Source organism: Rosa rugosa, chromosome 3 (assembly GCF_958449725.1).
Source record: "Rosa rugosa chromosome 3, drRosRugo1.1, whole genome shotgun sequence".
NCBI classification, from domain to species: Eukaryota; Viridiplantae; Streptophyta; class Magnoliopsida; order Rosales; family Rosaceae; genus Rosa; species Rosa rugosa.
In genome coordinates this window covers 54,460,467-54,735,752 of record NC_084822.1, presented here as the reverse complement: position 1 = coordinate 54,735,752, position 275,286 = coordinate 54,460,467, and the positions used below count along the sequence as shown (strand labels likewise).

At 38.7% G+C, this 275,286-nt stretch overlaps 36 protein-coding genes, 1 long non-coding RNA gene, 1 other non-coding gene and 1 pseudogene across 51 annotated transcripts; 19 read left to right on the top strand and 20 right to left on the bottom strand.

Annotated features, from left to right (window-relative positions):
* Positions 1-7,384: 7,384 nt before the first annotated feature.
* On the bottom strand, positions 7,385-9,575 carry LOC133739916 (uncharacterized). Its single transcript, XR_009860897.1, has 2 exons — positions 9,405-9,575; positions 7,385-7,552 (listed from the first exon to the last, which is right to left on the bottom strand). It is a non-coding gene; the product is annotated as an uncharacterized LOC133739916 (long non-coding RNA).
* Positions 9,576-11,248: 1,673 nt separating this feature from the next.
* LOC133737960 (probable O-methyltransferase 3) lies at positions 11,249-14,803 on the top strand (annotated as a pseudogene).
* Positions 14,804-16,228: 1,425 nt separating this feature from the next.
* On the bottom strand, positions 16,229-16,876 carry LOC133737958 (uncharacterized). Its single transcript, XM_062165413.1, has one exon. It carries the CDS (start codon positions 16,874-16,876, stop codon positions 16,229-16,231), a length of 648 nt encoding a protein of 215 aa, XP_062021397.1.
* A 2,875-nt stretch (positions 16,877-19,751) lies between these two features.
* On the bottom strand, positions 19,752-23,986 carry LOC133738750 (probable beta-1,4-xylosyltransferase IRX9H). Of its 2 annotated transcripts, none has more exons than XM_062166345.1 (4): positions 22,343-23,986; positions 21,524-21,773; positions 21,100-21,307; positions 19,752-20,563 (listed from the first exon to the last, which is right to left on the bottom strand). In XM_062166345.1, exons 1-3 carry the CDS (start codon positions 23,245-23,247, stop codon positions 21,137-21,139), a joined length of 1,326 nt encoding a protein of 441 aa, XP_062022329.1. In that variant the 5' UTR covers positions 23,248-23,986; the 3' UTR covers positions 19,752-20,563; positions 21,100-21,136. The 2 variants fall into 2 exon arrangements, with proteins under 2 accessions (XP_062022329.1, XP_062022331.1); XM_062166347.1 differs by having other exon boundaries at positions 19,752-20,558.
* Positions 23,987-24,780: 794 nt separating this feature from the next.
* On the top strand, positions 24,781-30,140 carry LOC133735783 (uncharacterized). The gene is made up of 12 exons (XM_062163216.1): positions 24,781-24,990; positions 25,224-25,351; positions 25,480-25,542; positions 25,685-25,806; positions 26,216-26,331; positions 26,458-27,265; positions 27,503-28,231; positions 28,483-28,707; positions 28,783-28,878; positions 28,965-29,159; positions 29,274-29,387; positions 29,665-30,140. The coding sequence occupies exons 1-12, from the start codon at positions 24,878-24,880 to the stop codon at positions 29,923-29,925; spliced, it is 2,970 nt and encodes a 989-aa protein (XP_062019200.1). The 5' UTR covers positions 24,781-24,877; the 3' UTR covers positions 29,926-30,140.
* A 338-nt stretch (positions 30,141-30,478) lies between these two features.
* LOC133735784 (E3 ubiquitin-protein ligase PUB23) lies at positions 30,479-32,157 on the top strand. Its single transcript, XM_062163219.1, has one exon. It carries the CDS (start codon positions 30,670-30,672, stop codon positions 31,672-31,674), a length of 1,005 nt encoding a protein of 334 aa, XP_062019203.1. The 5' UTR covers positions 30,479-30,669; the 3' UTR covers positions 31,675-32,157.
* A 13,282-nt stretch (positions 32,158-45,439) lies between these two features.
* LOC133738640 (L-gulonolactone oxidase 3) lies at positions 45,440-47,874 on the top strand. Its single transcript, XM_062166217.1, has 3 exons — positions 45,440-46,244; positions 46,383-46,638; positions 46,853-47,874. Exons 1-3 carry the CDS (start codon positions 45,534-45,536, stop codon positions 47,689-47,691), a joined length of 1,806 nt encoding a protein of 601 aa, XP_062022201.1. The 5' UTR covers positions 45,440-45,533; the 3' UTR covers positions 47,692-47,874.
* A 4,613-nt stretch (positions 47,875-52,487) lies between these two features.
* Positions 52,488-59,321, bottom strand: LOC133736212 (protein EMBRYONIC FLOWER 1). 2 transcript variants are annotated; one of them, XM_062163659.1, is made up of 8 exons: positions 59,021-59,321; positions 57,880-58,095; positions 57,381-57,584; positions 57,127-57,341; positions 56,914-57,024; positions 55,368-56,758; positions 53,152-54,930; positions 52,488-53,009 (listed from the first exon to the last, which is right to left on the bottom strand). In XM_062163659.1, the coding sequence occupies exons 2-7, from the start codon at positions 58,044-58,046 to the stop codon at positions 53,182-53,184; spliced, it is 3,837 nt and encodes a 1,278-aa protein (XP_062019643.1). In that variant the 5' UTR covers positions 58,047-58,095; positions 59,021-59,321; the 3' UTR covers positions 52,488-53,009; positions 53,152-53,181. The 2 variants fall into 2 exon arrangements, with proteins under 2 accessions (XP_062019643.1, XP_062019642.1); XM_062163658.1 differs by having other exon boundaries at positions 57,127-57,584; positions 59,021-59,320.
* Positions 59,322-68,897: 9,576 nt separating this feature from the next.
* Positions 68,898-74,246, top strand: LOC133740010 (protein tesmin/TSO1-like CXC 6). Its single transcript, XM_062167838.1, has 8 exons — positions 68,898-69,694; positions 70,222-70,323; positions 70,860-71,037; positions 71,261-71,602; positions 71,956-72,059; positions 72,151-72,245; positions 72,897-73,298; positions 73,843-74,246. The coding sequence occupies exons 1-8, from the start codon at positions 69,294-69,296 to the stop codon at positions 74,052-74,054; spliced, it is 1,836 nt and encodes a 611-aa protein (XP_062023822.1). The 5' UTR covers positions 68,898-69,293; the 3' UTR covers positions 74,055-74,246.
* Positions 74,247-75,492: 1,246 nt separating this feature from the next.
* On the top strand, positions 75,493-78,868 carry LOC133738392 (uncharacterized). Its single transcript, XM_062165927.1, has 13 exons — positions 75,493-75,999; positions 76,122-76,198; positions 76,287-76,367; positions 76,461-76,592; positions 76,672-76,758; positions 76,928-76,981; positions 77,175-77,265; positions 77,353-77,423; positions 77,501-77,570; positions 77,681-77,733; positions 77,843-77,936; positions 78,204-78,301; positions 78,539-78,868. Exons 1-13 carry the CDS (start codon positions 75,588-75,590, stop codon positions 78,623-78,625), a joined length of 1,407 nt encoding a protein of 468 aa, XP_062021911.1. The 5' UTR covers positions 75,493-75,587; the 3' UTR covers positions 78,626-78,868.
* A 24-nt stretch (positions 78,869-78,892) lies between these two features.
* LOC133738393 (protein PEROXIN-4) lies at positions 78,893-81,575 on the bottom strand. 2 transcript variants are annotated; one of them, XM_062165928.1, is made up of 6 exons: positions 81,497-81,575; positions 81,178-81,259; positions 80,460-80,579; positions 80,258-80,386; positions 79,630-79,759; positions 78,893-79,174 (listed from the first exon to the last, which is right to left on the bottom strand). In XM_062165928.1, the coding sequence occupies exons 2-6, from the start codon at positions 81,181-81,183 to the stop codon at positions 79,086-79,088; spliced, it is 474 nt and encodes a 157-aa protein (XP_062021912.1). In that variant the 5' UTR covers positions 81,184-81,259; positions 81,497-81,575; the 3' UTR covers positions 78,893-79,085. The 2 variants fall into 2 exon arrangements, with proteins under 2 accessions (XP_062021912.1, XP_062021913.1); XM_062165929.1 differs by having other exon boundaries at positions 81,365-81,506.
* A 743-nt stretch (positions 81,576-82,318) lies between these two features.
* On the bottom strand, positions 82,319-88,322 carry LOC133736213 (TOM1-like protein 9). Its single transcript, XM_062163660.1, has 10 exons — positions 87,987-88,322; positions 87,102-87,180; positions 86,514-86,612; positions 86,304-86,417; positions 85,959-86,119; positions 85,571-85,652; positions 84,975-85,060; positions 84,617-84,808; positions 83,645-84,129; positions 82,319-83,314 (listed from the first exon to the last, which is right to left on the bottom strand). The coding sequence occupies exons 1-10, from the start codon at positions 88,085-88,087 to the stop codon at positions 82,587-82,589; spliced, it is 2,127 nt and encodes a 708-aa protein (XP_062019644.1). The 5' UTR covers positions 88,088-88,322; the 3' UTR covers positions 82,319-82,586.
* A 607-nt stretch (positions 88,323-88,929) lies between these two features.
* Positions 88,930-92,073, bottom strand: LOC133740935 (D-amino-acid transaminase, chloroplastic). 4 transcript variants are annotated; one of them, XR_009861524.1, is made up of 6 exons: positions 91,703-92,073; positions 91,501-91,562; positions 91,082-91,260; positions 90,268-90,941; positions 89,622-89,829; positions 88,930-89,549 (listed from the first exon to the last, which is right to left on the bottom strand). XR_009861524.1 is itself a non-coding variant. In XM_062168867.1 (5 exons), the coding sequence occupies exons 1-5, from the start codon at positions 91,899-91,901 to the stop codon at positions 89,735-89,737; spliced, it is 1,209 nt and encodes a 402-aa protein (XP_062024851.1). In that variant the 5' UTR covers positions 91,902-92,073; the 3' UTR covers positions 89,569-89,734. The 4 variants fall into 4 exon arrangements, 3 of the variants coding, with proteins under 3 accessions (XP_062024851.1, XP_062024852.1, XP_062024853.1); XM_062168867.1 differs by lacking the exon at positions 88,930-89,549 and having other exon boundaries at positions 89,569-89,829; XM_062168868.1 differs by lacking the exon at positions 88,930-89,549 and having other exon boundaries at positions 89,569-89,829; positions 91,501-91,547; positions 91,703-92,071.
* A 15,182-nt stretch (positions 92,074-107,255) lies between these two features.
* LOC133735860 (uncharacterized) lies at positions 107,256-110,625 on the top strand. Its single transcript, XM_062163296.1, has 3 exons — positions 107,256-107,957; positions 109,051-109,131; positions 109,787-110,625. Exons 1-3 carry the CDS (start codon positions 107,576-107,578, stop codon positions 110,155-110,157), a joined length of 834 nt encoding a protein of 277 aa, XP_062019280.1. The 5' UTR covers positions 107,256-107,575; the 3' UTR covers positions 110,158-110,625.
* A 461-nt stretch (positions 110,626-111,086) lies between these two features.
* LOC133735859 (uncharacterized) lies at positions 111,087-114,449 on the top strand. The gene is made up of 7 exons (XM_062163295.1): positions 111,087-111,713; positions 111,801-112,132; positions 112,390-112,729; positions 113,174-113,322; positions 113,408-113,501; positions 113,888-113,959; positions 114,187-114,449. The coding sequence occupies exons 1-7, from the start codon at positions 111,174-111,176 to the stop codon at positions 114,229-114,231; spliced, it is 1,572 nt and encodes a 523-aa protein (XP_062019279.1). The 5' UTR covers positions 111,087-111,173; the 3' UTR covers positions 114,232-114,449.
* Positions 114,450-115,601: 1,152 nt separating this feature from the next.
* On the top strand, positions 115,602-117,243 carry LOC133739088 (tetraspanin-19-like). Its single transcript, XM_062166811.1, has 6 exons — positions 115,602-115,751; positions 115,838-116,073; positions 116,217-116,319; positions 116,421-116,501; positions 116,631-116,729; positions 116,823-117,243. The coding sequence occupies exons 1-6, from the start codon at positions 115,605-115,607 to the stop codon at positions 117,093-117,095; spliced, it is 939 nt and encodes a 312-aa protein (XP_062022795.1). The 5' UTR covers positions 115,602-115,604; the 3' UTR covers positions 117,096-117,243.
* A 2,622-nt stretch (positions 117,244-119,865) lies between these two features.
* LOC133739814 (aspartate aminotransferase, cytoplasmic-like) lies at positions 119,866-123,604 on the top strand. Of its 3 annotated transcripts, none has more exons than XM_062167619.1 (12): positions 119,866-119,998; positions 120,114-120,185; positions 120,284-120,345; positions 120,437-120,520; positions 120,673-120,772; positions 120,857-120,977; positions 121,141-121,304; positions 121,480-121,617; positions 121,834-121,955; positions 122,469-122,563; positions 122,973-123,093; positions 123,253-123,604. In XM_062167619.1, the coding sequence occupies exons 1-12, from the start codon at positions 119,930-119,932 to the stop codon at positions 123,335-123,337; spliced, it is 1,233 nt and encodes a 410-aa protein (XP_062023603.1). In that variant the 5' UTR covers positions 119,866-119,929; the 3' UTR covers positions 123,338-123,604. The 3 variants fall into 3 exon arrangements, with proteins under 3 accessions (XP_062023603.1, XP_062023602.1, XP_062023605.1); XM_062167618.1 differs by having other exon boundaries at positions 120,854-120,977; XM_062167621.1 differs by having other exon boundaries at positions 119,903-119,998; positions 120,134-120,185; positions 120,854-120,977.
* A 456-nt stretch (positions 123,605-124,060) lies between these two features.
* On the top strand, positions 124,061-127,565 carry LOC133739813 (aspartate aminotransferase, cytoplasmic). Its single transcript, XM_062167617.1, has 12 exons — positions 124,061-124,322; positions 124,677-124,748; positions 124,951-125,012; positions 125,114-125,197; positions 125,287-125,386; positions 125,472-125,592; positions 125,765-125,928; positions 126,021-126,158; positions 126,366-126,487; positions 126,618-126,712; positions 126,948-127,068; positions 127,237-127,565. The coding sequence occupies exons 1-12, from the start codon at positions 124,101-124,103 to the stop codon at positions 127,319-127,321; spliced, it is 1,386 nt and encodes a 461-aa protein (XP_062023601.1). The 5' UTR covers positions 124,061-124,100; the 3' UTR covers positions 127,322-127,565.
* A 301-nt stretch (positions 127,566-127,866) lies between these two features.
* LOC133739812 (transcription factor MYB3R-1-like) lies at positions 127,867-134,010 on the bottom strand. The gene is made up of 12 exons (XM_062167616.1): positions 133,809-134,010; positions 133,033-133,213; positions 132,683-132,737; positions 132,384-132,441; positions 132,090-132,184; positions 131,837-131,940; positions 131,551-131,679; positions 129,528-131,355; positions 129,082-129,380; positions 128,678-128,828; positions 128,359-128,595; positions 127,867-128,168 (listed from the first exon to the last, which is right to left on the bottom strand). The coding sequence occupies exons 2-12, from the start codon at positions 133,107-133,109 to the stop codon at positions 128,043-128,045; spliced, it is 3,159 nt and encodes a 1,052-aa protein (XP_062023600.1). The 5' UTR covers positions 133,110-133,213; positions 133,809-134,010; the 3' UTR covers positions 127,867-128,042.
* A 1,266-nt stretch (positions 134,011-135,276) lies between these two features.
* Positions 135,277-138,065, bottom strand: LOC133736935 (la protein 1). The gene is made up of 9 exons (XM_062164549.1): positions 137,911-138,065; positions 137,574-137,802; positions 137,307-137,449; positions 136,984-137,132; positions 136,661-136,762; positions 136,243-136,573; positions 135,850-135,997; positions 135,652-135,733; positions 135,277-135,567 (listed from the first exon to the last, which is right to left on the bottom strand). Exons 1-9 carry the CDS (start codon positions 137,953-137,955, stop codon positions 135,477-135,479), a joined length of 1,320 nt encoding a protein of 439 aa, XP_062020533.1. The 5' UTR covers positions 137,956-138,065; the 3' UTR covers positions 135,277-135,476.
* Positions 138,066-138,973: 908 nt separating this feature from the next.
* LOC133736936 (uncharacterized) lies at positions 138,974-141,127 on the bottom strand. The gene is made up of 6 exons (XM_062164551.1): positions 140,903-141,127; positions 140,530-140,657; positions 140,270-140,373; positions 140,065-140,152; positions 139,752-139,813; positions 138,974-139,455 (listed from the first exon to the last, which is right to left on the bottom strand). Exons 1-6 carry the CDS (start codon positions 141,013-141,015, stop codon positions 139,303-139,305), a joined length of 648 nt encoding a protein of 215 aa, XP_062020535.1. The 5' UTR covers positions 141,016-141,127; the 3' UTR covers positions 138,974-139,302.
* Positions 141,128-142,002: 875 nt separating this feature from the next.
* On the bottom strand, positions 142,003-145,805 carry LOC133737488 (sulfite exporter TauE/SafE family protein 3-like). The gene is made up of 12 exons (XM_062165026.1): positions 145,120-145,805; positions 144,857-145,016; positions 144,261-144,461; positions 144,116-144,180; positions 143,764-143,791; positions 143,598-143,668; positions 143,437-143,523; positions 143,279-143,329; positions 142,919-143,140; positions 142,690-142,783; positions 142,424-142,564; positions 142,003-142,340 (listed from the first exon to the last, which is right to left on the bottom strand). Exons 1-12 carry the CDS (start codon positions 145,339-145,341, stop codon positions 142,255-142,257), a joined length of 1,428 nt encoding a protein of 475 aa, XP_062021010.1. The 5' UTR covers positions 145,342-145,805; the 3' UTR covers positions 142,003-142,254.
* A 5,366-nt stretch (positions 145,806-151,171) lies between these two features.
* On the bottom strand, positions 151,172-155,463 carry LOC133740515 (signal peptide peptidase). The gene is made up of 12 exons (XM_062168472.1): positions 155,304-155,463; positions 155,046-155,171; positions 154,243-154,358; positions 153,991-154,142; positions 153,791-153,876; positions 153,241-153,368; positions 153,040-153,090; positions 152,804-152,890; positions 152,617-152,686; positions 152,003-152,139; positions 151,785-151,862; positions 151,172-151,456 (listed from the first exon to the last, which is right to left on the bottom strand). The coding sequence occupies exons 2-12, from the start codon at positions 155,083-155,085 to the stop codon at positions 151,376-151,378; spliced, it is 1,026 nt and encodes a 341-aa protein (XP_062024456.1). The 5' UTR covers positions 155,086-155,171; positions 155,304-155,463; the 3' UTR covers positions 151,172-151,375.
* A 1,953-nt stretch (positions 155,464-157,416) lies between these two features.
* On the top strand, positions 157,417-159,304 carry LOC133738790 (rhomboid-like protein 11, chloroplastic). Its single transcript, XM_062166411.1, has 7 exons — positions 157,417-157,738; positions 157,818-157,933; positions 158,012-158,097; positions 158,194-158,234; positions 158,346-158,512; positions 158,597-158,659; positions 158,963-159,304. The coding sequence occupies exons 1-7, from the start codon at positions 157,507-157,509 to the stop codon at positions 159,140-159,142; spliced, it is 885 nt and encodes a 294-aa protein (XP_062022395.1). The 5' UTR covers positions 157,417-157,506; the 3' UTR covers positions 159,143-159,304.
* A 174-nt stretch (positions 159,305-159,478) lies between these two features.
* Positions 159,479-162,361, bottom strand: LOC133735410 (pentatricopeptide repeat-containing protein At5g25630). Of its 2 annotated transcripts, none has more exons than XM_062162825.1 (4): positions 162,187-162,361; positions 161,701-161,926; positions 160,667-161,575; positions 159,479-160,573 (listed from the first exon to the last, which is right to left on the bottom strand). In XM_062162825.1, exons 2-4 carry the CDS (start codon positions 161,806-161,808, stop codon positions 159,680-159,682), a joined length of 1,911 nt encoding a protein of 636 aa, XP_062018809.1. In that variant the 5' UTR covers positions 161,809-161,926; positions 162,187-162,361; the 3' UTR covers positions 159,479-159,679. The 2 variants fall into 2 exon arrangements, with proteins under 2 accessions (XP_062018809.1, XP_062018808.1); XM_062162824.1 differs by having other exon boundaries at positions 161,701-161,855.
* A 141-nt stretch (positions 162,362-162,502) lies between these two features.
* Positions 162,503-164,999, top strand: LOC133735411 (uncharacterized). The gene is made up of 3 exons (XM_062162826.1): positions 162,503-162,911; positions 164,031-164,122; positions 164,369-164,999. Exons 1-3 carry the CDS (start codon positions 162,753-162,755, stop codon positions 164,775-164,777), a joined length of 660 nt encoding a protein of 219 aa, XP_062018810.1. The 5' UTR covers positions 162,503-162,752; the 3' UTR covers positions 164,778-164,999.
* Positions 165,000-165,133: 134 nt separating this feature from the next.
* LOC133735409 (proline-rich receptor-like protein kinase PERK1) lies at positions 165,134-168,922 on the bottom strand. Its single transcript, XM_062162823.1, has 8 exons — positions 167,737-168,922; positions 167,120-167,593; positions 166,912-166,998; positions 166,725-166,795; positions 166,447-166,532; positions 166,184-166,331; positions 165,722-165,883; positions 165,134-165,615 (listed from the first exon to the last, which is right to left on the bottom strand). Exons 1-8 carry the CDS (start codon positions 168,653-168,655, stop codon positions 165,367-165,369), a joined length of 2,196 nt encoding a protein of 731 aa, XP_062018807.1. The 5' UTR covers positions 168,656-168,922; the 3' UTR covers positions 165,134-165,366.
* Positions 168,923-169,245: 323 nt separating this feature from the next.
* On the bottom strand, positions 169,246-170,610 carry LOC133737957 (protein Rf1, mitochondrial-like). Its single transcript, XM_062165412.1, has 2 exons — positions 170,365-170,610; positions 169,246-170,235 (listed from the first exon to the last, which is right to left on the bottom strand). The coding sequence occupies exons 1-2, from the start codon at positions 170,608-170,610 to the stop codon at positions 169,246-169,248; spliced, it is 1,236 nt and encodes a 411-aa protein (XP_062021396.1).
* A 492-nt stretch (positions 170,611-171,102) lies between these two features.
* On the bottom strand, positions 171,103-177,492 carry LOC133738281 (beta-adaptin-like protein A). The gene is made up of 11 exons (XM_062165787.1): positions 177,242-177,492; positions 176,350-176,866; positions 175,708-175,832; positions 174,877-175,075; positions 174,315-174,543; positions 173,548-173,714; positions 173,118-173,327; positions 172,835-172,945; positions 172,542-172,718; positions 171,858-172,316; positions 171,103-171,717 (listed from the first exon to the last, which is right to left on the bottom strand). Exons 1-11 carry the CDS (start codon positions 177,292-177,294, stop codon positions 171,427-171,429), a joined length of 2,538 nt encoding a protein of 845 aa, XP_062021771.1. The 5' UTR covers positions 177,295-177,492; the 3' UTR covers positions 171,103-171,426.
* Positions 177,493-178,366: 874 nt separating this feature from the next.
* Positions 178,367-180,726, top strand: LOC133736891 (GTP-binding protein At2g22870). 2 transcript variants are annotated; one of them, XM_062164493.1, is made up of 5 exons: positions 178,367-179,030; positions 179,338-179,407; positions 179,650-179,812; positions 180,169-180,411; positions 180,514-180,726. In XM_062164493.1, exons 1-4 carry the CDS (start codon positions 178,517-178,519, stop codon positions 180,385-180,387), a joined length of 966 nt encoding a protein of 321 aa, XP_062020477.1. In that variant the 5' UTR covers positions 178,367-178,516; the 3' UTR covers positions 180,388-180,411; positions 180,514-180,726. The 2 variants fall into 2 exon arrangements, with proteins under 2 accessions (XP_062020477.1, XP_062020476.1); XM_062164492.1 differs by having other exon boundaries at positions 178,368-179,030; positions 180,169-180,726.
* A 1,192-nt stretch (positions 180,727-181,918) lies between these two features.
* Positions 181,919-182,724, bottom strand: LOC133738999 (large ribosomal subunit protein eL37x-like). The gene is made up of 3 exons (XM_062166708.1): positions 182,571-182,724; positions 182,351-182,486; positions 181,919-182,230 (listed from the first exon to the last, which is right to left on the bottom strand). The coding sequence occupies exons 1-3, from the start codon at positions 182,571-182,573 to the stop codon at positions 182,085-182,087; spliced, it is 285 nt and encodes a 94-aa protein (XP_062022692.1). The 5' UTR covers positions 182,574-182,724; the 3' UTR covers positions 181,919-182,084.
* A 197-nt stretch (positions 182,725-182,921) lies between these two features.
* TRNAF-GAA (transfer RNA phenylalanine (anticodon GAA)) lies at positions 182,922-182,994 on the top strand. Its single transcript has one exon. It is a non-coding gene; the product is annotated as a tRNA-Phe (tRNA).
* Positions 182,995-187,167: 4,173 nt separating this feature from the next.
* LOC133739403 (indole-3-pyruvate monooxygenase YUCCA6) lies at positions 187,168-190,507 on the bottom strand. Its single transcript, XM_062167184.1, has 4 exons — positions 189,296-190,507; positions 188,233-188,481; positions 187,946-188,071; positions 187,168-187,857 (listed from the first exon to the last, which is right to left on the bottom strand). Exons 1-4 carry the CDS (start codon positions 190,013-190,015, stop codon positions 187,630-187,632), a joined length of 1,323 nt encoding a protein of 440 aa, XP_062023168.1. The 5' UTR covers positions 190,016-190,507; the 3' UTR covers positions 187,168-187,629.
* A 24,801-nt stretch (positions 190,508-215,308) lies between these two features.
* Positions 215,309-217,166, top strand: LOC133735340 (BURP domain protein RD22). Its single transcript, XM_062162756.1, has 3 exons — positions 215,309-215,468; positions 215,571-215,676; positions 215,923-217,166. The coding sequence occupies exons 1-3, from the start codon at positions 215,430-215,432 to the stop codon at positions 216,996-216,998; spliced, it is 1,221 nt and encodes a 406-aa protein (XP_062018740.1). The 5' UTR covers positions 215,309-215,429; the 3' UTR covers positions 216,999-217,166.
* On the bottom strand, positions 216,927-231,193 carry LOC133735339 (helicase and polymerase-containing protein TEBICHI). Of its 3 annotated transcripts, none has more exons than XM_062162753.1 (27): positions 230,988-231,193; positions 230,292-230,740; positions 229,870-230,077; positions 228,902-229,756; positions 228,564-228,628; positions 228,108-228,213; positions 227,810-228,010; positions 227,453-227,653; positions 227,003-227,164; positions 226,639-226,878; positions 226,298-226,510; positions 225,769-226,119; positions 225,421-225,573; positions 224,697-224,918; positions 224,134-224,352; positions 223,885-224,002; positions 222,102-223,297; positions 221,711-221,908; positions 220,959-221,218; positions 220,357-220,546; positions 220,148-220,255; positions 219,232-219,584; positions 218,679-218,787; positions 218,468-218,608; positions 218,121-218,217; positions 217,892-218,041; positions 216,927-217,452 (listed from the first exon to the last, which is right to left on the bottom strand). In XM_062162753.1, exons 1-26 carry the CDS (start codon positions 231,024-231,026, stop codon positions 217,950-217,952), a joined length of 6,546 nt encoding a protein of 2,181 aa, XP_062018737.1. In that variant the 5' UTR covers positions 231,027-231,193; the 3' UTR covers positions 216,927-217,452; positions 217,892-217,949. The 3 variants fall into 3 exon arrangements, with proteins under 3 accessions (XP_062018737.1, XP_062018739.1, XP_062018738.1); XM_062162755.1 differs by having other exon boundaries at positions 222,102-223,294; XM_062162754.1 differs by lacking the exon at positions 216,927-217,452 and adding an exon at positions 217,466-217,775.
* An 11,006-nt stretch (positions 231,194-242,199) lies between these two features.
* LOC133738754 (protein ANTI-SILENCING 1) lies at positions 242,200-250,650 on the top strand. Its single transcript, XM_062166350.1, has 13 exons — positions 242,200-242,306; positions 242,798-243,182; positions 243,802-243,970; positions 244,071-245,083; positions 245,292-245,513; positions 247,601-247,627; positions 247,928-248,020; positions 248,226-248,304; positions 248,446-248,536; positions 249,347-249,461; positions 249,583-249,699; positions 249,825-249,907; positions 250,400-250,650. The coding sequence occupies exons 1-12, from the start codon at positions 242,251-242,253 to the stop codon at positions 249,873-249,875; spliced, it is 2,418 nt and encodes an 805-aa protein (XP_062022334.1). The 5' UTR covers positions 242,200-242,250; the 3' UTR covers positions 249,876-249,907; positions 250,400-250,650.
* Positions 250,651-251,486: 836 nt separating this feature from the next.
* LOC133740470 (protein ALTERED PHOSPHATE STARVATION RESPONSE 1) lies at positions 251,487-255,552 on the top strand. The gene is made up of 4 exons (XM_062168426.1): positions 251,487-252,854; positions 253,368-253,540; positions 253,740-253,963; positions 254,593-255,552. The coding sequence occupies exons 1-4, from the start codon at positions 251,912-251,914 to the stop codon at positions 255,395-255,397; spliced, it is 2,145 nt and encodes a 714-aa protein (XP_062024410.1). The 5' UTR covers positions 251,487-251,911; the 3' UTR covers positions 255,398-255,552.
* A 13,975-nt stretch (positions 255,553-269,527) lies between these two features.
* On the bottom strand, positions 269,528-270,378 carry LOC133739317 (two-on-two hemoglobin-3). The gene is made up of 3 exons (XM_062167066.1): positions 270,154-270,378; positions 269,950-270,080; positions 269,528-269,856 (listed from the first exon to the last, which is right to left on the bottom strand). The coding sequence occupies exons 1-3, from the start codon at positions 270,288-270,290 to the stop codon at positions 269,642-269,644; spliced, it is 483 nt and encodes a 160-aa protein (XP_062023050.1). The 5' UTR covers positions 270,291-270,378; the 3' UTR covers positions 269,528-269,641.
* A 1,292-nt stretch (positions 270,379-271,670) lies between these two features.
* Positions 271,671-275,030, top strand: LOC133740599 (serine/threonine-protein kinase AFC3). 2 transcript variants are annotated; one of them, XM_062168546.1, is made up of 12 exons: positions 271,671-271,868; positions 271,981-272,101; positions 272,199-272,225; positions 272,315-272,468; positions 272,560-272,608; positions 272,870-272,984; positions 273,150-273,241; positions 273,330-273,477; positions 274,035-274,099; positions 274,182-274,279; positions 274,427-274,532; positions 274,644-275,030. In XM_062168546.1, exons 1-12 carry the CDS (start codon positions 271,773-271,775, stop codon positions 274,785-274,787), a joined length of 1,215 nt encoding a protein of 404 aa, XP_062024530.1. In that variant the 5' UTR covers positions 271,671-271,772; the 3' UTR covers positions 274,788-275,030. The 2 variants fall into 2 exon arrangements, with proteins under 2 accessions (XP_062024530.1, XP_062024531.1); XM_062168547.1 differs by lacking the exons at positions 271,671-271,868; positions 272,870-272,984 and having other exon boundaries at positions 272,199-272,468.
* Positions 275,031-275,286: the final 256 nt, after the last annotated feature.

Genomic DNA, 275,286 nt, shown 5'->3' with positions numbered 1-275,286 from the left:
TTAAAAGTATTATTTTCTAAACACTAATCATAGCTGATTATTCTCATAACACAACAGCAACAGTTTTTTTTTTAAAAGTCACAACAATCCCAAACTAGTCATTAGACTATGAGGAGTTTTAAATACACACCCCAATTTTCTTAATACACACCCCATACTCAATACGCCACCCATTTAATTTTTCATTCTAGTATTAGATTAAATACACAACCCAAATTACCTAAAATACCCTTAATCTCTAAAACCATGAAATATCCTATTATTTGACTATATTAAGGCTATTATTTAATATGATTATTATATATTAGTATATTGAGATTTCATAATTTTCTTTTACATATTTTCTTCTATTTTTTGCTGGAAATTTTGGCCTCTCCCAACTCCATTACGACATCAATCAATTGGAATTTGAAAATATAAAATTTCGAACATTTGCAAGTCTTTCAAAATGTACACTTTCAATATGTTCTGCAAGATGAAAACTAAAAACGGATAAGAAAAAAAAAAAAAAAAAACTAGATGCTTTCCTTTCTTACTCTACTCACTCTCACAACTTACTGGCCACCAAACCACGTGGTGTGGTGTGTTGGTTGAGCGGCCTAGTCTGGAACCCCTAAGTCTAGCGTTCAAATTCCAGCTCCACCCCGTAGCCAGCAGATTTGAGGGACCTAGGTTGATTAAACACCAAGGTTCGTGCGTCTGAGGTGCAGTGATTAGTCCGGCTACGTTGGGATACACTGCATGAGGGTGTGTGTGTGGTTACTACTGTCGTCCAAACCTACTGGCCACCACCTCCAAAACGAGTCGGTTCAATGAGATAGCTCTTGAGATCACGTTAAATTGTATTCAATACAAGATGAAGAATACATATCTCAACTGTAGACTGCTGAACGAGGTCTTTAGATTCATGTCCATAGTCAAAATTCATGTGATGAAGTGCGGAGAAGAAAGATGTATTGCAACATATAGGGTTTAGAAAAAGAGATATAGATGCGCAATTCAATGTTTTTTCTTCTTCTAATACATAGATGTCTATTTTGGTCATTTAACCTACTTATAAAATCTAATTTGAAATATAAAATAATAAGGATGTGCATCAAGTAGTTAGGAGTGTGTATTTAAAATTTCTCTTAGACTATTCCATAAAAAAAAAAAAACATATTAGATTAAAGTCAAATAGCTTTCTAATAATAGGTTCAAATGCTTCAAGCCTTCCAAGAAACAGAAGATGCACACTGGGCAGACTATTTGTCATCAAAAAAAAAAAAAAAAAGTAGCAATTATTTTGATTAATCTCACCTCATTTGGATTATCCAGATATCAATTACAGTGGAATAGAATTGAACAGCACGAGAGGAGCTCTCAGGAACTGTTACATACATGAGACCAATAATATGTCCCTTAATTGACCTTATCCTATCCATGAAGAATTATGAGAATCTGCATCTCATAGGCGCGGTCGGCAGTTCTCTCTTTTTGCCGTTCTATTTTAAATTTTTTTTTTGTCTTGATCCTGTTCAACTGTATCATTTTGATTTTGTTCTTTTTATAAAAGTTTGATCTAATTATATTTTACTTAGAAATTGCCATGTCATTTTCATGTCATCTTGTGGTGTGTTGACATCATTGCAAGAGTAAATCTGAACCATATAAATTTGTTCAATTCTAAGAGCTCACAGTAGGTATAAAAAATTGTGTGTCCCATGATCCTGGCCCTTTTTTATATTGATTTTTGTTATTATTGTTCTTTTTCATTCATGAAATTTTGCTATTACGTATCCATAGTTGTATTATTCTAATTATTAATGAAAAATGCGTGATGACCAAGCCTCCCAATGCTTTCCAACTTCCAATCAATAAAAAGATTTAAAAAAAAAACATTCATATTATCAATTTACTTTACATTTATAATTACATATAGAGGAAAACATTAGTTTAGCAAATTTTTTTTTTTTGACAAAATAATAGAGATTTCATTTAATCCGAAAGCTAGAATAGCACTTACAAATAATCCCCATATGCTTATGCCCTGTCAAGCAGATAAGGAAATAAGAGCAAGTCCACCGGTGTTGGATTGCCCGGGCAAAAAGAAGGAATGTTGATGTGGCTGCCGGGCTATGCAGAAAAATGGTTTCCACCGGCCCAACCTTGACCGGGCAAGTCTTGCCCTTCCATGCCCAAAGCCATAAAAACGGGCAAGCCCGTGACTAATTCCATGACCCAGTCTGCCTAGCTGCCAGCTCGGCTCAAGGAACCCACATGGGTGACGTCACCCACTGACGCGCGGAGAGAGACGCGCCGGAAGAATGCGTGGAACGCACGGACGACGCAGAGCGAATGAAAAGCGTGTGGCGCAGTTTTTTGTCGCGTAGCGACAATTAATGGCGTTGATGGAGGAGCAGCAGTGCACGTGGCAACTAGCCGTTGGCTGCTTTGGGAATTTGAACCCAACGGTCAACAAATCTGGGCTTTAGAAATCAACAATAAAAATGGATCTGACGGCTATGAATTAATATGAATGTAATTGTATGTAACGGTAAGAAAACGGGCAGAAAAAAATATGTAAAAAATTCTAAAAATCATACAAAAATTTCTCTATAAATACCTACAATTTTTTCTAACATCTCACACCCAAAATACTAGAGTTCATAGTTACACATTCCTCCTCTTCATATAGCTCTCATCATCCATATTTTTCATTATCCACTATGGCCGAACAAATGGGAAACACACGTCCAGTGGCCGGACAAGAGGGAGATCAAAGTGAAGATACCCAAGATAAAAGGAGATGGACGGATGAGGAAGATGTTCAATTGTGCAAGTCTTGGAAAGTTGTAAGCCAATGTCCGGCTGTGGGCACAAATCAGAAAAAAAAAAACGACTTATGGTTGCGCGTGAAGCGACACTTTGACGCAAATTGGCCCAAGAGCCGATCAAGCCAATCTTTGCAGGGAAGGTGGAAAATTTTGAAGGTTGAACTCTTTGAGTGGCATTGTGCATTAAGGCAAGCGAAAAAATGGTACAAGAGCGGTTCGAATGCGGTTGATGAGGTATGTATTTTTTGATAAATCATTTAATTTGTTGATACATTATAGTAAAATATTACATGATAAATAATGTATAATTATAATATCATTTTAATTGTAGTAATTGCTTTTTGTTACAATTAAGATAATTAGTTGATAAATAATGATGTAATTACAACGATGTTTATATTTGTACTTATTGATTTTTGTTGTAAAACGGTAAAAATACATTCTTATTAAAATTATGACCTTTATATTTTTTGATAAATCATTTAAGCACAGATACATTATAGTAAAATATGTCTTGATAAATAATGTAGTAATTATAATATCGTTTTAATTGTAGTAATTGTTTTTCTTTATAATTACGATAATTAGTTGATAAATAATGATGTAATTACAACGATGTTTATATTTGTACTAATTGCATTTTTTATTAATTTTTTTAATTACGTAGCAAGATGAAGCACATAAATTGTGGCATAACGGGATGAAGAAAAAAGGGAAGACCAAAAGACACCTGTTTCAGAGTTTTGATAGTTACGCTGTTGTGGAGGGCTTTGCACAATTTAAAGACATCCCTAGCCATACATCCGGAGGAACATCAAATGTAGGAAGTCAACATACGCACACACAACCAATTGCTGAAAATTCCCCCATCAACTTGGACATGGATGTAGATGAGGTAATTGCAGGTGAAACTGCAGATCCTAATGTGAGGCCTCAAGGAAGGAAGGCTGCGAAAGAAGCAATCCGGAAAGCCAAGAAGGCAGCGAAAGAAGGAAGTCCTTACTCAAGCAGTCTCGAGAGTATAGCGAACAACCAAATAGAGGCAACGAAGGGCAAGAAAAAACTCGATGACGAATTCGCTCGAAGTCTCCAAGAGGAAGAGAAAAGAGCATGTATCCTCTTGCAAATCGAAATGCGAAAAGAGCAACTCCTATTTCAAGAAAGGCAAGATCGAATTAAAGAGATGGAAGAGCGTATTAAAGAGAGGGAAGAGCGTATTATGGAGATTGATACAAGTAAAATGACGCCAAATAAAAAGCGTTATTGGTCAAGAAAACAAAAGAAGATAGCGGAGAAAGAAGATCTTGACGAGCAGCCGCCACCTTCTATGGGTGGATACTATCCGCAACCCAATTTTGGTGGTGTATTCTGTCACGCCCCCAAATCCATGTAATACCCCGAAAAATCCAAATTAAATTCCATGGATTTTTAGAAATGATTTTACGATAGTGGGAGCGAGTACGAAGCTTGGAGAAGTTGTGGAATTAGTTCGAACGATTTTATTTTCGAAAACGAACGTTTTTTAGGGGGTCGAGAAAGTTGACTTTTTATACGTTCAAAATTTGGGAAAACTTCCTTCATAAAAGTTGTAGAGCTCGTCGATACGATCGCGTGCATATGTGGAACGCAATATTCGGAGTTCGTATGAATAAGTTATGAATATTTTAAAATTGGGATTTTTCTATAAATAGGTGGAAAATCTGATTTATTTCGGAAGGACGAAAGTTTCTCAAAATTGCATTTTGGTCCCTGAAACTCTCCGTTCTCTCTCCTCCCTACGCAGCCGACCCGACTGACCCGACCCGGACCCATCTCCCTCCTCCGGCGTCCTCCGGCCACGACCCGGCCATCCCTGGCTTCGCCGTGAGCCGTCCAGTCGCCTGGTGCCATCGCCTTGCATCGACGCTGCCCCCAGACGTGGATCGAAGCCCCCCAGAGCCTAGCATTCGACCCGACCGGATCTTGGCCGTGCCGGCGTTGCACGGGCCGATCCTCCCCATTTTCGTGATCTCCTCTTCCTCCTGATCATCCCCATATAGGCCTTGCATGACGATTTTGGGTGTAGAGCGCTTGATCAAGGTTTGACTTTTTCGACGGCTCTGATTCAATCTGGAATCAGATCAGACGCTCCGGATTAATCCAACTTCAACGTTTGATCTAGGACGATCTAGGCCGAACCAGGCTTAGCTCCAGGTATGGAAGTCGATCACCCTTTCATTTTGAACAAGTTTGTAGTTGGTCGCTCTGCCATCGGAGGTGGTTGACCCGGAGTTGACCGCCGCGTTGACCGCCCACTGACCACCGCTTGTGGCGGCGCGTCAGACTATATTTCGAGTTTTCATTATCTAGGCGATGATCTATGCATCCATACGAGCGTTTTGATGTATAACTTGGTCATGTTAGAAAAAGTTGATAAATAGTGGATTTACGTTTTGACGTTACTATTTAACGTTTTTACGTTTATCTTCGGTTTACGATCTGCGAAGATCAGACCATCGGTTTTACTTCAAATTTTAATATGTTGATCGTATGACTGTCCCGGTGACTTTGTGAGGTCACGGGCGAAGATCCGACCGTTGGATCTTCGTATAATTGAGAAATAGTGATTCGGAAGGCGATTCGTGAGAATCCGACCGTCGGATTTTCATATAATTTTGTGGAGATGTTAGTAAGGGCGATTCAGGAAGATCTGACCGTTGGATCTTCGTGATAATTTTGGAGGATGATCCTAAAGGCGATCCGTGAGGATCCGACCGTTGGATCATCATTATATTCAGATCTGACCGTTGGATCGTCGTTTAATTACATTTATGAGTTGTTGGCTAAGTTAAGATCATTATTGGATTAGGTTATCGACGGATTGATTTGGCGGACAATTCGGGAAAATTGTTGTTTTAGCTGTTAAGAAGACGCAGCTGGATTAGAGGTGAGTAAACCTCACGTGGTTCATATTACGAACTGAATAAATTTAATTACTTTATTTTTGTCATAATTGTGTGAAAATATTTATGGAATAAATATTTGTTTTAAATCATATGGACTTGATCAACTACGGTCCATAGGTAAGTAAAATGATTTTATTATACAAATGAATTTCACGGTTTTTATGCTTGAACTATAGTTGGTATTAGTGGTCATCCCTTAGCGGATGATTACGTATATATATATTTATGTGAAATATATATATTGGTTGACGTGTGATTGGTGTGATGAAATGATTGATAATGAATTGGATATTATTCAAGCTATTAAACTCACATTTAATTGTTGAATAATGAAATGTTGATCATGTGGTGTGAAAACTATTTTATATGCCCAATGGTGAATATGTGGAAATTATTTTAAGAAATAAAGATTTGTCTTGAAATAATGTCTCTTTATGTGGGTGTACATATACATATATACGATCTATAAATCATAAAGATTGTATTTTGGTGATTTTGATTATGTCTGAGAAGTACAATTGTGAAGTCAGGTGTTATCTACTACCCCGTGCTTAAGTGAATTACTGGTAAATGTGTTTTGGTGTTATGTGGAAGTTAGCCTTGGGCCCTAGTCCCTACAGATAGTGCACTATTATACTTTTAGGAAGGTTGCTTACTTTGAGTATACATACTTGGGTATAGTACGTTGGACCCTGGTATGCTGCGGCTTTCCCGTACTTTGGGTATAGTACGTTGGACCCTAGTACGTGGATTTGTGATTTGTTACCAGTCAACCTGGCTTACTCGTGCTTTGGGTATAGTACGTTGGACCCTAGCACTTGTATTTATGATTTGTTACCAGTTAATCCGAAAATTCACTAAAAAGAAAAGTGTACTTATATTATTTTGATCAAATATCTATTTGTGATATATTATTAATATGTGAAGGTGTTAGTGAAAAGAGAATCAAGCATGCTTTGCTATAATGTTATTTCACATATTAATGTTGCAATATTTGTTGGTTGTGATCAGTCAAATGTTGAGTTTTAGAAGAAAGCATCGAGAATATACTTATATGTTTCTGTGATTTTTGGAGTTACCTTGTGAGTGTGTTGATTGTTTACTTGAGTTATAATAAATATAATTGAATAAATAAACAGTTCTTTCTTGTTTACTCATACGGGCTGTCAAAAGCTCACCGGGTTTTGTGTTGTTGCAACTCCCGGTACACTATTCAAATTGTGTAGCGGGTAGTCTTACAGGTCAGGAGAATCAGGGCAGTGATCGTGCAGTTTAGAGTATTTGTATTAGATTTACAGCATTTGTTTTGTGAGGAGAATTATACTCATTTGAGTTTTACTATTTGATGTGGTGAGAGTGCACTGTAATAAGTAGCTTGAGGATTTGGTTTATGTAATTATCGAGAGGTGTAATGTGCAGTTGATTTTGAGAAAAAAATTCTGAGATTATAAGCAGGGTATTTGAGGTTCATGCTTCGAATATGAATTACTTAAATTCAGAATTCGGGGTGTGACAATCCAAGGCCAATATTGTACTGAAATATGGCTCGTGAATTTGTGACGTGAGTCAAAACAAATACAATTTTCTTCTTGAATAAATCAACAAGAAGTAAAAGAAAATATATACATGTTTGAATAGTACTTTTATTAGAAAACTAATATCGGTAATATATTTACATAACCAAAGTTAAGCAAAATTCGAATCAGTACAGGTATTCACTAGAAATAGTAGTAGAAAAATATTATTTTATCTAGTAGGTTCATCCCGTTTCCCCAAGCATCTACTCAATACCTGAAAACAAGAAGGTGTAGCATCATGAGCAACACAAGCCCAGTAAGTACACAACTTACATTCTTATATTAATGTATCTTATAAGAAATCAAAACTGAACAACCAAGTTAAAATGTACTAAGAACCATTTAAGTTCATACGAATTCTTAAATATGTATATATATATACACACAATACACACACACATATATACAAATATATTCATTCGTGTGAATGGTTTGGTAATAAATCACATAGTCACATATTCTTATCAAACCAACAAATATTGTAGCATTAGTATGTGAAATAACATTAAAGCAACACATGCTTGATTTTCTTTTTACTAATACCTTCACATATTAAAAATATATCATAGATAGATATTTGATCAAAATAACATAAGTACACTTCTCTTTTTAGTGAATTTTCAGATTAACTGGTAACAAATCACAAATCCACGTGTTAGGGTCCGACGTACTATACCCAAAACACGGGAAAACCAGGTTGACTGGTAACAAATCATAAATCCACGTACTAGGGACCGACGTACTATTCCCAAAGTACGGGTAAGCCGCAGCATACCAAGGACACAACCAAGGCATGTATACTCAAAGTAAGCACCCTTCCTAAGAGTATAATAGTGCACTATCTGAAGGGACTAGGGCCCACAGCTTAACAACCACGAAGCATAACCACGAAGCACCAAAACACATTTACCAGTAATTCACTTAAGCACGGGGTTGTTGTAATCACCCGGCTTCATAATTGTACTTTTCAGACATAATCAAATTCACAACATACAATCTTTATAAATTATAGATCGTAATATATGTATATGTACACACACATATAGATACATATACTTAGGAATAATCTCATATGAGAACATGTATAACATAATTGTATATCACAAATAAGTATCTTAGACATAATCAAATTCACAACATACAATCTTTATAAATTATAGATCGTAATATATGTATATGTACACACACATATAGATACATATACTTAGGAATAATCTCATATGAAAACATGTATAACATAATTGTATATCACAAATAAGTAAATTCACTAGCAAACAACATAATTAAAAAGAAGTTTATACATAATTGAAATAAGGTAAAATAGGTAATAATAAAGCACAAGCATTAAATAAGTAACTATAAACAATTTAACAAAATTATATTATAGTTAGTATTTCAGTCCTTATGTCCAAATCCATTGAAGTTCATCAACCATGTTCATGTTTCTCCGATTAGAGTCATCAAACTTCAAGATGTGTTATGTTGTCCATCACAAGTCCGAATTAGTCAAATGAGTACACCATTTCAAAGGGTTTTTCACAAGGAATCTAATGGAATAAGTCATGTAATCCTGTTCGAAGTCACATAGTCCAGAAATGGTGAAGAACCATAACAGTACAGAAACCGATATTTTTGATACTGCCCTTTGATGTTTAAATCTTTACGTTCTGTGTATTTTACCATTAATTCTCAAACTCTCCAGATCACAAGTAGAGGTCTTAAGCTTCAAATTGATATAAAGTTTGTAGAAATCGGATAAGAAATGAGAGAGATATGAATTTTTGAAGTTGTGATGGCTGTATGAGATTTCCAGCGAGTTTAAAAGTTGAAAACTTTGATTAGCCATAACTTCTTCATTTCTTAACCTTTTTGAGTGATTCAAAAGCCTAAATTGAAGAACTTTTGATGAGGAATTTAATACTGTAATTATTTTTGACAAAACAGAATTTGTTATATACGAAAATACGGGTTTGAAGCAAAGCAGATCCTTTTCCATTTTATCATTGATTATGCAATTTGATAAATCTTAAAGACAAAAGAATATAGAAATGTAATCATGTACTTACTTAAGGAACTCAGAAGGTGAGGTGAAGATTTTGGTCTTGAAATCAAGCTTGGACTTCTTTGACAAAAAGGGAATTTCTTAAGAGAAATAGGATGAAGGATTTGTGTGAGAATCTTGAGTTTTTTCTCTTCAACTAAGGGAGTTTTTGATCAATTCTGCAATTGATCTTCAAGCTTGTAGGAAATATGATAGAGAGCATGTGTTTATATAGGCTAGGAGTATGCACTAGAAACCAATTCTCACCAAACTTAATTCACTAATTTAATTAAGACCAAAGTGGATAGTTAGGCCAAAAGTATAAACAAGAAAAATAATTAATAAGAAAGTAAAAGAAAAGAAATCAGCTGCTTGCTATATATATATATATATATGTATGTATGTACACACACATCCATATAGATACACATTTACCCAATTAATAAGTAAAGAACTTTAGTGCTTTCTTAAGGTAAAAATAATAACAATAATTAGTACTAAAATGACATGCATCACAAAAATAATATAGATGAGAGTCTTGAGCTCAATAACAAAGTAAGATTTTTCGAATATAACTAATAATATAGTACTCTATAGTTGACACTAATTTTCGGGTTATTACATATTCCCACAACCAAATGTTGGTGGTGCATACCCACAACCTCCTTACCCCGGTGCATACCCACAACCACCTTACCCCGATGCATTCCTACAACCTCCCTTAACCGGTGGATTCCCACCACCTCCCTTCACCGGTGGATTCCCACAACCCCCTTACCTCGGTGGATACTATCCGCAACCACCTTACCCCGGGGGATATCCTACACAACCACAATTTTCACCTTTCTCTACGGGTGAGTCCACCAACCCTAACCCTAATGATGAGCCTTCAAACACAAATTGGATTTCTAGAGAGGATGAGGATTATGATTTGAATAATTAGGTTAGTATGCATGTTTTTAATTGTATTGTATTTTTTCCTAATTTTTCATTTATGTAAGTGACAATTTAATGAAATAAAAGTTGTATTTGGAAATTCCACATATTAAAGCACACACCTTATATTCAAAATCATAGCACATAATAAACATAATACAAGCTAAATTCAAAGCACACAATTATCAATTATTATCATTAAATATATTTTATTTAAAAAAAAAAAAAGTTTAAAATTCCGATGAACAGTAAATTTAAAGCAGCAAAATGAACAGTGAAATCCACCTGTGAACAGTGTAAAGTAGTGAACAGTGGATATGAACAGTGTTGACCGGGCAAGAAAAAAACGGGTGCAAACCTAAGTCCAGTGGCAGTGAATAGTAACTTGACTGGTCGAATTCTTGACTTCTCGACTTTGCATTTTCTTGACTACGGGTGCACTTGCTCTAAGGGTACCATCGATCCACTAGTACATTGTTTTAGCAACCTATTTAATTACTCATCCATATTAAATCCATATCAAATCATAATTTTATTATAGATGTACAATATATATATATATTTAAATATCTAAAGAGGAGTTTTAAATACACACCCCTATTTTCTTAATACACACCCCACACTCAATACACCACCTATTTAATTTTTCATTCTAATATTAGACTAGATACACCACCCAAATGACCTAAAATACCCTTAATCTCTAAAACCATGAAATATCATATTATTTGACTTTATTAAGATTATTATTTAATATGATTATTATATATTAGTATATTGAGATTTCATAATTTTCTTTTGGGGTTTTGTCAATTTACCCTATTTTTAGAGATTTTTTTCCCCCTTACCCCATTAAGTTTTTTTAATTCCCTCTTACCCAATATTATTGAACAAATATTGGAAACGCTCGAAGAAGCCGCCCCCGATAAACTTATGGAGGTGCTAATCAGGGAAATGATATTTAGAGATACGGAGGAGTCCTTGCGGTTGCACTTGGACGAAATATACCACAGGGCCAAGCTGATTCCTGCTCCGAAATCATTCATCGAGTCTCTGGAGGAAGTGAGACGACTTGATGATGGTGATAATCTGGAATTGCTTGGATTGGAGTGTCCTATTTGTATGCAGGTGTTTGCAGATACCAGCATTACTCGGTTGCCATGCTCCCACTATTATCATCGACATTGCATTGTCCAGTGGCTCCAGATCAATCATGTCTGCCCCACTTGTCGACACCCTAATGCTCCGAGTTGAGTTGAGTTGATGCCCCAGGCCATCAAGGGAAGGAATCTGGCTACTACCTTGTTATTGAATTTATTTCTATGTTTTTGCTGCCTTGATCATCCATCTTTTGTATAACGAAAATTCCAATGTTAGAACAAATTTCAAACTGTTGCTCAGTTGCTACAATCTACATTACATGTATGCTGTTTAATCTTCCCATATACAGTTAATTCTTTTGTTTGCTGCTGGGATGTACTTGAAACTGCTTGTCACCATAGCTATGGCGCCATTTTTTTTTATAGTCGAAAGCCCACTTTTTTTCTTTATGTTGTTTCTGGCATTTGTCTTCGTAGTTTGGATTCAGCATGCTAAACGATGGTTCATGGCCTTGTTAGGAGTGCTAGGAATTTGGCTAGGATTGCAACGCAGCTTGGCTTACACCTTGATTTAGGTATAGCATTTTAGCAAGTCATATCCCTAGCATGGCTGTGGGCTCTCTACATCTCTGTATTCGCTTGATAGCTATAGATTGCTTTGGCATCTTTGGAAATTTTCTTTGTATCTAGCAGCAAGCTCATATTTTTCAGGGCGTTCACCTTTTGTGTTCATAGCTGTAGGCTACGCTTATTTGGCACTTAGAGGCTTGCCTGGGTAATTTCCACTTGGTACATCTCTCTGTACATCATTATTAATTGCTGTGATTTTGCTTGTGGCTTGATTTTGCCATGGGTTAAGATATACAAGCTTGTGATCTCTATAAGATTGATTTTCTTGCTTGGCAATGAATCTTTTGGCTATATTTTATATGTATATTTTGGGCACAAGCTTGTGGGTTTGTATAAAACTCATTTTAGTTTTGTATTCAACGATTCTTCTTTATCTTGTAGCCTTTCTTATTGCTTCTAAGAGAGTGGTATCTTCATATGACTAAGAATGAATCGTCTGCTTGGCACAACGAATTGATAGCCCTGGAACATCCAGACACTGGCAGGTAAGTATATTGATTCCTTCTTAGATTGGGTGACTGGTTTACTTTATTGTTGTGACTTGATAGGGGGCAGCTAGGAATAAGTAATCGAGGCTGGCCTATAAATCCTTATAGGCCATGGTCAATCAAAATTTAGTAAGGATTGTCAAAGGAGAAGGTCATCTGATATGCTTGCAATAGAACATAATGGAACTATGAAATGCTGGCAGGTTAGGACCAAAATCTGCTGGAATGGATTGGGTAGCAATGGTTTAAGGTAAATTAGAAGCGACCCAAGAATGGTAAAAGCTAGAAGAAAATGTATGACTTGACAGTTAATTCTATGTTTTTGCTGCCTTAATAATATCTATCTAGAAAAATCCAATGTTGGAACAAATTTCAGACTGTTGCTCAGTTGCTACAATCTACATTACATGTATGCATCTAAATTCTAATCTTCCCATATACAGTTTAATAGAAAGAACAACCAAAAAGAGGTGATTTCCCGCTGTGTAGGTGCAGGGCCAAAACAATCAGTATGTTCCTCCAATATATAATGCTCCACAGAGATAGATTGGATATCCCACTCCTGCTTTAAAGAATGCTTTTGCCAGTTTTATGTAATTGAGGAAGTGGAGGAGCTAATGGAGCATATTATGGACTCAGATGCTCTGCACAGCCTTTGCTTTATGTTGGCCTTGTTTCATCTTTCGTTGTAGCACCGCCGATTTTGGACTTGCAGAGGAAGTTCTGTCCTTATTGGAAGATATATGTAGTGTACTTCAGTTTCTAGAATATCCCAGAGGATTTTATGTTTCTAGGGTTAAGGATAATTTGGGATTTTAAATTTCTGTGGTTAAGGTAATTTGCATTAATAATATTGAAATTGGTCCAAAAATATCCAAAAAAAAAAAAAAGGTTAAATAGATTAAACTGGCTACTCTAAAGTCTATAAGAGTGCTCACTACATATGTTCTGTATATCATAGAGTTGATCAATATGGAAAGGCTTAACAGCTTTAAACACCTTAACCAAAAATGGTCAAATGGAGAGCATTCCAACGAGCTACTCCACCCTCAAGACCACATGGCCACATGGAAGTGATGGAACCATATCTTCAGGCCTTCAGCTTCAGAAACTCCATGTCCCTCAAATCTGCAATTCAACATCATCATCAACAAACATGGTCGTCCCATGACTCTTTATGAGCTCACATCTACACTAACAATCCACCCAACCGAATCCCAGTACACTCCAGCTTCTTTACTAAGAAAAAGCTGAGTAAAACTAATGAGGAAGGTTATTAGCCAGCTCCTTTTGAAGGATCATCCCTTGAGCCTAACACTCTTCTTAACCGTGATGCTCGACCCTGTTTTGACCAAACCATGGCATTACTTGAGCACTTGGTTCCAAAACAATGACCCTACGCCATTTGACACAGCACATTGGATGACATTTGGGGATTGTGGGAACCATCAGCCAAGTATTGCCCATTTCTTCAATGATGCCATGGCTAGCGATGCTCGGTTGGTCACCAGCGTGATCATCGACGAGTGCAAAGGGGTGTTCTGAGGGATTGGAGTCATTGGTCAATGTTGGAGGCGGTACAGGAACTGTGGCCACGGCCATTGCTTATGCATTCCCACATATTGAATGCCACTGTACTTGATCTCCGACATGTGGTGGCTGACCAGCAAGGAAGCAAGAACTTGAAATATACTGAAGTGACATGTTTGAGGCAGTTCCTCCTGCCGATGCAGTTTTTACTTGAGGTAAATTTCAGATATAAATTTACCCTTAGAAGAGTTTGGATATTCTTTATATATCTTCTATATGCTATTCTACTTATGATTAAAATGCATTATTCTAGGAAACTATCTAAAACACAAGATTAATAGTCACTTCTATTTCTAATGCACAAAACCAATATAAAACTCTGAACCAAGACCAGAGCGATGGTTATCGTTATTTTATGTCACAAGCAGTGGATATTGCATGACTGAAATGATGAAGAACGTGTCAAAATACTTGAGCGATCTAAAGAGGCAATTACAAGCAAGGACAAGAAAGGCAAGGTGATTATATATGATGATGGAGAACCAGAAAGGAGATGAGGAATGAAATGAAACGCAGCATGTCCTTCGACATGCTGATGATGGCCCTCGTCACAGGAATAAAAAAAAAGGAATGAGAAAGAATGGGTTAAGCTCTTCAGTCTTCACTGATGCCAGTTTCAGTGACTATAAGATAACTCCCATATGGGTTTAAGGTCTCTCATTGTGGTTTATCCATTATAATAATATATGACAGCATTTAAACAATTATATATTTCTTAGCGGATGTTGCAGAAGAGGGTCATTCAGTTGTATACGAAGTTTGCGATCATTTTGGCTAGATCAGTTTGGTGTAGGCTGCCCTAGGGGGTTTACCTAGTAGTCTTCTTTTCTTGTTTTGTAATCGAAAAAGAAAAAAACAGTATCAAGTTAACAAAGGTGACAGATCTCTATATTCTGCATGAACAAGTCAAATATTTTGTCCATCAGTAACTCTAGACATCAATTCCCCTGCTTCAAGCACAATGACAAATAAATTGCAGCAATCTGCACAGGTGAGAATATTAATCTGTCACATTTAGTGTGCGCACTGGGACTTTTACCAATAACCAAAGGGAAACAGAGACCTCACGATGAAACCAAACAAATTGATAGTGCTTTGAATTGCAAGGATATAAATTTACATGCAAGAGTTTAGATCTGAATAGGAGTTCAGACTTCAGAGCACATATTGGCATCACAAGATCCAAATATACGCTCTCAATGGTTACAATATGGTTAATAAAAGGTATGCTTGTAAAGCATGAGACCATAAAGCAGGCAATCACTAGAAATCCAAGCTCCTATGCATCTTGCATCACTATCCCAATGAAATCACATAACCTGACAATCTTTATACTAATTAACCAAAACCATCTGATCTCTTAGTTACTATCCCAGTCAGATGCATGTTACCTGAAAAAAAAAAGTATATATATTGTTACCTGAAATCTTCATTTACCAGTTATTAGGCTTATGGTTAGTAGGGGCCCTATTGGTGATACCAATTGTCTATTTAATTTATTACATGTCACCAGGCCCTTTGGGTAAGGGTATCATTTTTCATTGCTTGTGGGACCATTGTCTTTTCTTCACCAGGGAAAGGTTCTGCTTACTTTTTTCTCTTAAACAACATTATGTTATTAAACCTGTTCTTTAACCAATGGAATTTAGTCAATTTACTGCAGTATGAAACCAATATCTCTGATAATGCAGGCCAGCCTTCGTTGGATATCGTGTGCTAGGGTATCCTCATATTATAATACAGGGTGAGCTAAATTGTCAGTTTTTCCTTTGGTTATTTTTTTTAATAATATAGTAACTAAAACATATGATAATATATTTTTACTCTCAGCTGGAGCTTAGAGCAAGTTCAGCGGAGGCCTGGTGCCCGGGCACCACGTCAAACGGTAACCCAAGTCACCAAAATTCCACTGTTGTTCCTTCCACCGGGGCTGGGGCAAGAGAGCAGTGGGTGACCCAAGTCAAGAGCTTGGGCAGCATGGTGATTGAGTTGATGACCTAGGCCTCCACCGTGGTGACTGAGGATAGACGTGCCTGACAATGGAGGTGAGACTCTGCCAAGACGTTGAGGTCGTTACATGCCCTGGGCATTCCAAAGAATGCGTGTCAAATCCAGGTGTCGTAAGATGCGACTGCTTCCAGGATGATAGTGGGGATCTGTTTCCTACCACTATATTCTCCAGCCCAACCTGTCGGACAATTCTTCCATTGCCAATGCATACAGTCGATGCTCCCAATCATTCCTGGAAAACCTCTCCTCTCAGCTTTGGCAAGAAGTCGTCTGAGGTCGGCAGCAGTAGGAGCGCGGAGGTATTCTGCTGAGTAAAGATCAACAATTCCTCTTGTAAATTGCTGAAGGGCTGCGACGGAGGTGGATTTCGCCATCCGACAATACTCAGCACATTGATCTGCCCCTGCACCGTAAGCAAGCATTCGCAAGGCAGCTGTCATCTTCTGCTCCGGAAGCAGCCCGACTTTGCCGGTAGCATCTGACCTTTGAACAAAGTAACGATCATACTGGCAAATGTCAGTAGATATACGCTTGAAGAGATTGAGACTCATCTTGTAACGTGTTCGGAACTCCCAATTTTTGAACACTGACCAATCGACAAAGTAGTCGGCCAACATATTTTTACCCCTTTCTTCTCTAAGTCGTTCCTCATTTGGTGCACGACCCGGATGAGAACCGCGCCCTCGGTGTTGGTTTCCAGATTCTTCTGCGACTGCAGCGATGACAATGGCGTTGGTGGCCATCATCTCTTCATCATCTTCATCCTGAGACCGTCAAATTTGATCCCACAACCTATTCATTGAAACGAGGGAAATTTAGGAAATATGTAATGCTAGATATATGAAAAAGGTGAAGGTTTGTTAAGCTCGGATGGTGTGTGTATGTAGTGAAAACATCATGTTTATTTATTGAAATTTTTCATACACATAAAAGTCTTGGTTGGTTATCACTCACTCATTTCAAAAAAATTGTCGGTGGAAAAAAAAAAAAAAAAAAAAGAGTGTCGGTGGACATATAATTTGTCTACCAATAAAATTTTCTTTGGTTGCATTTTCAAATTGTTTATCAATACTATTCCAAAAAAAAAAAAATTGTTTATCAATACTATTTATTTACATCATACATTTCTCATTTTCCAAAAAAAAATTAATAAAATATTTGATGAACAGTAACTGATTGGTGACCCTGACCCAACGGGTGGAAGCAAAGATCCAGTGGCAGTGAATAGTTTCCTACCCTGGTGACCCAACGGGTGAACTTGCTCTTAGTGTGTGTTTGTCGCACGGAGCGTTTTATGCTCGTCTTATTAGAGAGGAGGATGAGAGGCTATCCTTATTGGATATGGATGACATGAAGACCACAGTTTTCTACTTGAGTCACTGCATCAAATCGGAGGTTTGTTTCTTCTTGCTGTTTTCTTGTCAATATTAATATTTTACTTTAGTTGTTTCAATAAAACGATAATCTTTTAGTTTAGTAGTTTAATTTTAATTTTTTCCTTCTTTTTTTTTTTTTTTTTTTGTAGAACCGTTCAATAACCACTCCATCAAACATTGGTGGGGTATTTGATCCGGAGGATGATGCCGCAAAAGACAGTGGCTATATGGCATTGCAATCAGTGCAAAGAAGGATTAGATTTAACCACGGCTCTGTATGCCGTGGCATATACATTGGACTATTCCTTGAGGCAGTGAATACGGTGGCGCAGATTTGGGTTATACTCAAAGGTTGTGTTTGTTTCACAGAATTTGGGCATTGGGAAAGGAATGTCATTCATTTCTTTCAGTTTCCTGTGTTTGAGATGGCAAAGGAAGGGAAAATGATTCCCAAAGGAAAGGAAAAAGAGGAGGAAAATGGTTCCCCCCACCCACCCCAGGAACCACTTTCCCTATCAATTTTCTGCATTTATTACAACATTATATGACTAAACTGCCCCTGCTTAAAATCATTATTTGCTAGTTTTATCTATTCTTCTCTCATTTATCGGTTAATTGTATATGATATATTCATGTAAATTCATCTCATTTCTTTCTTCTCTTATATATATATATATATATATATATATATATATATATATATATAGATATATATATATATTATATATAAATATACATATTATATATAATATACATATTATATATAATATGAAGTGTGCGTTTGGTTTTTGATTTCATCTGCTTTTAGTTATTGATTTCATTTTTTTTAACTTGAACAAGATAGGCAGTTGCTATATATCACTCCATAGATGTGTCGTCATGATATACATTATGGAGGATTCTTCTAATGCTGGACAATATTAAGGATTTACTTAATTTTGTTGTCATGATATACATTATGATGTATATTATTGAGGAACGACATTATTGAAAGATACTCTACAAAAGACCAATTGAACATTATGATGTATATTATTGAGGAACGACATTATTGAAAGATAGTCTACAAAAGAACAATTGAAAGCCCCAGTATGAAATAAAACTTATAAAAGAAAGAAAAGAAGGTAAAATTATGAATTTGAATCTCAATTTTGATTGTGTTCTAAGTTTTCTCATTAGTATGAGGGTATTATTGGAAAATTGATAGGATTTGTTTCCTTTCCTTACAAGAACCAAACACTGTAATGGAAACTAAAAGGTGTATTCTGACTACATTCCTAGTCTTCCCAAACACTGGAAAGTTTGATGGGAACTGCAATTTTCCATACCCATGGAAAGAGCAAGGAATTGATTTCCTTTCCTTTCCTTTCCGCGAACCAAACGCGGCCAAAGAGGAATAGCATATGGAGCTGGCAGCTGTATTGGCTAGGGTTGGGCACCTGAAACCGGAATACCGAACCCGACCCGGGCCCGTACCGAAAGTTGGCGGGACGGAACGGTATAGAAATTTCAAATTTCACTGTTTGGGCCCGTCCTGACCCCATCCGTTTAAACGGGACGGGTTTCAGTTCGGCTCGTTGGAATCTTGTAAAGGCCCGGCCCGTCCCGAAGTGTATATATTTATATATTTATCCCTCCCAGGCTCCCACTTCTTCTCTTTCTTACCTCTCTCTCCTCCCCCTCCGCGTTCATCCCCTTTCTGTGTCAGGGTCTCTCTCCCTCACCCTTTATTCCACTTTCTTATCTTTCTCTCTCTCTCCCCTCCATGTTTATCCCTTCTCTGGCTCTCTCTCCCTCATCCTTTATTCCACTTTCTTTTCTTGCTTATATATCTTTCTCTCTCCTCCATGTTCATCCCTTCTCTGGCTCTCTCTCCCTCAACCTTTATTGAGCCTTTCTTTTTCAAGTAGTCTCTGCACTCTAGACATCACCACCACACCACTGCACCTTCGGCATCCTCGGCCCACCACCATCTCCAGTCGACCTCGGTGGCACAACAATTATCGCACCACCCACAAGGATGGCCTCCCAGATTTGTCCCCATCGATTTTAATGATCTTTTTTAAGATCTGGGTTTTGTCAATTTGTGCATGTTCTGTGAAAGAAATGGTATATGCAGCGTAATTTAATTCTTTTCCTTTTCTTGAGATCTAGGTTTGTAAAAGTTGAGAACAGGGTTTGTAAAATTTGATCTTTGAGTTGTATTTGGATTTCGATAGCTTATACCTTTCTATATTAGTGATGCTAGATTGCTAGTTTTGCTTGCTTTATTTTTGTTTAGTTGGCTGTAATTCATGGCTAGAGCCAAGAAGTCGGTCTGGGAAGATGCACGATCAATTTTTTTTTAATTAAAAAATCCTGCAAACTCAGGAAATTGGAAACCTCCCTCTCTCTTTTTTTTAGGGACCGTCCCGGATTGGTCCCGGTCCCGGCCCGATACCGATCGGGTTCGGGCCTGTCGGGATCAATTCTCAAAACTGCCTAAACCGTCCCGGCCCGTACCGAACTTTACTTCCGGGACGGGCTTCGGGATTACAACAATTTCAGCCCGTCCCGGCAGCCCTAGTATTGGCACTTACCAGAGAGCGTCTGCTCATGTGGAAGCAAGATCCTTTGTTTCGCTTTAATTGAGGATGTTTAATGTTGTCTAAAGTAGTGGGAATTTTGGTATTTGTGTATTGAGTGGATTTATGAAAAACACATTTTGAGTGATGAATATGAACACAGTAAATATGGGTGGGGTTACACTTATTACCACCCTGCGATGTAACTCCTGTCTATAATTGAAATGGTGAAGCAGACTAGCAGTGTTTGATTTTCTCACTTGTCTGATGTTGAAGAGTGCAGACTGAGGGGTTATCAATTATTTCTGTTCTTCTTTCTACCAGTGAATAAATAATTTAGTTAACAACTGAGTACATGTGAGAAAATTCTCTTATCAATCTTGTGAACAACTAAAACAGCTAGAATTATAGGAGCAGGTACTAGCTGCATTAAGTTTTACACTGGCAGGAACGGCAGGACAATCTATAGTATTCCTCAGTCTCTCCTGTACTGCAAAACAATTTCAATGACAAATAAGAGTGAGAGAGGAATGATATAAAAGAAAGCACAACTGAAAACACTGAAATTATTCTGTTGTGTTAGCTATCTAAATGTTTATATGTGGCACTAATTCATGTGGTATATACAAGGAAAATTTCAACTCTTTCCCTGGTACTCTCTATAGGCACCACTGCAATGTGTGTGTATTTATATTTGGCAAAGTCGTACTAGGAAAAGTGAGAGAAATGGATAAAGCAAAGGACCAATGACACATCAGATTTGAGGTTAGTTGTCTTGAGGTTATTGGATAAAGGAATGTGTAAAATCAGGGTCCACATATAATTTTTTCCCCCTAAGATCTGATATAAAGAACTTCAATTTACAAGTCAGAAGATGAAGTTCTGAATATCCATGAAAAATCACTTCAACTTTGGTTTTGAAATTGAACATCCCACATTTTTCCTTTTTGCTGATATCATCTCATGGCTAAAAGAATGAAGACATTAACCATCTCATATATGGTTCTCAAGAAGACATTCACTTACCTTTGCCATCCATATGGACTCCATTCACATTAAGAATTCACGTAAGTGAAGCAATGACATCTAGATTATTCTTCTTGAACCACTTGTGAGGATAGAAGGCATTAACTGATTCATGATGACGATGCCAAACCATGATCCTCGAGCAATCTTGCAGCAAACCTTCCATTTGACTTTCATCTTCCACAACTTGTTCAATAAATGTGCTCACCTGGAAATGCAAATCAGTAAAGTTAGAAACTGAAGCTGGGCCATCATAGTGAGTAGTAAGGGAGTATTTAGGGTTTGAGTGGGTAATGCTCGAACCCTATTTATCATCAGTTTGCAAAAAAGTCAGTCCATCACTATCATCAGTTTGCTAAAAAGTCACATATGTTGTTCTTATTTATCATTGATAATGGGACAATACGGAACTAGAGATAACAACCTGGAAACCATCATTGCCTGTGTCAAGCTGCCTAATAGGTTCAAGAGTCGGTCGATGCCACCTTTTGGGATCCCAGAGTATAGTACTATTGAAGGCAAATCCTGATATTTGAGCATAGAATCTTTGAAATCTTATACTTGATTCAATTGCATGCCATCCAATTACTTGAGTTCCATTACAAACGGGACCCTCTATAGCAGCTTGCATTTTGTTACCTGTTATTTTGGCAACTGACCATGTTCCAAACCGCCTGCAATTCAATTAAAAAGGGGAAAAGATGGGCAATGTCACCACAAAGTGCACAGAGGCTGGAATGTTAATCAAGTTTTACTGGAGAGGTGAAGAAGATGGTCTCGATGCAAAATTACTACAGGCAGGATGACATATCTCCAAATTACAAGTACCAGTTAATGTGGCAAATGAGATAACAGTATCCACACTGTAGCCAGAAGTAAATGAGATCAAGGAAGGACCGAAAATGAACAAATGAAATACTGCTGTTTGTAACTTTGTCGGTCCTATAACATTAGTCTCTCAAAATACTCAAAAATCAATTAGCACTATGAGGAATAAACAGACTATGCAAAGGGTTTCCAGCAGATAATATGACTAATTATGACATTAAATTGATATGGTTTACTTGCTGTGCGGATAACTCTCAAGCTTGTCTATAAGTTTAAAAAATTGTAAAATCCGGTGAATGGAGATAAACCTATATTTCTCTTATCTTGTCATGATGTGATGCAGAAAAAGATGCTATAGTAACAGCATTGATTACAAATAAAAGTTAATAAGAATTATGGTTTAGCAAGAAAGTACCTAATGTGCCTCATTTGCTCAAAAAGATCACTTGAGTAGATGTTGTCCTCATCTGCAAAGTAGATGATTCCATCAAGACGGTGACTTTCAATGTGAAAAAGTGCAACGTTTCTTTGATGAACACTTCTGTCTCTTACATCAGTAAGATTTTTCTCGCACACAAGATGTCTGTACATAATCCCAGTTCTCCTCAAGATGTCAGTTGTTTCTGCTGATTGGGAGGTCATCTCCACAACGATCCATAACAATGGAGGGGAGACTAATTTTAACGTGTGTGCCAAACGATTCAGATTATAGGCCCGAAATGGATGAGCATATGTTGGAGTCACGATTACCAAAAGCTTTCGGAACTCCATATCTGCTTCTTGAATGAGTGATTGGTTCTGCATATTAGTTTTTAATAGGATGCCTTCTGTTGGTTCCCACTCCTTGACTTGTGACTCCATTGTAACATTCTTCTGCATTTCCCTGCTATCTAATGGTGTCACATTTCTGGATACACTCCCATGCAACTGATGAAACCCGACTGAGGATATCATTTCAAAGGATAAGTCCTGATGCTTTGACATGAGATTTGTGGATAAAGTCATTGACGCAAAAGGTGTAGCCCCAATAAAGACTCCAAGCATGAAACAAATAAAGAAATGGGAAAGCGCCCTTCTCCAAACTTGCCCCTTGGGTTTTGATTTCTCAAAAGGCCTATAAGACCTCGGTGAAAAAACACCGAGAACAAACGCTTGAGAATCCAATGAAGCAGCCAAAGATGATAAGAATCCATTGGATGATGGATAGTTCTGAGTACAAGATGAGGACTTGGACAATGGAGAAGCAACTGAATGGACTTCCCCATTTAGTGGAATTCCTGCTCGAGGCACTGGAGACAATGTTCTTCTAATAGAAGCCATCAAAACAAATACAATTTGATCCAACTTATTTCAAGTTCTGCCTGCTTTGCAATGCTATCGCATACAACAGCACATTATCCTAATTGATTGAACATGACAAGAATAATTTCCAAAGTTCCAAGTTTTCTCTCTATGTTCCTCCGGTCCCTCATCAAAGGCTTCCTCTTTACTTGAAATTGGCCACCAAAGTAAGAACCTAGTCAAACTAGTATGAGCATCTCACAACTAACCCCACGTATCCCTCCAGACAATGCAAAGCTCAATCTAATTTACTTTCCCATATTAAAAAAGCTCCGAAACACATATTAAAAAAAAAAAATAATAATAATAATAAGCTTTGGTCTCTTGATCTACAGTCAAATAGCTCCCAACTCAAGAAATGAAATTCCCAAAAAACGACACAGATTCCAAATGAAAAGTAACTAAATCCAAAATGGGTCACCGCATTACCGTTCACCGGCAAATGGGTCTTCCATCTTTCACACCAAATTATACTGATCGAGCAAACCAGCTGGGCAGCGGCAACCCTCCAGTTTGTGCTTCAAGCTGGACAAAACGTCGAAGTTGGAACAGAGGGAGTAGAGAGACCTCAAATGTGGACTAGTAATGCCAAGAGTATACGAATCTATGAAAGCATATCAATTATGAAACGAGGAAACAGATATCGTAGTTTGTTTCCAGCACTACACTGTAGATTCAGACAATAAAAGAATAATGTGGTGGTTTTTCTTCGGCTTGCGTGACCGACGCCCTTTTCTTATTGGGTGGGAGATTTACAGGTCAATCCCAGGTAATATACGAACATGGCCCACTATAAGCAAAGATACATTAACTTTTCTCGTTTTCTCGTTTTAGAAAATACAGGATTTGGTATTGATAACAACTTTTGAACGTTCTTCCTTACAAGTTTTACATTGGGGTTATGAAAAACTTGATACCATATTAACATAGTTTCCTAAATGGAAAATACCATATTACCATATCTAGGCTTTGTAGAATGCATACAATTGACTTACTATTTTGGTAACAATGGGTCAAAAGATACTACGCTATTTTAAGAAGGTCAAAGGGTTCCATATCTAGTACTAGTGCCGTATTGACCCATGTAATTTGTAAACCATCAATTTTATATAAAGTTAAACATGTTATCAATATTCTTTAAAATTAAAAAAATGCTTTGAATTTGCATTTTATTTGTTGTTGTTTGTCCTTAATTTTTGAATAAGAAGGTCAAGTGAGCTCAATACTCTTCTATAATTGACTCCTTTCTCTGTTTGCACAAGCGAAATCACACGTTTATTTCTGTCGTGATTAGTATATTTTTTTATGTTAATTTGTGTTTGAGACCCAATAACAATAGAAAAGGCCTTCACTTCTAAGCCCAAATCCAAGCCAAAGCTAAACCCAGCCCAAGTAAATAAAGACTTGAAATCGTATCAAAAGCCCAAAACAATCGAGATGGATGGATACACAAAAGGGTATTTACGACATTTTGAAAATCCATTTTCTCCGAGAAGCCGGCTCCTTTCTTTTATGTGAAACTCTTGCTCTTACTTCTTCATAGTTGTAGTTCATACAAAACTCTCCGTCGTAGTCTCACAGAGCTTCAGATCTATCTCTCGCAGTCGCCATGGCCACGACGAGCATGGCGGTTAGGGCTTTTCTTCTTCTTCTACTGGTATTCCTATCTCTCGCAAATCTCACTCTTTCGCTTTACGAAGATCAAGTCGGCCTCGTCGATTGGTAAATTTCAATCTCGTATTGCTTAAGCGAATTTGATTCTTGATTTTTACTCGCTCGATGTCTCTAAATGAAATCGAAGTTGATTCTCTCATAATCGAGCTTTGAATTTGATCGTGTTTGAGTTGAATATCTGTTTTGGTTTCAATCCTCCGAGCTTGAATTCTATGAACTTCATTGAATATGCTTCGAATTTTGAAGTTGATTGTTTTAAGCTGAGTTTATTGTGATTGCAGGCACCAACAATATATAGGGAAAGTGAAGGACGCAGTGTTTCATACTCAAAAGAGTGGGCGAAAGCGTGTTGTGGTGTCCACTGAAGAGAATGTTATAGCATCACTTGATCTCCGACACGGGGAGATATGTAAGTTCACTGTTTAGTTTTTCCGTAGCTGTAATAATTGCCGAATGGAATTAGAATTCAATTTGGGTTAATCTGTTCTCAGTTTGAGCCTCTAAGAAGATGTTAATATGTGTATTTGTATTGTGCAGTTTGGAGACATGTTCTCGGGAGCAATGATGTTGTCGATGGAATTGACATAGCATTGGGAAAATGTAATTGTTTTATCAACATTCATAATGTTTTAACATTCGTGTATTACTGTATGATTCTGTAGTTTGAACTTTTCTGTGACTCATTAATTGGTCTTATAATGTTGTTGATCAAAAAGTGTAACATTCCATTTTATATTTTCAGATGTCATTACCCTTTCGTCTGAAGGAAGTACTTTGAGAGCATGGAACCTTCCAGATGGTCAGATGGTGTGGCAATCTTTTATAGATGGCTCAGGGGCCTCAAAATCATTATTAACTGTCCCGGTTAGTAAACCACTTTCCATTCTCACCGGCATCTTCCAATTTTGTATATATACATGTCATATATATCTACTCTCTTGCTCTCTCTCATTAATTGATATTAGACTGTAGTATGTTGACTATCCTTATGGTTTTGCATTTACATGTCCATTTATGGCTTTCCATCCCCCAGTCAAATTAATATGATTCTATTACTAGACCAAATTTGTTTTTGCATTAATCATTCTCTGCTTTCTCCTGAAGCATGCTTTGTTTTTCGTTTTCATTTATCCAAACTTGCACCTGTTAAATTTCCTGGGTTCCTTATCTCCACTATGTTCCAGCACAGGTTGAAAATGTGTATAGGTTGCTTAAATCACAGTGCAGTTTATTTATTTTTCAACATGGTGTTCATTAAGGTTGTCTTGTGCAGACAAATTTGATCGTCAACAAGGAAAATTTGATCCTTGTTTTTGGTAAAGGGTCTCTACATGCTGTTTCTGGCATTGATGGTGAGGTTCTTTGGACAAAGGATTTTGCAGCTGAAAGGTATGTGAATTTACAGTTTAATGTCTATGGTGTTATTTTGTATGTTATTAATACTATGTTTCATTTCTTTTGTTTTGTTCTAAACATTACTGTGTCATTAATACTTGTGTTGCATCCACATTTCAGTCTAGAGGTTCAACATATTATTCAACCTGTTGGAAGTGAGGCAATCTATGTACTAGGATTTGTTGGTTCTTCCCAGTTTGATGCATATCAGATCAATCCTAAGAACGGAGAGATACTGAAGCACAATAGTGCAGCACTTTCTGGCGGCTATTCTGGGGAAGCAATATTGGCTTCGAGTGACATTCTTGTGACATTGGATGCCTCTAGGTCAAAGTTGGTAGTTATAAGCTTTCAGGATGGTGAACTTAACTTGCAACAGACATCCATATCTGATATATTGGGGGATTCTTCTGGAACACCAGTACTGTTATCTTCAAAACTACCAGGAATGTTTTCCGTAAAGCTTGATGGAGGAGTGACACTCATAAAAGTGACTGTAGAAGCCAAGTTGGAGGTGATGGATAAAATAAGTAGTGTGGTAGCTATTAGTGATGCAATTCCCCTTACTGAAGGTCAACAAGCTTTCGCACTAGTTCAACATGGAGATGGTAAGATTCATCTTACAGTGAAGCTTAGTCACGATCTGAGTGGTGATTTGCTGAAGGAGAGTATAGTTATGGACAATCAGAGGGGGATGGTGCATAAGGTTTTTATAAACAGTTATATCCGGACAGACAGATCAAATGGGTTTAGGGCCTTGATTGTCATGGAGGATCATTCACTTTTGTTGTTACAACAAGGTGCCATTGTCTGGAGTAGGGAGGATGGTCTTGCCTCAATTGTTGATGTACTAACATCAGAACTACCCGTGGAAAAGGAAGGTGTATCTGTAGCAAAAGTTGAGGAAAACCTTTTTGAGTGGCTTAAGGTATAAATATTCTGTGCTTTAAATGGATAATAAACTTAAGTTATACTAGTGTCGTTTTTTCTGCGAGTTCCCCGTCTTACTGTATAAATGTGCAGGGTGGTGTTTGATGTGCCACGATATTTTCATACTTTTGTAGTCATTTTGTACCTGGGTTCTAAATTATTACACTTTATGTGTCTGATTGAATAATTCCCCTCTTACAATGTGCTTTCCATTTGATTGTTTGCTATTTTGAAGGGACACCTACTGAAGCTTAAGGGAACCTTAATGCTTGCAAGTGCTGATGATGTTGCTGCTATACAAGAGAGGAGGTTAAAAAGTTCTGAAAAGAGCAAACTGACCCGAGACCATAATGGTTTTCGGAAGCTTCTCATAGTACTTACGAGAGCGGGAAAGCTCTTTGCCTTGCACACTGGATATGGACAAGTTGTCTGGTCTCTGTTACTGCCTAATCTGCGTAAATCTGAGTGCGAGTTTCCGACTGGTTTGAATATTTATCAGTGGCAGGTACCCCATCATCACGCAATGGATGAAGATCCATCTATCCTCATAGTAGGTCGATGTGGGCAAAGTTCTGATGCACCAGGTGTTCTGTCTATTGTTGATGCATATACTGGCACTGAAATTAATTCAATGGATCTCGTACATTCCATTTCGCAAGTTATTCCACTGCCATTTACTGATTCAACAGAACAGCGACTTCATCTACTAATAGATGGAAACCAGCATGCATATCTATATCCAAGAACATCCGAGGCCATTGATATCTTTCAACGCGAGTTCTCAAACATATACTGGTACTCTGTTGAGACTAAGAATGGCATTATCAAAGGACATGTCTTGAAGAGCAATTGCATCCAGGAAGTTGTAGACAACTATTGCTTCGAGTCCAGGGATATATGGTCAATTGTATTCCCATCTGACTCAGAAAAGATCATTGCAACAGTGACAAGAAAACCAAATGAGGTATGCTTTTGTCTTGCTGAGCTGAAGCCAGTTTGTTTAGATTGTCATTTCTTGGATCACTGCATTCACTCCCAATTCCTATTTTTCATTATTTATCCCTTTATCAGTCTTATACTCGTGCATTTGGCATGCCAACTTGCTGCTTTGTAATATAATGAACGTTCCTCAAAAGAGAAAAATGTTTGTCTTTCAGTTTTCAGAAAAGGCTTTGCTGTATATACTTTTTGTAACAGAGATTGGTGATCTTGTAGGTGGTTCACACTCAAGCAAAGGTTATAGCTGCTGAAGAAGATCTGATGTATAAGTATATATCTAAGAATCTACTCTTTGTTGCAACTGTTGCACCTAAAGGCAGTGGTGCAATTGGAACAGCTACCCCAGAGGAGTCGTGGTTGACTGTATATCTTATCGATACTGTAACTGGTCGTATATTGCATCGGATGACCCATCATGGTGCACAGGGACCTGTCCACGCTGTAAGCGTACTTTCTACTTTGTTTATGGTTGTGTGAATGTGAGACATTCTTTAATCCATTATATACATCTTGCAGGTTTTCAGTGAGAATTGGGTTGTATACCACTACTTTAATCTTAGAGCACACAGATATGAGATGTCAGTCATAGAGATATATGATCAGTCCCGTGCGGTATGCTGGAAAACTTAGTCTTGTATGTATTGTTCTGTCTATTTGATTCAATAAATATGCAAGCTGAATCAAAATCTAATTAACAGGACAATAAGGATGTTTGGAAGCTGATTCTTGGGAAACATAATCTCACTTCACCTATTTCTTCATATTCCCGACCAGAGGTTGTGACGAAATCACAGTCTTACTTTTTCACGTATTCTGTAAAAGCAATAGATGTGACATTGACAGCAAAGGGTATTACTTCAAAGCAGCTTCTTATTGGTACAATTGGGGATCAGGTCAGATTCTTTCTCTGAGCATCATGAGACTTTATTTCTCTTGGAGGGCAAGTATTAGCATGCATTTAGTGATACTAGCTATATGTGCCTTTAATTAGAGTAAATTTCATGTAGGTTTTGGCACTTGACAAGCGATTTTTGGATCCCCGTCGATCAGTCAACCCCACACCAGCTGAGAAAGAGGAAGGCATTATACCTCTAACAGATTCATTGCCAATAATTCCTCAGGTATGTAACATCTTTGTTATAAGAGTTTTCTTGGGGAGCACTTAAGCTCGGAGCATCCGATTAAGGATGTAGAATTATCAGCCTCTATGCATTATTTAAGACTAGCTGCCTTAGCTTCTAATCAAAGCCAAGTCTGATTTCTAGGAAGCCTGCATGGAGTTTCTGAATTTCAATTGTGGCATATTTAGGGTGCAACCCGGTTATATTTTAAAAGGGAATGCTTTTGATTTCAACTATTTAATCATTAAAATCTTATACTCGCATTTTGTACTTGCAGTCCTATGTGACACATGCTCTAAGAGTCGAAGGACTCCGAGGCATAGTGACAGTACCTGCCAAGCTGGAGTCAACAACCCTTGTCTTCGTATATGGAGTGGATCTGTTTTTTACTCAACTCGCACCGTCAAGGACCTACGATTCGCTGACTGATGATTTCAGCTATGCATTGCTTCTCATCACCATCGTTGCACTCATAGCAGCAATCTTTGTAACCTGGATTTTATCTGAGAAAAAAGAACTACGAGAGAAGTGGAGGTAACTTCTCGTCTAGTCATTTTACTCTGACTATTTTTTCTCTGCCCTTAGTTAAACCTAATTTAGGAGATCCACTCCTAACTTGTAATTCGAGCATGCCTTCCTTGAGAGGCATTTTTTGTTGTAAAATTCCAAATTATTTAGCTGTCTGGACGATCTGGATTGTGTCTTCATGTTGTAAATTTGAAGTGCAAGAAAATGGTCACACTCATTCACGTCTTTTTAGATACTCTAGAGAAGTCGAAATATACTTCTTTTTTCATTTTCATTAACAAAATTTTCAAATGGTGGTTGATCTCCCATCTGGATATTGGATCACAGTTCAACCTTATTATGTTTGGTTTGAGTTTCTCTTTCTGTGGTTGAGTGATGAATAATGTAGTCAGTAATTATTTCGAGTAGGTTTTAGTTTCTGGTTTGTACACTGGCATAGGCAGTCCATGATTGAACTGCAATGGTCCAGAAAGTGGTTGGCTCACTGTCTAATCAGTGATTGCTCTTCAGGAATCAGAGTAAAAGTAAAAACGTGGATCGAAATTTACTGTATGTTTTACCCAAATGTATTATATTCCCTCGAAGTGAAAGCTGACACATACATACTGGGATTTCTTAGTACACTTCCCCACATGGCCACAAACTTACAAGTCGCACCATCTTCTTCTGTGCCCTTCCTCTCCCTCTCTCTCTCAATCTAGTTCTCTCTCTGTTTCTGTGACTCTCTCTAAGATCTACAGCATAGACTACCACCATGAGAACCCAGCAGCCTAAGCTTAAGACCCAGTTTTTCTCTTGTGGATTCTTCGGCCACTGTACCGGAACAGTCCTCAGCCCCACCACGCCTCATCCTCCAACTCTCCCTTTCTCATCCACCGATCCATTACCACCTTCGTTGTCAATTGCCGCTCCTTCAACACAATCCGACCCCCTAACCCACCACCAGTCGAAGCCCGACTCCGAATCATCTTCCTCCTCAACCTCACAGAGCTTCACCCAGTGGAAATTCCCTCTCCCTGAGTCACCCATTCTCTCCCACACACAACCTGGATCCGACCAGGATTTTGACGCTGTGGCCATATTTCAGTCCAGCCCAGCGCCGCCGCCGCCGCCGCCCATGTCCTCCACCGGCCTCCAAGAGCTCTTCCATGCAGCAGAGCTCCAACTCAGCATCGGGTCATTTCCGGAGCAGCTCGCAGCACTCCAGCTCCTGGAACGCTCTCTGGTCCCCTACCCGCCATCCGACCCGGAGTGCCCGCCCGAATTGATGCGCGGGTTGGTGCGAAATTTGAAAAACAAAGCGGGGGCAAAACCGGCAACGAAAGTGTTGTTGGCGCTCTGTTTGGCGGAGGCTAACCGCCACGTGGCGGTTGAGGCCGGGGCAGCGTCTGCGGTGGTCGAGACGGCGCTGGAGCTGGAGGATACGGCGGCGGAGCGGGCCCTGGCGGCTCTGGAGTTAATGTGCACTGTGGCGGAGGGGGCGGCGGAGGTGAGGTCCCACGCGCTGGCGGTGCCGGTGATGGTGATGATGATGGGCAGGACGTCGGCTCGGGGGAAGGAATACGCAATAGGGGTGTTGGCGGTTATATACGGTGGCGCATCTGAAGATGAGGCCGCGGAAGCGGTTTCGGCAGCTCCGGCGGAGGAGGTGGCCCGTGCAGTGGAGTTGGCGTTGAAAGGGGATTGTAGTGGTAGGGGAAGGAGGAAAGGGGCCCAATTATTGAAGGCGCTTCAACCAGAAGAAGAGAAAGAGACCTGAATTTGGACGTGAATCTTGACTCTTATTAGGGTCTCTATCTCTGTCTGTTCGTTTAGAGCCCAGTTACTAGTTTGCTCGTAAATAGTGGTCTGGATTGGATATTTTTCTCTTTACTGTTAAAATGAGCCTTTGGGAAATCTTTTCCCCATATGAAGCATGAAGCATATGTATCTTTGTTCTGTACTAAAGGTTGGTTGTGGGTTATTTCAAAAAAAAAAAAAAAAAAAAAGGTTGATTCTGGGTATCCTAGACATAGGACGAGCGTAAGTCCACCATTTTACACTATTCACTACTCTTCTTAGCATTGCAGTCATGAACATCTTTCAGATAGTGTTGATTTTGACACTGGCCTGAATCTGAAATCTGAGATGAATGCGTTTACGTTGAAGGAAAATCCGATAAATTAGAGTGCCATGTGAAATCGAGAATGACAAAGTTTACCTGGAATGGAAATCTCTTAGCTCATTTCGGGTCCCTTCTCATTTTGAATTCTAAGCCTTGTGTTGAGGGGCTTTTGATTGGAGCTATACGAAATATTCATGGATAGAGCCTAAGATTTCGTCCCTTATCAACAGAAATTAGGCCTGACAAACTTCGAAGGACACATAAGTGTGCTATTGTGTCGCTCCCAACAGCTCCTTTACGTTCACGACAGTAAAATCAGGCGTGCAATTTTAGCAAGGCTTGGCAAGATGCATGTGGTGCAGGAGCTAGAAAAGTATGAATTTCAGAAGAAGAGATCCTGACAGTAATGACATATTGGTTGAGGTGGAATAAGGGATTTCGACAAGATGTGAGTTGGGGAAGGATGTAAAACTAAGGATTGATTCTGGAGAGAAGAAGCATGGCAAAAGAAGAGAATTACAACAGCATGATAAGTTCATATCTATACAACCGTTGTTGAGTTTCAGGATTTGGAAATGGTTTTGGGATTAAAATGGGAGATTTGCTTAGGTTGTTTAATGGTTAGTCAGTGTTATGTCGAATCCCCTATTACATTCACAGCAGCTATAACTCTTAATTTTTAGAATAGAGGTGGCCTTAGACCTATGTCCCATGAATCCTTCTGCTGGGAAAAAGGAGGTCAGTGTTTAGTGTCATGTGTTTTGTCTTGGCTCAAAGATAGGGAATTGTTGCTATGTAAAGGATGCGGTATAAGATATATACTTGAGATGTCTTGTTTTAAGCAAAATGATTGGATGTTGGGTTAAAAAAGTGCTATTGTAATCAAGGGTTTTTGAGTTCTTTCTATTTTACTTACTTATAATCGATCTATAATCAGAATTAGGCTGTTAAGCTTAACTTTTGATTCCCAAGTTCAAAATTACCAATAATCTTAAAATTAATAATGGGTTTCATGCATTTCCGTTACCTTCCGCACCACATTTGTTCTTGTAAGCCCCAAGTACGTGAATGTAGTTTGGGTCCACGTGTGAGGCATTGATGGTTGCAGGTATAATTCGCTTTGAATTATGAATGGGGCTTGTTGGCTGAATTTTTAGGTGTCAACATCTTGCAAAGTGATAGGTATGATCCTGAGTTTATGAACCCAGTCTCACACTAATAAATTTTGTTTTCTTTGAGTACTTTCTATTCATATCTCCTAATTTAGTAACCCTAAGCATGTTCTCTGCACACACCTAAACCCTAATCCCTTGACGGCGGCCAGTGCCATTCTTCCTTCCCACACCAGCGCCCAAACCACCATGGCTTCCATTGAAGATGTCACGGAATCCTTTGCTGCATCTCTTGCTTTAGCCAGCAACGAGGTCATTGATCTGTCTCGACGTACGGGAGGTGCACAACGCCGCCCAAAGCAATTGTTCCTCTTGGTCAAGCCCTTGGCTAAACAACCACATGTGTTGAATGATCTCAGAAGGTTCTTTAGGAGAGTATGGGTTCTTGATAAGGACTTCAAGATCCAAGAGAGGGAACACAACAATTTTGTTATAACCTTTGACCTACTCCGAGATCGGAACAAAGTCCTCCGGGGTGGATCGTGGAGTTTCAATCATGCCCCCCATTATGATGCAAGAATATGATGGTATGGCTTTAATTCACTCTGTGGAAATGAATTCCCTCTTCTTCTGGGTGAAAATCTCAAACATTCCTCCCGCCTTTGAGGATCCTTATACCATCAAAGACATCGCGTCTATAGCGGGAAAGTTTTTGGAATTTGATGAAAAATTATTTGACACTATGGGGAAGGTTAGGGTTAGGGTTTCTCAGGACCTATCCAAGCCTTTCTTCCTTCAGAAGAAACTCCGACTTGCTCCTAGTGTTGAACCTGAAATATCTTTCTTCTTTGAGAATTTGGTTGGTATGTGCAACTCTTGTCACTTTCTCCTGCATGAAGGAGATCGATGCCCGGTTAGCATGGGAACTTCCAAACGGGATCGTGCTCCTGCTGAAAGACTTGATATTGGAACTCCTTCTTTAAGCTTTACTGCAGGTACCTTTTGAAGGAATGGATGGATTTCAAAACTTTTTAATTAGTGCGGAATTAGTTTAACCATTAAACTACTAACTAAACATAAAATCCATTCCTTTAACCCATGATCTTGGCTTATTGTGATATGTATATAAACATAGCATGCATAGTAAGGAAGAACAAAGAGGGAGTTTATGTTCTACTCACCCTTGGAGCGTGATTTTAATCCGATCCAAGTGAACCACCAAAGTTCCTCTCCTTGATCTCTCCTCGTGTGTGTTTCCTCCACCTTGAAGCACCTTGGATTAAGAACTCCTTCTTGTACTCCTTCTTGTGCTTGTAATCTTCTCTTTGATGTAACAAGTAAAGCCACAAAAGGATATGGCCTCTAAGGATCTTCACCAAGTGAATCAAGAGATGAAGAAAGATGAAAGAAAAGAAGAAATTATGCAAGTGTTCTTCTTTCCTTTAATTTTGTGAAAAAATGGACCAAGAGAGAACTCTTTCTCTCTCTCTCTCTCAAATCTGAAAATAATAGTGTGGAGACACACTTATTCTCTTTGTCCATGCTTTCACTTTTATATAATAGGAAATAACTCCAATTACTAAAAGAAAATATTGACTTTCATAAAGCCAATATTTTGGCTGGTCCATACTTGTTATTGGGCACTAAAAATGTGTCTTGGGCTTTCATTTAAATCTCATTTAGTGAAGCCCAAGTCCACACGAAAAGCCCGACAATCGTTTAGGCCCAATAGGTTCGGTTTTACCCGAAAAACCTAATTATGTCCAAATAATAAATCTAATTAATTATTTGGTCATAACCAACTCTTGTTTAATCTTCTTCATATACAATCTCAATGATCCACTTATATGGTGTGCGATCTCTTAGGTTCTAATTAACAAGGCAGTGAAGTTTATAGAAACCATTCTATTTTGTTTACGAATCAAAAACTCCATTTTTGATTCTCCCTTGTTATTAGGATTATAAATGTTTATTAATCCTCGGGGACTTCACAAGTCATGAGTGACGTCTTGCAACATATCATGACTACCCTAGTTAATGTAGAATGACAAAGAACCTATTCAATTGGAATTACAATACAATACGGTCCTTCTCTAACACTATGTTCTAAATCACATCATCGGGGTATGGAATTGATATGTCAATCCCCTAATGTGATTTTCATTCTTATGTGATTCTTAGAATGTGATTAAAAACTCCTTTTTAATCTCATTCAATGCTTTGGCCAAAGACTCATTGAATCACATCTTTGAACATACACCTTATTTACTTAAGGATAGAGATTCCTTATTGTACACTCACATGTCTCCATGACCGAATTGATTATACCAATGAATGCATCTATTATATCCATTAAGGGACACAATGTTATTGCATCATCAAGAGATAATCCATTCACTCATAAGACAACTATGGTGTCTCAGGTCAAAGGACTAATTTGTATTATTGCAATTTAGAGTTCAAGTTTGACATGTAAGTAAGACTCCATACAAGAACTCTAATGATCGCGTTCAGTGTACTCTTTAAGTTAAGAGCACCCACATACTTGTATTAGTGTCTCTACACAAATGACAAGAGACATATCATCCTCCATATTGAGCATACATAGTATGTGCTAGTCTTTCCGGATTATCAATGTCCAAGTGATAATCCTATGACTAGGAACCTTTTAGGATAAGAGTGTGAAAGAGTAAAGGTCTCACACATCTAACTCTTTAGATTACTTTCTCTTTAACTCATATTCCTTGGACATTGTTCAATCAAATATTAAATATAAGCAATGAACAATAAACTTGCCCTTTTGATTAATAATAATTACAATAATAATTACATCAAAATGATTGTTTTAGGACATAATTCCTTCAATCTCCCACTTGTACTAAACCCAATCACCCATGAAACGTACACCCATCTTCTCAAGATGTTGTTCTAGCTTTGCTTGTGATAAAGGCTTAGTGAATGGATCCGATATGTTATCAACAGATGCTACTTTGAGAATGTTAACGTCTCCACGATTAACAATCTCCCTTATGATATGGAAACGTCTTTCGATGTGTTTGGATTTTTGATGAGACCTTGGTTCCTTGGCTTGAGCAATTGCCCCATTGTTGTCACAGTAAAGTGGAATCGGTGACTCAATGGTAGGAACCACATCAAGTTCATTGATGAACTTTTTCATCCAAACTGCTTCCTTTGCAGCCTCTGCAGCTGCAATGTATTCTGCCTCAGTAGTGGAATCTGCAGTAACGCTTTGTTTGCAGCTTCTCCAATTTACTGCACCTCCATTCAAGGTGAAGACAAACCCTGATGTGGATTTTCTGTCATTCACATCAGATTGAAAATCTGAGTCTGTGTATGCTTCCACTTGCAACTCTGATTGCAAATCACCACCTCCATAAACGAGGAATAAATCTTTAGTCCTTCTCAAGTACTTAAGGATATTCTTAACAGCATTCCAGTGTTCTAAACCTGGATTGGACTGATATCGACTAGTTATGCTTACGCCATAACTGATATCAGGTCTTGTGCATAGCATCGCATACATGAGGCTCCCTATTGCAGATGCATATGGGATCTTGCTCATCTTTTGCACTTCCTCAATCGTTTGTGGGCACATTTTTTTAGAAAGGTGAATGCCATGTCTGACAGGCAGAAAACCCTTCTTAGATTGTTCCATGTGAAATCTATTCAACACTTTGTCTATGTACAAGGATTGAGATAATCCAATTAATCTCCTTGATCTATCTCTGTAGATTTTTATTCCTAGTACATAGGCAGCTTCTCCAAGATCCTTCATAAGGAAGGTCTTGGACAACCAAACTTTAATTGAAGATAACATTCCTACATCATTCCCAAATAGTAGGATGTCATTACATAAAGTACAAGAAACACAACAGCACTCCCACTGACCTTCTTGTAAACACAAGGTTCATCCATGTTTTGTGTGAAACCAAAAGATTTGACTGCATCATCAAAACGGATGTTCCAACTCCTTGAAGCTTGCTTGAGTCCATAGATGGACCTATGAAGCTTACACACTTTATGAACGTCATCTTTAGACGTAAAGCCTTCAGGTTGATCCATATAAAGCTCTGCCTCAAGGTTGCCATTCAGAAAGGCAGTCTTTACGTCCATTTGCCATATCTCATAATCATAGTGAGCAGCTATAGCAAATAATATCCGAATGGATTTAACCATGGCAACAGGAGAGAACGTATCTTCATAGTCAATGCCCTCTCTTTGCTTATAGCCCTTTGCCACCAACCTAGCTTTGTAGGTTTCTATTTTACCATCTGAGCCTATCTTTTTCTTGAAGACCCATTTGTTTCCAATTGGTCTAATACCAGGTGGAGGGTCAACGAGAGTCCAGACTTGATTGGTATACATAGAGTCAATCTCGGATTCCATGGCTTCTTGCCATTTCTTTGAGTCAACGTTTGACATTGCTTCATTATAACTAGAAGGATCATGCAGGTTTTCATTGTCACCAAGGAGATTTAACTCCCCAAGGCTTTCATGACACAAACCATACCTCTTGGGAGGTATCCGGATCCTACTAGATATTCTTGGAGTTTGTGTTATAGTTGGTTCAGGAAGTTGTTCAACGGGAAATGAAGTGTTAGTTTGTGGCTTGTTGGACACTTCCTTGAGTTCTACCATTTGCTCAACATTTCCATCAAGGACATAGTCCCTTTCAAGGAAAGTGGCATTCCTGCTAACAAACACCTTTTGTTCTTCAGGTTGATAGAAATAATATCCTAAACTATCTTTAGGATATCCCACAAATAAACACTTGCTTGTTCTAGCTTCAAGCTTGCCTGCTTCTAGTCTTTTGACATAAGCTGGACAACCCCAAATCTTAATATGATTGAGACTTGGTTTCTTCCCATGCCACATCTCATATGGTGTAAGAGGGACGGACTTGGAAGGCACTCTATTTAACAAATAAATTGCTGTTTGAAGTGCATATCCCCAAAAGGATATAGGTAGATCAGTATAGCTCATCATGGAACGAACCATGTCTAACAAAGTTCGATTTCTCCTTTCAGAGACACCATTGAGTTGTGGTGTTCCAGGAGGAGCTAATGAAGAAACAATGCCTTCTTGTTTGAGATAATCAATAAACTCATTGCTTAAGTATTCGCCTCCTCGATCAGATCTTAGAGCCTTAATACTTTTGTCGGTTTGTTTCTCAACTTCATTCTTAAATTCTTTGAACTTTTCAAAGGCTTCAGATTTGTGCTTCATAAGGTATATATAACCAAACCGAGAGTAGTCATCGGTAAAGGTTATGAAGTATGAGAATCCACCTTTACTAATAGTGGACATGGGGCCACATACATCAGTATGTATTAGGCCTAAGAGTTCTTTAACTCTTGTTCTTTGTCCACCATAATGTGACTTGGTCATTTTTCCTTTTAGACAAGACTCACAAGTAGGCATAGGATCAGATCCTAATGACTCTAAGTATCCATTTTTGGATAATTTGTGAATTCTATCTTGGCTAATATGACCAAGTTTAAGGTGCCACATCTTAATGGGGTTAACCGTTTCTCGAGTTCTCTTAGATCCCAAAGCATTTTCCTTCATACAGTTAATACTACCATCTAAAGCTAGATGAAAGAGACCATCAATAATATTAGCATGACATATCATGCGTTCATTAATAGATACAAAACCACTTAGTTTATCAAAAACTACTCTATAACCATCCTTCAAAAGCATGGAGATGGAGATAAGGTTCTTTATACATATAGGAAGATAAAGACAATTATTTAACTCCAATGTATCTCCTGATGGTAACTTCAAAATATAAGTCCCCACGGCTTTGGCATCAACTCTTGTGCCATTTCCTACACGTAGGGAAATTTCTCCAGCTTTAAGCTTCCTTGCTCCCACTAGGTCCTGCAACGAAGTGCAAACATGGTGGGATGCACCTGAATCAATTATCCAAGTGGAAGTATTATTAACTGTAAATATTGATTCAATCACATTGATCATACCTTCTGTTGAAGACTTGTTCTTCAAGGATGCAAGATAAGCTTTGCAATTCCTCTTCCAGTGCCCATCTTTGTTGCAAAAGAAACAAATACCTTTTGGTTCCTTTTGTTCCTTCTTCTTCTTCTTTTGGACTACTCCCTTAGGCTTTATCACTTGTTTCTTCTTCCCTTTGCCTTTACATTTGGACTTACTGGATGAAGAAGAAGCGATAATAGCCGCACTCCCACTCTCTTTCTTAATTTGCTTCTCAGCTGTTACCAGCATATTGAGAAGATCAGAAAGAGTATGATCCATTTGTTGCATATTATAGTTCATTATGAACTGAGAAAATGAATCATCTAGGGAGGAAAGAAGAAGATCTTGAGCTAGCTCCGCATCAAGTGCAAATCCAAGGTCTTGAATTTGCTCAATAAGGCCTATCATTTTTAGACCATGTTGATGAACAGGTGCACCCCTCACATGCTTTGTCTTAACAAGCTCATTGACTACTATGAAGCGCACATTTCTATTTCTCTCACCAAACAATTCAGTGAGATGAAGTAATATAGAACTGGCGCTATCCATATTCTCATGTTGCTTCTGAAGTTGTGAGTTCATGGATGCAAGCATAACACATTTAGCTTGCGTGTCATCATCCTTATGCTTTTGATAAGCAACACGTTGCTCATCGGTTGCATCTTGAGCCAATGGAGTGTGAGGAGGTGCATTTTGTAAGACATAAGCGATCTTATCGAATGTCAATACAATTTTCAAATTGCGGAGCCAGTCATTGAAGTTTGGGCCCTCAAGACGATTTTCATTGAGAATTTTGGTGATAGGATGTCCTGACATATTGCAGTCTACATAACATAAAATAAAAGAAGTGAGATTGATTTTAAAACCAAGTGACTCGGGTCTTAAGAATCAAATGGCACCCTCTCACTATTTTAACAAATTCCAAATCCCTCAAAGGAATTCGAGAGTATAAATTAAAACTCTTAGTGAGTATGGAAGACTCATTTTCATTAAGCCAACCGCATCATAATAGAACTATAAGTCAACTTAATTTCCATGAGAGGATACTCTTATCCAATCACATCAAATGTGAATATCCATAACTTTGGCCTCTAAAGTAATTAAGTCTCACCATAATAGGATATTGATAAATTACTCTAGTTAAGCTATACCCAACATCTCATGTAAGTATAGAGATCAAAAATTAAATCTCATCATAATAGAATATTGACCAAGATTTGTCCCTACCTTACAACATCAAATGTTGAATAACCTCTCTTTAATGCTCCTAGCAAGAAATACCTCCGTTCGGAATGATATTCACATGCAAGAACATCTACTAGGAGATTACAATGTTGGAAGGCCACAAAGAAGCATTCATAATGACTTCTTCGTTTTTCAACTTAATATCACTTTGAGGGAATTTTAAGGTCTCATCTTTAATAATCTCATTAATAACAATCACATTGCATTTGCTTTGATCCTAATGCAATCACACATTCATTATACTTGATCTATAATAAAATACTCCCACTAATTGTTTTCAGAAAACAATTTGATTTCATCAAAAACATTTTTCAAATGGAATCATGGGAAATATAAAATTACTTGATCAAGTGCAATGAACATGCAATTATAATAGGTCACATAGGATGATTATGGACTTGTTGTTTGATCCAACATGAGCCAATATGTTGGATCAAGGTTATGTTTGGGTGGTTGATTTTAATTACGCGTAACGATTACGAGAATTAAATAACTAAGCTAAGCTATTACACTTTGCACTTGAACTCCTTTCAAGGCTTGATGACTTCAAACTTCTTCTTTGGATCATCCTCATGTGCCTCCATCTTCGATTACAAGAGTGGATGAGGGGCATACAAGCTCTCCCATTTAATTTAATTAAACTTGAATAAATTAAATAAGCTACTTAGTTACACAACCAAATGAATTAACTACTTTAATTACATAGCCCAAAGGAATTAACTACTTTAATTACATAACCACATTCATTCAAAATGAATAGTCGGCCAATCTCATGCTCAATTATATTAGGCCATAGTCCATAATCATCCTTTAATTAACCAAGATTAATAAGGTTAATTAAACAAGCATAATTAACTTATTCAAAATAAATTAACCACTAAATTACTTTAATTTAATGCAAGTAAATTAATTGAGTGATTTAGGGGATGATGTCTTACATCATGCAACACTAACTTTTGGTGAGTAATTTAGGGGATGATGTCTCACATCACTTTTGATGAGTGATTTAGGGAATGATGTTTTACATCATGCATCACCAACTTTTGGTGAGTGTTTTAGGGGATGATGTTTTACATCATGATTCACCAACCTTTGGTGAGTGATTTAGGGAGACATGTCTTTTATCTCATTCCAACTTTTGGTGAGTAATTTAGAGAAACTAATAGTAAAGATGACTAACTCTACCAACCTTTTGGTGAGGGAAACATGGAAATGATTTTATGTCATCATTAACTATTAGGTAAATTTGAATTCATGAATTTATGGATCAAAAGTGAAAAACAAACACCATGAAAAATTAGCTAGTTCATAACTAGATTAGACATGTTCCAAAGCTGGAAATAAAATTTCAGCTTTATGTTCTTCCATTGAACACTTGTTTACTTCATCTTTGAAGCCAAAAATCATGCATACCCTAAAGCATATATAATCTAACATGTTTCTAAGATTAACACCTTAATTAAGAAACATATAGAATCCCTTAATACATATCTCATATGCATCAAAGTTTCATAAAACTTAAACCACTTCTTACATGTAATTTCCAGAAAACTTTTTCTAGCTATCATAAAATCTACCTTACATCACATGCTTCATAACTTTTATGATAAAGCAAATTTTATGATCTAAATTACATATTACTCTAAGCTTAAGAAAATCACATCAACCAACATACTTAGCCATGTTTATAACATATCAAAATTAAGCCAATGGCTCTGATACCAATTGAAGGAATGGATGGATTTCAAAACTTTTTAATTAGTGCGGAAGTAGTTTAACCATTAAACTACTAACTAAACATAAAATCCATTCCTTTAACCCATGATCTTGGCTTATTGTGATATGTATATAAACATAGCATGCATAGTAAGGAAGAACAAAGAGGGAGTTTATGTTCTACTCACCCTTGGAGCGTGATTTTAATCCGATCCAAGTGAACCACCAAAGTTCCTCTCCTTGATCTCTCCTCGTGTGTGTTTCCTCCACCTTGAAGCACCTTGGATTAAGAACTCCTTCTTGTACTCCTTCTTGTGCTTGTAATCTTCTCTTTGATGTAACAAGTAAAGCCACAAAAGGATATGGCCTCTAAGGATCTTCACCAAGTGAATCAAGAGATGAAGAAAGATGAAAGAAAAGAAGAAATTATGCAAGTGTTCTTCTTTCCTTTAATTTTGTGAAAAAATGGACCAAGAGAGAACTCTTTCTCTCTCTCTCTCTCAAATCTGAAAATAATAGTGTGGAGACACACTTATTCTCTTTGTCCATGCTTTCACTTTTATATAATAGGAAATAACTCCAATTACTAAAAGAAAATATTGACTTTCATAAAGCCAATATTTTGGCTGGTCCATACTTGTTATTGGGCACTAAAAATGTGTCTTGGGCTTTCATTTAAATCTCATTTAGTGAAGCCCAAGTCCACACGAAAAGCCCGACAATCGTTTAGGCCCAATAGGTTCGGTTTTACCCGAAAAACCTAATTATGTCCAAATAATAAATCTAATTAATTATTTGGTCATAACCAACTCTTGTTTAATCTTCTTCATATACAATCTCAATGATCCACTTATATGGTGTGCGATCTCTTAGGTTCTAATTAACAAGGCAGTGAAGTTTATAGAAACCATTCTATTTTGTTTACGAATCAAAAACTCCATTTTTGATTCTCCCTTGTTATTAGGATTATAAATGTTTATTAATCCTCGGGGACTTCACAAGTCATGAGTGACGTCTTGCAACATATCATGACTACCCTAGTTAATGTAGAATGACAAAGAACCTATTCAATTGGAATTACAATACAATACGGTCCTTCTCTAACACTATGTTCTAAATCACATCATCGGGGTATGGAATTGATATGTCAATCCCCTAATGTGATTTTCATTCTTATGTGATTCTTAGAATGTGATTAAAAACTCCTTTTTAATCTCATTCAATGCTTTGGCCAAAGACTCATTGAATCACATCTTTGAACATACACCTTATTTACTTAAGGATAGAGATTCCTTATTGTACACTCACATGTCTCCATGACCGAATTGATTATACCAATGAATGCATCTATTATATCCATTAAGGGACACAATGTTATTGCATCATCAAGAGATAATCCATTCACTCATAAGACAACTATGGTGTCTCAGGTCAAAGGACTAATTTGTATTATTGCAATTTAGAGTTCAAGTTTGACATGTAAGTAAGACTCCATACAAGAACTCTAATGATCGCGTTCAGTGTACTCTTTAAGTTAAGAGCACCCACATACTTGTATTAGTGTCTCTACACAAATGACAAGAGACATATCATCCTCCATATTGAGCATACATAGTATGTGCTAGTCTTTCCGGATTATCAATGTCCAAGTGATAATCCTATGACTAGGAACCTTTTAGGATAAGAGTGTGAAAGAGTAAAGGTCTCACACATCTAACTCTTTAGATTACTTTCTCTTTAACTCATATTCCTTGGACATTGTTCAATCAAATATTAAATATAAGCAATGAACAATAAACTTGCCCTTTTGATTAATAATAATTACAATAATAATTACATCAAAATGATTGTTTTAGGACATAATTCCTTCACCTTTCGTTTTCATGGAGTGCAAACACTGGCGTTACCATCGGTCAATCGGGTCTTGTTCCATAATAGCACGACTCCATGCAAACCAGTCATTCTGCGTGAGAAACTGCTCTCCAAGGAACCTGATAATTCTTTGGCAATAGTTCCAGTCACCGACCTTCAAAAGAACATCAGGTCTCCTTCCAAGGAAGAACCTGCAGTGGCTTCACCGTCAAAGGTAATGATCATGGTTCCTGAGCCTGTATAGCCTCCTCCAACAAAGTTTGAAGAAGTGGTGGTGCTACAAGAGAATGCTATAACTGCAGATATAGTGCAGCAAGAGCATAGCGCTGCCCGTGCCAAAAGTGAGCCTAAGATAGAGAAAAGAGGTCGCCCTCCAACCTCAGAAGCTTCTCCAAAAAAATTGAAAATCCTGCTACCTGAATTGTTCAAGAAAATTGAGATACATGATGCACCATTGAAGAAGCTAAAGACACCTTGCTTTCCAAGCAAGTTTATTGCCCGATCTCTTGGTCTCACTGAGGCTCCGAGTAGCATTTTAGTGCCCAAAATATCTGATAATGGAGGTCCATAAACCAAAAAAGAAGAGAGAGAGACCGCTGGGGTCGAAGACTAAAAATCCCCCCAAATCTAAGAAAGTTGCTGCAGCTCAGGTGACCTGTTTTGAATACCTTACCAAGCCTCTTAGCCCTAGTGAAAAGGGCAAGGAAAAAATTTAAGTTTTGTTTTTTGTTTGAGACTTAGCCTATTTGCTATGCTTTTGTGTAGTTTATAGGCTCACTTGAAATAAGTGAGCATTGATTGTATTAGTCAGTGGTGCTAGCATATCACTATCTTACTAGCCCTGTGATGACACTGATTGATATGTATTCGTGCCCTTCTGACCTTTGCTAATGAAACTCTTATTTAATGATTCAAAAAAAATATCTCCTAATTTAGTATTTGAACCTCCATACATAATTTTTTTTTTATCCTTAATCTTTTGATTTTATCTTTTTATCTTTATTTGCACATGTTTTCTTTTCTTCTTTCCTTCTTCAATGCACCTCCTTTTTTTTTTCAATCTCTATGTTATCAACCTCCATCTCACACCAAACTAGATCTGCCGTCACCAACTATATCGTTGCAAGGGGAGGTTTGGCAGTGAGAGAGAGAGTGAGAGAGAGAGAGGGTGAGGTGGGTGAAATTAAAAAACTCACCTTCATTTGAATCAGTCATTTGAGTTGATTACAATTATTGAAAAGAACTTAAATAAATAAATAAAAAATGAAATAATTTTTTGAAAAGAACAAAATCTAGAATTCTAGATCTGACATAAATACAGAGGGTGTACGAAATTGATTGCTTCCTGAAATTTCTTATTTCCCCCATGTTCTCAACCATGATTATTCAATGGAAAACAAATCTCAAGTCAAGAAATATAGAAAATGTTCGTTATCTTTTCCAAAACGGACCCATCCCATCTTAACGTCCAATTCAAGTAAAACTCCCTCGTTTGGCTCATCTCCCTTCAAAGCATTACCTTTTGCTTTTGTTTCTCTATAAGAAAAGCTCTACATGCAGAAGCCAAAATCCTCCTCTAGACTTTTTAGGAATAGTACTATGTACAGCTCATGGTGGCTCCTCGGTGCTATTCACCTTCTCGTCTCCGTCGTCGCCGCCATGCTGCCACAATCTCCGATTCAATGCAACGGAACCGGAGGCTGCAACCTCTTCAACTCCTACGGTGTTTGGAACGACAGAAAAAATTGCCATGTTCCAAATGTCACGTACCCCAGGACTGAAAATGAGCTACTTAGAGCTGTGGCCTATGCAAACCAGAACAAGCTCAAGCTCAAAGTGGTGAGCCAGTTTTCACATACCATACCCAAACTGGCATGCCCTGCCACAAGTACAGGAAATTCATTGCTAATAAGCACATCAAGTTATGATTCTGGGATCGAAATTGATGCTGCCAATTTAGCTGTCACAGTTGATGGTGGTGTAGGACTGCGGAAATTGATTGACACAGTTGAAGCAGCTGGATTGAGTTTGGTGGCTGCACCATATTGGGAGGGGGTGAGTATTGGAGGGCTTATAAGCACAGGTTCACATGGAAGCTCATGGTGGGGAAAAGGAGGTTCTGTTCATGATCATATTGTTGGTCTCAGCCTAATTGTTCCCGCTAAACAATCTGAAGGGTATGCGAAAATTCTTAGATTAGAACCCAAAGATCAACTTTTTAATGCTGCCAAAGTTTCCATGGGATTGTTGGGTGTCATATCCAAGGTTAGAAACTTACTTTATCTCATCTCTCTATCTTTTTTTTTTTGAAACACTCATCTCTCTATCTTCATTACTTGAAATGTGAGTTTCGATCTGCGTATGATTTTCCTAATAAATATAAAATGCTTGATATTTTAATAGGTGAAGTTGTTACTAGAGAAGGGATTCAAAAGAAGCGTATCATATGACTTCACTGATGATGATCAAATTGAAGACAAGTACATGGACCATGGAAAGAAGTATGAATTTGCGGACATTACTTGGTACCCATCAAAGCATACAGCTGCTTATAGATATGATAATCGAGTTCCCTTGAACGTCTCCGGTGATGGAGTTTACGACTTCCTTGGCTTCCAAGCCAATCCCATTTTGGTCTCCAAATCTGTTAGGGCATCAGGTAATAATGTTGATCACATGCTTTCATTGGTGTTACTCTTGTCCTTTTTTGACACATTGTTGTGCTAACAATATAAACTCTGTACTACACCTACTGCTTACATCTTTCAAGATAGTTTGGCATGTTATGTTGATCAAGTGAAATTTGTCAACAAAATTCTGGCCTATTCATGAATTCAGTTTTGTAACATAATGTGTTGATGAAACTAATGCAGAGAAAGTCATGGACAATGGGCACAACTTGAGTGGAAAGTGCATACTAGCCTCTTCATTTTTAGGGTACAAGAAATTAGTAGCCAATGGTCTGAAGAATGGCCTAATCTTCACTGGGTACCCAGTAATTGGTAACCAAGGCAAAATGCAAACATCAGGTTCATGTTTATACTCAACAGGCAAAGACAGCTCCTGTGCTTGGGATCCAAGAATCAATGGCCTCTTTTTCTACGAGACAACTGCAATATTTCCGGCCCCAAAATTCCGAGACTTCATCCTTGATGTGAAGAAGCTAAGAGATCTGGTCAAGCCAGAGAATTTCTGTGGGGTGGACATTTACAACGGATTTCTGATACGTTTTATTAAGGCCTCTGAGGCATATCTTGGTCAACCTGAGGAATCTGTGGTGGTTGACTTCAACTACTATAGAGCTGATGATGCTTCAACTCCAAGATTTGACCAAGATGTTTGGGAAGAAGTGGAGCAATTGGCTTTCTTCAAGCATGGGGCAAAGCCACATTGGGCTAAAAACAGGAACATGGCATTCTTGAACGTGCAGAGCAAGTACTCCAAGTTCAACAAGTTTGTGGGTGTGAAAAGACAGTTGGACCCCCAGAACATGTTCTCAAGTGAATGGTCTGATGAGATTGTGTTTGGAAAGGAAGGTGCGAAGAGTGATGGGTGTGGTTTGGAGGGTATGTGCATTTGTTCAGAGGACAGGCACTGTAGCCCAGGAAAAGGGTATTTTTGTAAACCTGGCGTTGTTTATGAGGAAGCAAGAGTTTGTAGGTATTCTCCATCCTCAAATGTGGAATCAGATAGTCCTAAAACTGATTTGTGAAAGGAAGTTTCTCATTGTCTTGTGTTTTGTACATTACTATTGAAATTCTTTAGCTTGTTCCATGTGAATGGGATTTAGGGTGGGAGCTAAAGTTGGAACATTGTTGGCTTGTTGTGGCTTATGATTTGTCCTCAAACATCTGTAAATGATTGGAATTTGGAAATTTGATTTAGAAATTTATTATATTCATGAATATCTTCAGCAAGAAGATTTAGGGTTAATTAAGATCCTCTACCTTATCATACTTCTAATCAACTTGTTTTATTTAATCGCCTTCCAACTAAAATATTATAACTCTTTATTTTATTTATTTATTAAACTTATAAATTACAAGATATAGATTGATCTTTGATGTAGCTCATTTCTAAACCCTCATTCACTACTTAGGTTAATCCTAAAGTCCTAAATAGAATAAAATTACACTCGATTACTCTGATTTATATGGCCGCAAGTACAAAATGGGAATCAAACTCTTACACACGTTTTTCCATAAAAACAAAATGAAAAAAAAAAAACAAACAAAACAAAGAAACTTCTACATATATTAAAGATTGTTGGACATGCATTTCAAAATATTTTCCCACGATGATCAATCTGATATTCAAAGGAAGTGTATGTGGGCACATAAAACCCAACAACACTGCTGATCAGTCACAATCTCGATGTCTCTAAGTCATGACGTACGCATTACCATTTTCATAGACCACCATGCCAGACCCACTAAAAGCAACCCACAACGAACTATTCCATCTTCATACATACTCTCTTTAATTCGCCACGCGATATATATTAACCCTCGTAATTAACTTCTTCTTAGCTTGTTAGCAAGAACTTTTTTACTGGATAAGAATTTACAGATATTTTTATCCAGTAAAATAAGGAACTAGCAGTATGTATGCCTGCAGATTCTGCTGGAAATTAAAGGTTATAATCTAGAGATAAGTTAGCTAGGTATACATACATACATTCATATATATATATATATATATATATATATATATATATATATATATATATATATATATGCCTTGAGAATTGAGATGCATATTTTTACCCCTTTTTTTTTGGGTTTATATCAGGTAAGCTGAAAAAAGACCAGTAATTTCTCAAAACCTAATTGGGGTGTGATCGATCAGGTGAAAACTGGTCGTAAAACTTTGGGTTTAGTTATAAGATTTGTGGTGTTGGCAATAGCAACCTTTTTAGAACAGTAATTAGCTCTACATATTTAAGCAGAATTATGGAGAAATCAGCTAGAATTGGGTGGGGCATATATGGCATTTAGATCAATCCCTCTTGATCGAACATATAATTATGTAGCTGCCTGCCACAAAGCTGGAATAATGGACTGTTCAAAAGCAAAAGCATGTGAATTTGATTCAATAAATCTGTGCATGATCCAATTATATTATGGTCAATCTGTCAAATTAACCCTACTAGCTCATTATGATTGAGTCCCCTAAAAATTACATGTGATCGGATTATTGCTATCACCATATAGTCATACACATTACTCATAAGTCATAACTAGCTTAACAAAAATTATCGAACTAGTACTGCTTCAAGCTCAAGTTCATATGCCATATGATTCCTGTGTATACATTCACTACACACACACATATATATGCTGCATCATACATATATCTCATATATAAATAATTGTAAGTACCTCTACGTGAACATTGGTATACTGGACTGTTCCTATAATTAATATAAATAACTGATCTGTTGCATCTTACTTGCACGCACGCTGAATAGCATTGATGTCAAACAAGCAAAGGATTATTTAAATTTCAGAAAGAAAAAAATAGAATTAATAGCAAAAGATTAACACAGGGCGTTTATGCAATAAATTAAGATCGCAATTGAAGCTAGGGTTTTTAGAGTACCCATAACTGATAATATCAAAGCCACCAGCTCTCGCGTGCACAGTTTCTTAACATTTGTAATCGTTTATTTTGTATGTTCTGATTAATCTATATTTATCTTTTGTCAGGTTGGGTTCGACCAATTTAATTTCAAATGCATTACTTTTTTTTTTTTTTTTTTGGATGAGACATCTTACATTAGTTTATAAGCACTGGATCCACTGCATACTACTATAAACAAATAAAGAGGAAAACACATGTACAAGTAAACAACTTTGAAAACCTAGCCGGAGGTACTAATACATAGGAAGCAACCTAATTTGTGTTCATTAAGAATTCATGTAATCATCATTTCAAAAAAAAAAAGAATTCATGTAATCATTAATTTGAAACCCATATAGATAGTAAGTAAAATGTATAATGTATATGTCCCCAAAATTTAGATATACGTACTGGCCTAAGATACTCTATCAATATACCATAACAGGAAGCACTGACAAGGCAAAACCAAGATTATCGTCATGGATCTGAGGTCATTGGAGTAGACCGGTATAAATTGGCAAACGGGGTCGTGACCACTTATCCAATTTTTGGCCAAAAATTGTCCACTTACTCCACCAAGAGTTTTTTAACCCCATTTATCCAATCTAACAGTGTTTGACAGTATTGCCCTCATTTTAATTAACAAATTACACTCATATCTCTCTCTCCTCTCCCTCATCGATTTCTCTCTCTCTTTCTCTAACCTCGTCTCAGGCTCTCTTTCTCTCTCTCTCTCTCTCTAAGCCACCACGCCCACCACTCCACCGTCGATGTCAGCCTCCACCGCCGCCGCTCTGTCCCACCGTCGGACCACCAGAGGATGACGCCATCCAACTCCACGATCCCAACCCCTCTAGGCTTCGCCGGTTTTGTTCGTCAGATGTCCGGGAAGCTCTCCACGCCGAAATCGGGTCTGGGCTTCGCCGGTTTTGTTCGTCAGATGTCCGGGAAGCTCTCCACGCCGGAATCGGGTCTGGGCTTTGCCGGTTTTGTTTGTCAGATGTCCGGGAAGCTCCGAAGCTCCACGCCGGAATCGGGTCTAGGCTTCGCTTGCAAGTCTCGGACGACGTCAAAACTGTGGTCTATTGGGGGGCAATAGACAGATTATTGCCCCCCCCCCCCCAAATAATTTCTTAACTGTGGTTAATTAATCACTGAAATTAGAGTTTTGATAAGTCTTATGTTGTTTTGAGTTTATTAAAGTACAATAATCTGTCAATGATAGAAACTGATGATTTTTGGGGTGGTCTATTGGGAGGCAATAGGCAAATTATTGCCCCGCAATAATGTCTTAACTGTGGTTCATTTATTACAGGTCATTTCAACAAAATGCTGCTAGATTCATTAACCAAAATAATTAGGTTTATTGGGGGGTCATAAAAATCTTATTGCCCCCCAATAATTTTTTTATAGATGGTCAGAAGTAACTCAGTTTGGTTTTAAATTAGTTTACAAAAGTACAGGTATTCAAATTCAATACTTGGTGAATTTAAGACCACAACGAATTGGCTTTTTTTTCACACTCTCCCCTTCACTTGAACCGCTTCACCCTAGGCCTCCCGTCCCGGGTGGCCTCTTAACAAGAATAAATGCACCTAACAACAAAAGGATCACCCATATTCCTCCAAAAAATAACAAAACAAATATATTATTGTCCCGCAATAAACAGATTATTGCCCCCCAATAATATATCAGAAATACCAAAACACATTAGAAGCAGTCTTTAAACACAAAGGAAAATATCACTAAACACAATTATAGAGACTTTACAACAATTAAGACACATTATTGCCCCCCAATAATCTTGACTCCGGTTGACGATTTTGCCCACAATTCCAGTCATTTTGCAACAATTCCGGTTGACCATTTGTCTTCACTGATTTGACTCCGATTGCAACGACTACGGTTGCAGCCCGGGACCGGAGATACAATCAAGTTGCGATTTCTGTGATGATCAGTCGCCGGCGAGAGAGACAGAAGCAAATCGAAGACGTACCCGATTCTACTGGCGGTCTTCGATTCCTTTAGAAGGTCAAACCCGGCCTCGCCAAGCTTCTCAGCGACGAGGACCGTCGGCTTGGCGTCGAGCCTGGCCGCGGAGAGCACGACGACGAGTTTCGGCGCGGCGATGGCGAGAGTCGGCGTCGTGGGCGACCTGCTGGAAGGATGGAGGGAGGGAGAGAGAGATCCGACGTCGTCTGGAGAGAGAGAGAGAGAGAGAGAGAGAGAGAGAGAGAGAGAGAGAGAGAGAGAGAGAGAGAGAGAGAGAGAGAGAGAGATTGAAGGAGAGGGCAAAAAAGTCCCAAAAATTAATAAAAAAGAATTAATTGGGTATTAGGGAAATAATCCCTTAGAGTGTTTTGGGTAAACGGGGTTAAAAAACAGTTAGTGGAGCAAGTGGGCAAATTTTAAGCTAAAATTGGGTAAATGAGCATTTCCCGGAATTCACTGGTCACCGGCAGCTTCATCTAGAGGTTAAACTTTGGGGTAAAAAAGTAGTTGCAACTTGTATTTACTTTAGGTGTGGGAATCAATCAAATCTTTCACTATCTGGTACCAAACGTACAAAGTAAAAAGAAAATAGATAAGGAATTCTGCAATTGCACAAATCATATCAGATATGGGAAAATTATATCTCATAATTCCTTTACTGCATAATTCCTTTACTGCGAGTCAGTTGCTGAAGTTTCTATCTTTTGCAGTTAGGAAGCTAGTCCTTACTGTCTGGATAGAGAGTGAAAAGAGATAAAAGGTAACTGCCGATTACATTATTCTCTGTCAACTGCTGAATTGCTTGATATGATATACTGTACCGATGAATGTCAAGTACGTAGTTTAATGACCTGAGAGGAATCACAGTAAAAAATACGTTCTTGCTCCACAATGTAAATATGTAATGATACTAAATTCTTATTATCAAATCACTCGCATAACAGGGATACATTGTCTGTGTACAATGTGTTTAGGGGCTATATAAATTACAACAGTATTATCCATGAGAATAACTTACAGTTACCCCCTTGGATTCCTCAAAAACTACATATTCAAAATATAGCTATAGTCTATAGCTAATGCCTTGTTCAGTCCTTCTACCCCACTTCCTGACCAGGAATGGGTTCTGGGGTGTAACAACAGCTGCTGACAGTTTGACACCAACATACAAACAACATATTCAAAATAAAATCAAGAACACTTGCAGAAGGTCAAGACAAATATAAAGGTATGTACAGGTCTTTGACCTTCACCCAGCATGGTCATCAGAGCTCAGCTTCAGACATGGAAAATGCCCAGTACGACTTGGGGGAGTTGGGAGTTTCTGACCGATTGCAGCTTGCACCGGAAAATGACTTGCTATCTGATCCTATAAGAACCTCACTGTGCAGTAGCTGGGGAGATCCATCACTTCACCTGTTCAAAAATGAATCAAATTAACCAACTGATAATTCTATCAATAAAATGTGTACAAACTTAAATGCGTCCTATAGTAGATAGCCAAGGAAAGAGGTTTATTTCAACTACTCCAGATAGTAAGAGGTTATAAAATACTAACAGTATGGATATCAGGAACTCCTCAGGAAATTCAATGTCGTGTGCGATCCTTTTCAACAGTGTGTTTTGTATTCCTCTGCCGCTTCTGCTGCTCCACTTTAAATAAGCCGTGCCTCTTTTCAGAAGAAATCTTCTTCCCAACTTTTAGGTCTTCACCTCTAATCATGTACCCATTTCCTACATCTGGCATGCTGAAATCAGCTGGATTTCTGTTCATACAGCAGATTGAAGACTCCGAACTAGTCTTTGGAGGCTTCATGGTTCCATTAGCATTAGGAGTTTCCAAGTTGTGTTTCCTTGAATTTGCAATGGTGTGGTAGTGCAGCGGAAACATCAAAGGACCAGAAACAGGAAGGAACCCTTTCGGTATACTATGAACAGGGATAGTTGTACGATTGTTGCCAAAACCACCATCAACAGCTAAAGATTTTTGTGATCTAGGACCTCTATTCTGTGCAGGTGAATGGGATCTTTGGATCTTTTCTTTCTTTTGAGAGCTCGAAACTTGATCCATAAAGTCTGTAGCCCTTCCAAAACTTTTTGAGTGTTCAAATGAAGATGTAGATGCCCCAAAAGTTGGATTGGTAGGAAACAAATCGAGAGATTTCTCAGAAAGGTGATTTTTCCCATAACAGTTTGATGATGGATGATTCACAGTATCAGTAGCCTTATAAAGACCAATATCCAGCCCAGGATATCCCTTAGAGTTGAGATCATTAGGAAAGGGTCTCTTGGGAAATTTCGGGTTTCCACCCATATTTAAGGATGCACCTGACCGCATCCCTGCATCCATGAGGCTGAGCAAATGCATTGCTGGTATGGTTTCATTAGAATATAAATCTAATGACCCCAATGAATTTTGATGAGGCTCAGTCCCGTTACGTTTGCAAGTGAACGAGTACTCTGGATTTGTTCTGCTGATAGTTTCAGAACCAACAGCTTCATTACGCTTCTCAAAGTTGGGAGCATTCAGATTCAAACTCAGGTCACAATCCCCAATGGCATTTCCTTTCTGCAGTGGGCCAGGAGACTGTGAAACCATTTTGACATTAGATGACTGGGCTGGACCCTTCTGAGGATTCTTATAAGCAAAGGGCATGTGAGCTGATATTACAGGTGACCAAAGATGAGCTGCTTCTTCCTTTGATTGCGGAACAGACTGGCATGTGTTGCATGCTGCAAAGCTCTGCAAGTTTGAATTCGAGAACCTGTGCCCCATCATATTTCCATCCCATTTGCAACTTTGAGCACAACTACATTTGCTGTTGCCAGCAGCAGGAAATTGGCCTCGTGGTGAAGGCTTCTTTTGAGACTGACTGAATGGACCAAACCCTGCAGTGCAATGCATTTGATCAAGACGGTTCATGCCAAAATGGTTTCCATTGATATAAGGAAAATAATCAACGGACTTCTGTTGGACAGGTGCCACATTTTTCTTTGTTGTGCCATTTTTTGCATTTCTTGCCTGAGCTTTTCGTTTCTGACTGGTTTCCTCTAATACTCTCAAGTCCCCAATGCCATATACTTGAGTATGCTCCATCATCTGAGCATTCCTTGCTCTGCTTGGGGTTTCTAACACATGCTTATCATTTTGAGTCTCATGAAGACATCTCTCATACTGATTTTTCGCCATGAGTTCAACAATTTCCATTGGTATGTCATCTATAGTACCCTTTTCAGACATCTCAGCTTGATGGTTGCTATGCTTCCTAATAACAGGCACACCTGAATTTTTCTCAACCTCAATGATTTTCTGATTCTTGCTTCCGCGAGATATATCCTGATACGGTAAGATGAACAACTTAAAAAGGAGAAGTGCATAAAAAAGAGAGATACACATATTAGTGTTCAAAGTTGATCACAGATGGAAACATTCAATAGTTCTTCACTACTTTTGGAATATCCAGTAAAAGCAAAGGAGAAAAGCATCCATTAGCAGTTACAACCTCAGGTAGGAAAAACAAACTACTTAAACTCCACACTTCATAAATGAACAGTGTATAAATGAAGATTCTATATAGAGCAGTTTCTGTGTTGGGAACAAATGTAATGATAACTATCTGATGCAGATAAGTAATTGATAATATCATATAGTGGCACAATTCCATGATAAATCGTGGAGAAAAAAAGAAGCATACATCACAGAGGACATATATCATACAGTCATCAAAACAGAAAAATCCAGCCCAATAATAGTAGAAAGTGAAGAAGGCTTACCATTTGCTGCATTAAAGAACAGCTCCCTTGTTCAACCTGGGAGCTGTAATTTTGCCTCTCATTCAGAATAGGCATGCTGTAGGAGTAAACTTTTTTACTTGGTTCACCAGGTACTCCATCCTCAGATAATGGATTTGCCATAGATGTAGAAGGTTTGTTTAAATTAGCCAAATAATTGACTTCCACATTTTTCCTCATGAACTCATCTAGTTTGCAAGTGCTATCTTTCCAAGTTGACAAGGAAGGAAATCCATCTTCTTGTTGAGGAAGACATTTTCCGTCATATCTTTGGGTAGCCAAATAGCTGTTGAGAGAAAGATCCAGCCCTTTCTCAGTAGATGCATCTTCTGCCGGATGAAATCTAACAGTTCCTTGCCCATTTGCCTTGATTTCTGCATCTTTCCTTGTATTTGATAGAAAAACCGGCCCAGTATCAGATTGTGGCATCTTGCCTTTCCTCTTAACAAAACCAGATTTTCTATCTTTCTTTGAAGAGTGCAAATCACTCTCTCTAACTGATGGATCATACATTGGTCTAAAAGAAGCACCATTAGCAGCATTCTTGCTTGAATTTCCAAATTTGTCCTGGGCTTCTATTGGCACATTTTCTGCAGTTGGTGATAAGGACGACCATGCATCAAAGTCATGAGATTTCTTAGCTTTCTTCTTACCAACAGTATGGATCCTTTCATTTCCATATCTACTCCAATTATTCTTCATATCAACCTGCAAAGAAATTCTGGCCAATGCATCTTCTTCCAATCCAGTAGTTGCAATTGCATTGGCAGCTTCTCCATCTCGCCTAAAAGTCTTAAGTTTTTTACTCAAAATTTTTGGATGGCTCATCTCTTGGCCTCCCTTCTCTTCTTCCTCCGACAACTTCCTTTTTTTATTCTCACCTGAACCCACTCTAACATTTTCTTGGAGAGACACCTGACCTTGGGAAACAGATCCTATCTCAGATGTATTATTGATCATATTGGAAGGAGAATCTTCTGTCCTGGTGTAATCGGTCTTTGCATCCTCTTTATTACACAACAATTCAGTCAACAAACGCACCTTTCGACTTTTCTTACGATGAAAACCACTGGACTTTTCATGATTTTCAGATGATGCATAATCACACTCATCTAAAATCAGAGGACGACAAACATTGGTCTGAACCTTGATAGGATTGCCTGCCTCGCCAACCATCCTACCATTACATAGTCCAGAAGCATTTATTGACTCCTGTTTGTTGGCTGCAAATGAATGGTACTCAGTTTCACCATTCTGAGTGGAATTCCTTATCCAGCAATTGTTTTTTGTAATCTCAAGCTCAAGGCTGGCATCTTCATGACTTTCACATCCTGGCTTATAGACTCTGACAGATCCATTGCAACCCAATTTTTCTGTTTTGCAAGACATAATAGTCGTGAAAAACCATAGAAGGTAATGTGCAAGTAGCTATACACTTCTATGCAAATCTAATTTCCCAGAAGTAAAAGGTAAAATTGTCAACCAAAATAAAAAAAATAAAATAAAACAAATCAATAAAAAAATTCACCTGTGACATGGTTATGTCTCTCCTGCATCCTACTAGTGTTAACTTCTGTCTCCGCAGAATTGAATCTGGGCATTTCATGACTCACCCAATTTGCTAGGGCATTCTCATTCGCTGAATGAAACCCAAAAATGAAAATTTAAAAAAAAAAAAAAAAAACAAAAGACTAATACACCAAAAGAATCAAATTAAAGTAAGCTTGAACTTTAAGTATACCTATGATGGTTGTGGGTGAAACTTCACCATTCCTTTTTTTCTTATCGATACGTGAGGAAGGATGTGTCTCACTGCCATCCACAATAGTATAAGTATAAGCATGAAATTGTTTTTCCTCAACGGTTTTTGACTTCGGACCTTGTTGATAATCTGACTGAAGCAATGCAGTATCAGTGGCGGGTGGCATCTGAGCACCAGTGCACTTGGAATTAGATGCGGGTGGCATCTGAGCACCAGTGCACTTGGAATTAGATCCAACATGACAATTAAGGTCTGTACCATGACCTTTAGAACCAATTTCACGCAGACAATTCTGGCAACACCACGATCTGAATTTTGGAGCATCCAAAGGAGGAAGCATAGCTGTTTTCTCCTGATCCGACTTGTCCAAATCGCCGTCTAAAGCAAATGGCCAACATATCTTCCAGTTCTTTTTTCGAACTTCAGATACGTAACCACTGAATTCACAATACAACAGAGAGATTTCCATCAATGAAAAGTTATATAGGTACTAAAGATGCTAAATATTCATGAAATATAGCTTATACTTGCAATTATAATACTTGATATACATGAAAATTGTATTTGACATGCAATATGCATCTGGTACATCTCATTTTTCCCCAATCAAATCTATGTCAGTATAAATAGGTACTGATGAAAGGCATACACATTGATATAGAAGTCACAGCTATTCCAATTAAAGGCATATAATCAGTGGTAAGAGTGTGCAACAAGGGCTCCAAGGCTTACCGTATGGAGAAATGCTCACACTTCCCCGCATGTCTGTTGTCATCATTTGCATCATCAAGATCTATGGATATAGAATCAATCTTTACAAAAGACCCCACAGCCTTGGAAGCAATAATAGGATCACTCCTCTTAATAAGATTATCATCCGTCGAAATATCCTTCTCCATGTTATAGCATCTAACAAGCCCTCAATGTTCTCAACATATATAATACTTCCTATGTTCACACAAGTAAGAAATTAGTTGAGTAATATCATTATCACATGCTAGTTAAACAATATACTTGAGGGAAAAATCAATTAACAAGTAAGAAAGAACCTAAGCACTCTAAATCATGTCATAAATCTTGCTTCAAGTCCTAAAGAAAAGCATTAGGGTTTATCGTCAACCAGCAAGAAATCACAAGCTCAGCAAATCATTCACTGCCTTAAGTGTTATACAAATAAATAACAAGGTAAAACACCTCCTCAGATGGTGATATTGCACATAAAATACCAACCTTCTATGATTTACAAGCATATTTAACTAAAGAAATGAAATTTAAAACCCTAGCTTTCCATCAACTCTACATAAAGGCAGGTCACCAGTAACTAAATCGATGCATTACAAACAACAAACTTATTCTGGCATCTTAACTCACCCATTAAAGATGCCAACTTTATTCACATAGTAGGACCAATAAGAGAAAGCCACATGTTAGGGTTTTGTTTCTAGAGGAGCCCACAACAACAAAAAAATCTAGTGTTCTCCAGGAAATGAAACAAATCCACAAACCCAACTCCGACACTCCAAATCTGATTACACAAACCATGCAAACCCAATCCTCAAAAATTTAGGGTTCACTAATTTGTTTTTTTGACTTATAAATTAATTCACAGTCACTAAATAATTAACCCACCGCATCAAAACGACCTAAAGATCACTCAAAACGGCAAGCAGATATTAGTATTGACCCATAGAACCGAACCCAGATAAGAAACGAAAAGCAAGGCCCAAACTTGACGTACTATACACAGTAGATGGAGCTCAATATTTTAATTGAAATCCAGCTGAAACACCCCTCAGCTAAAACTCAACAATCTAAAACCCGACTCAAATCATCGAATCAAAACCCGAATACAAAACACCACATAAAAACCGACCTCGATTCGATCGACGACGACCCGAAACGACCTCGTTTTAGCTCGCTCCACCGATCCTGCACGGCGCGCCGAGAAAATGATACTAACACATAGCCCGCCGGAGCGCCAAGACCCGACCCCGAGCTGCGACCCGAGATTCGCAGCTGACCGAGTGGAATTGGAGTGCGAATTTTCGCAAAACCCTAGAGAGAGAAGAAAGGATTTTTCGATTGTTTTAGAGAGAGAGAGAGAGAGAGAGAGTGAGGAGAAGAAAGAGAGAGAGAGAGAGAGAGAGTTTTAATCTTTTTTTGTTTTGGGTTTTTGATGCCACTCTCAAAAGCATCCATACATGGCCATCATCCATACACACATACATAAATATTAAATTTTACTGCGGAAAAATGCGTCACCCGCCAATGGATCCCCTACACGTGGCGGCATGGTGCGCCTCTTATCGCAATCCAAAAGAAAAAGGAAACCCTAGGCGTAGAGCAAACGGTGAAAAGGTTACTGTTCCCGCACGCGTTGGGTTCACGCTCTGTTTGGGGGGGGTGCTTAGTTTATTTATACCTGTCGTGTCAAAGAGGGCCGGAGATGCCTTCGCACATTAGTGGGGTGAGATTGGTGCGTGGGGGTCAAGCGCGGGTGTGGAGAGTGTGAGTGGGTTGGAGATGGAAACCCTAGATTTTTGTTTGTGGGGAATGAGAGTATCTAACCCTAGCACATTGTTTTATCTTTGCGCCGAATAGGTTAGAAGGGAGCGCGTTTTGTTTTAGGTTTAAAATTGTGGTCTCTCAATTTCATTTCTTTGGGGTGGGTTAGGTCTAGCTATCTTTCTTTTTTTATGCTATATGCGAAATTAATGAGATTTTTAGGTGTGTCATAATGTCCAAGATTATATATATATATTTAATGTTTATCCGATTATATCTATATATCTATTTAATGATATTGGCTTTGTTTTGATCAAAAAAAAAAAAAATGATATTGGCTTTGAAAGTTTTATGTTTTTGGGTAAATATTTATATTGTTAGATAAAATTGAGAGTTCGATTTTCTTATTTTGGATATGTATCCAGAAAACAAAGAGTTAATATGTCATGTATGGTGCTGATTGTCTATGCCTTGAGGTCATCTATCGCTCTCGAAAAATTGAGTGAAAACCCAAGCCTAAGTTGTGAGAAAGATCCAAAATATGAGTGATACGAGGTTTGAGATTATGGCTCGTTCTGAAATAAAAGGTACGTATATATCCTCTACGATGTGATCAGTTAAATGTTGAAATTGGTAATTCTAACGTCGTGCATGATTGGTTTTCTATAGCGTAATTACGGAGGAAGAAAGTCATTATGAACATGCATGGGAACCTCATATTCAAAATCAACGTTGACATATAGAGTGATCAAATAAGGAAGATAGTTAGGGTGCATATGTGTATTTATATACTTAAATCATGCGAAAGTAATACGTACTCACCCGGTGTATATCTTATTCAGTCTTGAACTTCAATGGATTTTGCAGCAGTATATTACAAGTAATTTGTATTGATTAGCGATATGATTTAGAGTAATTTTTATGAGCCATGGCTATTGGGGCGGAATTGAATTTAGATTTTGAGACTGCCGAAGTATGAAACGGATCGATTGAGAACTCATGGTCTGGTCGGGCAAACGTCGATCAACTATAGTTCATCAGTGCTGTTTCCTTCTTACTTGTAATGCTTCTTTATTTCTCAGGCCTTAATAATCTCTTGTCGATTTCTCCTATAAAGAAAAGAAGGAAACAATCATGCAGTGGAGGATTATAGAGTAGTCCATACGATTTAATTTCAAAGCTAAATAATATCGGTAGATTAATTTGATTCTGATTAATTCCATCATGCATGGCATGCGAGCATGGAAATCAAATATCCATATTATTAAATTTCCACGAGGTGATGAAAGAAAGTTGAATCTGTAATGTCCAAGAATTGTACGTTCTATATAATTAAGCACTTACTAGCTAATATAAAAGAACGATGAGATCGATTGGACATTGACATGTACACCGCCCGGTCTTTTTCTTTGTACCCTCTGGTTATGCCTTGTAAAGTGTAATACGTTGGGACTTCTTAATTAATTAAAATTGGACTATAGATGAAATCTCATGCAGAAAAATCAGATGGAATTAACAAACCGTGGAGAATATTAATCTACTGAATCAATTAGATTAACTATATACATATATCAGAGTATTTGTAAGCACTGTTCATGGGAACCCCATTATTATAAATAATCATAAAAGTTGATGTCTTTTCGACTGTCATATATGGCGGGCTAGCTAAGGCAATAGGACATGTTTTGGTTTCTAGCTGTATGCATCAAACCCAGTGCTGTCTACCCAATCGATTTGAACCTTGAAGATTAAAACAACAAAACTACAGTATAATTAGGGAGGAGAAGTGATTTTGTTAACTAATCTCATTTAGCTGCACAAATAATTTGCACCAGATTTCAAATACACGTGGCACGACTAATGTATAAGTTCTAACTGAACTGATTGATTAATCTGGACGCGCGTTTTGTACTAAACCAACAACCCAACAGGCTATATGATTGTGTCAGCAATACAGCTCTGAACAAGAACCACTGTATATATTTTTCACGGGATGTGAATTTGGGATGGATTAGTACCAAGAATTATTTGGTAAAATATTATTAGGGAGATCGGGCCCTCTCCATATATAATTATATCTCCTTAATTATTCAAATGAAGATCCAAATGAAGACTCATTATATATATGTATGTGTATACATGATTAAAGAACTGTTAAGTAGAGGAAGTGCTTCCATGACCCAAGAACTCTGTCTGCTCCTCAAATTTATAACCTGCTTGATCGTATATGCTTATTGCTAAGTTGCTAACAGCCTAACAGATCGAGTTGAAAAACAAAAAGTCCATATAAATCACCCATAATTGAATATATCTCTGCTTTTTGCCAAGGCAACTTGACCCAGTAATCAAACTTTCTAAGATATATAATGTGGCACGTTCTTAATTTATATATAGAATAGATCCACCACATATGGTCTAGACTTGAATCTTTCGCATATGATCCATATCAGCCCTAATGAAAATTTTGTGTCTAGTATTCCTTTTAGGTAGCTACGCACCCTCTTCGCTTTCATGCTGCTTAATCTTCTTCTGTTCTTCAGGACTTTAATCAAATCAATCTTACTGATATATCTGATATCCTGCATGGATCTATGTGTTTTAATCTGTCCTTAAGTCGTATTCTTGATCGGCCTTGAATCAATAATTGAGGCCATCATTCACTTGAGGTTTTGGGAGACTTGGAGTGGTGGACTTCTCATTACATTGGAGATAAATGGCAATGATAAAGTTTTTTTGTACGGGGATGGATATATGCAACCAGATTTAACCATGTCCGTACAATTCAGTTCCTTTTCACCTATATGTTAAGGTAAATTAGTCAATATGAAGGCATGGCAAATATAATGGATAAAAGGGTATGTTTAACCGAAGTTTTGGAAGAATTTGTAGGGAGATAAATTTAATATACGGTACCATATATATACTAGGAGAATGTTTTTAGACCGTAGTTTGTTAAAATTAGAGCCCTGACCAACCAGGTTTTGCCCAGAAAAATTATTTCAAGGATTTTTTTTTTTTTTTGAGAATGTATTTCAGGGAATTAGTTACTGGGTAGTTGATTAATTTAGTTAATTTGGTGGTTTTGGACCACGTTGCATATATTAAACGATCGAGTACCTAACGGACCGGCTTTGCGAGCTTTTCCATAATATTATTGCCTATGATTGTGACCCGACAGCTCTTTCAAAATCTCTACTTCGTACAAGATTGCTTTGGCAGTAACTCTCCTACGCACACACACACTTATACAGATATCTACAATCGATCAATCATCGTGACTCGATCGATCTGCATCAATTAACTAGCAGTGGCATGTATATATGCACATGATAAATGAATCGATATGATAAGTACATTACATATACACCCTGGATAGTTTAAAGTAGTACTAATTACTATTGCTAATGAGTGAGCATGATGGAACATAAATCCTAGATCTAGATTGCTAAATTCTGAAACCTTGTGAACATGCATATCAAAGGAATTTGAGATTGTTGGTAAATTGAAGAGGCAATTAAATTGTGAAATAGTGAAATTTAATGTTATTCACTATAATGCAAAAAATTAATCTCAATAGTCTCAAATGTTTCAGATGTGATTTTATATATCAATTTGACAGCAGCTAGCACGTTGCATTCATTTTTACTAACTTAGTGGTAGAAATGGTAAGATAATTAAGAACATCAAAACAATGGTAAAAAATACATTAAATTAAACATATATTAGCTAGCAATTAGTGTATGTGCCAAAGAACTTGTAAATTAACCACCACAGGTGGTCGAGTTGCTAAGAGCCTCTAGGTGTGGAGGTTCCACACCTGGGTTCGAATCCCGCCGACGCTGATTGAAGTTAAATCTCAATCTATTCTTGGTGGCCAGGGAGGAGGAAGTGTTCTGACATGATTCCCGGCACAGATTAATCTCTAGGCTTAGGAAGTCTTTGAGGAACTGTGTGATCTCGATAAAAAAAAAAAAAGACTTGTAAAATTGTACAGAATAAAACAGTGCATATATATAATAACTTAGAAACATGAAAAACTAGTAGAGAAGGAAGCTATAGTTTTTATTTTCCCTTTGTTACAGGAGCTATACTTTTGATTTCCAATTCTTTATATTAGCAACATCGAAGTTTTTTTTTTTTTTTTTTTTTTTGACTTCTTAAAATGAGTTTGGTACTAATATTTATTTGGTGGTTCTAGCTGGACTTCCAAATTTGCTATTTGGATCTCTCATACTTAGTAACCTCTAATTTACTTTTTAGAATACTTGAAAAACTAAGTAGACCTCCTTATTTTTATCAAAACACCCTTGAACATGATATATAACAATCTGTTGCTCTACTTTTTATCTGTATCTTTAACCATGAGAAGAAGAATTAATGAATCAAAATCACATGATATTGCGCATGCTCTCTTATGAGTAGGGCTCTCCTCCACCAACATTAATCAGAGGGTTGGTTCTCAATCTTGATGTTGTTAGAATCCCTTTGAATTTGTTAAAAGAAGGATTTCAAGGGTTTTGGGTTGGAAGATCGAGTAATAACTATATCATAATATTCAATTAATTTAGTTTAGGGAAATTCCAAATCAGATTGTTTTGTTTTGAATTAATTTTGTATTCAATGATAATTATTATTATTTTTACTTAATTGTTTTAGGTAAATTATAAAAGGAAATATATGGGTAATATAAGAAAATTCCGGGAAAAAAATTAATTGAATGTTATATTTGGGGAGATAAGAAGAGTATTTTTTTTTTCCTTCCATTTTTATCTATTTGTCCTTATTTGTCTTATCATATGACTTGACAATTAATAATTGAAAAAAGTTGGAGGTTCAAATACCAAATTTGGAGGTCCAACTAACATTTATTTCTTAAAAAAAAAAAATAGTCTTCTCAAATTTTTTTTTGAACAAGAGTCTTCTCAATTTATTAACATTAACCAAAAATAAACTAAATGGCCATTGTCTTTTTGTGAAATTCATAAATAATGGGTATGAGAATGAAGCCTTTCTTTATTTTATACCCTTTTAACAAAAAATCTAAACCAAAGGCAAAGGGCGCATGTTTAGACTTTAGAGTGCTGAATTGATGTGGGAGAGAGCAAATAAAGGTCTTATTGGTATTTTCCTGTTCTTTTAACTATAGGATCGGATTTACCACAATAGAACACTACATCACCTATTCATTAATAGGGGAGTATTAGAGAGATTTTTAGGAGCAAACATAGGGTACGTACTTAATTAGCAGCATAAGCTTAACATAATTTGTGCTAATTAAATAATTAATCGGGGCATGGTTATGTTGTACGGCCTATCATTTATCAGTGGAGCTGCTAGAGCTGTCGGTGGTGGTGGACCGCCGGTGCTCTCTTTTAAGTCTTAATAATGGTTTATTGGTGGAGGTGGCGAATAAGGCAATTTATCTGTAATTGTGGAAGAAAAAGGAAACTGAGATGTCCGTTGGGTTTGTGGTTTTTCGCGTTAAATTAGTAGGGTAAACGGTCAAATAATTAATTAACTTTTTGATCTTGCAGTTCATTGAAAAGTGTGCACTTCTTCAAAGATAGTAATCAAACCTATATTTGCCTACCTGTTTGTACGCATATTCTATAGGCAACACTACCTCTCAGTCGGACTGTGGAAGTCGGATCCGTTTGGTAATTAACAGGGAGAAAGAGAGAGCAGTACGTGGGGGGATTGCTGAGAGAGAGAGAGAGAGAGAGAGGATTGCTGATGAGCAGTAATAAGGGCGGAGGATTGGTGATCGAGCGGTGATGGGGGCGGAGGACTGGAGGAGTGAATGATTCACCTTCTTTTTAGTTTTGTCCAAAAGGCCGGTAGGTACAGTTGATTCTAAATGTTAGAGATGTACTATACTCACTGTACTGTATACCTGAGCTGTAATTACAATTTCTATCTGCTCAGTTTAGAAGAAATTTCTTCTTTCTCTTTTGGTCAGAACAGCAAAGTTCATCTCACCGAAGCACCGGAAAATTACCATTCAGATTTCAGAATATAATGCAAGGCCTGAATTTGTACCTTATTGAATTGAAAACCTCATCTCAAACGGAAGAGAAAAGTATCGAATCGAAAACTAAACTTTGCGAGTCATTAGTATCGTCATATGTGTCTTTTTTTTTTTTTCTTTCGTTTTCATGAGTGTCATACATATCCTTTTTTTTTTTCAATATCTCGGATTTTCAGTAAAGAAGTAGATTAAAAGTGAAGATAAAAAAAAAAAAGAACACAAGAGTATTAAGTAGAAGTCACTTTTTAGTTAAATTTAACTAAAATTGTGAAATATAACTATTGATATAACAATTTTGCTTCAGCAATTAATAGTAGCTATTTTAAGTGATATGATATGTTTTGTTGAATCATAAACTGACATGTGGACAAAATGAGAAGAGATAAATATAACTTTTGCTTTGACTATTTATGATTTACTAGCTAAATTAACTAGTAATTTTAGCTAAAGTTAAATTTAACTTACCTATAACTATTATGTTGGAGTTGAATTTTGCTTCAAGAATAGCTATATATATATATATTTAAGAATTAAATTTAGCTACTCTATTGAAGATTTCCTAAGAGAAACATAAATATAAAAAAAGCAAGATATTGGCAAAAGTAGTCGGTGGTAATGGAGAAAACAACATCGTTGCTTGACAAGTGGGTAGTGATTCGTATGGATCACCGATAACAGTTATTTCTTACTCTTTAAATAATTCTTTTTTGTATGTTTAAAATATTCTCATAATAGCTTGCATTTTCATGATCGAACTACAACTAATCACATCACGTGGTTGTAGTATTTAGCGGACAATGCTAAAACCATCACAAGGTATTTGAATCTATGTCCAAATATTTAATGATACTAACAAAAATATCCACCTGCCAAGTAGGAGTGTAAAATGGCCGGGGCCTTCACAAATATTTGAAGCCCATGCCCTATCCATGAGCCCGGTAAACTTCGGGTCAATAGAGCCCGCCCACGTCCTGTCTTGTATTTGGCCATTACTGAGTTGAATATCGAACTCAATTTTTAAAATTTTTAATCTTTTCAAATTCACCTATTAAATAATAATTAGCATTCTTCATACATGCTCTGTATGTGTAGTAGTTTTTTTTTTTTTTTTAAGAAAATGAAAAAATAAATGAAACAAAACAATTATTGCAGAGAGAAAATAGTAGAGAGAAAAGTTGGGGTTGTGGAATCATTTCTTTTTAACTTTCTTAATAAAAATTTATTTTATAATTGTCATATTTACCCTTATAATTTAATTTATTCTCAAATTTTTTTAATTTTTCATAGTTAAATCTGTCCAAATTTTTAGTTTTGGCTAAGAAAACATTTTCTCTTAATAATAGTATAGATATTTTTTTTGAATCAAGGAAATAACTTTATAGATTAGAACTCAATAGAGTTGATTACAATCATATCGTAACACATCCAGAACACTTTCTAGAGCATCATCCAAACAAGAGAAACACAAATAGGTCCATTCATTGAACACTCCATGCTCCGCCATTACATAATAGCTTGAATCTTCCTTCAATGCTACTCCAGAAGATTCACTAGTACCACAGGTGACAAACACAGATATAGTTCGAAATAACCCTCCGGGATCCCAAATACGAAACCCTAAAGAATTAGAGTCCATGAGTTTGGTCCACAAACAAGCCCAAATACAAGAAGTATCCAAACATAACTTGGACACCCAAAGTGTTCCAACTAATCTGGGTCTTGGACATGAGTTGGGCCACCCAACAGATTTGGGCCGCACATTGGGCCTTGAAAGTGATCTGGGCACCCAACTCAAATCCCGCCGTCCTTTTCCTGCACCGATCACGATCGCCGCTGCACGTACAGGCTGCCAGCCGGCCTGATGTCGAACCCTCAGACGCGAAGCCCAGGCCACTGCATTTTGATATCTTTGAGCCGTCGTCGCTGTCGTGAAAGCCAACGTCGTGTGCCTTAGTGACTTCGCCATAGATCCGACCACCGTTGATCGGAGAGCATAGTATCCCATCACCCCTAGCAGCTCCTCGGATATGCTCAGTAATCCCAATTTTGACCACACATCCTTGAGCCGCCCTCGCTATGGTCGGGCCCGACCTGAAATATCCATCCCAGCAATTAGACACTGAAAGGCCATACCGCCCTAACACCGTAGGCCAGTTTTCGTCTGAGATTCCTCTTGAGAAAAACGGAGACCTGAGTCGATCGATTCAATCTGCCAGAGAGATTGATGTGGTTGGGAGTTCGCCGAAAAGAGATGGCTTTGGAGGGCTGAAAGGCCATGAAATGTGGAGAGAAGAACTCCCCTTAGAGAGGAGGCCAACGTCGGCCGCCATTGGAGAACCCTAAGAACAGGGAGTCTAGGGTTTGGAGAGAGCATTCTAATTAAACCGGACACATTATGAATATAATAGTATAGATATTGATGATGATGATGATAATATGTATCGACTCATAAAGGAAATCAAATATAAAATTATGTATAGGTTAATCATCAATTAGGTGCCTAACATGACAAGAATTGAAATTTTAGCTCTTTCTCCAAGTTTACAAAAACTCATTTCGCTTTAAACAATCCCGCAATACTTAACTATTGCTTTAAACTCATTTTGTTCAATTCCAACATTGTACAAGTACACTTTGGGTCTATTCACCAAAGTTTTTTTTTTCAAACTATTTTGTCCACTAGTAGTAGTATCAATTAGGACTATAAAACCAGAAAAATATAATAAATACTAGTTATTTTTTCTTTTGGACAATAATAAAATAAAAAGGAAACTATAAGAATAAAATCTAGTGATGTTCAATAAATTCAAAAATATAATACTTTAATTATGCTTCACTGGATAAAGCGTAACAAGTTACGCTGTAGCCGCCGGGAGAACAATTCGTTTTTCAAAATTAAATTTCGCACTTTCTGTCTCCATAGTTTTGAATGTTAACCGTCCATTCGCTTCCTAGGTCAAGTACCACTCAATCTCCACCCTCCACGTGTACCCGGACCCCCACCCCAGGACTCTAATTAGCGCCAAATTCCACTCGCGTCGCTTTCCCAGAGAAAAACCTAATACCCCACAAATCCAACGGCTCCCAACCCTTCCTCACCCTCACGCGAAATCCCCACCGCTCAACAAAACTTTCAATTTGGTCCGTTGGATCGTCCAATGGCCTCATCAACCCCTTCGTTATTTAGGAAATTCAATTTCAAAAAACGTCGAGAGGGAGAGAAAAAGAAAAAAAGGACCAAAAGCGAGGTGGTGTTCTCTCTATTCTCTCTATCTATCTTCCCTAATCTTCCGAATCCCCCAATTCCGTTCAGGCTTCACCGCTCTCTGATCGAACTCGGGGTTTCCCGTAGCGTCGGATTTAAGTTATTCCGATTCCGTTTCTTCGTCTATGAATTTTTGTTTTTGTTTCGTAACTTATGGTCAGTTTTTTCACCGCCGGTGAATTTCTTCCGGTCCGAGACGGTTTCCGGCGGCGTGTGGAGGTCGGAAACGGATCGGTTTAATGTTTGTTTGCTTTCAACGATTTTGAGGATTTTTTGTTTTGAATTAAATGTGAGATTGGGAGAGAGAAGGCCAATTGTGCTTGCTCGTTTTTGGAATTTGAGAGATTAATGGAGCAGAGCGAAACGGTTTCCGGTACGGCGCCGAAGAAATTGGCGAGGCAATTGGATTTCACGGCGCCGGTTCAGCCGTCCGTTAACTCTGCGTTGCCGGAGCGGTCTGGACCGGCGGCGGTTCAAGTACAGTCGCAGACACAGCCGCATCTGCGGGCGCATCCACAGACGCAGCCGTGGTCACAGCCACAGCTACAGCTACAGTCACAGTCACAGTCACAGCCACAGCAGCTGCATAACTCGCCGGCACAGTTGGCGTTACAGTCACAACAGCAGGGGACGGTGGTGCAATCGCCGAAGCCGTATTTGACGCAGGCGGTCTTGCACTTTCAGGCGAGGCCGGTGGGGCCTACGATGCCCGTGAACGGCCGGATTGCGCACTTGCCACCGAAATTGGGGTAATTTATCTGTGGACTGTTTTTCAAGAGCTGAAAGATTTGAATTTTATTGTTATTTGTATGGGAATTTTTGAAATAGGCTCTGGAATACAGCTAAAATTTATGTTCTTGTGGTAGGAAAACATTGCAAAATAGGTAAGGTATGTGTGAATTGCAAATGTGATGGAGTATGTACTGGTTTTAGTTATGCACATTGATAACTTATCAAGAAGAATGAAGTCATGGAAAATAGTAGTAATTTAAAAGACTAGTTCTCTCTTAATCATAGAGAAGGTAGTAAAGACTCTGCTTTATACATTACGTTTGATGTTTCTTTTTGGTACAAGAGGCTGGAGGGAGAAAGGTTTCAGGTCTTTGGTTCGGGTAGATGCGCTCCATCATTGGAGCTTTCAGTTTATATGATTCATTGCCCAAGCTTGTTCGCCTCTCTTTTAATAAAATTATGTTCTAATCCCATTGATTTTGAATGTTTCGTATCATGTAGTTTATATTCTTTTTGACATTTGCGTACATATGCTTTTCTTCAGAAAACACGAGTCTCCTAAACCACGCGCACGCAGCGAAGCGAAAGAAAGTACTCCAAAGAAACAAAAGCTGTGCAATTGTAAAAATTCACGGTGCCTCAAGTTGTAAGGACATATAATCCTTTTTATGGCTTTTAGCTTGTGTGCTTCTGTCTCTATGAGGTTTTGTTAATTTGAACTTAAACACCTAACCACCTATTGTGGACAATCTCTTGAGTTACATATGGAGAGTGAGGGAGATGTTATGGATATTTACATTATTCGTACAGCTCAACGTTGCATATCCTGCCGGTTTGATATTGAGTGAAAACCTGAAATTCATTGTGACCTTGTCATGCTTACTTTCTACTATGATGTTTTTCTTGGGGATACAGTATAACTTTGTGGAATATGGCATATGCATGGATCTGGCGAATCACATAAGTGATCTTCCTTTAGATGATCTTTTCCTTTTAAATGAATACAGAAAAAAACAATTTGCTTATTAATGGGTTAAGTTGCTAAATATGTCAGTTACTACGAAATGTACTGTCAATAGTGTTTCTTTTTAAGTTTTCTGTACTACGTTGAATTCTATGCCTACATAGGTGGCACATAATATTTCTGGTTGGACTATGATTCAAAGTTTGGTCATTTGGTAGGTACTGTGAGTGCTTTGCAGCTGGAATTTATTGTAAAGGATGCAACTGCATAAATTGTCATAATAATGTGGACAATGAAGCTGCTAGGCAGGATGCGGTTGGAGCAATTTTAGAGCGTAACCCAAAAGCATTCAGACCAAAGATTGCTAGCAGTCCACATGAATCTCGCGATTCTTGGGTATCTAATCTGACTTATTTGGAGCTTGATTGGTTCCCTTGCATAAATTTCAACATGGTCATACTTATTTATCCTAGTATCACAGAATTTTATATGTCAACGTCTTGTGCCAGAATAATATGTTTAATAATTTGAGGTATTCATGTTTTTCGTTCAAGCATGCATTGATAACTTGAACAAATCCAGTTCAGTGTGCATTGATAATTTGTTTAAACGTATTCAGGAAGATGCTGGGGAGGTTCAAAAGCACCACAAAGGATGTGCTTGCAGGAAGTCTGGGTGTCTCAAGAAGTACTGTGAGTGCTTCCAAGCCAATGTTCTGTGTTCTGAAAACTGTAAATGCATGGACTGCAAGAACTTTGATGGAAGTGAAGAAAGAAGGGCTATCTTTCATGAAGATCACAATACGATAGCCAACATGCAACAGGCAAATGCTGCCATTAGTGGGGCCATTGGATCTTCTGGGTTTGGGCCTCTGGTGTCCAGACAAAGACCGAGCGATGAACTTTTTTCTGGCATTGGAGCCAGAGATCAATCAGTTCACCGGATTACACAGGCTCAGCAGGTACAATTTGTCAGAATACTTGAATATATTAAGTATTGATAAGATATACTTAACTGGTTGCTTACAATGAAGCGTGCAATTTGAGTTTTGCATTGTTGTGTGAATAATTTGATAAATTGTTCTTGCCAGGCTTAAAGATTACATTTTTTTATATCTTATGAAAGGATATGCTAATGTTGTCAATGATCATTATTCAAGACAAATTAATTGAATGTGGCATTCTCTTTAAGATTAAACTAGGTCTTTCTTTCTCCCTTTCCATTTTCATTTCCTCTACTTTAGCCAACAGGTTGAATATTAATTTTTTTTTAATATTTATCTATATATTTATTTTAAATTTTGACTCCAATCAGGAAAATCACTTAAGACCTCCTATGGCCTCTTCTTCTCTGTTATCTGTTCCTACTTTTGGTACTCCTAATGCTGCAGTATCAGGATCTTCAAAACCCACATACAGGTGTGTCAAATTTCTTAAAATTGCTGTAGAAACCTTTTTTTCTTTTCATTTTTCCTTCAATATATAACCCTCGTCATTTTCATTACTGAAGATCTATGTTGGCAAATATCATCCAACCGGAGAACATAAAGGATCTGTGTTCACGTCTGGTTGTAGTTTCAGGAGAAGCTGCAAAGGCACTTGCAGGTTTGGTTATATACAGACCTCCATCTTTCTTTTCTGCATGATATCTTTGCATCTCATCACACTTTTGTAGTCTCTTTCTCTCTCTCTCTCTATTTTTTATTTTTTATTTTTATAAACAATAATAAGAATAATAATAATAATTATTATTATTATTCTTATTTTCTTTCCTTTTATATGTGTGTGTCTCTGTGTGCACGCTGTAAGGCAACTTAAGGGACACTATGAGGTTGAACCCTAGGAAGTAGGTGAAGTTACTATTTAGGTTCAGAATTCTTCTTTTGTGCTACTAGAATTAAATTCTTTCAAGAAAATAACATTCAGAAGCTGTTTCTGAATGGCCTAATTAGTAACCTCTTGGTTATTAACCAAAATCAAGCATATCCTTTTTCCTTCTGGTTTTTTTTTTTTGGTCATATTCCATGGTGTTTTCATTTCTCTTAGGTTACCAGATTTCTGATTTCGTTTGAACGACCATGTATAGGAGACTTATTGTTTGGCTTGTAGTCCAAGTCAATAGTCCAATACATATAAGCATCTGAAAGATCTCCTTTTCCTTAGCATATTTTATATTTTCCCCTTCTGAATTGCTAGAGTAGGGTCAGATATTCTTTATTTTAGTTGGGTTTTGAATTTCCAATGTAACATGTACAGAAAATAGGCAAAAAGAGATGATTGATAAGACTACTACCATCTCAGCCACTCGAGAGGGGAAAGAAAGTAAAAGGGAACAAGATCAAAATTCTGCGCATGGTGACCGTTTGGGAATGAATCAAGCAGATAGAGATGGCAGCAGTGGTTCTGGATCAGATGGAGGCGATGTGCAAAATAGTAGACCAATGTCCCCTGGAACACTTGCCCTGATGTGTGATGAACAAGATAAGATGTTTATGGCAGCTGAGCTGCCAAATGGGATAACAACGAATAGTCCAAGCACAACTCAGAATCCATCTCAGGAAATAGGTTGCACGGAGGTTTATGAAGAGCAGGAAAGAGTTGTCCTCACAGGATTCAGGGATTTCCTAAACCTTCTTATTACTCGTGGTAGTATAAAAGGTGAGCTTCTTCAAGTTCAAATTCTGAACTTATAATTGTCGAAACCTAAAATGGGTGGTCTTTTCATTCTAGGCAAAATGCCGATTAGCATTGTCAATATTCTTGAGAACTTGATATTCTCACATAAAATGCAGTTGGCTATCTGATGGAAGACATTCTTGCATATTTTGCTCTCTGTCTGGAGTATTATGATAACTGGGAGAATCATGTTTTCCGCTATTAGAATTAGTGCAACACTGAATCTTCAATATTAGTCGTTCATAAAATATAAGGGGTTTTAATTATTTTAAAGTCCTGACATCAACATTCAAATTTTCCATGAAAATCTCCCTCATCTGCTTCTAAGATTTTGCATAACTAAGGTCCAAAGTTTTGCATTTTTAAAATGTAGAATTAGTCAATCAAAACTAATTGTGAAGAAGTTACTAAAGGTCAAACATAGTAAAAGGGAAAGCCAGGACCCTTTTTGATGAATTTTTATGTTTTCATATGTCCAACTAACTGAAGAGAAAGAGTCCTTACTCATTTGTTTCTCACTTTGCAGAAACAATGTGTTCTCCCATAGCCAAAAGGGAGAGGGAAATCCAAAAGGATTCTGTAGAGGGTGGAACCCCAAAGAAACCCAGGTGCGAGAAAGCAACATACAGCAATGACATTGGGAAATCTCCTGCTTCAACAAATGGTAAAGTGCTTCAGTCAGTAGTCACTTATGTCTCTGAAGTTGGATTGCCCTTGAAAAATAATACTGGGCAATAAAATCCCATTGATAGAGTCGTTACTTTAGGATAGGATTAGATCAAGTGTTATCACTGTTGAGACATTTGGGCATGATTTCTTGCCATATCAGTTTACCTTAGGTCTTGTAAAACATTTTTGGAGAATCTAGTCATAAGTAGACCCTTCTGTTTCAGCATAATTGAAATCCAAAAATAGTTCTAAATTTTGTTATGCTTTCTATGTTGATGTATGATGCAGTGAAATTCCGGTAACTTAGAGGTTGCTTATAGAGCTGTAGTCTAATTTAGCTCCTCACAGGCTTACGTGAGAACTTGTTTCGTGGACATAAGATCAGATATTGATGGTTGAGATACAGAGTAATTAAGAAGCATCTCAATACATAGCTGGTCCCCAGTTGAAACACTATTTGAAACCTTATTAGAGAATAGTTTGTTATGCTATTTGATACATGAAAAATCCAGTGTCTTCTAATGCTCAACTCATGTGCCTCTGGCTAATCAGTGTTTTACTGTAATGTCATCTTGTCGAATCCAGATTGCTGGATTTTTCCTTGTTATTGCTCGACTCTGCGTGTTATAAATCCATAGTGAATGCCTAATAGTTCTGTTCTGGGCTTGTGATGGATCAATTTGAACTCTTAAATTTGTATTAAGTTGAGATTGAAGAAAGCGAAAGCTATCCACTTTCTCATTGTGGTCCATATTAGATGCCTTGGAGTGATGAAAGTGTACAAAAATTTGCTTTGATCTTAGCCTCTTGAATCCATGAAAGGACTTTCATGAAGCCAAGCTTGTTGTACTCAGTCAGGTGGAGCTTCCTTGCATCTTCCTGAACTTGGTTTTTACTTTGATCATTGTCTGAATTGTGCTTCCTACTACTGTCATTTTCTTTGGTACATTTTGCTTCAAACAAAAACTTGTTTCCATCATTGTTCTTTGCTGCCACAAGGAGACAAGCTCCTGTAGCCAAATCCTAAACGGGCTGTTGGTTACTTTTGGGGTCTTGAAATGTCTTATTATAATGTTCTACACAACATAATAATAATGTTCTCAAGTATGGGCAATTTTTTTTTTTTGCATTTCAACATGGGTATATAAATTGGATTTTTTTTTTTTAAAAATGTCCTTGTTGGGAAACTTTTGTAAAAGGAAAATTAAATTAAATGAGAATTTTTTTCTTATAATATGTCTTTATTAGAAATTATCCATAATTGGAACATTCAATTTCCAGGAACATCTGGCCGGGTGCCGGCGATCAATTAAAATAGAATTATCTGAAACATTCAAAGATCAAATCAAACAAATTAAAGCAAAAAATTAAGGCACCGAAATCAGATTCTTGCATTAACAAAAGGAAGAAAAAAGGGACTACATGCCAAAGAAGATCAACTCTAATAGAGAGAGAGATCACCTTCCTCATATAAAACATCTGAATCCCATGCTTACTGGTTATCACCCAAAACCAAAAGGAGAAACTTATCAGTTTAACACCCAAATCCTGAATAACCATATCAAGAGCTTCAGAAACCCAGAATTAGTAATCATCCAATCCATGGAACAACACTCCAAAAACACCTTTACATTTTGTAATTATTATTTCCACAAAACAACAATAATACTTCTTTTAGTTTCCATTATAACGCTAACGCTAACGCTAACACAAACCCAACTCTTCTCTCCAATGAGCACAATGACCCACGCTCTCATCATCCATCTTCCTCTGCAGCACTCCACTCTATCATCACCATCCACCACCCTCCTCCCGCACGTGCGACCTCCCCTGGCCCACACGTGGGCACGCTCCCCGCCAAAAATATTCCCCTATAAATACCGGTCCCTGTCTCAGTCTCAGTCGACCGGACCCAGATCAAACACTGACACCCAAATGGCCGAGGAAGCTGTAGACGCCCAGAAGCTTCGTTCCGAGTTTTACAGAGTCTTGAATAGCAGGCGATGTGGCGAAGGTGAGCCAATGAGAAGTTTCATTTACGTTGCTCTCTATCTTTGTTCATTAATTAAGTACGTAGTACGTAGTCTTGACTGGTTTGGTTCAGTTTTGTTGATATGAGAAGTGGAATTGTTTCAGTTCCGTTAACGGTGGAGCCGGCGAAACCGGTGACCAATCCTTTGTTTCAGGAGGCTAACCCTCCAAGCTTCAGCGAGGTTCGAATCTCCTCGTAAAGTTTGATTCCTATATCATGATCCATTTTTGTTTTATGTATTCAAACGTTGGTGTTGGGTTTTTCACTAGGCAATGAACGCTTGCCCCAAGGCTAACATTACCAACTTTAAGGAGAAGCTACAAGAGGAAAATCTTTACCTAATTACTGAGGTAAGCTACTTGGGTGTCTTAGTTTGAGGTTAGCCTAATTTAACCTAATTAATCAAAATATTTATAATAGTAAATTTTGGTTTGAGTTGATAGGCAGGAGAGCAGGGGAGGTTACCTGTGTTGATTTTGAGCATGAAGGAAGAAAAAAGTACCCAGAAAAAGCCTGCTGTTGTTTTTCTGCATAGTACTAACAAGAACAAAGAGTGGTTGAGACCATTGCTTGAGGTATCCTATGTTTGATCTTTATTCAAATCTTTGTTCCTGTTAAAGCACAGTTCAGGCATATTTGCCTTTTCTTTTTCAGGCCTATGCTTCAAGGGGATATGTAGCGATTGCGATTGATTCTCGCTACCATGGTGAACGTGCCACTAATATAACCACTTACCGAGATGTGTGCATTCTTATGCCCTGCTCTTTAGTTATGAAATTTTGGCTTGTTGATACTAAAATCACAATCTAGAACTGATTTGTTGCACACACCTACCGTCTAAGAACATCAGACAAATACTTATTCTGTGAGTGAGGCCTGGTAGTGATCTGGAAATCTTATTAATGTGCAGGCTCTCATATCAGCATGGAAAAGAGGAAATACAATGCCATTCTTATTTGATACGGTAATTAGTAATTCCCCTTAAGTAGTTGTCTGCAAATTATATAGTTACTGAACTGTTACTTTGAATGTAAGAATTAAATTGAAACACAATTAGTGATCGAGATTCTACCCCACAGAAGTCTAGTTAGTGAAATCATTGGGGTTAGTTATCTGATGGTGTTGTTTCATAAACGATGTAAGTTTTATTATCGCAGGTCTGGGACTTGATAAAATTGGCAGATTATCTAACACAGAGGGAGGATGTAGATCCTGCTAGGCTAGGAATCACTGGTGAATCACTGGGAGGTGTGCAAAGAAAACTTGATAAGATGGGAACTTGAATATGACTTTTGCTAAAAAGTGCAGAACTGATCGTGTTATTTCGCAATGCAGGTATGCATGCATGGTTGGCTGCTGCTGCTGACACCCGCTATGCAGTGGTTGTCCCTATAATTGGTGTTCAGGTAGTATGTCTAATTCGTAACTTCTAATTTTATCTAGTGCGAGTACAACTAACTCACCCTTTATGCAACTGTGATAGGGGTTTCGATGGGCGATAGACAATGATAAGTGGCAGGCTCGAGTGGACAGTATAAAACCTGTTTTCGAAGGTAAGACAAGTGGTATATCATTCAGTCTTAACGTCCATTTCAATAGCAGCTTGTAGAGATATTTTTATATTTGCTTCTCTGATTCTTTCATTATCTTGGTTGCATTCCAGAAGCACGAATTGATCTAAACAAGAGTGCGATTGACAAAGAAGTAGTGGAGAAGGTTAGTTGCATACTTGACTCTTCTGATATGATATCCTGGATAGTTCGATTTACACTTCAGTATGCTTACTGAAGTTGGATGGCATCTTACAATTTACACATCTGACCAGGTGTGGGATAGGATTGCTCCAGGTCTGGCCTCTCAGTTTGATTCTCCTTATACAGTGCCAGCTATTGCACCGCGTCCTCTATTGATTTTAAATGGTAAAATCCTTGTTTGCAGTAAACCGTTAATAATCCTATCCAAATCGTAATGCAGTACAATACTTACTTAAATCTAAATGAATATAACCCCTGAAACTTCTGTTGTCCACTGAATATAGTGGTCTACGCGTCCTGCAATGCCCTATATTATGTCAATTTTTTTAACCTTCAGTTGAATATTCAGCTAGATCAAATTTCTGTTTGTTTTCAGTCATGTAGGATCATGTTTTATTGAGTATCATATACATTTTTTTCCAAAAATAATAGGTGCAGAAGATCCTCGATGTCCACTCGCTGGTCTGGATGTTCCCAAAGCGAGAGCACTCAAGGCTTATGAAGATGCACAGCGTGTAGATAAATTTAAGGTATGTGGTAGTAGCGCCTTAAGGAAAAAGAGATTATAACACAGCAAGCACTTTAACCTATTCGTTTAAACAAGTTAATACTTCATCACAATATGCCAAAAGCATGATATTCAGTTTTAACTCTGCATCTCATAATTGTTTAGATAAATGCAAAGTAGTGTTTCCTCTTGTTTATTTTTTTTCATTTGCAGATTAATTGACAAAGCTAACGTACATTCTCCATTTCTTTAAACCCAGTTAATAGCAGAGCCCGGCATCGGCCACCAAATGACCGCTCTTATGGTAAAAGAGGCAAGCCACTGGTTTGATAAATTTCTCCAGTGAGGCTATTCGGTGAAAGTTGTTATCTTTGTTTTTCATCAAGTAAAATATACTTTTCCATTGTATTATGTGTCTGTCATAATGTCTTTTCTTGGTGCTTGTAAGAATAACCCTGCAAGAGGTGTGTTTATGTGGTCTGTGATGTTCTGGTAATGCTTGGTGAAGTATGTAAAGCAACAAAATAATGTGTAAAAAGACACTGAAATCTTTGTTCAGTTAAATTAGATAAACTATCTCTTTTGTTCAGCTGCTAACTTTATTTCAGCAAAATTTAGCAATATTTTTACCCAACCATCAATTACTATGAAAAATGAATGTCACTATTCTTTTTATACATGTCAAAGTGATGGAACAGAAAGATTAACCCCCAATGAAATTTAACAATATTATTACACATTCCCATACATGGTGGCCCAAGCCCTCACTACAATTGAGAAGAAAAATTACATACACCACAAACATTTCAGCCTTTCTTGGGCATGGCGGCAAGCCTAGTGTACATTCTTGCCATGGAATGGTACCCCTTGATATCGCCAGCACGCAGAAGATTGCCTGCACAAAAGAAAATCAATCCCTGAGGACTAAGGGTAGTAGGAGCTTAATTCAAGGAAGACCGACCTTGAAATCACATATTGTACTCGGATCTAGCACCCAGTTTAATAAAAAATAGTGCACCTAAAGATTGAAGCCCCAAGTAGTTCACTCTAAAAAACTCTTTGTTACATGGAATAAGGATTCCACATGAATTTCATCTCCCACAAAACATACCATTTAATTAAACTGAGTTAAATATCTTATCCTACTTTGCATTTGTATCGTTTTGGCCCAATAGGTCCACAATCCTAGGTATCATAAGAGTCCAATATTGAGCCAGCTCACTTTAAAGTGAATGAGCAACCATCGTTAGAAGATTAGAATATGAACAAGCATCTCTTTGTGGTTTATTTGTTGGCTTCTTAACAGTTGAGTTGCTAGAACTTATAAATTCAAATGTATAACTAACTTACCTGAATCACAGTTCAGTGGGCTATCGGGTTCTGGATGGGCCATTAAAGCAATTATAGCCCTACAAACAGACTGAAGTGTCCAAGCAGGGCTCCATGCATTCTTCAAGATGTCAAGGCATATCTCTCCTGTCTGCATTAGAAAACAGCTTATTATATCAAACATAAATGTTCAATGCCAATTTTTAGTTGGTGATATACCAATAGTTGTCAGGGGATAAACCCAGTTCAGAATCAATTACACTAATGGATTTCAAGAAGCTAACAGTAATGAGTGGCCCCCAGCCAGAAAGGAAAGAATAAGTAAAGTTACAGTAGACTTTGAATCTCTTCCAGCTAGGAAGGAAAATTATAAAAAAGCTTCAGATAGTCTAAATCCATAATTGAATAAAATATGATACTTCAAAGTTCAAAGAAATCTGACTACTCTAGAAACTGGTGTGAATGACATCCATGACTAAAACATCGTGGATAGATTGACTCAATTCCAACCTTTTTAAACTTGCTCAATTTAGAAATTTTTCCACATTCTGAGACTTGTGAGCATCAAATTGTACTTCACATAAGGTCCACATGAAACAAGACCTCAAGCTGTAATTCATGTTCAAATAGATTGGAGATTTTCTCATACCTTAAAATGCACGTTTGGATGGAAAATTTTTGTCAAGAACCTGACTTGTGGGGGTTGCAGTGGATACTGCTCAGGAACTGCAAAAGCAAGCTGGAATATGCCACCCTCAAATGGAGTCTCCGATGGTCCCTACATACATAAGTAGGTTCATAAGATCAAGCTATATGGTACACCAAGCTTTACTTGTCACAACCGAGCTTACCTTGATGAGAGCCGTCCATTTAAATATGTTGGAGTCATCACAAACTAATTGAATATCTGGATCTGCAACTTTCTCTCGTTGAACCTCTTTGTATTCCTTGAAAAGCCTAGCTCTTGATGCCTGCACAAACCTAGTGCTGTCATCAAAAGGCCAGAGTCTTCTCTAAAAGTACAAATTATACTTCACCTTTGGCAGTATGTTATACATTATAATTCCACAGTATGCAACACAATATGGTTATTTAAGTTCATCATTCACCATCCAAGGAAGCTTCACACTCTCTACATGTTCATCTCTCACATTTACAGAAGGTAGACAAACCCGATTTTCTCTCTCTTTGTAGGAAGAGTGCATATAGACTTATCCATATTCTTGTTTCCTATTACTCTCTCAATCCTGAAGTAAATTCCCCTGTTACTTTTTTCACTTATCGCTTTGCGCTTAACTCCCACAATATATGTTTGACCTGCATAACTGCTCCATATTCTCCCTCATTATCTTATCTAAATACCAGTTTGCCTCATTTTTCACCGAAGTCAATTATCTTTTACCCCATACAAGCTCAAAAAATTCATCTCACCAGTAAGAAATTCCTCGAAACTAGTAATAATCTGCTAAACTCACCATCATCCTATCCATACATGTTGTCAACCTAAACAGCAATTGGATAAGCATCCATACACACAAAAATTCAAAAACAAAAGCAATCAAATCTAACCTGCATCTTAATTTCTGATTGCGAAGCTTAGAATACAGCACTACACCGCAAATCCCAAAATCCTCAACAGGTTCTGATAGTTCTACATGCAAAAAACAGAGAGTAAAAATCATAAGCAAATTGATTTCTGGTATTTACTTAGTTTAAAGCTGAGCTGAAAGCTGAAATAAAGAGTAAACAATCATACTGGGAATTTCGAATTGAAAGTTCTATATCGCCTCAAACATCCAAAACCTTTAGCGACGAAAGTGATATGAATCGAACTTTTCGTCTCCGAAAATTTGATAGCAGATGTTGAATTTGAAGCTATGAATCGTACCTTTTTCCGGTGAGGGATGACAGAGAGAGAGTAGGTTGCTCGGAATCGAAGATCTACGAGGGAAAGGGATTTCTTTACAATGGGGTTAGGAATTGGGTTTTATATACCGTGCGGGAAGGAGTATTGTGAAGGAAACCTATTGACCAATGAACGAGCGCCACGCCAGGAGACGAGAAAAAGAAGTTTCAAACAAAAAAAATGAATTAACTACTTTTTTTTAAAAAAAAAAATTGTTAATAAATACACCCTAATTTCTTATCATCTAGTAGTTAATAACTCCTCAACTGAGTTCTTAGAGATGTATCGAAAGAAATTGTGTTCTTTAGTGAGAATTTAGTGTATCTTTCTTTATAACAATAGATGAGGTCTCAAGTTGGAATATCTTTTCTCTTTTAAGATTGAATAGAAAATAACCAATTAGATACAACTCTATGCTTAAATTTCTTATGTTAACCATTTCCTTGTCCGGATATATTGTAATCGATAATGTCCTGACTATTCATGTTCACATTCTTTGTCTTGTAATTAACAAATTCTCGCTTCACAATTTGAGCACAAATCAACTAAATTAGGGTTCGTTAATAGTCTGTTTGAGTTTTGTATTTCTTTTGATGACCAGTTGAATCCTCTTCACATTGTCAAAGCAGGCAGGCCACACACAATCTCTTGGAAGATCATCAGGTTGCATTAGTCTAACGACTCCTAACATTATACTAGAACCATGTCCACCGAATTAGTAGGAACTACAATCAAATTATGGTAAGACCTAACAACAAACAAAAATAAAAATGATGGGAAACAAGGTTCCAACTAATTGGAAAGTAAACTAAAAGAGCAAATCTCATAAATTCAATCTAATCCACATGGAGGTCTCCCATTTTTGTTGGGCTTTCTTTTCTTTTTTTCTACAAAGAATGTACATGATCCCAATGCCATACAAAGCGCAAACCCAAATTTGGAGCCAAATCCCATAAAAAATTATATATAACGAAAAAAGACCAAAAATGGAAAAAGGAAAAGGAAAAACAAATCAAACTAAGAAGCTGGCCAAAATAATGGGAAGAAAAAGGAAGCGAAACCACCAACAATTTCACATGCTACCAGTTCTGCCGGCCGTGGGTTTTGTTGGTTTCAGTTTTGCAAAGTCAACAAGGTCTCCAAATAGCTTGTCCTCTGGCTTGGCTGGCCTGCTAGGTGGGACATACGATGATGTGGGAGCCTGGTAGGAGTTTCTCGTACCATTATCATTAACAGAAAGACCGTGCATCTGCTGCTGAAGATATTGCTGCTGCTGCTGCTGTTGCTGATAGTATTGCGCATGTAGCTGTTGCTGCTGGAGGTATTGCGCTTGTTGATGTTGCTGCTGGAGATATTGCCCTTGTTGATGTTGCTGTTGCTGCTGAAGGTATTGCGCTTGTTGTTGTTGTTGTTGTTGTTGCTGATCATAGCCATAGGGGACCATTTGATTGCCATACATTTGTTGAGGGTATGCAGCTTGAGTAGGTGGCTGTGGAAGCATACCCATAGATGGCCCTTGAAGTGGTTGAGACGGTGCCAAACCCAACTGACTGCTCGGAGCAACCTGCTGATTGATTGCGGACAAATGGTTACTTGTAATTGGTTGAATGTACATACCAACTACAGGGTCACTAGTTGACCGTTGAGGTCCCTGTGGATGGAAACCACCCTGTGCATGTGTGACAACCACTTGAGTAACTTGCATTGGTGGTGCATATGGAGAACCTGTTACTGGGCTTCCATCATCTGCTGACTGAGCTTCCCAGGGAGGCGGTGGTAATGATCCGCTGGTTGGTGAACCTGCCCAACCACGCGAAATGTTAGAGAATTGTAAACTCCAGTACAGTGTTCTAAAGCATAGGATGAATATAACAAAGCATAAACATTCTTTATGCCTAATGCAACCACCAATCGATGGCACATCACCAGCACTGATCAGAAGATCAAAACATATATTTCTATTTAATTATATGTGAAAATAAAAATAAAAATGACCAAGTCAAAATCGTGATGTGCCATGTTGTGATTGCATCTGCCTATATGCAAAAGAATGTGAATGCAATGTACTGTTTTGTGCTGACAGCACACAACAATGAGATCGAAACACCTAAAATCTATTAAAATGTGCACCATATCCTGGTGAAGGCGGCTGCTGCTGCTGCTGCTGCATAATCTGACCATTCCAAGTGGGACCACCTCCTTGTGCGTACAGTGACTGCTCATACTGAGGTGCTCCCATGTTTGGGACACTTCCATTTGGGAGAACTCCCCCTTGTGGAGCTTGAAAATTCCGCTGCTGTTGAAATTGTGGGTTTAAAGGACTGGTTTGGTTGGCTGCATGAGGAGAATTGGTATTTACAGGATTTGGGGCACTGTTACCGTCAGAAAACATGTCCATAAGAACAAGAGCATTGGATACAGGAGTACTACTTGGCTGTTGATCCACAGGAACAAGAGCCAGTGAATCTGCCTTCGGTGAGTTGAAGTCATCTCCGCTAAGAAGATCCATCTTGGGATCGACCTTTGTCGTAGGAGCTGCACCATTAGTAGTTGGAGGTCCAGTAAGTAATAACTGATTTAGTGGATTAGAGCTTGCACCAGCACTCGAAGTGGATCTGTGGAAAGAAGTCAAAAATACATGCAGTTCAGACAGTATCTAATCAAGAGAACCATTCTAGTAAAAAGATGAACTTCATTTCAATCTAGAGCAGTGTTATTATCTTTTCTTTGGTCCAAAAAATGATTATTATCTGTTCTTAGCTGGGACCCATTAGTGCCACAAAGTGCTCTAAAAGTTGTGACTTTGAAAACTAAAGAGCACAAGTCATCCAATGCAGTACATTAATTCTCAATCAACCACTTGGAAGACAAGGCATATTCTCCATATTGTCTTGACCGAGTGCAGAAAGAGGAGACATAGCATCATACGACACTGATGGCACATGATTGACACAGATCCTCATGAGAACCAAATATCATAAATTCCAAAATTAAAGCTAAGATGCTAAGACCCTACAATTTAAAATATTCAGCTGTTTTCTGTTCATACAAGGATTGGTCCTATATAAAATAAAGCCTTAGATCTGTTGCAATTTCAATTACCTCCCATCAAGCTGTTTGTTATCATTTCCAGTGTCAATAAGAGGACCACCAACATCTACAAGTGCTCCAGGAGGTCCAGCCTTGGGTTTATCCGGTTGAACTGGATTGCCTGAAGCAATGGCTTCATGTTTGGCTAGAAGACGTTGCAAGTCATCATTCAGTGCTAGTCCTTGACATAGAAGTGATTCATCCCTGACAAAGAAAAACTTTTGATAAGTAAAGAATACTCGCTTACCATGGCAACTACTTATCAAAAATAAGAAACAATCAATGGAACACATCCTTGTAATGTCTTAAAGAGTTCCTTGCATTCTTTGTTGTTACATGTTATTGATCTATGTAAACAGTGGGGACTTACGAAGTCGAGTTAACAAGGTGTACCACCCTCTGCTTATATGTACGACACTGTTCAACCAAATCAACAATAACCTCCTGCCTAAGGCCCTGCAGATCATAATTAAATGTGAGGAAAGTTAAGACTTGCAATGGAAGATAATATACATTCCAAATCTATACAAAATCCTCTTACTTCATGTCACATTTCCTCTTAGATGAAGTACCCGATGAAATATAGATCCAAATAGATTCAGCCAAGTAGGGTTAGTCTGGAAAGATATAATATATTCTACTGTACCAGGACTACTATTTTGAACATTTGTAGCAGCAGACTACGTATTCAATATTAAACTCCTCAATATCAACATAAAAAATTCATATCTAGAGGACTCTATTTTCCAATATGCACTTCAGCATATATACACGCTGAGTTTTGACTGGTACAATAGCAACTTAAAGGTTTTTCTTTGACACCAAAGAGATCTAGATTTATTCACAGGTGATTGTATAAACTACACAGTTAAGACACAGCAACACTACTAAAGTATTTAGAGTAACATCATTAATCAATATCATATTGTAACACTACTTTCTTCATATCTAAAATCAGAGACATACCTCTTTGTTCTCTGGATCGATAGCACTTAGCATTTCCGCCAAGACATCCATAATACCCCGTGCATTCTGAATTTCAGTCAAGCTAAGAAAAACAAAATTTTTGTTACAAAATTCATTGCATGTATCCTCAAAGCCATTCACCTAATGATCTAATAAAACCCAATACAATAGCATTTGACACAACAGATTTCTTAATGAAGTATCGACATCATTCAATCAAAACTAAGATCTCAAAGGAGGAAAAAGAACTGCCATACAGTCCATACTAGTCAACAAAAAACCTGGCAAACAATATTCAATCCACTGAATACCATTTCGAATCCAAAGAAACTGCTATAGTGTTGACAGAGTGTTCATATGACGTTCAGAAAAGGAGGTAAATATGTACCTTAATGTTGGGAACTCGGGCTCTGCAGAAGGCTCAGATATGTCTCTCGGAAGATCCGGATTGTGCAGATTTTGAGGGAGTGATGACAATGGTTGCGTCTGGGGAGGTGTGAATACAGGAGCAGCGGCCTCAGATCTGTGGGGGAATACTGCTCCAGCACGCTGAAATTAAGAAATTATTTGAGTCAGATAATGTTGAAGAAACAAGCACTACAACTGCATCTAAGCAATAAAGTAACAATTTCCTGGTCATTATTGTTTTGTCAATGTTTGTGGTGTTGAGTTTTAACAATGAAGTTTTTTTTAGTACTTGTCCTGCTATAAGATAAATCCTTTATGAACATACCAACAATTCCTGGTATGCAGCATAGTATTGTGGATATCTTGCTCTTGGGCCACCGAAAGCTTCTTGCCAGGTATCTATCAGGATCAATATCTTCTCTTTGACATGATAGTCCGGCTACAATTTTGCATCATATAGGCTATGAACAATCTTCAACAGAAGTGAATAACGAAAGATTACGAAGCAATCAAATTTTTCAAGAGACATATATACCTTCTTCTTTACTATTTTTACCATCTCATGGAGGAGGTCTTTCTCTGCTACATGCATATGCACAATATCTCCACAATTCTTTATTATTGTTTCCAACAGCTAGAATAAAGCGAGCAGACCAAAATAAAACCAATTTAGACCTCTGTAATACAAAGTCTTTAAATACAACAAGAGATATGAAGGAATCAGCAACATCCAGAATAATATATGAGACTAACATAAAATTTCAGTGAAATTTCCATCAGCCTAACAAATTATTTCCATACTCCGTCTAAATTTTAAATCTGCCTACTTATCCTAGTAGGGCATTCATTTAGTCTTCATGTCCTAACTAAATATAAATGAAGACTAACAGGAACTGGCCAGGAGCTCATATTATGTCACAAACCACAAAACTAAGCATGAACAGGTTGTTAATATTACAGGGCATATTTTGTTATGACACCTGGCACTAACTTTGACTTAACATTTGACATTTTCTACTAATGGAAGTCAGAAAATTTGAATGCAAAAACATTTGACAAAATAAAATAAAATGAAATCAGCCACTACACTAAATTAAACTTTAACAAGATCTCAGGAGCTTACTGTAAGGGCAAGAAGTTGAACTTTTGAATTCCTACTTCCAAGGCGCTTCTTTATACCTTTAACAACATCCTTTGCTTGCCTGATATATAAACAATCAAAGGAGAACTTTAAAACAGGTATTCTAATACAATAAATTCAATCTTAAGAATACCAGATACATCCAGTTAACCTCTAACAAGAATTAAAGACAGAGGTTACAGCACAGGTACATGATGCCAACACAAGAGGGAGAAAGGCATTCTCATAACAAATCAGAGTTAAATAAAACCTATAACACCTCAATTCGGTGACACCAAGGTAAAATAAACATAAAAATATGTCTTGGTTTCTGTACACCACCGTAACAATTAAACACAGACTTTCAACAGTTCGACTGTCCAACTAATATGTTATGGAGAAGCCAACACGAACCCTGAACACATCCTCTCAGTCCCCCAATCTGCACCTTACCCTCTCCCGTGCTTACTTTACTTGTATCATAAGAATAATATAACAACGAACCATAAAACCAATCGGCAATCCCTCCAATTGTAACACATTCAGCTCTGTAATACACACTAACCAATCATCCTCTTTCAAACACTGATTACCACACATCGAATCGAATAGGTTCCAATTGAGCAAATGTAGACACACAAAAGCCAAGACTAAATCGCACTGCTCGCTGCTAGATCCAAACAAAAACAACTTGTTATAAAACGTGAAATTCAAACTTTCTAGGATTCTATTCTCACATTTCCATCCATTTCACTGTTCGATCAAAATTCAACGACCATCATTATTTCTCAAAATCTCAAAATCCATATACCAGATTATCACACACATCCAACACCATAATCAAAGTAAGGAAAAGAGAGAGAGATTATAATCCAGTGCGGCACATACACAGGGTCGTGGTTGCATATGTCGCAGATTTCGATGTTCATGGCCCAATCAGGACCGATGAGCATGTCGCTCGTGGCGCGCTCCACCATAGAATTCACCATCCCTGCTCGTCACCGGATCCGAACACCAAAACTCGCCTCCGATCACCGTAAACTCCTTCGGGCGGGATCGCTGTGAACCAGAAAAATATTCCGGCGGGTTTCTCTTCCTCCCTCTAGAACTGTCTCGCTGTAAAACTCTCGCTCTGTGTGTGAGAGAGAGAGAGAGAGAGTCTGTGAGATCGCTCTGGCTTTTCTCTTCTTTTCTGTTGAGGAACCGATTTTTCTTGCTTTTTTCTTTCTTTTCTTGTTTTTATTTTTCGGTGAGGCAAAATATTTGACCTGCCAATCACGACAGTCCACGTAATTGGTTCTCGGGGGCCGTAGAGAGGTGTATTTGGGGTACACCGTTTGTTTGGCCTACCTTTGTTATCAACGGTTGACTGTTTTAATTTCTGTTAACTCTTCTCTCTCTCCGTCACCCGAGACACCGACTTTATTATTTTAGTATTTGAATCTGATTAGGCTTCCATTATTAATTCTAATCATCTCTCCATTAATTGAGGCTGGTACCAAATGGCAAATTGATCGGCTAGGATGATCAATGCATCTTCAATTAATTTTTCCAAGTTCAAATTCGGCTAAGCTCGATTGTCTCGAGCTTTAGTTAGTTTTGGCTCGACTCGGATAGAGATCGAGCATGATACATGATTTTTTGAGATTTAGAATGCTCAATTTTATGTTCATATTATTATATATAAGGAAAAAATACATACGAATTTACTCTTGTGGTTTAATTTATTCTTAAAGTAATTTAATCTTTTAAGGTTATTTTTGTCAAAATTTTAAATTTTGGCTAATAAAATCTCTTCTCTTAATAATAGTATAGATAAAGACATCACTCATAACTACACCAACTGAGTTTGAATTTCTTATAATAAATTTTAGATAATAATTCATAAATTGTCACCACAATTTTGAATCAAACAAATTGTCAAGCCCATCACTGTTCTCTATGCCAATTTTGATGAATCATGTGTGGATCTTTGATCTCATCATCTCAATCTCCAACCTGCTAAGCATACAGAAAATCCAAACACAAAAATCCATAAATGAAACAAGTGGATGAAAATTTATAAGATTTTCAACCCCTAGTCTCAGATAACCGCCCCACTAATGGATCAAAACAAATATTCTGAACACAAAAAGGTGAGAACAAAACAAACAAGCATCGATCCCTTATGCAATTAGGAATAATCCCTGACTTAGGTAACAACTAACAGATGCTCCACTAGATTTAAAAATCACCATCTAAGACATTCGAATATTATTTGTGCCCCATTCTCTCTGTTTTAAGCATTATTGTAGTACATTATTTACTAATTCCTCTTGGTTTATCCGAAAGGCGTCATAGAAATTTCAACTATTTTGTTTGATTGTTTCTCCGGTCACCGAGTTTGAGCTGAAAACCAGGGAATAAGTCGTCTCATTCTCAATGGTAGCAATCCAAGTTTGACTTCTCAATAGTATGGAAGCTGCAATGGTTGGAACAACGAAGCTATGCACAATATATAAACTGCCTTTATTAGTCTCAAATTACAAAAGAGCAGAGCTCCAAAGTGAACACTGGATAGAAATGTCCCAATTGGGTCATGACTGGTTTCCGGTGCTTGAGATTTCAACAGGATTGAAAGTATCAGACGGTGTCGGCTAGTTAGGAATAGGCGTTCGGACAGTAAGGGGGCCGGATTCCATGTCCTTGATGATAAGATTCAGGAGAATCTGAGTCAAGGGTCCTTCTTTGCCTGTAAAGAAGACACAAGCATGGTTAGTCATGGACTCGAAGCATTTCTAAGCAACACCAGTATATGCGCTGATAAAGTGATAAGTAACTTCAAAGGGTGGAATCAAAGTTACCAAACTATGTTTCTAAAGGTATGTATTTTGGATTAACTTTGGAGGAGAATGATCCCAAGATAACTCCATTACCAAAATACGATGTTTTAGAGGACAACAGAGGCAATAGCAACACGGTGAACATTACTAGTTTATAAAGAAACATGCCAAAAGAATGAATAGGCTCAGCAGCATGAATCTAGACACTAGAAGATTTATGCAAAAAGGTGCTGCAAAGTGCATGTGGCCAATTCAGTGAATGTACGAAAAGAAGTACATTGTATGCTTTGTGTTTAAGTCAACTAAGCTTTCTAAGGTCGCATAGCATAGTGAAATTAAGTTCTTACCATCACCAATGATCTGCTCGTCCCATTGCACTATAGGGCGAACAAGAATTCCACTGCCAATAAGCATCATCTCATCTGCCTTTTTCCCTTCCTCAACAGTCACATTTACGACTCTCACTGCCTGAAGCTTACCCTCCTTCACCAGGCCTTCTGCAAGCGCCAAAACTCTCTTAGCCGTGCAGCCACTTAGTATTTTGTCAAACTGAGGCATCAGAAGTTCCTTATCTTTTGTAACAAAAGCCACATTCATGTTGGGACCTTCCGCAATAAATCCATCACCATCCAGCCAAATCGCTGCAAAGGCACCTTTTTCTTCAGCCTCCATCTTTGAAAGCACATTCGGAAGATAATTCACACTCTTCATAACCGCAAATTGGGGTGGTTTTATAGGGATTGACGACGTTACTACTTTAACACCCTTTGAACTAAAAGGTGATTTGTCTTGGACTACAATAGCATAAAGAGCTGGCTGATTGCAACCAGAGGGAGACAACTGAAAATCACCAGGTCCTGCCGAGAGCCAGTACCTTAGTGATCCTGTTTTGCACTTGGAAGCACTCACTGTTTGTATGAGTATTTTTCTAATGCTTTCTCTATCAAACGGTAGGCCAATTTTGGCCATGGATGCTGACCTCAAAATACGGTCAATGTGCTGGTCCAGCTCGTACAGATATCTAAAATGTAGACAAAAACACGTAAACATAAAATCATTGATCTGTTCTCATGTTAAATATTCAAAAGCACTGAAAATCTAGCTGTAAAACACTTAAGATCATAACAACTATAGTGTAGTATTGAATGTTTGATCACTAACCCGTCCCTTATAGCAGCAGTGTCGAAAACCCCATGCCCTCTGTGGACCATGTGGTCATCAATAGGGATCACCATAGCAGATGGATCTGTAGTTATTCCTCCAAAAATGCTAGAATACATGGCTAGAAACTCTTGTGTACCCTTTTGATTTTCGCGGTTTGTTTTTAGCCTTTCCATTGCCTTTCTAGAGACGAACAAATTAAATCAAAACCAGAGAAATCCTAAAACAAAATTATTGCCATTCTCAATCATGATGTGTATATTTCACTCACTGAATCACCATTTAGTACATAAGACATCAAAATTGTCCAACTAACTGTAATGATACTCTTATGGATTATAATCAAAGCAGTATGCTTTTAAAGAACACTGAAGCTTATAATGCAAGGATTTTTGAAGACAAAGGAGAGAGAAAAGGACCTCTGAGCAAGTCAGCAGTGGGACATCAGAAACTTGAATGCTGTAATCTGCCACAAAAATGTCTGATAAAAGTTAAAAACAAATAGTTACACAGAATCTGTTTTCTTTCAAAATATTTACCAGCGATCAACGTCCTCGTCTAAAGATTATGAATTTATTCAACCCAAAAAAAAAAAAATAGTGAATTTTGGGTCAATTTTACCAGTCACAGCTTCGGTTCGTTTCAAGCTTCTGATGATTTTCATCTCTTTGGCGGACCCATGGTGAATAAAACGTAACCCAGGTCCTAAAAATGCAAGGTTTCGTGGAATTAGACTCAAACTAAGAGAATGATCAACTGGTTTTCTGGTAATATGTGGATTTTGCGAGACGGGTTTTGAGAAAGATTGGAGGGAAGCCATGGAAGTGATCAGAGAGCTCTGAGTAAGAATGCTTATGAAGCTCTGAGCTTTAGAGATTGAGTGGGTTTATGTGGGCAACTTCATTTTCATCTACTAGGAAATGGGGAAAAATCAGACCAAAAAACAAAAAACAAAAAAACAAAGGGAAAAATCAAAAACAATAGTCAGCTGCGTCTGTTTGTACTTTCTCTTGTATCATATGGATCTGTGGGTCCCTTTATAGTAGCATTATGGAGTGACATGGACGTCACCGCGTTGAGCTTGGTGGCGCCTGGAGCTTACACTCGGTTTGTTGAAAGGACTAATTTGGAGATTATTTGATTCTCGGTATGCTATAATTCATTTTCTGTTATTTTATTTATTTATTTACTGTTGTAGAGAAACTGAATTTGAGAGGAATTTGCTGTGTATTCTCATTGATAATAGGGGCCTCTTTATATAGAGGATTACAATGCATAGAATCTCAATCATATAAGGAAAGTAATCTTACATTGAATAGGAATCTAGATCCTTCTAATTTAACCCTATTACCACTAGGTCAAGTAACCTAGAGTTTGGGTCAAACACATAAAAGAGAGATTTCCTTAAACACTCCCCCTTGTGTTGCCCAAACGCGGTGCTTCTCTCGTTGCCTCGTTAAAAACCTTGCCGAGTAACAAAAACCCAGTGGGACAAAAATAACCTCGGTCGAAGGGGAAAAAGAGCACAACACACCCTTCACGTTTCGAGACCATACATGTAGACATCTCCCCCTGATGTCTGCATCTCCCCCTGATGACTACGGTCATGGGAGTTCGGATAACTTCTGTAAACGGTGTTACCAACATGTTTCTTGAAAGTGGAATTTAGGCAATGACTTAGTGAACAAGTCTGCCACACTGTCCTCAAATCGAACCTAGTTCATTTTGATCTTGAGGAGAGTCTGTTGTTGCTGATTAAGCTTGGTGTTGTCGCTTTGATGTAGCCTTGCTTCATTTGTTTAAAACAAGCTGCATTATCCTAAATGCTCGTAGGCTCATCTATGGTAGACTTCAAACCACAATTGTTCGAACATGCGTAATTATGGTGTCACGCCCCGAATTTTGAATAATCAATTCAAAGTCCGAAACATGAATAATAACAATTACAACTAAACGTCCTGAATTTTTTTTCTTAAAACAACCACACCTCACACCACTCAATATTACATAAACCAATCCTTATGTTTGTTTATTACAGCACACTCTCACCAAATTAAATTGTAAGGCACAATTGAGCATAACTCACCTCACAATTACAAATGCTGTAAACCAAAACAAATACTCTAACCCGCACGATCACCGCCCTGATTCTCCTGACCTGCAGGATTTCCCGCTACACAATTTGAATAGTGTACCAGGATTGCAACAACACCAAACCCGGTAAGCTTTTGACAGCTCGTATGAGTAAACAAGAAATGAACGGTTGATTTATTAAATCATATTTCTTTTAACTCAAGCAAAACAACCAACAATCACAACATCCACGAAGCAATCTTCAATCCCCAAAATCAGTCACTAAAATCACCACTCTAAATCACCAAAGATTTATACGGAATCTAAACTCACATCTTTCTTCTCAAAACCCCGAAAGCGTATTTATACAAATACGGTGACTAACAGACTAGAGCTCTAACTGAATCGTAGCCCATCACCTGGCCTACGTTATGGCATCCGACATAATTGTCAATATCGTAGTTCATCAACATAGGTTAGAACATCCGATACACATACTCAACTTAGCCCATCACCCGATAAGGGTTATGGCATCTCTTACACTCAACCGATCGTAGCCCATCATCCACGTAGTATTAGAGCATCCGATTCCCTCATACTGGTCACTATGTTGATCCTAAACTCAACCAATCGTAGCCCATCATCCACCTAGTATTAGAGCATCCGATTCCCCCATACTGGTCACTATGTTGACCCTAAAACCAAAATCGAGTACAATAATATTCTTTCACACAATAGGATCAATAATACCATGATACATACTATTATTGTGTATATATATGTACTCAAAATACAACTCCAAAAATCACCAATCCATACTCAATCATATCATCACTCAATACCACGTCATCCATAAATTTCCAATATAATTTCACCAATCACTATCATCATAAATGAATATGGTAAATCACATTTTCGATTTCACATCACTTAAATCATTATAAAATCACACATCTCCATGTCACACCAATCCATATATAACCACGTAAATATATATATATACGTAATTATCCGCTCAGGGATAATCACTAATACCAACTATAGTTCAAGCATAAAAATCGTGAAATTCATTTTGTATAATTAAATCATTTTACTTACCTATGGACCGTAGTTGATCAAGCCCATATGATTTAAAACAAATATTTATTTCATAAATATTTTCACACAAATACGACAAAATAAAGTAATTAAATTTATTCGGTTCGTAATATGAACCACGTGAGGTTTACTCACCTCGATATTCCCGCTGCGTCTTCAATTTAACACAATACACACCGAAACCGCTCACCCAAGGAAGACCGTCAATCACCTAATCAAACATGACCTTAACTTAGCCAATAGCTCAAAAACATACTCAAACGACAATCCAACGGTCGGATCGAAATTAAATGATGATCCAACGGTCGGATCCTCACGGATCGCCTTTAGGATCACCCTCAAAAAATCATCACGAAGATCCAACGGTCGGATCTTCCTGAATCGTCCTTACTAACATCTTCACAAATTTATACGAAAATCCGACGGACGGATTCTCACGAATCGCCTCCCTAATCACTGTTTTGCATTTATACGAAGATCCAACGGTCGGATCTTCGCCCATGACCACACAAAGCCACTGGGACAGTCATAAGATCATCCTATCAAAACTACAAGTCCATCTGACGGTCCTAACTTCCCAGATCACAAATCTAACGATCGAAATCGATCGAAACTTAAGAATTCATAACTTAATCATACGATATCCAAAAATTACGTATAATATATCGAAATGATCGTATTGAAATATAGAATCTAAAAATGCACAGAAACTATATTTTTGACCCCCGGAGTTGGCCGGAAATGGCCGCCGGAGTTCGTGGCAGAGCCGCCGCCGACCACCGCCAATGGTGTCGGGGCTGGGCTGTTTCTCTTCATCTCAACATGCTTAACAAAAAACTCTAAAAGCATGCTATCTAAAAACGTCAGGAAGGGATCGAAATCTACCTTTGAAGCTACGGTGGTCGGAAAATTTGCAGAATCCGGCGAGCTCCCGTTCGACGTAAAAACTTCCACTACTCGCTTCTATCCCTTCTGGAGAGTTGTTCATAACTTCAAGGCGAGCTCGCTGGTTCAAGAATCACTCAAAACGACGTCCTGTAGCTCAAGATATTTGGATCGATAGCTCCGGTTTCGTTCTTGGTTGGGTTTGACTTGCAGCCACTGCTACGGGCCACGCCGCCGTGTGAGGCTGCTTCTGGGAGCTTCAGGAAGTTGAGGCGAGCTCGAGGATGAAGTTTGGTGAGTATTGGTGACCGGAAGCACGAGTTATCAAGCTTGGAACTAAAACGGTTTTAAAAACAAACCGGTTTCCGCCGTCGTATCCGGTTGTTCTGCAGAGAAAGGCTGCCGCCTGCAGCTGCGCAAGATCGAGTTGAAGTTGTGGGAGATGGTTTGGTACAGATTGGTGGCCGGCGGAGAGAGAGAGAGAATTGAGAGCTTTTGCTCTGTTTTTCGGACTTGAAACAGAGAAAATGAGGGAGAGTAATCTGTTTGCTAGCTATTGATTTGTTCTTCAATCATGCACAATCATGAAAGAGATAAAGCACCGGTTTCTACGGCCTAAAACAAGAAAAGGTGTCTGCCACAATTTCACTTTGACTAAAGAAGACAAAACTCGGTTATTACATATGGATCCAATCCATATACATTCACTAATCACTTCGTGAAGAGCAATAATCTCTACATTGTTCGAAGATATAGCGACTAGGGTCTGCTCTGTAGACCTCCAAGATATCACGGTCTTTACCCATGGTGAACACTTAACCAGTTTGGGAATGACCTTTGTGTGGGTTAGAGACATACCCAACATCAGCAAAACCTTCCAAAACACATGTCGTTTTGGGATGGGGATAGAGGACGCAGGCCAGTGTTGGCGGCGTTCCTGGTGTGTGATGGGTCTGGATCCATCATCTCTCTGTAGGGATAGAACAAACCCATATCAGTCGTACATCTAGTATCGAAAGATATCTTTTACACTGTAATACCCCGAAAAATCCAAATTAAATTCCATGGATTTTTAGAAATGATTTCACGATAGTAGGAGCGAGTACGAAGCTTGGAAAAGTTGTGGAATTAGTTCGAACGATTTTATTTTCGAAATCGAACGTTATTTAGGGGCTCGTGGAAATTGACTTTTGATACGTTCAAAATTTGGGAAAATGTCCTTCATTAAAGTTGTAGAGCTCGTCGATACGATCGCGTGCATATGTGGAACGCAATATTCGGAGTTCGTATGAATAAGTTACGAATATTTTAAAATTGGGATTTTTCTATAAATAGGTGGAAAACCTGAATTTTTCGGAAGGACGAAATTTTCTCAAAATTGCAATTTGGTCCCCCAAACTCTCCGTTCTCTCTCCTCCCTACGCAGCCGACCCGACTGACCCGACCCGGATCCATCTCCGTCCTCCGGCCACGACCCGGCCATCCCTAGCTTCGCCGTGAACCGCCCAGTCTCCTGGTGCCACCGCCTTGCTCCGACGCTGCCCCCAGACCTGGATCGAAGCAACCCAGCCTCCGATCGGTGACCCGGACGGAACTCCACTTTTCCGGCGTCTCCGAGGCCGATCCTTCCCATTTTCGTGATCTTCTCTTCCCCCTGATCATCCCCATGTAAGTCTTTCATCACGATTTTGAGTGTAGAACATTAGATCAAGGTTTGACTTTTTCGACGTCCCTGATTTAATCTGAAATCTGATCGGACGCACAAGATTAATCCAACTTCCAAGCTTGATCTAGGACGATCTAGGCCAAACCAGACTTAGCTCCAGGTATGGAAGTCGATCACCCTTTCATTTTGAACAAGTTTGTAGTTGGTCGCTTTGCCATCGGAGGTGGTTGACCCGGAGTTGACCGCCGCGTTGACCGCCCACTGACCACCGCTTGTGGCGGCGCGTCATACCATATTTCGAGTTTTCATTATCTAGGCGATGATCTATGCATCCATACGAGCGTTTTGATATATAACATGGTCATGTTAGAAAAAGTTGATAAATAGTGGATTTACGTTTTTACGTTACTATTTACGGTTTTTACGTTTTATCTTCGGTTTACGATCTGCGAAGATCAGACCATTGGTTTTGCTTCAAATTTAGATATGTTGATCGTATGACTGTACCGATGACTTTGTGAGGTCACGGGCGAAGATCCGACCGTTGGATCTTCGTATAATTGTAAAACAGTAATTCGGAAGGCGATTCGTGAGAATCTGACCGTCGGATTTTCATATAAAATTATGGAGATATTAGTAAGGGCAATTCAGGAAGATTGGACCGTTGGATCTTCGTGATAATTTTGGAGGATGGTCCTAAAGGCGATCCGTGAGGATCCGACCGTTGGATCATCATTAAATTCAGATCCGACCGTTGGTTCATCGTTTAATTTGAATCCGACCATTGGATCATCATTATATTCAGATCTGACCGTTGGATCGTCGTTTAAGTACGTTTATGAGTTGTTGGCTAAGTTAAGATCATTATTGGATTAGGTGATCGATGGATTGATTTGGTGGACGATTCGGATTGATATATTTGGCTTTTTAGAAGACGCAACTGGATTAGAGGTGAGTAAACCTCACGTGGTTCATATTACGAACCGAATAAATTTAATTACTTTATTTTTGTCGCAATTGTGTGAAAATATTTGTGGAATAAATATTTGTTTTAAATTATATGGACTTGATCAACTACGGTCCATAGGTAAGTAAAATGATTTTATTATACAAATGAATTTCACGGTTTTTATGCTTGAACTATAGTTGGTATTAGTGGTCATCCCTGAGCGGATGATTACGTATATATATATTTACGTGGAATATATATATATTGGTTGATGTGTGATTGGTGTGATGAAATGATTGAGAATGGATTGGATATTATTCAAGCTATTAATCTCGCAATTTAATTGTTGAATAATGAAATGTTGATCATGTGGTGTGAAAGCTATTTTATATGCCCACTTGTGATTATGTGGAAATTATTTTAAGAAATAAAGATTTATCTTGAAATAATATGTCTCTTTATGTGGGTGTACATATACATATATACGATCTATAAATCATAAAGATTGTATTTTGTGAATTTGATTATGTCTGAGAAGTACAATTGTGAAGCCGAGTGATTTCTACAACCCCGTGCTTAAATGAATTACTGGTAAATGTGTTTTGGTGTTATGAGACGTTAAGCCTGGGCCCTAGTCCCTGTAGATAGTGCACTATTATACTCATAGGAAAGAGGTGTCTACCTTGGCTATACATACTTTGGAGGTGTCCTCAGTATGCTGCGGCTTACCCATGCTTTGGTATTATGGACCCTAGCATGTGGATTCCCGTGCTTTGGTATTATGGACCCTAGCACGTGGATTTATGATTTGTTACCAGTCAACCTGGTTTACTTGTGCTTTGGGTATAGTACGTTGGATCCTAGCACTTGTATTTATGATTTGTTACCAGTTAATCCGAAAATTCACTAAAAAGAGAAGTGTGCTTATATTATCCTGATCAAATATCTATCTGTGATATATTGCTAATATGTGAAGGTGTTAGTGAAAAGAGAATCAAGCATGCTTTGCTTTAATGTTATTTCACATATTAATGTTGCAATATTTGTTGGTTGTGATCAGTCAAATGTGGAGTTTTAAAAGAAAGCATCGAGAATATACTTATATGTTTCTGTGATTTTTGGAGTTACCTTGTGAGTGTGTTGATTGTTTACTTGAGTTATAGTAAATATAATTGAATAAATCAACAGTTCTTTCTTGTTTACTCATACGGGCTGTCAAAAGCTTACCGGGTTTTGTGTTGTTGCAACTCCCGGTACACTATTCAAAATGTGTAGCGGGTAATCCTACAGGTCAGGAGAATCAAGGCAGTGATCGTGCGGTTTAGAGTATTAGTATTAGATTTATAGCATTTGTTTTGTGAGGAGAATTGTGCTCTCTTGAGCTTTATAATTTGTTTTGGTGAGAGTGTACTGTAATAAGTAGCTTGAGGATTTGGTTTATGTAATTATTGAGAGGTGTAATGTGCAGTTGATTTTGAGAAAAAAATTCTGAGATTATAAACAGGGTATTTGAGGTTCATGCTTCGAATATGAATTACTTAAATTCAGAATTCGGGGTGTGACACACCAATCCAATGGCGTCGCGTTGGCGCAGAGCTATACCTTAGCTAACAAGTTCATGGCAAATGAGATGTCCGGTCTTGTGCATTGAGCTAAGTACAATAATGCACCTATTGTACTAAGTAAGACACTCCTGCCTCTAGCACATCTTCGTCATCATCCTTTGGACGAAGAGGATTCTTTTCAGGATCAAGACTACGGACGATCATGGGGGTGCTTGAAGGTTTGACCTTGTCAAAATGCCTAAGCATCTATCAACACGATGCTCAAGTTCTAAACCGAGACATAATCGTGTTCTCCCAAAATCCTTCATCTCAAACTCGAATTTCTAGTGTTCAGCGGTTTCCCTTAACTCTTTAAGGGCTTCTAATGAAGATCATGTCCAACATGAACCGCGATAGAATCCGAAACTTGTTATGGAAACGCGTGGGCATATCCCTTCCCAATCAAGTAGTCACTTTAGTGAGCGTTTCAACCTCTTTGTAAATGCGCTCCGTGGTCTAGAGCCACTTGACTTGGGTAAATGAAGTTCACCATGAACCTTCATGTATATTCCGTATCTAGATCCCCATAGAGATACGTAGTGACCACATTTGTAAGCTGCATGTTCAGTTATTTGGAAACTACCAAACTGACAGGGTAGTGGAGTGCAATGACATCCATTACGAGAGAATATGTCTCATCGTAGTCGATTCCAGGGCGTTTTGTGAGAAGCCTTGCGCCATAAGGCGAGATTGCCATCTCTTTTTCTCATCACGCTTTCTAACGAAGACCCATTAGTCAATAGGTTTTATGTCAGGAGGTGTTGGCATCACTAGCTCAGAAAACCTTCCTCTTCGTTAGAGAATCCATCTTAACCTGGATCGCATCTTTCCATTTAGGCCAAATCTCTCTACGTTGGCATTCATTCATCAACGGAGCGTGGTTCGATATCATCTAACTCAACAAACTCATGCGCAACGAAATGCGCAACTGCATCATCAATTATGATGGAGTTTCTATCCCACGTCTCATGTACACTAGTGTAAGTTTCATAGAGCTCTATATTCTCAGGAATAGGTTCAGACGTTGAGGCGTCCCCCAACAATAATCATAACCCAGAAGATACTCATGAGACGGATTTTGAGTGTCGATGATCAAAGGATTGGAATGTGCCAAAGTGTCCTTCGAACTCACGAGCCTCCCACGCATCCTAGCTGGGGCCATGGCCTATAACGCCAGAGTACCACTCTCTTTGGCATTGGCGCCATGCCTACCTCTGTGTAGGGTGGCGCTACATCCTCTCGTAGGGACTTCCATCCTTGCGGGCATGTTTGTAGCATATTTGTGTGATCTCGTCACTTTAGTAGGGATCGACATGAGACATAGTGGGGACAGGCCACGACAATTCCTGTCGTTCCTGCTGAACATCTGTGTTCTTATCTCCCCCTAACGACGGGAAGACTGTCTCATCAAAGTGACATCCGCAAATCTAGCGGTAAGGAGATCGCCATGAAAGGGCATTAAGTGGCGGACGATTGTTGGAGTCTCAAATCCAACTGAGTTGCTCATTCGTCTGTAAGGACCCATCATAGAGCGCTGTGGTGGCGCAATTGGCACATAAATGGCACACTCAAAGATGCATAAGTACGATACTTGTACCCAGTCACTAGCTGTAACGCAGAGATACATTGAGTGGCGGTGGGTCGTAGACGAATTAGCATAGCTGCATGCGATATTGCATCACCCCAAGCGGATATAAGGAGATTGGTGCGCATTACCAATGTCCGGACTACCATCGTAGTCGTTTCCGCGAGACCATTTGGGTGTGTACATGGGAATATGATGTCCAACATCAGTCCCAATGCAATAACCATCAAAAGTCTTCGATGTAAACTCTCTAGCATCGTCAAATCCAATTGACGGAATAGGATGATCCGGGGAGTGAGCCCGTTGTTGTATGATATGTGCTAGGAGTGTAGCATAAGCAGCTTTATAAGTGGACAATGGCACAACACGTGACCAGCGTGTTTGCGTGTCAACCAACATTATGAGATATTTAAACGTCCGCAAGTTGGTTGAATCAGTCCACAGAATCCATACGAATTCTATGTAAGAACAGAATAAGTATTTTCATATCCTTTGCATAGGACGGTCTCAGTCCTAGTTTCCCTAAGGAACGGGGTTTTGTAAAACGAGCGAGAGGCTTTAGAAGCAACCAATGAGAATTTTGGTTAGGCCTGAGCGTCTGAAACGTTATTTGAAGCAAGTTGGTGATTGCAACATCACCTAGGGCGCCATCACCATGATGGACGCCATCCATGGCATCATGGATAGGGACTACGCCAGCCCTAGGCTGGTGGTGGACGGAGGCGGTGCCCTAGGCAGCAGCGTCGGTCACACTTAGTCCAGGAATCAACTTTTGATTCATGCTTCATTTCGCTCGAGAGAAAAGATGTCCATGTGAAGTCTTTAGTAGACGGATCATCATATCATGACCAGGATGACCTATCCTGTCGTGACAAAGCTAATGTGTGTCTAAATCCAAGAGATCTTCTCTCATAACTTTATTGGATTTAATAGCTCGAATAGTGACATAGGGTCCACTAGAGAGACACATAAACTTCTCTAAGATGCGCCTTTGTTCGCAATCATTAGAGGTATTGCAAAGGAACTCATTTTGTGTTCTCTACATGCATTTTCGCATGGGATCCGTTGGCTATTCATAGGGTGTGATTTGCCCTAGGAGCGTAGAGAGTTTTGTGAGAATAATCAAGGTGCCATTTGGCAAGGGGAACTTGGGCTATTCCATGTCCTTGAATTAATACTGATGGCCCAGCCATCGTAGTCACAAAGTAACATGCTCATGAATCAAAATGGAGTCATAATGAAAAGAACTCAAAATTTTATTCATAAGCCAACGGAGTACATCATTGTCTCTTAACCATTAGGAGAATCTAATCCAAATGCTTAGCTAATGCAAAACAATGGTAGTCGTCTAACTTCTTTCGGTAATTCCAACGCAAATGTGACCAGGTGAGTAGGGAGATGTCGGTGGAGCAAAGCTCGCTTAATTACCACTTATCTCAAAACCTTCCTAGACATCACATTTACATTGAGTACGCCTACTTTGAAAAAAGACTAAACCATAGGCATCTACTACAAAAATAATATGGCAATTGCCTACATCTCTTGGAAAATAAAGACTTAAACAGAATTGGCGATCTATTGATCCCAGCCAGATTTGTAGTCTTTAACCCTTCACTCTAGATCATCTTCTTGATCTTCTTGTTCCACATAGTGAGCTTCTCTTGCTTCACAATATGCTTTGTAGGCGGTGACAAGTTCTTCACGAGCTCTACAAATGTGTGCCCAATGATCAGACACTCCACATCGAGAACATACATCTCTTTGCTCAAACTCCATTGATTGAGGCGCTTTGAAAGCGTCATTTAGATGGCTCTTAGTGTTGGTGGCGCCACCAACATGGCCAGAGGCGTTGCCTCCCTCTCTCTTTCCACGTTGACCTCTTCGGTTCCGTGTTCGCTTATTTTGGCGATTACCTTCCCAAGTAGAGCGATTATATGGACCAGAAAGTCCATAAGTATCCCTAAGGTTAGGGTTTCGCTCTTGGCGCCTTCTCTTAGGGGCACGACTATAATTGGATTCCGGAATATGCTCTATTTCAACGGATCTCGAATTATTGTTCTTCACAAGGATGTTGTCATGCTTTTCAGCAACATTCATAGCTCCAATGAGCTCATGAAACCTTGTGATTCGTCTTGCAGTAACATCGATTCAATAGTTCTTAGCAACCATCAATGCAGAGACGGGGAAAGTAGAGAAAGTCTTCTCAATCAACATCGCATCTGTGATCTCTTTACCACAGAATTCCATTAAGGATTTAATGCGAAGTGCTTCCGAGTTGTAGTCAAGAACTGACTTGAAATCACAGAAGCGGAGGCTATGCCATCTCACTTCTAGGTCAGGAAGCAGGGAGTCACGGACATTGCCAAATCTTTCTTCGAGTGAGGCCCACAGCTTTCTGGGGTCTTCTTCATTCATACACTCGTACTGGAGCAAATCATCCATATGATGAGTCATTAGGATGATGGCTTTCGCCTTATTTGCCTCTAAGGCTGCTCTATTTGCTTCCAAAGCTTGAGCTTGCTCAACAGTTAGCACGTCTTGGCTAGGCTCGAGAATCGTATCCAGGATTCCATCGGCCTTGAGATGCTGGCGGACATCACGAACCCACCTGTGATATTCAGAGCCAGTTGTTCCCAATGGAGCAAAGTCCAATTTGTTCAGGTTACTCATCCTGAAAGAGAACAAGAAATTAGGGTTAGTTTCGGAGAGTGAAAGGCTACCACGAAAACATATAAAAATTTTGAGCGTAGTCGCTTCCAAGAAATTAGGAATTTCCGAGCGTAGTCGCTTCCAAGAAATTAGGGATTTTCTGAGCGTAGTCGCTTCCAAGAAAATCCGATTCCAAGAGGGGTTTTGGATTAGATCGAAACAATGATGTATGTGGTCGATCGTTTTTCTTCTCAACAAACTCTAAGTTTGGAGGACTCTACAAGCTCCAAGCTTGGAGTGAGCACGAACCCCCACAGTTCGGCTATTGGTCTCCCCTATGAAGAAGAAAGGGGGGTAGAAGAAGGGATGTTGGAAGTCCCCGAGAAAAAGAAGAGAAAAGTAATAAAAACTTCAAAAACGGGAACTTTTAGAAAAGTTTACCTTGAAAAGTTGCCGGAAATCTTGACCGGAAAAGTGATCGGAAAAGTCGCCGGAAAGTGACCGGAAGTCGGCCGGAAAAGGGTTGACCGGCGGTGACCGCCGTTGACCTGAGGGTTGACCGACGTTGACCTGGGGTGCTGATGTGGCGGCCGGTTGCTGACGTGGCACTGGCTGGTGCTGACGTGGCTGCTGACTGTGCTGCTGAAGTGGCTACTAACGTGTTGCTGACGTGGCTTGCATCAGTGGGCCGTGGCTTGGGCTCGGCTTGGGCTGCGGCTTGGGCTACGGCTTGGGCTCGGCTTGGGCTGCCTCTTCCCCCTTTTTTTCTTTTTTTTTTCTTCTGCCGGTTTTTCTGCCGGACTTTCAGTCGGCCGGTTCAGCAAAATTTAGGCCGGTTTTCAGGGAATTTCTTCCGGTTCTGGATTTATGGGTTTGAGATGCTACTGCTGGAAAAATTTGGTAGAAATCGGAAGTCCGGAAGGTGGTGAACCGGTGAGATATTTGATGCGGTTTGTTTGGAGCTTCCGGTGGCCGGTTCGGTATGTTTCCGGCCGGTTCTTGGGGTGGCGCCGCCAGTTCTGGACTCCTGGGAACGAGTGCTTTAAGGTTTGAGGTGGAGGCAGAAAAGGCTTCAAGGTTTTTAGCTTCTTGAATCAGAGTTTGACTATTTGTTTTAGGGTTAGGGCTTCGTGCTGATAACGTGTTGTAGAGAAACTGAATTTGAGAGGAATTTGCTGTGTATTCTCATTGATAATAGGGGCCTCTTTATATAGAGGATTACAATGCATAGAATCTCAATCATATAAGGAAAGTAATCTTACATTGAATAGGAATCTAGATCCTTCTAATTTAACCCTATTACCACTAGGTCAAGTAACCTAGAGTTTGGGCCAAACACATAAAAGAGAGATTTCCTTAAACATTTACAACTTTGTCATTTTTCTTTCCCTTGTATAATAGCAATTAAAATTTTTACCACATCCTGAATGTATATATACCACCGTTTAGTCTTTCCCTTGTCCAAGCTGCTTTTGCTCACACCGTTCATCATGTTGGATCTCCAAAACAGGTTGAACTTCTTGCTATTAGGAAAGGGGTTGGATTATGCAAAGTCTTTACAACTCACAATTGAGAGTGATAGTCTTGAAGCAGTGCAAGAGATTTCATGCAGTGATCATGACCTAAATGAGTTTGGAGCTATTTTGGATGACATACATGAACTCATGACCAGTATTCATGAAGTGCAAATTCTGCATGCACCTAGAAGTTGTAATACTGTGGCACATAGACTAGCTAGCATAGCTTTTGAGTCTGATCAACAAGAGTTTTGGCTCCATAGTGCGCCAAATTGCATACTTGATGTAGTGCAACACGATTGTAACCATGACACTCAATCATCAATGAAATTCAGCCTTTTACTCAAAAATATATAAGTTAAACATGAAGTTCATGAAAAAATAGTCAATTTTTATACTAGATCGATTCTAGAGATGACCGTATTGGTATGAAAGTAGTAAAAAATCATTGGAGAATCATGAGTTTTCAAGTCTCAATTTGACAATTTGTTGTCATCATTAATCGAATAGATGATCCACGGACGTGAATAACAGGAACGAAGTCATTATTTCAAATTAACATGGGCTAAATTTTACTAAGGAAAAGGCTTCAAAGAAAAAATTGTGTTTTTTTTTATTAGTGCATAGAGAAGAAAATAAAAGTTATCAGGATGTATGAAAGCAAAGCCCTAGGGTTTTGAGCAGTGTGCGGTGGTGGCTGGGAAACTTTGGGCGTCTTGCTTCACAGTGGATTGGTGGTGCCTGAAGATCGAATCGCCTCCGATTTGAAGGTAAACCAGATCGGCGTCGGCTTGGCAGCGAGAACTTAGTGCATCTCGGCTGCCGGTGTCTAGGAAACAGAGTACAGTGGTTCAGGGAGGCGGAGATTGCTTCTTCTGGTGCTTGATCGATCGATGTTAGGATCGACGTTTGAGGTCAGATTCTCCCAATATGTGGTGTTGCACGGTAGTGTGGTGTCGTTTCTGATCGATGGTCTAGTTTTGATTAGAATGGGAATGGATGCAGGGATGGCTGCCTGGGTTGGACGTCCCCCGGACTGGGCGGCGGCGGCGGCAGCAGGCTGGCAGCGGGGGAGTGGTGCTCTAGCTAGCGCTTTCGTCTGGGGTTGGGCCTCTGGGTCTGGGCCTGGATCATATGGGTTTCATCTCTTTTGCGCCCTGGATCATATGCCTTGACACCCTCGTTCATTACTTAGTGCTTTGGGTTAGCCTGGCCTAAGAGCTAGACCTCCTTGGGCATTGCTGGGCCTTTACGGTCTCTTAAGTGCCAGTTGTAACTCAGATCATGGTTCTCCGGAATTGGTAATTATCTCAAGTTGGGCTGGAAAAGTGGCTTATGGATGAGGAGCATTTGTTTGCTAGGAAGTAGCTTTCTATTTCGTACCACAATTGCGTGATTGGCGGATGACTGACTAGAAGATGACTTTGTCTCAGAAGACACGAGTTGTTCTTTGTTTATGAGTCTGCTTTAAAAGTGAGCTCAATTTGACTTGTAATGAGTTTGTAGTACTTAGACAAGAGCTTAATTGTTACCCCGCCATTTTTCTATCTTTTAAAGGTGTGTAGACTCTGGCTTTTTAGCTGGTCATCTAATGCAATGAACCTTCTATTTCAACAAAAAAAGAAAAGAAAATAAATCCTTTTGTTCTTCTTATAAGACTTATAGGCCTAAATTCCTTCTCATTGAGTGAAAAGAAGACACAAACATTTTTTTTTTTTTTGAAATAATAGGGTTTGGAATTCAGTCAAGCTGGGAGGGGAGGCTCATCCCCACGCCCAAGTTATTATTAATAATATTTTGCCGCATCAGGGGGAAGTAATACCTGTACCCCGAGCGTGCATAGTTGCGTTACAAAAATCCTCATAGAGAACATCGTGTAAGAAGTCAGGAACCTCAACTAAAGAGAGATCCACAACGTGATCTAGACTAGCAAAGTGAGCCAACTTATTCGCTACACTATTTGCTTTACGATAAACATATCGAATCCTAACATAATCAAAAGCTTGCATATATTCTCTACAATCATCAAGAATTCGACTTACCTCTTATTGATTAATGATAAAGTACATATACTTGGTGACAAAAAAGAAGTAGAAGTGTGACTCCGTTAAGCATTAGGTGGTTCCCAATAATTATTTAACGTCGTGTAGGACCTCCCAATTCATTCCGACATTTCAACGAATCATGCAGTTGGTGGAAGTGTACGCGCCACCGCACAGCCAACCCCGCCAAATCTGACTCGGAACCATGCGTAAAAACTGGCGCTGATCTTTATCCCAAACCCACACCACCGCCTCTCTCTCTCTCTCTCTGACATTTATTAGGGTTTACACATTTTCTAATTTCAGCTCGGTTCACTCGCCCCAGATTTGGGGGCCAAATCGAAAAAGCCTAGGGTTTTGCTAGCTCAAACTAGAATTTGACCAATTCGGAGCTTTAGGGTTTTGTTGAACGGCGACTGAGTTCAGATGGAGATAATCGGCGACGCGCTTCGCCAGGCGTTCATGCCCAAGCGCGAGTACGAGAGCCTCCGGGAAGAAGACAGAGCGTGGGGGAAGCTCCAGAGGCCTGTGTTGATGGCGTCCGTGGCTTTCATCTGCCTTTCAATCCTCGCCTGCGCGATTATCAGCTTGAACATTGTGTTTCCGGCCGACGCGAACCGGCGGCCGTTCTGCGGCGACCGGAGGCTTAATTCGCTGCCGATGAATGTCAGAGGCGGCGATTCCGATTCCGATTCGTTTAATGGTGCGTTTTATCTGACGGACCAGGAGACTGTGGATTACTATTGGATGGTGGTGTTCATTCCCTCCATGATCATTTTCTTGGCCACGGTGGTGTATCTTGTTGCGGGTAAGAAACTTTTAAGCTCTAGTTAGATTTGATTTCACATTTCACTGTCAAGTTGTTATTTGGATGCTAAAGAATGTGAGAGATAGCGAATTATATTTTTCTTTTTTGTGTTTTTCATTGATTGGATTGTAGGGAAGTGGAAACTTGGTAACTTTTAGCAATGAGTACATCAACAAATTATGTTGATGGTTCACAAGAGGATTTCGAAATCGCGGCATTTATTTTTCGCATAGGATGTCTATCTCTGAATTATCAATTATAGTTTTGGCACGGTGAATAGATCTTTTCTTATACCAACTTGTAGAGGATGCTAGATGGTTATGACTTAACATGCTCACAGGGTAGTAGGTGCTGTGTAGTAACCCCCATATTTCCAGGAAAAGCACAGTCATATTCAACAGAGGGTTGCATCTGCCTGGAATTTAGGTAGGTCAGAGTAGACTAATGCAGAAAATAAGTTTCTCTAATGGAAAAGTAACCCTGTGATATTCGGTTTTGTCACCATCCAGAAACTTGAAAGGGGTTTAGATTTTATGCTGACCAATGTAAGTTCTAAATCCCTTCTTTATTCTTAGACTGTTCGGTATTTGAGACGTGAATAGTAACCAGTAAGCCAAAGCGTTCACAGGGTTATCATTTCCACTATCAAGTTTCTACATAAATGAGGAGAGTCCTGCAAAATTTGTGTATAACTGGCGTGAACTAATGTACATTCTTTTCCTTGAAATTATAGCAACTACTAAGGATGTATGATATGCTAAATGTTAGTACATGTGGAGTTTTGGTTTTCTGTATCATGAGTAGAAAGTTCTCTCAAGCAATGAAGGAAAATGCATCAACCCCATAGCCACCTGATTGATTTTATATGAGAACTCAGCAAAATGAGGCTTTATATGGTTCTAGAACTTGAGGTTCTAGTTGAAATCTTGAATCTAGATATTTTGGGATATTCATGCTATTTATACTCTTGTGAAAGGGACATTGGTTTCCTGGATGTTGTCTAGATGGACGGTATCTAATTATTTCCAGGGTAATGTTTGTTCTGGATATGCTAAATGGATTTCACGTTCTCATAGTTTCAATATGGTTGCAGGAATCACTGTCGCTTATTCTGCCCCAACAAGGAATGGATGCTTAATGGTAGTTGAAAATAACTACTGTGCTTCAAAAAGAGGTAATACCTCTCTCTCAGTGAAATGATTTTCAGCTTGTAATACTTGTTTCTTCTTTCATGCTGGATAGTTTGTCTGTATAGAGAATTTAGTGTGCCACAGTTTGCGGATACTTCATTTAGTTGCAAATTACTCCGGGGTAGAGAAAGTGATTTAAGGATTCTTACAGTTAATTTGGTAGGCGGGACAACACTTTCTTTGTTTATTGAAGATAGCTCTAAGTAATTGCTTGTATTGCTTTCTTAAGATTTCCCACATCCTTATTGGGCTCCTTGCATAAGCATACAGATTGGAAATACAGTTACAGTTTCTTGTGGCCCTAATAGTCATTTCTTTTTATCAATTTTTTTTTTCAGATTACAAAATTAGTTCATCCTCTTGGCTTTTAGTGTTTTAGTGATGCCTCTGCAACTAAGTTTTATTTTTGATTGTTGGAAAGTAATGTTACTATTCTATTGCATATGGCTGTTTAAAACTTTTGTTTTGGTGTTTCCCAAGAAAATTAATTAACTTTCAAAGTCTTATCTTTCGGCAGAGTAAAACAAGAAAATAAATGGTCTGTCATTTTGTTTTTATCATGGCATTTCGGCTATAAAGGCTTGTTTTTGCATGAGAAACTAATAAGTGATGTTTGAACTCTCATATTATAATCTGCAGGTGGGGTACGATGTCTATCAATTCTGAATGCTGTCTTTGCTATCATATTTGGTCTTCTTGCCTTGTTTCTTGGTACGAGCCTCCTCACATTAGGGGGAAGCTACTGCTCTGTGCCTCTATTCTGGTGCTATGAGATTGGCACTTGGGGGCTCGTTTTTCTGTACGGAGGGACTGCCTTCTTCCTGAGAAGGAGATCAGCTGTAATCCTTGATGAAGGGGAATTTGGTGGCCGAAACTTGGGGCTTGAAATGTTGGAGAATCCCGTTGAAGTGACACCAGACATGGAAAGGCGGGTTGAAGAAGGGTTTAAAACATGGATGGGGTCATCACTCCTATCTTCCGATGAAGAAGATGAACCTGAGAGTTATTAGGAACTTTCACCTGCAACCCCACCAACTCAAACAGGCGAACGGTTTGACGTTTAAACGAGGCCTTTGGAACCAAACAGCTTCCTGGCAAAATTTTCCACACTTGCAGAAGAGGATAGAGTAAGTAAAAATTCGACTTTGGCTCATCAAATCTGCCAACTTTAGAATGGTTCAACTGATGATGTAACATGGGTGAATGCTAGAGTGAGGATGATGTCCATTTTGTAATCTGTCCGGTTACACATGCGCGCTTTGACAATCTTGAATAGCCTGTGAATATCAAACCAGTGTCTGAAAGTGAAAACCAAGCCGTTTGTTGCAAGTCTCTTGCTCAGGTTTTCTAGATTTGAACACTTGTACTCAAAGTTGATGGGGCAAGTTTTGTTTCTTGAGTTATGGGGATTATACTGTGGATTGAGATTTAGCCTGGTAAGCAACCAGACTTATAGATCGTATAATTCATGCGATGAACTACAGTTCCTTTTTTTTTTTTAATCTGTTCAATTATTTCTTTCTACTTCTTGCAAACCCAATTGTAACTGATAGACAGTAAAATTAACTTTTATTATCACATGCAAAACATGTGATGAAGTTCTTACTGTATATTAAGAAACATTAACGTCACTTTCTACTGAAACTGGTAGAATTTACCCTCACTTTCGAAGACCTAAACAAACAAACATGATTTTCAAGAATCTAATTTTGTTTCTGTTGTCATAGCTAATCTTGGGCATTATATTCCTGAAGCATTGTCAAGTGTCTATAAAGTCATTTTGTTTTAACGCTTAGGTCGGGCAGCTACAGGTTTCTGTATTTGATTGTTGTATGTTACTACTACTACTACTAAAAAAAAAAACAGACAACACAAGTGGGCCTTAAATTTCGAAGCCCAAATCCTATGAGATCCGTTGGTGGTCCAGTAGAAGTGCAAAACCCTAATATGCTTGTGCTCACCCTCTCACCGTTCCTCCCTTCTCCAACCTTGTTTCTAGCTCGAATTCCCAAGCTGCGAACCAACCATGGCGGCTTACGACTACGACGAGCCCTCGGCGACTCACCGCCCAGCCTCCTCCGACGCGCCGTCGCAGGAGCCCGGGTACGACCCGAACCACGTCCCTGACTCCGTCAAATCCTTCGTCGTTCATCTCTACCGCCACATCCGCGAGAAGAACGTCTACGAGATCCTCCAGATGTACGAGACTTCCTTCCAGGGCATATCGGAGCGCCTCTTCAAGGACTCGCCGTGGCCCTCCGTGGACGCCGTCGCGCACCACGTCGACAATGACCACGTGTTCTGCCTCCTCTACCGTGAGATGTGGTTCCGCCACCTCTACGCCAGGCTCCAGCCGACGCTGAAGCAGAGAATCGACTCCTGGGACAATTACTGTAGCCTTTTTCAGGTGGTTCTGCACGGCGTGGTCAATATGCAGCTGCCGAATCAGTGGCTGTGGGACATGGTCGATGAGTTTGTGTACCAGTTTCAGAGCTTCTGTCAGTATCGGGCTAAGATGAAGAACAAGACTGAGCAGGAGATTGCTCTTCTCAGGCAGTTTGATCAAGTAAGTAAAATTTATTTCAGTGTAAATTTTCTGAATTTCAAATTTCGGATAGGGTTAGGGAATTGAGGAATTGTTGTTGTGTTGTAGGCTTGGAATGTGTACGGTGTGCTTAACTTTTTGCAAGCTCTGGTGGAGAAGTCTGCGATTATTCAGATTCTCGAGCATGAGAAGGAAGGGCTGGAGCAATTTACTGCCACGGATGGGTATGATTATAGTGGCGGCAGTAATGTCTTGAAGGTGTTGGGGTATTTCAGTATGGTGGGGTTGCTGCGAGTGCATTGTCTTTTGGGTGATTATCATACTGGTCTCAAATGCTTGCAACCTATTGACATTACTCAGCAAGGTGTCTACACCAGTGTGATTGGAAGCCACATTACCACCATATATCATTATGGTTTTGCCAATCTTATGTTGCGGAGGTAAGATGCTCCTCTTTGTTTGTTTATTGTGATTGAGCCTATCCTAGTATCTGTATTTAACATATTAGTTATAATGCCTATAGGTTTCCTGCTGTGCTTGTTTGACAATGCTGTAAAACCATCTAATTTGTTTTGTTTTTCACTACCTGTTGCTTGTGCTTTATTAACTCAACTATCTGTTCACTTTTGTGATGTGTGCGTGTTGGTGTGACAACTTTTTTTTTATGGGGACTTACAAGTATTGTTGGTTTGCATAGGTATGTGGAGGCAATTCGTGAATTCAATAAGATTCTACTGTACATCTATAAGACCAAGCAATATCATCAGAAATCTCCTCAATATGAGCAGATACTAAAGAAGAATGAGCAGATGTATGCATTGTTGGCAATTAGCCTTTCACTATGTCCCCAGGTTAAGCTTGTTGAAGAAACAGTGAATTCTCAGTTGCGTGAGAAGTATGGTGAAAAGATGATTAGAATGCAAAGATATGATGATGAAGCATTTGCTATCTATGATGAGCTCTTCTCCTATGCATGTCCTAAGTTCATTACTCCATCTGCTCCAAGTTTTGAGGAGCCTCTTGTTAATTACAACCAGGTATGTAGGGCCATAGACCTTGGAAAACTTTTGGATCCCAATTTGCAATTATTTTTAATGTTCTCATGACCACCGTGTCATATGGTTGTAAAATGGATTAGTCCAAGTTAACTTGGGTCAGATACAAGGAAAAGCAAAATATCAGTTCAGATATAAAACGGTATAACCTTGCAATATATTTCAGGATAAAAATTTGACACAATTAATTTTTACTGATTCAATACCTTAGATACATAATATTAAGAGTTTCCTAGGAAAATAGTGCATAAAATTTTAATCAGTTCATGATTCTGTCATACATTTGACATGATTCGATGAGTATCAGTTTGTGAGATATTTGAAACAATGGTGAAGGTTTACCATTAGATTTAGATATGTGTAGACCTCTTCTCTGTTCCTGTGTGTTGTTTCTTAATCAATAATTTTTCTTTCTAACTTTTTCAGGATGCATATAGACTTCAGTTGAAACTGTTCCTTTATGAAGTGAAGCAGCAACAGTTATTGTCAGGTGTTAGGACCTTCTTAAAAGTCTACTCATCCATCTCTCTTGGGAACCTTGCGAAGTACATGGAAGTGGATGAATCCAAGTTGAGGTGCTTCATCAGGATTTTCTTGTAGCTGTCTTCGTCTGATTCTGCTGTGATATTATAATAATGTTATTTTGCCACTGCCTTACAGGACTATCTTGCTGACATACAAACACAAGACACATGCAGTTGACACTGATGGAAAAACCATTTCCAATGCTGATGTGGATTTCTATATGAACGATGTATGTTAAATTTCTTTTATGTTCTCTTATCTTGTTTATGGAAGAATTATGATAGGCATTGGTCTAAATAGTCCATGGGCATATTTGTAGACAGTCCTCTAGATTTATGGAAACTAGAGGTCCTTGGGCACTTGGTTCATGTGATTTTCTTGGAGATGATTATTAATCAACAGCAAGATATGAAACAGTGTTATCTTGAATCATGGCTAGTCTTATTTATAAGAGTCCTGGATTGACTGCTGTTTCCGTATTGCAAATCTCTGTTGGCTGAGATAACCAATCATCTATTTTAGGGATGGTTAAGTTAACCGGATTATCTCTAGGATTGTTTAGTGCAATAGAAGTTATATATAATGAATAGTGTGACCTAAATCATTCTGGTGCAGGATTGGGTTTATGTTGTTGACTCGAAACCACCAAAACGATATGGGGATTACTTCTTGCGTCAGATAGTGAAGGTATGCACAATTCCATGTTTTGTGAATTTTTATCCCATATGACAACACTAACTAGATTAAGGAGTTGTTATCAACACTCTTGCAATGTCAAAGTACACTCGTTTTGCAGAAAGATAATAAAATATTAATCTGGGTGTAGATTGACATTATAGGACTTGTTAACAACAACTTCCCTTTAATTATCTTCCTTTTTAACCTGTTCTTTCATTATCGTCTTCTGATTGCAGCTCGAAGGGGCAATCAACGACCTGGACAGGATAAAGCTGGATTGAGTCATTCATTAATTTCTAGACTACTCTTCTGCCATTTTTGCTCATTTAGAATTTTACTATGATAATTGGAGAATTTTGTTGCTTCTTTTGAATTACCCATGCTTCATGTACCTGTCCTTTTGATCTAGCGGATGTGGTTAGCTCAAAAATGGCTAAATGTAATTTACACCTGTTATGCTTTTATGTACTTAAATTTGCCAGCATACAAATTTGCAATTTATTTTTGGCAAGTATGTGATGCAACTTTGTATTTTTTTGTTTAAGAAATCTTTGCAGCAGAATGAACCTGCTCATCTGCTCCACACAAAATGGAATGGGCATCCGGTCCAACTGGAAACTGATCTTGATCCTCATTTAACATAGTAAGCCCAACCTTTTGATGGTTTCGACTAGGTTGAGCAAAGCAGGCAAGACCTTCGGTTACAATTTTATCCATGACCTGATTAATTGGTTCTAATCTGAGAGCGACAATGATTACTACCTGTTTTGGATAATGGAATTATCCTCCCACGACAGGAGCTAGCAACAACGTGTTATATTTGCCTATTTGGTGTTTCACAATTGTTTGAGCGAAGTACATGACATGTGCAAATTAATGGATTAGTGGGAGATAGCGATGCACGTTGGTTTAGTCTTTCGATTGGTGGACCTCTTATTGCTAGTCAATTTTCTGCGGTCTTTTATGTCTATAATTCCATGCCAAGACGTATGGAAAGATGTTGCCCTTTTGAGGTTTTCATTTTCATTTACTTACCAGTTCCATACAAGATGAATGATTCCAATTGACAAGCTCCTTTCGGTTTATAAAGACGAAAGGAAACGGAGCTTAAGCATGAAACAGCAACTTAGTTGTCCTGTATATAGTCTAATTTTTACGAGAATGTTTCATATTGAAATAGACGGCCAGAAATGGTTGCAATTCAAATTCTTTAGCAAATAAAAGAACAAATGTTTAGTGAGAAAAAAAGAGAGTTTTACAAAGAAAAGCCTCTAAAACAACCAAGACCTAATCTGTCAAAATTGAAAGCATGAGAAGCAGAGACAGGCAATGAATTCTTCCAAGCTTTCACAGCATGATTATGGCCAGTATCAACTATAGCATTTGTTCGGAAATTGGCTTCCTTTTGATATGTTTGAATCGGGCTACTTGACAGTTGAAATAAAAGAACACATATTTATTAGTTCACAGTCGGAAATGAAGGATTCGTGAAATTGAAGTCTGTCTTGTTCATACTCATGTTTGAATGGTAGGTGTGGCTTCAGCTTAATTGAATTACTGCACACAGTGAGTAAGTGACGCACATATACACACTTGCAATCTAACAGTCAACAAAATCCCACACACAGTAGGTCACATGATCCAGGGGCTCATCATGCACGAGGAAATGGATTTGATCTCAGAGCCATATGATCAGATGGGTTTGATCGATGTCCTACCATATCTCAATCCATCATGTGTAGCTCACAAGAACTCCAAAGGGATCAAAAACCACATGCATTCAACCTCCACCCCAAGTCAGGTTAACCCAGCAACTTCTTCTACACGCATCGATCTTCATGATTGCAATTTTAAACTGATAAAGACTGAAATTATTGAATCATAAAGGCATATAATGTGGAAGCCGATGAAGAACAGATAGAGAGGAGTATCACTACCACTCACTGCTCGGTGATAAGAATGGTATACTGTGCAAGATGTTGCTTGCACAACTCAATGAGAGCTTTGAATTTCTTAGTCAATATCTTCGGTGCCGGAGTGATCATCTACACTCTATGGCTGCTCAAGAAGTGGCAGGATGGAGTTACTGAGCTGCCTCCTGTGCACATTGTTCCTAAACCATGGTATATTATTCAACTCTGTATGCCTCGCAGAGTTCATTGCTCTAATGCTTTGTTTACTTTCCTCGATCTTCATGAAAAGAAGAGGGAAAATGATATGGTTGCTCATTGCTTGTCGATTTTCATTGCTCCGTTCTGCTTGACAGGTTTATATATGCATGTTTAGGTGTGGGAATGGCTGTCTGTTTCAGCACACTTTGCAGTTATCTTGTTGCTCATTGCATCACCGATTCTACTCTTCTTCTCATAGTATCCTTTCTCATAAATCGATCAGCTTACAACAACGCTTTAGTTTCTACCATTAAAATTCATAAATTTCGTTTGGATAATCCTTGACCAGTTTTAATTAGTACATAGTCTTTGTCTTCTCTCTTCTTTGCCTTGAAGTTGCAGTGGTTGTTGCAATTTTCTTCAAGATGAACTGGGCAGCGGTACGTATGCTTTCTTCAATTTGTAACATTTCTTGAAATCTTGTGGGTTTATAGTGTAACATAGACTAATTACCTCACATTCACTACAAGAGTTCAACTCTAATATGGTATTTGTGTTTCTTGCAACAGAAACTTGCAGAGTACATAGATGACCCCAAGTTCAAGAAGTTCATGTTATTTCATCTTTACTTGTGTCGTCTCATTGCGATTCTAATTTTGGTACCGCAGGTACTGATTCTTCTGTGTTCGATCTGATTTTGAAGTTTGGTCTGAAGTAAGAGGAAGTTCAATATACTGATGCTTGCGGTTCACATTTTGCAGATCAAATGTGTAGTTTTAGCAATCATTCTTTGGGCTATTGGTAGCGAGCCACTGAGTCACTGCAACTATTCTGATCATGTAACTGACTTTAGATATTCATTTCTGGCGATACCAAGCCCAACATCTTTCCTCAATATGTCGAGTCGTGGCTCCAGAAATTATGAAGCCTTGCCAAGATCAGATCAATGTGAATATCCGCCACGGCAGAGCTTTTTCTCACATATTAACAGATTTTTCAGAATGCAGTTTCATAGAAGAGTCACACTTAGTTAGAGCATTAGTACAAACACACTAATTTGATCTCCCTAAGTTCCCTAATGTTTACTCTTCTTCTTTTTTTCTTGGTACTTCATTCTGATACAAATGCAACTCTCATTATGTTATACCATCTAATGAGTATGATGCATCACTGCAAGTGAAATTCTGATGCCTCTTGCAATCACAGTTCTCTCGAGTTCTCAGCTTGTAGCTTTTTGCTGGGACATCGAGCGTCTGACTATCATATAAACCCCGGAATACATCGGCAGAATACCAAAAAAAAAAAAACTTCATTTTGTACCAAAAAAGAAAAGAAAAGAAGAAGAGATAATGGAGGAAACTGAAGCTTCAAATTATTGCAAGTAATGATACAAGTAGTATAGAACAGTTAAAATGTCGCCAAAGGTCATCTATTTCGGAGCCAGCCATAACCATAAAATATTTTTATGTTGGTTTATATGGAACTTGAATAGGTTAGAAGAAGGTATGTACATGTGTTCTGCTATGTTTTAGTTAGCTGGAAAATCATTATAATAATTCTTTGTGTATCCACTAATAACGAGTAAATTGATATTAATTCAAAAACAAGGCGTTGAATGATGTTTGGAAACTAGAATTCATATTTTCCAAGACATATGGAATTTGACGATTAGAACTCAAAATTTTTGAATGAAAAAACTCATGCCAATTATTAGGAGCTGCTTCTATAGCGATTCTTTGCCATAAACTCCTACGACATATCAGCGATTCGTATTAAACTGTAACCCCAATGTTTAATAGTAAATCTATCAGACTTGGGGGGAATTGGAACATCTTACTGTGAATGACAAAGGAAATTAGGGAAAAATTAGCCTGCATTTCTGTAGAGAGGTACTGACATCACTGCTCATCTCATTTGATGTCGATGGGCTTCAAGCATTCAAGTCGATTTAAAACTCCTCTGCATCATTCTTATCCAAACACGATGCGGGCCACCATCTGACCTAGCCCATTGTCGTGGCGTCCCTAACTCCTGCAACACGACGCGCTGGTAATGAAACGTGTCCAATCGACCAATCCCAAACGCATTAAAAGTGAAAGGTAAGTGAAGGCTTGGATAAAGTCCAAGAGGATATCGGATCGTATTTGGGCTGGGCTGAGATGAAGAAGAGAAAGGTCCACAAGAAGGGCGCAAAGTGTTTTGAAAAACAAAAAATTAAAAAAAATCAGTGCACATAAAGAGTATGACGATACCACTGCCCACTGCGAGTCTCATTTTCTTTGCAATCACAAATTTTTTGACTGGCAAAAGGCATAAACATGTTGTGAACTAAACCACTATTATGAATTCTCAACTCTTATAAGTTTAGAGTTTTAACTATCATGAAAACATAGAAACATATATGGAGAATGAAATAGATTTGATGTTTATATAAGAAAAATATTGAAAATTATGACTAAAATGAGATTTTGGAGGAAATTTAAGAAAAGACTATTGGCCAGATAAATCAAATGCGATAAATACCATTAAACTAGTCGGATATTGTATTTAAGTATTTGTTGATGATACAATCCAATCCTAACAAGCAAGAAGAAATCAAATCTCCGGCGATGAGCTCAATAATGTTTTCTATGAGTTGGGGTGGGAGATGAAGCTGGAAGAAATGTAGACTGTGATGTCCGAGTTCGATAAAGACTCCGACGACCACATCGACCTAGAGGAGTTCTCATAAATCATGAATGGATCGGCGTGGAGCAAGGATCTTCGTGACACCTTTGATGTCTACGATCTCGACAAGAACTGTCTGATCTCGGCGAGTGAACTTCATGAGGTGCTCAACCTGTTAGGGCAGAAGTGCTCCGTTGGGGAATGTGCCACCATGATCACCAAATTTGACTTCAATGGCGATGACTTCGTTAATTTTCAAGAGTTCAAAACGATGATGAACCGCTTTTGAAATCTTAATCTATCAATTTCATCAAAATCCATTTCAATTAGCATTTCATATTTTTCATAGGGATTTAGGATTAGGTTTTGAGTTTGTAATTCGACCCACATTGTAGCAGAAATTACGTTTTATTAAGATTTTTCTTCAAAAAAAAAAAAAAGAGTATATGTTGATGAAAACAAATACACCTATTTCAAATGATTTTATGGATGAGATTTTACACCTCCGCGCCAGAGCAGACCTATAACCTCAGTCCCCCCAAGTATGGATTTCCGCAAGAGATTCACAGATCGCGCGATACATGACTGCTAGCAGCGGGAGTTGAACTTGAGTTGGGGGCTCAACCACAAGCACGCCTATACCAACTGAACCAACCCACGTTGGTAGATAATTTATTTCATTGCATAGTAATTTTTGTGTGAATCCTAAATTTGGGATGTAGCTTGAGTTAGTCAGTGAGCTATTATGCATATTTTGTATGAAAAAAAAAAAGTAATTTTTACCTATTAACTCGTACCAAATTTTTTCTAATAAAATAATTTAAAATTGAAAGACTAATTTTATTCATTTCTTATACGTTACGTGATTCATTTAAATTTTTTATATTATTTTCATGTGGTGAGCAAAACTATATTATTTAGGTTATGCTACTAATAAAATCAATCAATCAAAAAGCCTAATCCCAAATTCCCAATAGGCTAATGAGAAAATAAATACACACCTCCAAAAAAAAGAAAAAGAAAAAGAAAAGGAAAAAAACCAAGCAGTCTCGTTTATTTAAAAAATAAAAAAATAAAAAAATAATAATAATAATAAAAAGGGCCACAAACTGATTTAGCTCATTGTCGTTTATTTAAGACTTCGCAACCGAACTCAAAACTGCCTAGTTCTGATCGTACGGACGCCCACGCCCTCATTTCCATGGAGCCACAAGAAGGCGATTCTGTATTCGCACACATTCCTCACGTTCCTGAAGTCCCAATTTACGCGGTAAGCTGGAAATGCATCCTCGTTAGTACACAGTTGCCTCAACTTTGATTTCTTCTAGCTTAGGCTAGCTACTTACTTATTAGTAACCATTTTTATTTATTTATTTATTTAACAGATGATGGTTGCTTTCAGCAGAGACCCAAGTCCACTGAAGCTCAATTTAGGGATTGGTGTCTATAGAACTGAGGTGGGTTTTCATAAGAGTTTTTCCAGATTGTTGTTGTGCTCTGTATTACTATTTCTATTTGAGAGGAATGCCATTGTTCAAGTTTTATGCAACTACAGGATGGGAAACCTTTTCAATTGAATGTAGTTAGACGAGTGGAGCGGTTACTAGTTAATGACAGGTAAGGTGAATGTGATGATTGTTGTTGCAATTGTGAGTTTGCTTCTAGCTGTGATTATACATGAGTTTTCGTGATCTTCGATGAAATTCAGGTCCACTTTTAAGGAGTATCTTCCTATTACTGGGACTGCTGAGTTCAACAGATTGAGTGCTAAGCTCATTTTGGGTGCTGACAGGTATTAAGTGGTTTGACCAATATATATATCTATGATGCATTATCTTTCTGATGTTGTTTGTATACTCGTTTTTGGAGTTTTCTCTTATCTTTCTTTTCGAGCAATGTGGGTTTCTTTTGCTGATTGCATATTTCATTTTTCTTCGAAATTAGCCCTGCTATCAAGGAGAATAGAGTCACTACTGTCCAGTGCTTATCTGGTAGTGGATCACTGAGGGTCGGAGCTGAGTTTCTAGCAAACCATTACCACCATGTAAAGCACTTGGCTTTTATATGTGAAACTATATGTGCTCATGGATGAGTGTCACTTGGTCTTACTGTGTACCTTGCTCAGCAGCATACGGTCTACATGTCCCAGCCAACATATGCAGCCCACCCGGCTTTTTTCTCTGCAGCAGGGCTAGCTATCAAGACTTACCGTTACTATGACCCAGGAACATGTGGACTGGACTTCCAAGGTTGGGTAGTTTCCAATAGCTACTTTATCTTTTGTTTCTGTATGAGATAATAAAACTATGCAATGTGAATGCGATTGATTAGGTCTGTGAATTGTTTCTGTTGCATATATGCCCGAGTAATCTTTTATTCACATCTTGTAATTTCATTTTTGATTAATGACAGGAATGTTAGAAGATCTTTTGTCTGCCCCATCAGGAGCTATTGTGCTTCTCCAAGCATGTGCACATAACCCTACAGGTGTTGATCCAACTCTTCCACAGTGGGAGCAGATAAGACAGTTGATTAGAGCAAAGGGATTGTTTCCTTTCTTTGACTCTGCTTATCAGGTAGGGAACTGTTTCATCAAAGCTCGTAGCAGTTTAAATTTGAAGTTTTCTAGGACCCCCAATTGTTAAAGTTTGTGGGAGCTTGTACCTAAGAAGTGCAAGTCTCCATCTCTCTCTTTTTTTATCGGTCAAAGCCTCCTTATCTTGATACCTTCATAACCTGAGTTCTATGTAGGGTCTCGTCAGTGGAAATCTGGATGAGGATGCACAATTTATTCGCCTGTTTGTTGCTGATGGTGGTGAGTGCCTTATAGCTCAGTCATATTCGAAGATTATGGGACTTTATGGAGAACGTGTTGGTGCCCTCAGCAGTGTAAGAAACCAACTTTTCCTCTCAGTAAATACCTAAAACAATGTAAACAAAAGCAAAGACTATCGGTGTTGTGGAGATCATTTATACAATTTTGGTCTTCTTTTCGTAGTAGTGCATCACTTCCATGACAATGTATTTTCTTGTTCCTTCTTATAAGATCTGCAAATAGTTACTTCCATGGCTTTTGTCAATTGAACAATGCTTTTTGTTTAATAGGTTTGCAAGACAGCAGAAGTGGCTAGCCATGTTGAAAGCCAGCTGAAACTTGTGATCAGGCCCATGTATTCTAGCCCCCCAATTCATGGGGCATCCATAGTGGCCACTATCTTAAAGGATAGGTAGACATCATGATTTTGTGTCTGTCCTTGGGCATTTCCACTGAAAACATTTTGATCAGGAATTCTGGATATCTTTGCAAACTTAAACAAGTTCTTTTCACATATGCTGTTAAAAAGACCAACAGCAGTATATAAGATGAAAACTTTTTGTAGCGGGATTACCAATATATAGCTCATAAAGTTGCTTCATATCCATGATTGGAATCCTATGTTACTTTGGTAGGCACCATTATACATATACTTCTCCGGATAGTAGTGGTTTCAATGAATTACACTTAACAAGTAGCTCTATGAAAAACTGACATACATTACCATGCAAATTGCAAGTATATATTAATGTTGGCTGCAAACTGATGAAAAGAAATATGTGCATGAGGGTGTGCATGTGCATGTGCATGTGCATGTGGTTTTTGTCCAGCTAAATTTCAACTTGATAAATGCTAAGAATATAGCCGTATAGACTTCTTTCTTAGTTAAGTTTGTCTTTCAAGGTTGTGGATGCTTTATTTGCAGGGTTATGTATGAGGAATGGAGTATTGAAGTGAAGGCAATGACTGACCACCTTATTAGCACGCGTAGACAACTATTTGATGCTCTGCGTGATAGAGGCAATACAATCTCTCTTTCTGTACTCTTCTAGTAGAAGGATGAGTATGGCATGAAAACATGAAAAATACTATTTCATGTGTTCTTTGTGTCAACCTGTCTTGATTATTACACAATCTAAACTCTAGATTTGGTCTCTGCATTGAATTTTGGTACAAATTTTGAGAGTGTCTCTACTGAGCTGTTGACATGACAAATTTGATTTTGAAGAATTCATAACAATTATATTTTATCTGAGCTCACAAGCTGGGTTTGCCCCATCTCTACTGTGATGTTTCGGCTCAGTAACAGATTCTTGAATCCCGAATATTAGTTTCAACTTAGGGCCTTTGATCAGTCACTTACGCATTGCCTTTCATTTTAGTTGGTTCTACTCTCATGTTTGTCAACCTTTCTTCTATTGCCTGGCAGGTACTCCTGGTGACTGGGGGCACATTATCAGGCATGTTGGATTGTTTACTTTCTCAGGACTGAACCCTGAACAAGTTGCTTTCATGAATAAAGAGTACCATATCTACATGCCATCCGATGGGTAAAATTCGCTAATTGATCTATGCTGACATGATATGTTGTCAAGACAGTGAATTAGGACTAATCGTCATGATTCACAATCTAGACAACATGACATGACAAGAGAAAATAGTCTTTATATCCCAGACAAGAACGTTTACTCTCCTACTATTATTTGCAGGAGGATCAACATGGCAGCTCTAGGTCCTAAGACGGTTCCTCGTCTTGCAGATGCAATACATGCAGCTGTTAACATTGGTGTATAAATTGGTCACAGCATTGCTGGTTCACCTCAAGTGGCTCAATCTTAACTAGTTGCTGCATCCTCTTCTGTGTGGTAAACAAAATGCTTCATTTCAATTGGTAAAGCGGAGATCTAACCATATAAGAAAATTGTAAGCCTCTATATAACACGATGTCTATATTAGCGGTGACTTCATTAGTATAAAAATCATGTATTTGGAGGTTCATAAGAGCAATAGTACTAGAGTCTGGAGTAACTATGAATTTTACATCAGTGATTCTTCTTAGTTCTTACTGACTCTCATGGGCTTTGAAGCCCAAGAAACATGTTCCAGTATGAGACCAGGAGGGCAGCCCACACTCTGTTTTTGAGTAATGAAAGTGAAAGATAGGGCAGCCCGCACTCCAACCTCGAACCACGTGCCTTTCCAAATGATATAGATAACATCCAGAAACCCCGACCACGTGTCTGTTCGCAAGCAGCTACGTCAGCGGATGGCAATACAAATCCAACGGCCGCAACTCCCTTCCCAAATAAATCGACGGCGGATAGCCTTTCCCCTCGAAAAAATAAAAAAAACCCGCAGATACATACATACAAAAACGACGCTATTACTATTACTTGAGGAAAAAGTATACAATATCCGCACTTAAGCAAAGTGGGGTCCACAGCATCACCTCCATAACTTGACACGTAAGCACGTACCGCGACTTTCCATATATAAACGGGCCGAGTAAAGCAGAAAAGGGCGTATTTTAAGCCGGGTACGAATAAAACCGTCTAAAATGAGCCCACAGTTCACTTCACCACCAAACAGCGACGCCCATAGTTCTTCTTCTACTTCTTCAATTTCTTCAGCCAGTGATCGCAGGCTTAACGCTCTCGTACGTCACCTCGCCGCTGAAGAATCGTCTCCGATGGACTCACTCTCCGCTTCCCCGACCGCCGCACGTGCCGATTCCGTCTTCGCTCACGTCGTTCAAGGTCCTGAGGATCCCATCCTTGGGGTAACACTCTCTCTCTCTTTCTCTCTGTAAATTTTTTTTTGAATTAGGTTATGAGGTTTTGGTTACTCTTGGAGTTTCTGTTCTGATTTAGCAAATCGTTCTCATTTCGGTTTCGAACGACGGTCTATGTCGGCGGTGGAATCACTTGAATATAGAGCTTTTTACTGTTTCGTGCATCGGATCCTTTACCGTCTTCGATTTGGTGTTGATCATGATACGCATGTCTTCTTCATGCAACTGATTTTTGAATTTCGTTTACAGATATACAGCTAGTACTTGATTGTGATGTGTAGGACTTTTTTAATTTTTTCAGATTTTTGAACAAGTTTTGTTTTGATTGGACAAAATAAACAGGTGACGGTTGCGTATAACAAGGATCAAAGCCCTAATAAGGTGAATTTGGGAGTTGGTGCTTATCGAACAGAGGTGAGTCTGCTAAATTTGATTGCTGTTGTTAAGATTAGCTCACAGTAGTTTGTATTTGTTAGACGAGTATGTGTTTTCTAATGGATTTGCGTTGACTGTGTGTGTGTGATGGGAGAGACAGGATGTTGACTACTTGCAATTTCTCAGTTGTTATTTCCATTTTGTAATAATTAATAATTGCCTTTTGTTTGTGGCATGATAGGAGGGAAAACCACTTGTGTTGAATGTAGTGAGAAAAGCAGAACAGAAGCTTGTTAATGACATGTAAGCTATGTTAATATAATTAAAATAATCTCTGTTATTACTAGAAGGTAACATTCTTGTCATTAAACCCGTACAGTTACTTATTGAAATGAAATCTCCAGGTCACGGGTTAAGGAATATCTTCCTATTGTTGGACTGGCTGAGTTCAATAAATTGAGTGCTAGGCTCATTCTTGGTTCTGACAGGTATAGACGGACTTATGTCTTGTTGTATCCAATTTCACTTTTTCACTTGTTTTAGTTGGTTTCATGCATAAATCACTTTCTTGATACAGCCCTCCTGTTCAAGAGAACCGGGTTACCACTGTCCAATGTCTGTCAGGAACTGGGTCATTGAGGGTTGGAGGTGAATTTTTGGCAAGGCATTACCATGAAGTAAGTAGTTTGATTGTTGCATCATCTCATACTTTCTCCACACATTTATGGTTTAGTGAACTTGACCTAATCCATTTTACTGCAGCGCACCATATATATACCCACACCGACATGGGGGAACCACACCAAAGTTTTCACTCTGGCGGGGTTATCTGTGAAAAATTACCGGTATTATGATCCAGCAACACGTGGCCTCAATTTCCAAGGTAGAGAAAAAGACTAGTTAATTGTTTTGTATTTTCTGTATCACAGTGGAATTCTTTTCACCCTTGTATGTTGTAGTGTTCATGATTCTTCCCTCATTGGGTAACTGGCTGCAGGCCTTATTGTAATTCTAGTCTTCGTCGTGTTCTAATATTTCTTTGCTGTGGTTAACAGGCCTCCTAGAAGACCTTGGTTCTGCCCCAGCTGGAGCAGTTGTACTTCTTCATGCATGTGCTCATAACCCCACTGGTGTTGATCCAACCCTTGAGCAGTGGGAGCAGATCAGACAGCTTATGAGATCAAGAGCTTTATTACCATTCTTTGACAGTGCTTATCAGGTATGTTGTGTATAAAGTTCCAATTCCCGCTATAGTTTATTTTTTCTCTCTTTGTTTCTTGCTTTCTCATCACACTTTGTACACCTCTGTAGGGTTTTGCTAGTGGGAGTTTGGACGCGGATGCACAGTCTGTTCGTAGGTTTGCTGCTGATGGTGGGGAGTTGCTGGTAGCTCAAAGTTATGCAAAAAACATGGGTCTGTATGGGGAACGTGTTGGTGCCCTAAGCATTGTAAGACTTGTTCATTAACTTTCCCTTCGAGCTTATGTTATGTTTCTACATTGAAAAAGGAAAAAAAAAATGAAAGTCCTATTAGTATCAGAGTTAAGAGATGGCTACAAAATGAAGTGAATGTCAAGTGTGCATGTTGTTCTATTCTGAAATACTGCCGGTATATATCTACTCTCTGCTGATTGGCTGTTGCACTTAAACTCATAGGTTTTGAAGACTTCTGAGGTTGCAACCAAGGTTGAGAGTCAGCTGAAGCTTGTGATCAGGCCCATGTATTCAAACCCACCTATTCATGGTGCATCTATTGTAGCTACCATTCTCAAGGATAGGTAATCTTCAACTTTTGACTATATTCCTTTAAAATGGATTTACTCAAACATTTATTGTCAATTTATCTTCCCTACCCCACTCTCCTTATCTAGTTGAATAATAGTCACCATATCACTTGTATTTTTTTAGGGACCTGTTCAATGAATGGACAATTGAATTGAAGGCAATGGCTGACCGTATTATCAGCATGCGACATCAACTATTTGACTCCTTGCGTGCCAAGGGTGAGTATATCATACCGTTTATATGAATGAATGTATTTGCTTCATAGGTAGTTGAATTAGCAATGTAAAGACTCCTATAGTCAGTAATGGAAATACAAAAGTTTAATTGATATGGTACATGACAAAATAATAGGAGAAAACAACCTACAGTATTTTTGAATGCTAATGGAATGTTCTCAATATCCCGGGAAGTGGTGCATTGTTATTTTACCTTATTCGCTTTTCTATTGTGCAGGCACTCCTGGTGACTGGAGTCACATAATCAAGCAGATTGGAATGTTTACTTTCACAGGATTGAACCCGGAGCAAGTTGCTTTTATGACTAAAGAGTACCATATTTACATGACATCTGATGGGTAAGCAGCCTTCCCCCTTTGGTCTGATTAGTTTTATTCTGAGTGAAACCACTGTCCCCTTGTTCCAAACCCTAAACCTGAAAACTAATCAGAACTGAATTATAAATGGAAAAGATTCCACAAGTGAGAATGTTACTGAATTATTTCTTATTTCACATTAATTTGCAGGAGGATTAGCATGGCTGGTCTGAGTTCCAGGACGGTTCCTCATCTTACTGAAGCAATACATGCAGCTGTTACTCGTCTTGCTTAATAACATATTGAAGGCAACATTTTCTTGTACCCCAACTTAATATAAGACCCTTTCTACTGTTTTGATGTAATAATTGTTACCTCATCAAATGAGGTTTAAAAATTGGTGGGAACGAAGTGAGGGACATAGTAGAGAAGTTATAAGCATGTAGAGATGCAGCAGACCATAGGGTTTTTGCTCTGCTCAGGTTTATGAGTTTTGTTTTAAACTTCAATGATACAAGTTAAGATTTTCTTTGTACAAATGAATCGGTTCAAAAAACATAGGAGTCGGAACAGCTTCCGCTCAAATAAACTGGGACAAAATCCACACAAAAGCTACGTAACTAGCGTCAGTAAAGGCCATTCTGTTAAAACTCATGTTCTTTAGGGCCAAATTATGTAGATCTGGTGTTCTCTTCCACAAATTAACAAAACTGGTACCATCCTCCATTTTCTTTCAAGCAATTAACATGACATTGGTCTGGTGTTCTCAAGCACATGCTTATACCCTTATAATGGGATATAAGCAATTGCAAACTAAACGAGTTATGAGCTCTCTGCTAGTGAAGAAACATGAGAACAAATATTAGTGCATGAACAAATTTCTTTCAGTAAATTAATTAATTGGGTTCGGCAACTGTATGAATAATAAAAATAAACAAAACTTACATACAATATATATGGAAACAAGAACTAGAACAACAACTTAATGGCTACAACCTTTGCTTTGTGAGAACAAATTATCTGCATCCCTTCAACAAATAGCTAGATGGACTTGAGAAGCTTTTAGTATTCGAGAATTTTCCGCTTTCTTTTCCCTTCCCAGGTGTTTCACACTCGCTAAAGTCAAGGGTGCGACGCTCCACCTGAGGATTCCCATAAAGATTAGCACACTTTGCAGCATTGATATAAAACAAGTGCAGTAGGCTTTCTTGACTCATTTTGCGAGCATAAAGATTTACCTAAAGCAGTAGGCCTAGAATAAAATGCTCGATAATCACTAAAAATGAACTAACATTTGAAGAACTCTGAGAGAATTGTGTGTAATAATCATACCACAACATTTGGCGCGGAAAGGGAACTACTCCCCAGCTGATTTGGTGGTGCAAGATTCTTATCCAAGTCCACAATGCCATGGTCTTTCCGTCTTTCCTTCAACAATGACTCAGGAGTTTCATTTCCCAAAACTTCCTGGGCATTGGCGTATGCAGAAGCAGTATGCTCGCTTATCTGTTTCATCAACCCTATGGCATCATAACTTCTATCTCCTGGGCTCATGAAAAATCCTATATCCTGCAGAGAAACCTCACGTATTAATAAAAATACACCTATCACATTGAGTAAGGAAATAATTGTCTGCCGGAATTTGTGATACCTCAATTGTTATTTCTGTATCAACCCTTGGACCAGGAAGAAAGGAGTTGATAAACCAGGGGGATTTCCATGCTGAAGGAGATTTCCACGCTGAAGGGGATTTCCATGCTGAAGGGGAATCAATACTTCTTTTAAGTGGTGTAACACCGAATCTAGAGACACACAGCATCAAAGCAACCTGTCAGATATTGATAGTATTCTAGCACTACAAGAATAAATACTGACTTCAATTTTTAGACATGCCATATAACAGTATCAGAAGCATCACACTGCAGGTTATTAATAAATGCAAATCTCAATAGGAGAATTTACTATTCCCTATGAAATGCCCTAAGGAATAAACAGATAAAGCCATTCCCACAGACTACACTTTGAGCAGTTACAATGACAAACATTGACTCTTACATGGTCTCAGTACTAGCACCATTCCCAGCATTATCACTAGTTGTCTCCAGGGGAGCTGACAACAAATCAGATTGTATACATGTCTGTGCAACCAAATAACTTTCTCGCTTCTTCACTGTTATAGTTGGAGTAATAACAGAGGAACATTGTTTGGCAGAAAAAGATTTACTATGCTGTACTTTTGGAGTTCCAGCACTCAAGCTCAAGGCTTTTTCAGCTTTACAACCAGCTTGATCAGGAGAATACAATAGCAGATCATTTGTGTTATGTTCAGCAAGAACCCCAGAAGACTGTTGCGCCTGGAAAAGAAAAGAGCCACCAAATGAAAAATAAAATTCGCCTATATAAAGTGACTGGCTACTAACATGCTTATTCTGGAAACAATCACTGGCAATAAATTCAGGGCTTTCCTGATTCAAAAAGGCAATCCATGAGAAGAAACTCACATCGTGAGAGGAGGGGACAGCATCAGCCTTAGTCTTAGCATCAACATCAGCATTTCCTTGCTTCATCTTTTCCTGGGATTCACTGTCATCAAAGTGTTTCTGTGCTATTTCATCAGCTGATATTGCAACAGTATCAGTCCCTTCTTCTATTCTGGTTTCACAGGTGTCCATATTCTCTTTGTCTTCTTCATGCGCATCAGAGGTCCTCTGCTGATTTGAAGATGGATAATGCAATGGTGCCTCCTGTGTCTCACTGTCTTCAAACATTACCTCTAAACGTGAAAAATCTCTGGCCAAACTGGAGGTCACGTCAGTCCCAAGCTTTTTATCAATCCTTCTATCCGACAATGGCGACAATGGAGACAACAGGTCACGGTGCCGTTTCTTCAAAATGGATGGTGTGCCTGTAAATGTTTTAGCAGCACTTTTCAGCACAGCATCAGGGCTACCATCGCGAGATGGTGAATCCCATAACCTAAATGGAGTAAGGCAATTCATAGAGGACATCATCAGCTGACGAATTCCAAGGGGACTATATTCTTGTTGCATGTCATTTCCTGATTGTACAAGATCACAACTTAAAAATGGAATATCCAAACTCGGAAAACGAGGAGGCTCATAACATAGAGCTCCGTCATCCTGCTGTTCTGTGTGCACATCTGATCTCACATCCAGAGAAGGAGAAGTTTGCGTGTCCAATCCCGAATCAAATGTATTTACAGGGACTAAATTTGAAGGATCCTCAACCAGATCAGATTGCTCTTGCATTCCAGTCTCATTTCCAACAACAGTGCTGGGAGATCTGGCAGTGTCATTAGTGTAGACAAATCCATCCTCTGAATTTGTGACATACTCCTGTTCTTGAACTCTGAATAAATTATTAGCCTCTCCAGCAAATATCAGTGGACCATTATGAGCAGAAACTGGTTGAGAGCATGAAGTTCCAACTACATCTGAGTTCAAAGGACAATAAAGTTGAGAAGATCTACCGGTTTCAGACATCTGGAGGTTTGACGACGATTGTAAAAGTAATGAATCTGTGCATGCAATCAAATCAACCATGTTTAACCCATTTGTAAAATCTCTAGAGAAATATCCCTGATTTATTGCCTCAGAAAACAAAGCCCTGCAACATTCATCGTCAGATATCAACATCCGCTCTGATTTAACTGAACCATCCGCCATATTCCCCATGGAAGTAGAAGCAGGAAATGCACCAGCAGTCTGAAATGGAAAGTTGACCACATCATGGATCTCATTAGAACTCATACAATGGGTATGCATCCCGGATGCCTCCTGCTCTGATTCTAGTGAAGAAATATTAGTTAACTCCTGCATATTAAACTGGAAATCCCCACTCATTGACTCTCCAGCATCATGTGAGAAACTCTGCTCTATAAATTTGGAAGAGCTAACAATTTCAGAAGGTATTTCTGGGATGGAAAAAGTGGCATCCCCCATAGACGGGTAATATGGTTCTGAACAGGACGCTGGACTGGAGCTTGGGTCATTTCCTAACCGGGATACTTCACGTATATGCGATCGATCTCTAGTATGTAATACCACATTGACCATTTCAGTTCCAGACTGAAAGCAACCAGCAACATTTGAATCTTGACTGCATTCTGATATCTCTTCTCCTTCAGCACCTCTGGGAGCACTATCATCTCCACTGTTCTGAACTCTTGAACAAGATGAGATTATGGGTTGGTTTTGGTGTCCAACATGAGGCGTTCCTTCTAAGTCTGGTAGTAATCCCGACTTCAAGTAAGAATCCAACTTCTTTTTCACAGAACTGTTCCAGTGATTTTTTATAGCGTTGTCTGTCCTGTTAACCATGCAAACATTAATATATTAGAGCTGTTGTCATTGCAGCATGATAGAAGAACATCCTGTTCTCATACACTAGTTAAGTAAGAAAGTACACACTCCAATCTTAGAAAAGGAGACATTAAATTATTCTAACTTATGTACTATGTAGAGTATCTGACTCTTTGCTTCTTCAAATGATGACAGGGCATACCTTCCAGGCAAGAATTTTGTTAGCTCTGCCCATTTGTTCCCATAAATTTGATGAGCACGAATCAGAGCCAACTCCTCATCCTGCGTCCATGCTTCTTTGTTTATGCCAGGATTAAGATGATTATGCCACCTAAGGTAAACAAAGAATTACTATAACTAATCAAAGAGTAATCATTACAATAGCTACTCCACTAAGGGTTAACATGAAGCATCTAATCCTGGTTGTCTTTAAAGACAAAGAAGATTTTATTAAATGATATTATCCATAAGAGAATCTATAATCATACCTTTCCCTGCATTGCTTACCAATACGTCCAGGTAAATGCTGTGCAATAGTGGACCACTTTTTTGGGCCATACTTTTTGACCAATTCAACAATAATTTCGTCCTCCTAACATTTTGCACAAACAATTAGTAAGGAAACAACCAAATATCAAAAGATAAATATTCATTTGATTCAACACAAATAATTCCAACAACAGAAACGCAAAGAGGAAATTGACACACAGAAAGAAGATGCAACTAGTGTGGATCACCAACCTCTTTAGACCATGGACCCTTGACCAATTCAGGATTCAAAACTTTCTGCCACCTATGCAGGCATTGCACATCAGTCCGATCCTTGAAACACTCCGCTACAAATAGCAAGAATGCAAGATTGACAATTAAACAATGTCCAAAGTACAGGGCATAGCAAAAGTAGAGAGTAGCACTAATTAGGATCAGAATGTTTGGTCATGTTAAATAGAGAGAAGGAAGGGGGGAGCAATAGAGAGAGAAAGAGAGAACAGGGAAAAGTGCAGTGAAGAAATTAGTCGGATGACATTCTGATACCTATTTTCTTCCAATTCTTTCCTTTAAAACTCTGAACTGCCCTACGCAAGATTTCATCCTGATACATAAGAAATTGGTCATATGCACTACATGAAAAATGAATAAAGAAAAAGAGCATCTATATATAAACTGAAATTCTCAACCAAAACAAAGCAGCTAAAGAAAGAAATCCATCTTCTTACTAAAGGTACTACAAAGGCAAGGTACATCAGGTTGTCTTAGCGTGGGGTACTATGTACAGCCAAGTAATACTACAAGCATATAGGTCTCTGTGATTTTCTTTTCAAAAACAAATTTACCTCTTCAGGCGTCCATTGTCCTTTTGTAGAACGCCTCGTAGGCCCACTAGACCTCCTACAGAAATGTTCAATAACGTTAGATAATGACTAAAACTGATTTTTTGCATTCATACAAATTTCAATATATAAGACCTCCAAGAAAATATTTCAATAATGTTTAGAGTTTAAGGTCTACAGAGCTAAAGTAGTTTATCCTTTTTCACTAGAGGAAGCTGATCGAATAAGTTGACAAGAATAAACATAAAGTAAATAATTTTCAACTCCTGCATCTACATATAGATTTCCAAATGAAGGTGAACAATTGAAGCTGACACTGAAAACCAAGACTGAATATTGTTGAGTCGAATTACCCATGGAGAGCTCGAGCTCTCTGAATATTGTCACCACCCGACCCTTCTGGAGTAGAATTTGTTCTGTCACCGTCCATAGTTTAACAACAGGCAGTTCAAGCTACATACCCCAATCCCTAATCGAAGACTTTCTCCACTAGTTCTACTCCAAATCATTCTAGTCGGACATCAAGTCCACAGGCTGAAAGAAAGCAGGCAAAACTTTAGAGACATTGCATAATCTGAACAAGAAGAATAACAATACTAACAGTAATAGTAATTGAAAGAGATCAGATAACTTGAAGTCAAGAATCGAAGAATTGAGTTGGAAATCAAATCAAAGTTACAACATTACAGAAAGTTATGCTCAGTTAACGATATACCACAAGCCCTACTCACCATTCTTTAACATAGATCACAAAGAACTCTAAGCACCCTAGAAACTCAAGCATCACAAATATACTATAGCACATCATCTCAAAAACCAAATTCATCAATTCACAACGAACCATGGGCCCATCAAGTAGGTGATCAAAATTCAAACTTGAAAATGCGATTCAGTAAATTCAAACGAAAAGATTCAAATCAAATCAAACTCAAATACAAAACCAAATCGACCAAATATACATATGAAAATTTCATCCAGAACCGAACAAATTCAAATTTGAGAAATCAAACTTTCAGAAACTAAGCTCGAACACAACGAAAGCTTCCCTTATTGATTGAATTGAAGAAATGTTGAGATCAAATTCAAAAAAAAAAAAAAAAAATCAAATTGAAAACCCTAAATTACTGACCGAACTGAGCTGCGAGGAGCGAAGTTGAGAGCATCAAGGATTAGAGAGAGTCGGCTATTCGATCAAAACGGTGCGCATTTGAAAATCCGAATCAAAAATGAGAGAGAGAGAGAGAGAGAGAGATCTGTACACACGAACAGTGGTTTTAGAGTGGAGAGTGAAACGGTCCGGAGCTCTCTCTCTCTCTATTCAAAAATAAAGGGGCGGACTTTGGACCTCGGAGTTTCAAACCTCCTCGAGGGTTAAAGGTCGAGCAGGTTCGACTGTGTGGACGGTGGAGATTTTGACAGCTAGTCCGTCCTGACCTACTTTACCGTCCATTTTTTTAAAAGTTCAACGGACAATTTCCTTTTTCTTTTTTTTTCTTCTATTTTTTTTTTTTTGAAGGGGCAATTATTAGGAATTTGAAATTCTGAACTGTAGCACCGGATCCGTTGACCCACGTTTTTATTTAGATGGGTCAGTCGTATTTAAGTGTATTTGTTGGGTGATATTTCTAAATTAAATAGAGGGATCAGTCCATAATAAAAATAGAAATGAATTAATTAGAGGGAGGGAGGAGTATTTGAATGAGAAATGAAAGACAGAAATGTTGGATTTTATGTGCATTTCATAGATTTTACTACCATATCAACACATGCCAAAATGAGATGATGTTTTTACAGAATACATATTATTACGAGTTTCAAGATACATTGACTCGGTTCAACCTCTAGTAGTGTCACATTACTTGGATTCTTCACTTTCTTGATTTATATAGCTGTTTAAAACATATTATACATGTATAAAAGATGAGTTAACTGATCATATTGTTTATTTATGGATGAAAAGACAATTTTACCATCATTTAAATAAACAGTCAACATATGATCCAACTGAAGAAACGTTTGAAGAATTTATGTAGATTCATTGGTTCAAAGTATGAATGTAAAATATTTTGATGACAACCAACAATTTTTGTAGTTGTACATAAAGAACAAGTTTGGTTAGAATGACCATCTTTTGAAAAAAAGTAGATATACGAGCTTGGTTAAAATACCAACTTTTGCTCAAAAATTCCATTTTTAAAGATATACAAGTCTGATTCAAACACCATTTGTAATATGTAAAGATATATCACGTTCAATTAACGTTTATTAGCTTAACATTTTCTATCTTATAATTGTAACTATATTACCAACAAAATTTAAGGAAAAAAAAAACGCAGCATCGCGCGGGTTGTAGTACCTAATTTACTTAAGATTTTTAATTTTCTAGGATCTTAGATTGTAATTTGATATTGACGGACTTATTACGGATGGATTACTATATATTGTACGTCTCTCATCGCCTAAATTTTAAGATACATAAAGTTAAAAACATTCATATTTTACAAATTTATGACCCAACTTGGAAAAATTTTGCTTAAAATTTGAGTGCATAATGTCCTCGGACTTGAAACAAATATATTTTGCAAAATCATGAAAAATTAGGAGGAAAAGGCAAAAAGCTTGATTTAGATTATTTGTTCAAGTTACACCGACAGGGAATGGGAAGATATTATTGTTCACAGACTATCAAAAAAATGCAACTTATAGCTAAGAAACACCAGGCGATCAAAAAGCTGATTCGCCTAGAATCAGGTATTGCACAAAATTGATCCCTGAAACAGGTTTGAGATTCATGAGCTCAAAACTTCCGGTGTTTGTTTGGGCGACCTCCATCATTATCATCCCTTGAACGGCCATGTTTGTAACCACCCCTATGGTGTTTGCCTCCCCTGTAAACACAAAAATGATATGGTCGTCAGCGCAGAACACAAACAAAAGGTTAGACAATCAGTACAGTATACAATAATACAAACCTTCCACGATGGCCGCCCTTGCTTTCGCGGAATTTTTCTTGACTACCGCGAAAATTCTTCCAGTACTCCTTCTCGGCCTCGCCTGAAAGCATAACAGGCAATACAACATTCATTAATAAGAGAAAAACTATTGGTCATGCAATATTTACAGATGACCTCTACACATAGAAAGACAGATGGAGATTGCTGCTTCCTTACCACTAACTGGTTCCAGAGTAGCAATGAAATTTTTCACAACAAGACCTCCAAGCTCGGTAAGGACTGCAGCGGCACGTGCTTTGTGAGCTGCTTCAGGTTCTTCAAACCGAACGAATCCCGATTCTTCTCCAATCTTGAAGTCAATGTACTTCACATGACAGAAACAAGGGTAAAAAGGTCAGAACAAATTACAACACAAACCAACAAGACACCCAATCCTGCACTTGTATACTAATTTCATTTAAGTGTACTACAACAAAGATGCAAAAATAAGAGGACCGGTAGTGCTAACAATGCCCAAAAGCTAACCATGAGTTCTTATCAGTAACTACTGTGAAACAAGGCACACAGAAAAAATCTCAGCTAAAATGCAAGAAAATATTGTTGTGATACCTTTACGGTGCCAAACTTCCCAAAGAGGGTCTTCAAATCCTCACGCATAACAACGTCCATGTTATCTTTGTAAGTTTCTACAGCATTAAGTCTTTCTTCCTTCTCTCCACCCTTTCCTTCTTCAGAAGGCTTTTCCCCATCTTCAGTTTTCTTTTCTTCACCATCCAAACTATTTTTCTCATCAACATTTTCCTTATTATCCTTCTCAGCATCCTCCGTGTTAACATCTCCTGCCACCTTTTTTGTATCTTCAGGAGTACCGTTATGCTCAGCAGAATCTTTCTCTGATGAGCTCCTTAGCTTAAAGGCAACAATCAAGCCTTTAGGGTAGCTGCAATGATCCAGAGTGGAGTTCAGCATTTTAAAACCCCTAGAGGGGAAAGAAGAAAACAGAAATGAGATAGGATTATCTACTTACCCTGCCTCTGGTTTTGCGTTATTCTTGCGATTTGAATTTGTGAGGGGTCGAGTCTTCTCATATTCCTCCGTCTCTTTTGCTCTTTCAGTGTCAAATTCCTTCCTGTATCAGAAAAGTCATTAGAAATCACATATATCCAACACACAAGAATCATAACAATTGATTATTTCAGACACATTTAATGCCAAAAATATTCTCTCAAGAATAAGGCCAAATCGATACTATGCATCTTGTTTTTAGTTCTGCCTTAACCTCACTAAGAAAGTTTAATAAATGCGACAATAAAAAACTTCTGCAAGCTGTGTGGTATACAGGAAACTTACTTTGGTTTCAGTTCTAGCTGAACACCTTCGTAGTTCAGAGTTTCCTTCAGAATCTTATTGGCGTCTTCCTCTGTTGAAAACTCGACCAAAGCAGTCCCACAGAACAACTTTTTATCTGCAACATGACGAGGCAGCCTCACGCTGTTAACCTGAAACAATTTGACGGCAAATACTAAACTTACAACCTCCAATCGATAACACATATATCAACCACAATAGGACTCGGTAGCTCAATCTACACCACAAATCAGACTCACAGTAAAGGAAATCACAATCACTAAAGAACAAAGCATGTAGCGCAAAGATGAAAAGCAACACACTACCTTGCCAAATTGTCCGAAAAAGGTTTCAACATCCTCAAGCTTCACATCAAACTCAAGCGGTGCAGCAGCTACTGTTCTAATGTCTACTTGCTCAATAACCTCCTCCGGCTTCAAGATTTCTGTAGCCCTACCAACCTTTTGCCCTGAAACAAATAAAACAGTCAGTAATTTCAACCACAATCTACTTCCTTCTTAAGATATTCCCTTTCACTTGCATTCGATTGATGAACAAATCAGTAAGAAGAAGGCCACGAAAAACAAACTCACCGTCTTCGGAAATCTTGAGAGTGGTAGATTTTCTAAGAGTTTCAGCAACAGCTTTAACGCTATCTTCAGGGATAGCGTCGGCCTTCAAATCCCCCAAACTGAGATGACCTCTCATCCGACTAAACGAGCATATCAAAGCCAAGCTAATCATCCCATCCTCGCTTTCGCTTATCGATTTCTTCAGAAAATCGTCTCTAGGAAGATTGCTATCGCTGAAGTAGAACTCAACCTGCAAATAATTTCACAGTTTTAGCTCGCTCAAATTCGAACAAACAAAGCCGAGAACCGAATCGATCAAAAATCTAAACGAATTTGAGTTTGAATTCGAATTTCGAACCTGTCGAAGAACTTTCTTCGCGGTTTCTTCGCTGAGGGAAGCCATTGTTGTTGGGGCGCGAGGACTGTGAGAGCAGAGTTTCGAGCCTCTAGGGTTTTAGGAGGAAGAGGAGAGGAGGATATTTTGAGGTTTGGGCTTTAATTGGTTTATTGCTTTAAATAGTAAATTTTAATGACCGAGCCGCCCAATTGGGCCGGGTTAACGTAAACCCGTACGGTTCGTCACGTCCTGGTTTTGCTCGGAGATTTTTCTGGGACCCACAGGTCAAGTACGTTCGCACAGTATCTAAATCTCTCTGCAATTAACTTAGATTTGCTTCCCGATCCACGTGACTAGAATTTACTGTGTATCTCCGTATTTAATTTTCTTATGACCAAAAGAGTAAATACAAAATAGTCACACTGTTTTTTCAGTACATTATGTATTTACTGCACATGGTACAGTATTCGTGACTCTTCGTATTGGTCAATAGTTCAGTGCAGACTCTACTGATCCAGAGAAACCAAATCAGGCAAGCGTACGTAATCATTGGAAAATATAACCAAATCAGGCAGTTGAGTGGAAAAAGCTCCACAGATTGCGACTTCTTTCGGCTTCAGATCAGTGTCCCATTAGGCACTTGGTTAGCTCCACAGAGCTGATACTAACACCTTCAACAAGGCGTACTTACTTGTAAGTTGTCATATTGATCCAAAGAAAGAATGACATACTAACATTATTACTCACTTCCAACTCTTTAGATCAAATCATGCTCACGTTAACCAACATGAATATGAACTTGTAGCCTGAAGACAAACTTAAAATACAGATCTCAAAACGTGAAGCATAAGAATCAAATGGCAATTGCAAAATCAGAATCATATTCGTAGTTTAGAAGGAAAAAACATGCTGCAATAAATAGCAAGAATCAAATGGTTCTCACTTCCCATCTTTTCCTATTCTCTCTCTGAATGCACACTTTTAACTGATCATCTCTATATATGTACCATCTAAGAAAAAGCTCACTACTGTGTAATATATAAACTAGGGTGCTAAAACATAATCAAATCCTTTTGCAAGTAAATTGGACGACAAAACAACAAATGTATCTCCCATTATCCAGGGTGATGTTTTAATTTTGTGTATCATTATCATCATGATCCACGTACAACATGCGGTGACAAGAAAGAGATTTCACCCTAACCAACACTAACCCATAAAACAATTCTTTTTCTCCCTCGGTTTTTTTGCATTTTCTCTTTTTCTTATCAATACCAACAGAAATAAAAGGTTTATGACATATTTTACTCAAGAAGAGAACTGTGAGGACAACTCACAAACTCAATGATAAACTGTATTCTCCATGGGCGGCAGCAGGTAGCAACCTCTTGCCCAACACAGACAATGCTATGATTACATAAAGTCCTCTTCCAATTCCTGCAATGACTTGTTTGCGGATGCAATTTGTTTGTTGGATGTCATATTTTCATGAACCATCAGGCCTTTATAGCTCCTCAGCTCTGCTTGTTTCTCCTTTTCAAGCCTTTCCAACTCCTCACGCCGTTTCTGCAGAATAGTTTCACTTAGAAATGATTTGTTCAACACAAGAATATAACAAATTTCACCCACAAGAACACAAGATACAGCCAGATTGTACTATTACTAAATTTCAATATTCTGTATTTTAAACTTGCACATCTTAAAAGTTGTGGCAAAGTTTTAAGTTAAAGATTAGAGTTGAGCAAAAATAAATGTGAATGATAAGCAGAAGATCCATCACTCAGAGAAGTGAAGAATCCACCCAAATAATCTCAGAAGTCACAACTTAGAAGCCTTGTACTGGCGAAGACATGGGGACTTACCTTCTCCCTCAGAAACCGCTTTCTCTCATCTCTTTCTGCGGAGTTAACAGCTTCTCGCTCAGCTGAAGTTAAATTATATTTGCAAGTTAGTTGTAGGTCTATGATTGCAGAGTACGATAAGCATAACATTTGAAACCATATTACGATAAGCATAACATTTGAAACCATATTACGAATATACAAGCTATCATGTATAAAGAAAAAGGATATACAAGAAGTTGTAGGAAACAAAACCGCCAACTTAGTCCAGATAGAGCTACATCAGTACTATTCTTTACAGTTCAATCAGACAAAGCAGAGGATAAATTTTTACCTTTTAAATCAGGTTTCCTTTCCACTTTTGTCCTGTTCAGTCTATTAACAATCTCATTAATCCTCTTCTCCACTCTCACAGTTCGGACCTAAATAAAGTCATTAATCAATATCAACACATGCACATTGAACCCAATGACAATACAATCAACATGGCATGATTCCAAAGAATAATAAACCTAAACTGCCATACAAGAGAAGCTTACCATCTTTGAACTGTAGAAACCAACTTGACCAACATCCATGGACGCAGTCTTCTTCAAATTGGACCAAGGAGTATAAACCACATCAATATTGTTCACCTTGTTGCCTGCAACACAATAAGTCATTAGAACACAACAACAATGCAGTAAACCAAACAACACAAACAAAAACAAAAAGCCCTTTTTATGAGAGGCTCAGACGAAAATTGTAAAATGAAAACCCAAAATTACTCTAAAGAAGGAAGAATCTATCTAGATTATGCCTTGGATGGAATTTGCTTTGACAAGCTGAACGCAATCCTCCAGTAAACCTTCACTTATATCATCAATGGTCTGTCCTTTGTGCAGTCTAACATAAACATGGGCGGACGACATTTTATCCACATGGAACCTGGAACACCACCAACCCCATCATAACACAAAAATTCTTAACCTCAAATTCAACATCATTTATCATTTACAATAACATCATATCATTCTCAATTGATCTTTTCATTCAATGCATCATTCAACTGCGTAAAAGAGCATAGATCAAATTAACCAACCACCCAGTTTTACCCTAATCGAAGAACTTAAACAATGAATCCTTGATTTTGAGATAGAATTGGAATTGGATTAGGGAAAATTAGAGGTTACCAAATGTCTTCGGGGAAGCCATATTTGATGAGCTCCTCGTTCTCGAACTTGTCGAGGCCCATGAAGATGGTGAAATCGCCGACCTCCGGGCGGGCTTTGAAGTAGAACACCATCGTCTTCTTCTTCTTGTTCGCTTTGGGGCTTTGGAAACCGACGCAACCACAGAGAGGGCTGTGAGGAGCTAGGGCTTCGTTCCACCTTCAAGCTTTCCAATTGGGATTTCTTTTCCATTTTTATTATTATTGCTTTGTTGTTTTGGGCCTGGGTTTCCGAATTTTTGGATTTGGTCTCGGATTCGTAACTGCTGACAAGGTTACAGTTGGCACCAAAAGTGGGGCAAAATTCCATTTGACATTTTTACGACATGTCGTATTCTCTCCAAACCGACCGCCACGAAATCTAGACAACTTTTAGCTAGGTTCGTCCCACCTGATAGTAAAGAGATCGATCCCTTTACAGCTTTCTAGGCCCAAGATAAACCTCTTCAGCACATGTGAAATGCTCCAACTGTGCATTGCAGCACAGTGGCCTGGCCACAACAGTTGATTTGAAAATACTCATTTAAAAATTCTTTAATGGAGATTCGAAATTGTTTATCTCATATTTGTATGATTACGTTTTCAAATCCATCAATTTGAAAGTTGTTTGGTTATCTAATTGTATCAAATAAAAGAATAATTTGGAAAAACAATTAAGATCATCATAATGAACGTTTGATATCAAACACCAAGCAAAATCAAAGGAATCCAATTACAAAATTTAAATTAACCATTTGAATTTCGAACTCAAATGATGGTGAGGCTTCTCCGTTCAATTTCGCTTGCAAATGATGACTACTTCTTGCACATAATGGATTAATGGATCTTCCAACCTTTTTTTTTTTTTTTTTTTTTTTTTGTTCGAAAGATCTTCAAACTTGATTTGTCATAAAAGGTCTTCGACTTTTCTTTTTGGTGAAGAGAGTGCTTGACTTTGCAATGGCTGTGATTATAAGCATTCAAATTCAATGCATCTGTGTTCCCTTTGACCAAATGAAGAGCATATTGCCCTTCATTTTCTTGGCAAAGAACCGTCAAAAAAATGCTCATGATCTTATCTCAGATCTTCCAAAGGTCGTGTATTTGCTTATTATATTCTTGGCCATAAAATGCATTAACTCTAGCGATACAAGATTGCGAATGGAGAAACATATAAGAAAATTTAGAGAAACAGTTATTCGATTTCATCTTACTGACCCAAAGAGTACAAGTTTGACCTAGCTTGTACAACAGGTCATCTCTGAGGATGGATACTACATTTTTAATTTTTCTTTTTTCCTCTAGACAAAAGAGCAAAAAAGAACGATACACAGGCTATCCATCATACTTGCAAAGGTTTTCGAAACCCATGTATTCATTGTGGTTTATCTTCCAAATCATGTTCGATATGCCAACCCCACCTGCCAAAAAGAAACGAGAACCTCTCAGAACATAATTTGTAGTTTACATACAGGGTGCTGTTAACCAGGTATGTAGTACTTACCGAGTGAGATTGCACTGACGAAAATCATAAAAGCTAGAATGAAAATGATCAATGATGCCCTCCCAAAGATCGTGATCATCCTCCTCACAACATGCTGTCCTATAATGGCCGCAATGGTAGCCACAGCTGTATAGTAAGCAGCTGCAGAAAGATTGCAGTGTATATAAGCATATACAAATGTAAGAAAACCATGAAGTCTGTCTAGAAGCAAATTAAGTTGCTGTATCTCTCTGTCAAGTTTTCAGTAATCGGAGGGAGAAACTTACCATAAGGAACTGGAAATCGTTTTAGAAGGTAGTATTCTACAACAGACATAGAGGATGAGAACATCATTGCAAAGGTAGCTGTGGCACTGGAGACCTGCAACCAAATCATCGAGGAGCTTTAGAAGAAGCTAATCTATTCACTGCTTATTCGGTTTTATAAGAAACTGGGAACTTAAGCATCAAACAAACTTCTAATATCTCTGTTAATGAGGAAAATCATCAAGCACACCTGAGGGGGGAGTCCGAGCTCCAAAAAAAGTGGACCCATAATGAATCCTCCACCTAGTCCAAGCAATCCTCCTACAATTCCTGCAACGACACCCATAAGACAGTAGGAAATCAGCTGGTGCACTCGCCAATTTGTCCCTTCCTCTCCCTTAGATGCTATTACTTTCCGTCCCTTGTATAGGCCAACTGCCTCATACGTAGATACACCTAAAGAAACTGGGATCTGCATAACATGGACAGTTGCTGACAGTGTTCAGATATAGGGTTTTAACATGTTACATGTGCAAAAAAAAAAAAAAAAAAAAAAAAAAAATTACATCAACACACAGTAATAGGAAACAGTGGAGGCCACTTGTAGTACCTGTAACAAATTCACTATCCAATAGGCTGTCGAACAAGTAGATGTGTGATGCTGTGGTGAACAGGAAATGATTATTTAACAGTTAGCTCTGCATAATAATATAACCAGGGGAGCTTGAAATAAAAAAAATCTGATAACAAAGTTGAAAGAAGTAAAACCTTGGCAATTTGCAGTGCAAGAAATGCGACCCAGACAAAAACCAGAAGTCCAAACTCTTTCCAGTAAACATTCTCCACAAAAGAGACCTGAAATGTTCATTTAAATTTAGTTTTGAAAACTAGACCAAAAAGACAATACTAGCTTCTGAGGTAGCAATTACCTCTGGCTCCTTTTGTTGGTCATTTTTTGGGCCAGCTGGAAGAGGCTTGTATTCTGCATCAACACCAGATCCTGATTTTGAACAAGTAGATATTATTATGGACGACCATAGAAATCAACTACACAAAAGAATTTCAACTATGTTGACAAACATTGGATCAACTCACCATTTGACTCCAGTCGCTTTGCGGCTTCCTAATTCAGGAAAATTGATGTTGAGATACATTTAGTAATGTGAACATATGTATTTTTAGGAGCAGTTAGACCACATGAAGCTGGAAATCTTATAAATTCAATGGATTCTCCCCATAATGTTATCAAGGCAGAAATCCATCCCGAACCTGATGTGGTTTTAGGATGTGGACATAACCAAATCTGAAATACTAAGCTGACATGACATGCTATAATCCTCGAATGATCTTAAACTATTAACAAAAATGAGGTCTCTTCTAAAAGCAATGAAAAGGAATTAGTTATGATGTCATTAGCATGGTAGCTTCAGTTTATAGATGGAGTTACCCTTTTCATAATAGTTTCCTTTTTCCATGTATCAACACCCTTGAAGAATGCTTTTGTTGATGTGCCTGCAAATGACCATTATAAGTGGTTTGGTGATTCAGGATTAAAATAAAGCCTAGCAAGTACAAATAAAGATGACCATTACCTATAAAAAGAACAATAAGCAAAACTGTGACCATCCAGTCAGCAAAGATCACATTGAATGCCACTCCTATACTAATTCCCATCATGAGCATCGGTTGGATAAGTACTGCCAAATCATAGTCGATAATCGGCATATCTAGCGTGGGGTGCCTTAGCTTGAGATTATAGTAAACAGTTGAGGCAGCTGCACCCATGATCATACCTGATACAACACAAAAAGAATCCATGATGCCAGTCAGTATGTAAATCAATGTAACAGTGGAACGACTGTGTAAAATTAACTCGACTATGATAAGAATGTAAAGCTTTTTTTACTATTATTCTCATCAGAATTTAACTCAACCATGATAAGAAAGTAAAATTATTATTCTCATAAAAAATTTCTCAGATTTAAGAAATCTAGGTATTCCTTTCAAAAAAAAAAAAAAAGAAATCCAGTAATAGACATCAAAAGCTTTTCGCTATGAACGATAAAGTGGCTTCAGAGATCTTTGATTCAAATTCAAACAGCATCCACTGTGATACTTGTAATAACTTTTTTAGCTGCTCAACCTATACAATCACCATTTCAAAAGTACATGCATATATATCTCTTACATTTCGATATAGCTGTTGCCGACTTTGGATCAAACCCAACAATCAGGCTAAGCATGGGAACAAAAATGCCACCACCACCTACACCGCCGACACTCCCGAACGCTGCTCCAAAGAATCCAATAGCACTCCCCACAACAATTTCCCATCCGAACTTCATCTCCTGTAGAACAAAATTCACAAAACCATTTTTCAAAATCCCTAAAATGTAACCTACATTATACACATACAACAACATTAATGCATACAAATTTAAGCAAGTTTACCGGCCAAACGTGTTCGTATCCCACTTTATCCGATTGCCATAGGAAATTTACAGCTCGGAAAAGATAATCATTGCCGGAAACAGATCCCTTTGCTCCATGGAACCTCGAGCTTTCGAGCCTGAGCCCTCTCTCGGCCTTAACAAATACAAAAGCAACCGCAAAGTTGAACAATATCATGCACATGGATCTCACACCCTGCCATTTTGCTCCGAACACCGCCATTTTCAATCCGCCAATTCACCACAGCTCTTAGCTCTCTTGCTTTTCCCACAATGACTCAACGAAGAACAGCTCAGGGTCTCAAATAGACGAAATCCACCGCCGAATCTAAAGAATATTACGTCGTCCACTCACCCAGAAAACGCGAGCGAAACAACAAGATTGCTGAGAAGATGGAGATTTCTCCAGAGGCAGGGGCAGAACGGGAAGAAGAAATATTACGAGCTTCAGCCAGAAATGGAAAAAAGGAAAAAAAAAAAGAGCAAGAGAGGAAAAAAGGTGTCTCTTTCTCGACGTCTCTGGTTTGTTTCCACTCGGAGTGGTTGGCCACAATAACAACGGGTGGCGAAGGTTGAGGAGAGCGCTGAGTGGTCAAGACGACGTAGTTTTGTGTAACGTCGTGGTTTGTTGGGACTGTCAGAGAGTGGGGATTGAAGAACGAAGACGAACAGAGAAGAGGGAATCGAGGGAGGAGGTTAAAGAAATGAAATTTGTCTCTTGTGTATTTCCATAAATGATGCATTGTAAACACGTGGATTATCTGACGTGTTAGACTGCAATTATGTAATTGATGATTGATTTTTTTTTTTCCTGTTTTAGGATTGAGAGTATAATGGTGAAAAAATATTCTAGAGAGAGTTTAGGGTATAATGTTTGATTATATAAAGTGGTTAACCGTGATGAGAACCACTAATAAGATTGAGTTGTTAGATCGAATTACAATTAATGTTTAAATTTCAATTATTAAATTTCATTTAGTTGATCGGTTAAAAATAATTTTCTCTAATTGTTGCATGATGTGGTTAAATCTTTTGTCCAAATTATTGTATTTGTGTCCCGTGATGTGGAATGAAATTTCAAGCTTTCACCAATCACGTTCGTTGAGACTGATTATCGGTGATTGAATACAGTCACTTTATTAAAAGTAAATAAGCGCTTGTTGTTTTTCAAACTCTGTCATTCCTGCGAACAAAGTTGTTGATGATATTTCATGTATTAATCCTCGTCACTCATCTTATCCTGTCATCGATAATGGAATCTTTGCTCAGTGTCGACTTTTATATTTAACAGAAACTATATACCGATTGTAATGATTGGTAACTCACTACCTTGTCGCTTACTGTTCATCAAAGTCGTTGTTGCTACGCGAGTAAAGTTATCATCTAATTATATAATTCAATAAATTGTTTAAATTATGTCGTGCACTGTGATATCGTCTCTCATGAAATGGTTTAGATTTTAGCCAATTTCATTTTTAAGTATGCATTAAGAAAGTACACATACATATGATAATTTTTACTTAACGAGATATTCTTCTACTTTTATCAATTACTACAACATCAAAAGAAAAATAGTGTGTGTACAACTATTTTAAGGTGTTCATATTTGCACGACGAGAAAATTTTGTCCTTAGTTTCAGTTGCTGTGATATAATATGAGATACATTACATCAACAATCGAGAATATCAACAATTAGTTTTTCTGTGAGTCGAATTCACGACTTCAAACTTACAAATAAGATTCTTATGTCATTAGACCAAATGAAGTTAGACCCATAAATAAGTTGTGAGAGAGAGAATTATTTTCTAATTTGAAGGGCAATTGTTTGTTTGATAGCAAATTATGAAGACTAGACTTATATAATTATGAGCCATGATGAGGGCCAAAACAAGAAACATGTTATACACAACTATACAATGATTTAATTACCGAAAAAGAAAAGAAAAAAGAAAGCTAGCTGCAGTGATTAAATAACCAGAGGCAGAAACAAACGCGTGCAAAAAAAAAAAGGCAGAAACAAAAATGAGAGGAATATTGATTTGACACTACTGTTATATCACTTCTTCTAGTCTTCTATGGTCCCAGTTAACAATTTAGCCACGTTGGTTTTTGCACAAGAGATGGTTTGAATTTGAAACTGGGGCCACTGCCAGTTCTAACAGACGTTAGGTAAGGTGCATACTCTGCCCCACGGAACTCGCGATATGAGAAGTCTTCAGTTAGACTGTCTGTCTAAAATAATTGATTTCATCGACTGATTAATAGTAAGTTATCGTAAAGATAATTTTCACAAATTAAAGAATCAGATAAAAGTAATAAATTTTATTTATTCAAGTACATGCCATAATTATATTGAGCGACCGAACTTATCTAATGATCGAATTGTTTAAAATCAGTTTTCCTCTACTTTTGTAGCCAATTGAACAAACTAAATACCATTTCAATTACATTCATAACCAAAAATTCTAATATATTCCTCGATATCTAAACTCTGAAATTAAAAATCGTTAAATTATAATTTTTTTACTGTGTGTCCGGTCAGTAAACTTATCTGTGTTAGCTTATGCATCGTTGTATCCTATATTCCTATGTTGCTCTTATCATGAAAAATATTGCAAACTTTTTATCTATGGTTGACCCAAAAAAAGGAGAAATGTTTGTGTACTACATTTCCACCTAATTTTCACCCACTTGTATCTTTCACACGTAAGCATGTGCTAGAAGCCCCCCAAAAAATTTCGGCTACAAAAGGTGTAAATTAATCATTCAAAGGTGCCATACACTTTAACCAAAAGAAACAAGCATGTTCATATTGGTCTGATCAAGGAAAAACAACTTTTGCAGGAAAAAGAACGGATGAATTTTTAATCGATTAGATATGTACCGATCAAATAATTAATTGCTTAAACTTTTTGTTAAATTAATTAAAAAGTAATACTTATTTTTCTATCGTTCATTGTTCATACACAATTTTTAGTATTAGCCTAAATATTATCCGCGTATTTGTCAACAATGCATTGATAGTAATATTGTAGGAAATGACGATGAATTCTAAGTCCATTAATATAAGAAGTATGATTGTATTTTAAGATGGATATCTCTGGCCAATCGTCTTAACTATATATAAAAACCTACTAACTAATTAGGCACCAAGATTCCAAGTATGAACCATGAACCATGAACCATTCACACACACTCATTCATTATCTTACGTTAATCCTCAGGAATATTCAATGGTTCATGGTCGTCGACACGCATGAATGACTTGTATTTAAGCAAAAATCCATAATCTTCTTGTTCTCTTTTACATGTTTTTGGTATATATGATCCCCTCGAACCATAGTCAAGCTGTCTCTCTGATCCAGATGCTGAATCCTAATCATTGTTCATATTGAATATATAGAATAGAATAGAATAGCAGTCAATACCGTACCCATGGCGCCACTTGTGCTCTGTTACCTCTGCTTTCATTCGTTGATCCAATTCGCATGTGCTCGTCTCAACCATTATCTTATGGTTGGTGGTCGTGGTCCATCTTGATCAGACCACGCTGGTCCATAATTTAAACGTGATGCATGGTGGTCTTTAATTGCCTTCTGCTCTGTTTCTTTATTCAGAAGCAGAGCACCTTCTTGAAAGATTTGATCAGAGAGAAAACGGGAAGCACGATTAGGCCATTTTAGATTCCAGCAGGACCAGCACCTAGTATCATTATGTCCAAGCCTTCACGAGCGAATTAAAAGCCAAAAAGAAACGACAAGTCGGCAAAAGCTTTGGAAGCCTGGTTCACCTTAGAGGCTCACCGATGGCGATCCTCCCTCCAGCCTCATCGTGTCTCACGGGCAGGGTAAGCAGACACTCGATTCCTCGCGTTCCCACGGTCAGGGTTTGGCGAAAAAGAAAGATTAGCGCGTTTGTCAATAAAACAACTTCACATCATTTGTGTCGTATAATGCATTGTCTGAATGCCGCAAACAATAACTAATCTAACGATTTAAGTTTCTAGAGTTTCAGCGTTATAAAACTTTTGCCTTTGATTTGTCTTATTTTTCTCATGTACCTTTTACTTTACAATGGTTGGAAGTTGGGAGATTGCATGCAAAACCTACGTATAACTTGATTACAAATTATTTTAAGCGTCCAATGAAAGATTTTTTTTTTTTTTTTTTTTGGGTGACAGAAAAATAAAAGCTTCGATCGAGAGCTTCACATTTCCCAAGAAGCTATCAAGATGTTTTCTAGGGTAATGTTGGAGAGGAAAGATCCCACATTGGAAAAGTGACAAATAAAATATAACTTATAAGTGGATGACTCTTACCCAATTATACCGAGGCCTTTTGTGATTAAAACTCAACACCTATCGGGTGGTTAAGTTGGGACAGTATCGGTACAATGGTGGGCCACGGGCCTCGCTTGTTGTTGTTTAACATGGTATCAGAGCGGGTCCCTCTCCAATTATCATGGGCCTGAATTTGGGTTCCTTATATTGCCATCGGAAAATTCCGATTAGATTGTTACCAAGTGTCCAATGTGGGCCTTGGATTGTTATATTGGCCAAGTTTCCGATATGAGACTTGTGTCCCAATTTCCAATGTGGGAATTGGATTGTGCAGACCTAGAGTTAGGTTGCACGTGAGGGGGCGTGTTGGAGAGGAAAGATCCCACATTGGAAAAGTGACAAATAAAATATAACTTATAAGTGGGTGACTCTTACCCAATTGTACCGAGGCCTTTTGTGATTAAAACCCAACACCTATCGGGTGGTTAAGTTGGGACAATATCGGTACAATGGTGAGCCATTAACAGGTAAGCACCTATATTCCAGACTCGATCATGTCTCATCAGTGTTATCGGTAAAAATCAAAACACAAAACCTCCCATGCACGAGAGCTCTACAAACCCACCCAAAAGAACTGCTCCAATAAAAAAATATTTTCCACATAAAGAAATAGTGCCCCTTTCAAAAAAAAGAAGAAGAAGAAATAGTGCCTTTGTTGCTGTCCTAAAAAAAAAAAAAAAAAAAAAAAAAAAAAAAAAAAATAGTTTGCAACATTTATGCTTTTATCTTTCTTTTTCCCTTTTCTATGCTGTGCAGACTGCAGAGGATAATATTGTTCAATGCTGAGTTGGCCTAGTGGCTGGCTTTTTCGTATCGTTGAATCTAGATACGCACGTTCAATTAAAGTGATAGCGTAGTAGGATCATACCGTACGTTTGCTCTAGTCAATGTCTCACTTGTCTTATGAATATAATGAACTTTAATCTTATCCTTATAATGAAATTAGATCCTTACAATGCAACCAGCCAAGCCTGGACTTGAGGGGAGGAACCTTTGTTCAATGTGGATAACACGGTGACGCTGACGGCAGTGGCCAGCGATGGCAACGGATTGTGTCGTTAACAAGTATACCAATTTTGCACACAAACCACCTCAACTAGGCTCATTAGCCGCAACAACTGATCTAGATTCTTTTTCCAGACAAAATGATGTACTCGGTTCACTTTTGAGTTGCCATTGTCTTGGCCTCCTGATGATAATTCAACATCTTCAAAGCATTTTAATAAGAAACTTGCACCACACCTCGAATACCTTCAATCATCATAAAATTGCTTTGCTTTGCAATATAAGTGGGGGGTATTACCTTCACCCCAGCACATGGATCCAAAGATCGCATCAGATTATTCTTAAGCAAAAGATAAGAACATTATCTGATAGAACAGAAAAAGAAATGAAACTTTAAGATGGAGACCATTCCATTGCCTTGTAAACTGGACTATCTCCACTATAGGGTATTCACTCCTATGTGACAGGTATCATTTTCCATATATTTCACTTACCAAAAATGGCAACTGAAAAGCAAACCCCTAAGCCACTAATTCACAGTTGCCAGGAAAAAAGTAAAAGAAAAACCCCTCTAATTCATATACCAACAGGGCCTTACATGTGTTCATAGGAGGGTGGGGGAGCATCAAATCCATCATCAACATAAAATAATAAATGGCTGCAAATTCTATGGAAATTAGATGGAAGAAGTTGAAATATGTTGCTGTATAATCCTAAACATGGCTGTATTGTTATAAATTGTAAGAAACTGAAAATTGTATTATTTCTTCCTCAATTCAAAAATCTGTTACAAAGGTGTGCAGGTGCATAAACTACCAAGATAGGCTTTAAAGGCACTTGGGGGCCTCGAGAGAAAACAGGTTTTTCTAGTAGGAAAGTTTTGGTGTGTCTGTGGCTTCACTGTATTTCAACTTACTCCACCTTCTTGTTAGGTTTGTCAACATTATCTGCTTCAGATTTTGTGGTGGTCTTTGACTCATCGAATGCCAATAACTGCATTATATGATGGCACCCCAATCAGCAAAGTATTCAACAATTCTATAACAAATGAAGTCTAAAACTTGCAAGCAGTCACTGTTCGGAACTTAATTATTGCATGCAGTTTTCAACTTTTCTAACATCAAAAAACTTTGACATTGACTTCAAGCAACATATTAAAATATTGACAATGGCTAATAATTTTAGGTAAACGAATCCCTAGGAGAACCAAAACCACCAGAATGCATTTCAATACAATTATTTAGACCGTATTGCCGCATGCATGTAGTTCCATAACCAAAACATATCACAAAAAGGGGATTGCAAGGATGTGTGAACAAACCGGTTTGACATCACCATTCCAGATGCAATGGGTAGCCAAAAATCCAATAACAGCTGGTACAATATACAACAGTGCAGGCTGCAAACAGAAAGCAGCAAAGAGGGTCAGGAACATAATTCACTGAGATGTACTGGGGAAACCCAAAACTTACTGTAGCGGGATCCCCATGCATGTACTAGGTTAACAGGAATGCAAAAACCATAATTAAGCATACTCACCTGTGCTGCCTGAAACCAGTTCATTACAACAATTGTAAGGACCAAACCCACTGTGTATCCCAAAAATGCACTATTGAAATACTGGCCTTTTTTTCCTCTAGAGACATCAAATCTCAAAGCCAGTGCCACAAAAATACCTGAAGGGAAGATAAACCCTCAAAGTTAGTAACTAACAAAGCAAGTGATTTGATTCATTTTTCAGTAATGCATTAGCCTACATCATACATGCTGGTTAACAACGCATAGAAAACATTCAACCTGGCTCATATTCAGTAATCACAAAAAACAGGAAGATTGTATGCTACAACTAATAGCAAAACCATTACCAGTTTGACCAAAAAGAAAAGAATCATTACCAGATTTATGTATATTAAATACAGGAACCCTGCTCCAGAAGGACAAAACAAGCTAAGGACCAACCAAAAGAATGATCAGGCTATAAGAAACTAAAATTTTATTGCAATGACGCATGTACTTTTACTACCACTTAATCCAAGACTCAAACTCTAATTAGCTAGTTTAATACCAAAACAAAAGTACCAAGCCACAGCTAACCTTAATAAAACACCATGAAGTAAATACTAGATAATAGCATAGGAAATTTTATATCTCACCAGGGATTACAATATCACCAAGTCCAAGCATCGAAAATGGACGTTGAATATCTGCTGTAGGGAACAACAGCTGCAGGACAAATTAAATGATGATGTCAATAATTGTATTAGAGCTTTAGAACAGATCAAAACTCAGAAGACCCAAGACACAGTGGAAAAAAGATATCCATTAATCTGGACTACCAACCTTAATAGGAGCATCGAAAGATTTTGCAACACTGACCATAACTGGAGTGAAGAAAACCCAGAATATATCATACACAAAAAGTCCAGCCTGCAATGCATAAGAACCAAAGATAATGAAAAAAAAAAAAACATTACACATAATATGAAGGCATTGGATAAGAAAGCATTCAAATGATTTAAAAATCAGTGAAAGAAAACAGGAGCACAATCATAGTGAATTGAGGGCCCACTTCTTACCAAAAGAATGGCTCCTGTCTTGAAAGACCCAAGAGAAAGCATTTCTATTCCCTGAAAGGAAAAACAATGAAAATCTTCATTAAAAATAGTTCACAACCTCTGGGATTAAATAAAGTTCACAAAATACAGAACAGAAGATTAAAATTCAAAAGAATAATAAAAAAGCTCACACAAAAGTTACTCAATATATATCTGACAGACCTGAATACAGAAGGCAAGCCCCAATATGTTGTTAGCTAGCCAATGCTTCTTTGAAGCGTACCAAGCACAGAAAAAGAACCCAGGGATTGCAGCGAAGATCTGAGACCTTGTGAACTCAATCTCAACAGCTGTGGAAGAACAGTGTAAGAGAATAGATCACTCAACATGCTTCAAGCAAGATAATGTCAGCTAGATCAAATGACAACTCAGAGGCTTAAGACAGTAAGATTAGCATTATTGTGTCAACAAAGACAGGACGCATCAAACAAGAAAGCCAGTGATGCACTTAAACTTAACATTAAAGTTCTATTGTTTGGACCACACCACACTTAAAGCAAGTATACTATATATTAGACCGAGCAGACATTAACATTGAAATAGCACTGGATTCAACTATAGAAAATCCAAAATGGAGTTCCAAAATCTCTAAAACCTATTATACATCACAAGATGAGAAAGATAAAAATAAAATTATAAAATTAATGGTGCATTAAAGGACATGAGAAACCTTAAGATAATATTCAGAGCAAAAATTCAACAAGTCACATACAACGGAAATATGGAAGATGCCAGATGATAAGGTCCTTATTCCAACGCTCTGGCAAATAACGTGCAATAGCAGGTAACAACGTTGCCCTGAAAAAAAAAAAAAAAAAAATTGTTACACTTTAATTTAAATCACACAGGATAAAACTAGAAAGACTAACAATAATAAAACATTTGAAATAAACCTATGAAAGAAGGACATACGAGAGAGCGATGATCCCAAGAACAAAGAAATAGCACGTCAAGACAGCATTAACCAAGTCTTTGGATAAGAACTTAAAGAGTAAAAATAGTGATAACAGCATTGCACTCCCAACAAACGGGAAACGCATAGCATGTTCATTAGACATTGTCTCCTGCACGATTGAAAGAGCACTATTACGAAATTTCCAGGCTTTGTCGTGAAGAGAACAACAGATGCATACAAAAACAGGTAGAAGAGGCAAATGTGCTCACTGTGGGTGGAGTTGGCTTCACAGACCGGTAGCAGCCCACAAAAACTGTGAGACATGCAGTGAAAATTACATTTAGGTTTGGATCTACCCTCACAACAAGCGGTGCTAACGTTAAACCTGCATACAAAAGCAACAACATCACTGAAAGTCAAGCTCACCTCCTGGGGCATTAAAAACTTTAAAATAAAGCTAGTTAATACAAAACGGAATCAAGGGCTCTTTATTGACATGTGGACACTTGGTCATTGACTATTAAGGGTTAACCATTTCATCAAACTTCTGCATGTAATATACAGCACAGGCATTGTAAATTTTAGTAAACAGATAAGAATCTATTGCTTTGCCAAAAAAAAAAAAAAAAAGATAAGAATCTATTGAACTCATTACACTGGGATCGAACATGGAAAAATACAGCCATGTTGGCAAAGTGAGTGAAAGAGGGTATTAAGACACTTCGCACCATCCTCGCATTTGAAATACATAGAGCAACAAAAAGAGTACAGAACCAAGTCTGCCACTATATTGGTCTTTAATCTAATCCAGGGTGGCTCTACATCACCAAAACCTGTCCCTACTTTCTGCACCAACAGCATTGCTATAACAAGTTCTTTAAAGACTATTCCGAAGCCACTAGTACTGCAAATTAAATGCTTTGAAGAAAACCAAGAACAGTAAAAGACTGTATCTTTACTGCCCAATTTCCCAATGAACAACTCAGTCTCAATTTATTTCTTTTCACCCAAAATTCCCAATACACAGAAAAAAGAACAAACAACATTTCAAATTCGGATTACAAGAACAAACCTGCTAAGGCGATATTGGCAAAACGCTCAACGTTCTTCATCGTTTCCACCTATACCACTCGGAAAGAACGAAAGATTCAGATCGAATTTGAATCCCGCTGAATGTGTTCCCCTCCGCGACGAAACCCTAGAACAATAAAAAATCAAAATTTCCGATGCCCAAATTATAATCCCAATTTCGATAAAGATTGCAAATTTTAATACACGAATTTGAAATCGACGACAATAGCGCTCTGGCTTGTAAGAGAAGGCTAATTACCCGAACCAGTGGGCCGCGATGCAATTGAAATTTCAACCGGGTTTCGTTCCGTACGGATCGGAGAGATTCGAAGAGAGAGAGAGAGAGAGAGATTGGGATTTTTTGGATTTTGATTTGATGAATTTGCAGAGCTAGGGTTTTACGGTAATTCAAGAGCTGACAAGCGGACAGCACTGTGAGATAGGGGTAGGTGACTGCGAATGAGAAACGAGAGATTGTGAGAAATTCGTTTTCGAGTGGGGTCAAAGGGTACGTTTAAATTGGGTTGTGGGTACGTGGAGGAATGGAATTGGTTTGTTATGATGATATTTACGTGGGCGCTGTTTGTATCTTCAATTTTGAAACGTTGAGCCGATTACAAAGTTGATGACGGGGTTTGGATCGTTTTACCCCAAGCCACGTTGGTCGATGCACAGCTTCCAATCATGTTTTGCCATGTCGGATTTTAGAATATCCTGCAATTTGGAAATTTTAGGATTTTTGTGAAAATTAGAGTTTGGCATTGGAAACCTTTGTAATGGTGGTTTTGAGAACCAATAGTACTTTGTGAAATATGGAGTTCACCAGACTCATAATTAGATCTCATCTTTGACTCGGAAATTTGAAACCGTAAAACATATTGACAATATTATTGTAAAAGATTATGATCAGTTACGAAATGTCATGTAATGTTACAAAATTTCACGAAATATTATGCATGTGTCACAAAATTTTATGAAATAGTACTTAACATTGATGATAGGTTCGACACTCTCCCACATATGGACTTCACTTGTGGTCTTTTGGAGGCAAGATCTTCACTCTCCACAAATTCAAGAAAATTTTGGAGAAGTCAGTTGGCCTTCTCATCGTGTAGCTTTTTTTAAGGAACCGTAGTCTAACTTAATTCCAAGCATATCTTCAGTTCATGCTCCTTGGTCAATTGATCCATTTAGTTTGATTCAACTAAAGAAGTTCCAATTACTCCTCTTCCATGTACTTGTCTAGTGTGTGGATATGCATGCTATGTAAATTGTACTGTAGAGCACGTGCTGCCACGTGATACTTTCATAAATCAGTAGCAACCGGTTGCAACAGGTAAAGAAGTAAAAGATAGACACATGAGAACCCAACCCATAAATTTTAGGTTTTTTGTGAAAACTAGAATTTGGCATTAGAAGCCGCTACAATGGTGGTTATGAGAACAAAAGATCTATTGGTAGCTACTTTGGAAGTTTCTTCACAGAAACACCCACGAATTTTTTCATATAACGGTCTTAAGGTAGCAAAATTCCTTGTTAGGTAAGTTTTGACCCGCACAAAAGGCGTAACGATATGGGCATTGTCTTAGAGAGAGGCTCAATGAAATAGACGTCTATGTGAAGATGCAGACTACCTTCACCTGGATAGAAAGACCCAATGAAGCTTCATTGTTCCCTGGAATTGGCTTTAGGTCTTCCATGTGCAGCTTAGGTGGAAGGCGAAGAAGGCCCCCTTCCGGGGGGGGGGGGAGACCCGAGCCATTAGTGAGACACCACTCTAGTGATGTTGCAGGGAAGAAATCTGGGAGATCTTCGGAGAATTGAGCATTGTTGGGCTGTGAAGGCCACTGTGTCTCCCTCGTTCAAGACGCTGGTGTGGGGAAACTCAACTAGACAGGCAGAGTGGGAGGCCCACTCGGCAAAGGAGACGTTGAGGTCAAGGGAGAGATTTCCTCTCGTCAACGGAGCCGGGAAATTGGTCTTGGCCTTGTTGCAGTGGAGAAACCTGGCGGCATCGTCATAGGCGAGAGTTGCCTCCTCCGAAGAGAGAGAGAGAGGCGGAAAAAATATAAAAATAAAATAAAAAGTGAGGGGTATAATAGTTATTTTAGGACATGTTGTGTGAGAATTAGAGAGAATAATGAGTAAACTGTTTAATTTAAAAAATTTAGACTAAACTGTTTTATAGAGCAATATACAGGGAATAATCGAGTATTTAGTATTCATATTCACTTGACTTGGAATTGGATCTCGTCCTTGATTCGTAAGTTCGAAGCCAATTTGAAAATTCGAAGGCTTCGGTCAAACTATGAAGAAATTTGACGTATAAAAGAAATGAATTATTATTTCTCATAAGAAAATAAAGAGAAAAATAAAAAATAAAAGAAACGAACACGGAACACGGAACACCCAAACTCCCAAAGCAGAAAAGAAGAAGAAGAAGAGAACTGCGACCCAGAAAAATGGGTCAGTTTCAGGTCCACCATGTTCAAACCCTCACTAAACCTCACTACTCTTACTCATCCCAGTCCCACCATCCAGTCCCAATCACTTGCTTCCCTCATGCTCATCGTCCCAACCTCACTCTCACCTTCCCTCATTCCCTCTCTACTTCCCAAAACCACCCCAAACCCCTCCACCTCCCTCTCCTCACCGCCGTCCGATCTCGCATAGTCTGCAAATCCAGCGGCTCAGGTAAAAATTCATCTCCACTTGCTTGGTAACTTGGGTCTTTCAATGTTTTCAAGGCTTTAACCCAAGTTCAATTTGCTAGAATTTGACATCCTAGCGCAGCCAGAAGAGAGAAGAAGACCTCACAGACGCGCCAATGGAATATTCTGGATTTTACTTATTAATATCGGAATATACTTGGCCGATCATATTTTTCAGGTACTGTAAAATTTACATTTTGTCAGAGTACTGAATTGGGTTTGAGTTTGTTGAATTAATTTTGTGTTTTTGTTTAAGGTTCGCGCAGTTAAAATGCTCTACTTGTATCACAGTTACCCTGAATGGTACCAGTTTCTAACAGCAACGTTCTGTCATGCTAATTGGTGAGACCCTTATAACTCAGTAAAATGGTGTGTCACTGTGTCATGTATGATCATGTTAAGCATTGAGCTTACGATCTTTATATGTAATATTTTCAGGAACCATCTTTCGAGCAACCTTTTCTTCTTGTATATTTTCGGTGAGGGTCCCTTTTTCTTTCATCCAGATAGGGTCACTGGAATACTGAATCAGATGCTAATTTTTGGAATGCACCCAATCATTTTGGTGGTCTTTACTTTTCTTTTAACAGGAAAGCTAGTTGAAGAAGATGAAGGAAATCTCGCACTGTGGCTCTCTTATATTCTTACAGGTGTTGGAGCTAACTTTGTTTCGTGGCTTGCTCTACCGACAAATGCAGTTTCTATGGGAGCTTCTGGTGCTGTTTTTGGATTGTTTACTATCAGTGTTCTTGTCAAGGTATTCCGATTTTGGAATCTGTGTAACTTGTCGTGAGAGATTCAGTCTATGCTCAACCAACTAACCCTGTTTTGCTTCATTTAGATGTCCTGGGACTGGAGGAAGATACTTGAAGTTCTTATATTGGGCCAATTTGTTATAGACAAGGTGAGCTGAGCTAGGCAGTTGCCCATTATATTAAAGCATATGAGAATGCCTGATCTTATTGTGCATCTGCGTTCATTTGGTTCAATATGTTTCCATTGCTTTTAGTTTTGTTATATTAACTGTCAGATTATCTGGTTGGACGTGAAACAATTCTAGGTATAATGTAGTCTTGTTCATTTGTATGTGTGCACTTGATATGTGATTTTTGTTTTAATTGTTTTCAAAGATCATTCAATACTCTAATATGTGTTTGGGTAAGATTACTAATAGAATTTTTTCTTTTGCTTTTTTGGCCACAAATAGGTTATGGAAGCAGCCCAAGCTTCTACAGGATTAGCAGGCCGCGGAGGCTCCTCTTTGATGAATGTCAATCACATTGCGCATCTCTCAGGTGCTCTTGTTGGTGTATTTCTAGTATGGCTTCTTGGTAGAGTTCCTTCTGAACCTCCAGAACAAGAAGGATTGGATTTGAAAAAGAAATAGACAGAGATCAGTAATCAGGGGATACTGGAACTGATGTGCCAGTATTGTACCACTATCTTTGTATCCTAATTTTTGGTGATAATTTGTAAATGATTTTGATACTAAATTGATTTAATAGAAAGGATTGAAATGGCCCAATTAGGCCTGAGTCTTGTTGGAGCATATATGATATTGGATGCTACTCCCATTAGCAGAGCTTCAAATTAACTTGGATACCCTTATCCATAGACTGATAGACATATACACTTCTTTTTGGCTTAGAGAACAAGCATATATATGTTAGTAGCACCGTCTTTCTGTCCTCTTAAACAAAAATTATATTGACTTTCTGTCCTCTTAAACAAAAATTATATTGATGATTAGTGTAGGAAGGTACATGGCGAAACATATTTGTCTTCAATACATAATCAGCATGCTCACAAGAAGCAGTGTTGATGAATATGCATAGTTGTTTTCAGTATTTACAACATTAATATGCTGAAACTTCTTCTATGAAGACTTTATAAACCGTGTTACATCCAAAGCAGAATCGCTCCTTCAGTTCAAGAACACAACTGTACATGACTGTGGAAACTGACCATACACACCAAGCTGCCCACGAGACTGCTTCTGGCATATGATCGGCAATCTTTCCCCAAATTTACAAGTATGAGACAGATTCATAGATTTTGCAGCAAGTGATGAGATCTCTAATGAAAAATCACCATCTCTCATCATCATTGTGCCTTTCCTAGTTGCTGAAGCTGGCCCTTTTTGATCATTTGTAACTACTGGTGGTATCTGGAGAATATTGGGCTGATAGGCATTAGCAGATTTCTTTTGATAAATTTTCTCCAAGCTCTCAAAGGGCATCTCTTCTGTTTTCACCTGGTTGGTCTTTTCTTTAGTTTTCAGAACACCCAGCATCCTATTTGCCTCTTTTGTTAATCCAATTGAACGCCAAGCATCTGCAACAAGCAAGACAGTAGATTTCTCTGGCTGAACACCAAACTCCTTCATAATCTGGAGTATTTCTTCAGCTTTCCACGGCAGCTTTGCTTCTCCAAATCCCCATATCAGGGTCTCAAATGTCTTCAAATTGGGAGAAATGCTATATTCACACATTTTATCAAAAACTTTGATTGCATGCTCCATTCTGCCAGAACTGCACCATCCACTCATGATGGTCGTGAAAATCACAACGTTTGGATGAACTCCTGCTTTAATCATGGCTGTCAACAGCTCTTCGGCTTTCTCTACTTCTTGATTTCGGACATAACCTTTAGCAAGAATGCTGTACACATGCCCATCAGGTTTTATGCCAGCCTTCACCATGTCATCAAAGATTTCCCTACACTTCTCCATGAATCCTGCTGAGCTCCATGCATTCATGATGGTGCTATATGTTATAACATCCGGTTTAACCCCGAAATCTTTCATCAACTTCAGGACCTGCAAGTGCAAATTAATATCATTGTGTTAAACACCATTTTGTTTGCAATTACAAGATGAAACAACCAGACACTTCTGTAGATCATAGCTCACCTGATCAACCCCGTCTCTATCCATGGTGTCAACAAAACCCTTAACCAGTGAGTTAAAGACAACAACGTTAGGACGCAGTCCAAGATCTTTCCTGTGCATAAACCTTAAGGCCTCCTTCAGTTTACCTTCTTTACAATACCCACCTATGATGATGCCACAAGTTCTATCATTCGGTTGCACTCTATTGTTCTGCATCTCAACAATCAAACCTTCGGCCTGACATGTTTCTCCATTTTGAGCATAAGCTGTTGCTAATGTGTTGTAAGTAACAGCATCAGGTTGCATTCCAGAGGCTATGATCTTATGCACCACATTCCATGCCTCCATAATGTTCTTCTTCTTACACCATGCTCTGACTAGTACATTAAAAGTCCTTATATTCGGTCTCACATTTTCCTCGCCGGACATCATCTCAAGCAGTTTCAAAGACTCTTCAGGCTTACCCGAAATCCCATACCCTTTGATCAATGTATTGTAAGTGCTAGTAGTGGGTTTCAATCCACTCTCCTTCATCTTCTGAACTGTGTCCATGGCTTCCTCCATTTTCCCAGCTTCAGAAAAAGCATTAATAACAGCATTGAAAAATATCGAATCAGGCTTCATACCATTCTCTTCCACTTGTGATATAACCGAAGGAATGGACTCGAAGTGCTTCTGGATGGTCAAAGCAGTCAGGAGGGTAGTGTACGATATCAATGATGGTCTGTGTCCTTCTTCAATTAAAGCATTGAAAATGGACTGGACCTCCTGCGGCTTCCCCCTTTCTATTAATGTGTTCATTAGTTTTGTTCTTGAACGCACAATTCGGCAACTTTCTTTGTTCATGCATACAAGGCAATGGGGCTGACTCAATGAATCTAATGACTTTGAATCCAGATGCAAATGATTCTTATCATCCGGATAAATTTCCTGTGTGGTTAAAAATATCCAAAACTAGCATCAATTTTCTCAGTACACAAACCTGACTTAAAAACTCGACGAAATGCTCGATCTGGCCAAATTATACACATAATCAAAATCAAATGGTATATTACCTTGATTGGTAGCGATTGAACACGTCCATTTGTAATAGTTGCTTCTTCACTTCTTTTATTTGCTCTAGGAAAAGAATTCACTTTACTCCATTCTCCCATATGGGTCATGGCTTTGTCAGCTTGAGTACTAGTCCCAGTGGATGTTTAATCAAACACTGAAAAAGTAGCAAGACCAGAGCATGGTTATTTTTCTCTCTTTCTTTTTCACTAGTACATTTCTGGGTTCCTAACATAAATGATAAACCACCAAATCAAGCTGGGTTCAAGAAACTTGAAGATTAATCACAAGGTGATAACAAGTCTAACCCAGAAAACAACATTGTGAATAGTATATACCAAGCCATATTCTATGAAGAAGTTCTAATCTTTCCAAAGTTCCTAGTCTTTAAACCAGTCAAGCTTATCAGTAAAGTCTAGAAGAAGTAGCTACAAGAAAAGAAAAGGCTGTACCTTTCAAACCAAAAAGAAAGAGAAGAAAGGTCGTACCTTTGGGTATTGCAGACCTTTGCAGGCAGAAGAAGAGAGAGAGTGAATGTGGTTGCAGATTCAAAAGGTCAAATGGGAGAAATATAATCAATCCATCTCGGACAAGACAAGGAGATGGGATAAGAGCAAAAAAAAGTGAAGGGCTCTTAAATTGCTTCTCCTTTTTCCCACTTTTCTTTGGTTCTGAAAATTTTCAATGTATTTTCTTTTCTCATTTACTCATTTTTAAGAAATGAGTCAAAAGACCACTCAGCTCAACAGGAAATGACTTTCGTACCCCTTTCTAATCCAGTATTTCTAGGAAAGGAATACCGACTTTCTCTGATGCAAGATGAATTTCCGGAAATGAGAAAAAGGAGAGAACAGAACCAAACAAACAATCTTCTTCTTCTTCTTCTTTGTTCCTCTTCAAGTCGTCATCTTTTGTTTCTTTTTTTTTCCTTTCAGTGATCAGGAAACCATGATGAAAAGTTAGATTAGAGATTCACATCTGAATACTATTCAACCTTTGACAAAATGATGAACACCCACAATCCATAACCATTACAAATTGTTTGGATTCTCAAATGTTTAGGTTGTGGAAATGTTACCAGAATTGCTTGGCGTCTCACCCAGTTAAGACACAGGTCATTAGCTCTGGTTTGATTTGGGGGCTTGGTGATATAGCTGCCCAGACCATCACTCACTCCACAGCCAACAAGCACAATCAAATTCAAACTCATCAGGTATAAATACCCATTACTTTGAATTCTTACCATTCTTAAGTTTTATCAACATTTCTTACTATTTGCCAAAATGGGTGTGTCTTCTTTTGTTGCATTTCATCTTTGATAATGGCTTTTCATGCTTTGGATGGTTTATTTCTTCATTCTTTTATCTCTCAATATTGGTTTTTTTTGCAACATGGATATGAAGTTTGAAAATTTATTTGTTGACCTTTGTTGCTTACTGATTCGGTTAATGCACCCTGATGAAATGAATCCTTGACTTCAAGCTTATAGGAAAAATGTTTAGTACCTACATTTTCTTGCATCTCATGATTCCGAGCCTGAAAATGTTCTAGTAGAAGCTCTCATCGGTGAGTAGCTGATCTGATTCATTAGGATTGGTTTACTTGAATATCCCTAGCCCTAAGATATATAATTTAACGAGGAGCTATGGTGTTAGTCTGTTCGATATGGGGACTAAACTCCTTAGGGAAGTAGTACATGTTATTTTATATGACCATTGGTGATGATGTTACTTGAAGGGTTTTTCATTTAGACCTGGACAGAAGAGTTCTCTGAAATGAAGTCATGCTTGATACTTAGACTTTGTTGTGATTTTTCTGTTTCAAATTGCATCATAGCAGAGTTCATTTGATTCAGTCTTATCATAGTATCAACAGTTTCTAGGATCGGTAGCATAATAGTGAACCAAACTTTCTCTTTATACTTTTCTGTAGTGAATCTGCATCTAAATATGTCTTAAACAACTTTTGACTGCCTCTACGCCCATTCCAGCAAGCACAAAATTTCAGTTTTCCACAATTTATTTTGGGTAAATGTGGTTGAGACCCTAGTTTCGTGAATTCACTGCCTATTTCCTTTATTCTCGAATTTTGTGAACTTCCTATGGAGCCCGTAGAATCTTTCTTATAGTTGGTCATGTAAATTATTATCACTGATGAGATTTTAAGCTAATTGGAACTGTGGCTCATCTGTGTAATGGTCCTGTATGTTCTATCTATGGTGACTGTCTTCCAAAATTAGCCATGGTGACACATCTTTGGAAGACATTGCTAGCAACATACTGTTAATTATCTCTCTCTTCTAATAACATAAAAGATCTCTTTTCATTCACAGGGAGGAGATGAAGAGTTGAAGATCAATTGGAGAAGAGTGACTAAAACCAGCTTGTTTGGATTTGGATTTGTTGGGCCAGTTGGTCACCTCTGGTAAGCATTTTAGGGGTTAAAAAAACATACATTCTGAATATGTGGGCATGTAATTTTGACGTGGGTGTATTGAGATATGACTCCCACTTTAAAGGATGCTCTAGAATTTTACAAAATAAAGGAACTACTAATCAGTAATGACAAGCCTTTGAGGCACCACCTTTTTTTTTTTTTTCCATAGAGAGAGACAAATATATGGGTTTATACTCTTCAGGTTATCAGTTTGTTTTTTATCATCTTTTGCAGGTATGAAGGTTTGGATCGATATATAAAATCACGACTTCTACTGAAACAGAACTCATTTCGGTTTGTTGCTACTAAAGTTGCGATTGATGGGTTTCTTTTTGGGCCATTGGATTTACTTGTATTTTTCACTTACATGGGTTTTGCTGCTGGAAAGAGTGTTCCTCAAATCAAGGAAGATGTAAAAAGGGATTTTCTCCCTGCCTTTGCTCTTGAAGGAGGCATATGGCCAATTGTGCAAGTAGTGAATTTCCGATTTGTACCTGTTAGGTATCAACTCCTCTATGTCAACTTCTTCTGCTTGTTGGATAGCTCTTTTCTGTCATGGCTCGAGCAACAGGAGGATGCTCCATGGAAACAATGGTTGAAATCTTGCTTAAGTTTTAGTGAACAAAAAGACAAAGGTGTATGATTGCCCGCTGACGACTATTTCAGCTGATTATGGTGGAAGCAGACATCAGAAAATGTAAAAACACTTGAGAGTGAATACTTAGTTACCGAGTTTTTTGAAGTTAGGACTTAGGAAGTGATGGATTTGCTCTCATGCTTATCCAGTCCTCACTTGCAATACCAGTATTACTGATTTGTACTGTCAATACATGTTTCAATAAAGATACATTCATTTTCTTTGCTATTGTGTGAGGTCTACTGGTCTAGTTGGTTTTTCATCCAATTGAGTATTTCCATTAAGTTTTATCCTGTGTTATCATCCCTACATGTTTACCGGGAAAATAATTTTGTAGGACTTGAAATCTGAATCTTTGATCTGTACTCCTTGTTCCCTGATTGCTGAACCAGGGGAGCTGGGCTCCGGTATCTCCAGTGAAATGAATTCAAATCCTTCATTGTCTCATTTCTTTTGTATCATAAATGTCACAACTCTCCACAGATATGAACAAGCGAATCACAGCTACTGTAGCAAACCAAAAATGGAAAGAAAGAGAAAAGCCTACTGTTAAATTATTTACCAAAAAGACTAGTGTAACTTTGTTATCTTAACTTCAGATTGTTTGCCGGGTTTCGCTGCTTGAGCCTGAGGGATTAAGACCATACTCACTGGTAGTTTCAGTGTATCTACTAATGCCATACTCTTGACTTGGCATTGTTACCGTGGAATTCTTCAAATCTTCCTCATATTGCCGGGAGTTATAATGTGAATTCCCCAAGCAATTGTATACCGCACTGTTTCCTGGTGTAACTCCTTCCTGAAGATCCATCAACGAAGCAACTCCTTCTAAAGCATGGACTATCTGCTTGGTTTGGAATAAGTGCAAGGATTGTCAGTCATGTCAAGTAGCTAAAGTCATACAGCTAAAACATTGTTGGTGTTGAGGATTAGGGAGACAAAGGAATTACCTGGCTCATTCTTGGTCGAAGCCATGCTGAATGTCGAACACAAGCAGCAGCACAAGCGACCATTCTAGCCATCTCATTCTTGTTGTAATTTGTCTCCAATCGTGGATCCACAAGAGCATCAAAAGCACCATCTTCCAGGGCTTGAGTGAGCAATGGCCTTGCCTACATTGCAAAAAAAAAGAAATTCAGTCATTTGTACACTCATATTTCTGCACTCGAGAACCACAAAGGATTCATAGTCAAAAGAAATACTATCAATTGTGATGTTTTCAGAAACCATGAATTGCAACTACCTTAACTGCCTTGTCAAAGCGAATTCACCTAATTATGGATGCTTATATAAGAATCAATACTCTGCAAGTTTTACTTTCTCAATGCACACTCATGAAACCATTTTTTGTTTTGTTTTAAGGTTTTGGAGGAAAATGGAGAAGATCACAGTATGATGAAATGAGAACTCACCCACTGAACCAGACCCTCATTCCTCAAGGAATCTATTGTACTGATAGGCGGACGTCCGGTTATAAGTTCTAGGAGTACAACCCCATATGAATACACATCTGATTTCTCTGTGACCTTACCGCTTGATGCGTACTCTGGAGCAAGGTACCTATATATTTTGGTGTAAAGAACTACTGATTAAGGAAACTGCATCTAACAATAAGTAGCGAAAGCAAGCACGTACTGACTACAGAGCTTTAGTTAATTATAGAGCATGGTCTTACCCAAATGTTCCCACTACTCGAGTGGAAAGGTGAGTAATGTGAGTGTTGGTACCAGAGAACGATTTGGCCAGTCCAAAGTCAGAAACCTGAACATAAACCAGAAGTTCATTCTCAAAATTTATAGAAAAACTATCAGAGGAGGCTAATGAATCATGAAACAATGGGTTTATTACAGAAGTGTACTTTCAAGAGCATTTTCTTGTGTTCAACTTAATGAATGGAGGAAGCTAGACTAGAAACACAATTAGTATTTTAGTACTTTTAATATTGGATCTTACTTTTGCTTCAAACTTCTGATCCACAAGAATATTAGATGCCTTGATATCACGATGAATGATTTTTGGATTGCCTGCAGCCAAGAATGATGTCAGTAACCATGGATTTTTCATGTCTCAAGTAAAAATATGCAATTCATTTATTAGATATAATGAAGACAAACGTCAAAATATCTGTGTAAGAACTCACAATCTTCATGGAGATATGCTAGCCCTTTTGCAGAGCCAGTAGCTATTTTCAATCTTATTTCCCACTCCAAAACAGTCTGTCCTAATCCTGCAATGCATTGTATTCATCTCAACACATTTAATGAAATCCAATCTAATCTTGATTTGAACATTCCCAAAAGGACTAGAGTAAGTAAGTCCAGAGATGAACCAAAATGGACTACTCTTACCATGTAAGTGGAATTCTAAGGTGTTATTTGGAACAAACTCATATACAAGCAACCTCTCAGCCCCCTTGATACAGTGCCCTACCAATGAAACTAGATGCTTGTGATGCACCAGGCTAATGATGTCAACCTCAGCATGAAACTCTCGCTCCCCTTGCCGGCTTCCTGTCTTTAACTGCTTCACTGCAACTTCCTTCCCACCTGGAAGTACTCCCTTGTGGACATACCCAAAACCGCCTTGTCCAAGAAGGTTGGCCTCTGAAAACCCATTTGTTGCTACCAACAATTGATCATAGGTGAATGTTCCATTTGAGATATCCATGGGAAAACCAAGCCATTGAGGTTGATGTGCATATAAAACCTCAGAGCCAGCGGCACGGCGCATTGGAGATGTTGATGTGCTGGACAGCACCCTGATAACATGGACGCCAGGTTGAGGAACATTGTGATGGGGCTGAACAGCATCATAGCAGCCATCTGATAATGAAGAAAAAGTAAGCATGATCATGAACATAAGAGTGCCGAATAATGATCCGAATTGCAAATAGTCTAAATACATAACATGCTACATTCTCCGAAAAAGCAACATGAAAATCATATATAGGTATTGAATTTATAACCTTTTGGTCCCAAGGAGGGTGGTTTATAGTAATCTTCCGGAATAGCGTTGTTCTTTCTACTCCTACGCTTGTAGCAAATAAGTACAATTCCGAGGAGGAGGAAAACTACAACAACTCCAACAATGACACATCCAGCTACGAGGCCTGCTGCTGCTTTTGGCTGTGGCTTCTGAACTTGCAAGGTGGCCGGCAATAAGGACGGTGATGGTGAATGGATCAATGGAGGTGGTGTCAATGTTGTTGTAGGCAAAGGTGTTACAGCATTACCAGGCAAAGGTGTTACAGCATTACTAGGCGAAGGTGGCAGAGTTCTGGCCAAAGTGGGTGGTGGTTTAGGACTGGTGGCCACTGGTGGAAGCAGAGTTGCTAAATCAGGTGGTGGAGCGCTGTTGCTTGGAGTGGCTAAAGGAGGTGGAGGAGTAGTGGTGGTCACCGGAGGTAGGGGAGTTGACAATGTAGGTGGTGGAGAGTCGTTGGTTGGAGTTGTTGAGGGTGGTGGCAGCGGCGGAGAAGTTAGTGGTTTGGTTGGAGGAGAAAGATATGGTGTTTTTGGTGTTGGTAATGGTGGTGGTGATAATGTAGGCTGTGGAGGTGGAGGTGGAGAAGGTCTTGATGGCAATGGAGTCGGTGGCGGAAAGGTTAGTGAAGGTGGAGGAGGAGAAGTGACAGACGGCGGTGGTGGAGAGGTGACTGGTGGGGGTGGAGGTTGGACCACAGATGGCAATGGTGAGGAAACAGGAGGGATAGAGTTGTGTACAGGAGGCAGGGCAGGAAGACTAGTAGGTGGAAATAGCGGGGATACAAAAGGTGGTGACTGTGGCGATAGTGGCGGCAATGCCGGTGGCTGTGACGGTGGAAGTGGTGGTGGTGTGGTGACAGGAACGGCAGCCGAAGGCAGAGACCACGGCGGTGAAGACATTGTTTACTAACAAAGTAAGATTCTTGTTGGAGTTTGTTACTTGAGATCCTTAACAGCCTATAGCAAAATACCGAATAACTGAGCGGCGCCCGTGAGCGACAATAATCATTTTTTAACGTTTCTTCCAACAAACCTCTGCTTATTATATTAATTAATGGGGACGTGAACTGTGAATCTGTGATCAGTTGTACTAGATGTGGCTGCTCTTGTTTGTTTCAAGTGGAATTCCAGTTCACTTTCCACCGACTCAAACTAGTAGTGTACTATAGGCCACTACAAGGTTCAGAATGCACGAGCAATCGTACCACTTACTTTAGGCTCTTACTCTTGGCCATTCTGGACAATTCAGACTGACCAAACTTGTAAGCATCCAAAGACCACTGATATTCATATACAAGACTATGATTGGCTTTTCTTATTGGCAGTGTCTTGCTAAAAGATACAAAGAAACATGTACAGTTGGAGTAGGTGACATTGTGACAACAATTAAGTTACAAGAGTAGGAATGTAGGATACTGTCTTCTTCTTGAAGCACTTGTCTCTACTAATGTAGGGTAATTTCTCCATGACCTTCCTCTCAAGGATGGATGCTATGAAGATCCACCATCTAGTTTCATATCACTCAACTTGTCAGATAACCCGGCTCTTCGATAGCCAGCAACCAATAAATCATAAGTCGATCCTGTAAGTTCATAAGAACCCTTGATACATTCCAAGAACAACTCCAGCCTATCATACTCCGAGAGCCTGAAGTACGAGCATATCACCTTTTCTACATCATCCGGATGTTTAAATGACAATCCTTGTTTCAACATTCTACCCACAGAGTACTCTACATCATCTAATCTATCCAACATGGCGAACATCCTTATAATCCCACAGTGGACCGGCAACAAAACTTCCGAAGTCTGATCACTCTCCATTAAAGTCTCGAGTAGCTCCTCCAATCGCTCCACCTTCCCAAGTTCGATATGCAACCCCACAACCATCTCAGCCATTTTCCCACTCATCTTCCACCCATAACCACACACCATCTCCAAGAATTCTTTGACTTGGCTAGAGCTTCTCCTCTTACAAAGCCCTTCCAGCATATACTCCAATATGGGCAAGTTGGGCATGATTCCCGAAAATACCATTTCTTTGTAAAACATATCCCCAAGCTCGTAATTTTTCAATTTGATACAACCCGAAATCAAAGACTGATAGGTTTGAATATCAGAATCAAAGCCAGCAGATTTCTTGGCAGAGTACCAAGCTTGCATCATATCAATTTTGCCCGACTTTAAGAAAGCAAACATGAATGCATCATGAGTGTCGGAATTGGGTTTAAGTCCCTCTGAGCTCTCCATAATCTCAAACAAGCTGATAGCAGTGAACAAATTCCCGGAAGAGAAGCAAACATGAATAAGGGAATTGAAAACTGCACAAGTGGGTTGAACTCCATTGGCCTCCATAGAAGAAAAGACTTGCATTGCAAGTGGGAGATTCCGAACTTTTCCACATAGAGATATCAGCTCACAGTAACGATCATGATCTCTCTCATTCTCCTTTAGCAACTTCTCCAATTTCCATTCCAGAACCTAACTAAGAAACAATGTACACACACATTCGAATCTAAAATCGAAGAAAAAAAAAATGTATCTAATTTTTCAGAAAATGATAACACCGTAAGATTATTATTAAAGGTTGAGAAGAGAATGATTGATTACCAAGTGGGTTTTGTCAGGAGAGGAAGAAGAAGCGAGAGAACTAACAAGTGATTCCCAAGAAAAATCAGAGGCAGAGTCTTTCTCCGCCGCAGAAGCAAGAAGGGTTTTGATTCGCGATTTGGGTTCCTCCATCAACCTCCGAAGCAAGCACGCTTGGTTACTTAGCCAACAACGCTGAGACTGAGAGCTACTCGGAATTTCCAAAACTCTTCTCGTCGCTGATAGAACTCTTAAGACTGATGCCATGGTTCTGTTTCTAACTCTACTCACAACTCAGAACCAAACCTGTCTGAGATAGAAGAAGAGGACAAAACCCCCCAATTTTGCTGACTGGGTTGGGCAATCAATTTTTCAAAATCCCCTAAACCCTAAACCCTAAACCCTCTTGCGAGCAACCAGAGGGGTTGAATTAGAACCGCCTAGTGTGGTAAGGTTGGTCGAGCGGCCGAACATGAAACTCTATGGCTACTCTCACCAGTGGTTGGCAAGTTTGAGGGGCCTTCAGTGTTCGCTGGGATTAGTCTGGCTTTGCTAGAATATCTGGATGTGTCACTAACTCGATATCTGAATTTGTTACTAACTAGCTAACATAACCGAAATGACTTTCAAAGACTGACTAAAGTGAGTATGTTACTAACTCGCAAACGTAAATGACTTGCTACCTCAAAGGTTACAGGCACCTGGTTTGTATCAAACAGTGAAGTGATGACACGGAAATTTTTGGTTAAACAGGTACCATAGAATAAAGTTAATATGATGTGATTCAATTCCGAAGGTCTGTACAGTAACATATAAAATTTTATTCTGCTCACTGCTTTTGCTCAAAAAAATTTAAACATACAAGTATTTTACACGTAATGTTACATGGAAATTTTACCAGAAATGTTGGGAGTTGTGGGTTAAGGTACACAACAGAAACAAGCAACCCACATGCAAATCTCAATTGTAGTTTCATCTACAGCTACAAAATCACTCTTTTTTCTTTCGTCTGATGAGAAAATTGATCCAAGGACCTCAATTCTTAAACACCTATTTTTCCTGCTAAGATTTTATTTTATGTGCTCATGGCATGCCAAATTTGGACAAAGCAGATTGGAATACAGATGAAAAGGGCTCAGTTGTACTCTGATCATCAGCTTTGATCTTTATTTGAGCTTTCGCAGAGGATGTGTTGACTATACATTCTACCAAAAATGTTGAAGATCCTTCTGCTTTTTGTGCAAAGAAGAAGAACTTGAAGTTGGGAGATTTGCCACCAGAAGCGATGCAGTGGATGGAATGGCCTTGCATATGTTTCAGGAGTGATTGGGGCGTTGTCAATGCCGCAACACCTTGAGGGTTAATAGAATAATCCTGCACCAAATTATAGATGCCATTTGTTAGAAATATTCAGGGAACTATGTTCTTTATAACTAGCCAAAAAGAAAAGTATCAATAAGTGCTTAAAGAGATCAAGGAAAGAAACAAATGAACATCAGAATTACAAGGTAGACCTGTGATAATGATATGGGCAGTTGGCGCCATTTCTGCTGAAAAGTAGTTGGATCCAAAACAGCTTTTGGGTTAAGCTTCAAAGGAGGAGGCGAAGGTGCAGGAGCAGGAGCAGGAGCAGCAGGTAAACCCAATCCAAGTAGATCATCAATTGCAAAGCTAGAAGACTGTGGAGCATCTGGCACAGTGGAATTTGAAATCACCAAATCCGATAGTTGAGAAGTGGGAACAGACACAGAGGTAAGATCGTATGAAGGAGCACTATATGCAGAGGAATTGTTATTGGGAACTTTTGTCTCCTCCTTCTCTGATGTACTTAAAAGCAGATCCTTATCATTTGCCTCGACTCTATTAGCTGGAACAACAGTATCTGCAGATTCCGTCCCAATAGATACATGTCCAATTTCGTCTGAAAACTCGAAAGGACCTCTGTGTTCCTTATGAGTGAACATGTATGATGGCTGCAAGCATTTGAAAATATCACTATATTTGAGATATCCCATCAACAAAGTCCATAACATGTGTGTATGTGTGTGTGTTGGACATAAAGCAAAAAAATACCAGTATCAGGGCATGTATATATTTGGAAATGGTTTGTGCTTGTCTATCCTGACATGTACCAGGAAGGGACAGGGGAGTGATGTTTTGATCTGTAATCATTTGCATGGGAGGAGAGTTATTATTACCTTTTGATATACAACAGACAAACTGTTAAATTCATCAAAGATCCGATCTTTGATTTCACTGCTTTGGGTATCAGCAAAGACAGAAACAGCTTGCTTTGGAGGGTTTACCACTCGTTCGGCAACACTTATGTCATATTGCAAAAGCCTGTAGTAGAATAAGGCTCTATCATGAACATCCTGCAACCAACTGAAAGTTTTATTGAACATTCATAAACAATATACGACTGAAGTTACACGTGAATCACTTCAACCTTAATCATATTAATCAACTAGCAAACTACATCAACATGCACCTGGTGAAAATCAGCAAGACCTGCAGCCAGTGCAGCTCCCAAGGAATTCTGAGTCTCAGGTGGCCTCTTAAAAAAGCACTTCATCACTGCTGTGAGAAGATGTAAGCGAACCTGTTCAATTGATAAGTTTGTACCATTAGAGAATCAACTGTAGCTATAAGATTGAAGAATGATGACCAACAAACATGGAAAAGAGAAAAACTATTGAAACATAATTATAGGTGATATATATAAAACTGTGTGTGTATAAAGCTGGAACAGAAAAGGATGACTTGATTATTACCTCGGCAGAGTGCTCATCCTCCCAATTTTCAACCAAACCCTCTAAGATATAAGGTGCATCATGCATATCCTGAGAATACTCGCCCAGCATCCATATAAGAGCCGCCTTGGCCTTGGGTTCTTGGACATTATTGCTGCTTATGTTCCCAACAACTGCAATGCAATCTTGACTCCATTGGGGATATTTTCTTAGCAGATCTTTTACAAGAACCTGCAAACGAGAACATACTTAAGTGAACCTGGCCACTTTTGAGTATGAAAACACAATTGAAATAGTTCTTTATTTTCCATCTTCTTTCCTTTATTTATTTTAGCTCAATAATACAATTCTTTGTAGTTTTGACATATCATTTACAGGAATGTACAACAGTACACTAGTATGCTTGGATTTACTGGTATAGGTGTCTGAAAGGGAGAAACAAGATATTTACCAGAGCTTCAGCAGTTACATAGTCCTTCTCCATCTCCAGAAACTGAAGAAGCCGATCAACAATTGCATTCACATCATACTGCTGAAGAGCTATTTTACCAACCGCACGGATTGACTCTCTTGCAATGGGAATATCAACATTTGCAGCATATTCACATAATTCCGTCACTGAAATAGAATCATGAAAGTAAAAGCTTTAATCAATAAATCAAATGCAACTTCTCTAAAAAGAATGAAACTAAACTATGCTCGAACAAATAAGTAAACTTTTTATCAAATAAAAAGTAAAGTGAACTTTTTATATCAAGCAAATAGAAGTAAAACTTTCATGAAAACAAATTTTATCAAAGGAACAGAAGTAAACTGCGCCAAACCATTGGAAGCAAACTTCTATGAAACGAATAAAAGTAAACTTTATCAAACAGAAAGATAGTATTTATCAAACAAATAAATGAAAAAAAAAAAAATATATATATATATATATATATATATATATATATATATATATCTTTTATCAAACAAAAGGATTAAAATAAACTTGTCGCCAAACAAATAAATCACTTTTGTGTTCCATGAATAATGATAAATAATAAGCTTGTTATCACACAATTACAGTCAAACTATTATGAGACAAAGTAAAGTCAATACAAAGAATAACAGCACCTGTGACCAAATAATGGGTCACCCAAAAGGAAATGCAGAATTGACCATGTCATGCACATACAATTGCTTCAAGGACCTGTAATGAACTTGATGATCTTTTCTTACCGATTTCATATGTATTGCTCTCATTTGCCACTGCAGTCAACATCTCAAGCTTCAATTTTTTGACATAGGATGGCTCATTGTACTGGCAATAAAAGTGTTTATAGTCTGAAGAAAATATGAAAGGAGCACGCATCACCAAAAGATGCAGGTGGCTTAGAACTGCATAAGATTGCTCTGGACTTCCTGAGCTCACTAAGGTTAGAAGAGGAGCTTTAATACGCTCATATACCTAGCCAAAAACACTTGCGGTTAGAGAAACGATTGTCATAAAAATAACACAAGTAATACAAGATGGAGGCACATCCACTACAGGAACACCAAAAATGAAGGCATAAAAGTCATAATTATCAGATCCTGAAATCCACATTTTTTTTTTATCATAACCAGAATCATTGTGCACTATATTGCATAATGCTACAAGGATTAACTTCTTTATAATTCAGATGTGCAGACTAGCACAGAAAGATTCTTCCATATTTACGTAGGTCCTATATAGTTATGCAAAAGATACTTCTCCCTACTACTAATTAGGGGGAAAAAGTAACAAATGATATATGCCTACCTGCTGATGAACATCAGTCATCGATAAAGTCAATTGAAGAAATACTTTTATGGTTGCCAAGACAACGGCACCATTTGCATGCTGCAGTCTATCCTCGAGCAGATTCATGACATCAAATATCTCATTGCTATCTGAGGGTACATACTTAGCTACCAACTCAAGCACAAGACATTGTGCCCATTCACTGAATTCCCTAATCCTGCATAAGAAAATGTGAACCAATCTCAGCTACTGCTTTTACAGATATTAGAAAAATATAATAGAATTTGAATTTCTTGAACAATAAGAAAATGCTAGATGTTAGTTTCCAACCCATATAACTTTTTATTTTTACTGATATGCTATGTGGCAGATGCATTAGAGAAATAGACTTCACCATACCATCATGATGCAGAAGCAGCAGGGAAAAAAGAAAGAGAGGGGTTGGAGGAAGAAGAGGGGCAGTTACATTTCAATATTATAATTCAACATATCAAAAGAGTTTCACCATGACCAAAAGAATTTTCTAGTAAAATCCCTAATCAGCTCATTTCCATTATCAGATCCTTAAACACACCAATTTCAACAATCAAACCCCTAAATGTATGATATCTATCATACTCCATCACACCGTTAAGTTTACGAGTCTTTTATTTTACTTCATCTTGTTTGATCTTCTTCTCTAGACCATCAGTTGTAAAATTAATAAATCTACCACGCTGACATCATACTACAACTGATATGAATAAAACCAATGGTACTACGAACATCACAAAACCAATTAAAATTTAATTTGTGGAATCATAAACAATATGAAAGTAATTTAAAAATGGCCAGCCCATAGAGAAATACCGATTCAAAAGATAGTATATAACTGATTTGCTGAGCAAAATTTCTCTCTCCCTGGATACCTCCTCAGAGCTGCTTCCTTCTAAACTCCAAATCTCTTGCAGGGCAGATAAACAATTTGCAACCACCTGAGAATGCAATAATATGAGGTAAATTCCTAAATCATCTGCAGCACTCAACATAAAATGGTAGGAAAATTGAGGCAAATTCAGAACTATAGTATAGAGTGTGAAAAGGCAGATAAGTGATAGAATAAAAAAGATTATTATTGGAATATCATTTCTAAAGCCTTGAGGTTTGTTCGTCTTCCAATGCTTTCTAGTTCCACCATTACGAATGAAAACAGCAGACATGTGCCAAATTACTTCATAGTTGACCGACTAGAGGGCATCACTGGTAGAAGGGATACATTTGCATTACAATTTCTAAACCTACAGTGACAATTGTCGTAAAATTCTAATCTAACAATAGGTGATTGAAACCGCAATATCTTCTGATGATTCTTTTCTCAAAGCATACATAAAGTCTGATCTTTTACTCTAGTGATACGTCGTATGAGATGTTCAAAACAAGAACTCCCAAAATAGCCCCTCCATAACACATTATTCTAAGTAAGATATTATGAGATGAATGAAATGGCCTTACCTGTGTATCTGGATCGTTAAGCAACAAATGCTTAAGCATTGCGGGAAAATCTGCATCGACACAAGTTGAAGCTGATATGTGATACAGCTTCAGAACCCCCATAGCTGCTACCATCCTCACATAACTATTATTATCCTTCAACCCAGCACCCAAAGGCCCCACCAAATACTCCACCAGATTCGTCACTCGTAACGAACACAAGCTCCTCAAAGCAAGACCACGGATCATTGGGTCTGCATCCTTGCAATCTCTTTGAAGAAAATTGATCGTCAAAAGTGCGAGGTCAGGATTGACCTTTGCATAATTCCCAACATAGAGATAACACATTTTCTTCAAAACAATATCGGACGTTGCTGAGCACATCACCATCTCTCCAAAAACAGAGGACACATCAATGCCAATCGTCATGTAAGAGATAACCTTCTTGAAAAGTTCACGCTTCGAATCATCCGCTCCCGGGGCTCTGCTGCCAGCCAGAAGCCGGAGCTGTGCTTTCACATCCGCCACTTCGCCTTTTCTGCTCGGAAAAGTAAATTTCAAGTATGAATTCAAAGTGACAACATGTGATTTCACCAAATAAATCTGCTAGATAACTTGAATTCAAGTATTAGCACAATCAAAGCAGCCTAAGATAGCAATGTTACCCTAGAATTTCAATTCAGCTAACATGTTAAGTCACTCAAGCTTTTCACACAGTTTTTCAGTAACTAAATCAACAGAAGCGAAGAAAATGTAAGGTTTCGTGATCACTGATATCTGAATCGGAGTAAGAGCATGCATGCTGTCAATGTTACTTCCTAATCGAAATTCACTATATTGTTCATCTTTCCTTCACCTAATTTTCTGAGACCGGTAATCGGAGAGACGACTAGACTAGGGTTTAGAGACTTACCCGGAGGGCTGCGACGGCGACGAAGATCGCTGCGATATGGCCGGAGGAGCCATGACCGATCCGAATTGAGGTCAGGTCCGGCTACGGTACTCTATACTCTCGTTCGGAGATCTAAAACCAAGAACAAGAATTTGGTCACTGAATCTCAGAAAGCTCAGAACTTGAACCTTTCCAAGAGAGGCTGGTCTTGACGTGGCCAGATCAGATTCGTCGCCTGTATATTCTCGCCTCTCCTCTACTCCACCGTGTCTGGCTCTGATCTCTAATCATAAAACTATCACACCGTAAATGGTAAAAAATTAGTGGGTCAAATTCGTAATTTCATTTTCTATAAAAAAAAAATTTGGAGTTTTTTTCACAAACAGTGTCTAAAATTTAAAATTTAATCCATCATTCGAAACTTTGGTTCTTAACATTTCTAAAAGACTAAACCATCACATTAATATATCATTCAATCATTCCCGACATGGCGACATATACTCAGTATCTTTAGTATATTGCACTTTCGTACTCTCCGTTAATAATCTCATTAACTCCTCTTTTTTTGTCAAAGATATTTTCATCCTTCCTTCTCTTACATTAGTTATTAGTAACTATCCTAATTACTTCTCGTTTTGCATATAGTAGTACTACTTACGCTTGTTATTTTTCTAATCTTTAATCAGTGATTAGTGAAATGACGTTTTTAAGGTCATGGACCGCAACAACGACGGCAAGCTCAGCCACGACAACTTGAAGAGTTAACAAATTCGTCCGAGTTTCCAGCCGCCAATGACGACATTACGGTCATGATCAAATTGGGCGGCGGCAATAAAACTCCAGGCGTGGACTACGAGGCATTTTGAAGTTATCGGTTATGGTTCGACATCGACGATGAATGACTTTCCGACAAAGTTTGCAGTGATTGCATTCCTAATAGTGTTGATTAATATCTCAATTAAGACGGTAATGGATGTGTGACGGAGAGAGAGAGATGAAAATGCTCTTGACAAAAATGATGAGTTAACGATATTACTAACGAACGGAGAGCACTAAAAATATGTTCGAGATTTACGGTATGATAATTTTAGAACGTTAAGGATTATAGTGTCGAATTTCTCAAACTCTCAGTGTTACTAAACGCACCGTTTATCCTCATCGTCGCCGTTGGCAAAGAGATTTTTTTTTCCGCTTATCACCACTACCAAAGCTTCAATATCAGAGCCGAAAACCCGCTGAGCAGGTCATGGCCTTTTTGAGAATATAGAGAGAAACCAGAAAAAAGCTTTTACAGAAATGGTTCTGCTTCATCTTCCACGAAGCCACATCTCCCTCTTCACCCACTTCACTCACTTCTCAAAACCCAAACCCCCCACAAACCTAAACCCCATCTTCACCTCCACCCTCTTCTCCTCCCCCAAATCCACTCTCTCAGTCTCGGAGCCCATCCCCATCCCCATCTCGCCTCTCCCAGAATCCCACATCGAACCAACCCTAGAAGAGTTCCAAACCCAACTCGAAATCCCGCTCGAGAAGCTCTTCGTGCCGCCGGAGACCGAGCTCAAGTACACCGAATCCGGTGCCCTGAGCACGAGAATCTTGAAGGGGTCGAATATTTTGCTGAGCAAGTATGCTAGGGATGCTCAGGTGACTCAAGCCGAGTTTGTGAAGAGTAGTGTGAGGACTGAGGATTGCCCGGCCAATGGTCTGCCGGAGTTTGCTCTCGTCGGACGGTCAAATGTTGGCAAGTCGTCGCTGCTTAACTCGCTTGTGCGTCGGAAGAAGCTAGCTTTGACGTCCAAGAAGCCTGGTTAGTAGTAACCTATAGATTCAATATTTGTTTGTTCATGCTCTGGGTTGCATTCGCTGTTTAAAATCTTATGTTGAACATTGCTAGAGTTAATGTGATGAATAATTGCCTTAAATTTGATGAATTGAAGAGTAGGTGGTGTTGCTTAGCCTTCTTGTGTTGTAGCATTGTCAGATTATAAATGAGTTAGCTTAAAGTTTGGATTTAGATTATTACTGTTTTATATCAGTGTACTCTGATGACTGCAATCGAGGCGTTTAGGTTGTGGATTCTTGATTCACTGATTCATGTTCGCGATTGTTTGCAGGGAAAACACAATGCATCAATCATTTTCGGATCAATGATAGCTGGTATTTGGTGGATTTGCCCGGCTACGGGTATGTTATATACAAATGATTTTTGGTGGATGTGAATATGGTAATTTGACCTTCGGAGTGATTGTAATGATAAAACCCCTTGAAAGCTTCAAAGGGGGTGCAAACCCTAAGGCTTTAGTTTCTTCACAGTTCACATTATACATTTGTACCCAGTATTCAGGGTTGGTCTATATGGTTGTCTGTCTTTCATGCATTTATTCAAGATGATAATCTTATGCTTGTGAGTTCTCTAACTTGAACAGGTATGCAGCTGCACCGCAGGAACTTAGAACTGATTGGGTGAAGTTTACTAAAGACTACTTCCTGAATAGGTCAACATTAGTTTCAGTTTTCCTTCTCATCGATGCCAGTATTCCTGCCAAAAAGATTGATCTGGAGTATGCTAGTTGGCTGGGCCAGAATCAGGTATGATCTCATTACATCTACACCAGAATGAAAAGGAAGATGTGGCGTGATACCATGACTCCATTTTAGTAATATTAGCTGCCTAGAATCATCTGTGTGTGCTAGAGATTTTGATGGAACACTTTACAACTGTCTCCATTGCTTATTTTCCCAACGACAAAAAGTACATGGTAGTCGTAACTTTTTGCCTTTCTGAACTAAAGTAGCTGATGTTGTGCAATTTTCCTTTGCAAAGTTCGTAGCTTATCCTTCATAAAAGATGAAACAAGAAACGGTATTGAAATATATATATACATCTTGCTAATTTAACTAGTGAATGATGTAGAGAATTGATATATCTTTTTCACTGCTTTCAGATCCCCATGACATTAATATTCACCAAATGTGACAAGCGGAAGAAGAAAAGACATGGAGGAAAAAGAGCAGAAGAAAATGTGAACGATTTTCAGGAGTTAATTCGTGGCTTCTTCCAGACAACACCACCATGGATTATGACCAGCAGCTTTACCAATCAGGGTCGTGATGAGATGTTATTGCATATGGCTCAGCTAAGGAATTATTGGCTTAAGCACTAGAAATATTGAACCATGCCTCCGCAAGTAGGTCTTATACACCCTAGTACCAGAAGCTGATATTAAAATTACACCTCTACGCGGTGTATTGCTCTGTCATTAAACTTGGTTATATGTTACATTTGACAGCTGCCATTTCTATGATTTACGAGGAAACAAATGTGCTCCACTGCGTCCGATCGTCAAAGCCGATAGTTGATCAATTTTGTTGGAATGAAAATGTAGTACCTTGTAGGCTTGTACTACTATTTGCAGCAACTGTAATCTTATTGAAAGTCAACCAATACATTAAGCTTTTGATTGATCAATTTTGTTGATGAAATGAAAATTTGGTTGTGGACAGCACTGTTTTAAAGTTTGAATGTAAAATATGAGGAAACTTCAGTTCAAAATATGTCAAATATCAGGCTGAAACATTGCAGCTGATACAACTATCTTGAGGTCCAAATTTGTCCCTCGTCATAAATGAATAAGCAGGTGCAAAGAACTTCACAAACTACGATTTTGTGGAATAGATGCCAAGTTCCGAGGCTGAATAGTTGTATAAGATTATCACCAAGGAAAAATTGGGATTTAGATATTTGATGATAACAATCGAACCCTAGTCTATGCGGGAGGATTCAGATCTGAATTCATACCATAAGGAAATGAATCATCTCTCAATGATGCCCAGAAGTCCAAAAGTTGACCTCACAACAATGGACAGAACTTTTGAGGAATAAGTATAAACTTGTCACATAGACTCGTAACATCTCACTTAATACACATTCAGGTGTTCTTAACACATCCCTAACACAAGTATATTACAGATTGCATAGACTCGTAACATTTCATTTAATACACATTCAGGTGTTCTTAACACATCCCTAACACAAGTATCTTAATACATAACACATCCCTAACACAAGTATCTTAATACACATTCAGGTGTTCTTAACACATCCCTAACACAAGTATCTTAATACACATTCAGGTGTTCTTAACACATCCCTAACACAAGTATCTTAATACATAACACATCCCTAACACAAGTATCTTAATACACATTCAGGTGTTCTTAACACATCCCTAACACAAGTATCTTGTATTACAGATTGCAATGAACCAAGACCTTAACAAGTATAAGAGCAGGTTCATAACATCTAGGCTTCTAAAGACCAAAACTGTTATGAGCAGAAAACGCTCATGCAACCACCAATAGAGATAGTTGATAGACTAGAGTAGTTCAGGTTCATGATACACTTGCAACAGTTTGCAAGTCACAAAGCAAAATGCATTAACTGAAACACCAAAACCAAGAAGACCAAAAACTTAGGATTTACAGGCAGCACCTCTTGCCGCTAGACACTTTAAACACATAAATAAGCTTACGCTTTATACTAGCAACAAGTAGCAAAATGTATAAGCCGCACCTGTTTTAATTAGACTTTATAAGCATTCATATACTGAATAAAGCCCAAGGTTTGTTAAAGACATACGCGTACTAGTAAAATCTAAATCATTGATCAACAATATATAATTCTAGCAAACAATATAGATAAAACGGTAGAGTACTTCGCATTCATAATAACTCTCTAGCACATAAACAAAGCTTGTCTTAATCATTCAACAACAATGATCCAAAATTGATTTCACAAAATCCAGAAACTACCGAATCGAAAATAAAACAAATCAAACTTGGATTCTACTTCCTCCCAAATCTAGGCAGTAGCAGTTCCCTTGCTCCTTGGCTTAGCTTGTGTACCTTCAAGGAAGCCGCTCTTGAACCTCCTCGGCACATGGCGAAGGTACCTCATGCGCCCGGTTCCGGTGGTCTTTCTGCGCAGAGCCTTCTCGCTCCAGTTATCTGAACACAAGAGTCCTCAAATCTCAGAATCCAAAGCTCAACAGTAAACACAGAGTTTTTACCATCAAATCAAACGCATAATTACGAAAAATTCAGAGTAAATTACAGAAAAAAATTTACATTTTCTGAGGCGAGCGGCGGGGTAAGCACAGGCGGAGCAGCGAGACTTCTGGAGATGGAAGCTCCGGCGTCCACATCGGACACAGAGAGTGTGGGTCTTGTTGCGGCGCTTGCCAAAGCTACCAGTTCCTTTTCCCTATTCAGATTTCAACAACACAGTTACAAATCCATACATGTTTATGATCAAGCTAGAAATTGAGAGAGAGAGAGAGAGTTTTACCATTTCGTTGTTTGGCTGCTGCAGAAACCCTAAATCTGGAGGGGTGTTGTGTGTGTGTGTGGAGGAAAACTGACGGAGAAGAAGAAGCAGTCGTTTTATATAGATTAGGGTTTCTCTTGGAATTTTCAGTTAAATAGACGAAATTGGCCCTAAAGCGGGCTGGGTTCTATAGGCTCTGAAGAGTTCATAACAATGTCCAAGTATCCAGCTTAAATAAAGCCCACTTGATTATTGGGTCATAGAAAAAGAAATAGATCATCAGTTAAAGGCCCATATTTACTGCAAGCGTGGAACGGTGGAAGTCTTCGATGACTTTGATTAAATTATCTAAATGACAGTTCATTAATAACTGCGGGGATAGCTCAGTTGGGAGAGCGTCAGACTGAAGATCTGAAGGTCAGGTGTTCGATCCACCTTCACCGCATTTACCTTCTCTCTTTTTTTACCTTCTTATTATGATGCTTTTTAACAAATTTACCTTCTCACTTTCCATTTAACAAATTTATCTTTTTATTATGCCTTTACATTTCGATTTCGCTTTCCTTTTCACTTTTCTATTCTAGAGATAATTTTGACCAAATTTGGTCTCCTAATGCACAAAGCATCTATTTTCACATAATATTCATTATAAAAATTTTAAATTGAAAATAAATTTATCTTATTTTGATCATATAGTGGGTGATATTGCGCGTTTATTTTCACATAAAATTCATTATAAAAGTTTTAAATTAAACATGAATTTATCTTATTTTGATCATTTAGAGCGCGATTACGGATTACTGAATGGTCATTTGTTTCTTTAAGAGATGTTGCCCAACAGCAGGGCATATATGACAAAGTGACGTATGAAATATGACAATAACAATAACTTTCCGTACAATCGGGATGAATTTTATAAACCAATTAACTCCAAATCCACACATCTCTTTGAAGGAACAAGAGCCAAAACCAACTTAGGTATGCATAGAGTGTCTTTAATTTCATCCGTCATGTTTTATATACAACGTTGGTGCACGACTAACTCGAGGTCCATCATTTTTTTTTTTTTTTTTTGAAAGGCAAGGTCCATGATTTAAACGATCATATATTTGTTTTCCTGAAACAAAAGAAATGGTTTAGTTAGGTGAAATTAGTTAATAATAATTTAACTTATTCTAAAATCGTTGCTTATGACTTACGTACTCATTTTAATTTTGTTCTGCTCTTTTTGAAGAAAATATTTATGAATATAAAATATCAATAATGCTGATGGGGACAATACAAGCGACCCAGATATCAAAACGGCAACAATTCAAATCCATCGTGCAATTTTGTCAAATCAGTGAATTGGCACAATCGTTCACTCATCTAGGCTTATGAACATGCTATTTGGTGACAGACATTCCCAAGGAATGATGATCATGGTTAGATTGAACCCTATCATGGACTCGCGACTATCTGACCATTTTTCCACCTTGACCAATAACTCTCGGCCATCCGATCTGATACCGACTTGTCGCGGTCAACTTCATAAAGGGCTGGAAATGGTCCATCACCGTGCATCATTCATGTATAAATCAAGGTCGTTAGGGTTAATCAATTTCTTGGACCACAAGCAATTATGAGCAAAAAAAATTCAGCCCATCAGAAATTGATGGTCCTGATTGGCGATCCATGTGAAATGATTATGTGTACGTACCTAGCAAATTCCTATCTTGAGCTTGTGGATGATAATATATACACCTTAACCAGGACCAGCCTTTTAATTTGAGTTGTGAATTTAGTGATGGGTACATTAAATCAAAAAAGCCGCTTTTAGTGCCTAAATAACTTGCCTTTCAAAAAAAAAAATAACTTGCTTTTTTAGATTGTTGATGGAACCTAATTAATCGCTTTCTTTCCTCCCTTACCAAACTCCTAATTGTACCCCTAATGTCCATTCCTTTTTTCTCTAGTACTTGGATTCTATCAGCTCTTTACATCAAGCCATTTCGATTTCATACTCTCTTTTCTTTTATAGAAACGCAAAAAATTAATCAAAGCAAATCATAAGTGTATCAATGATTTGAAGCCAAACGCTAGGGCCAATCTTCTGTGAAGTACTTCTCAACCAATAATGTTAGTCGGTTTCATAATAAGTATCGATTGAATTAATTGGTTAGAAAACAATTAGTGCGCGTGAACAATTAACACTTATACAACTCCAGTTTTTTATAAGAGAATATAATGGTACTTGGACTCGGGTTGTAATCTAAATTAGAGTCCAAGTACATTTGTGATGAAATTAAAAGTACAAATGTCTGAGTGAAACTTAGCGAAAACTACGAGTGAAAATCGTAATTTAAACGAGAAACAGAAATAAAAAGTTGGAAATGATAGTGATGGAAATAAAGGCCCAACGGGGGCCCAATGCAGGTGCCCACCAGTATGGGATCTCATGGGCCACACGGTGGTTTGCAGTTTCTCACCTTAAGGAAAAGTAAACCAATTGACGTTGAAATGTCTCCCATCTCTCTGCCATTAGTGGCAGTGAGGGATTAGAGTGAGTTGTCCTTATTGTGAAGCACTGTAGCCCTAGATTCGATTTGTATGTCGCCAGAATAACAAGGCAACTCGGTCGGAACAAACCCCACCAGCTATACGGTTCTTAAGAAACTATAGCAAACCCTAGCTGGCTACGATGTAAGCATCATGAATTGTCGAACTCAGACTCATTCATTTTACAACCTAGTCAACCCCAAAGATCTATGTTTAATTAGTTATGGCCATGTGTACAATACAAATATACAATACATATATCCGAACGAGAAAAAAGGAATTAGGGTTTAGGTAAAGAATAAGTTAGTTAGTTTCTAGGCAGGAGGTGATACTAATAAGCGGATCGATCTCGGTGATATGTTGATAATTTAGTTAGGATCTCAAGTGATCGATATGTTGACAATTTAGTTGTGATCCCAAGTTTTTGGGTTTATATCAACTAACCAACCGCTTTCAGTCACTTATATAAGCGTGGACGTCGACTCTCAGTCATTTACAAACCCGTGGACAACTAATAAGTGATATGTTGACAATTCAATTGGGATCCTAAGTTTTTGGGTTTTACATCCAACGCCTTTCAATCACTACATACGTGTGGACGACGACTCTTAATTACCTACAAACGAGTGGACAATTGATTGCCGTTAGAATTTCTACACTATAATTCATTCGGCAAAAATTTTGGGATATATGTTAGACCTAGTAGATATCAAATATGTGGTTTGGATTTAGAGTATCGCATCAAGTAGGCTTTACTAGTGGATAAACTATTGAAATTAGTTGTAGCTACGAGGGAATGTAGTCGAGTGTTTGTGATTTAGCTTGGATAGATCTATACAAATCGTCGATTGTCCGTCCTCCATTCAAGCATAATCATTTTTGGCAAAAAAAAAAATCAGAAGATACGGTTAGTATAAAATCTTATCTTCTCAAACTGACAAAGATTCGGGATATTCTTATTGAATAATCCTTTTGCATATTTTGGAAAATAAGATTGATATCTCGATGAAAAAACGTAGAATATACGAACATTCAACTTCTTAACAACCACCTTCCCTAGCTCTTTTTATTAAGTTTGAGTATAGCAAATCTAGGGTGCATTATTGCTTATTAATCGAGAAGGTGCGGGTAGATTTAGTTGATAGTTGTTTTGCTGTGCTTGTCTATTTCAAGAGAATTAGTTCTCGTGTGAGAAAGTTTGGCACTAATCTAATAGAGCAGATCAGTAAGTGAGCTCTAGCTAGCTATAGCTCTTTTTGGCTACCTAGCTGGATATAGCACTCAATTAAGAAAAGCATACATAAAAGAAAATGGAAGATTCAATTCACATTGAGCTAGTCTTAGCAACTAAGATCTAGCTGGATATACTAGTATATGATAAGACTATACCTGAACATGATCAAGAAGATTCAGGTACAATTGGCTTCAGAAAAAAATATACAGCACACTTACAAAGGTCGAAGATTAGTGGAGAGAGACATTTTACTCGGTAAAAGTTGGTGGTTAGTGCTACTTTAGCACTAGTAAGACATATACTATATATGAAGCTGGGAGCAATTGGATGATCAGAAAAATTCATGTCGATATATGAGCCAAACATGTAATCCACTTGTGCCAATGTCACGAGGAAATTTTGCAAGTTAAAGCTAGCCAAAATGTCAGGTACGTGAATGGTTATTGATCCATATATTGAAGTAAATCATTCTGTATAAGTGTATTATCATATACGTTATATGGTGATTGCTGGTGGTACATCTAACAAATTATTGCTCGCCTGCTAAATTAGGGTTAGGGTTTAATACTGCAATAACTGTTTAATTTCAGACGTGGGTTAAATCTCACTTGCTCAAATGGGATCTTATGAGTTTATGTACTTGGTTGAAGAACTTAAGTTAATGGTGGTCCAATCTTCTAGTTGAGAGACTGAAATCATTTTGAAAGCGAAATTGCAGTAGTAATTAATAAAAATGGTAGATGATCTAGTACGTCCTCCTCTGCAAAGATGTTTGGTACAAATTAAACATTTTACATGCCAAGTGGGCAAGGAAAAACATAGGTACAAGAAGAAGCAAAATGAATATATATAAATCAAAGAATTGCATTCTCATCAGTAAAAAAGGTCATTTTCCCATTCCAAAAATCCCTAACTTAGAGAATCAACCACACAAAACTAGCTAGCTACACTAGTGTTAACACTCTTTCTCAATTCTCATCAAGTCTCATCCCAACTCCCATGTTGGAATTAGTACAGGGCAAAATATACTTGAAGAATAATACCAACCTAGCGAGCTACCCCTTTAAAATCTCTCACTCTAAAAAGTCATACCTAATTAGAGATCAATAATGGTAATGTACAAGATGGTTTGCAACGTGAGGTCCCCCATCAAATCACCAAGCTAGTGAATTCGAGAATTAATCAAACCCCTTTTTTCCTCTCTTCTTTCCTCAGCTTGGTACCAACCCATCACCAAAACCCTCCGAATGATCATCTGGGCATTCGAGTTAATTAACCGGACAAGTCGCCACCATCAGAAAAACAACACTATGGCGACGATGATAGTGGCAAATGCGACCGTGTAAAGGGAGTAGAATGCTTTGCCTCGGCTTTCCAACACCGTTCAATGTCTTCGGCAATTCTTTTGGCATCCATTGAGGCACCAAGTATTCCTCGTTTGGTAAACCCCACAGCATATAACCCACACTCACCTTTCCAACCATTTGGAAATGGCGTTTTTGGCAACCCATCTTCTTTTGAGAACATCTCTCCCTCCTAAATAAAATTAAATAAATTAATTAGAACAAACCCCCTATATATCTCATTCTCAGTCATTTAATTAGTCATTAATTAGTATATGTACCTTCAGCCAAGAGGGCACATTGCTCCTGTAACCTGTTGCCAAGACAATGGCATCAAAATACTCTGTTCTTCCATCAACAAATTCCACAGCACGATGACGTTTCAATCTCTTGATTGCAGGACATACCTACAATAGTACAACACCTTAGAAAATTAGGGTTTATGATTTAACACGTACAATTACCTAAACTACCTACGATATTAGATATACTTTTAAGTACAATGATTAAAAGTAAAAGTGAGATACAGAATTGATTTGACGAGGAAGCTTAAGAAACGCTATAGTACCTGAACGTCACCGCTTTTGATCTTGGCCAGGGTTCCAACATCCAAGACCGGGGTCTTCCCCGACAAATTCTTGAGCTGCAAGGGACCCAACTTAGGCCGGTCCAACCCAAGCCGGGACGTGTCTCCGAGCAGCAGCCGCGACGCTACCAACAAGAGGCGATCCACAAGGCGTATGGGCAGCCACTTGAGCAACAACATGGACAGCCCGAAAGTCGACTTTCCCAGCATCTCTCGTGGTAGGACGTGCACCTTTGTAAGTTCAAACACATCAAACAACACATAAAGTAAGTTCAAACACTAGCACTCAAAAAGAAAACTCATCCAAAAGCGACTAGGAGACTTGAAAAAGGTACTCAGAAATTAACATGGAGGTAGTGATGTGTGTGAGCCCCATACTCATGGAGTTATGGAGTTTAGCAACCAAGGCCTAGCTAAGTGATTCCAGGCCATGCTTCATAGGGCAAGTACTAAGAATGAGGTGTTTGATCCTATAATCTATATCTTTCCAGCAGACAAAAATTACGAGTTCAAAATAAAAAGCTTTAGGAAATTTAACAGGTTACGCATGCTTACTGGGGAGTCCCAAGAAAGTGAAAAAGATCAAAACCCATTTTGTTTTTGCCTAAAATAGAGTTTAATATTCATGTTTAATCATCTTTGAAAAAACCAACCAACCGTTGGAACTTGAACGCGGTAGCAATTTAGCTTCTGTTTCGTTTTATTTGGTGCTTTCAGAAAGAAAAAAGAAAAAAGAGAGACAAGAATGACCAAACGAAAAGAAGCCATTAAAATAACAAAATATCTGAACATGGGTTTTCTTATATTTGTAGCTTGTTTTAAAAAAATTAAGGTTTTTTTTTTTAAGACAAGAAATTTGAAAAATAGTTAGGGTATAAATCGTTTTTAAAAGCAGAAACCTAAATGAAAAGGGCTGTTGAATCCGAAAACTTGTTCAACACAAATTCTGAAACTGAAGGACAAAACTTTAATGGGATTTTTGAGAGAGTGAGTGGGAGACAAAGTGCAACAGAGAAAGAGTAAAGGGAAGGGTTGTTGTTCTTACTGTATCTCTGACCACGAGTGAAGGCCTAGCATTGTGGTTACACAGATCCAAACAGACCTCCATGCCCGAATTTCCACAGCCAACCACCAAAACCTTCTTTCCTCTAAACTCCTCCCCGCTCTTGTACAAGCTTGTGTGCCTGATAGGCCCACCAAACTCCATGATCCCCTCGAGCCTCGGCACCACGGCCTCGGCATTCTCTCCGGTTGCCACGATGAGCCACCGGGTGACGTACTCTGTCTTGACCCCGTTCTCGGACCCCGCGGTCCGCACGCGCCAGAAGCCGACCGCGGGGTCGTACTGGGCGGTGGAGACGGTCTCGTTGAAGCGAGGCTGAATGTCGAACTTGGTGGCGTAATCTTCAAGGTAGCGGATGAATTGCTGCTTGGTAGGGTAAGTGGGGAAATCCGCCGGGAAAGGCAGCAAGGGAAGCTCGCAGAATTGCTTGGGCAAGTGGAGGCGGAGGCGATCGTAGGTCTTGAGCTGCCACAGAGAGGCTATGCAATTGGATCGCTCCAGGATCACACTAGGGACCCCCTTGTTTTTCAGGCACGCGGCAGTAGCGAGCCCCGATGGACCTGCACCCACTATAACCGGGCCGGGAACGCACACCACACATCGAGGAGGAGAAGGAGAAGATGTTGAGGAAGACAGGTTATTCATTTTGTGAATGAAAATAGGATCATGGGATTGCTTTCCTTGGATTTCTGTGTAGTCCATGAGGAACAATGCAAAGTGAGGAAGAAGAAGAAGAAGGGCTAGGATTGGGAGGGAGGGAGTGTTTAAAAGTGAAGAGGAGAAGAACACATTAAGCTGATACGATTAAGTGGGTGAAACTGTATGTGTTTGTTTTCTGTTTTTTCTCTCTCACTCTCTCTCTCTCTCTCTTTCTCTCTCTCTCTGTTTTAACTGAAAGGGGGAATAAGAAGATTAGGCTTAAGAGGGAATTGTCCCTGGAATTATGGAATGGATTAAGAGGGTCTTATCCATTTGTGATCTAGGAGGAGGGATCAGCTAGGAATTAATGAGTAAGGAATTCGGTTTTTTCTAATCTTTTTCTCTCTGCTGTTGTTCAAATGTGGAGTTTAAGCGGAGGAAAGAGAGCAACAACTACGGGACTAAATCAGCATTCAACGCAAGGAGAGAGAAGAGAGGGAAGAGAGGGAAGAGAGAAAGAGATGGTGATATGTCTATTTATATTCCTTATTGTTCTCATACAAGAATTTATATGAGGAAAGGGCGAAAGGCCAAGTGATAGAGAGAAGTAACGCGAGTGGGGACATCATATATATTTATATATTTGTTTCTTTTTTGTAGCTTATTCTTCTCAAAAATTAATATAAGTAATATTATAGAAAAAAATTTAAATAATATTTTTTATTTTATTTATGATATATATCATGTCGACGTACGGGATTATTGATAGCTTGATACATAGTCAAATTCGTACTAGGCCCTTTTTGCTACATGTGAGTGTTGAGCAGCACAATAAGGATCAAAGGAACAAACTATAATGATTTACATACATATCTGCATTTAACTAAAATATTAGTTCATATAATTATTTCATTAATACAAAAAGTTATTGTTTGTTTATTAAAAAAAAAAGTTATTTTTTGAATGTATGATTAGACTATTAATCAATCATCGGAGGATCACACAATGTTTTTTTTATGAATAATCACACAATGTTTATGAGAGCATACTTTGAATAATCACATGATGTCATGACATACTTTCTTATGACATACTTTGAGTAATCACACGATGTTTATGAGAGCAATGAATTTGGGTCATAAAAGTATTGACATGTTTACCGGAGTCTAATTTGGGTACTGGATTAAGTCATTTTCTCCTTCTGATCTGGTGGTGGGCATAAGGCAGTGGCGGCAACAAGACTACCCGATGATCCTCTTTTAACTCTTACCCCGTCCAGCCTCATATGCAAGTGAGACATCCATAACTTCTACGATGTCGGCTCTATATATAACTAATAGGTCATAATTCACAATGTCCCTTTTTTTTTTTTTGTATTTTATAGGAGTCACTTGCTTATGTATAATCTTATTACGCAAATATCAGAACTTGTGATTTACACTAGTTAGATTATGTCATTTGTAGCGTATTACTATTAGTTGAACAGACGAATTACTATGTTTATCCTGACATGGGATTTTTCAACAAAAAAATTGACTCCCATACATCTACGACAGTATTTTTCACGTGTCATCTTAAAAATAGTATTTTTCACAAGTAGCTAGCTAGAAAGAGAAACATTGGAGGTGGATAATTTTTTTTTTGATTTGTCAATCACACTGTGTCCTCAAAGGCTTCCTAGGCCCATAGACTAATCCGTGCTCGGGGGATCTTGTCAGAACGCTTCCTCCCTCCTGGCCACCAAGAATATATTGGGATTTAACTCCAATAAGCGTCGGCGGGATTCGAACCCGGGTGTGGGGGTTCCACACCTGGAGGCTCTTACCAACTCGACCACCTGTGGTGGATAATCAGAAAGAGAAACATTGGAGGTGGATGATCTAAACGGACATAAATTCTTCGACAAGATTCTTAGTATGAACTGTAATGAATATGTCATCCACTTATAATTGGAATGTTTTCGTTTAGATACTGTGGTTGAAAATGGGCAAACACTAGGGAAACTAAAGTAATTTAAGGTAGTTAACTAGTTAAGAGAAGTTTAAAACTTAAATTCTGAAATTTCATTTGCTATTGTGAAATTACAATTGATTGGATTTGGATGTGGAGACGGATAGAATCATAGAAGTAGTTGTTTGATCAGTTGAGAACTTCGAAGCAAGTCGAATTAGAATTCTATTGGACGAAATAGATAGAGCTTCTCTTTCCTCTTTTGCCATATTTTAGTTAAATTCGTTTGGATTGATTAGAGTTGCATTTAATAGTAGTTGTCTTAGCGGTTGATGGTCAAATGATTATTGTCCATGGAATCAATGGTCTATTAGAAAACAACACTATGGTTGTAGTAATGACAACGTGTATTGAATTCAATTTTTGCAGGGATTTTAATCGTGTAACTTCCCACATTTTTTATTGATGTGCTTGCAAGTGTTTGTTGGAAAAAAATAACTCATCATCACTCTAAGTCCTTGTTTGTTTCATGAACTTAAGGCTTGGAAACAAGGAAGTATTATCCTTCCTATGTTTGATGAGTGCAAGGTAGGGATGATTTTCTTTTGTAAAGGAACATAGGGTGAAAAATGAATCCATCCTAATTTGAGTTTTTTTGTTGTTGTTGTTATTTTCTAACATTAATTTCGCACTTTTAACATTCATTACAACATTATTACAAATACGTACATTATTCTTATAGATATAAGATTAATGTATCTTGATAAAAAAAAAATAAAAAAAAGATTAATGTATCTTGTCGCAAATATTTTTAATAGCTAGTTTTCTCGTCATTATTATATCATAATTATTCAAGTTAGTGAAATAATAAAAATCGCAAAGAATAACTTTCCATGAATTTTATTCCTTGAACTAAATGACACTTACTAAATGATAATTAATCGCATTTGTTATTTTGGTTTCCTCGAGGCAAACTAGCTATTCCAACTTGGAACATCAACAATCTTGTTCTATAATATTTGTCCTGACATCAAAAGAAATCGAGATCTGAATTATTGTCAATGTTAGCTATACTTAATCATTGGAAAATATCAACATGCAACAACATCAGCAGAGGGTTTTGTGGAAGGCAGGCCCATACAATTATTAATCACTGAACGTTCGAATTAATAGAGGGCCAACCTCGAGGACTAGAATGTTATGATTCAGGTTATGTGTAGGTGGTTATGATTGAATTCGATCACACCAAATCATATCGACACTCATTGGGGAATTGCATGAAGTACTTCCTGCTTCAATGGAAGTAGCTAGCTGGTTAGATTCTCTTGGCAAATCTATATATGTGTGTGTGTGTATATATATATATATATATCCATTGACTCTCGAGCAATGTATTCATTATACTTGCTTTTTATAAAAATAAAATAAAAATTCTTATAAGTTCATCTGTAATTCGTCTCTGATATGATTTGGCAAGGCACTAAGTTTTCCAAAGCAATAAATCTATACCCGCTCGTTCTCTTTATTATCCGATCATTTGTTTTGCATAAAACCGATATGCTAGGGTTTGATACAACCATATTTTATTTGCACTCGTCTGACAAATACTGTAGCACACACATTACATAGTTCAAAAATTAAAAAGTAGCGAAATAATGGCAGAAATATATACATGTTTTTTCATTTATTACAGTTCTGCTATATGCATTAAAATGTCTGGGGCTTCTAATTTTTGGAGAGCCAAATTTACTGTTATTGGTTCAGGAATTTATTTGAGAGGTTTGAGTAGGTGGGAAGGAGATGGAATCTATGTGCATGCAGGTGATGACGTAGTGCTGCCATGGATGATGTCCCTGTCTACTGTCTAGCTCTTAATTAGAGCAGGGAAGGTACCAGCACATTGCTGACGAAGAAGAAGCGAATTCACTGTGTGTATATCGCCATCCGAACAAATAATTAGAATTCAAGCAAATGATGTCATCTCGAATTCTCGATCGATCAATAATAAGAGTGCTATCCTTTCCCTGCATGATAAGCTAGGGTAGTCGTTAAATTTATAAGGGTCCTGAATTGTTGTAGTTTAGATGGGGGGGGGGGGGGGGGGGTGTGTGAAATGAAAAAGAAAAGAGTATGACACATTTTCTTGAAAATTATAACTGGATTACATGCATATAGGAGGCGGATGAGGATGATGAGGATGGGGAGGTGTTTGAATAAAATATAGTGGAATGAAATTTCAAAAAAAAAAAAAAGAGTATAACGCGTTTTCTTGAAAATTATAACTGGACTACATGCATTATGATGTAAAAGATTGATGAAATTGGTCACTTGTCCTAGCCTCAGGCCCCCAACATTCAACATTCTCTCCATTTACAGCATGTTTGCCAAGCAACGTTTAAATTGCAAGAATCATTTGTACGTAAAGCACAAAACTGCAGTTTAGTTTTGTTTGTGATGTAGATGTGCATTTTTTTTTTTTTATAGAAGTAAGAATCTTTGTTCCTTAAATTATATGGTTATGATGTCAAACTAGAGGAATCTAACATTCATGACTTTTTGATGATATTGTTGGGAATAGCTGAAATAGTTTGCCTTAATATTTCTAACTCATGTTCATATACGTTACACCAACCTATTGTTTTCTTACGTGTACATTGTGACTGAGATTATATGTATATGCTTACACAATTACAGATGATCGATTCTGTCTTATGGGAATTAATTATTTAGACTAGGATCATTTGAGAATCGATAACGTATAATGTTGTGCAGCTGTGTGTTTGGTATGAGGCTTATATCATGGAACTGTGGGGACTTGCCACCTATTTATTTGGTGCATGGCAAAATCCCACTGAATAACCAATTAATTAATCTGTTTCCAATTTAAGGGTAGCTAGGTTAGCCTACGTCCTATGCTAGTCACAAATTTGGATCTCATATCCTTCTTGGATGATGAATTAGGGTTAGGGTTACGATTAGGACAGTCGGGATAACATTCTGATGTACTGATGTAGAATATATGAGAGAAGAAAAAAGAAATCTCATCCAACGTTTTTGCTAAAAACAAAACAAAAATATTTATGGTCGACTAGATAGCCATTGCTGTAGTTGCTTGATGATTTTTCTAGATCAGAATGCTGTGTTTGGCTTGGCTTAATAATTAGGCCATGTTTTGGTGATTGAGTTGGACTTGTATACATGTCCCAATCCTGACAGGTCCTTCTAAAAATTTCTAAGCCACTATGGTGTCCCATAACTTAAGAGCATTCCAGCCAATAAATGCGATTCAAGTTTCCAAAATTTGCGTTAGTAATTTAGTGGATCTTCAAAGCGCTCACTAATGAGTTTTCCACTACAATATATCACACAGGGCTGGTCCTGACATTGTAGAGGTCTGAGGCGAATAAATAAAATGTGGCCTCATGAATAGTGTTCGATCAACCAAATTTGTTTTATTCAATAATAAAATTTAATTTTCATATAGTATTTTGTTACATCTATATTTATTTTCTTAAATTATATTAGCAACAAAGAAAATGAATTAAAGGTGATTATACCAAAAGAAACCAAAAAAATAAAAAATAAAAGAGTAGTAAGGTAAACCAGAAAAAAAGAATAAAAATAAAAAAAGCAAAGTGAATTGAACAAGCTCAAAAATCGAACTTGGGTGGGGTGGCTCATAAATGTAAGCCACTAGTTTACCTATCAACTGAACTACAACGGCCCATCATGCAACTAGTGCGAAGCAAAATATATAACCTTTGTTGAAATCTATATTTATATATATAAAAAAAAAACTGACGGAGGCCCGCCGGAGGCCGGTGGCCTGAGGCAGCCGCCTCAGTCGGCAGCCCTCAGGGCCGGCCTTGATATCACATCAGCATTAAACTAGTTCATTTACATCCTTAACATTCGTATATTTTTTGCTTCATCGGGACCTAATGCTACGTACATATCATCTTTCCCTCGATAAAAAAATGAGAGTCATTTTATTACAATAAATTTGAAGATTAATACATTTATTATTGGACTAATAAGTCCTCATATAACATTTATGTCAAACACATCAAAATTAACAATTTTTTTTTAACGGAATGATCTAAATAATTAGGGTGATTCTAGTTGGACCTCCAAATTTGATATTTGGACCTCCAATTTTTTTCAATTATTAATAAACTTTGTCAAGTTATATGAAAAGACAAATAAGGACAAAGAGAGAAAAATGAAAAATAAATAAATAAATACTCTTCTTACCTCCTCCAACCAAATATAACATTCAATTAAATTATTTTTCTTTCTTTCAAAATTTCCTTATATTGCCTATATAGTTTTACAATTTACCTAAAATAATTAAGTAAATTATAATAATTTCTATACATGATCCATCATTTAATACAAAAATAAATTCAAAATAATCTGATTTGGAATTTTCTTAATTAAACTAAATTAATTGAATATTATGATATAGTTATTACTTGATCTTCCAACTCAAAACCCTTGAAATCCTTCTTTTAGCAAATTCAAAGAGATTCCAACAGCATATCAAGATTGAGAACCAACCCTCTGATTAATTTTTGTGGAGGAGAGATTTACTCATAAGAGAGCAATATAATGTGATTTTGATTCATTCTTCTTCTCGTGGTTGAAGATAGAGATAAAAAGTAGAGTAACAGATTGTTGTATCTCATGTTCAAGGGCGTTTTGGTAAAAATAAGGAGGTCTACTTAGCTTTTCAAATATTCTAAAATGTAAATTAGAGGTGTACCGTGTACTAAGTATGAGAGGTCCAAATAGCAAATTTAGAGGTCCAACTAGAACCACCCAAATAATTTACTTAGAGCAACTCAAACAAATTCTCCATAATTTAATTTTGGACTAAATTTAGTTTGCCCCCTTCAACTTTAGGGAAAACAGCAGTTTGGTCCCTGATTTTTTTTATTTAATCATGATGGTCCTTGCACTTCCATTTTCCATCACCCTAGTCCAAATTTCAAATTTGACTCCGAACATGACGTCAGATGCTGACTTGGCACTAACAGCATGGCCCACAAGAAGGGTAAAATGGACATCTTAACAATAAAAAGATTTTTTTAAAAAAATCGCACCACATCCAGTTTTATTTTTTTCCCCAATTTCACCTCCATTTCCAGATGCATTTACACTAAAACAGCGTTGAACTCCTTGAATATCAACATTACCAGAGGAAACCTCCCCAAAACTGACCACTTCTATCAAACAAGCGTTGCATTCCTTCACCGCCAAGGCCTTCATTTCCCCATAAGTGAATGCCTCCATTACCATCTGCATCACCCAACCGCCACCAAACTGAAATTTCTCACCAAACCCACCTTGAATTTCTTCTAGACCAAAAGCTTGAACACCACCAAACCTACCACCAACCTCAACCCCTCCACCATTTCCACCACCCCAAGAAGCTCACACCTCCACCATCAAGCCCACCCAGGTCACTTCCACCACCACCGCGAAATTTCATCACCAACACTCATTTCAGCACCGCCAAACCACTCCTCACCACCAATACCCAGATCCCCATTTCCCAAAATTTCGTCACTTTTTCCTCCAATTCTCTTTCTTCTCTGCTCACCCATTTCACCTCCACCCTCATTTCCACCATTCCCAACCTCCCTTAAACCCTTCCCCTTCTCCTTCCTCACTCAAAGTCCTCACCTTTCAAACATCAACAACAAAAACTCTCTTTGGAGACGAAACACTCACCACTCAAACGAAGCGTCTCGGAATTTAAGGATCAGCTATGCAAGGTGAAGATCGAGCGTTGTTGAAGTCGAAATCCAAGGTGGGTCAGCTTGGTATAGCTACCTCCATGATTGAGTCTCTAATTGCTTGGTATAGACGGGTTGTGGAGTTTGTAGATCAGGTTTTTTTTGTGGTCTGTGTGGGAGGGAGAGTTGATGAGGATGGCAGCGCAGGGGCAGCTGGAGGAGGTGGTAGATGGTTGAATCATCGCTGTCTTCCATCTGAATCCAGAAAGAAAGAAAGAGAGAGAGAGAGAGAGGTGAAGTCTTCGAAGCAGAAGAATATGGGTAATAAGGGGTAGTTTGGACATTTCGTCCAAACTGAGAGTCAAAGTCTAAAAAGAAGGCCATGTTGTTGGTGCCAAGTCAACATTTGACGTCATGTTCGGAGTCAAATTTGAAATTTGGACTCGGGTGATGGAAAATGGAAGTGCAAGGACCATCATGATTAAAAAAGATCAGGGACCAAACTGATGTTTGCCCTAAAGCTGAAGGGGGCAAACTGAATTTAGTTCTTTAATTTTCCTCAACTTTAGAGAAAAATAAGCATTTTTTGCTCCAACAGATTCTCTATACCTATACCTATTTTAGGGATAATGATGAAAGAGAACTAAATTTACAACAATCTCTAAAATTTTAAGGAATAGTAAAGAATCTGTAAAATAGGGAATCTGTTGGAGTTTGAGCAGAAAAATTATAGAGATTTTAATTTTTACTCCCCTATAAGAGCAACTCCAACAACTTCCCCATATCTTGATTTTTCTCCATTTTATGGAAAAATTTAACTGTTTTGCTCCAACAGATTCCCTATAATTATCCCTAAAATAGAGATAGTGATGAGAGATGATACGCTTTTTGCAAGCGCGCAATTTAACCCTGAAAAGATCGTTAGTAGTATAAGCAAATAGGGATCGTTCTATTCCGGGGATTGAGGGTACACCTGTCATTGTCAAACAATTAAACAATTAAAATTAAAACAAAGTATAATATTCACAAATATATTCACAACTATAAACATTTTACACGAAAAGGGGGGATTTTGTTTTTGGTTTTTCTAAAATAAAACTAGGTTAACAAAACAATTAAAATGCAAAAACATAAAAATAAGAATGGAATGAGAGAACAAAGATCAAAACCGAAACTTATGATTAAAATTGATTCAAACCCTAATATTGTTCATCTAAGTCATGAGAAAGGAGTTGATCATGTGAAACATTCGAAAGCAAATGAATTCCCATTTTTTACTTTTCAATGCTAATTAACCTAAGCGAAAGCACCTAGATTAATCCTATCAAACATGCAATCAAACCCTAGAAAGCTAGTCAATCATGTCATGTTTAACGCATTACACATAGAGAAAGGCTATCAACTCAAGTGTACAACTTAGTATGGAAAAGTCCACCTAATTGCAATTCTCTTTAATTAAATTCGATCTTTGTACAAAACCTTTACTACTTTGATTCAAGTTTACACAAAACGAAAAGTCGATTTCATGTTCTTAAACCTAGCACCAATTATATCGAAACCCTAAGTGTTTGCAACCACATAAGATTAAAATACAAAAGTTATCTATAACGCAAATTTAATTAAACAAACCCACATAAGCAACTCTCGAAGAACAATAATATGAATCTGAAAATTTCATTCAATCATATAAAATTCCAGAAATTAATAACTTTGTTCAATCATGAATGTCAACTAAAACAAACCAACGAAATTCAAACAAAGGTTACAAAGTAGAGGTCGAATTACACCGTGGATGGAAGATGAGGATGAATGATTTTCGTTGTGATCCTTGAAGCTTGAAAGCAAGTCTTCAATGGTGGATGGTGGAGGAATAGTCACGGCTCCTTCTTCTCCCTTCGGCCTTGCTTGAACTCCGTGGCTTGCTTTAGAGGATGGAGAGAAAATGGAAGAAGCTCACGGCAACAATATAATTTTTCTGAATTTTTCTAAGGGATGTGGAACTCCTTTTTCAACGTCAAAGAGGTGGGTATATATAGGAGCACGGCTAGGGTTCACAAAGCAATCAGAAATTTCCACATAGCTTCCACCAATGAGAATTCGCCAAGTAAGCTTTGTGATGTAGTCCAACCAATCATAGAATGCCAAGTAATCCGTGTGATGTGTTCCAACCAATCAAAATTCTCTAAAATACCTCCCTAATATTTAATTGCCGAATTTCCTTGGAATTATTCTGATTTTCTTCATGAATTTCGGCTAATATTCCTTTAGGGAATTTAGGGATGCACCTAGACACGTTTTCAGCTTTTCTTGGTCTCCACCTTTTTCTCTTTCCTTTTATTTCTCCCTTGAATCTCTCTTGGCGTCATCTCCTTGATTATTTCTGATTTTCACGTTGGCAATCACACCAAATTATTCCTCCAACAATATTTCCTTCCCATAAAAGTCTCCCAAGAAAATCTCTCCTTGAAATCCTCAATCAATCATCTTTAATTCCCATGTTGTCACCTTGTTTTTCCTTAAGTATTACACGGCAAATTTAATCCCTAAGGAAAATATATTTTCCTTTTTAAAAACTCTTCCTTGATTTCCTCTTGGCATTATATTTTCTGATTTTCCACGTCATTTCCTTGCCATGTCATCTTCATGAAGCTTCTCTTTCCATTTATGAACTCAATTCAGCTAATTTATTCCAAAGACCTGAAAATAGAAGCTTTCTAAAATAAGAAATGGAAACTTTCCTAAACTAAAATGGAAACTTTCTAAAAATGGAAAATAGAAACTACAAAACGGAAACTTTCTACAATTAGGAACTTTCCCAATCAAAGAATGGAAACTTTCCTAAACAGAGTTTTATTAAGGAAATAACGCAGGAAATGTAGGGAAATAGCAGTTAAAACGTAGCATTAAAATGCTCCTATCAAGAGATAAAACAAAATTCGCTATATTTACAGCCATCTGTAAACTTTTAGGAATGATTTAGGGAATAATTATGGAATCTGTAAAATAGAGAATCTGTTGGAGTTGGAGCAGAATTTTTTTTAGAGATTTTAATTTTTGCTTCCCTATAATAGAGAAATTATAGAGAAGCTGTTGGAGATGCTCTAATACAAATATTATAGAGAAGCTATTGAAATTGCTCTTATAGATCGCTTTATCTAGCATTATCACTTGCATGATAATAAGTACTCAAATTAACTCGAGCAAAATAACAAAAAGAAATGGGGAAATCTAGTTAGAAAGGAAAGGGCATGCAGAACTATAAAAGCAAGCTAGGAAAACCATACAATTAGTTTTGCACGAAGCAGGGCCGGCCTTGCTGCTGGGCAGCATTGGCGACTGCACAGGGCACAACAAAGAGAGGGGCACCAAATTTTTAAAATAAGATTTAATATATATATATATATAATTATATATAAATGTTAAAAAAAAAATTGCAGATTTCTAGACGTAATTATTCCAACATCTTTTCTTTTTCTTTTTCCAATTGCACGCACAACGCCATTATTCCAGCATCTCTTACTCTCTCCCAAACCTTGAAATCAAGCAAAAAATTTTTTTAAATTGGTTTCAATGGTTGTTCAATCCTTTAATTTCTTCTCATCATTTATCATCACCACTATTTCTCCTCTCTATGCTTATGTTCTTCTACGGTGTTCATACGAATTCTTCGGGTTTCCATCAATGTAGGCTGAGGTACAAATCAAAATACGTATTAGGTGTTTTTCAATTTTGATTTTGGGTTACTTGATTTCTGGGTTCTATTGATTGCTAATTCATTTTCAATTTTCAATATTAGGTGCAATTGGAAGGTGGAGTTCCAAGTCGATCTCGAGCAGAAAAGGAAAAACAAGAAGGAGCAAAGTTGATTCCACGTTTTATTGTTCTATGCTCAAGTATTTATATTCAAAGTTTAGTAGACTAATGTTTGGCTTCTCTTTAGAGATCTCAATTATTGAAGACTTCTTTTTTTCATTTCATTTTATTGATGTATGTATATATATATATTTTTCGCCCAGGGCCTTGAAAAACTTAGGACCGGCCCTGGCACGAAGTAATTAATAACAGATTAAGATGAAACGAGCCGAAAGCATAAAGCAGTGAATATATAATCTATGGACTTATAATTAAATAGAACACGTACATATGGTGGTATTATCGTATCTCCAATTTAAATGGAAGCTAGAGCCTAGAGCCCAAGAGGGTATATATAGCTAGCTAGCTTTAGCTTAGTAGCTTCTTCTCTTAATTGAGAGATTAGAAAGTTGTTACTATATTTAGTAATATATATACCTTCCTCCCTCTCATATGGGAACTAAAAACTCGAATCTAACCCAAGCCTTGAACTCAACTACCCGGCCTATAAATCTATCATCTCTATGAGACTTCTAAATGGCCAAAAGGGCTACGCACCGAATTGAATAACATATTCAAGTTTGCTAGCTATAACCATTTAGGCATAACCAATGATTTAATTGGGTTTCCTTAAGCACGTGTACTCGTTCAGACCAAAACCTAGTTTTATGTGGTATTAGAGCATGTTTAGCAGACTCTCTACTTTAGCTCCTTAGCTATTTTCGAGAATATGTTTAGCTTTTTATCTATTTTAGCAGCTGCACTAGCCTCCTAAGGGGTTCTCTATTATAACTTTTAGCTATCTCGCTCCTAAATATAGAGAGTGAGATGAGGCTCTCTATAATTTAAAACATTCATTTTGAGTTATTTTATGTAATTTATAAATACATTTAAACTATTTAATCTTCATTTAAAAAATAATATAAATTCAAAACTAGCTAAAATAGAGAGCACTGATGCAGACGTATTTCTAAAATGGCTAGCCAAAATGACTTTTTAGCTACTTTGGCTAAAATTTGACTAAAAAATGACTAGCATTGCTAAAGATGCTCTTAAACTCTTCAAAAGAGAATGCAATTCACGCTACTTTAAATCAAGGGGTTTTGTCCATTTACCCAATTTCTAGAGATTTTTTTCCCACTTACCCCATTAAGTTTTTTTAATTCCCTCTTACACAAAACACTCTAAGGAGGTCTTCTCCAATACCCCATTAAGATTTTTTTTTTATTTTTTTATTTTTTTTAATACCATTTTACTCTTATCCCTTTGTTACTTAGAGAGAGATAGAATGGAAGAGAGAGAAACCATAGGAGACTTCGCCGGAGCCCGGTCACCAGAATCCAGCCAACTTTGGCCGGAATCCGGTCACCGGTTGCCGGATTCCGGTCACCGGCCGCCACCCATCGGACTTTTCAGAAAACCTCACCGGAAAGATTTATTGCTCCAATAAACATCTATTGCCCCCCAATAGAGGGGCAATAAACCTCTATTGTCCCCCAATAGACGTATATTGCCCCCTAATAGACGTCTATCAGCCATGTATTACCCCTCAATAGACGTCTATTGCCCCCCAATAGACGTCTGTTGTCCCTCAATAGAACTTTCGATTGCCAGAATATGAACTAATCTCCCAAAATTTAGACAACTAAAACTTTGTTTAAAGAAAAAAACGAAGAGATTATATCAATTTAAAAACGTCTGTTGCCCTCCAATAGATACCTATTGCTCCCCAATAGACATTCAATTTTTTTTCTTTCCTTATGTCTGTCCCATTACTTAAAAAAAAAAAAAAAAAAGATTTGGGCACCTAGAAACTGCTCTGGGCACCCAGTCTTCTTTCTTCTCCCTTCTTCCACGGTTGCAGACCGGAATCCTAACTTCTTCCTTTGCATCAAGGCCCGAGTTCGCCTCCGGCGAGGTAGCTCGGACCGGAGCTTCTTTGCCTTCTTCATGGAGTTCAACTCGTGACCTGAATGACGACGACGCCGCCGATCTTCCCAATCTCGGCATTCGTCTGCAGGCTGGAATCGGAGGCGTTGGACTGCGATTCGGGGAGTCTCCGATTCGTTGGAATCTGTCTGGGAGCCTCGGACGTGGAGCTGGCTCGAATCCGAATCGAGTTCGCAATCGAGGCGGGGATAGTGACAGTGGTCCACGTCACACAGCAACCGGAGTGAGCTAAGCTTCGGCGATGTCGCGAAAGCCGATCCGGCATAGATTTGGAGCCGCCGATGGAAGGGTTTGGGCAGACCGAAGATGGCCGCGGAGGTGAGATGGTGGCCATGGATTTTCCGGCTTCGTCCATCGTCGACGGCGTGACCAACGATCCGGAATTGTCTTAAGGCGATTTGAGAGAGAGAGAGAGAGTTTTTCAGATCGGAGGAGAGAGAATGCACGATCTGGACTGTTGGAGAGAGGAGTTGCATTTGTGTAATTATTTAATTAGACTGAGGGTAGATTGGTCATTTTCTCTTAAATTGGGTAAAGGACCCTTAAATCAAACCACTAATAATTCATTGTCAAAAAACAAAAACCTCCCCTAATAATAAGCCTACAATTATAATTAATAATTAATTCTCCATGCAACATATTATGATTAAAATAAGTGATTTACTACAAACGTGTCTATTATCGTACGCTTCATGGCGATATAGTCATATACAAAATATAAGTGATATACTATAAACATGACAACTGGTTAGACAATGATTAAGCATGAATTTGTACTGACAAAGTATACAATTGGAATTATGTCTAATCATATAATAACCTTTACTATTATAATTATGGGATGACTTAATCATGCTACTTTACCTAAGAAATTGTTTGTTGTCTTTGAAAAGTTTAATAAAGCACAATATATGAAACCCCTAATGTACGCCACTTGCAGGTGAAATACACAATTTTATTTTTCAAGTTAGCATCTTGATATATACACGCACACACATTTTTGGCCATTTTAAGGGATTTCTTGTGGGACTCACTTTTCGATAGCATTTCGGCATTTCGATGGTTCAGTTTTTAGGTCTTAATGTATAGATTTTTTCTGTAAATTTTCAGCCAAATTAATGATCGTTAAAGTATCAAAATAGATTAAATCAATGGACGAACCGAATCTGTCTAACCTGAACTGTGTTTATAATTGTGAATCACAGTTATGAATGTCTTAATGATTATCAATTAGTTGAAAATTTGCAAAGGTGATATACTCATATATACCTAAAAATTGAACGGTGGAGATGTGGATTTGTGATCAAAAAGTGGGTATAATAAGTTATCCCTTAAAATGACCAAAAAAGAGATCCCACACTAGAAGGACCATATATATATATATATACACGGAGCCGTTCGAGACCGGACGTCCGCAACCCAGAAAAAGTGCGGACGTTGCTGCTCCGGCCTCGATCGAGCGGCGATGGCGCGGCGCGGCTCGCCGGAGGGAGGCCTGGGGTTGTGCGGAGGGGTCTGCGGTCTGGTGGAGTCGCCGGCGACGGGTTTTGGGTGCTGCACAGAACCTGCAGTTGCAGGTGAGGTGGCTTCCCAGAAACCGGGAAGCCCGACCTCCTACGACCTCGAACGATGCCCAGAACGATCCGGGACGCCTCCGGCCTCCCTCCTGCAAGCCCCTCGCCGCCGTCGCCTCCTGGAAGCCGCCTGCTGCATCGACGTCCGCACTTGATCGGGCCTGTATATATATATATATATATATATATACGGAGCGGTTCCAAAGAGGACGTCCGCACTGTTGTTAAAGTGCGGACGTCGACGCTGCAGCTCGGCTCGGGGCGCGACGGAGCCGCGGAGCTTGCCGGACGGACGCCAGGAGTCGGACGGACGGGTCTGCAGTTGGTGGAGTCGCTGGCGACGTGGTTGCAGCCTTGCCCAGAAACCTGCAGTTGTAGGTGAGCTCGCTGCCCAGAAACCTGCAACTCCGACTTCCTCCGACCTCGAACGCTGCCCAGAACCGTCCTCCAAGCCTCCGGCCTCCGTCCGCCAAGCCCCGAGCCACCGTCGCCGCCTGGAACACCGCCGCTGCGTCGCCGTCCGCACTTTAGCAAAGTGCGGACGTCCGCTTTGAAAATTTACGTGTGAAGTTCGAGTTTTGGGTCACTTTTCGGTCGCATATCCACATCTCGACCGTTCAGTTTTTAGGTACTAGTGTATAGATCGTCTCTGCAAATTTTCAGCCAAAATGATGATCGTTAAGGCATTGATAACTGCTTTAAAGCTAGTACGGTTCAGGTTGACAGATTCAGTCCGTCCATTGGTTTAAGCGAGTTAGATACCTTAACGATTATCAATTTGGCTGAAAATTTGCAGAGATGATCTATACACTAGTACCTAAAAACTGAACGGTCGAGATGTGGATATGCGACCGAAAAGTGACCCAAAACTCGAACTTCACACGTTAATTTCAAAGCAGAGCTCCGCTCTGGATAGGATCTGTATATATATATATATATATCTTACATATATACATATATATGTGTATATATATATCTTACATGTATACATATATATGTATATATATATATACATACAGGCCCGATCAAGTGCGGACGTCGACGCAGCATATATATCTTACATATATACATATATATATATATATATATATATATATATATATATATATATATATCTTACATGTATATCTTCACTGGTCTTAGTATTATAAATTGCATATCTTAACCTTTAGTCCACATGAGATCTCATGATGGGTACACACCATGATGTTCCTTAATCTTTTTATTTTTAGAAGCTTCATTGGCATCTCTATCATGTAATCTGATGTAGTTGGTCCAATTGACAAGTCCTAATTATACCACTTAAACTTTCCGATTTACTTTGTCACTTGGACAATTTGTTTACTTATATATTAGTCAACCTACTATGATTTTTACCAGATATTCTTGGTTAAATGATGATATGTCATACAAATAGCTAGGTAGTAGAGTGATTCCATCATACGTAAGCATAAATTGGGAAGTGATAATTATTAGGTTAGCTTAGGCTACGATCTTAATCATCCAAACAATAAATTGGCAATCAAAAGAAGATTATCTTAATAATTAGCACCACATAAGCTTTCACACTTTAGAAAGTACCCACATGCTTCCACTAGCGTCCATCTTTGCTTATAATGTTGGACATTAATTCTTCCAAATTTCCTAAATTCGATCATAAGGTAGGATTTGTAGTAGTCAGCCACGAAAACTCTCATAAATATCATATATATTGGTTAAAGATCAACCTATCATCATGCATTTTCTTTTGTTCCTTCAGTTTCTTTTACTTCTAAATCTCGACAGTATAGAGAAAAATATTTATAAATAATAACAGAAAGAGGACGTCTAATCAAGTGAGACATAATCCTCATGTAATTCCCTGGTTTGCTACTGTTTTTTTGCCCCTACTTTCATAATCAGAATTGCTCTCTAAACTCCAAAGTCCAGAATACCTAGAATAGAAAGCAGTGGTATGAATGCGCCAAAACTCAACTCCTTATGTTAGCATGTATTAACTAAAAAGAAAATTAAAGAGACAAATCAGTACTTACATCCATAATTAACCATTGAAATCAAGACTCGCGTGCACAGATGAGTACTTTAACTAGGTAAAAGTACTCTAGATTGTTGCTTAAGTTGACATTGATCACTTAATTAATTTGTGTTCCTTTAATTAGAATATTAGACATATTTAATCAAGCCAAAAGCATCATGGAAGTTGTACTCTATAATTGAGTATTATATAGTAAGTTGTACTATTTATGGATATATTTTTAAAACCAATCTAATCATCATGAAATTAAGTGGGTACTTGAGGAAAGAAAAAGAAACTCCCTTTAGAAGTGCTTAAAATAAATTTAAGCACTCAAAAATGAATGATTTAGTATATCTGTTGAGGACAGTGTATAGTATTGTAACAATTAGGCCTCAATGCAGCCATCTAAAAGTTGAAAATAACTATGAAGTTTGAATCCATTAAAATTGCCCTTTTAATTAAAGCTTAGTTAGAGAATGAAATACTAAATAGACAAAAAAATGAAGTTATACATTTAAGGTTTGCTTTCTTCCCCTGTCTTTCCGAAAGTAGTAGCTGATGGAAAGCAACTAAAATCATAAACAATTAATATTTGAGGGTTTGAGTTAGTTAGCATGCAGGCGAGTCAAATCACACAGTAGTGATAGTGAAAATTCAGAAAGAAGTTAAATGTCTTCTTCTTCTTTGATTCGATCTGCAGAATACATTTAAATCCTTTAATGGATGATCCATGTAAGACTTGCATTGCAAGCTGTATATTTGTTCAGATTTCTAAGTAGTGGAGCAATTAGGAAATGAGTATGCAATGACCGCATTTGTAATTTTCTTTCTGTGATTTCTGCTTTTAGTAATGCATGCGGTTCATGAAGATTTTGGAGTCACACAGAGAATGGTGCACATTTATTTTCTTTAAAAATCTGCAAAATATATCTGCCAGACAGCCACACTATATGTAAATATATATTCACACACACACACACTTAATCTAATCGTGCTTTCATCCATGTGGACTTTGTCAACATGGAAAGCTATGGGCTAATGAGCTAGGTTTCTCTCTCTCTCTCTCTCTCTCTCTCTCTCTCTCTCTCTCACCGGACCTGGTGATGATTGCAGACGTCCAATTTAATAAGTTCAAATGAGAGCTTTTTAAACCCTTTCTAAACACAATAATACTTTTATCGTAAAAAAAAAAACACAATAATACTTTATTTTCCATCAAGTATCATTATGAACAAGTGAGGTATCTATTTGATTGAGACAACCTTGATAACTAATTAATGTAAGAAGCGAAAGAAGCCAAATAAATACAGAAGCACGAGAGCAAGTATTCTTTCCCAAATAATATTAGGGTTTCTTTATTTTGTTGGGTGAATGATATTGGGATCAAATTCGATCGATTATAGTGGTTCGATTAATTGTGTTGTTGATTAGTTAAAATTACGAATTACATCTGAGCATATGACGAGTAAGGATAGAAGGTGCATTATATGACAACATGAATAACATGTCAGATTTTTGACGAGAATTATTCATAAATTTATGATTGATTAGAGAAGAATTACATTTTAGAAAGCATCGATCTGGCTTCAATTAGGAGTTTGTTTGCTCCACTCCCCCTTCATGGAGCAACTAGGTATAAGAGACAGAATCAGTGTGGGTCAAGCCCTCCCACTCCTTCAAGACCTCCATTGCAAATGCATATATGTTGAGCTCTCAAAGCTTGATTAGACAGGGGTGGGGATGAACTTTACTTTGATTTTAAAAGCGCATTAATCCACAAAAATCCCCCTACTTAGATTTTAAAAGCGCATTAATCCACAAAAAATCCCCTTTGTTAGAATAAATTAGCTAGTATCCCACTAATACCAAATTGTTCATTTTATAAACTATATTCATCGCAAGCAAGACTTGGTGCCAAGAGATAATATTTCCAAGGCATGGAACCATTGGACTATTTGAAAAGATGCTTATTCCCGAGAAGTAGTTAGTAGCTTATAGGATTATATAAACCAATCATTCAATTAGAAGGTACATGCATGCTTTTCCCTAGCCTCAACTAAGAATTATATATATGTAATTACGAGACAACATCCAATAATAGAAATGGAATTGGAACTAAACATCTAGTCAATATTAGTTTTATGTATATATAAATATATAATTATGTACTACTCAATTCTAGCTATTTGTTTCTTTGTGCTTTCCTTTCTAATAGTGTGATTGGATTCATTTCGTTTTGTAGTGACCAAAGGACCAGTGTTACTGTGGCAACCTTAGCAATGAGCATACTCTGCATATAGCCGTTCCATGAGATATCGATTAATTAATTTGCCTTTCGGATGCATCATATGACATTTAGCAAAGAACCTTTTTTGAATGAAGGCATAGCCAATATAATATATAGTCGTCACAAGCCAGAATAGGCCGTTACATACCTTTATGCTGCTATGTACAGACAGACAAGAAGTGAGTGGTAGTACCCACAAGTGGTACAAACATATAGTCCTACTCATTGTACATTCGAATACGTAGACATAGCGGATAACCTCATTCTGTACTACTCTAGAGACGCTAAAGAGACATAGATGCACATCGGTGCTTAGTTTCCTAATACAAGGAATTATTGTAATTTAGACAAACTAAAAAACATATAAATGGGCTTAGGGCTAAAAAACACTAGCCTAAATAGGAGGCCCAATAGGGCAGCCCCAAAGAGAAGAGCCCAACTCAAGGTCCAGCAAGCCAGGGTTGACCCAAGCCCAATCCACCCTTCCACCACGCTTGCAGCCGTCTATGCAACGCCGCCCAAGAGTCCCGTCACCACGAGCCCGCGCTGCCCAAGAGCCCCGCCACGAAGCCAACAGCACCACGAGCCACTCCGCCGATCTCCTCCAAGCCAGCACCTCCCCGAGCGCCCCCCCCGAGCCACAGTTGATGCAACAGCCCCGAGACCCACACGCCGCACCGTCGCTCAGCCGCTTCCAGATCCACGCCGACGGATCTCGCCATCCTTGCACAAAAACCACAGACGCCCAGGTAGAACACCTCCTCTTTCGACTTCAGCCCTGGGTTTTGAAGTGCCCGTCCGGCAGTCAGCCAAGAGACGACGCGGCGAAGCCGGCGCTATCCATGGCCGCCGCCGGACAGGGAACAGTGTGGCTGTGTTTGTGCTCTCTCTTGCAGCGCTAGGGCTAGAGAGAGAATATTTAGCAAAGAACCTTTTTATGGGTCACTTGTTATATATGCGCTTAATTAAATAGTTTGTGAATGTTTTAATTATTGTATGTTTAATATCTATACTTGTGGTTCCATATGCAATAAAGCTAGATATTCATGGAGTACTATTAGATATGTGATTCTTTAAAATGAAAAGCTGTGGTTTATCACTTGGCTACCTAACTTCTTTATGTGTTTATTTAGTTTTAAATATGAAATAAACAAAAATATTTTATCAAATATCAATAAACGAGATATAATGAGAAATGAAGATATAGTTTCAATATACCGTGAAGAAACAATAGTTATGAGTGTATCGTTATATTTAGGGTACGGCTATTGCCACCCTACTAACTACTTTGTTCACCCTACAAGTTTCTGATTTATTGAAAGACTAAAATACCCTAATATAAAATTACAATAAAGGACATTATCTTATTAAAAAATACAATTTATTTTCTGATTTCCTATAAAACACGTACTTAAACTTCATTAAACCCTAACACTTTGTTTTTTAGCATTCATCATCTTCAATCGTCCTCATGTTATGTTAACAACTATGCCTCAAAAATATTAACGCTAATGGAGTCTGAGAACACCTACTTTGAGCCTAAAAATGAGGTAATCACGTTTTTGTTTTCTTTTCTTCAAGTTGGATTCTCTTGCTATATGAAAATATACACAGCATACCTATTAGAATTCTTCTCCAGGTCATTATCATGGAATTGAGTGTAGACACCAGTTGTTTTCATTTTGTAAGACGATTGAATAATTAAAGAAAGTTGGACTAATGCTAAGTATATTGAGTTGAATGTGGTGATGGCGGACAAATTCGTATGAGGTGACAATGAAAAGTGTAGTCTTATTGGGGTTTCCAGATTCTATGAAGCTTAAAAGACTATCAAGCAGCCTTTTGCTATATCCTCTGTAAACAATTTCATGATTGTCATTAAAACTTGTTCATTTGTCATGGACCAATTAGGTACCGTTTGACTATGCAGCAATTGGTGAGTTGGTAGAGAAGCAGGTGAACTTGAATATTGATTTCTTGAATAACATATATCCTAAGATCGAGTGGAAGACCTTTGTCCTTGCTTCTCAATTGTATAATGGGTTTTGCCGAGCTCCTTGAGGAGGTCAATCATTTAAGCTTGATTACGAGGATTTCCTGCATTCTAAAAACTGAGAGAGACGTAGGGGAAACCAAATAGAAAAAGAATTCGAGTTAAACTCTATAATAGAAAAGGGTATTTTGGGTACTATAAATGGGTGAACAAAGTAAACTAGAAACTAAAAAAAATATGCAGGTGAGAAGAGAATGTAGGGTGAACAAAGTAATTAGTAAGGTGGCAATAGCTGCACCCTATATTTATTAGGATTGTATGTCAAATCAATTTGTTAACCAAAACACTTATATTATATTAAAGGGGAAATGATCATTTACCCAATTTTAGCTTAAAAATTGCCCACTTACCCAAACACTCTAAGAGATTGCCTACTTACCCAAACACTCTAAGAGATCATTTTCCTAATACCCAATTAAGTATTTTTTTTATTCATTTTTATTTATTTTTGGGACAATTTTGCCCTCTCCTTCTTTGTCACTTAGAGAGAGAAGTCATCGGAGACCTTGCCGGACTCCGGTGACCAGTGGCCGGCCGCGGACTCCGGCGACCGGATTCCGGCGTCTGATTTTATTACCCCCCAATAATACCCAGTAATCATATTATTGCCCCCAATAAACATATTATTGCTCCCTAATAACAAGTTTATTGAGATCAATAATTAGTGAAAAATGAAGATGTTTTGAATTTTGAAAGCTTTCGGAGGTTTATTGAAATAAATAATCTTATTATTGCCCCCCAATAATCTTATTGCAAAATTTCCTTCCATTCTCAGAGTTCACAGTTTACCACAAAAAATAAAATTTGTTGTCACAGAGATCCAAAAACAGATGTAAAAAGGTAGAAGAAAACTTTTTGAGTCTAATATCTCTTAATTACCCATTGCCCAACATGCTTGTTTCTCAGTTTTCTGTTTCTCTCTCCTCTTTCATATTCTCATTATTGACATAAGTGCTTCACATCAAGGACGAATTCACAGATTGAAGGATGAAAGGATGAATTCACATATTGAAGAAGAAGAAGAAGAGAGAGAGATCAGAAGCCGAAGACGAAGATCCTGTGCACCCTGGGACCTGCATCCAGGTCGGTGCCGATGGTGGAGAAACTTCTCCAGGCCGGAATGAACGTGACCCGCTTCAACTTCTTCCATGGATCCCACGAGTACCATCAGGAGACCCTCAATAATCTCAGGGCCGCCATGGATTCCACAGAAATTCTCAGCGTCGGCCTCCACTAAAGGCGTGCCACCGTTAAGGGTCGATTGAGAGGGTATGAGTACAGGGTCGAGGTGACGTCGCTGGAGTTCGGGGCACGGTGGCGATCTTCTCTTGAGTCACCGGAGGCCTGGGTCAAGCGGTCCGGTCTTGTCGATCGGCATCTGGCCGTCCTACTGGAGAGAGAGAGAGAGAGAGAGAGAGAGAGAGAGAGAGAGAGAGAGAGAGAGAGAGAGAGAGAGAGAGAGAGAGAGAGAGAGAGAGAGAGAGTATGGGAGGAGAAGGGGAGTCGAGAGAGGGAGATAGAGAGTATGAGGGCAATACTGTCAAACACTGTTGGATTGGGTAAATAGGGTTAAAAAACTCTTAGTGGAGTAAGTGAGCAATTTTTAGGCTAAAATTGGGTAAGTGGTCACGATCCTTATATTAAATACTTGAAACACTTTATTTGGTCTAAGCTATCGCAAGGTCGAACACATCTAAGGTACAAAAGAATGTTTCATAGGACATAAAACAAAATTTATTAAATACATGGAGACGAACTACATTCCATTCTAATAGGGACTTAGCTAGTGGCTGGAGTTCACATAGTCCGACATTATATATATATTTGGAATCGCAATTAATTTCTTCATCTATGATGTAATATTATACTTCATACGAGAATCAAAGTAACTATGGATGAATTGTTTAGATCAATAAGATTGTCTTAACATGCAAACCTTAACCCACACTCTTCCTTAAAGAAATGAAAGAGATCGAGTAAGAAAGGGAACTACAAATTAAGAAATAGGTCTTTTGAACAAAAATGCCACTATTCTTCATATTCACACATATTCTTCATATTTACTACTTTTAAGAAAGAAAAGGAGAACCAAGAATCATGATCACCACCCATATCTTAGTTACTATTACAAGGAGAATCACTTTGTTCAGCAATTGCTATGATTAGGATTCAAACCAAGCATAATGACATGCAATTATTTCCAAAACATTTCTCTAAGAAACCAAATCACTATGCAAACCGCCCCACCAATAATATTGCTCTGACACACATAACCCACAAGAAAATCACTAATTTTGATGAGTCTAGCTATAAAGGACACAAAATCCTCCTTATTAGTGGATGACACACCCCACCAAAATTTTACTTATACAAGAACAAAATCAAGGCCTTAGTAAAGCCCTATAAAAGGCAAAACATAGTGGGGGAAAGGAGGGTTTTAGATACAGACATGTGATTTGTGACTTGTGAAAAAAAAAAAAAAGTTAAAAAAGAAGATGATAGTGCGGTAGCCCACCACAGGATATATGACTTTCAGTTCAAGGTGGGTTAATTATTTAAAGTAAAAAGAAAGTCCATTTCCCTCACAAATTTATAGAGGGGAACCGGCCTAAGTTTAGGATGAGGGTACTGTAGGGTTACTGAAAAAAGAAAGAAAGAAGGAATATGATCGGATTGATTAACATGCAAGGGATTATGGGGTAATTTCCATGAAAGAAGATCGGATAATTTCCAGTGGGTGGTGATCCATTTATATCTAGGCCCTTAAAAGAAGATCTGGCTTGAAAATGAAATTTCCATGGATCATGGGGGTATGTCCAGAGAATTTTAGGGTGTCCATAGTAATCACCCTTCTTGGGGCTGGGCCTTTCTATTTATTGTCACTGCACCACATGCTTCTCAAATTAACAAAGGGGCCCAAGAATTTACGGACAACTTTGATTAACAGAAAAATTTACAATGAAATCTCTCGTGCATAAAAGTAACCCGTTATTTATTTGTAACAAAAAGAAAAAAAATGCAACCCCATTATTATTTTTTTTTTTTAGAAGAAAGGTAAAATCATTAGAACATGTTTTGATGGATTAAGCTACTGAGTTTTGTCTTGTTGGTTATTTGAAATTGGAGGTCACAGATTCAATTTTGATTGTTATCATGAGATAGGGTGGGGATAAAAAAAAGAAAGAAAAAGTTTTGAAGTAATCTAATAGAGAAGACTCCGCCACATAATGTTGGTGGTAAGTAAAAGATAATTCACCTAGCATTTATGTTTTATAAGTCTCAAAACCCCATCATCTAGCATCTCTACTCTACAGTCTCTACTGCATGAAATATTGAAATAATGTTTTTAACAAATGTAACCAGTACTCATTCCATAATATGATGAACATTTTCATGTATGTCCTGCTTCACGCAAAGGATTTAAGGCAATTGGACAACATTACAATCCCATTACTTATCTGAATATGAATCGGGACATCGAAACAATCGAAATAGGGACTTGGTTAGTGACTGATTATGGCCATGATATTAGGGGAGACTGAGACCTACAACCCCCATTAAACCCTAATAAATGGAGCAGTTGGTTGTTAGGGTTTAGTTCCATTGACAAAAGTCTCTCCTGTAATAAATAAACGATGTATTTTCTTCATACAATTCAATGGCCGGGCCTAAACCCTTACCGGTCCAAGCAATAGAGTGAAGGTGCCTTCCTTTGTTTCTAGTCTTTCACTCTCTCACTAACTAACAAATCCAATTCAAAACCAAACTCCAATTGCTTCTTAGTTTACCCGCACACACTTGTCCAGTACCTCCCATGCTCACCTATCCTAATCGACATAAATGAAGGTGAGTAAGCCTATAACAGTTGAAGTATTTAAGTTTTGCGACTATACTGGTAGACTGTTACTACCGCAACCAACTTTCAGTTCATAGTACATTTCCCCTTATAAATGTGAAGGCACTTGCTCTGGCTCACCATCTAATCTAAGCTCATCTCTGAGTTTCTATTTTGCTTCTTCCAATAGCTTTAAGTTGCAGTATCCAAGTCCTCCGATGGGGTTCCATCTCCCACACATCTTTGCTTTTCTCACTGTAAGAAAACATTTTGTTCCTGCTTTCTATAATTTTAGTTCAATATTTTCTACTGACTTTTGATACTCTGATCCCTTGCTGATGAGAGTTCCAATGTTGCAGTTCACACTGGTGGTAAGCCATGCTGCTCTATCACCTCAACTTTACTGGAATTCTGTCTTGCCAAACACACGGATGCCAAAAACTCTCAGTGAACTTCTGCAATCTGGTTTGTGACTAGAATCTGAATTACATAGAGCAATAATTCATTCAAGCATTTTAAGCAGCTCTATTAACCTCTTGATAAGTTCCATAGAGCAATAATTCCGAATTACATGTAGTTTCCTGCATACGTCACTTAAGAACAGTCAGGATAGTTTTCATTCAAGATTCGATAGTTTAACAGACATGTTTCAATTTAGGTGAATATCACTCACCTGCTCACCTGTTCTCCATTATGTTGCTAAATTTGCAGACTTCAGCGAAGAAAAGAGCACCTCAGTTGGGGTAGGGAAGGGTGGTGTGAACGTTAACGCAGGTAAAGGAAAGCCCGCAGGCACCAACGTCAATGTTGGGAAGGGTGGTGTTCATGTTAACACTGGAAAAGGAAAGCCTGGAGGAACCAATGTGAATGTTGGAAAGGGTGGTGTGAATGTGCATGCTCCAAAAGGAAAGCCAGGGGGTGGTACCAATGTCAACGTAGGGGGAAAAGGTGGTGTTGGAGTGCAGACTGGAAAGCCCGGCAAGGGAACCAACGTGGGTGTTGGCAAAGGAGGAGTGCATGTAAGCACAGGTCACAAGGGAAAACCTGTATATGTTGGCGTAACACCAGGCAAAAGCCCATTTGTATACAACTATGCTGCTACTGAGACTCAACTTCATGAAGATCCACAGATCGTACTTTTCTTCTTGGAGAAGGACATGCATCCTGGCACAAAGATGAACTTGCGCTTCACTAAAAGTTCAGACACAGCAACTTTCCTTCCACGCAAAACTGCAGAGTCGATCCCTTTCTCATCTAATAAACTGCCCGAAATTTTGGACCAGTTTTCAGTGAAACCAGAATCTGCAGAAGCAGACACAATTAAGCAAACCATTGAAGAGTGTGAGAAACCAGGTATTAGAGGAGAGGAAAAATATTGTGCAACCTCTTTGGAGTCAATGATTGACTTCAGCACTTCCAAGCTTGGAAGGAACATTCAGGCAGTCTCAACAGAGGTTGAAAAGGGAACCACCATGCAGAAGTACACAATATTGCCTGGAGTGAAGAAGCTGGCAGGCGACAAATCCATTGCATGCCATAAGCAGAACTATGTGTATGCTGTCTTCTACTGCCATGCAACAACAACCACAAGAGCTTATATAGTGCCGCTGGAAGGTGCTGATGGAGTGAACGCTAAGGCAGTAGCAGTCTGCCACACAGACACCTCAGAATGGAACCCAAAGCATTTGGCCTTCCAAGTTCTCAAAGTTAAGCCAGGAACCATTCCCATCTGCCATTTTCTTCCCAGTGATCATATTGTCTGGGTTCCAAACCAGAAATCCACATAAGCCGAATCCATTAGTTGTTCTACCTGGGCGTTCAGCATAGTTTCAATGCCAATAGTTTGAAAACCTACTCATTTCTTGTCACTATGTACTTCAACTTATAAAGCATGCTATAGTGGACATGTTATATATTCAGTAAAATACATAATAAGCTTTGGCTTTGTGGTGCTACTTCTGTTCTCTCCGATGGTTCAGTGGTGAACTGATATATCTGCTCCAATAATAAGAACCTCATTATAATTACTAGGCTGTCAATCTAGAGAGACTTAAATAAGCATTACACCATTAACTTCCATTACATGTGTTTATCTATTAACTACCGCATTCCTGTTACAAAGTAATCACAGAAATTGAAACACACCAAACTTACTTCCACTGAAACAATTTAAACAAACTTACTTGGCATCCCACTAGGCTCTGTAGATCCAGCAAAGCTCATTACATGGCATTCGTGGAACTGAAACCCAAAATGTCAACTATATCACTATGATATTAAATCCAGTGTGTATACCACAGAATGTATATGCAAACCTGAAGAATGGCTACTATAAGACCAGTTTTGGCTGTCTATCAATGAAATATACTGAGAGGTGACACAAGTTCAGAAGCCAGTTCTTATGCATATGCAAAATCCCTATAATTTTTCATTAAGAACTTCTAGATGATGTGAAGGCAGAAATATATGCAAAACACCCTTATAAGTCATAACCCAGCCTCTTTCCAAGGTATGCATTGCTCAACCAGAATATAAAGTGAAGTTCCGTGTGTGTTTTTATATACCTATCATCGAAACATTTACAAAGATTAGTAAAAAAAAAAAAAAACAATAATATAACTAGAAGATATGTAAAACATTTCATTTGACAACCAGACATGCATAGATTGTTTGTAATCACCTTCCAGTGTCATGAAAGTTTTGATTTTTCAGATCAAGAACAGGAGCACATCGTCAATTTATGGATCAGGCAGATCTTCATATTGGTCAGCCTGAAAGGGTTGCAAAGAACCCCAAGTTCTTCCAACTTTCAATTTGACATGCATAGGAACTGGAAAACAAATAATTAAACAATTAAAAGCTGTTCTCAAACTATCAGCAATACATCCAGAAACATTAAAAATATATACCAAGAAGCGAAACAGCACTTTCCATGCTTGTTTGTAACAGCAAAGCAGCTTCCTTTATCACAGAAGGATCAACTTCAAGTACCAATTCATCATGTACCTGCATAGAAAACAGCAAGAGTACCTCCCAACATTTAACAATGTGTTGTATTGTAAGTAAAGTGAAATCATGTTGCACTAACAAATCTAATAAGTTTCACTCAGAAAATTATATATATATATATATATATATATATTATCCATATCATTTCTACGTTTCTATATTTTCATAGGAACATTTTGAATAGTATCAAGAACTCCTAGTAAGAAAAATAATAGAGCACAAGTAGCAAGAAATTTCCCAAAGCAACCTGCAATAGAATTCGGCAGCGGCCCTTCAGTTTGTGAAACTTTGTTGCAAGTGGAGAAGTCGAATCAGGCCTTTCATCTCCATCAACTATTATGGAGTAAATATTTATCATTGCAATCTTAATTATGTCAGCAGCGGATCCCTGTAAAAGAAAGACATTAGTCCATGAACAGTGCACAATTATCGCTCCTTTGGGAGGGAAAAAGTTGTACCTGACATATCGAATTTACAGCCTGTCTCTGCGCCTTTGACTTTTCCTTGCTATTCCCAAATTTTATTTTAGACAAAAATCGTTTTCTTCCCTTAATGGTTTCCACATATCTGGGACACAAAAATATGTAGGTAATTAACAATTTAACAGTTGATTATAGCTTAAAAGTAAAGAGTTTGCAACAGTGCATTACATTTTCATCCCTGAAAGAAAAGAGCAAGACAAAGAATGATATATCAACACAACCCCTGTTTTTTATGATGAGAGGCTTCTTCCTACGTTTTTTTTTTCCTAACAAGAAACAAAGAAATTCCAAGACCAAAACAATAGACAATAAAATAATCACGCAACTACTTTCCTAGTAGGCCAAGAGAACAGAAATGAAATATTAATACACAGAAAAGACTTGAATACTTTAAGGAAGAATAGAAAAGCATATTCACTTGTAAGAAACAGAAACCAAAATCCTACATGGTTTTATATGTAGTAGCTACCTTTCTCTAAATAAGTTGAACTAATTAATAGTAACAAGGAAAGCAGTAAGAAATCCCCACCCTTTCTTGCGGCAATATCCAACTGCTTCATTGAGCCAAGAAGCAACTCCGGGGAAAGAACTTTTGAAGTTTTGTATTTTCTCAGAAGCTGCCTGGGGACTGCAATCCAGTTGTTCTGCAAGGCTATTAGCACCCATTCCGTAGAGAATTCCATACACCAACCTTTTGGTCTGATCTCGTACATCAGAACTAATACAATCTTCTGACATTCCAGTCCATCTAGCTGCAATCATGGTGAAGACATCACCATGGGGCTTACTAAGGAGTTCAATGAGTGAGGAATCCTCAGAAAAATGGGCCATCAGCCGCAGTTCTATCTGAGAATAATCTGCGGTCAAGAGTATCCAGTTGTCCTGCATAAAATTAGAAAAAACAAAATCAACTGATGTAAATGAATAGCAGACCCTGTCCTACTCCATCCAAAAAATCCTGCATCCTCATTTACTAAAACTTTGAATATTAGCTTTCAGCTCGTCATCAAAGTTTGTTGTAATGTCAGCAGCAATCTTTATTTAACTTACAAATAAGTCTACATAATAGTTACTACACTCTAAATTTTTTTTTGTTTGTATTAAGTCAGCTCGGCTTTGTTTGCCCCATGTAGTGTTTTTTTTTTTGGGCAGTGAGGGGGTGTTTAGAACAGTGAGTATACCAAGAAAAGAAAAAAAAAAAAAAAAAAAAAAAAGAGAACCACCACTAAGCACTTCATATTCTCCAAAGAAAGTATCTAGGGTTCTATAAAAAGAAGCTCAGTAGTTCGACACAAGGAAAGAAGGGATGTTAGCCAAGGAATAAAAAAAGAAGGTTGTCTTTGGGATGGTTCTGTTTGAGATTCCTTCAAGTTTTCGCTAGAAATCTAATAATCACACATACAGCACCTTCTAACTTTCTAAGACATCAGCAAAAAAATCGTTACCTGAGTAGGTATAAAGTATTCTCGAGCATTAATTTTGTAATGATCAGCATCACTTTTGCCTCCATATTCATCCTTGTTCATTTTGAAGTCAACCATATGTTCCACACACTGCAGTCCATAAGAAAAAAGAATGAGTCACCTAAGAACATTAATTTCAAGTTTCTAAAGCAACAGGGGAAAGGATAAAATGATTTTTTGAAAACTCATACCTGGAGATTAGGTTCCTCCATTGAAAGCCGACCAGTAGCTGTTGATGTTTGGAGCCAATGACCGTGTAATGTGTACTTCTGTGTCTTCACAGATAGCCTAGCAAGTGAGCAAATTGATCCCAACGTACAGTTTAAGAGTTTTGCCAATGTACGATGCTCTTTGATGATGGGAATAATAGGATGCTCGTCCCTGAAATGAAATCAAAGCTGCTTAAATGCAAGATGGCTTGGCATATATCAAAATGCAACAACCATGACAGAAGAAAATTTAACATTTATCATTATATAGATATATGACAGACAGGAAGAGCCCCAGTTCCAAGAATTTAAAACATATCAAATTTGTCTGTATCCAGAAGCTTCCAACGATGACCAAAAAAGAAAGTTTAGGCATGTGGTATTCTCTATTTACGTACCCAATCAAGATTTCAAAAAGGAATAGGAAAAAGAATTTGAATCACACTATTCAAGCGATGCAAACAAGCAAGAAACCAATAGACTGGATTAGTTAGTGCACTTATAGAATAATAATCATGATGTGGATTAACCTTAGGACAGGTAATGTTATGAAGCAGAACAGAGGAAAAGAAGTGTCTCTTAACCTTAGTAAATCCAAGCAATGCTTGTCAGTACTTGGATGTTGTTTTCCCTTGTTGCGCACCTCTGGTATGGGCAGCTTTAAGTGTCCATACAGCACATTAGCAATATCTGCAGCTGTATATAATGAAAATGTCATGCCAGCCAGTTTATAAGCTTCTTTCTCAAGATGTCTTAGCTTTTTCCCCAGCACATTACGTGCTTGCAGACATCCCTCCATGTCAAGACCCACTCCCCAAAGCTCCATGTCAGCAAGAATATTAACCTTTTGTATAAAGAAGCAGTAAGATAGTGTCAAAGCTTCCAAATAGCAAAGAAGTATAGCTGCTGGTTTAATGGTTCCAAAAAGAGAAAAAAGTACATTAATCGACATAAGTGGTTGGGCACTGGTTCCCAAGCACCCAACTAAACTGCTGCATGCATATAGGCAAAAGCCACTACAAGAGTGGCAGACTTGTTGGAATAATTGTACACCTCTTTCAAGGAACTTCTCTAAGTTATTTTCATATATGTTTTTCTTTCTGGTCAAAGAGAATCATTAGTAAAAGAATGGTGTACTGGGGGGAAGCAGTCACTGTCAAAAAATTTTATCCAGTGGTTCATTATAAGTACTATCTTATCACTTTCCAAGCAGATCACCAAATTGGAATCAGCAATTGATTTTTACTCTAACATTCATAGAATTATTTGATAGTTTGAATCACCACATCAAAAGCACCATTTAGAAAATTACATCAGATAAGATCAAAGAATTTACCAATGGAACTTCTATATTTATAAGTGACTCAGCAAGGTCTTCCGAAACAAGCAACTTCCACAGAACAGAACATAAGGCCCGTGTTTGAGCAACTCGACGGCAGCAACCATTGTGTGCAGCTCTTCGCATCTGATTTTTCCACCTGCCGTTTCGATTTGCAGCTGCTGCAGTGTCGCTGGATAACCTTTTCTTAACTTCCTACAATCAATTTTTGAAGCTTCATAAGGCAAATTGAAAAACAATGAACATCTAATTATTACTTAAAACAAAAACATTCAAAAGATCATGCAGTTACAAAATTTTTGCCATAAAGAAATGCTTTGATGGACAAAAGAAAAGAAGAATATATCTCTTCCAAAAGTCAAAAGGACATGCTCAAATCCTATTTTACCTTTTCCAAGTTTGGATTAGAATTTTTCTCCTCATCAGGCCAAAGAATCCAGGCCACAATGCACATGTCAATGCCATCTTGTATATGAACTGGTGGCAACAATAAAAACGAGGTGTCTATAATTTCAAAACAAATACTTTTCCCTACAAGACTCTGGCAACCAAATCTCTGTATTTGAACTGCAGGGCACTTCAGTGCCTGAATCTGACTTTTCAACATCCAAGTAAATTTCCTGACACCTCTTTTCCCCATGATTTCACCAATCCTGCTCCATCTACGTTTAGCCAGCTCCAACATATCATCAAGAGGTAACACATTAGTTCTATCACCTGATGCAGTCAAACGCAGCCCTTCATCTTTACTGTTGCTGCCAGAACACAGCAGATCCTTAGGAATGTTAACATAGTACACAGGAGAATCTTCCCAACAGATGGCCATTCCATGTATTTCAAAGGGGGCAACAGAGTTCAATTCTGATCTTTTGTTGTAATGGATATCAAAATGAAACTCTGAGGTGGTTTCCCAAATATTCAAAAATGAATCTATTCCACCGGGAGTATAAATTGCATGAATAGGGCCTTTTTCACAAGCATTGCCCTTAACACCAACAGACAAATTTTCCCCTTCACAGCTTCCCTGCTTTTTAGGATCTAAAGACTTGCTGGATATCCTATTTCTATCACCAAAGCTGTCTACCTTAATCGAGTTGGTCAAGTCAGCAATTTTAGTTTGATGAACAGTAGCATTTAGCTCATCAGCAAGGGCACCAGACCCATCAATTGGTACTACAGAATTTTCAGCCCCAAACTTAATTTGCATGACAGCACTTGAATTTACTTCTCCTGAAGCCACCACCGTTCCAATAACTGATGTTTTTGTCAACTTCGCACCTGATACAACCTTATCAGAAGGAACCCTTCCTTCCAAAGATGGCTTAGGAGCATCCTCCACATGGGGATTAACAAAGCTACTAGTATTTTCATCACCAGAGGAATTTGTTGTTCCTTGCATAGTGGGACTTCCACCAGCAGTTGGAAATAATGGTTGAGAAAACTGTGGGACCTCCAATCCAAGTGATTTAAAAGCCGAGAAGGCAGCAACTCTGGCCTCTTCAGCCTTTTCAAGAACAATTTTGTGTGCACCCTTCTTGATCTTCTTGGCTACTCCTACTTGGATGCGTCTTTGAGCTGAACCTTCTACAATCAACTTGCCAATATTAGGAGAGAATGCAAGTAATAGAAACACAGAAGAATTGCATTTTAAAGAAATAATAATCTTGCAAAAATATAGTTAAATAAAGTAGGCGAACAGAGAAAACGAGCACTTAAAGAAAACTTATGAAGTTGGAGGCAGAATTACCGCAATCTGACCAAAAGAATATAAAAGTACAGGAAGAAAAGAACTCCCAAAAACATCATTAAAAAATATTTTTTTAAAAATATAAAACTAATGAAATAGATTACAGTATTCTGATGGGTATCAGATAAATTACGTCATTTACATGAACTATTTTTTTATTAAGAAAATACTCTCTTCAACTGTTTATGCAAAGTAATCATGACCCCTGCCAGGCTGCCACACATACAGTACAAATTTAGGCATCTGAGAAAACATAAGCAGGTAGAAAACTACTTTTAAATATTTGATTGGGAATAGTATCTTCTGCAGTTAGTTGCAAGACCAAAAGGAGCACCATTACAAAAAGGTTTCAAGTTTCAACATTACAGGAAAAACAATTATCATTATGAACCAACAACCACATATAACCAGGCCATTAAACTACCTTGTGCTGCCCACGATGAAGATTCAAAAAGAGCTTTGACAATTTCAGGGATGGATGTTTCAGCAATAGCTAAAGGCGTACGCAAGCCAGCTTTATAGAGTGCCCTTGCTCGAGAACCCTACAAATACTAGAAAAAGTCAAAACATACTGCAATATATAAACCCCTGTTGGGCATCTCTGTCAGAGATCAACTGAAGGCATTTGACTATGAGCATCTCTTTTCATCACCCTTGACAAATGGAATTGTACCTTGACAAATGGAATTGTAGTCAGCTCTACAATCTCTGCTCTCACTCCAAATGAAACACGGTTTTGAAATTTTCCAACCAAGCCTTCCAGATCATGCCATCCGAGCCTTTCACAAAACATAGTTACCATAGATGCAAACCTTCCAGCATTCTCTTGTAAGGCCTGGACCATACCTCTAGCCACTTTAAAAGCTTCACAGACCTCATTGATAGCAACTTCCTTCACCCCACATTTAAAGAGTATATATTTAGCAAAACACATAACCAAACAAATCCAAAAAACCGCCAAATCTTACAACTTATGCAGAAGAAAAGCCACTTCATATTTGAAAAGGAAAACGGATTTAGAATCTCATACAGGTGACTGAAATGAGACACTCAGAACAAGGGAAAAAAAAACCACAAAAGTTTGTGTGTCACCCTCCCAGCATTGGGAACCAGAGAAAAAAGAAAACACATGCAAATAAATGTGAATGCATGTTACACATCGCATCTGTGTGTCTAGCAGGCCAAGTAAAATGAGGTTGCCCGCATAGATCAGACTCAGGAAGACAAGAGTGGTACCTGAACTAGTCTTGACAAGATGAGAGCAACATAGAACCGTTTACAAACTCGAACTGTTTGATCATCCGGAAGCACAGTACTCTTTGTAGTCCCAAGTCGGCTTTCATAATTGCCATGCAACGCTTTTGTATTTTCTCTCATCCTGTTTGATGACCGCATAGGTGCACCATGTGCCATTCGCATCAAAAATGGTTCTGTCACTCCAACGCGATTGCCAACGGACTGAATAATCATGAAATGAATTAAGACAGCCACAATTGCGAAATCCATAAAATATTCGTAAAAGGATTTCTATAATTGAATACTGTGAACTAAAGAACATGAGCAGTTAAATTTGTTGGTGTTATATTTCCTAGAACATGTATGCATACAAACTAAATCACTTTACTATAAAATTATATAAAAGAAAAGAAAAACTCTCATTGTTTTCCAGGATACTGAGAGACTGTTAGTGTGCTAAAACGCAGTTGCAATGGAGCAAAAGTTCAAAGCACCTCAAGGTGTTAATAACTCTGATCAGGTGTTGTCCCCTCAGCTCAAGTGGTCAGTTATAGATAATGTCATTAGCTCTTAGCATAGAACAAGTTGGCACTTCAAAGATGAGGCTTTCCGCCAAACCTCCAATTAACCTCTATATAGGCTCCATCTAAGTTTGAAAATACACAGAGAGAGAGAGAGAGAGAGAGAGAGAGAGAGAGAATCAGTCATATGGTAAGAGGTTTACCTGGTCAAGAGCAGACAATTCCATGAACTGTTCATAATACAGTTCCCAATCAGGCTCAACATCAACATTTATTGGTGTTACTAGGTAAACCAGATGCAAATCAGAAGCAAGCACAAAGCCTTCTCTTGCTCTTGAAAGATCATCCAGCACAATCTAAAGCACCAATAGAAAAAGTATGATCAACGTCAGACTAAAAACCTCTTGTCCAATTACTAGGGCTAAGCTAAAACTAAACAAAATATAATCAGTCACACAATAATTGTGTGCAATGATTACTTTTTTCTTAATACCATACCGATTGCAAAAGCTATTTGGAATTAATTAAACAACAAGATAAAGAATCCATACAAGTGATTCTTCAGGACACAGAGAACTGCCAAAAGCTGCACGTCCAAGGGGTGTGGTATTGTATAACTTATTGTCGTCATTCCATTCTAGAAATTTCTTGTGGCACAACCAACGGAGAGATTCCTGTGCTGATTTCACCACATCCTGAAAAGGTTTAGTGGAGTTTAAAAGTGTGCACCTAACATACCGATGAATGTCATTAGCAGTTTGAACAATTCCCCCTGCTACAACTTCTAAGATTGCATGAGTCATTCCATTCATATCTTCAGATAAACAAGAGCGCAATGGCAGACAGCTTTCATTAAGAACTCCCATAATCCTTTTGATCTCTTCTGGCTTGCAAATTAGTACCTGGTAAAGTCAAATGAGAAAAAGGAATAAAACAGACTTGAAATGGACAAACCTATTGATGAAGATGATATCAAAAGAATAAAAATAACATAATAAAAATAAAAAAGAACAAAGGCAAACAGGAGTAAAGCATATAATCACATAAGGAGTACCAGGTTAAAAAAATTCAAAGACATACACTTTCTCCTTTTGTATCTATGCCAGTACGACCAGCCCGACCAGCCATTTGACTGTACCTTGTCCCATCGATAAAATCGCGACCAATCCGGGGCTGACGAAAAATGACTCTCCTAGCTGGCAGATTAACACCAGCTGCTAAGGTAGATGTGGCAGTTAAGACGCGTACAAGGCCTTTACGGTAGCAGGTTTCAACAATCTCTCTTTCCTCAACCTAAGAAAAGATCAAAACAGACAGACCCATCAGTAACAGAGCTATATACAAAATGGAAAAAAAAAAATATACGGTGATGGAGACGAAAATTAGATAGTCAAGCACATGGGAGAATACTACAAAAATACCGTGAGCCCAGCATGGTGGTAGGCAACTCCAGAAGGTAGGGTTTCTTCTAATACTGGATCCAAACCAGCAGGACACCTTCGTAAGGAATCAATAGCCAATGTCACGTCATTAAAATCACTGTCATTAGTGCGAGTGTTGACTGCAAATTTCTTAAGGAATCTTGAAACATGCCTCGCTGTTGATTCACATCCTTTTCGACTAGAGCAAAATATTAACACGGAAAGACCGTCTTGTACAACCTGAGATGCATTCCCTCAGTTTATAATTGATCAAACTCAACTTGAATATAGTGCCAGTGAGCAGCTTCAATAAAAATTTATATTTATATATGTATATATAAAAGAGAATATATAAAGTCCCCACCTCATTGCACAGTTCCACAACATGATCTGGATCTTTACCACCAAGGTCAACTGCTTTTGGGATTGTTCTAATAATCTCCATTTTCTTGTTATAAATGGTGTTCCCCACTTTGATGTATTCTTCTAGTGGTACCGGTCGAAATTCTGTCTGGTAAAGGGCAGCCTGCATGCATACATGTGAAAAGTAATTATGGAAATATACAAAGATGTGTGTTCTCCATCCTCAACCCCCAAAGATGGGAAAATGTAATCTATAACACCTTTTTGCATTCGACATTAGAAAACTGTCAATTACATGTAAACCCCACTTCCAACCAAGCCACTCTCATTTCACATACTTTGCAGTGAAGTTGGAGTAAAGAGCTCCTGCACGTGATAATGACAACGGCCTACAATGAAATATTTGCCCAACAAAGATATAGGGGAGGATAATAGGTCTTGTTCCACTTACTTGAAGCCAATCAGCAACTGCTGCCACATTTGGCATAGTGGCACTCATACCAACAATTTGCAAACCATGAGCAGGGTCAGCCTTACCGCTGCTCATGCCTGAACTTTCTCCACTACTTGATTCAGAAATGCCTTCACCGGCTGCATAACGAAGTTTTGTCAACAGAAGTTCCAGAAGATAACCCCTACTTGGATCGCCAACCTGTTAATAATTTTAAGCATGAAAAACATTAATAAAATCCACCCCACAATAATAGACCCAAAGAATATTATCAAACAGCAAAAGGCATCTTGAAGGGAAAATGTAAAGCTATAACAAGCTGTGAATGTATAACCCAAAAAGATATGACTTAAGTACCATGTGCAGTTCATCTATCACAACAATTCCAATTTCTGAAAGACGGCCCTCTTCCAGCAGCTTGTTTACTAAAAAGTTTGCCTTTTCTATTGTGCAGACAGCTACAGAAGTGTCTTTAGGAAGTGTACCACCACCTTGGTTCCCATAATAACTACGAACACGCTTACCAAGTGGTTCAAGAAGTAGCTCCAGATGTTCTGCCTGCACCAATTGAGAAAGAAAATTGAAATCATTAAACTACCTATAGAAGAAAGAATGATCATATCTTGCAAATTTCGGGGGAAACAACAAATATTACCTTTTCTGCACAAAGTGATACATAAGGAAGTACAAGTAAAGCTATTTTTCCAGATGACAAGACCTGCCGCAGCATCAGAATTTCTGCAACAAAACTTTTACCTGCACTGTGGATGTGCAGAGGGAGCAAGATTATGGAACATAAAGATGCCATACAACAAAAGGAAATTATATACCATTTTTTACAGAATAACTAGCAATTTTTGAATTAGACAAGAACAACTATGTTGTAAAAGATTATACTAACTCATCAAAATAAAAAAAATAAAAAAAAGTAAAAACACTGCAAGTGCCACTTGCTCAGATATTGACATTACATGAGCCTCGTTGTACAAAGGAACGTATGAATCATAACATATACAACATGATGCTAAAAGAAACTGATCATATCACAGAGGAACATTCTAAAGCACTCACATGATAAAAAAGCTAAGGTAAATATCAATGGCATAACTACCTCGTTGATGCACAATACACAAGATTCCTTCTCTGCAATACACCATCAACCTGAAGGCACTCAACCTGAAAGATGGAGAATTGATATACATTATGCTTCAAACTAATTGGTACTTTTACTCAAACACAACAAGCCAAACATAGCTATAGGAAAGAGATGCGCATACGGTATACCGATGCCCGGAAATCAATGGAACCATAGTCAAACAGCAAGAAAAGCATTTGTTGGCTTAAGGCCAAACCACCAGACAGAGCATTTTAGCTAAATGGAATACATTTAAGTGCGAATAGATAAATAATAGTCAGCATGGGCACCAGTCCACAAAGTTTGAACGATACCTGCCAAGGATAAAGCTTGGAAATTCCTTTCTTTCTATATATGCTGCATATTTCTGGTGCAAGCCAACCATCTAGACCCAGACAATCTTGCAGTGGCAGAAAACTTGAAGGAGTACTCGCTTCGCTAGATTCACCTTTACCATTCAACTTAACGACATCATCACCTGGTGAAGAAAATGTCGGGCCACCATTATCCTTGCTAGACAAATCCACTTTCGTTTTGGTCACTGCAGTGACAGAATCAACATCTTGCCCTTGATTTGCCTGAGATTTGCTGCAACGGACCATAGTAATACCATGTCTTAGACCTCTAGCATCTATAAGACTGGATTCAGATTGCTCGCCACCTCCATGAGCCGTGCTTTTCAAATTGTAAGAATCTATATGATGTGGCATACTTTCATTCAAAATCTTGTCCTCACGAGAGAAATCAAAATGCTTAACAGGCAGTGGGGATACTTCTTTATGCAAGTCCTTCCTATGCTTTACCATTGGCTCTGAATCAGCACCATTACCCATACGCTCACCTTCATCCATCATTTCCTTTGACTTTTCGTCACAGTGTGCATTTCTCAAATTGCAAGAGTTTATACCATGATATTGGCTATCTGAAGCTGTAGTTGCTTCTGCTGCCTGGGCACATAGACCATCAGCAAGTTGAATTGCATCGTTCCAAAAAGCTTCACCAGGTGAAGAAAATGAGCTACCACGTATTGAATTGGGGGTCTGACGAACACATGATTTAATCAATGAGCCTGGTGTATAACAATCAACTACATCTAGAGACAGTTTGGGTGTATTACTGCATGTTTTCAAGGTTTGTTGAAGCTCGAGCAATTCATTAGGAATGGTAACCTGGCCATCACATTAAGAAAACAATAGTTCAAATTTAAGTATAAGATATAAGGAAGTGTCTCATTAAGTTTAATCATAAGTGCCAAATTTTCAGAAGAGCCTTTAGCATATACCCTATTTTTATCAACACAAGCAGATTGCATTGCTTCATAGCTCTTCTCAGTAGAACGAATTGTTTCACGCTCTTCATAGGATTTATCACTACCGCAATGCCTCTTTCTAAATGTCTTACTCTCCTCGTCAAGCAAAGATGGGCTAGGGTGTCTCTTATGACCATTCACTTTCAGCTCTGACATAGAACTTTTGTTTGATTGAACATCACTGCATAAAAAACAACAGAAATTTAAAAAAAAAAAAATTAGAGATAGAGTGCAGAAATAATCTTGTAGAAGAGGTTAGGGGAATACCAACTAATAATTCATGACCAGATAAACCACCAGAAGACAAAAAAAAAAACAGTTACATAACAGCTATAGCGAAGATCAGAATAAAGATGTAGAAAAGTTCCCAACTTTTTTTTAATACATTACAATACCTGCAATACAAAGACAAAAAGTCGGCTGCAAACTTCTTCAGCTCTACATTCTCCACACCTCCTGCAAAATCTGAGTAATCCTTGGAAGAACCTCCAGCTGCAACATCACCCTCCTCGGTTAATCCCTTAGCTATTTCCTTCTGATTTGCTCCAGAAGCCTCACTTGCATAAGTGTGCAGTTCAGAAGAGAAACGGTGCTGCATACATTCATTTTTCGAAGAATTATCCATCTCGGATGCCAAATTCCTTCTAACTTGATCTTGCCGAGCCGCTGAATCACCAAATTTGCACAAAGGTTTCGCCACATTATAACTCTCCGGCGATGTCCGCAAATAACTGTCCAATGTGGCCTTAGCACTAGGTGACCCTTCTACGGTTTTTACATCCTTTTCATTTCTCCCCGACTTCATAGCAGGTGATACAGGCTTCCGTTTCTTCGAAGCAAAAAACTGTAATTGCACACAAAGTGAAAGAAAACCTAATGAATACAAACCGGTGCGTTTAAACAACTACAGAATTGATCTTTAGGGCTATTCGTGTTGAAGAACCGAGTGTGTTCTCAATTCGAACAAAACTAATCTGGAATTCTTCAAATAATTGGAAGAAGAAAGAGAGACATAATCGAATTTTTTGAATGTGATGTGAGTGTGTGAGTATCTAGGGTTTAATGATGCGAATTGGATTGGGAGCCCAAACCTGATTGATGCGCGACGGAGGAGGCGAACCAGACGCCATGGTGGAAAGGGCGGAGTGCCACTGCGATCGAAGAAAGCTAGAAGTCTCTGGCGTCGAGCTCGGTTGGTCCCCTGAGGTTGACGACGGAGAAGGCGCCCGGAGAAGAGGGTGGAACTATTCCGAATAATCAAGATTTGTGATTTTGAGCGGACTCACCCGGGAATTTCAAGTTGTGGGACCCCTTTTGCAGTTGTGCCCGTTATTATTTCAGAATTTAATTCAAGCCGAAAATTCAAATGATACAATTTTTTTTTGGGTCGTGACCACTTACCCAATTTTAACCAAAAAATTGCCCACTTGCTCCACTAAGAGTTTTTTGACCCCATTTACCCAATCTAACTTCTACTGACATAATTACCCTCCTTTTAATCTCTCTCTCTCTCTCTCCCCCCCTCACCGATCTCTCTCTCTCTCTCTCACTGAATTCCGTCACGCTCGACGAATCCGGCGACCCAGACCGCAACGACTTCTCTCTCTCTCTCTCTCACTGATGCTCAACCCAGGCCTCCGGCGACCTAGGCTTCTGACGAATCAGATCGTCGAACTTCCAGTGCCACTGGAGCATCTCCACTGGTTGTACATGTCCAGGTCCATCGGGTTGTCAGAGACCCGAACCTTCGGGACAAACTGCTCCTCCTCGCCGGGCACGTCGGGTGCTATCGTCGTTCTCCTCCTCGCCGTGGACGACGTCGATCCGCGTCAGAGCTTTCTCCAATGACCAGTCGAAAGAGGTCGTCAAGCTTCTGGAGAAGCAGTCGACGTGCACCGCCGATGAGCTCCACCATCAACCTCGTCCCAAATCCAATCAATTCTGGAGCTTCAAGGTCCGGCCATTTGCACCTGCAATTTCACAGTTCTGGCCGGCCGATCAGACAGCAAATAGTGCGCCGGTGCCTCCGTCCCTTGTCCTTCAGATCCGGTGCCCAGAGCAATTTCTGGGTGCCAGAAGCATTTTTTTTTTTTTGTACATTGTGAACCCCGAGAATGAGGAAGGAATTGCAACGTAACTGTGGGGTTTGTTTGATGGTCTACTGGGGGCAGTAGACACATTATTGGCCCCCAGTAGACTTCGATATGAGGGACAGGGATCACTATAGTGTGGTGTTTTGATAAATTATATGTTGTTTTCTGTGTATTAAAGTCAAATTATCTGTGAATCCTACAAAAAGGTGCATTTTTGGTGGTCTATTGGGAGGCAGTAGAAACATTAGACTTTGTATTGGGGGGCAATAATATGATTACTGGGGGGCAGTAATATGATTATAAATTGATCAATTGTTCCTGTAGTGTATTCATTTTGGTTTTGGGAGTTCATACAATTCACTGGATGTCAATAATATGATTTTTGGGAGGCAATAATATGATTACTGGGGGGCAGTAATATGATTACTGGGGGGCAATAATAGCCGGATTCTGGAATCCGGTCACCGGTCGTCGGAATCCGGTCACCGTTCGCCAGAGTCCGGTCACCGGTCGTCGGAATCCGGTCACCGTTCGCCGGAGTCCGGTCACCGGTCGCCGGAGTCTGGTCACCGGAGACCGCGCCGGCCACTGGTCACCGGAGCACAGCAAGGTGGAGGGTGACTTCTCTCTCTAAGTGAGAAAGAAGGAGAGGGCAAAAAAGTCTCAAAAAAAAAAAGAAAAAAGAATTAATTGGGTAAAGGGGAAATAATTCCTTAGAGTGTTTTGGGTAAATGGGGTTAAAAAACAGTTGGTGGAGCAAGTGGGCAATTTTTAGCCTAAAATTGGGTAAACGAGCATTTTCCCATTTTTTTTTTATCAAATTTCTTTATTAAAAAAAATAATAAGTCAATAACTAAACTCTAAATGACACAACACAAAATATCATTAATCGAACAGAAAAAAAAAAAAAAAAAAAAAACAGAAAATTCTACCAAGTTTTGTGTGAATCTTGAAAAATTATGGGGTGACTCAAACACCAATTTAAATAGGATTTTTATCCATTTATCCTAATTTTAGAGATTTTTTCTCACTTACTTCATTAAATTTTTTTAATTTTCCCTTATTCATAAAGACTGTAATAAAGTCTTCTCTAATACTCAATTAAGTTTTTTTTTTGTTTTTTTTTTTAAGGTCTTCCCTCTATTGAGGAATAGAGAGGCAATAAACCTCTATTAACGCCCAATAAAGGTCTATTGGGGGGCAATAGAGACTTATAAAACCTCGTCAGAAGTCCCTAAAGAGGTTGTCGAATATCTCATATGGGATCGGAGAGATTTATTGCCTCCCAATAAACCTTTCGGTCGCCGAAATAGGAACTAATCTCCATAAAATTACACAAATAAAAACTTTGATTAAGGAAATAAAAAAAGATTATATCAATTCAAAACATTTATTGCCCCTCAATAGCAGTCTATTTCCTCCAATAGAACATTTTTTTTTCTTTCCTTATGGGCCTTTTGCCCCTATTTTATAAAAAAAAAATAGAGAGAGGTTGAAGATATGCTCGATCTCAAATGAAAAAAAAAAACCCAAAAATCCAATAAAAAAATATATAAAAAATAGAGGAGACTTGGCCGGATTTGGACTGACTTCTACTCCTCCTCCTCCGGCAAGGTCGAAGCCTCCCACTCGCACATCGAACACTTCACTAGGTACGCCCATTGACGCTAAGGACAACTTCACCAACTACGCTGCCGGCACCTTCGCCAGATCCAGCTATTTCAGCAGCTACCACGACCGGGTCAATGTCCCCAATCTCTGATCACTTCCTTTGACTCGAGCTCCAACAATTACAAGCTCTCCTTCACCGACTACAGCCCACCTAAACTCACCAAACCAGCCCTCGCTTTCGCCTCCACCAGAATTTCATAGCTGTGGTTGCCGGGATGCACGCGATCTGGATTGAACCCGACCCGGCGGTGAGACTCTAGTTCTGTCTGAGCGGTTCGATTTCAAAGGGATGTTGAAGGCGGTGGAGAGGTTCAAGGTGACGGCGAGGTTCCGGCAGAGGGCAGAGCCCGTCTCGGAGATGTCCGGTACGGCAGCATTCGATTGGTGATGAGAGAGAGAGAGAGAGAGATCGGGATGAGATAGAGAGATAAGTGGTAGTGGCTGTGGTTTCTTAATTAGGTTAAGAGCAAAATTTTCATTTCACTTTAAATTGGGTTGGTGAGAATAAAAATCTGTTGGTGAGGTAAATGAGATAATTTTGGCCAATTTTGGTGCTTTGGGTCAATGACCCATTTAAAAATCAGCGAAGCGCGTGAACATAAATTACGTTAAAATTCTTTTTTTGGTACAATTTTTTTCTTCTGTAAATGACAAGTGCGGCCGCCTTCAGCCATCGATTAATGAAACTGCATAATAAATAGTGAAATAGAGTCTGAACCTCAAAGTGTGCATTGAGAAAACGTCCCGGAGTAAAAACAGGAGTCTGTACAAAATTTATGTATTCCATTATGTACTAACCAACGAATAGTGCTCTACTAGCTGATAGAAGCATAAAATGCAACGAATTTATAGTTCAAACCTTTATACTTTTGCTTGGTTTATTCCTTAAAAAGATCAATTGAACTTTGTTATTTTCTTAGGTACTTTGAGAAGCAGTAAAGGAGAAAAGAGAGCTTCAATGGGGAAATCAAGGCACTTCACATGAAGTAGTGATGCAAAGGATGGAGTCTGATCATTCATTGGTCATAAAACTCAAGAGAAGATGGAGAAAGTTTCCGTGCAAAACAATTGCCGAGAAGACTGTTTCCATCAGCTTTTCAGGAAGTTTTTCAAGGACTTTTCTACTGAACTTAAAGGATGAAAATCATAAAGTTCTCTGCCCAGATTTGAAGAATGTATGTTTTAGAGCAGTTCAAAATCAAGAATCATCCAGAAAGGTGGTGGAATGCATAAGTTACGATGCTGCAAAGATGAGCAGGGGATAAGGAAAATCTGGAATTTCTGACAAGTCTTTCTGCGAAGCATTTTCAAGACCTTTGTTGGGCCACATTTCAAGAAGCTTTCTAGAAGGTTTTTGCACGGTTTTGAATAGTGACATCAGAAGTATTATGTGGCAGAATATCACCTTCGAATCTGCTGGGAACCCTTGTCAAACATGGAGAGGAAAATCAATCATAGTTGAGAAAGGAAAGTGAATTAAAGGCTATATTTTCTGAAGATATTCTTGGCAGATTTTGGGACGAATTTTATTGGATTTTTGCTGCGTTATACTTATCAAGAGAAGGTTAGAAAGACTTAAGGAAGGTTCAGAAGATTGTGTGGCAGCTAAGCAAGTGGAATTGGAGAAGAATTAGGAGAACTCAACCCGGGTTTGAGGAGGAAAACTAGGGGCTTGTAAACCATAAAAATAGGAGGCTTCTTTGCATCAAGGCAGACGATATCATATAGATTTCACTCCTCAAAACACCCCTAGCTCTCTGGTTTTCGAAGCTCCATACAAGCATAAGGAAAAGAAGCTGCCAAAGTCGCCATCTGCCACCATCGCGAGCATCCATCGTCAAGCAACATCCACCGTGTTCTTTACTCCTTTTTCTGCGACTTTGTCATTTTATTTTCAATATGTTACTGTGTGTTTACCTTAGAACAATGAGTAGCTAAATACTTTTGTGTTAGGGGCTAGTTTGAAGCCCTAAACTATGGTTCAAGTTTCATAATAAATTTCTATGTTTTAGTTACTTTGTCAATGAGATTGTTCTTTGGTTTTGGATTAGATGAGTCTTTTATATGTATGTTTTATGTGGTTGCAAACATGCATATAGGATATGCATGTAATTGGTGCTAGGTTAAATAGCAATTCACCTAATAGTTTTGTGATTTTAACCGAAGTAGTAAAGCCTCTCGCCTAGGTGTGTACCAAAGATGAGGAATGCAACTAGACACGCTTGTTGTACTAGTTTGTACACTTAGATTGACATACTTCCATATGTGCTTAATGCTTTAGAACTTGCTAAATGTAGGAGCCGCTTGTGATCTCTATGTTGCATGTTTTCAAAAGGTTCTAATAACGGCGCTTGTTCTTGTTAGAACATTATAGGGAAGTAATATAAGGTACTTAGCTTGCTTCTAGCTTTGTAACTTGGTCAATCTCTTTCTCATGACTTAGTAATAAACATAGGAAGAAAAATTGGAACTTGGATTGTGTTTAGTGGTGGATAATAAACTCCTAACTGCTCATCATCATATTCATAAACTTTACTTTTGATTCATCTTTTGTTCTTACTTTATTTTCGGTAGAATTAATCAACAATTTTCCCCCAATTGTGTTTTTCAATTTGTTTTATTACAGTTTCTAGTTTTCTTTGTTTTGTAGGTTACATAAATTGAAGGTGAACCCTTGATCCTTGGCGTAGAACGATCCCTTACTTTCACTACTACAACTTGACAACAAAAAGGGTTTTAAATTGCGTGCTATTTTTAGCAGAGCACTAGCTACTTTATTTGCTTTGACATAACGGAAAGATAACTCATAAACAGAGTATCAGTACAAATAATGCAGCTTTCCTATTATGTTGCCAACTGAATTTAAGACCGGTGACACTAAGTTTCATCTTTCCACTAAGAGGTTGCGTCCATTTGACAACAACTCCCAACCTCTTTAGGCCAAATAAGGCACGCTCACAGTGTAAGCTGAGAAAAACACCGTTGAACCTTACCAAAACTTTGTAGGGATTTATTGTATAGAGAAAACAACTAAACAATATACAAGCCATAAAAAATAAACAAAGCAAGCCAAAAGCTCACCAACAAGAACCCAATAGCATAGATATGGCCCATCCCTTAGCTTCCCCATGAGAGAGGCCGCCAACAGTAGTTCATAACTAATGTTGCAGGATTTGTCCCGCAGCCCCCGTTGAACCACACCGCCTCGTTGCACCTTAAACCTCGACTGATATTGCAGACCTGATCGCCTTGGAACCCAAATCCCAGTTAGGTCGAGGTCGCACAATGACTTGACCTCCACGCCCTCCATTAGTCCCCTATAACCTCATCAACACGAGAAAGAGCAGCGTTGGCCCAACTTAATAATTGCAGACGTCTCCGCTAAAACCCACCCCCCCTAACATCGTGCCGCTCTTGCGTGCATCTCCTGCCGCTCTTGCGTGCATCTCCTGCCTAGAGAAAGTAGATTGGACATGAAAACTCTCCCTGAGTAGAGCAGCCACACACCATCTCCTGATCCGACCTCAACTCTGCCTCTGACCGTCATTAAGTCATTGGTAGACTCACATCACAGGTTTACCCGTCTGACGACAACGTCCATTTAACGCGTTACCGATTAGGGCATACTAACATAGAAGCTGCCAACTCTTAGTTTTCTCTAGGGTTTTTTTGTAAAGTTTTGTTATGCGAATACCACAAACTTTTGGGATAATAAAAAGGGAAAATGTCTATTTACCCAAAATTGAGCTACATTAATTCCACTTACCCAAGCATCTTATAAGATTTCTCACTTACCTAACAAATTACATATTTTTTGCCCTAATACCTAATTAAGTATTTTTTTATTATTTTTTTATATATTATTGAGACAATTTTTCCCTCCCTCCCATTGTCACTTAGAGAGAAGTCAACGGAGACTTGACCGGACTCCGGTCAATGCTCGCCGGACTCCGGTCACTGCCACCTGATTCCGGTCGCCGGAGTCCGGTCACCGGTCACTGAAGTCCGGTCAATGTAGGGCTGGGTTCGGTACGGTACCGGGCCTTCAAGTCTAAAACCACCTACCGTACCAAAGCTTATTGGTACACAAAATGAAGTACCATTACCGGTACCAAGACTTCGGTTACCAACTTCTCGGTATCGGTTGGTTGGGCCTCTAACCGAGTTTAAGATTGGACCACGATCTGGCCAGAGCCCAAGAATTGAGCCTGCTAGGCAAGGCAAGCCCAGATCTTGCAGAGTCAACCCCAACCACCCGACACCACCACCACCACTGCCATCCCTCCACCACCACCCAGATCGCGCCGACTCCACTGCCATCCCTCCACCACCGCCTAGATCGCGCCGACTCCCCCAAACTGAAGGTCGAGATCCGTTTCAATCTCCTCCGACCCCAAACCAGCAACCAAGTTCCAAATCCCAACCCCTCTAGGTCTGCAAGTTCTGAAACCCCACCCCTCAGCGCCCCTGAACTCTCCTTCCTCCTCCCATCTACCATTGTCGCCTACGGCCACAGCCCGTCCGACGACAGCGGGAGTGACAGCAACAAAGTTTGAGGGTTGATGAGCTTGGATTCAAGAGAGAGACTGAGGTGAAAGAAGAAAGAGAAGAAATGACCTTGAAAGAAGAAAAAGATAAGAATCAGAAGGGATGGGAAAGAAGAAGAAGAAGAAGAGACAGAAGATCGAGATGGGAAAAGAAAGAAAAAGAAGAAAGAAGAAAGAGAAGAGAGAAGAATAAAAAACTAAAAAGAAGAAGATAAGAAGAGAGACAAAAGGGACGGGGAAAAGAAAGAAAAAGAAGAAAGAAGAAAGAAGAAAGAAGAAAGAGAAGAGAGAAGACTCAGAAGAGAGAAGAAGAGTCCAAAAGAAGAAGACCAAAGAATAAAAAATTAAAAAAATTTGAGTGAAAATTGAAACCATTACCTACCGTGTATGTGGAGTCGGTACGGTTGTACCGTACCAAGACTTCGGTTACCAAGTTTTCGGCTACCAATTCACTTGGCTCGGCTCGGATGCGGTTGGTACGGTTTGGTTCGGGAGAATTTGCCAGCCCTAGGTCAATGCCCGCTAGAGTTCGGTAACCGGTCGCCGGAAGTCCTCAAAAATCTCGTCGGAAATCTCATAGGTCACGGAGAATATTATTGCTCCCCAATAATATTATTATTGCCTCCCAATAGAAACATTATTGCCCACTAATAAAAACATTATTGCCCCCCAGTAATATTATTATGGACTAAATACTGTTTAATCCCTGAACATTATTGACCTTCTAATTTCGCACGTTTAGTCTTTGTACTCTCAAATTTTGAACCAATATGTCTATTTCATTACTCTCAGTCCAAAAATTCCGTTAAATTGCTGACGTGGCAGTCATTCCGCGACAAAATATCTATTATACCCTCATTTCCTTTTTTTTTTTCCTTAATTTATTAATTTTTCTCTTTTTTCTTTAATTTTTAATTTTTCTCTTTTTTCTTTAATTTTTAATTTTTCTCTTTTTAATTTTCTTTTCTCTCTTTTTTATCTTCTGCTTACCCATTTCCCTTCCTTCATTCTCTCTCTTCTCCTCCACCTCCATCTTCATCATGAGCTCCATTGTTCAGAGCCTCCAGAAAAGAATGCCCGCAAACCAGGGCGCCCTACCCGTCTCCCAGGGCTCCGGCCTCGACCAGGCTTTGGCTCTCCGGCAAAGGCTCTCGTCCCTCTCCCTCAAGTTCCAGCCCATCTCCTCCCCGACCACCACCTGGGCCCTGCAGCGGTCCAAGTCGGTCTCCGCCATGGGCGAGTACGCCACCATTAAGAGATGGTGGGACTGGGGCTGAACTTGGGTCCTCTCCAGAAAGCCCATCTTCGCTCAGGATCTGGAGATGAACGAGGAGGAGACAAGATTCTCGGCTCCGACAACAGAGGCAGCTGGCGACAAGTCTTCTTCAAGGTCCAGGCCGAGCTTCAGAAGATCATGAGCTCCGACAACCTCACCACTCCTCCTCAAACTTATAGGCCGTTGGTGAAAAGGATTCGGGAGCCCAAAACACCACAGCCTCCGTAATTCCAATTTGGAATTGGAATCATACAAATGGGTCCTTTGAATCTTCACCCGAAAATCCATTTCTTGATCTAAATCGTTGTTTGATTCTTTTGTGGTTGATTTGGGGATTTAGGGTTTCAATTCGGGTTCTTTTGGATTCGGTCTCGATTTGAGTTTGGGGAAATGGTGTTTATGTTTTGGGTATATGGCTTGCCTTTGATTTTGGGTATATGGCTTGCCTTTGATTCTCTGTTTTCTGAAACTCAGTGATTTGGGTATATGGCTTGCCTCTGTTTTCTTTGTTTATGGGAGGTGCTGAAGCAGGTGGCGAATGGGGAGGGCGGTGTTGGAAAAGCCGCAGAGGAGGTCGTAGAGGGTGGAGGAGAGGACGGCGTAGGGGCTGGAGCTGGAAGAAGGAAGAAGGAAGAAGGAAGAAGAAGAGATAAACATATTGACAAAAAAAAAAAAAACGCCCCAAATCGGATCATCTTCTCTCTCGGCCTCAATTTTCGGTCCAAATCGAGCTCCAAACAGCTAACATATATGTTGTATATGAATCAATCCCTTCGATCTGGGTGTAGAGGACAACAAGAAGAGAGAGGAGGAAGAAAAGGGCACGACATTGAGGAGTCTCGGAGGGAGGAGGAAGTGAGGAAGATTGAGTAGGTGTAGGAGTAGGAGGATAGAGAGGAGGAAGAAAAAATAAACAGAGAAAAAAAAAATTAAAAAAACAAATGGATGTGAGGGTAGAATAGACATTTTAGTGGGGAAATAATTGTCACGTCAATTATTTAACGGAGGTTTTGGACGGAGAGTGACGGAAAAGATCTATTCGTCCAAAATTAATAAGTACAAGGACTAAACGTGTGAAATTAGAAGGCCAAGGACTGAAGTGTTTTTTGGTCAAAACCTCAAGGACTAAACAATATTTAGTCCTATTATTATTGCCCTCCAATAGAAACATTATTGCCCTCTAATAAAAACATTATTGCCCCCCAATAATAACATTATTGCCTTCTAATAAAAACATTATTGCCCCCCAATAATGTTATTATTGCCGCAATAAAAATATTATTGGGGGCAATAATGTTTTGCAATAAAAATATTATTAAATAACAAGTAATTTTCGCTGACCTGCAAGTCTGCAACCTACTCCTAATATGAAAAACTCTAGGGAGAGACTCTCGACAACAATCACATATATAAATATGGACAAGGTCCAGCTCACAAAAAGAATGTAATCAGGAACATAGCTGGGTGGTATGTCTAGCATGATTGTTAATATGGAAAGGTAACTGTATAACTAGATAGAGATATAACAGTTCATGAAGCAGCTCCGCAATCCAACTCTATTCTCACTCATTAATCAGTAATCACAAAACTACGCAAAAACGATCAACAAAACCGAAGTAGAAAAATCCAACTCTATCACTTCATCACCTTGATTAATCAGTAATCATAAAACTACATGAAAATGATAAACCAAACCGAATAGCGGTTTTCGTACCAATCTCAGCACCAAGGCCTTGTATCCCTGAGATCAGAACATTCGAAGCGAAGAGTCTCCTCATCGTCTCTCGGCCATAGACGGCAAGCTGCAGGCTGTGCAGATCCTCATCGACCCAACACCTGAATCTCTGTCGGAGTTTATTGCCCCGTCTGTTGGCGTCAGAGTCGTTGTCGGAGTCGAAGTATGTGTTGCACGTTGAAGTCGAAATCAGAATCGGAATTTGGGCTGCACGTCGGAGTCGAAGTCAAAGTTTGTGCTGCACGTCGGCGGATTGAGCCTCGATGCCGGACCGATTTGTGCCTTGACGACTGCGTCGGAGTCGAAATCGTGCTGCACGACGATGGATTGAGAGCCTCAATGTCGGACCGATTTGACTGTCGATGACGGCGCGATTCCGGTGGCTTCAGATTGGGCCTCGACTACGGTGCTGAGGGAAGAGAGAGAGAGAGAGACTCTGGGAGGAGAGAGAGAGTCTGAGAGGAGAGAGATCGATGAGTTTCAGTTGAATTGAGAGGGCAAAATTGTCATTAAATGTTAAATTGGGTGAATAAGAGTAAAAAACTCTTAGGGCACGTTTACTTACTTAGAATGAGAGGGAATGATTATGGGGTAAAAACATTCCTGCGTTTACTAACAAATAAAGGAATCAGAATGATTCCGGATAAAAGAATTTCTGCGTTTACTAACATATGAATGAATCAGAATGGATGTAGGTCCCATCTCCTTATCAGGAATCGATTATTGAATACTCAGGAATTTGATTTCTAAGGGGGGGAGATGAGTTTATGAATCAATTATCCGGAATCAATACCGATTCCTTTCTTCTCCCATTTCACTTATCTCCGATTCATGATTATTTTTCATTCCAAATAAGTAAACGTGCCATTAGTGGAGTAAGTGGGAGTATATTGACCCAAATTTGGGCGTCAATATCCCTAATAAAAAATAAAAAAAATTAATTTATGTCTAATTTCATTCAACCAAAAATAAAAAATAAAAACACGAGTATATAAATATTGAACCGAATGGTCAGAACACACACAGAAGCAGATGATTTTGGGGAGGCGAGAGTTGCCGTCACTGCTTTCCGATCAAAAACAGCAACTGTGAGTTTTCCGTCATATCTTGATTATCTTCTATCTGTAGCGGTTCCATTGCTATCTTATACTCATCTACTGGACCCGCATTACTTTCGATTGCTATTTTAGGGTTTCTGAAGGCTCTGCGAGCTTAACCGTTTCGAAGATAGGGATTGTATCTATGTTTTCGTTTATTTTGGGCATTTTTTAGCTTCAGGCTTTCATGCATGCATGGATTGTTCTGTATATATTGACTACTTATTAGTTATTACCAGTGATTGAGTACCGACCTCTGTTAGAGCACTGCGGTGTTAGTTTTGAAGCAAATTAGGGATTTGGATTTCTCGTTGTTTCAGTTCAGATACTTGTAATACTGAAAGAGAATTTCAGTTTCGTTTCGAAAATTGGCTATCTAATATAAGTTTCTCGATGTCTTCAGTTTCTTTTGGGAAGAGAATTTCTCGGTTATTGAAGAATTGTTATATTTTTTGCTTACGATGATAAAGGTTGCCTTTCAGGTTGAGTGTTAGTCAGGTTGTGGAGAGGCCTGCTCGTAGAATGGTAAAGGTGGAAGAGACTGAAGGTCCTGAATTTAAATGGGGAATGAAGAAAGCAATTGGTGGAAAAAACAAAGCCACACAGTTCTATAAATCTTTTACTTTCGACGGGGAGCAGTATGACCTTTATGACTGTGTTTATCTTTACAAGGAAGGCGAGCCAGAGCCTGAGATTGGTAAGATAATAAAAATGTGGGAAACTCCACAAAGGATAAGGAGAGTGAAAATCCTATGGTTTTTCCGTCCTTGTGAGATTATCAATTTTCTCGGTGATGAAGAGATACTCGAGAACGAGTTGTTTTTGGCATCTGGTGTTGGTACAGGCCTTTATAATCTGAATCCAGTGGTAAATAAATTTGATTGTGTTTGTATCTAGTTTTGTTTCTTATATTGTTAGAAATGTAAGTGTTGCTTGATCTAGTTGCACTGGTATTAGATACAGTGTTGGTTTTTAGTATAAGTTAATTTGAAGTGAAGTGTCTTTTTAACTTTATTAATAACGTCGATATTTTGTATGTTCAATATCTTTTCCATAAACCATATGTGCTTCTGTTATTAGTCTTCGTGCTGCCATCAACTTTCAATATTATTGCCACTAAATTTTGCATCATAAATCTACGCATCTGTGCACGGTTTAAAAGTTCTAGAATAAGTCGTGACATGTTTTTTTTAATATTTGAGAACTTTAAATCACTGTTATCTTTTTAGTGGCGGTTCTTATCTCTTTATGTAAAGACTTATTATAAGTGGTGATCCACACAAGTTTGCTTTCCATTGATACAGCCATCCACTTGTGATAAAAATTAAATGTATCAGGGGTTTCCCTGTGTTTCTCCAAAACACATAACTAAATATTATTTGTGCTTATTGTTTTCCTGCAGTAGTTGGTAGATATAATGTCTCCAGAGTTATTTTGTATTCTAATACAATAAATCATACTTGCTGAACATTAACATTCAAATCAGGAAGCCATTGCTGGAAAATGCAATGTTCTGTGCATTTCAAAGGACAAGGAAGATCCTCAACCTTCAGATGAGGAGCTTCAAAAGGCCGATTTTGTATTTTACAGAACCTTTGATGTTTCGCTGCAGAAAATCATGGATAAGATAGAGGGGAAAATTGCTGATGTTGATGGTACGTAAACTTGTCAACCTTGAGTTTTTTGTAGTTTGAGCTATAATTTGTTGTTCAATATAAAATTCTTATATCTGTTATGTTTACAAAATTGTTGCAGTTAAATTCCTTTTTAACAGAATGAATATTCAGAAGCCTGCTGGCGATCTGAATGTTGATTTAGGAAAAAACAAAGTTTGTGGTAATGACACAACAAGTAATGAAACAATGGTTCCATCAAAGCAAAACTCGTTTAAAGAACACATAAATTTAGAGACAACGGGAAATTCTTTTGATAAGCATAAACTTTGTGTGGAAAAGCGGATATCTGCCGTAGGTTTAGAATCAAGTGAGATGGATAAAACTGATGAAAGACAACAAGATATGTCAAGTCCTAAGACTGTCTTAAGTTCTAAAGGTAAAAGTAGGGAGGAAGAGGTTAATCTTGACAACGTTCTTCCAAGAAAGCTTGAGGTGGAAGAAACAATCTCTACTAAGGAGGTTGGTGATTTGGACAATAGACCAACTAAGAAGGTGAAGCTTGATACTAGTAAAGCATCTAGTGACGATAGAAATAGTCACGAGCAAAGACATGTTGAGGCGGAAGAAAATAGCAATAATAGAAAGAGTAATGCTATATTGGAGCACACACAACTTGAGAAGGCAAACATGAATGCAAGCCGAAGTAGCGAGCATAAACACAAGATCAATGCTAATGGGAGTTATATGAAGGATTTATCACCAATTGCTTCTCCAGTCGATGAAAGATGTAAACGCAAAGGTGTAGAGGATACTATTGGGACAAATAAAAGCCATACCAAGAAGATGAAGCCCGATGGTAACGCAACGATTCCTTCCAATGACAAGTTGCCCAAATCATTGCATGGAGACGGTAAAAGTAAGGCCCAAAAGGCTTTATCACCAAGTAGCTCCACCATCGATGATAAGTGTAAACATAAAGATGGAGGGGAGTCTTTAGTGGTGGACAAAGACTCCAAGAAGAAGATGAAGGTTGGCGATAAGGCGACAAGTCTTTCCACTAGCAAGCCACCTAGACCAACCCCAAGGCCGCCTAAAAATAAGGCCCAAAAGTTTGATGGTCAAGTGTTGGAAGTCACCCGACATTCGGATGCGGTAAGCAATAACATTCCTCCTTTTAATTTTAGTTTAATGGTCCTCTTATTAAGAGAATTTCCCATGCTTGGGTGTGACAAATTATATCTTTGGGAAACCCAAACCTTAAATATGTCATAATTTTGATGTGGACTCTAATGGTTCATGTCATATATGGCATATCATTTCCTTGAACTTACCATTGCCTTAATTGTTTTACTTCGTGTAGAGTAATGTTGATGGGAATGATAATAAGACTTCATCACCAATTGCTTTTGGATTTGATGATTCGCTTGGGAAACACAAAGCCCCTTTCGAGAAGATGAAGTCCGATGTTAAGGCCCCAAGACTTTCCAATAGGGAGTTGCGTGAACAATCTTCCACACAGTCGCAAAATAAGTCCCAAAAGTTAGATGGTCAAGTTGTGGAAGTTACTCAACGTCCGGGTGCGGTAAGTGATAACATTCGTATGCCTTTAATTATTCCAATGCTTCTTATTGACAATGTTTCTAATGGTTGGTGCGACCTTTCACACATGAACAATATTATTAGCTCATGGTGGTTGTTGGCAAACCAACATTTTCGGTCTTACCAATGCAATAAAAATGTTTTAGTGTACCAAGTATCAATGTCAATCTATTGTTAAATGCTCGGCATTGCCATATTTTGGAACACCAAATAGCTTGAAGAAAGGCGCTACTTATATTTTTGCATTGGCACACCGAATAGCACACCATTGGAGATGCTATAATTAGGTTTAGCGTTTTTGGCCCTCGATTCTAGTACTTGATGAGTTCACTAGAAGTCAACTCGTTTGAGTTGGTACGCATATATTGCAAACTTCAGAGTTAATACTCACTAGTACTTGGTCATGGTCGAGGATTTCATGCATTGCAAAACCCATCTTTATGCCTTGCGATTATGGGTATCCTCTTGGCCAAGTCCTATTCTACATATCTTCATTCTTGTAGCTTGTCTCAGACATGTTTTGAGTTTATCTTCAACTTCCTAATGTCTTCTTTAGAAACAAGCGATTAAACTCAATTGTCATCCTCTTGATGTTTGCATCAACTCATTGCTTTGTCATAAGCACATCAACTCATATTGCTCTCTCATAATTGAATCTCTTTCACCAAGGTGACTAGAGAAAATACCGATTATGGGCTTGTTTGGGTTTGCTTATGCAGGAGTGCTTTTGTTACAAAGCATGAACCAAAAGCGCTTTTGTTACCGATTATGGGCTCGTTTTTTTTTTTCTTCTTTGCTTGGGTTAAAGAACATGAACCAAAAGTATCAAAAGCGCTTTTGCTAATTTGAGAAGCCAATCCCAAATGAGCATATATAATAAGCTTTGCATGTCCTTTTCACCAGACTTTTTCACACTATAGTGTACATGTAGCGGGTTGTTTGGTGTCCTTTCATATTAGTGTTGAATATTTGGTTGACCTTAAATGTTTCACTTGTAGTTGATTAGACACTAATCTAGCCCAATTTCTTAATCGTACGTTCACCCACACCAAACTAAATTTCATCCTCATGGTTGTTTTTTTTTTTTTGGTGTGTTTCCAAGTGCGATAGTGCATACTATTACTTTTGGAATTGTTTCACTTTCATGCCTGTTTTCTTTTCCATCTTGGTTTTTTCAAATAGGAAATTTTGCAAGTTACACCAGCTTTCCGGATTTAGACATTTAGTAAGCTCTTTCATCAGCCCAATTGCTGATCTGGATTTTTTTTCTTGCAACAAGAAGGAAAACTACTGCGCCATCCCAATTAGATGCTCCCCCAATTCTTCATTGACATCTCCTCTAGTTTCCTTCATATGTTCGAGCCTTTCTGCAAGCTTGTTTGATCAAAATATCCATCACTTCAGCTTGCCACGAGGTGAAGTTCACATTTTCATCAAACTTCACCTCAATTTTAGCACTAGAGTTGCCCTGTAGGGTTATACCAATTTGTTGTGGAAGAACTGGTACTCAATGTGTTACTCAACTATGGTTAATTGTGGTTGATATAGGTTCTGGAACTCTAATTCAAACCCAAACTGTGGAGGTCGTTACAGATTGGCAAGCAGGGGATAAACAATGCAAACTAAATGAATAACAATAGATAAAGAACCAAAAAACACAGAACAAGACACGAGATGTTACGTGGCTAAGATACCTAGTTTACAGTATGGTATTTAACTATTGTGAGAACAACAAAACTTTACGACACTCTACAGAACATTCTTACACGATGTAATACAGCAGCATACCAACATTGATCACTCAAACCTAATGCAATCTCTCCTCTCTGTCTCTGTCTCTCTCTCTGTCTCTCTCTCTTTGTGAATAATATAACTCTGTAATTGTCACAATAAAAAATGTATCATGTATCTCTTTCATTTTTCATTTATTGTTTTGTTAATTTACCTACCATTTGTTTTTATCGTGTGCGGATTTATAATAAGATTCAAACTTATTTCTTTTGTGTTATCAAAGCCTAATTTTTCCAATATTATTTTGGTTCTTACAATTTTTTTTTCCCATTCTGACAGGATAGAAGAAAGTGGTTCAAGAAGTTTGTGAGTGCTTCTTTCTCACTACTATACTTTATTTGAACTGTTATAGTTGCTTGATTGCATGTGGATCCCTAGCATGTTTGTAGTTAACATTTGATTTTAGTGCCTTGAGCATGCATTCCACTCTATTGCCATTTTCAAAAAAGAAAGGAATCATAATTTTTTTAATTTGAACTTCAAGCCGAATCTGGATATTTTTCACCCAAAAACAAGCCTGGATGGCATTAAGTGAATAATTGAGTGGAGGATGGGGTTGATAGTATCATCAGCCATGTTGGACTAATTATTTGACTTATATGTCAGCCCTGGCAAGAGAGAATGCAAGCTGCACATGAGCAAGGAACCCTCATTTTGCTTCAGAATTTGGATCCAGCTTACACGTCAGCAGAAGTGGAGGTAGTGATCACATTTAAGCTTTAGCAGCTTCTAGTTGTGGCCTACTTTGAAGTTCAGTCTTATTTGGAATAATCTTGTCATTTTACAATGCACGAGCGTTCCAGCTCTTGTAGTATGTTATGTTTGTCTTCTTCAAAGTTTCCTTTTATGTGGTGTTCTGTACTTTAAAGTATCATCTCTTTTTATCTTTTTTATGACATGTCAGGATATAGTATGGAATGGATTGGGGGAAAGTTGCACAGCTAAGATGATTCAGCAGACTGCAAATTCCAGCCCTTACTCTGGTATGCATCTGTTCTGTAATGACATCTATAAATTAGCGGATGCTCTCTTTCTCTCAGATATTTTTTTTTGGTTTGTAAACACAAACCGAATTCATGTTTTTTGCGTTGTGAATCTTAATGAGATGTTTGCTCATGTGGTAGGACAAGCTCTTGTTATTTTTAAAACTCGGGAAACAGCGCAGAAGGTTGCTAGAAAATTAGAGGAGGGCTGCCTGTTATTGTCAAATGGAAGGTATGTTGTTAGATGTTTTCCCAGGCATGAAATTTTTCTGTTTTGCTCTTTGACATATATTGCATTAATTCTCCCTGTGTTCTATGTTGCACTCTAGAAACATCTGAGATCCCATAAATTAAGTTTCATGCCTCCCAAGCAATCATCATTTATGATGCTGGCATTCTGGGGGCAACTGTTCTATTGTTGTTTCTTATGGCCTAATCATTCGTTAATGATGGTTATGGATTTTGATCGGCAAAGTCTCTCCCCCCCCCCCCAAAAAAAAAAAAAAAAAAAAAAACACACACACACACAAATTGTGGGTGCAATTGACCCTAATGCCATCTGTGTAATTCTTGCATAATTTGCAGCAATCACTGTTAGGGATTTCTTTCATGTGGGTTTACCTGGTGGTAGTCAAAAACTGTGAATTGGGCCTTATGAACAAGTTATCCTTGGTGTGCTTGTAAGTTCCTTATGAACAAGTTATCCTTGGTGTGCTTGTAAGTTCATCAAGGAGGGGAAATGAGGGAGAATGATCTGAATTTTTTCCCTCTCAAGTCCCTGCTTAGGGATTCCGCGGGTTACTGTTAGAAACTTATTATTGTTTGTTCAAGAATAATTTTTTCTGTTGAGTCTACCCATCTTATGATTTCAAAGCAGTTGGGAGTTTTTCAGTAGGTAATTTGTCTCTTGAATCTTTAATATTAACCCGTTTAATGAAGGTAGCAGGCATCCTTCAATGTCAATGTGATCTTTTGCTTTATCTACAACTAGTCTACTAGGGTGATCACAGTATGATGTATAATATTTTCTGTAAATCTGTAGACCTCTAGTTGGCAGCACTGCAACAACTCCTTGTTCCACAGAAAAGAAGCCACATTTTTTTGGTCATCTAGTCATTGATAAACTTCGGCACCCAATGCTAAACGAAAGGGAAATGGTAAATTCATAACTCTTTCTGTCTCATACACACGCACACAAGTGCACATGAAGTATATAATTTTTGTTCCTGTTTTAATTACTTTTCCCGCTTTACATGTTTATGTTTTCTTTCTGTGCAGAAAGAAGCTGTTTCTACTTCACATTTTTCCCAGCCTAACACTATTGAATATGATATGTCCATGGAATGGTGTGCACAACAAGAGAAATCAGATCTTTTGTGGAAGAACCTGTATAAGGTCTCGAAAATACTCTCCACCTCTCCAAATTTAGTGATGAATTGGAATTTATATTGTTTTAATCAATGTTACATGTTGTTTCCTATGCCAAACTAAATAACTATTTTTTTCCGGTCTCTTTATAGCAACAATGGAAGGAGGTGAGAGAACTCAAAGCTAAACTTAAGGCCAAATGAGCAGTGTTGGGATTGTGAAATTCCTCTTCTTGGTAAGTCTTGTAACTAAGAAAGATCTCCTGCTTCCACATCTAATTAATTAAATCCATGAGTTTTTATGCCACCATTATTCTTTATAACAGAACTGTCTCTCTCTCTCTCTCTCTCTCTACTCTAGACGCACATGCTCACGTGCTCGCACATACACGCACACATACATAGTTTAGTGGGAAAAAATATTAGTCAGTACACATAGTAGATTGTATGCTTATTTTCCCTTTTACGTGTTTGTGTTGAAGACACGTTTAAGTTCAATACAACTTTTTGAAAGCCCAAGGCATGCATGATATGTAGTTTCCTCTGTACACCGCCTTAGATGCATGTGTTTACATTAGGTTGAAAGCTGTATAGGAATCCATTCCATACTCTCCATTAGCATGCATGAAAATTTCTCTGCTCGTCTTTCCATAATTGACGGTCTTGCCACTTATGTGGTAGAAACTAAAATTGACAAGGTACTTTTTTTTTCCTCCCATATTTGGCAGAAAGCTGATGGAAGGAGTCAAGGATGGGGTAACTTGTTGGTTGGGCATTTGCAATTGTATGTGTGCAAGACCCATTTCCTGGTGTTTTGGAATCAATCGGAATTTTCTGAGCTGTGAAGGGAATCACCAGATAGCCTGGTTGATCCGAGCTCCATCAACTGTAAATTCATGTCATGTTAATGAATATCCAGTTTTTGTACAGTATTTCATCATACCATTATGGCAATCTAATGGCAGAATATTTTACCAGAGTTGTTTTTTTTTTTTGGTTGAATTAAAAGAAGACTTTTGGGTTTTTTTTTTTTTGGGGGGGGGGGGGGGGGGTGATTATATATTATAATTTTTAAAAGGTTAGAAACTAATATACTATTTTATAGAACTAATAATTCTGTCTTCCCCTCATAAAATTGCCTCGACCGTTTTGACTAGTGAGCCATCTTGTATAGAATTTGGGCCTGGTGAAATGATGAATTTTCCCATCGGATTTGTATCTTGTCATATCCTTGAAAAAAGATTTCGAATTGTCAATAATAGCTGTTCCGGTTCCTTCGGTGATATGATTGATTTGTTTGCCTCGCTGCTTTTCACCTAAAATTTTTGCTCCTAAAAATTCCAGGTGAAATGTTACCGTAAAATTGGCGCTGCTCCGTTCTCAAGTGAACAAACTATGACAGCTATCTTTCATCGGGTTCTTTCTGTTTAATGAGTAAGTTCACTCATTGGTCAAGAAATTGATCCAGGTTAGTTAAGTTCACGCATTGGTCAAAAAAATAAACATAAAAAATAGTGAATAGTAAGTGACTCAGTAACCCAACGGGTGAACTTGCTCTTACAGTGTTGGGTGAACTTGCTCTTACAGGCCTCCCGTTCTCGACTCTCGACAATGAGAGTGTACTAATTGTCTAATTTACATGCGAAGTAGCCTAAGTATTACTCTCACTTGCCTACTAAATTTTGAAGAGGTGGTAGAGAAACGACATCGTTAGTACCGCCTCAAAAAATGTGACCGTTATTTTAAAAAAAGTCCTGATTAGGACACTCATTAATCAAAGCGCGCGAGTACACATTCAACACTCTACTCTGAGCGAGTACACAAATAAACTCTCTCTCTCTCTCCAGCAAGTGCTGTCTGCTCATCCCTACTCTGTACCAGTTTTGGCACCACTCTCTTTTCAATGTCCTTCCCCATCTCTACCCTCTCTTCCCCTTCAACCTCAAACCCCCATCTCTCTAAAAGCTTCTCTCTCTCATCCCTGAAAGGCACACCCAATACCCCAAAAACTCCCATCTTCATCTCACCCAAAGTCTTTGGTTTCTGAAAAACTTGAACCTTTTTTTTTTTTGTTTTTTGTTTTTTTTTTTTTACTGTAAAAGCTTCTCTCTGTCATGAGTCATCCATGAAAGCAAACACCATATTGGCCACGCCCATTAGAGCACACATCTTCACTCACCCATAGTCTCAACTCTCAAACCCCCGTCTTTTCTCTTTTCTTAATTTTGTGAAAAAATTAAATGGGGTGCGCGCAATCGAGAATCGACAATGAGGAATCGGTGTCGAGATGCAAGGAGCGGAGGAACCTGATGAGAGAAGCGGTGGTGGCCAGAAACGCCTTCGCGGCCGGCCATTCCGGCTACGTCATGGCCTTGAAGAACACCGGCGCCGCCTTAAGCGATTACGGCCACGGAGAATCACAGCGGACACAAGAAGAGCTACTCCTCCATCACGACCAGCGGCCACTCGACCCCACCGCAACCGAGCCACCGCCTCCTCCTCCTCCGCCGCTCGAACACCTCCCTCCGCCGCCGCCGCCTCTGCCGACTTTCACTCCCAGCCCGCCGATCAAGCGCGCCACCAGCCTGCCGACGGAGGTCAGGAAAACGAGGATGCAGGGGGCTAGGTTGCCCATTGCTGAGGAGGACGAGGGCGAGGAAGAGGAGGACCATGAGGAAGAAAAAGGGTTTCGCCGGAGATCGAGAAAGGAAATGGGCGCGGCGGCGGCGACGGGTTCCTCATCGCCGCAGACGCCGGAGATGAAGGCGGTGCCGCCGCCGTTGCCGGAGTCCAAGGGTGCGGCTTGGGACTATTTCTTCATGGTGGATAACATGCCGGGGCACAGCTTGAGTGAGAATGAAGGTGAAGAGTTTGGTGAAGATGAGAATGTGAATGATTTGGGTGATGGGGATGGGGATGAGCCCAAGACCCCGGAGAAAGCGGAGGAGATTCAGGTGAAGCCGGAGGAGATTCCGGTGTCTCCAGTGACTCCGGCGACAATTGAGCATTCGAAGACAGCCCCACCGGATTTTCAGAGGATGGTGATGCCCGGTTTTACTTTGATGGAAATATTGAATCAGATTGATGATCATTTCTTAAAGGCCTCGGAGAGTGCTCAGGAGGTTTCCAAGATGCTTGAGGCCACTCGATTGCATTATCACTCGAATTTTGCTGATAATCGAGGTATGAGGTTTGGCTGCTCAGTTCACTATTCAGTTTTGGTTTAAAAAAACTATTAAGTCAGGTTTGTTCTTAGATTTGATCCCCCCTTCTTAGTTGTGTTGCAATGTGTTGAGTTGAGTGAGTTCTTTTGCTTATATGGAGGCTTGAAAGAGACCTTTATTTCACTATAAAGAAAATTTGTTCTTACTTGACTTGGTCTCTAGAATATGAATATGGCAACACTTTAGTGATTCAAACTACTTTTTAGACATCTGATCTCCACCTTAGATCTTTTCACTTTCTGATAATTCGAAATGAGGAAAAGTGCTTTATTTGAAGATGTTTGTCCATATTGTGCCCTTTAGGGAATGATAGTTATGAGTACTTAACCTTTTCTGCTATAAAAATTGATGCTTTGTAATCCCTGTACCAGGACTCGAAAGTTTTTACCTTATGAAACCACATTTAGTCTTCCTACTTCATTGTAATTGTCTTTTTTTTTTAATATTTATTTCGGATCGTAATGTTTTGCAGGACACATTGATCATTCTGCACGAGTCATGCGTGTTATTACTTGGAATAAATCCTTCAGAGGCTTATCAAATGGTGATGGAGCAAAGGAGGAAGATTCAGATGATTATGAAACTCATGCCACTGTTTTGGATAAGTTGTTAGCATGGGAGAAGAAACTTTATGATGAAGTGAAGGTGCGTTCTACTTTGCGTTAGTTTGTTTCATCTTATCTGTTTGTTACTTCATCTTGATCTAGTATCATTACTCTGCATTCATGAACAATTTTAGTCATGAAGGGTCCCTTTCTACTTGGACTGTTAATATCAGAAAAATGTACATCCCTGCTCTCATTCACTTTCACCGAACCTTATTAATCTACCGTTATGTTGATAGCAAGGGGAGCTTATGAAGGTTGAGTATCAGAGAAAGGTTGCTCTACTAAACAAGCAGAAAAAACGCAATGCTAGTGCTGAAACCTTGGAAAAAACGAAAGCAGCAGTAAGTCACTTGCATACAAGATATATTGTTGACATGCAGTCCATGGACTCTACAGTTTCAGAAGTGAATCAGATACGGGATGAGCAGCTGTACCCTAAACTTGTTTCTCTAGCTGACGCGTAAGTTTTGGTTCAATTTACATTAGAATTATCTTATTTTGTTGTTTTAACTCTTGTTACCTCATAGTCTCTTGAGTATAGTTTCTTAGTTTCAAATTATTTTGATCATGCATGAAGAGCCTTTTATTAAAAGAAGAGCAACACATAATGTTACACAAAAGAAACCATTTCTGATTGACAAATTGAACTGATTCATTTATATATTTTCTCTTGATTATAGTTTCTTAGTTTCAAATTATTTTGATCATGCATGAAGAGCCTTTTATTAAAAGAAGAGCAACACAAAATGCTACACAAAAGAAACCATTTCTGATAGACAAATTGAACTGATTCATTTATGTTTTGTTCCGTGTTGAATTTCCATCATATCTGTCATAGCTTTCACTTGTTAGTAAAGGTCACTGCAAAGACAAATCATAAGTCTAACCTTTCCTTTTGTCTTGTTCAAAGTTTGGCCATATTTATTGCATTAGACTTATATACCAGTCATAGCCATATCATTCAGTTGGTGCAAACTGTACTTTGCAAACAATCATTATACATAATTTTGGTGCAGAAGCTAGTTTGCCTCAATTGATTTTTGGATATGTTGTACTGAAAGAAGGTTTCCTCTCATTTTTGTAACTCAGGATGGGAAAAATGTGGGAAAATATGTGTGCGCATCATGACAGCCAGCTGAAGATTGTTATGGACCTGAAAGCCCTTGACATTGCCCATACTCCGATGGAAACGACCAGGCACCACCATGAACGCACTGAACAGCTATTTAATGTTGTCCAACATTGGCATTCCGAATTTGAAAAGCTTGTGATTCATCAGAAACAATACATCCAAGCATTGAATAGCTGGTTGAAGTTGAATCTGATTCCTATTGAAAGCAGCTTAAAAGAGAAAATCTCTTCCCCTCCAAGAGTTCAGCGTCCCCCAATTCAACCGCTTCTCCATGCATGGCATGATTTTCTTGAAAAGCTTCCTGATGAACTTGCAAAATCTGCAACATCATCCTTTGCGGCTGTGATAAAGACTATATTACTTCATCAGGAGGAAGAGATGAAGCTAAAGGAGCAATATGAGAATACAAGGAAGGACCACATGCGTAAAAATCAGGCATTTCAAGACTGGTACCAGAAGTATATGCAGCGTAAGGGGCCTGGTGAAGCAGATCAGGAGAAAAGTGAAGATGCGAACCACAAGGATCCTATTGCAGAGAGGCAATTTGCAGTTGAGAGCTTGAAGAAGAAAATGGAAGAGGAAGCTGAAGCTCACCAGAGACATTGTATCCAGGTCAGAGAGAAGTCACTTGGGAGTCTCAAAACTCGCTTGCCTGAGCTCTTCCGTGCAATGTCAGACTATGCTCACACATGTGCTGATGCTTACGGAAAACTTAGGTCCATCACAATGCCACAAGCTTCAAATGGTAACTCTCATGTGTAATATCAGTTTGCAGTTTGCTAGAATGTAGAAAGGAGTAAGGTTATGCAACTTCAACCACAGTGAAGTACTTTTTGTATGTGCCAAACTTGTTTCACTTGAGACTTCATTGGTTAGTAATCTTTGCAACTTAGTCCTCCTGCAGTCATTTCTCTTTATTACTCAATTGATTCTGAGGAAAATTGCATGTAACTTGTACACTAGGTCGAGATAGAGCTCAATTGGTGGGAAACCTATGTTTTCTTGTTCTCTTGAAATCTAAAGGAGAATCATTTTCCTACATTTATAATTTGCTTTGCTGACTTTAGTGCTAGATCATCTCCAATTGAAAATCTTTCTAGGACTGTATAGAATGCTGACAATCTATCCTTACTGATTGGTCCTAAGGAGAGCAGACCACCTATAGAGAAAGGTCGGCTTTTAATACTAGTATGGCCCCCTGCCATATCTCTTGTCAATTGAGAACACATAAAAAGGGTAAAAAAAAATTTCTCCGCTAACTCAATTATCAATCATTACAAGGTAGAAATTTTCTACCACCACTTTATTTTACTGTTGTCGATCGATGATGCCAGAATTTTCAACTCGTCTTCAGTTCAATGTGAAAATGGCAATTAGGTCAAGAATCAAGATTACCCCTTTTCCAAATAGTTCAGAGGCAAAGCCTTGACTTTTGTTTTCCCAAATTAATTTGGTGAGTTCCACTTGAAGAAGCTTCATAATTGGGTGCCCCATATATGACCTACATCAATGTTCGTCAAAAGAGAAGTTTGCGTGTAGCAAATGAACAGAAGATGTGCTTCAGCTCCTGTAGTTCATCAGATGACATCTCAGTTGAGTTATATCGGACTGTTTGATGGGTTTTAGCATGAACATCTGAGGAATCCTCCTCAGACATAGCGAGAATCCTCCTTAGGAAGCTTAGGGGTGGGCATAAAATAGGGAAAATTCGGTTACCGCCCGACCCGACCCGAATAAAACGAGTCAGAAACCGATCCGAATACAAAACGACGTCGTTTTGCTTTAAAACCGCACCGACCCGATAGGCTCCGGTGCGGGCTCGGTTCCGGATCACGAACCGCTCGAATTAAGCCGCCCGACCCGATTTATTATATATATATATATATATATATATATATATATATATATATATATATATATATATATATACAGATCTTATCCAGAGCGAGGCCTCGCTCTGAAATTAAAGTGCGAGGTTGGAGTTTAGGGTCACTTTTCGGTCGCATATCCACATCTCGACCGTTCAGTTTTTAGATACTGATATATAGATCATCTATGCAAAATTTCAGCAAAATTGATGATCTTTAAGGTATCTAACTCGCTTAAACCAATGGATGAACTGAATCTGTCAAACCTGAACCGTACTAGCTTTAAGGCAGTTATCAATGCCTTAACGACTATCAATTTAGCTGAAATTTTGCAGAGATGATCTATATATCAGTATATAAAAACTGAACAGTCGAGATGTGGATATGCGACCGAAGAGTGACCCTAAACTTCAACCTCGCACTTTAATTTCAGAGCGAGGCCTCGCTCTGGATAGGATCTGATATATATATATATATATATAGCAAATAAAAGGATATTTCTCTCCACCCTAGCCGATCTATCTCTCTCTTTCTTGAACTATCTCTCTCTCTCGAACTCATGTCGCCGCCTCATAGCCGCCACGCCAATCTCTTGCTTTTAGTTCCTCTCTCAGTCCCCCACTTTCTCTCGACATCAGCTTATTGGGTGAGTTTCTATCTTGAAATTTTGGGGTTAGGGATCTGGGCTGAGATTTTGGGGTGAGGTTTTCATTTGTTTAGGGATTTCAGTTTGAGGGTTTTAATTAGGGTTTCGATTTGGAATTTTGGGGTTCTAGTTTGAGGTTTTTGATTGTTGTTTAGTTTCTGCTTAATTTTGATTTTGCTTTCTCTCTTTTTTCTTGACCGACTTTGTCTCATAAGGACATAAGGCATGCAAGAGATCAGCAGAAGCTTTATTGCAAACAGGAATTTAATACCAGTCGTTGTTCCATGAGCTTTTGCATTGGCAGGATCCCAAAATCTCCGTTCTCTCTTCTTCTTCTTCTTCTTCTTCTTCCTCTTCTTCTTTTTTGTTTTTTTTTTTCTTTCCAGTTCCTGTGTTCAAATCAAGTTGAAGACAAACATGTGATGACTGATGAGAGTGTATATTATAGCCGTAGTTCCTAGTTTGCTGCGTGTTCTTGTTTTGACATCAAGAAATATGTATGTGCAGGTTATCAAATTTCATTTTCTAGTTGCTGTTTAAGGATGCGGTTTGCACCGAAACCGCACCAGCCCGCACCGATAAAACGGTGAAACCGGAAATCCGGTCTAAACAATGAAATCTCGGTTGCGGTTTGGAATTTGGACGTACCGCATTATCGGGTTCGGGTGCGGTTTCAGGCCCAAACCGGCCCGAACTGCACCGAGCCCAGGCCTAAGGAAGCTATGCATTTCTATGCACTCTATGTACCTCTAGCGCCTCTGGAATAGTACTAAAGGAAGATTCTCGCTATGTCTACTAATTTAATTGTCTAATGAGTGGGTCTATAGATATGTACCATTGTGGGTACTACCACTATATTCTTGTCTACTGCGGAAGGGTATGTAACAGCCTATTCTAACTTCTGTTGCAATATATTGGCACCTGTTAATGCTCAAAGTCTGGCGGTAGCCAAGCCTTCGTTTAACGCGGGTCCGGCGGGCGGACCGCTACTCTGTATACTTGGTGATTCCTGCTAGCTGCCAAATGAAAGGCAGGGCGTCAGAGGGAGACCGCGTTGGGCGGTCTTCACTTCTCCGATGCCTAAGTCAGTTGATATATATAGGCAGCATAGTAATAAATGAGAGTTAATGCGTAATTTAATGAAGGGAGAAGAGAGGACCTTTTATAGGTGAGGAGAGGTCTGATCTTCTCCTTGTTTTCGATGTGGGACTGAAGTGCTTCAGTTCCCAGTTTCAGTAGCTTCTGATGCCGTCTTGGCAGAGTGCGTGGCGGCGCGTCAGCGGTGATCCTGGGGAACGCTTGTGCTCAGGCCGTGGCCCGCCTGGCTGCCTATCTGTGGGTTACTCCTTTGACGATAGTTGGTACCTCTGGCGGTACGATGAGGGTGTCTGATTATAGCTAATTATGCTTTGCAACGTACATGTAGGTACAAGTCCCCCAAGTCCCCAGTCAAGGAGGGCAATCTTGGTTGGGGAGTTGATCGGCGGTGTGAAGCGTTTTCTTCCGCTAGGCTTTTGCAGAAGCATAATTAGCGTCAGTGCGTTGTCAACCATGGATATTACTGAGCAAACGCTTTATACCCTTTCGGGTGGGCCCCTGCTAGGCCCCCCAGGGAGTCCCCCACTCCCCGGCTAAGATGGACCTCCGGATGGTCGCGAAATTTGTTTGGTGAGGGGGAGCTGCACGGAGCAGAGGGTGTTGGGTAGCGAACCCAATCTTTAGGACCCGAGTGACGGGGGTCAACGTACCTGATCAGGGTCGTCGTAGACTGTTGACTAGTCCCCGTGTCCCGTAGGGACAATCTGACTGTAACGCCGCGTGGCGGTCATTTGTCAGAATGAGGCGTGGCCTCGGGATCCGCCGCTGGCGGGAGTCCCCCTGCTGGTTTATAGCAGTAAACAGCGTCCAGTGGACGTGCTTGGCGTTAATTTATTGAGCGGTACCGCGCTGAATAAAGTACGCGATTTGTCAGATAAAAGAGGTTTCCGCTAGAGGTGCGTAGCGGAAGGTGCCCCGTTTGTATGATGACAAGGGAGAAGTGTCGCTTTTAGGAGACTTCGTAAATAATAGCTAATGAAAAGTTCTGCTGGCGGGGTTCCGCCCAGCGGAGAACGTCACTAGGAGAGGATAAGTGAGAAGTTTCGCTGGCGGGGTTTCGCTCAGCGGAGACTCACTTGGAGAGGACAAGTGAGAAGTTCCGCTGGCGGGGTTTCGCTCAGCGGAGACTCACTTGGAGAGGACAAGTGAGAGGTTCCGCTGGCGGGGTTTCGCTCAGCGGAGACTCACTTGGAGAGGACAAGTGAGAAGTTCCGCTGGCGGGGTTTCGCTCAGCGGAGACTCACTTGGAGAGGACAAGTGAGAGGTTCCGCTGGCGGGGTTTCGCTCAGCGGAGACTCATTTGGAGAGGGGTGTACCCTGGATTGCTTTCGTGATACGCCTTGACACGTGGCAAATAACTAGAGGGTTAGCGTGTGGAGACGCGTCTCCTCAGTCCGGCCGTCTTCTCGTCATTAATGTGAGTAATGATGGATTTCGTAACCGAGGCGACGCCTCGGTTAACCCGGAGGGTTAGTGCGGACAGGGGACACGTGGACGGCTGGGGTGTGATGTCGTTTTCTAGCGGACGGCCCACAAGCCGCTGATGTTGACATAAAAGGGGGGGAACGTATTGAGAAGGGAGATCAGAAAATCCATTCGAACTGTTTGTCGTCTTCAAGCTCTGCCCAGCCGAGATTTGCAGAGAGAGTGCCGTGAGTTGGTGGAGTTCTCGTAGTCGAAGAGACGAAAATTTCAGTCGTCGGGGCATAGCGAGCATCAGTACGCCGGCGAGTTAACGACTGAGGTTAGTGTTCTGGTTATCCTTCTCTTTGGTTTTGTGTATTTGTCGATTTGTGGGTTTGGTATTTGTGTCTGGGATTGGTGTGTGAACTGGGTTTCTTGATGCTCGTCGGGGGTGTAAGATGAGATTTGAGGTAGGTGATGGTGCTTTGACAGAGAGTTGACAGTTAGGGTTTTGCTAGATGGTTGAATCTGGGTTGAGGGGGGGGTTTGTTCATGTGTTGGTATTTTCTGGGTAGCTGTTCGTGGTGCTTTGCTATGCCTGATATAGGGATAGGTTAGATCCTTCTGTGGGCTAACTGATTTGGGTTTTAGGGTTTTGGGATGGCCGACGTCGTAGAGATCTCGAGCAGTGAGGACTCCGGGTCTGACGTGTCAATCAGTGCGGCGGATAGGGTTTTTATTGACTCGTTGCGTCCGTCTGCCCGTGCAGGAACCTCACTGCCAGAGCCGTTAGACATCGAGCCGCTGCAAACCATACCCTGGGAAGTTGTCATGTGCCGTACGTCGCGTCCGGAGAGTTCTAGGGCGGGTGAGGAAGCTGCTGCGCGGGAGAGGAGTGAGGAGCGGCTAGCAAGTAATAGTGCCGCCAGTGGTTCTGCTGACGGGGGAAACGTGACGGGGGAGGAAACAGAATCGGCGTGGGTGCTCCCGGATGGGACCCCCGTCGACGAGGCGGGAGGGCGGATGACTGCCGCCCTGGTCAACCGGATGAAACGGACATACCGGCTGCCGGGAGTGGTGAAGCTGCGCCAACCGACTGCGGACGAAAAGGCCTTAATTCTTCCAGCGGGGTTAGCCGCCGTTCACGAGGCAATATTCCGCCAAGGAGTGACGTTGCCGCTTGTACCCAACCTCCAGATCCTGGTGTGCGAGTTTGGCTTCGCCTTTGGGCAGATCTGTCCCAACATGTGGCGGTTGATGCTGGCGATGAACTCCTTGTGGCGGCTATCCGGGTGCGAGGGGCCGACGGTGGCGGAGGTTTTGCACTTCTACGAACTGGTGTACATTAATCGCCAAGGTTGTAGGGGGCAAGTAAATTTGAGCCGCCGGCAGGGAGCGCCCAAGCTGATAGAGAATTTGAGGGATTCGATGTCCTACTGGCGGGGGACGTTTTGCGTGGCAACGACGGGGTGAGAGTATCAAGCGGAGTCCAACCAGGCAGACGGCGCCAATGTTAATGCTCAAAGTCTGGCGGTAGCCAAGCCTTCGTTTAACGCGGGTCCGGCGGGCGGACCGCTACTCTGTATACTTGGTGATTCCTGCTAGCTGCCAAATGAAAGGCAGGGCGTCAGAGGGAGACCGCGTTGGGCGGTCTTCACTTCTCCGATGCCTAAGTCAGTTGATATATATAGGCAGCATAGTAATAAATGAGAGTTAATGCGTAATTTAATGAAGGGAGAAGAGAGGACCTTTTATAGGTGAGGAGAGGTCTGATCTTCTCCTTGTTTTCGATGTGGGACTGAAGTGCTTCAGTTCCCAGTTTCAGTAGCTTCTGATGCCGTCTTGGCAGAGTGCGTGGCGGCGCGTCAGCGGTGATCCTGGGGAACGCTTGTGCTCAGGCCGTGGCCCGCCTGGCTGCCTATCTGTGGGTTACTCCTTTGACGATAGTTAGTACCTCTGGCGGTACGATGAGGGTGTCTGATTATAGCTAATTATGCTTTGCAACGTACATGTAGGTACAGCACCCGATTTGGGTTTGATTAAAAAAAATAATAATAATAATAAAAATAATAATAAAAAACATACCAAGAAAATAGTTGTCGATAAAAGTCTATCAGAATAAATATAACTTGTATAAGAAAAAACTTTTGTTGACGAAAATTTCAATGTGTCGTCGAAACATTCCTCAACAAAATCGTTTCAAAAAATATTTAGAAATGAACCCTTACAGACGATTAATTCGCCGGCAAATTTCCTCATAGAAACATAAAATAAAAGGAGACTTAGCACTCGTTTAACGGACTGGAAATTAACTTTAGTAACAAAAGCAAAGCAGAAAATAAAAAAATTAGCCAAAAACATCTGAGCTCCTAAACATTTCAACTATGTGTAAACATAAAAATTAGCCACAACTTTATGAAGCCTTAACCTGATAGGATCATGCACTGTTCATTCCAGGCTTTCACTGTGTTAGTCCTTTTTTAGATTAGCTTTGGCCCATGGGTTTGACCCGCTTTGATATAGCTTGAATAGCTGGCAGCAGGTTCAGATTATAACATTTTTGTAAAGCTTATATATGTTATCTTTGGAACCCTGTTTTGGGCAGGAATGAATATGAAGTATTTTTAGCTTTTCCTCTGTTTTTCTCTTGCTTTTGGTAAACTGACTCTACCAATGTGTATTAGAGCATGGCTCGAACCATGCAAGCTTCCGCTCCTTCCTCCACCCCAGTCACCTCCGCCTTTATCCCACCACCACCCCCTCCTCCATTTACCCACCTAGCCTCTTCATCTTATCAGCCCACTGATGACTCAGAACCTTTACAAAGGGCAGAGTTCCACAATTCCTTGGCTCTTGTTCAAGAGGAATTTCACCAATCTATTGATGCAGTCAACCATAACCATACCTCGTTTCAAAACCACATTACTGCACAACTTGCAGCTTTGCAAAGCACTACGGTGCAAGGTTTTACTCGACAACCTCAACCCATTTATTCTGCAACTCCCTCCACTCCCGCTTCAACCCTATCGTTTTCCATACCCCCACCACCTAATACACCGGCCAACATCCCGCCGATCACTTTTGGTTCCATTTCAACACCAACCATGAACTCTTCTACTCAATTTCCATCCCTCACCTCCCCGAAATCTGCAATCCCGGAGTCCTCTCCACATACACCTCCCCTATTGCAATCTGCACCACCACAATACTCCACCATCACATTATTCCCACACTCTACCTAGCCACCACACACAACCAACATCCCATTCTCCACTACCCTTAACATCCCCCGAACCCAAGCCCACACCACATATCATTATGACCCTCAGTTCTTCAGACCCTAAAATCGACTTACCTCGATTTACGGGTGATGATGCAGTGGGATGGATTTTGATGGCAGAGAGGTACTTGAGAATCCAACGAATACCGCCGTGGGAAAAGGTGGCCATCGCTGCTTCCCATTTCAGACCAGACCCTTGCTTTTGGATGAATTCGTTTGAACAATGACATCCAATGATTACTTGGAAGCAATTCATGCCGGCCTTCTGGCCCATTTCGGAGCTCGTGCACAACATGACTTCAAGATAGCACTTTCACACTTGCAGCAGACCTCCACCATGGAACTGTTCATCACAGCCTTCACCAAATTGTCCTACAGAGCACCGGATTGGAACGATGATCACCTCCTTCCCATGTTTCTGGGCGGCCTGAAACCAGCACTCCTCCATGACTTCATGGCTTTCAACTTACTCACATTGACGGAGGCACAGCGCCTAGCACGGTGCTGCGAGGCAAAGATGTCAGATTATCAATCGGTTTTCGACCTCCGTACAAACCGCGTTCCAAGACCCACTCATTGGTCCCATTTCTCTCGCTACAACAGCACCACACCATACTCAACCACTCCCTCCATCCCTCACCGTTCCCACAACACACTATCCTCAACTACTCCCACCCAAACCTCTACAACACACAATCCACCAATCAACAAACCCATACCCAATCGCCATCATAGTATCCTATCGACCTCGGAACATCGTGAGAGAAGAGCAAAGGGCCTCTGCTTTAACTGTGACGAACAGTACACACCCACCCACTCTTGCAAACAGCCATTCCTAGCCATATTGGAAGCACCTACAGCCATACCCACTGAGGACCCATCTGATACACTAGATTTCCACGATTGCCCACCCACTCTTGAGGAAACCAACCCCGAAACAGAGGAAGCATACACACTTCTGGCTATTACCCATACCGCAATTAGAGAGATGATGCGATTGAAGAGATCAATTGATAATCACCCCATCAAAGTGTTCATCGATTGCGGGTCCGCAAGCAACTTCCTCCATCCTGATATTGCTCACCGACTCCAGTTGAAGGTTTCGAACGCAGTGGGCATCCAATTTCACTCAGCCTCTGGCGAACCGCTACGCCCTTCAGGCATGGTTCACGATGTGAAGGTTTCGATTCAAGATTATTCCTTCACAAGCTCTTTCCTTCTCTTACCTGTTATAGGATGTGATCTGGTGTTGGGAGCTCAATGGCTCAATACGTTGGGCTTGATAGCATGGTACTTTCAAGAAAAGATCATGGGCTTTTTTAAAAATGGGCAATTCCATGTGCTAAAAGGGCTAACCAGCAATCATCAATCAGCCCACACTCATGAACTCTTTGCCCTAATTCCATCTACTCAATGGGACTCCACGGCCCAAACTCTGACCCCAACCAGCCCACCCCAATCTGAGCCCCACCCCCTCCAATTCAGGCCTTACTTGACTCATTCCAGGATATATTTTCACAACCTGTAACATTGCCACCGACCCGATCCACTGGTCATCGCATTACCCTCCTTCCTAACACCAATCCAATCAATGTCCGCCCTTACTGTTACCCCCATTCTCAAAAGGCCGAGCTTGAGAAACAAGTAGCTGAAATGTTGTCTAGTGGATTGATCCGCCCTAGCTCTAGCCCATTTTCTTCTCCGATCCTTTTGGTCAAAAAGAAGAAGGGCACATGGCGATTTTGTGTCGACTACCGCTCTTTCAATGCAGCGACGGTCAAGGATCGTTTTCCCATTCCTGTTGTCGACGAATTATTGAATGAGTTACATGGTGCCACTTATTTTACTAAATTCGACCTAAGGTCCAGCTACTACCAAGAATGGCCGAGGAAGACATTCATAAGACGACTTTTAGAACCCATGAAGGTTACTCCGAGTTTGTTGTGATGCCATTCAGACTTACAAATGCACCATCGACTTTCCAAGCCTGAATGAATCAAGTCTTCAAGCCCTTCTTACGCAAGAGTGTGTTAGTATTTTTTGACGACATCTTGTGTATAGCAAAGACTTGTAATCTCATGTGGTGCACCTTTGAGAAGTTTTTGCCCTACTTAGGTCCAATCTGCTAAGACTCAAAATGTCCAAGTGTCGAATTGCTACAGCTCAAGTGGATTATTTGGGTCATGTGATCTCATCTATTGGTGTTGCTATTGACCCAACCAAAGTCCAAGCCATACAGGCCTGGCCCAAACCCACAACCCTAAAAGGACTGCGCGGCTTCCTCGGGATCACAGGCTACTACCGCCGCTTCATCCAAAATTACGGCATCATAGCCAAACTTCTTACAGAGATGCTCAAGACCGACAATTTCATATGGACACCAGCTTCGGAATCAACCTTCGACGAATTGAAGCGTGCTCTGATGACAGCTCCAGTCTTAGCTTTGCCGGATTTCACTATCCCATTCACTGTCGAAACTGATGCATGAGGTCTGCGGTCTGGGTATAGGCGCCGTACTTTCTCAACGCAAACATCCAATTGCATTCTTGAGTAAGCCTCTATCTCCTCGAAATCAAGTGCTATCTGTATATGATAAGGAGATGCTTGCAATCATGCAGGCCATCGACAAATCGCTTAACGGTTCTTGTGGAATCAGTTCACCATCATCACCGATCACCAAACACTCAAGCATCTATTGGGCCAGCGAATTTCAACCCCTTCGCAACACAAATGGCTTGCTAAACTCATGGGCTATCAGTACACAATTGAATACAGACTGGGCAATTTGAATACGGTACTCAATTTGCACTCTCGGCGCCATGAAATGTGTTCAATTCAAGCCATCTCAGCACCATTGTTCGAGGGTTTGGCACAAATCGCTTAGGCCTGCTTTCGTGATAAGGAAGCGCAGACCATCATCTCTCAATTACAGCAGGGACTTCCCAGCAAAAAGGGGTTTACTTTGCACAACACACAATTGTTAAACAAAGGCAAGTTCTTCATTCCTTCATCCTCTAATTGGCGTACTATGTTGCTCTATGAGTTTCATTCTTCTCTCCAAGCTGGTCGCTCGGGATTTTTTACGCACATACTATCGCCTTTCTCGCAATTTTGTGTGGCCTGGTATGCGCAAAGCAATCAAAGTATTCATTGCCGAATGTGATCAATGTCAAAGACAAAAGTATGAGACCATCAATCCTCCGGGTATGTTGCAACCTCTACCTATTCCCGATAATAATTGGCTGGACATCTCAATGGATTTCGTGGATGGATTACCACGGTCTCAAGGTCACAATGTAGTGCTGGTTGTTGTAGACCGTTTATCCAGATATGGTCACTTTATCCCGGTGTCTCATCCCTATACCGCCACTCACATTGCAGAGGCTTTCATGAAGGAAGTGTTTAGGCTTCATGGCACGCCTAAATCAATCATAAGTGATCGGGACCCCATATTCATTAGCCACTTTTGGGAGGCATTCTTTAAACTACAAGGCACCACAATATGTAGAAGCTCGGCCTATCATCCCTAAACAGATGGCCAAACCGAGTTAGTAAACCGTTCTCTTGAACACTACTTGCGATGCTTCGCCACCGATAAGCTTGCTTCCTGGAGTTCATTGTTTCATTAGGCGGAATGGTGGTATAACTCCACATATCACTCCACCATAAAGATGACCCCATTTCAGGAGGTGTATGGAACACCACCACCAACAATTTCATCCTATCTCCTGGGTTCTACATCCGTCAACGTTGTGGATTGTGCTCTAAAGAATCAGGATGCTCTGCTTCAATTGCTCAAAGTACACACATGCATCAAGCTCAGAACCGTATGAAGCAGCATGCGGACCGCCAAGTACTGAAAGAGAATTCGCTGCCGGTGATTGGGTGTTCTTGAAGCTCCATCCTTATAGACAGCGTTCCTTGATCAAGCATCCTTCTCATAAACTCTCTCCCAGATTTTATGGTCCTTTTCTCATTCAAGCAAGAATTGGTAAGGTTGCTTATCGACTGTCACTTCCTAACTCTTGCCGACTTCATCCGGTTTTCCATGTTTTCCTTCTCAAGAAGAGAATTGGTGAAGGCACTCCACTCACAACCACGCTGCCGGAATTTGATGATCAAGGGGAGCTGTTATGGCATCCGGAGTGTGTGCTGGACATGGTAATTGTTAAGAAAAACAAACGCAACACCACTCAATGGCTCATTCAATGGCACTGCCTCCCTGCTGCAGACGCCACTTGGGAGGACACACACACAATCAAAGCCCGCTTTCCTACCTTTGGTGCCTGAGGTCAGACCCCTTCTCAAGGGGGGAGGAATTGATAGGATCATGCCCTGTTCATTTCAGGCTTTCACTGTGTTAGTCCTTTTTTAGATTAGCTTTGGCCCATGGGTTTGACCCGCTTTGATATAGCTTGAATAGCTGGCAGCAGGTCCAGATTATAACATATTTGTAAAGCCTATATATGTTATCTTTGGAACCCTGTTCTGGGCAGGAATGAATATGAAGTATTTTTAGCTTTTCTTTTGTTTTTCTCTTGCTTTTGGTAAACTGACTCTACCATAACCATTCTAAGCTTTGGAACATTTCAATGAATACTGAATATATTGGAATAATTTTAATTTTCATAGGGAATGTGATAAAAAGAGAGGTTCCCATGCAGCTAGCAAAGGATGACTCTTTCGGCTGTCTCACTTTGACCCTTTAAACAAAGTTTGCTGACAAAAGCCATCTCTTCTAGTAATGAAGCTCCTTTTATGGCTCTTGAAGCTTCCTCAGCTGAAGACCATTTCTATTTTATCTTTCTCTCTCTAATAACATTTTCTAATGCACAAAGATTTACGTATTTCTTAACAAAAGGCTTCACGTATCTTTTTTTTTTCCCAGTGGATTCTCATTACCCCATTCATCCATTTTTAAGAGCAGCCAGGTTGAGCCAAGTCAAAAGCCAGAGCCGTACTTATCAAAGAAGAGCCATGCCCTCTTGCATTTTATATATGCACATGTGCTTTAAACTAATACATAATTTACATCCTAGAGTCATCTTATATGTATATATAAAGTTATAAACAGATGCATAAACTAATTCATTCTACAGCTTAAATATTTGGGGTGCAAGAAATCTGGTCTTTGTGTTAGCAATGGGGATCAAAGAGTGGTATGGTTCACGCAGTCCAACTCCAAGCATCAGGTTGGGAGAGCCAAGCACTACGTACACCAAGGCTCAACCAAAGTGGCAAATTTTTTTGAAGAAACTCAAGAAGGAGAAGAAGAAGAGTTTCAGTTCTGGTACTGTTCTATCGCATTCGCAGCAGACTAGTTATGATCCCAAAACATACTCAAAGAATTTTGATAGAGGAATGGGGTGGACAGAGCCTGATAACTTATCGAGGTCTTTCTCAGCTCGGTTTGCTAATCCATCAAGGGTTCTATATAGGAATGATTTATTGGATTGACGTTGTGAATGTCGAAGAAATTGTATGTATATGTATTTTTTGATCTTGGTATTAGAAACCATCAGACTAAATTTTATATTGTGAACTCTCTCTCTCTCTCTCTCTCTAACTTCCCTGATTAATTCCAATTCAGTTAAAGATGTGATTGAATAATCAGAAGATAAAAGTACAACTGTGGCCATAGTTATTTGTGGATCAACATCATCACTCATCAGTAATATTAACCTAGAGATAGCGATAAACTGATAATTCATTGTAGATGATAGTAGGATGCCTTTTCTCTATTTCTATTTATATCTGAGTCTTCCCTTTTTTCTTCCCATTATTTCAATGGTTTGTACAGACTTCAAGGACTTTCTGGGTTTTGACCTCAGTTTTTGATCTGTACAATCTGCAAAGACCATTTCCATTTGGTATGTAGTGTTTTACCAGTGCCAGGAAAAACATGTACAAGACAAAAAGAGAACCTTGGATGCTTCAACTTCTAATCTTTCTTTGGGCTCAGGGCTCAGGGCTCAGGGCTCAAGTAGATAAAATGCTTTCAGGGGCCTGGGCTCACGGCCTCTCTTGTGGAGGGCACTATGATGAAAGAAAGTATTATAAAATTTCATATGTTTCTCACAAGGTCTTAAATTTTACAAGTTGCAGTCATCTTTTACCGGCTTTACTGGGAATTAGTTGCTTTCGAGTGTTCCCATGGATCTGCTCACTTGCTTTAGGAATCAACACCCCACTATCTTGAGCTCTCTGCTCTCAATATTTAATACCTCCACATCCTAACCCTAAATTGCAAGTCAGATTATATGCAATATCATGTGCACAGTCTGGCCCAATCCTGTGGGTACTGGATACCAGACTAAACAAGGACAAGGCTTTCTTCACTATCACATGATGGGTTGCCCTCCAAAATTTGGTTCACCATCGCACTCTCTCTCTATCATAAGGTCCACAACATCAGTTTCTTCTCATCACCAAACATCTAATCAACACAAATTTTCTAAAGAAGATTTTTAAGGAGTTATCTACTTCTACAACACCTAAATCTTGAAACTCTTAACTACAGCAGTACTAGTATCCAATGTATTGCAGCTCTCTGAATCAAAGCAGATATAGTCACTTCACCAACATATAAACCAGAGTAAGAGTTAAAGTTCAGAGCTTTTTCCATAATTCATTTATTAATAAAGGGTTAATGTTCCTTGACCTACATAATCTTGTTGTTCCTCACAACAATTTGAATTCAATTTTTACATTTAGGGTTTAGGGTTCTGAGTTTGACCCTTCTTCAACTCGTCTCCAGCCACAAGGAAAAACGCAGTGTGCTTGAAGAAATTGAACATTTTTCGCTTCGAATCCTCATCAATATCTGAAGAGCTCTCCAATGCTTGCTGCATATGATGCAACCACCTCTCCGCCGCTTCATGCGTCACCGGAAATGGCCTGTGCCGCCCGATCAGAGCAGGATGGCCTTCAAAACACATATAAAGTTTCAGTCTTTTTTTCCAAAGAATCTGACCAAATTGTTAAAAACAAATCCAAAAAAAAAAAAAAAAAAAAAAACCTTTTCTTTGAGAGTAGAGAGACGGCCCTCCCATTCTCTGCACGAAAAACTCGTACTGGTTCTGAATCGCGTCTTCCTTCTTGGAATTCGCGAAGATTGACCTGAACCATTCCTGCTCGTCGTCGTAAACCCTGGAGTCCACAATTGTAAATTCAATTCATTCCAATTTCGATGATCAAAGGAAAGAGAAGACTGAAACCAAACCTGGTGTAGAAATCGGTGGAGAGATTAACGAAGGCCTGGAGGCCGAGCTTCTGGAAGAGGTTGGTGTCGTCGATGGCGAACGCGTCGGCCGAGTCGACTCCGCTCCACTCGGAGGCCTTGGCTTGAAGACTCTGCATTTTTTTAGCCTCAGTTGAGTGTGTGTAGGCGTTTGGGTTTGGTGAGCCGGAAATAGGTGTTTATATGCGGGGACGCGTGGAATGCACGCGTGTTGAGAGTCCGACTCGGATTTTGATTTGCCAACCAATAAAACTGTCGCTGCCAGTGCGGAGAATCTTAAAAACTGTGGGTGGTTCCTTTTGTTTTTATTTTCTTGGACAATGGCACACTATGAGCTAACCATGTCGTTATTGCTTGCAAATTGCAATTGCTATCGGGCCGAATAAAGCAAAAAAAGAAAGAAAGGGAGAAGAACCTTTCAATTTAACAACAATGCAAAATAGGTAAAGCGGCTGCTGTGTGTAAGGTTGGTCCAGTTTTTTAGAATAGACATTCATGTCTCGTTTAATTCTCACTAGTTTATGACCAACAACTTTGACGGGCCAAATCTCAATCTGGATTATGTAACTAACTCGCTATTCTCACTAGTTTATGACCAACAACTTTGACGGGCCAAATCTCAATCTGGATTATGTAACTAACTCGCTAACCTAACTGAGGTGACTTACTATCTCACCTCTAATAAAATGCAAAATAGGTAAAAAAATAAAATGGTTCTACACAGTCCTCTTTTTCGATGGATTTTCTTTTGATCTCATCAAGCTTGCTTGAGTTAGTAGTATTAAGACAATGAGTAAGGGTATAAGAGACCTTTTTTTTTCCCTTATGATATCTTAAAATATGACAGTTTCGATTTGACGGGATAAATAAACACTAATTCAACGATAAACTATTTTTTCTTTAAAAATTGTGGAGGGCTAGCGAGGTAAAAGAAAATGATGCCTATTTTTATTTTATAAGCAGTTCAACAATGTTTTTTTTTTTTATAATTCAAATGTAAAATGTACTAAAAAAATTTAAAAACGCTTTAAAGAGAAAACTAAGTCCTGCGAGGAGATACAACAAAGGGCCCAATCCAAACTGGAAATAAACAACATTCATTAGATCAGTCATGCAAAAACAGTTTTAAAAAACTATAAGGAACAAGTGGCTGAGATCCATATATATATTCAAAGGTAGAAATTACAACAACTTAAAATTGTCCATTTATCTCAGTTATCAGACTTCACTTGCTTCTTACTGTCCCTTAAGTGAGTAGTCTTGTTCATTAGATAATCTTCATTCTTTTTCAACAGGCCGAGCTCCAACACATCAAAGACTCACGGGTCATGGCGGTTTGAAAGCAAAGTTACAAGTCTAAGTTGGGCTTGGACCAATAATCAGAATGCGTTAGCAAGATGTGTGGGCCGAACACGTCTAATCATCCTCGGCCCATTACAACCGCCGACGCGCCACCCGGCGCAGTTAATATAACAAACCCCACCCCCCCAGGATTCTTCTCTTAATCTCAGGGTTCTCTGTGGCCAGAAAACCCTAAAAAAAATATTTTTTTTATCTCAGAATTTTGGTTGCAGACGGGGGATCGATCTCGACCGGTTTAAATGACAGCGGTGGGAATAGACTCTAGGATGCTAAAGCGAATCAGGAAAAGGCCTCGGTCCGCGTGGGACGTCGGCCCCTCGGAGTACGAACCAGAGGTTGGTTTTGGGATCCCCAAATTATTAGTATTAGGGTTAGGGTTAGGGTTTCCAGGGATCCCCAAAAAGGAACCGAGAATTGATTCAGGAATGGGTGCATCTTGTTTTGTAGGCGCAACGGCCATTGTTGGCTGGTAATCAAGCGAATGGAAGAAATGGATCGCCTCCGAAACGAGACGACGATCGTGAAGGTCATTATGTTTATAATCTCGGCGAGAATCTCACTCCAAGATGTAAGTTTGAATTGAACTGTTTTGTTAAAAGTTTGAATCTTTGAATTGAATTACGGATATTGATTTTGATTGTGGTTTTATGTTAATTGTTTGGCAGATAAAATTCTTAACAAGATGGGTGAAGGTTAGCTGTCAAGTGCCCTGATGTCTACAAGATTTTATAATTTCATTCATTCTCTGCTTGTGTCATTCAGCATATTGCTAGTGCTGTAGGCACATTTGGTCGAGTTTTGGAATGTTGGGATCGTCAAACACGTGAATATGTGGCCATCAAGGTTGTTCGGAGCATACAAAAGTACCGGGATGCAGCAATGATGGAGGTGGATGTGCTTAATCAGATTGCCAACAACGATACTGGCAACTCATGGTAACTTGTCTTCTGGGTTGGGTTTCTGCTCATAAGAATTGCTGAGTTCATCATTGCGATGCCATCTAACTCCCTGAATACGTTGCTGCAGCTGTGTGCAGATTCGCGATTGGTTTGATTACCGCAATCACATATGCATAGTAAGCATCCAAATTAAGTTCCTTCCTGCAACTCTTTTACTCCATTGTATTATTTTGGTTACAGTGTGATTGACTCTTCTGCTGATAGTGTGGCTTTATGTAAAAGATAGTTTACCCCGCTCTTGGTGTTGAAATGCATTTAATATCAGTAGAGCTTTCAAATTGAGTTACAATGCGATATTAGTATGTCCCGTGACTCTGTTCATAGAACTGGGAACTAAACAGAGACCTTGCTTTCAATGCATTTAATGGTTTTATCAGGTGTTTGAGAAGCTTGGACCAAGCTTATTTGATTTTCTAAAGAGAAATAAATACTGCCCATTCCCTGTGGATCTTGTTCGGGAATTTGGACGACAGCTTTTGGAATCTGTAGCATGTGTGTGGATAGCTCTTGGTTTCATTCTCCTATTTTTTCCTCTTTTCCTAACCAGTCACCCAAATCTTTCTCTTGGCCTGTTTTTTTTGTCCAGGGGGTGTAACAGGGTGTTTTAATTGAGTCGTGTTGTTTAACTGGTTTTTTCTGCTTTGTCATATTCGGCAGATATGCATGATTTACGCTTAATCCACACTGACCTGAAGCCAGAAAATATTCTTCTTGTGTCTTCTGAATATGTAAAGCTTCCTGGTTTTAAGGTATTTTGGCATTTACAATTCACAATTCATGTATGTTCCATATCTGGGTACAGACTCATGTAATAAAAACTTCTTGAAAATGGTACAGAGGTTTTCTTCAGATGAAATGCAATACAGGTGCTTGCCCAAGTCTAGTGCCATTAAGCTGATTGATTTTGGTAGTACTGTGTTTGATAATCAGATTCATAGCTCCATTGTTTCCACAAGGCATTACAGAGCCCCTGAGATTATTCTAGGTAACTGATTATGGTGTTCGCAAGTAGAAAGGTGTTCTATCTTGTATTTTCTTTTATTTGTAGGTGTTCCGACTACAACAAAACCAAGCAATTTTGTCATTGGTGAAAAGAACCAAGTGGTGTTTTAGAGAAGCAAGTACTTCTGGGGATGAAAGTATTGATTTTGAATGAAGTGTTCAGATTTGTAGAAGGTTAAAGAACAAATAAATGTGATCTTGTAGTCTCCATATTGGATATTGGATATTGGGTTACCCAATATGGTCATTAGAAAAAAAGTACATGTTGGCCTTGATTGTAAACATTATTGCATGTTGGCATGTGGTGCGTAGTTGCCTTTTCTTTTGACCTGATCTTATGCGGTTCTGTGCGAGTTAGGCAACATTTTTATCACATTCATCTTTTACTTGTTGTTTGGTTTGGTGAGCTTATGGGTTTCTGTCAAACATGCTCTGGTGTTTTCTAAGAGACTGAGATGGATTGGGAATTTTGTTAGGACAATATTTAGCCTCGTACATATTCTGCTTGACCCCTCATCTTGCTGTATGCATATCTTGCAGGTCTAGGATGGACTTATCCATGTGATCTGTGGAGCGTAGGTTGCATCCTTGTTGAACTTTGTGCGGTTAGTTTGATATTTCTGTACAAATGCTTGGGTTATGGATCATCCGGTTGGGATTATGTTTTAACATGTGAAATCTTGTCAGGGTGAAGCATTATTTCAAACGCATGAGAACTTGGAGCATTTAGCAATGATGGAGAGGGTATTGGGACCTCTGCCCCAGCATATGACTCAGCGGGCTAGGTATATAGTGAAATTGTTATTACTTTTCCCCTGAATAGTTTAGAGCAACCTTGATACTTGGCCAAAAAAAAAAAAAAGAATAAGAGGGTCAAAATAGTAATACATATATCTCACTGTTTTATGTTGTGAACTTTTTATCCTGTGCAGTCATGGTGCTGAAAAGTATTTTAGGAGGGGTACAAGGCTGAATTGGCCTTTAGGAGCAGTGTCGCGGGAGAGTATAAGAGCCGTTAAGAAGCTTGATAGTTTGAAGGTACACTTTGTCTTGTTGGTTTCAGAAACTATTTGCTACTATTGTAGCTTGTAAAATACCCTGATTTCTTGTTTGATATGACACATTACTGATATTGCTGTTTGTATTCAGGATATGGTATCACGACGTGTAGGGTCCTCAAAATCCAGTTCGTTCCTCACTGATTTGTTGTATGGGCTGTTGAAATATGATCCATCTGAGCGTCTCTCAGCTCGACAGGCCCTTGCTCATCCCTTTTTCAAGATAACAACCTGAGGAACCACATAATCAAATTTAATTAGAGAGTTTGCAGCATGATCTGAGTTTGGTTCACCATGCTAGTATTCTGGTAAACAGACCAGAGAGAGTTCGGACAACGAGCAAGTTGTGCTTCACTTGTACATACAGAGATCTAAATGTTGAGATTTTGCCCTCCGCATTATAGTGAATGAAATGAAATATTTTTTTTTTGACAACTAATGAAATGAAATATTCGCCGCCAAATCTTTTCACTTGCTCTATTTGTGATGCTTTTTTTCTTTTCTTTTTTGAATAAATAGTTGAGGGAAACTGAAAATGTGGTTTCTTCGTAAGTTGAATGATACAACGAATGGGTTAGATAATGTTGTAATGTTCTTGTGTTCATTTTATAGGTCATGGGTTCTCAAACTTATAATTATAATTCCAACATTGTATAGGTCATGGGTTCGATTCTCACTGACATATGTAAGGGTGGGGTGGGTTAAGGGTTTTTTTTTTAAAAAAATTATGAGGA

What these genes read in the sequence shown, in the direction of transcription:
- LOC133740470 (XM_062168426.1), top strand. Translation starts at nt 251,912, where the DNA reads ATGGGGTGCGCGCAATCGAGAATCGACAATGAGGAATCGGTGTCGAGA. An exon ending in GAATTTTGCTGATAATCGAG is followed by an intron (nt 252,855 to 253,367) that starts GTATGAGGTTTG and finishes AATGTTTTGCAG; the next exon opens with GACACATTGATCATTCTGCA. An exon ending in AACTTTATGATGAAGTGAAG is followed by an intron (nt 253,541 to 253,739) that starts GTGCGTTCTACT and finishes TTATGTTGATAG; the next exon opens with CAAGGGGAGCTTATGAAGGT.
- LOC133738281 (XM_062165787.1), bottom strand. Translation starts at nt 177,294, where the DNA reads ATGGCTCCTCCGGCCATATCGCAGCGATCTTCGTCGCCGTCGCAGCCC. An exon ending in TTAACGATCCAGATACACAG is followed by an intron (nt 175,833 to 176,349) that starts GTAAGGCCATTT and finishes TTGCATTCTCAG; the next exon opens with GTGGTTGCAAATTGTTTATC. An exon ending in TGCCCATATCATTATCACAG is followed by an intron (nt 171,718 to 171,857) that starts GTCTACCTTGTA and finishes AATTTGGTGCAG; the next exon opens with GATTATTCTATTAACCCTCA.
- LOC133740010 (XM_062167838.1), top strand. Translation starts at nt 69,294, where the DNA reads ATGGAGCAGAGCGAAACGGTTTCCGGTACGGCGCCGAAGAAATTGGCG. An exon ending in CACTTGCCACCGAAATTGGG is followed by an intron (nt 69,695 to 70,221) that starts GTAATTTATCTG and finishes GCTTTTCTTCAG; the next exon opens with AAAACACGAGTCTCCTAAAC. An exon ending in AGCTGCAAAGGCACTTGCAG is followed by an intron (nt 72,246 to 72,896) that starts GTTTGGTTATAT and finishes TAACATGTACAG; the next exon opens with AAAATAGGCAAAAAGAGATG.
- LOC133735409 (XM_062162823.1), bottom strand. Translation starts at nt 168,655, where the DNA reads ATGTCTTCACCGCCGTGGTCTCTGCCTTCGGCTGCCGTTCCTGTCACC. An exon ending in CGAGTAGTGGGAACATTTGG is followed by an intron (nt 166,332 to 166,446) that starts GTAAGACCATGC and finishes CAAAATATATAG; the next exon opens with GTACCTTGCTCCAGAGTACG. An exon ending in ATGAGGGTCTGGTTCAGTGG is followed by an intron (nt 165,884 to 166,183) that starts GTGAGTTCTCAT and finishes TTTGCAATGTAG; the next exon opens with GCAAGGCCATTGCTCACTCA.
- LOC133735860 (XM_062163296.1), top strand. Translation starts at nt 107,576, where the DNA reads ATGGAGATAATCGGCGACGCGCTTCGCCAGGCGTTCATGCCCAAGCGC. An exon ending in GGTGGTGTATCTTGTTGCGG is followed by an intron (nt 107,958 to 109,050) that starts GTAAGAAACTTT and finishes ATATGGTTGCAG; the next exon opens with GAATCACTGTCGCTTATTCT. An exon ending in CTACTGTGCTTCAAAAAGAG is followed by an intron (nt 109,132 to 109,786) that starts GTAATACCTCTC and finishes TATAATCTGCAG; the next exon opens with GTGGGGTACGATGTCTATCA.
- LOC133735339 (XM_062162753.1), bottom strand. Translation starts at nt 231,026, where the DNA reads ATGGCGTCTGGTTCGCCTCCTCCGTCGCGCATCAATCAG. An exon ending in CTCCGTCGCGCATCAATCAG is followed by an intron (nt 230,741 to 230,987) that starts GTTTGGGCTCCC and finishes GTGCAATTACAG; the next exon opens with TTTTTTGCTTCGAAGAAACG. An exon ending in TTCATCGTGGGCAGCACAAG is followed by an intron (nt 223,298 to 223,884) that starts GTAGTTTAATGG and finishes AGTTGATTGTAG; the next exon opens with AAGGTTCAGCTCAAAGACGC.
- LOC133737957 (XM_062165412.1), bottom strand. Translation starts at nt 170,610, where the DNA reads ATGGCATCAGTCTTAAGAGTTCTATCAGCGACGAGAAGAGTTTTGGAA. An exon ending in CTCCTGACAAAACCCACTTG is followed by an intron (nt 170,236 to 170,364) that starts GTAATCAATCAT and finishes TTTCTTAGTTAG; the next exon opens with GTTCTGGAATGGAAATTGGA.
- LOC133737488 (XM_062165026.1), bottom strand. Translation starts at nt 145,341, where the DNA reads ATGGCGGTGTTCGGAGCAAAATGGCAGGGTGTGAGATCCATGTGCATG. An exon ending in GATACGAACACGTTTGGCCG is followed by an intron (nt 145,017 to 145,119) that starts GTAAACTTGCTT and finishes TTTGTTCTACAG; the next exon opens with GAGATGAAGTTCGGATGGGA. An exon ending in CGTCAGTGCAATCTCACTCG is followed by an intron (nt 142,341 to 142,423) that starts GTAAGTACTACA and finishes TCTTTTTGGCAG; the next exon opens with GTGGGGTTGGCATATCGAAC.
- LOC133735410 (XM_062162825.1), bottom strand. Translation starts at nt 161,808, where the DNA reads ATGACCCATATGGGAGAATGGAGTAAAGTGAATTCTTTTCCTAGAGCA. An exon ending in TTCAATCGCTACCAATCAAG is followed by an intron (nt 161,576 to 161,700) that starts GTAATATACCAT and finishes TTAACCACACAG; the next exon opens with GAAATTTATCCGGATGATAA. An exon ending in ATAGAGACGGGGTTGATCAG is followed by an intron (nt 160,574 to 160,666) that starts GTGAGCTATGAT and finishes TTGCACTTGCAG; the next exon opens with GTCCTGAAGTTGATGAAAGA.
- LOC133740599 (XM_062168546.1), top strand. Translation starts at nt 271,773, where the DNA reads ATGACAGCGGTGGGAATAGACTCTAGGATGCTAAAGCGAATCAGGAAA. An exon ending in CGAGAATCTCACTCCAAGAT is followed by an intron (nt 272,102 to 272,198) that starts GTAAGTTTGAAT and finishes ATTGTTTGGCAG; the next exon opens with ATAAAATTCTTAACAAGATG. An exon ending in CATATGACTCAGCGGGCTAG is followed by an intron (nt 274,280 to 274,426) that starts GTATATAGTGAA and finishes TATCCTGTGCAG; the next exon opens with TCATGGTGCTGAAAAGTATT.
- LOC133738750 (XM_062166345.1), bottom strand. Translation starts at nt 23,247, where the DNA reads ATGGCTTCTATTAGAAGAACATTGTCTCCAGTGCCTCGAGCAGGAATT. An exon ending in GAGCAAATGAGGCACATTAG is followed by an intron (nt 21,774 to 22,342) that starts GTACTTTCTTGC and finishes ATTGAATTGCAG; the next exon opens with GCGGTTTGGAACATGGTCAG. An exon ending in CAGGCAATGATGGTTTCCAG is followed by an intron (nt 21,308 to 21,523) that starts GTTGTTATCTCT and finishes TTGCATTTCCAG; the next exon opens with GTGAGCACATTTATTGAACA.
- LOC133739812 (XM_062167616.1), bottom strand. Translation starts at nt 133,109, where the DNA reads ATGGACGGTGACAGAACAAATTCTACTCCAGAAGGGTCGGGTGGTGAC. An exon ending in AGAGCTCGAGCTCTCCATGG is followed by an intron (nt 132,738 to 133,032) that starts GTAATTCGACTC and finishes ACATTTCTGTAG; the next exon opens with GAGGTCTAGTGGGCCTACGA. An exon ending in AGGGTCCATGGTCTAAAGAG is followed by an intron (nt 131,941 to 132,089) that starts GTTGGTGATCCA and finishes GCAAAATGTTAG; the next exon opens with GAGGACGAAATTATTGTTGA.
- LOC133738754 (XM_062166350.1), top strand. Translation starts at nt 242,251, where the DNA reads ATGATTTTGGGGAGGCGAGAGTTGCCGTCACTGCTTTCCGATCAAAAA. An exon ending in CTGTTATTGTCAAATGGAAG is followed by an intron (nt 248,537 to 249,346) that starts GTATGTTGTTAG and finishes GTAAATCTGTAG; the next exon opens with ACCTCTAGTTGGCAGCACTG. An exon ending in TGCTAAACGAAAGGGAAATG is followed by an intron (nt 249,462 to 249,582) that starts GTAAATTCATAA and finishes CTTTCTGTGCAG; the next exon opens with AAAGAAGCTGTTTCTACTTC.
- LOC133738790 (XM_062166411.1), top strand. Translation starts at nt 157,507, where the DNA reads ATGGGTCAGTTTCAGGTCCACCATGTTCAAACCCTCACTAAACCTCAC. An exon ending in TGGCCGATCATATTTTTCAG is followed by an intron (nt 157,934 to 158,011) that starts GTACTGTAAAAT and finishes TTTTTGTTTAAG; the next exon opens with GTTCGCGCAGTTAAAATGCT. An exon ending in GCCAATTTGTTATAGACAAG is followed by an intron (nt 158,660 to 158,962) that starts GTGAGCTGAGCT and finishes GGCCACAAATAG; the next exon opens with GTTATGGAAGCAGCCCAAGC.
- LOC133736936 (XM_062164551.1), bottom strand. Translation starts at nt 141,015, where the DNA reads ATGGTGTTCTACTTCAAAGCCCGCCCGGAGGTCGGCGATTTCACCATC. An exon ending in AAGGAAACCTGATTTAAAAG is followed by an intron (nt 139,814 to 140,064) that starts GTAAAAATTTAT and finishes ATTTAACTTCAG; the next exon opens with CTGAGCGAGAAGCTGTTAAC. An exon ending in AGCGGTTTCTGAGGGAGAAG is followed by an intron (nt 139,456 to 139,751) that starts GTAAGTCCCCAT and finishes ACTATTCTGCAG; the next exon opens with AAACGGCGTGAGGAGTTGGA.
- LOC133739814 (XM_062167618.1), top strand. Translation starts at nt 119,930, where the DNA reads ATGGAGCCACAAGAAGGCGATTCTGTATTCGCACACATTCCTCACGTT. An exon ending in TTGGTGTCTATAGAACTGAG is followed by an intron (nt 120,186 to 120,283) that starts GTGGGTTTTCAT and finishes ATGCAACTACAG; the next exon opens with GATGGGAAACCTTTTCAATT. An exon ending in ATGTGGACTGGACTTCCAAG is followed by an intron (nt 120,978 to 121,140) that starts GTTGGGTAGTTT and finishes GATTAATGACAG; the next exon opens with GAATGTTAGAAGATCTTTTG.
- LOC133739317 (XM_062167066.1), bottom strand. Translation starts at nt 270,290, where the DNA reads ATGCAGAGTCTTCAAGCCAAGGCCTCCGAGTGGAGCGGAGTCGACTCG. An exon ending in TCCACCGATTTCTACACCAG is followed by an intron (nt 270,081 to 270,153) that starts GTTTGGTTTCAG and finishes TGTGGACTCCAG; the next exon opens with GGTTTACGACGACGAGCAGG. An exon ending in TCTCTACTCTCAAAGAAAAG is followed by an intron (nt 269,857 to 269,949) that starts GTTTTTTTTTTT and finishes TGTGTTTTGAAG; the next exon opens with GCCATCCTGCTCTGATCGGG.
- LOC133738393 (XM_062165928.1), bottom strand. An exon ending in AATGGACGGCTCTCATCAAG is followed by an intron (nt 80,387 to 80,459) that starts GTAAGCTCGGTT and finishes TTATGTATGTAG; the next exon opens with GGACCATCGGAGACTCCATT. An exon ending in ATCCAAACGTGCATTTTAAG is followed by an intron (nt 79,760 to 80,257) that starts GTATGAGAAAAT and finishes TTTCTAATGCAG; the next exon opens with ACAGGAGAGATATGCCTTGA.
- LOC133736213 (XM_062163660.1), bottom strand. Translation starts at nt 88,087, where the DNA reads ATGGTGAATTCTATGGTGGAGCGCGCCACGAGCGACATGCTCATCGGT. An exon ending in ATATGCAACCACGACCCTGT is followed by an intron (nt 87,181 to 87,986) that starts GTATGTGCCGCA and finishes TTTATATATCAG; the next exon opens with GCAAGCAAAGGATGTTGTTA. An exon ending in TCGATCCAGAGAACAAAGAG is followed by an intron (nt 85,061 to 85,570) that starts GTATGTCTCTGA and finishes TATGATCTGCAG; the next exon opens with GGCCTTAGGCAGGAGGTTAT.
- LOC133735859 (XM_062163295.1), top strand. Translation starts at nt 111,174, where the DNA reads ATGGCGGCTTACGACTACGACGAGCCCTCGGCGACTCACCGCCCAGCC. An exon ending in CTCTTGTTAATTACAACCAG is followed by an intron (nt 112,730 to 113,173) that starts GTATGTAGGGCC and finishes TAACTTTTTCAG; the next exon opens with GATGCATATAGACTTCAGTT. An exon ending in TCTTGCGTCAGATAGTGAAG is followed by an intron (nt 113,960 to 114,186) that starts GTATGCACAATT and finishes TTCTGATTGCAG; the next exon opens with CTCGAAGGGGCAATCAACGA.
- LOC133740935 (XM_062168867.1), bottom strand. Translation starts at nt 91,901, where the DNA reads ATGGCTTCCCTCCAATCTTTCTCAAAACCCGTCTCGCAAAATCCACAT. An exon ending in CACTGCTGACTTGCTCAGAG is followed by an intron (nt 91,261 to 91,500) that starts GTCCTTTTCTCT and finishes GTCTCTAGAAAG; the next exon opens with GCAATGGAAAGGCTAAAAAC. An exon ending in ACTGCTGCTATAAGGGACGG is followed by an intron (nt 90,942 to 91,081) that starts GTTAGTGATCAA and finishes TCTACATTTTAG; the next exon opens with ATATCTGTACGAGCTGGACC.
- LOC133739088 (XM_062166811.1), top strand. Translation starts at nt 115,605, where the DNA reads ATGCACGAGGAAATGGATTTGATCTCAGAGCCATATGATCAGATGGGT. An exon ending in CAACCTCCACCCCAAGTCAG is followed by an intron (nt 115,752 to 115,837) that starts GTTAACCCAGCA and finishes TGAATCATAAAG; the next exon opens with GCATATAATGTGGAAGCCGA. An exon ending in TTCTAATTTTGGTACCGCAG is followed by an intron (nt 116,730 to 116,822) that starts GTACTGATTCTT and finishes CACATTTTGCAG; the next exon opens with ATCAAATGTGTAGTTTTAGC.
- LOC133736212 (XM_062163658.1), bottom strand. Translation starts at nt 58,046, where the DNA reads ATGGAGAAGGATATTTCGACGGATGATAATCTTATTAAGAGGAGTGAT. An exon ending in TTCACCCACAACCATCATAG is followed by an intron (nt 57,025 to 57,126) that starts GTATACTTAAAG and finishes GGTTTCATTCAG; the next exon opens with CGAATGAGAATGCCCTAGCA. An exon ending in GTTCTTTAATGCAGCAAATG is followed by an intron (nt 54,931 to 55,367) that starts GTAAGCCTTCTT and finishes TTACCGTATCAG; the next exon opens with GATATATCTCGCGGAAGCAA.
- LOC133735784 (XM_062163219.1), top strand. Translation starts at nt 30,670, where the DNA reads ATGAGAACCCAGCAGCCTAAGCTTAAGACCCAGTTTTTCTCTTGTGGA.
- LOC133738392 (XM_062165927.1), top strand. Translation starts at nt 75,588, where the DNA reads ATGGAACAACACTCCAAAAACACCTTTACATTTTGTAATTATTATTTC. An exon ending in ACCCTCCAAGCTTCAGCGAG is followed by an intron (nt 76,199 to 76,286) that starts GTTCGAATCTCC and finishes GTTTTTCACTAG; the next exon opens with GCAATGAACGCTTGCCCCAA. An exon ending in ATATAACCACTTACCGAGAT is followed by an intron (nt 76,759 to 76,927) that starts GTGTGCATTCTT and finishes ATTAATGTGCAG; the next exon opens with GCTCTCATATCAGCATGGAA.
- LOC133738640 (XM_062166217.1), top strand. Translation starts at nt 45,534, where the DNA reads ATGCAGAAGCCAAAATCCTCCTCTAGACTTTTTAGGAATAGTACTATG. An exon ending in TGTTGGGTGTCATATCCAAG is followed by an intron (nt 46,245 to 46,382) that starts GTTAGAAACTTA and finishes ATATTTTAATAG; the next exon opens with GTGAAGTTGTTACTAGAGAA. An exon ending in CAAATCTGTTAGGGCATCAG is followed by an intron (nt 46,639 to 46,852) that starts GTAATAATGTTG and finishes AAACTAATGCAG; the next exon opens with AGAAAGTCATGGACAATGGG.
- LOC133739403 (XM_062167184.1), bottom strand. Translation starts at nt 190,015, where the DNA reads ATGGACTACACAGAAATCCAAGGAAAGCAATCCCATGATCCTATTTTC. An exon ending in CACTCGTGGTCAGAGATACA is followed by an intron (nt 188,482 to 189,295) that starts GTAAGAACAACA and finishes GAACTTACAAAG; the next exon opens with GTGCACGTCCTACCACGAGA. An exon ending in TCAAAAGCGGTGACGTTCAG is followed by an intron (nt 188,072 to 188,232) that starts GTACTATAGCGT and finishes GTACTATTGTAG; the next exon opens with GTATGTCCTGCAATCAAGAG.
- LOC133735411 (XM_062162826.1), top strand. Translation starts at nt 162,753, where the DNA reads ATGTTTAGGTTGTGGAAATGTTACCAGAATTGCTTGGCGTCTCACCCA. An exon ending in ATCAAATTCAAACTCATCAG is followed by an intron (nt 162,912 to 164,030) that starts GTATAAATACCC and finishes TTTCATTCACAG; the next exon opens with GGAGGAGATGAAGAGTTGAA. An exon ending in GGGCCAGTTGGTCACCTCTG is followed by an intron (nt 164,123 to 164,368) that starts GTAAGCATTTTA and finishes CATCTTTTGCAG; the next exon opens with GTATGAAGGTTTGGATCGAT.
- LOC133739813 (XM_062167617.1), top strand. Translation starts at nt 124,101, where the DNA reads ATGAGCCCACAGTTCACTTCACCACCAAACAGCGACGCCCATAGTTCT. An exon ending in CTGAGGATCCCATCCTTGGG is followed by an intron (nt 124,323 to 124,676) that starts GTAACACTCTCT and finishes CAAAATAAACAG; the next exon opens with GTGACGGTTGCGTATAACAA. An exon ending in TCTTTGACAGTGCTTATCAG is followed by an intron (nt 125,929 to 126,020) that starts GTATGTTGTGTA and finishes ACACCTCTGTAG; the next exon opens with GGTTTTGCTAGTGGGAGTTT.
- LOC133738999 (XM_062166708.1), bottom strand. An exon ending in CGCCGCTCGCCTCAGAAAAT is followed by an intron (nt 182,231 to 182,350) that starts GTAAATTTTTTT and finishes TCTTGTGTTCAG; the next exon opens with ATAACTGGAGCGAGAAGGCT.
- LOC133736891 (XM_062164493.1), top strand. Translation starts at nt 178,517, where the DNA reads ATGGTTCTGCTTCATCTTCCACGAAGCCACATCTCCCTCTTCACCCAC. An exon ending in GTGGATTTGCCCGGCTACGG is followed by an intron (nt 179,408 to 179,649) that starts GTATGTTATATA and finishes TAACTTGAACAG; the next exon opens with GTATGCAGCTGCACCGCAGG. An exon ending in GTTGGCTGGGCCAGAATCAG is followed by an intron (nt 179,813 to 180,168) that starts GTATGATCTCAT and finishes CACTGCTTTCAG; the next exon opens with ATCCCCATGACATTAATATT.
- LOC133735783 (XM_062163216.1), top strand. Translation starts at nt 24,878, where the DNA reads ATGGCCACGACGAGCATGGCGGTTAGGGCTTTTCTTCTTCTTCTACTG. An exon ending in TGACATAGCATTGGGAAAAT is followed by an intron (nt 25,543 to 25,684) that starts GTAATTGTTTTA and finishes TTATATTTTCAG; the next exon opens with ATGTCATTACCCTTTCGTCT. An exon ending in AAGGATTTTGCAGCTGAAAG is followed by an intron (nt 26,332 to 26,457) that starts GTATGTGAATTT and finishes TCCACATTTCAG; the next exon opens with TCTAGAGGTTCAACATATTA.
- LOC133740515 (XM_062168472.1), bottom strand. Translation starts at nt 155,085, where the DNA reads ATGAAGAACGTTGAGCGTTTTGCCAATATCGCCTTAGCAG. An exon ending in GCATCTTCCATATTTCCGTT is followed by an intron (nt 153,369 to 153,790) that starts GTATGTGACTTG and finishes GTTCTTCCACAG; the next exon opens with CTGTTGAGATTGAGTTCACA. An exon ending in AGACAGGAGCCATTCTTTTG is followed by an intron (nt 152,891 to 153,039) that starts GTAAGAAGTGGG and finishes TATGCATTGCAG; the next exon opens with GCTGGACTTTTTGTGTATGA.
- LOC133737958 (XM_062165413.1), bottom strand. Translation starts at nt 16,876, where the DNA reads ATGGCCACCAACGCCATTGTCATCGCTGCAGTCGCAGAAGAATCTGGA.
- LOC133736935 (XM_062164549.1), bottom strand. Translation starts at nt 137,955, where the DNA reads ATGGCTTCCCTCAGCGAAGAAACCGCGAAGAAAGTTCTTCGACAG. An exon ending in TTTTCGGACAATTTGGCAAG is followed by an intron (nt 137,133 to 137,306) that starts GTAGTGTGTTGC and finishes AAATTGTTTCAG; the next exon opens with GTTAACAGCGTGAGGCTGCC. An exon ending in CAGCTAGAACTGAAACCAAA is followed by an intron (nt 136,763 to 136,983) that starts GTAAGTTTCCTG and finishes TTTCTGATACAG; the next exon opens with GAAGGAATTTGACACTGAAA.
- LOC133735340 (XM_062162756.1), top strand. Translation starts at nt 215,430, where the DNA reads ATGGGGTTCCATCTCCCACACATCTTTGCTTTTCTCACT. An exon ending in ACATCTTTGCTTTTCTCACT is followed by an intron (nt 215,469 to 215,570) that starts GTAAGAAAACAT and finishes CCAATGTTGCAG; the next exon opens with TTCACACTGGTGGTAAGCCA. An exon ending in CAGTGAACTTCTGCAATCTG is followed by an intron (nt 215,677 to 215,922) that starts GTTTGTGACTAG and finishes CTAAATTTGCAG; the next exon opens with ACTTCAGCGAAGAAAAGAGC.